The sequence below is a fragment of the Triturus cristatus genome, chromosome 8 (genome assembly GCF_964204655.1).
Source record: "Triturus cristatus chromosome 8, aTriCri1.1, whole genome shotgun sequence".
Taxonomy (NCBI): Eukaryota; Metazoa; Chordata; class Amphibia; order Caudata; family Salamandridae; genus Triturus; species Triturus cristatus.
In genome coordinates, this window is record NC_140591.1 from 1,020,770,501 (window position 1) to 1,021,058,858 (window position 288,358).

The following is a 288,358-nucleotide window of genomic DNA, read 5'->3' on the forward strand; positions in this document are numbered from 1 at the left end:
ATTATCTCAGGAGTGAATCAGTAGTCTATAGGGGGTTAGGGGCCTCCATACATTGTGCTTATTTGTCTGTAGCACTATATCTCTTAATGCCAAAGTCATTCTACAAGTGCGTAAACAGTGACTGGGTAGATAGAGTGCTGGTACTTGAGAGCAGGATGAGTATAGAAGTGCTTGTGTTTTGGCATAGAGATTAGATAAGGACATGGTTCTGTCAGTATGATTGCAAGAGTGGACAGAGAGTGACAGTGTGATTGGGGCACTGCATGAGTACTACCTAGATTATTACATGAGTGAATCAGTAGTGTTCAGGGGGTTAGGGGCCTGCATAGATTGTGCACATTTGACTGTAGCAACGCATCTCTTAATGCCTGAGTCATTCTAAAAGTGCATAGACAGTAACTGGGTAGATAGAGTACTGGTATTTGAGAGCAGGGTTCGGTTATAAGTGCTTGTGTTTCAGCACAGAGAATAGATAAGGACATGGTTCTGTCAACATGATTGCAAGAGTGGACAGAGAGTGACAGTGTGACAGGGGCACTGCACGAGTACTATCAGGATTATAACAGGACGGAATCAGTAGTCTATAGGGGGTTAGAGGACTGCATAGATTGTGCACATTTGACTGTAGCACTGTATCTCTTAGTGCCTAAGTCATTCTACAAGTGCATACACAGTGACTGGGTAGATAGAGTGCTGGTATTTGAGAGCACGGTGACATTATAAGTGCTTCTCTTTTGGCAGAGAGATTCGATAAGGACATGGTTCTGTCAGGATGATTGCAAGAGTGAACAGAGAGTGACAGTGTGATTGGGGCACTGCATGAGTACAATCAGGGTTATATCAGGACTGAATCAGTAGTCTACAGTGGGATAGAGGCCTGCATAGATTGTGTACATTTGACTGTAGCACTGCATATGTTAATGCCTGAGTCATTCTACAAGTGTATAGACAGTGACTGGGTAGATACAGTGCTGTTATTTGAGAGCAGAGTGAGTTTATAAGTGCTGGTGTTTTGGCACAGAGATAAGATAAGGACATGATTCTGTAAGGATGATTGCAACAGTGAATAGAGAGTGACAGTGTGATAGGGGTACTGCATGAGTACTACCTAGATTATCACAGGAGTGAAACAGTAGTCTATAGGGGGTTAGGGACCTGCATACATTGTGCACATTTGACTGTACCACTCTATCTCTTAATGCTTGACTCAATGCTTCTACAAGAGCATGGACAGTGACTAGCTAGATAGAGTGCTGGTACTTGAGAGCGGGATGAGTTTAGAAGTGCTTGTGTTTCGGTACAGAGATTAGATAACGACATGGTTCTTTCAGGATGATTGCAAGAGTGGACAGAAAGTGACAGTGTGATTGGGGCACTGCATGAGTACTATCAGGATTATGGCAGGACTGAATCAGTAGTCTACAGTGGGATAGGGGCCTGCATAGATTGTGCACATTTGACTGTAGCACTGCGGATGTTAATGCCTGAGTCATTGTGCATAGACAGTGACTGGGTGGATAGAGTGCTGGTAGTTGACAGTAGGGTGAGTTTATAAGTGCCTGTGCTTTGGCGCAGAGATTAGATAAGGATATACTTTTGTAAGGATGATTGCAACAGTGAACAGAGAGTGACAGTGTGATAGGGCACAGCATGAGTACTACCTAGATTATCTCAGGGGTGAATCAGTGAAAGTGACAGTGTGATTGGGGCACTGCATGAGTACTATCAGGATTATGGCAGGAGTGAATCAGTAGTCTAAAGGGGGTTAGGGGCCTGCATACATTGTGCACATTTTTCTGTAGAAAGATATCTCTTAATGCCACAGTCATTCTACAAGTGCATACACAGTGACTGGGTAGATAGAGTCCTGGTACTTAAGAGCGGGATGAGCTTAGAAGTGCTTGTGTTTCGGCACAGAGATTAGATAAGGACATGGTTCTGTCACAATGCTTCCAAGAGTGGACAGAGAGTGACAGTGTGATTGGGGAACTGCATGAGTACTACCAGGATTATTGCAGGGGTGATTCAGTAGTCTATGGGGGGTTAAGGGCCTGCATAGATTTTGCACATTTGACTGTAGCACTGCGTGTGTTAATGCGTGAGTCATTCCACAAGTGCATAGACAGTGACTGGGTAGATAGAGTGCTGGTAGTTGACAGTAGGGTTAGTTTATAACTGCTTGTGTTTCGGCAGAGAGATTAGATAAGGACATGGTTTTGTAGGGATGATTGCAAGAGTGTACAGAGAGTGACACTCTGATTGTGGCACTACATTAATACTATCAGGATTATAGCAGGACTGAATCAGTAGTCTACAGTGGGTTAGGATTCTGTATAGATTGTGCACATTTGACTGTAGCAATGTATCTCTTAATGCCTGACTCATTCTACAAGTGCATAGACAGTGACTGGGTAGATAGAGTGCTGGTATTTGAGAGCAGGATGAGTTTATAAGTGCTTGTGTTTTTGCACAGAGATTACATAAGGACATGGTTCTGTCAGGATGATTGCAAGAGTGGACAGAGAGTGACAGTGTGATTGAAGCACTGCATGACTTCTATCTGGAGTATTGCATGACTGAATCAGTAGTCTACATGGAGTTATGGGCCTGCATAGATTGGGCATATTTGTCTGTAGCACTATATCTCTTAATGCCTAAGTCATTGTACAAGTGCATACACAGTGACTGGGTAGATAGAGTGCTGGTAGTTGAAAGCAGGGTGAGTTTATAAGTGCTTGTGTTTTGGCACAGAGATTAGATAATGGCATGGTTCTGTCAGAATGATTGCAAGAGTGGACAGAGAGTGATAGTGTGATTGAAGCACTGGATGAGTACTATATGGATTATTGCAGGACTGACTGCAGAGGGTTATGGCCCTGCATAGATTGTGCATATTTGACTGTAGCACTATATCTATTAATGCCAGAGTCATTCTACAAGTGCATACACAGTGACTGGGTAGATAGAGTGCTGCTAGTTGAAAGCAGGATCAGTTTATAAGTGCTTGTGTTTTGGCAGAGAGATTAGATAAAGACATGTTTCTATCAGGATGATCTCAAGAGTGGACAGAGAGTATCACTGTGATTGTGGCACTGCATGAGTACTATCTGGAGTATTGCAGGACTGAATCAGTAGTCAGCAGGTAGTTGGGGACTGCAAAGATTGTGCACATTTGACTGTAGCACTATATCTCTTAATGCCAGACTCATTCTACAAGTACATACACAGTGACTGCGTAGTAACCCAGGGCGTAGTACTACGCTTCGTTCACGGAGCATGCGTAGTTTGCACTACTACGCAAAATGCATGTAGCACAGTACAAAAACTGTGCTACAACACGTAGCGTAGCAGCAATGTCAACAATACCCACAAATGCTTTGATAAAGCAATTTTACATGCTAAAAAGCATATAACCAATTCACAAAAGTGAACTGTGAACGAAAATATTAGGCAATGAGAGTGGGGATGATTTTGGGGTCCCCCCTAACCTAGGGGGAGGACCAAGCAGATGCCTTGAACACAACAAGCATATCATGGTGGTGAACAATTTAGTGGTGGTCCCTTCCTCCTAGGACCACCCCAAGCACAGTTATGGGCAAAAATAATCCCAACCAAAGGCCCTGCAAAGCATTATGGGACGAGATTAGCAGTGAAAAAGTGACTATTATAGTGTCCAATATCAAAATAATTCTACAAAGAGCTGCAGTTCAACTAGTCATTACTAGATGTCCCTCACGCGTCAAATGCAAAAGCATTGAAATTATTATTACATCAAGCTGCAGTTCCACTAGTCATTACTAGATGTCCATCATGAGTCAAATGTAAAAAGCATTGAAACCCTTTCACGACTAGTTCAACTGCAGCTCTTTGTAGAATTATTTTGATATTGGATACTATAATATTCACTGCCCACTGCTAATTTCATCCCATAATGCTTTGCAGGGCCTTTGGTTGGGATTGCATTTTTGCCAATAACTGTGCTTGGGGTGGTCCTAAGAGGATGGGACCACAACCGAATCATTCAAGAAGATGTGCTTTTTGCTTTCAAGGCATCTGCTTGGTTCTCTCCCTAGGTTAGGAAGGATCTCAAAATCATCACCTCTCTCACTGCTTGCTAATTTATCATTTTCACTTTTGTGAAATGACTATATGCATTTTAGCATATAAAGACACAGATGCTTATTTGATCATAACTTGCATTGTGCAAGATGCTGTTTGCAATTATTTCTCAGAGCAGACAAGCACACAGTGCTAACAGCTATGCACTATGAAGTTTGCATAGCTGAGCGTAGTTCAAAGTGTAGTTCGTGTAGCTACGTTTAGTGCTACTATGCAAACTATGCTCAGGGTTACTGCGTAGATAGAGTGCTGGTAGTTGAGAGCAGAGTGTGTTTATAAGTGCTTATATTTTGGCAGTGAGATTAAATAAGGACATGGTTCTTTCAGAATGATTTTAAGAGTGGACAGAGAGTGGCAGTGTGATTGGGGCACTGCATGAGTACTATCTGGATTATTGCATGACTGAATCAGTAGTCCATAGGGGGTTAGGGGCCTGCATAGATTGTGCACATTTGACTATAGCACTGCATCTCTTAATGCCAGAGTCATTCTACAAGTGCATACACAGTGACTGGGTACATAGAGTGCTGCTAGTTGAAAGCAGGGTGAGTTTATAAGTGCTTGTGTTTCAGCAGAGAGATTAGATAAGGACATGGTTCTGTAAGGATGATTGCAACAGTGGACAGAGGGTGACAGTGTGATTGGGACACTACATTAGCACTATCAGGATTATAGCAGGACTGAATCAGTAGTCTACAGTGGGTTAGGGGCCTGCATAGATTGTGCACATGTGACTGTAGCAATGTAACTCTTAATGCCTAACTCATTCTACAAGTGCATATAAAGTGACTGGGTAGATAGAGCGCTGGTATTTGAGAGCAGGGTGAGTTTATAAGGTTTTGTGTTTTGTCAGAGAGATTACATAAGGACATGGGTCTGTCAGGATGATTTTAACAGTGTACAGAGAGTGACAGTGTGATTGGGGCACTGCATGAGTACTATCTGGAGTACTGCAGGACTGAATCAGTAGTCAGCAGGGGGTTAGGGGACTGCATAGATTGTGCACATTTGACTTTAGCACTATATCTCTTAATGCCAGACTCATTGTACAAGTGCATACACAGGGACTGGGTAGATAGAGTGCTGGTAGTTGAGAGCAGAGTGTGTTTAAAAGTACTTATGTTTTGGCAGAGAGATTAGATAAGGACATGGTTCACTCAGAATGATTTCAAGAGTGGACAGAGAGTGACAGTGTGATTGGGGCACTGCATGAGTACTACCTAGATTATTACATGAGTGAATCAGTAGTGTTCAGGGGGTTAGGGGCCTGCATAGATTGTGCACATTTGACTGTAGCAACGCATCTCTTAATGCCTGAGTCATTCTAAAAGTGCATAGACAGTAACTGGGTAGATAGAGTGCTGGTATTTGAGAGCAGGGTTAGGTTATAAGTGCTTGTGTTTCAGCACAGAGAATAGATAAGGACATGGTTCTGTCAACATGATTGCAAGAGTGGACAGAGAGTGACAGTGTGACAGGGGCACTGCACGAGTACTATCAGGATTATAACAGGACAGAATCAGTAGTCTATAGGGGGTTAGAGGACTGCATAGATTGTGCACATTTGACTGTAGCACTGTATCTCTTAGTGCCTAAGTCATTCTACAAGTGCATACACAGTGACTGGGTAGATAGAGTGCTGGTATTTGAGAGCACGGTGACATTATAAGTGCTTCTCTTTTGGCAGAGAGATTCGATAAGGACATGGTTCTGTCAGGATGATTGCAAGAGTGAACAGAGAGTGACAGTGTGATTGGGGCACTGCATGAGTACAATCAGGGTTATATCAGGACTGAATCAGTAGTCTACAGTGGGATAGAGGCCTGCATAGATTGTGTACATTTGACTGTAGCACTGCATATGTTAATGCCTGAGTCATTCTACAAGTGTATAGACAGTGACTGGGTAGATACAGTGCTGTTATTTGAGAGCAGAGTGAGTTTATAAGTGCTGGTGTTTTGGCACAGAGATAAGATAAGGACATGATTCTGTAAGGATGATTGCAACAGTGAATAGAGAGTGACAGTGTGATAGGGGTACTGCATGAGTACTACCTAGATTATCACAGGAGTGAAACAGTAGTCTATAGGGGGTTAGGGACCTGCATACATTGTGCACATTTGACTGTACCACTCTATCTCTTAATGCTTGACTCAATGCTTCTACAAGAGCATGGACAGTGACTAGCTAGATAGAGTGCTGGTACTTGAGAGCGGGATGAGTTTAGAAGTGCTTGTGTTTCGGTACAGAGATTAGATAACGACATGGTTCTTTCAGGATGATTGCAAGAGTGGACAGAAAGTGACAGTGTGATTGGGGCACTACATGAGTACTATCAGGATTATGGCAGGACTGAATCAGTAGTCTACAGTGGGATAGGGGCCTGCATAGATTGTGCACATTTGACTGTAGCACTGCGTATGTTAATGCCTGAGTCATTGTGCATAGACAGTGACTGGGTGGATAGAGTGCTGGTAGTTGACAGTAGGGTGAGTTTATAAGTGCCTGTGCTTTGGCGCAGAGATTAGATAAGGATATACTTTTGTAAGGATGATTGCAACAGTGAACAGAGAGTGACAGTGTGATAGGGCACAGCATGAGTACTACCTAGATTATCTCAGGGGTGAATCAGTGAAAGTGACAGTGTGATTGGGGCACTGCATGAGTACTATCAGGATTATGGCAGGAGTGAATCAGTAGTCTAAAGGGGGTTAGGGGCCTGCATACATTGTGCACATTTTTCTGTAGAAAGATATCTCTTAATGCCACAGTCATTCTACAAGTGCATACACAGTGACTGGGTAGATAGAGTCCTGGTACTTAAGAGCGGGATGAGCTTAGAAGTGCTTGTGTTTCGGCACAGAGATTAGATAAGGACATGGTTCTGTCACAATGCTTGCAAGAGTGGACAGAGAGTGACAGTGTGATTGGGGAACTGCATGAGTACTACCAGGATTATTGCAGGGGTGATTCAGTAGTCTATGGGGGGTTAAGGGCCTGCATAGATTTTGCACATTTGACTGTAGCACTGCGTGTGTTAATGCGTGAGTCATTCCACAAGTGCATAGACAGTGACTGGGTAGATAGAGTGCTGGTAGTTGACAGTAGGGTTAGTTTATAACTGCTTGTGTTTCGGCAGAGAGATTAGATAAGGACATGGTTTTGTAGGGATGATTGCAAGACTGTACAGAGAGTGACACTCTGATTGTGGCACTACATTAATACTATCAGGATTATAGCAGGACTGAATCAGTAGTCTACAGTGGGTTAGGATTCTGTATAGATTGTGCACATTTGACTGTAGCAATGTATCTCTTAATGCCTGACTCATTCTACAAGTGCATAGACAGTGACTGGGTAGATAGAGTGCTGGTATTTGAGAGCAGGATGAGTTTATAAGTGCTTGTGTTTTTGCACAGAGATTACATAAGGACATGGTTCTGTCAGGATGATTGCAAGAGTGGACAGAGAGTGACAGTGTGATTGAAGCACTGCATGACTTCTATCTGGAGTATTGCATGACTGAATCAGTAGTCTACATGGAGTTATGGGCCTGCATAGATTGGGCATATTTGTCTGTAGCACTATATCTCTTAATGCCTAAGTCATTGTACAAGTGCATACACAGTGACTGGGTAGATAGAGTGCTGGTAGTTGAAAGCAGGGTGAGTTTATAAGTGCTTGTGTTTTGGCACAGAGATTAGATAATGGCATGGTTCTGTCAGAATGATTGCAAGAGTGGACAGAGAGTGATAGTGTGATTGAAGCACTGGATGAGTACTATCTGGAGTATTGCAGGACTGACTGCAGAGGGTTATGGCCCTGCATAGATTGTGCATATTTGACTGTAGCACTATATCTATTAATGCCAGAGTCATTCTACAAGTGCATACACAGTGACTGGGTAGATAGAGTGCTGCTAGTTGAAAGCAGGATCAGTTTATAAGTGCTTGTGTTTTGGCAGAGAGATTAGATAAAGACATGTTTCTGTCAGGATGATCTCAAGAGTGGACAGAGAGTATCACTGTGATTGTGGCACTGCATGAGTACTATCTGGAGTATTGCAGGACTGAATCAGTAGTCAGCAGGTAGCTAGGGGACTGCAAAGATTGTGCACATTTGACTGTAGCACTATATCTCTTAATGCCAGACTCATTCTACAAGTACATACACAGTGACTGCGTAGTAACCCAGGGCGTAGTACTACGCTTCGCTCACGGAGCATGCGTAGTTTGCACTACTACGCAAAATGCATGTAGCACAGTACAAAAACTGTGCTACAACACGTAGCGTAGCAGCAATGTCAACAATACCCACAAATGCTTTGATAAAGCAATTTTACATGCTAAAAAGCATATAACCAATTCACAAAAGTGAACTGTGAACGAAAATATTAGGCAATGAGAGTGGGGATGATTTTGGGGTCCCCCCTAACCTAGGGGGAGGACCAAGCAGATGCCTTGAACACAACAAGCATATCATGGTGGTGAACAATTTAGTGGTGGTCCCTTCCTCCTAGGACCACCCCAAGCACAGTTATGGGCAAAAATAATCCCAACCAAAGGCCCTGCAAAGCATTATGGGACGAGATTAGCAGTGAAAAAGTGACTATTATAGTGTCCAATATCAAAATAATTCTACAAAGAGCTGCAGTTCAACTAGTCGTTACTAGATGTCCCTCACGCGTCAAATGCAAAAGCATTGAAATTATTATTACATCAAGCTGCAGTTCCACTAGTCATTACTAGATGTCCATCATGAGTCAAATGTAAAAAGCATTGAAACCCTTTCACGACTAGTTCAACTGCAGCTCTTTGTAGAATTATTTTGATATTGGATACTATAATATTCACTGCCCACTGCTAATTTCATCCCATAATGCTTTGCAGGGCCTTTGGTTGGGATTGCATTTTTGCCAATAACTGTGCTTGGGGTGGTCCTAAGAGGATGGGACCACCACCGAATCGTTCAAGAAGATGTGCTTTTTGCTTTCAAGGCATCTGCTTGGTTCTCTCCCTAGGTTAGGAAGGATCTCAAAATCATCACCTCTCTCACTGCTTGCTAATTTATCATTTTCACTTTTGTGAAATGACTATATGCATTTTAGCATATAAAGACACAGATGCTTATTTGATCATAATTTGCATTGTGCAAGATGCTGTTTGCAATTATTTCTCAGAGCAGACAAGCACACAGTGCTAACAGCTATGCACTATGAAGTTTGCATAGCTGAGCGTAGCTCAAATTGTAGTTCGCGTAGCTACGTTTAGTGCTACTATGCAAACTATGCCCAGGATTACTGCGTAGATAGAGTGCTGGTAGTTGAGAGCAGAGTGTGTTTATAAGTGCTTATATTTTGGCAGTGAGATTAAATAAGGACATGGTTCTTTCAGAATGATTTTAAGAGTGGACATAGAGTGGCAGTGTGATTGGGGCACTGCATGAGTACTATCTGGATTATTGCATGACTGAATCAGTAGTCCATAGGGGGTTAGGGGCCTGCATAGATTGTGCACATTTGACTATAGCACTGCATCTCTTAATGCCAGAGTCATTCTACAAGTGCATACACAGTGACTGGGTACATAGAGTGCTGCTAGTTGAAAGCAGGGTGAGTTTATAAGTGCTTGTGTTTCAGCAGAGAGATTAGATAAGGACATGGTTCTGTAAGGATGATTGCAACAGTGGACAGAGGGTGACAGTGTGATTGGGACACTACATTAGCACTATCAGGATTATAGCAGGACTGAATCAGTAGTCTACAGTGGGTTAGGGGCCTGCATAGATTGTGCACATGTGACTGTAGCAATGTAACTCTTAATGCCTAACTCATTCTACAAGTGCATATAAAGTGACTGGTATTTGAGAGCAGGGTGAGTTTATAAGGTTTTGTGTTTTGTCAGAGAGATTACATAAGGACATGGGTCTGTCAGGATGATTTTAACAGTGGACAGAGAGTGACAGTGTGATTGGGGCACTGCATGAGTACTATCTGGAGTACTGCAGGACTGAATCAGTAGTCAGCAGGGGGTTAGGGGACTGCATAGATTGTGCACATTTGACTTTAGCACTATATCTCTTAATGCCAGACTCATTGTACAAGTGCATACACAGGGACTGGGTAGATAGAGTGCTGGTAGTTGAGAGCAGAGTGTGTTTAAAAGTACTTATGTTTTGGCAGAGAGATTAGATAAGGACATGGTTCACTCAGAATGATTTCAAGAGTGGACAGAGAGTGACAGTGTGATTGGGGCACTGCATGAGTACTATCTGGATTATTGCTGGACTGAATCAGTAGTCAGCAGGGGGTTAGGGAACTGCATAGATTGTGCACATTTGACTGTAGCACAGTGTCTCTTCATGTCTGAGTCATTCTACAAGTGCATACACAGTGAATGAGTAGATAGAGTGCTGGTAGTTGACAGCAGGGTGATTTTATAAGTGCTTGTGTTTTGACACAGAGATTAGATAAGGATACGCTTCTGTCAGGATGATAGCAGGAGTGGACAGATACTCACACTCTGATTACTGAACAAAATGGCTACATTTGGATTTTTGCAGGAGTAAATCAGTAGTCTGCAGGGAGTTATGGAACCGTATAGATTGTGCACATTTACCTACATACTAACTACGAAATTAGATATTATAAAACCACAACAAAACTTCTCATGCACTTATGAAATCACATATTCACTACCTTTGCACTCCTGTAATCTATCAGGTACCTCTCATTGATTCAGTAAATATAGCTACAACTATATAAATGTCATCTAAACAAATATATGACATACTATTCTCTTTAAGGAGACAACTGCTACATACCAGAAAGAGTAAGTTGTAGTGGTTTTCTTTTGAAATACATATTGCCAATTAAATCTAGAAATATGCAACATCAACTGTACCTCTTAACAGACTTAATTAAGAAGAAGAATCAAAAACACCTTTTTTATGAGGATTTCTAAAACCACTCAAAATGTACAAACTAATAACAGAATTGTGATCATTAATACCTTATATGATCATCTTGCAAAACAGCACAGTTCTACCTCATTTTACCAAACTATCTATACTTTTGCCATTTTATTAAACTGCAGCTTTTTTACTGAGAAGCAATATGCATACCTAATAAACTGCACCTTATATAAACTTTTTTGATAATACACATTCTTTATCCATATTAAACCAATTATTAATAAATAAGAAGCATCATTCAACTATACCTTTCAAGACACTTAATAATATATATATTAGTGCACATACTATTTGTAAACAAACTTTAAGTACAATAAAATTATCCCAATATATATCTGTACATTAAAAAAATTCTTTTAACCCCTTCGTTGCCAGGCCTTTTCCCCCTCCTGTGCCACGCCCTTTTTTGGCTATTTGGGGTAGTGCGCGCTGAGGCCCCTGTAACTTTTTGACCACATAAGGTATCCATGCCAAATTTGCGTCCTTTTCTTCCAACATCATGGGGATTCTGAAGGTACTTAGGGTTTGTGGATTCCCCAGGAGGGGTCACAGAAATGAGCCAAAATACAGCAACATTTAGTTTTTTGGGGGGAAAATTGTAAAAATGGGCTGCAAATGAAAGCATCTGGGTTTTTCCCTGCAAGTGTTATCATAAAAGGGTTTGTGGGGCTGAAATCACCATTTTCTCAGCTTTTAGGGGATACCAGACTTTTGTCAGGAACCCAACATTTTTTACACAGTTTTGGCATTTTTCTGGGACATAGCCTATTTTTGCTATTTTTTGTGCTTTCGACCTCCTTCCAGTTAATGGTAGAAATGGGTACAAAAGCAATAATGGATCCTGGAAAGCTATACATTTTAGAGAAGTAGACAAAAGTCTGAATTCAGCAAGAGGTCATTTGTGTAGATCCATCAAGGTTTCTTTATAGAAACTAACAGTTAAATATAGGATAAATTGAAAATTTGTTGAAAAAACCGCCTTTTGTGTCAACGTTTTCACCTGTAACTTCTTCCAATTATGACAGCTCTTTGAAAGCAATATACCGTTACATCCGCTGGACATTACTAGTTGTGGGGATATATAGGACTTGTAGGTTCACCAAGAACCCGATGAACCCAGAGCCAAAAACTGAGCAGCAACTTGCAATGGTTTTTTATTATGTACCGGGTATACAGTAATTATTCTGTAAAAATGTGTACATGGAAAAATCGGTATGAAAGACACCTATGTATTTCTGAAATGGGAACAAAATATAGAGTTTAGAAACAGTAGATATTTGCACATTTCCGAATCTGGGAATACTCATACTAGCATGAGAATTATCAGTCATTTTTTAGAATGACTTCTTTTTTACACAATGTCTTTCATTTGGAAGGCAGAAATGCATTGAAAGTCAATAGGTAATAACAGTTCCTTAACAAATCTGAATTACCCTAAGTCTCCCGATAAAAATGGTACCTCACTTGTAGGGGTAGGCATAGTGCCCACGACAGGAAATGGCTCAAAACCCAACGTGAACACACCACATTTTCACAATGCAAAATAAACCTTTTTTAGCAAAGAGCCTAGCTGTAGTTTTTTAACCCTAGCTCTGCCGGCACCTAGGGAAACCTAGCAAACCTATACATTTTTGAAAACTAGACACCCAGGGGAATCCAGGATGGGGTGACTTGACTACCTCCCACCAGGTTATGTTACCCAGAATCCCTTGCAAACCTAAAAAATTGCCAAAAAAAACGCATTTTCTCTACATTTTTCTGGTGGAAAGTTCTGGAATCTGCATGAATCCACAAATTTCCACCCACCCCGCGTTCCCCAAAGTCTTCCGAGAAAAATGGTACCTCACTTGTGTGGGTCGGCCTAGTGCCCGCGACAGGAAACCGTGCAAAACACAACGTGGACACACATCAATTTCGCTGTGAAAAATGACCCTTTTTTGGCAAAGTGCCTAGCTGTAGTTTTTGAACCATAGCTCTGCCGGAACCTAGGGAAACCTAGCAAGCCTATACATTATTAAAAACTAGACACCAAGGGGAATCCAGGATGGGGTGACTTGACTGCGTCCCACCAGGTTCTGTTACCCAGAATCCCTTGCAAACCTCAAAAATTGCACAAAAAACCACATTTTCCCCATATTTCTGTGGTGGAAAGTTCTGGAATCTACTTGGATCCCCAAATTTCCACCCGCCCAGTGTTCCCCAAAGTCTTCCGAGAAAAATGGTACCTCACTTGTGTGGGTCGGCCTAGTGCCCGTGACAGGTAACGGTGCAAAACGCATCGTGGACACACCTCAATTTCGCAGTGAAAAATGAACTTTTTTTGGCAAAGTGCATAGCTGTAGTTTTTGAACCCTAGCTCTGCCGGCACCTAGGGAAACCTACTAAACCCACACATTTATGAAAACTAGACACCCGGGGAATTCCAGGGAGGTATGGCTTGCGTGGATCCCCCAACGTTTCCTTACCCAGAATGCCCTGCAAACCTCAAATTTAGCTGAAAAAATTACCTTTTTTACACATTTTCGTGTGGGAAAGTTGTGGCATCACCGGGCTGACACAAATTTCCTACCACCCAGCGTTCCCCCGGGTCTCCCGATAAAAACAGTGCCTCACTCGTGTGGGAGGCCAAAGTACCCGTGACAGGCAAGGGCCCACAACGTAGTGAGGCGACATGAAAATTGCCTATCTCAAAACGACCTGGTTTTGCAAGGGGGGTCACTTGGGTTTTTGGCCCGGTGCTCGGCGGCCACCTAGGGAAACCTACCAAACCCACACATTTCTGAAAACTAGACACCCGGGGGATTCCAGGGAGGTATGGCTTGTGTGGATCCCCCAACGTTTCCTTACCCAGAATGCCCTGCAAACCTCAAATTTAGCTGAAAAAATCACCTTTTTCAGACATTTTTGAGTAGGAAAGTTGTGGCATCACCGGGCTGACACAAATTTCCTACCACCCAGCCTTCCCCCGAGTCTTCCGATAAAAACGGTGCCTCACTCGTGTGGGAGGACCAAGTACCCGCGACAGGCAAGGGCCCACAACGTAGTGATGCAACATGAAAATTGCCTATCTCAAAACGACCTGGTTTTGCAAGGGGGGGTTACTTGGGTTTTTGGCCCGGTGCTCGGCGGCCACCTAGGGAAACCTACCAAACCCACACATTTCTGAAAACTAGACACCCGAGGAATTCCAGGGAGGTATGGCCTGCGTGGATCCCCCAACGTTTCCTTACCCAGAATGCCCTGCAAACCTCAAATTTAGTTGAAAAAATCACCTTTTTCACACATTTTCGTGTGGGAAAGTTGTGGCATCACCGGGCTGACACAAATTTCCAACCACCCAGCGTTCCCCCGGGTCTCCCGATAAAAACAGTGCCTCACTCGTGTGGGAGGCCAAAGTACCCGTGACAGGCAAGGGCCCACAACGTAGTGAGGCGACATGAAAATTGCCTATCTCAAAATGACCTGGTTTTGCAAGGGGGGTCACTTGGGTTTTTGGCCAGGTGCTCGGCGGCCACCTAGGGAACCCTACCAAACCCACACATTTCTGAAAACTAGACACCCGGGGGATTCCAGGGAGGTATGGCTTGCGTGGATCCCCCAACGTTTCCTTACCCAGAATGCCCTGCAAACCTCAAATTTAGCTGAAAAAATCACCTTTTCACACATTTTTGAGTAGGAAAGTTGTGGCATCACCGGGCTGACACAAATTTCCTACCACCCAGCCTTCCCCCGGGTCTCCCAATAAAAACAGTGCCTCACTCGTGTGGGAGGCCCAAGTACCCGCGACAGGCAAGGGCCCACAACGTAGTGAGGCGACATGAAAATTGCCTATCTCAAAACGACCTGGTTTTGCAAGGGGGTCACTTGGGTTTTTGGCCCGGTGCTCGGCGGCCACCTAGGGAAACCTACAAAACCCACACATTTCTGAAAACTAGACACCCGGGGGATTCCAGGGAGGTAAGGCTTGCGTGGATCCCCCAACGTTTCCTTACCCAGAATGCCCTGCAAACCTCAAATTTAGCTGAAAAAATCACCTTTTTCACACATTTTGTGTGGGAAAGTTGTGGCATCACCGGGCTGACACAAATTCCCCACCACCCAGAGTTCCCCCGGGTCTTCTGATAAAAACAGTGCCTCACTCGTGTGGGAGGACCAAGTACCCGCGACAGGCAAGGGCCCACAACGTAGTGATGCGACTTGAAAATTGCCTATCTCAAAACGACCTGGTTTTGCAAGGGGGGTCACTTGGGTTTTTGGCCCGGTGCTTGGCGGCCACCTAGGGAAACCTACCAAACCCACACATTTCTGAAAACTAGAAACCCGGGGGACTCCAGGGAGGTATGGCTTGCGTGGATCCCCCAACGTTTCCTTACCCAGAATGCCCTGCAAACCTCAAATTTAGCTGAAAAATCACCCTTTTCACACATTTTTGAGTAGGAAAGTTGTGGCATCACCGGGCTGACACAAATTTCCTACCACCCAGCCTTCCCCCGGGTCTCCCAATAAAAACAGTGCCTCACTCGTGTGGGAGGCCCAAGTACCCGCGACAGGCAAGGGCCCACAACTTAGTGAGGCGACATGAAAATAGCCTATCTCAAAACGACCTGGTTTTGCAAGGGGGTCACTTGGGTTTTTGGCCCGGTGCTGGGCGGCCACCTAGGGAAACCTACCAAACTCACACATTTCTGAAAACTAGACACCCGGGGGATTCCAGGGAGGTATGGCTTGCGTGGATCCCCCAATGTTTCCTTACCCAGAATGCCCTGCAAACCTCAAATTTAGCTGAAAAAATCACCTTTTTCACACATTTTTGTGTGGGAAATTTGTGGCATAACCGGGCTGACACAAATTTCCTACCACCCAGCGTTCCCCCGGGTCTCCAGATAAAAATGGTGCCTCACTCGTGTGGGAGGCCCAAGTGCTCGGGACAGGCAGCCCACACCCTAAAAACAATTGCGCAAAATAAATCTCTGGTGGATAGTGGGCTTTCTGCCCCTCTGGGGGGGGGCAGATTGGGGGCCACTGCCCCATCTGCCCCCTAGGGGGGGCAGACAGACTGTAATGGTGGCGGGGGTGGGGGCATTGGCGTGCCCGTTTTGGGCAGCCTCCACCCTAAATAAAATCCATCACCCTAAAGAAAATTGCGCGTAAAAAATCCCTGGCGTCAAGTTGGTTTTCCACCCCCCCCGAAGGGGCAGATTAGGGGCCAATGCCCCATCTGCCCCCCAGGGGGGATAGAAAGGCTGTTATGATGGCGGGTGGGTGGGGGCATTGGCGTGCCCTTTTCGGGCAGCCCCCACCCTAAAAAAAATCTAAAAATAAATCCCTGGTGTTTAGTGGGCTTTATGCCCCACCGAAGGGGCAGATTAGGGGCCTATGCCCCATCTGCCCCACGGGGTGCATAAAGACTGTAGTAATTGGGAGGTGGGGTGGGGGCATAGCCCCCACCTCTTTTTTTTAAATTCCCTGGTGTCTAGTGGGCTTTTTGCCCCCCCCCGGGGGGCAGATTGGGGGCCGATGCCCCGTATGCCCCCCAGGGGGGGCAGAAAGGCTGTAATGGTGGCGGGTGGGTGGGGGCATTGCCCCGAAGGGGCAGATTAGGGGCCAATGCCCCATCTGCCCCCCGGGGGGCAGAAATACTGTGATAATTGGGGGGTGGGGTGGGGGCATGGGCCTGCCCGTTTTGGGCAGCCCCACCCCTATTTTATTTTTTTTAACTCCCTGGTGTCTAGTGGGCTTTTTGCCCCACCGGGGGGGCAGATGGGGGCTACTGCCCCCATCTGCCCCTCAGGGGGGGCAAAAAGACTAAATTTGGCCAAAATTATTTGGGGGGAGCAAAGGCCCTTGCTCAAGGGGCCGCTCTCCCGTCCCTGGTGTCTAGTGGGTGGATCCCTGCTTGGGGATCACCCTTCTGTGGTGATCCCCAAGCAGGGATCCACTGGGGAGGGGTACCATTGGAAAGGGGAGATTCTCCCCTTTCCAAGGATACCTCTCCCGTCTTTCTACGTGCTCAGGGGCTGAGATAGCCCCCTGAGCACATAGAAAGTGAAACTGAAATGAGCCTCTTGGCTCATTTCAGTTTCACTTTCAGTGTAATGACGTCGGCGCGACGTGCGCGCCGATCGTCATTACACTGAAAGGGGGGGGGGCCTCGGGAGCTGGGGAAGCTCTTCCCCAGCTCCCGAGGCTATTTTTAATCAAAGGGAATCCCTCTGGTGCCCGCACCAGAGGGATTCCCCAGGGAATGCCTCATGACGTGCTGGACTCGTCATGGGCACAGCGCAACTGTGCTCCATGACGAGTCCAGTACGTCATGGGCACAGAAGGGGTTAACCAGCAGAGTTTCATAAAAATGTCAAATTTATATTACATGAATCTCTTTGAAATATAACTCACCTTTTAAATAAATCTGTTGAATGAAAAAACTCACACACTCAGTCAGGATTTTCTTGTAGTCACAGAGAATGTAGATCAGCACACTCTCCAATGTAAAACCAGTAATGGCAAACTTTCCCTCTAATTTTATATACATATACACATAAACCACAAATGACATTGCTTCCCAGTGTTTTTCAAATTGAAAAACGATTTTCCATTGGTCACAGAGAATAATACTTGTCAACTGACATCTTCACCCCTTGTCCTTAATATCAGTTTCCATAGCAACAGGTCATGCAACATTCAACTTAGCTGCCAGGTCACAAGTTCACCACACAATGTTGCAAATGACAACAAGGTGTGGGTGGCTTTGCAAAGCATGCTCTTATCCTTTCTGCTGTACCTTTCAAACATTTCAAAATAACCAATAAGAAACATGCTTTCTAAACAAAGTAAATTGCACCCTATATTTGAATGTAGTGTTTTCATAAACAGCCAATCAAATCTCTACTTTCTTAAAAACAGCATCTTGTCCACCATTTTAGATAGATTTCATTCTACCACCTGCCTACCTCAGGTACAGACATCTTCTGATTACCTATTGACATCCCTTCAAGATGCTTTCAGTGTGGATTGTTGGGCACAGCAATGTTTTCTGGTGCAAAAGGTATGCTGAAAGCAGAGGTATTGACAAAGACCTGGCTCTACAAAATGTAGATATTAAATGGATTGAACACCAATTCATGCCATTGGTTAAATCCTTTATGCACTTCCAACCCCCTGACCTCATGATTGTGCACTGTGGTGGCAATGACCTAGGCATATTGACTGGGGTATCTCTGGAAATGCTAATGAAGGACACCTTTGCAGAATTGATGTCGCATTTCCCCCAAACTGTCTTTGTCTACTCTAACATATGCCAAAGACAGATATGGAAGTTGTCCAATCAATTTTGTCCTTAGATTGAGTAAGCTAGAAAAAATGTCAATAAAGCTGTTTCTGCTTATCTCAGAGACCATAGTATGGGGTCCATATACAACAACAATCTGCGTTTTAATATGGATGGCATATACAGGAGAGATGGTGTACATTTCACAGATGAGGGAAACAGAGTCTTTCTCAACAACTTCAGACTCTGCATCGGCACTTACGTGTAGCTACAAAAATGTCCCAATAAACACAAGGGCTCTTTTAGAGCCACCCAAGATGCTAACAAAAAAATATCTTTTTAATGAAAAAAATCTTATTTTTTTGTAGTAGGAGTCGCGTACCCCTCGCATTCACACCAGGGGGTCACACTGGGAGTCACGCACCCCTCGTGTTCACTCTAGGCGGCTGCGCTGGGAGTCGCGCACCCCTCGTGTTCACACCAGGGGGCCACGCTGGGAGTCATGCACCCCTCGCGTTCACATCAGGGGGTCGCGCTGGGAGTCGAGCACCCCTCGTGTTCACACTAGGGGGCTGCACTGGGAGTCACACACCCCTCGCATTCACACTAGGGGGCCAAGCTGGGAGTCATGCCCCCCTCGTGTTCACACTATGAGGCCACGCTGGGAGTCACGCACCCCTCGCGTGCACACCAGGAGGCTGCGCTGAGCACCGCGCTAGAGTCACAACACCAAATTTTTTGATTAAAAAAAATGGCTTCTACCAGTAATTTATATTCGCCCCGGGGACCCCATCCCCGGGGCCTATGCACTTCATAGGGGACCTTTGGGGAAGCCCCAATGCCACCCACGGTCCTGCCGGCTCCCTGTGTCCTGCGAGAGCCGGCATTGCTTTTCCACATGGGGAGCTGCTAACATGCCACTCCCCGTGTGGAAAAGCAATGCTGCTTTGGATTTTGGAAGAGAGAGCAGGTATCCCTGCTCTCTCTTCCAAAATCCAAACCAGAGTTTGCTACAATGCTCCCACCCTACCGTAGCAAAGAACAGTATTCCAGGGTGGGCAACCCGGAACACTGTAGGAGCCGGCCCTGGGGGGTGGGTGTACCCAGGGTCATCACAAGCTCCAGGAGGGGGGCCGCGCAGCCCCCCTCCCAACAATTCCAAAGCCCGGGGAGGTGGTGGTCCCTGGGGCATGTGGGGGGCTGCAGCCCCCTTGCACATTTTTTATTTAAAAAATATAGCCCGGGGAGGTGGCGGTCCCCAGGGCTGCATGGACCTCTGCAGGCCCCCGCTTTTCATTCAAAAAATCCCCCCGGGACCTAGCCCACCCAGGGGTTTAAAAGTAACAAAGCGAGGATGCCCTTGCTTTGGATTTTTTTTTTCCGTCTGGATCCGAGCACCCAGTGCGCATTCCGCTGTTTTAAAAAAAAAATGCTTTTTTGGGCAATGGGGGTCCTTGCGGGACCCCCTGAGCAGGCCTAGGGGGTCAGGGTGCTTCTACCCTGCCCCCTTTTCTTCTTTGTCACCTTTGTTTCCCTGTTTTCTTCTGACTCAGTTCTACCGAGTCACAAAATGGCTGTCAACACTTCCTGGCTTGGAATATTGACAACCAATTAGAATAAAGCTCGTGGTCGGGAGGGTGCGGAAATCCACCTGCTGGATCAGCAGACCCTCCGCACCTCTAAATATCGAATCTTTTATTTTTGATTTTCTCAACAACTACTGAACGGATTTACACCATGTTTAAAAAGGTCGCTTTCTGAGCCGAGCAGTATCTTTTTGCCAAATTTGGGGTAAATCCGTTCAGCAGTTCGGGCTGTAGTCGTGTCTAAAGTTTCCTAGGGGAAATAACATGGAGAAAATGCGTTTTGGGACCCCCCTTTTTTCTCGGCCCCCACTTGGCGAATCACCCCAAAACTTTTAGGATAGGAGCTGACTAGAACGAGACCAAAGTTTTGAAAATTTCATGAAGATTCGTCAACCGGCGCCAAAGTTATTGGGAAAAGAAAAAACGCTTTTTGAATAGCAACTAGGTCCTAACTATAACTAACTACTGGCAACCGCCAGTAGGTAATATTCACTTTAAAAAAAACATAGGTTTCAGGGACGTTATAGTTAGTTGGACATTTTACTCGTACAAAACCAGTGAAATGTCCCCGTTATAGTTAGTTCAGCTAACTATAGCTTGCGTGCACGCAATGCACTACTGATGTCGTCGCATATTACATCACTCATGACATGGTCAGTGACATCACTTATGACATCTCTGATATGGAACTTACTGGAGGTACCTGGTGGGCTATTTGGCCCCAGGGGCCCTCAGTATTGAAGGGGAATTAATTCTCCAACTTAAAACACGCAACAGGGCATGTTTGCACACATGTCACCTCAGGCCCCGCCCCATCCCTTCACCATGGTGCAAATGCATCCCATGGCGCGTTTTAAGTTGGGGGATTAAGACCCCTTGAATCCTGAGGGTCCCTGGTGTCCAACTAGCCCACCAGGTACCTCCAGTTAACGCCACAGAGCTGCATTGCAGAGAGGTGTAAAAAGGAGTGTGGCCTGGACCACCTCTCTGCAACGCAGGCCTGTGGCGCTTTCTGGAGGTACCTGGTGGGCTAGGTTGCACCCAGGAGCCCTCAGGATTGAAGGGGAATTAATTCCCCAACTTAAAACACGCCACAGGGCGTGCTTGCACACATGTCACCTCAGGCCCCGCTCCCTCCCTTCACCACTGTGCAAACGCGCCCTGTGGCTTGTTTTAAATTGGGGGATTAAGTCCCCTTGAATCCTGAGGGTCCCTGGGGTTCAACTAGCCCACCAGGTACCTCCAGTAAGCGCCACAGAGCTGCTTTGCAGAGAGGTGTAAAAAGGGGCGTGACCTGGACCACCTCTCTACAACGCAGGCCTCTGGTGCCTCTTGGAGGTACCTGATGGGCTAGTTGGCCCCAGGGGCCCTCAGGATTGAAGGGGAATTAATTCCCTAACTTAAAACGCGCCACAGGGCGTGTTTACACACATGTTACCTCAGACCCTGCCCACTCCCTTCACCACTGTGCAAACGCGCCCCATGGTGCATTTAAGCTGGGGGATTAAGTCTCCTTGAATCCTGAGGGTCCCTGGGGTTCAACTAGCCCACCAGGTACCTCCAGTAACCACCACAGAGCTGCGTTGCAGAGAGGTGTAAAAAGGGGCGTGACCTGGACCACCTCTCTGCAACGCAGCCCTGTGGTGCTTACTGGACGTACCTGGTGGGCTAGTTGGCCCCCAGGGACCCCCAGTATTGAAGGGGAATTAATTCCCCATTGTAAAACACGCCACAGGGCACGTTTGCAGAGTGTTGCTGAGAGGGGCAGGGGCCTCTGGCACATTCGCAGGGTTTTGTGTTATTTATATTTTTTAGAAGGGGGCTGTGTGGCCCCTCTTCTTTTTACCTTTTTTGGGCCCTGGGGAGCCCATCCTCCAGGACCTTACCCACATTTAACAAAAAAAACATTGAACGGGAAGGAGGCTGCGTCGGCCCCCCTTCCGTGGCCAATTCCAGCCCCGGGGACCCCATTCCCTGGGGCATGACCACATAAATATTTTTTTTTATGGACGGGGCTGCGTGGCCCCCCTCCTGAGGCCTCTATTGGCCCCAGGGACCCCAGGGCCGGACATTATTATTTTTTTTAAATTGTGGGGGAGGGCGACTGCGTGGACCCCCTCCTGAGCCACTTCTAGCCCCGGGGACCCCATCCCCCGGGGCTGTCCCTCTCCGTTGGGGACCGTGGGGGGAGTCCCAATGCCCCCACGGTCCCACCAGCTCCCCATGTCCTGCAGGAGCCGGCAGTGCTTTCCCACATGGGGAGCTGCTGACATGCAGCTTCCTGTTTTGAAAAGCAATCTGCTTTGCTTCATTGAAGCAAGAGCTGGTTTTCCTGCTCTCGCTTCAATGAAGCAAAGCAGAGTTTGCAATGACAGGGCGGGAGCCTCACGACTCCCGCCCTGTCATTGCAAACAGCAGTGTCCCGGGGGTGGGCACCCCGGGACACTGCAGGAGCTGGCCCTGGTGGGTGGCGGTCCCCAGGGCCATAAGGGCTCCAGGAGGGGGGCTGCCCTCCGAAGATCTGCACAGCCCCGGGAAGATGGTGGCCCCAGGGCGCGGGGGTCTGTTACGGACCCCCAAATTTGAATATTAGTGCCCCTGGGAGGTGGCAGTCCCTGGGACGTGTGGGGGGCTCGAGCCCCCCTACACAGGTATATGATTTGTTTTTTCAAAAAGCCCAGGGAGGTGACAGTCCCTGGGGCAGCAGGGGGGCCGTGTGTCACCGCAAAATAATTACTAAACAGGTTGTGGTCCCCGGGGCTAGGGGGCCTGCCTGGGCCCCCACAATTTCAAGTTTACATGCCCCCGGGACCTGGCCCACTCGGGGGCTAAATAATAACGAAGCACGGAAGCCCGCACTTCATTTTTTTAATTTATTGCCGAAATTTATGCTGGGTGCGCGAATCTCGCCGATTTAAAAAAAAATTACAAAATGCTTTTTTGAGCCCTGGTGGTCCTTGTGGGACCCCCTGACCAGGTCTAGGGGGTCAGGGTGTTTCTACCCTGCCCCCTTTTCTTGTTTTTCACATTTGTTTTTCTGTTTTCTTGTGTCTCGGTTACCGAGGCACAAGATGGCTGCCAACACTTCCTGATTTGGAGTGTTGACAGCCAATTACAACAAAGCTCGTGGTCGGGAGGGTGCGCGGATCCTCCGTGCCTCTATATATTGAAACTTTTATTTTTTGATTCTCTTAGCAACTACTGAATGGATTTATACACTTTAAGAAAAAGAGTTCTTTCTGAAACAAGGGCTACCTTTATGCCAAATTTGGTGTAATTCTGTCCAGCAGCTCAAGCTTTAGCCGTGTCTAAAGTTTCCTATGGAAAATGCATTTTTTAAAACTCTTTTTTTTTATTTCTCAGAAACTACTGAACGGATTTACACCATTTAAGAAAAAGAGTTCTTTCTGAAACAAGGGCTACCTTTTAGCCAAATTTGGTGCAATTCCATTTAGCAATTCGGGCTGTAGCCGTGTCTAAAGTTTCCTATAGAAATTAAAGTGGAGAAAACACGTTTTGGGACACCCCTTTTTTCTAGGCCCCCCCTTGCCAAATCACCCCAAAACAAAAAACACTTCTCCTATGGAAACTAGGTCCTAATTATAACTACCTACTGTCGACCGCCAGTAGGTAATCACTGAAAAAAACACCGGGACGCTATATTTAGAAAGTAGCATTTAGGAAACCTTTGAAATTCACTGAAGAAACCACAGGTTTCAGGGACGTTATAGTTAGTTGGATATTTCACCCATACAAAACCAGAGAAATTCGGCCGTTATAGTTAGCTAGCTATAACTCGCGCCCTCGCAATGCACTGCTGATGACATCACATATTACATCATTAATGACATTGGCGGTGACATCACTGATGACATCACTGATGACATCTCAAATGACATCACTCATGGCATCACTGATGACATCATCCTGTGACTGTGTGTTTCTGTAAAGTTTAAATATGTTTTATATATACGCCAAGGTGTATTCAAGAATGAGTGGGTGTATAAGTGTCTGGATGGAGGATTTAGTAGGTGCGTGAATGACTGTATAAGTGAGTGATTAAATGTGTTTTACCTAATGCATGGGTTAGTGACTAAACTGTGTGAATGTCTATTGTTATGTAAGTTGCTGCATGGGTTGGTCAGTAGCTACAAGAGTGTCTATATGGGTTATTGATTAGTTGCCTGAGTATTTGTATGGGAGACTGAGTGTGTGTGTGGGAGGATGGAAGGTGTGTGACTGCACATAGATGTGTGAGTGGTTGATTCACTGGGTGTATGGGTTCAAGAGTGCATGTGGAAACAGCTGTATGGGTGGGTGAGTGTGTATATGGTTATGTTGGTGAGTGAATGGCTGTCTCAGTGGTACATGTCCAAGTAAATACATATGTAAAAGGCAGTGTATGTGAGAGTTGGAGTATATAAATGACTATACGTGAGAGTCAGTGATTGTGAGAGTGGCTGCATGGATGAGTGTGTACTTGTATCAGTGATTGTATAAGAGAGTAAGTATGTATTAGTATCGGTATGAATAAGTGAGGTGGTGTGTGTATTACTGTATTGGTGAGTAAATGGGAGTGCAATTGATTCTTTGCATGACTGACTAGGTGTGTGAGTATCTCCATGGATGAGTGGCGGTATGTGAGTGTCTGTATAGGTGTATGATTGCATATGATAGAGTTGTATTTATGAGTGATTGTATGGGTGAATGAGTGGATGTGTGTGTAGACCTAGGAATCAGTGAGTGGATATGTAGTAACTGGTATTGGTGTGTCGATGGTTTCAAAAATGGTAGTCCGTATTTTACAGTGGTTGTATCAAAGGTTATATTAGGGTATGAGGAGGTGCATCAGATTTTCACATGGATGATGTAATCAGTGATTTCATCAGTGATTTCATTTGAGATGTCATCAGTGATGTCATCAGTGATGTCAATGACCATGTCATGAATGATGTAATATGTGACATCATCAGCAGCGCGTTGCGGGGGCACGTGTTATAGTTAGCTAAACTAACTATAACGGCTGAATTTCTCTGGTTTTGTACGGGTGAAATATCCAACTAACTATAATGGGCCCGATTCACAGAACTAACTTAAGACAAAATCCTAAACTTACTACCATTTTGGTATTCACAGAAGGCACTTACTCATTTTGGTATTCACAGAAGGCACTTACTCATTTCGGTATTCACAGAAGTTAGGAGTTCTAACTTTAGGACTCCTAAATGCCTTCTGTGAATACCGAAAGTCTTAAAATTAGGATTTTTCTCAGTTTAGTAGTAGTATAGTTAGGACTCCTAACTTTAGGACTCCTAAATGCCTTCTGTGAATACCGAAAGTCTTAAAATTAGGATTTTTCTCGATTTAGTAGTCCTAAGTTTAGGACTCCTAACTTTAGGACTCCTAAATGCCTTCTGTGACTACCGAAAGCCTTAAAATTAGGATTTTTCTCAGTTTAGTAGTAGTATAGTTAGGACTCCTAACTTTAGGACTCCTAAATGCCTTCTGTGAATACCGAAAGTCTTAAAATTAGGATCCTAATTTTAAGACTTTCGGTATTCACAGAAGGCATTTAGGAGTCCTAAAGTTAGGACTCTTAACTTCTGTGAATACCAAAATGAGTAAGTGCCTTCTGTGAATACCAAAATGAGTAAGTGCCTTCTGTGAATACCAAAATGGTAGTAAGTTTAGGATTTTGTCTTAAGTTAGTTCTGTGAATCGGGCCCTTCGTCCCTTAAACCTGTTTTTTTCAGTGAATATCAAAGGTTTTTAAAATGCTAATTTCTAACTATAATGTCCCTAAAACCTGTGGTTTTTTCAGTAAATTTCAAAGGTTTTTTTAATGCTTATTTCTAACTACACCTACAAAGGTAGGACATGTGCAGAAAGAGGAAGAAAGGCACAGAAAGAAGCAAGAGAAATGCAGAAAGAGGCAACAGAAGTCCAGAAAGACGTAGAAAGGTGCAGAAAAGAGCAAGAGATGTGCACAAAGAACCAACAGAGGAGCAGAAAGAGGCCTTGTTGCTAAGTCATCCTGTGCCCCCAACTTTTTGCTGATGAGAACTGGCGGTAACTGACTATGTGCTATGCTGAAAGACACTTAGAATACAGTGAAAACACCTACATACACTAGGGTACACTATGGGTTGATGTACCCCTGTGATTGGCATGACCTCCTCTATATGGCCCTAGTACATAATAGGGCAGGGGAATTAAAACTACCTCTAACTAAGAGATGCAGAAGAAGGCAAGAGAAGTGCAGAAAGAAGCAACACAGGTGCTGAAAGAGGCAAGGGAGGTGCAGAAAAAAGCAAGTGAAGGGCAGAAAGATACAAGTGAGGTGCAGAAAGAACAAACAAAGGTGTAAAAAGGGGCGAAAGTGGTGCAGAAAGGGGTAGGAGAGGTGCACAAAGAGGCAAGAGAGGTACACAAAGAGGCAGGAGGGGTGCAGAAAGAAATAAGAGAAGTGCAGAAAGAGGCAAGAGAATTGCTGAAAGAAGCAACAGAGGTGTAAAAAGAAGCACGAGAAGTGCAGAAAGAGGCAAGTAATGTGCAGATAGAAGCAAGAGCAGTGCAGAAAGAACCAACTGAGGTGTAGAAAGAGGGAAGATGGGTGCAGAAAGAAGGAAGAGAAGTGCAGAAAAAGCCAAGAAAAGTGCAGAAAGAGGCAAAAAAGGTACATTAAGAGACAACAGGGGTGCAGAAAGAAGCAAGACAGGTGCAGAAAGAAGCATGGAAAGTCTAGAATGAAGCAACAGGGGTGCAAAAAGAGGCAAGGGAAGTGCACAAAGAGCCAAGAGAATTGCTGAATGAAGCAACAGGGGTGCAGAAAGTGGCAAGATAAGTGCAGAAACAGGCAAGGGAAGTGCACAAAGAGGCGAGAGAATTGCTGAAAGAAACAACAGAGGTGTAGACAGAAGCAAGAAAAGTGCAGAAAGAGGCAAGTGAGGAGCAAAAACCGGCAGGAAAGGTACAGAAAGAGGGAAGACGAGTGCACAAAGAGACAATAGGGGTGCAGAAAGAAGCAAATGAGGTGCAGAAAGAGGCAACAGAGATGCAGAAATAGGAAAGAGAGGTGCAGAAAAAGCCAAGAAAAGTGTAGAAAGAGGCAAAAGAGGTACATAAAGAGACAACAGGGATGCAGAAAGAAACAAGACAGGTGCAGAAAGAAGCATGGAAAGTGCAGAATGAAGCAACAGGGGTGCAGAGAGAGGCAAGAGAAGTGCAGAAACAGGTAAGAGAAGTGCACAAAGAGGCAATAGAATTGCTGAAAGAAGCAACGGAGGTGTAGAAAGAAGCCAGAAAAGTGCAGGAAGGCACAAGTGAGATTAAAAAACAGGCAGGAAAGGTACAGAAAGAGGGAAGGCGAGTGCAGAAAGAGACAACAGGGGTGCAGAAAGAAGCAAATGAGGTGCAGAAAGAGGCAACAAACGTGCAGAAAGAGGGAAGAAAGGTGCAGAAAGTACACGAGATTTGCAGAATGAGGTCAAGAGAAATGCAGAAAAAGAAAGAAACATGCAGATAGAAGCAATAGAAATGCAGAAAGAGGCAAGAGAGGTGCAGAGGGAAGCAAGAGTGGCTGTGGTGAGTTGGCCTTTTAGGGGCACCTGGCTGTGCAGCTACCCAATGCCCTAAACAGCTAAAGGCAGTGCACGGTAGGGGCTAGCTAGCTGTGGGGGGGCTTGGTGAAGGGCTAGGCCGCAGTTATGGCCGATGGCTGTGTACGGCAGAGGTTGACTGGATGTGGGTGCAGGGCCTGGCCCAGGTTAGGCCCCACAGCCAATCCCACGTGGTGCATGACCCAGGGCCATGCACAGCCGGGGGTTGGCTGCCTGCAGGGGGCTGGATGCAGGGTCTGGCCATTCCCATGCCACACATGGCCTTTGGCTGGTGTTATGTATTGTTTGTCATGCTCATTGCCTGTCTGTGCTTTGTCAGTCTAAGGCTGGAATCCCATTGACCGGTAGTGCCTTTTTGGTCCAAGGCTGTCATCTCATTGATTGGCAGTACTTTCACAGCCTAAGGCTGTTATCCCAATGACAGGCAGTGCTTTCTCAGTCAGTGTTGCCATCTGATTGACTAGCAATGTTGTCTCAGTCGAAACCTTTCATCTCATTCACTGGCAGCAATTTTTCATTCTGAGGCTGTCATCTCAACGTCAGCTGATGCTTTGTCAGTCTACGAATGTCATCTCACTGATTGGCAGTGCTTTTTCAGTCCAAGGCTCTCATCTCATTGTTATGCAGTGCTTCCTCGATTCAAGACTGTCATCTCATTGACTGGCAATACTTTTGCAGTTCATGGCATTCATCCCATTGACTGTCAGTGCTTTCTTGGTCTAAGTCTGTGATTTCATTAACTGGTAGTCTGTCCTCATTCCCAGGCTGTCATCTCATTGACTGGCAGTACTTCATAGTCCAAGGCTGTCATCTCATTGACTGGCAGCGCTTTACCCGTCCAAGGCTGTCATCCCATTGACAGGCAGTACTTTCTCGGTCCAAGGCTGTCATCTCATTCACTGGCAGTACTTTCTCAGTCCAAGGCTGTCATCCCATCGACAGGCAGATTTTTCTCAGTGCAGGTCTGCCATCTCATTGACTGCCACTGCTTTCTCAGTCTAGGACTGTCATCTCATTGACTGGCAGTGTTATCTCAGTCTCATTGCCTGTGTGTGCTTTTCCAATATAAGACTGTCATGTCATCCACTGTCATTGCTTTTTTTTGTCCAAAGCTGTTGACCCGTTCACACGCAGTGCTTTGTAAGGCCATGGCAGTCTTCCCATTGACTGTCAGTGCTTTCTCAGTCCAAGGCTGCCATCCCATTGACTGGCAGTACTTTTTCTGTCCAAGGTTGTCATCTCATTGCCTGGCAGTACTTCTCAGTCCAAGGCTGTCATCTCATTGACTAGCAGCACTTCTTAGTCCAAGGCTATCATCTCATTAGCTGTCAGTGGTTTCTCGGTCCAAGGCTGTTATCTCATTGACTGGCAGTGCTTTCTCTGTCCAAGGCTGTCCTCTCATTGACTGGCAGTACTTCTCAGTCCAAGGCTATCATTTCATTCACTGGCAGTGCTTTCTCGGTTCAAGGATGTCATCTCATTGACTGTCAGTGCTTTCTCGGTCAAAGGCTGTCATCTCATTGACTGTCAGTGCTTTCTCGGTACAAGGCAGTTATCTGATTGACTGGCAGCGCTTTCTCGATCCAAGGCTCTCATCTCACTGACTGGCAGTGCTTTCTCGGTTCAAGGCTGTCATCTCACTGACTGGCAGTGCTTTCTCAGTCCAAGGCTGTTCTCTCATTGACTGGCAGTGCTTTCTTGGTCCAAGGCTATCATCTCATTGACATGCAGTACTTTCCTGGTCCAAGGCTGTCATCTCATTGACTGGCAGTACTTTCCTGGTACAAGGCTGTCATCTCACTGACTGGCACTCTCAGTACTTTCCGGGTACAAGGCTGTCATCTCACTGACTGGCAATACTTTCCCTGTGCAAGGCTGTCATCTCACTGACTGGCAGTACTTTCCCGGTACAAGGGTGTCATCTCACTGACTGGCAGTTCTTTCCAAGTGAAAGGCTGCCATCTCACAAACTAACTGAACTTTCTTGGTCCAAGGCTGTCATCTCATTGACTGGCTGTGCTTTCTCGGTCCAAGGCTGTCATCTCATTGGCTGCCAGTGCTTTCTCTGTCGAAGGGTGTCATCTCACTGACTGGCAGTGCTTTCTCGGTCAAAGGCTGTCATCTCACTGACTGGCAGTGCTTTCTCGGTCAAAGGCTGTCATCTCATTGACTGGCAGTGCTTTCCTGGTCCAAGGCTGTCATCTCACTGACTGGCAGTGCTTTCCCAGTACAAGGCAGTCATCTCATTGACTGTCAGTGGCTTCTCCGTCCAAGGCTGTTATCTCATTGACTGGCAGTGCTTTCCCGGTCCAAGGCTGTCATCTCATTGACTGGCTGTGCTTTCTCGGAGCTGTCATTTCATTGACTGTCAGTGCTTTCTCAGTCCAAAGCTGTCATCTCATTGACTGGCAGTACTTTCACGGTCCAAGGATGCCATCTCATTGACTGGCAGTACTTTCCCGGTACAAGGCTGTCATCTCACTGACTGGCAGTACTTTCCCAGTCCAATCCTGTCATCCCATCGACAGGCAGATTTTTCTCAGTGCAGGTCTGCCATCTCATTGACTGCCAGTGCTTTCTCAGTCTAGGACTGTCATCTCATTGACTGGCAGTGTTTTCTCAGTCTCATCTCATTGCCTATGTGTGCTTTTCCAGTAGAAGACTGTCATGTCATCCACTGTCATTGCTTTTTTTTGTCCAAAGCGGTTGTCCCGTTCACAGGCAGTGCTGTCATCTCATTGACTGGCAGTACTTCATAGTCCAAGGCTGTCATCTCATTGACTGGCAGCGCTTTACCGGTCCAAGGCTGTCATCCCATTGACTGGCAGTACTTTCTCGGTCCAAGGCTGTCATCTCATTCACTGGCAGTACTTTCTCAGTCCAAGGCTGTCATCCCATCGACAGGCAGATTTTTCTCAGTGCAGGTCTGCCATCTCATTGACTGCCAGTGCTTTCTCAGTCTAGGACTGTCATCTCATTGACTGGCAGTGTTTTCTCAGTCTCATCTCATTGCCTGTGTGTGCTTTTCCAGTATAAGACTGTCATGCCATCCACTGTCATTGCTTTTTTTTGTCCAAAGCTGTTGTCCCGTTCACAGGCAGTGCTTTGTAAGGCCATGGCAGTCTTCCCATTGACTGTCAGTGCTTTCTCAGTCCAAGGCTGTCATCTCATTAACTGGCAGTCCTTCCTCATTCCGAGGCGGTTATCTCAGTCCAAGGCTGCCAACCCATTGACTGGCAGTACTTTTTCTGTCCAAGGTTGTCATCTCATTGCCTGGCAGTACTTCTCAGTCCAAGGCTGTCATCTCATTGACTAGCAGCACTTCTTAGTCCAAGGCTATCATCTCATTCACTGGCAGTGCTTTCTCGGTTCAAGGCTGTCATCTCATTAGCTGTCAGTGGTTTCTCGGTCCAAGGCTGTTATCTCATTGACTGGCAGTGCTTTCTTGGTCCAAGGCTGTCATCTGATTAACTGGCAGAGCTTTCTCGGTCCAAAGCTCTCATCTCACGGACTGGCAGTGCTTTCTCGGTCCAAGGCTGTCATCTCATTGACTGGCAGTACTTCTCAGTCCAAGGCTATCATTTCATTCACTGGCAGTGCTTTCTCGGTTCAAGGATGTCATCTCATTGACTGTCAGTGCTTTCTCGGTCAAAGGCTGTCATCTCATTGACTGTCAGTGCTTTCTCGGTACAAGGCAGTCATCTGATTGACTGGCAGCGCTTTCTCGATCCAAGGCTCTCATCTCACTGACTGGCAGTGCTTTCTCGGTTCAAGTCTGTCATCTCACTGACTGGCAGTGCTTTCTCAGTCCAAGGCTGTTATCTCATTGACTGGCAGTGCTTTCTCGGTCCAAGGCTATCATCTCATTGACATGCAGTACTTTCCTGGTCCAAGGCTGTCATCTCATTGACTGGCAGTACTTTCCTGGTACAAGGCTGTCATCTCACTGACTGGCACTGGCAGTACTTTCCGGGTACAAGGCTGTCATCTCACTGACTGGCAATACTTTCCCTGTGCAAGACTGTCATCTCACTGACTGGCAGTGCTTTCTCAGTGCAAGGCTGTCATCTCACTGACTGGCAGTACTTTCCCGGTACAAGGCTGTCATCTCACTGACTGGCAGTGCTTTATAAGTGCAAGGCTGCCATCTCACAAACTAACTGAGCTTTCTCGGTCCAAGGCTGTCATCTCATTGACTGGCTGTGCTTTCTCGGTCCAAGGCTGTCATCTCATTGGCTGCCAGTGCTTTCTCTGTCGAAGGGTGTCATCTCACTGACTGGCAGTGCTTTCTCGGTCAAAGGCTGTCATCTCACTGACTGGCAGTGCTTTCTCGGTCAAAGGCTGTCATCTCATTGACTGGCAGTGCTTTCCTGGTCCAAGGCTGTCATCTCACTGACTGGCAGTGCTTTCCCAGTACAAGGCAGTCATCTCATTGACTGTCAGTGGCTTCTCCGTCCAAGGCTGTTATCTCATTGACTGGCAGTGCTTTCCCGGTCCAAGGCTGTCATCTCATTGACTGGCTGTGCTTTCTCGGAGCTGTCATTTCATTGACTGTCAGTGCTTTCTCAGTCCAAAGCTGTCATCTCATTGACTGGCAGTACTTTCACGGTCCAAGGATGTCATCTCATTGACTGGCAGTACTTTCCCGGTACAAGGCTGTCATCTCACTGACTGGCAGTACTTTCCCAGTCCAAGGCTGTCATCTCACTGACTGGCTGTGCTTTCTCAGTCCAAGGCTGTCATCTCATTAACTGGCCTTTCTTCCTCATTCCGAGGCGGTTATCTCAGTCCAAGGCTGCCATCCCATTGACAGGCAGTACTTTCTCTGTCAAAGATTGTCATCTCATTGCCTGGAAGTACTTCTCAGTCCAAGGCTATCATCTCATTCACTGGCAATGCTTTCCGGATTCAAGGCTGTCATCTCATTGGTAGTCAGTGGTTTCTCGGTCCAAGGCTATGATCCCATTGACAGGCAGTGCTTTCTTGGTCCAAGGCTGTCATCTGATTGACTGGCAGTGCTTTCTCGTTCCAAGGCTCTCATCTCACGGACTGCCAGTGCTTTCTAGGTCCAAGGCTGTTATCTGATTGACTGGCAGTGCTTTAACGATCCAAGGCTCTCATCTCACTGACTGGAAGTGCTTTCTCGGTTCAAGGCTGTTATCTCACTGACTGGCAGTGCTTTCTCCGTCCAAGGCTCTTATCTCATTGACTGGCAGTGCTTTCTCGGTCCAAGGCTGTTATCTCATTGACTGGCAGTGCTTTCTTGGACGAAGGCTGTCATCTCATTGACTGTCAGTGCTTTCTCAGTCCAAGGCTGTTATCTGATCGACTGGCAGTGCTTTCTCAGTCCAAGGCTGTTATCTCATTGACTGGCAGTGCTTTCTCGGTCCATTCTGTTATTTCATTGACTGGCAGTGCTTTCTCGGTCGAAGGCTGTCATCTCATTGACTGTCAGTGCTTTCTCGGTACAAGGCTGTCATCTGATTGACTGGCAGTGCTTTCTCTGTACAAACCTGTCATCTGATTGACTGGCAGTGCTTTCTCTGTCCAAGCCTGTCATCTCATTGACTGGCTGTGCTTTCTCGGTTCAAAGCTGTCATCTCATTGACAGTCAGTGAGATGAGAGCCTTGGACTGAGAAAGCACTGCCAGGCAGTGGTTTCTCGGTCGAAGGCTGTCATCTCACTGACTGGCAGTTCTTTCTCAGTCCAAGTCTGTCATCTCACTGATTGGCAGTGCTTTCTCAGTCCAAGGCTGTCATCTCATTGACTGGCTGTGCTTTCTCGGTCTAAAGCTGTCATCTCACTGACTGGCCGTACTGTCCCGGTCCAAGGCTGTCATCTCATTGACTGGCATTACTTTCCCGGTCCAAGGCTGTCATCTCATTGACTGGCAGTACTTTCCCGGTACAAGGCTGTCATCTCACTCACTGGCAGAACTTTCCCGGTCCAAGGCTGTCATCTCACTGACTGGCAGTGCTTTCTCAGTGCAAGGCTGTCATCTCACTGACTGGCAGTACTTTCCCGGTACAAGGCTTTCATCTCACTGACTGGCAGTGCTTTTGCTGGAGCGGGTAGTACAACATTTTGTATACCCCCATTCTGCATGTTTATATTAATCCAAATAATCAATTAATTGTAATATTATTAATCTGTTTGAAGTGATAACTCACCAATTATATGAACAAAAGAATTACACGTGGGAATTGCACCTTGCATGGCTATATTAATTGTAAACTAACTTGAGTACGCATATTAATAGTAGAAAACTAGAATATTGCATTTTATATGTCGCTTTGGTGATGTATTTGTGATTTGTGCTTTATTCAGTGAGTATAAACCGCTCTGAGTGTTGCTTCTGCTAGATAAATACACACACATATGGGTATTAGCAAGGGGATAACATTGTATTAGCCATTTCTATGTTTTAATTACGTTTTTGTGTTTCTTTTGCTTAAGTTGACCATTTCGGCCTAAACAAGATGGCTGAACGAGACGCTAAACGTGACTGTCCTAACAACACGAGGTTCTGGGTGAAGTGCGCAGGCGTCACCGCCAGCAGCAGTTGCCTGGACCTGACCCCGGGAGAACATGTACCTTTCAAGGACGCTCCGGGAACCTATCCAAGACCAAAGACAATGCTCAATTTAAAAACCAGAACAAGCAAGTTTGATGACTTCATTGTTTAACACCCTGAGAACTGTACCCCGCGACCCCAAGTGGACCAAACAGGACTTACTATACCCCGATCTTGAAACTTATTGACATAATTTTCATTATAAAAGTAGGCAGGGAATTGAAGTGTCATCGCTTGCTCTTGTTTGACGAACTTTATTTCCTGACCTTATGCTGACGGAGAGGACGGTGACACTGCTGGACAGCTGTTATCCTGAATCTTTGAGAGACTGAATTGCGGCCTAACTTTGCTGAATAAAATTCTTCCTTGACTGATTGACTTAGAGGATGACTTTAGCCAGAATAGGTAAATATGATGCCCTAAAATGCTAATGACGATTTCTAACGTTTCTTGCAATATTTCTTAGATAAAGAATATTTGATTAATTGACAAATGTGTTGTGTTGATTATTTTAAGAAGAGAATTTGATGGGATTTAAAGACTAGATATATGACTGTGAATCTAAACCTTCAAACAACTAAATGATCCATCTCCTTATGAGAGGGATATCTTAGGTCTGAGGTCAATGTGTTTAGAGTAAGGTAAAGGTATTCCTCTCATGTCAGCGTTTGGAAGCGTATTTCCCTCAGGAAAAACAGATCAACGGAGTGTAAGTATATTGGTGTTATGGGCCACACCAATGAACGTATTTGAGTGAATTTGATGCCGAGGTAGTTGGTCTGTGGCGAAGGGGGGAATTTGACGCTCCGCGCTGCAACAGTTTTCTGTTTGCAAGACGATGGTTTTTATTGTTTTGGTTTGGTGATTATTGCTTGTAAATAGCTTATTGATTATTGGTTATTGATATTGGTTCATGTACTAACACTCTATGTTGAGTCGCGTTGAGTTTTATGTTGTTTGCACGACTTCTGAGATGTAGGAAGTCGGAAGTTTGTAACGGTTCTGTGGTAGAACAGAGGTAAGCGCTGTTCTCGGGAAAGACGGAATTGTTGTTATCCTGTAGGTACACAGGAGAAAACGTGTGACGATTGAAGTTGCATGACGCATTGTCTGGGTTCGATTCGCTGACATCGCCGTGTGTTGCCATTGGAGATATTTTCTGTATGAGAGAAGTGTGTATGATAGCGAAGGTTACCTATGAAATTTTGGTCTTAGGTACCAGGGATCCAACTGGCATTCCGATAACGCTTATCACTGGAAAGGTAATAGGTACTCTCTGAGCTTGTTAGAAGGACAAAGGAGAGGTAAGCGCTGCTTTGTTAATATATGCTATAATTCTGTACTAGGATAGACTGTTCTCTGTTCTCGGGAAAGACAGGATTCTGTGTGAATGTACTACATTTTTCTTGTGTGAAAGAGTGTGAACGAAATAGCATTCGGGTTAATTTTGAAACTCTGGTTTTATTTCTCAGGAGCATTGGGTCTTCAATTATGTGTCTTAAATACTGGAGAAACGGTTAGCTAATGCTTGTTAGAAGGGTGAAGTAGAGGGATGTGCTACTTTATCAACAGAAGTAACGATTCCGTAGTAGGGCAGGGGTAAGTGCTGCTCTCGGGAAAGACGGAATTCTCGTGAGAAAGGTCTATTGCTATTCTTTGGTTAGCGAAGCGGACAATGGAGACGTTTTTATGTTGTTACTAACAGAGTTGTAGAAATTGAAACAAAAACGTACTGAGCAGATTTGTAAAGGAGGGGTAGACAGGAGCAGGAGCTGCCGCAGCGGCTACTGACGTCAGAACGACCGCGCTGGGATTGGACAGTCGGTCGGACCTGTAAAACGCTCTGGATTGGTGCGTCAGTGTACGCCGCTCTAGGAGTGGGGAAATACAGGGTGATATAAACGCTCCCTATTGGTGTGTTAGTGTGTGTCGCGCTGGGATTAGAGAATTGTGACAGTGACGTAGACGCTCCGGATAGGTGCGTTAGTGTGAGTCACGCTGCAATTGGACAGAGTAGCGGTACAGTCGTAAGGAGAAACTAGTGAGACATGAAAGAAAGGAAAATGTGTTACGATCCACCAGAAAAAGAGAAAAAGTCTTGGTTTGGTAAAGTTAAGAAGTGGTTTAAGAAGGACAAACCGATCATAACTAGGGAAGGACAGTTACTTCCTCCACCGAAAACCCCTGCATCCTTTATGGTTGCGAAATATGGATATCACACCTGTATTTGGTTAGACAACTGGGTTAAGTATACGGAGAAAGACGGAGTGTTGGCTTTCCCAGAGCATGGTTCATTTAATTTGGCTGTTTTGAGAAATTTGAGAGAGAAAATAATGAATTTAGAACCGAGACCTAGACCGACTCAATTTGAGGCTTTGACGAAGTGAGAAGACGAAATGCATGACCGAGAAAGACAGAGAAATGGTAGAGGATATAGGTATCTGTTTGGCAGATCATACGGTCATGAGACGCATGATGATCGAATGAGAAGGTGGCGAAATGCGAGTATGACTGAGGGTTTGTTTCCCATATGGACTGCAGGAGAAAATGAAGGACGAAAGTGTGTAGAAAAGAGTCATAATGTGGAATCGAGAGGATATGGAGTGAATGAATCAGAGGATGATGTACTTGATGATATGTTCTATAAGAATCCACCACCATACCGACCATAACCAGAAATATTAACTCCAAGTGCCCCAATGAAAGAAACAGTATGAATCATAAAATCGGAACCAGAGTTCCAAGATCTGGGAAAAAACAATCCTATTAGAGAGGTAGAAAAGAAGTCTGGAGGAACATTGGATGGAGAAAATTCTGCAGAATTAGCAAAAACAACCCTAGAATTAACTAAGAAAATAAGAGAATTGACTAAGAATTTGGAAGCGGTAACTGTACCAGTAACGATAGGTCCAGTAATGCCTGTTTTTGACAAGCGGAAAGACAGTGAACATTGTTTGACAGTCCCTTATAAAAGTAATACACCGGTTGAACAACCAAGATTGAGTCAGAGTGAGAATCCATGGAGACAGACTATGAGTATGATTGAACCGAATTTTTCAAATAACCTGTTTGTAGGTTAGAACTGTGCAGAGAAACGTATGAGAATGATAGAGACGATGTCAGAAACACAAAATGATTTTGGACAAGGAAATGTAGAGAAGCCAGTAGGACCGTCTACAGAGGAGTTGAGTGAATGGTTGAGAAGCTTGGAAAAGAAAGACAAGGAATCTCAGTCAATAGATGTAGCTAAATTACAAATGGTACTGGAAGAATTAATAGTAGGAACAATTCTGACAGAGAAATTAAAAACTTACTAAGATGAGGAGTTGTTATTTCTGTGCAAAAGCGTAACATGGAGAGCGAAAAGTCTTCATGAAAGATTAGAAGAAGTGGCAAATGAGATGGGTATTGATATTGAAAAGGTAAAAGCCCTACAGAAACCCTATAGAGTAGATTTCACCGAAAAAGATATTGAAAACATGAATACCACAGGACGAATAGGTCAGATTAAGGATATAATTATTTTGTTGAGAAAATGGGAAGATGTGGACAAATGGAAGAGTAGATGGTATCACAAGCGAGACGAAGTTTCAGACAAAACCTTTTCAGCCTATCCTATGAGAGAAAAAGAGAAGGTTGTGACAGAATACACTATGAGAGAGATTCCGGGAGGAGGATATGTGCATGTCCCATGGACTAGACAGGATATTTTGTCATTTACGAATGACTTCCCTCGATTGTTTGAAAAACCCGTCGAGTTGTATAGACAGGTGGACCGATTTGTGAAGCTATCCAAAGTATTGTGGATTGATTTGAATAGCTTGTTTGACATAATAGTACCAGCAGATCTATGGACAGAATGCAAAATAGTAATAGATTGGCCGACACAGGAATACCCAAGGGATCCAAAGACAGGAGCTCCAGACCCCAAGGTAATGAAGAAATATGAACAAGTTATGGCATTTTTGAAAAACAAAGTACCCCATAAAGAGATAGATTGGGTGAAAATTGACAGAACACATCAGGAAAGCAAAGAATCCGTACATGCCTATTATGAGAGGTTAATCTTAGCCTTTAAACAATTCAGTGGAGATGAAAATTTGAGTGACAAGGATATGAGTCATTTCGTATACAGGTTTGTATATGGTCTTCGTCCAGAAATTAGTGAAATGATAAAACAGCATACGGTAGATTGGCAAAATAAGAAAATAGTCGAAGTATTGAGACATGCTAAATATTTCAGTGATGAAATCGAAGCAAAACAACGAAAACTAAAAGAGAAGGCAATGTGGGCACAGGTAAAAGTAGCAGAGAGACAGGAAGCACAATTAGTGGAACAAGCTGGGTCAAAACAAAGATTTAAACCTGGGAAAAATAAAGGGAATATTGAGGAAGCTAAAAAGAAATTTCCGTGTCATAATAGCGGTAGGATAGGGCATTGGAAATCCGAGTGTAAGAATCCACCATGTACTAATGATGAAAATTCATCCTTGAACCCACAGGTGCAGAATGAGGTGAGTGGTCAACAGCAACGACAATAGCAGGGTGTGACACAACAGAATCAGGTGCCAAAACCACCTTTTCTACAGAACAAAAATTGCTAGAAGTATAGTAAGGAGAATGGATTCTACAATGAAGAACAGGTAAATAAGCCGCAAAGCGCTAGCGCTGCTTTGCAGTATTGGCTGCAAAGCGATGAAAGCGATTCAGAAGAGGGTTGTTGACGGTGCCAAAGGGAGGAAGAGGAGTGCGTACTTGGTGCAACTCTAGAAGTAGACCAGACAGGCCCATTTGTAGATGGAAAAGTTAATAATGAAAATATTACTTTCCTAGTTGATACTGGTGCTACTCGATCAACTGTTAGATCAGCTGATGTCAAGAATCTTCCTCTCTCGGATGAAACGATCCAAGTAGTTGGTGTGTCCAACAGACAGAAACTTACCTTACAGAACCAGTGAAAGTTAGTATAGGGAAATGTTCTGAAATGCACAGATTTGTAGTGTGCGATACCAGTCCTGTGAACTTGTTAGGTAGAGATTTATTGTGCAAGATGAATTGCACTATATTTTGTACTCCAGATTGAATAGCCTTTGAAACACCAGATGATGATGTGCTGTATAAAATGACATTGGCAAATAGAGAGAAAGAGGTTACAGGAACCTATGCTGTATTCAACCCTGACGCACCAGCAAAAGAATTGAAACAATCAGTAAAAGCAGAAGTTTGGGACTTCACAGGAGAAGATGTAGGATTGATGAGGAATGTAGATCCAGTAAAAATAACTGTAAAAGAAGGAGTATGTTATCCAAATGTCCCACAATATAAATTGACCCCTGAAATAATCGAAGGAGTTACTTCTGTGATTGAGAAAATGATAAAACAAGGAATTTTGAGAGAAATAATGAGTAGCCCATGTAATTCACCAATAATGGGACTGAAAAAGCCTAGTGGGAAGTTCAGGATAGTGTAAGATCTGAGAAAGATAAACAAAATTGTTGTACCATGTTGTCCCATTGTACCGAATCCATCTGTGATTTTATATCAGATCCCTCATGACGCAGAAAGGTACACAGTGATTGATTTGTGCCATGCTTTCTTTTCCATCCCATTGCACCATGACATTCAGCAAATTTTTGCATTTCGTTTTGGTGAGCAAATTTTGGCGTGGTGCCGAATTCCACAGGGGTATACAGAAAGCCCCTCAATATTTAATCAGCTATTAAAAAAGTCCTTGGAGAGTCTAGAAATGGCTGAAAATTCAGTACTGGTATGCCTATTCTCTAGGTGGGTAGAGGCGTTCCCAACAAGAAGAAATGATGGAATGACAGTGGCAAAATTATTGTTGAGGGAATTTATACCTAGGTTTGGGTTCCCAATAACAATTGAATCAGACAGAGGAGGACATTTTCATAATGAGATCATAAAACTGATTTGTGAAGGAGGCGTGGCTTGACGAGCTGGCAAGATGGCCGCAAGCCTGTGAAGCTCCGGGCGGCCGGTGCCATTATCCTGCCATCTTCTCCTGCTAGGGCACCAGCTAGGCGTTGGGTGTCGGTGGGGACGAAGCCTGACAACCCACAGACGGAGCAGTGTGAAAATCAGAGCGCGTGGCTGCTAAACGCGCCGGCGCCACTGGCAGACGACTGCGACCGACATACATGGTGTGGAGAGGGTGTGCGGCGGCCGGCCACAAAAACAACTACACGCCGCGGCTTCACACGAGGATCCTGGGCCGCGGTGGCCGCGGCGTTGGGAACGGAAGGGCCAGGACGCGGCTGTTGCGCCTCCGGGTGACGCGCTGGACAGAGGAGGATGGCGGAAGAGTCGCTGGAGGGGTGCTACTAAATCAGGATGATCTGAGCACCGTGAGTACGCCTCAGTGTGGCCCGTTTGTGGTGGAGAGGCGGGGCGGGTGGCGGCCTACAGATCGCGCGCTAGAAGCAGACGGCCTTGGAGGGCGGACTCACCGGTTGGATCTGTGAAGTGTGGGACAATCTAACTCCACTGAGAGGGGTAACCTGGTGATGACTATGTGGCGGCCAGGACTCGGATCCTTGGAGACGGTGGGATGAGTGGTAAACACACTGACGCTGTGCCAGGTCGGGCGCAACTGTGGAGGCGACGGCGAATGGTAGGCGCAAACACGAAGAAGCACCTGGACCTCATGTACTCAGAACATCGGCTGACATGTGGGGACGACACGGAGGTGGACTGCATGTGGTGCGCTATGCAGGACCCGGGGACGGCTGCCATTTTTATCGACTGTCCTTGCGCAGCCGGCTTTGAGGAGTCATCTGGAGGGGGTCACTGCTGGGAGTATGTCGGGGGCGTTGTGACGCTGCCTGGAAGCGGACGAGGACGCAGCTACAGCTGTGGATTGAAGTATCGCAGGACACAAGCTGAGCTCAATTCCAGGGCGGTGCCCATGCCTATGCGGTGGAGTGGAGCCGTGGAGAGGCCTAGAGGAGCTGCGGGGGTGACATCTGGCAGCTGCTGTGGCCCACTGAGCCAGTGAGTAATGAGCAGTGTACACCCCCAGGTGGAGGTCAGCCTGTTGCCCGGAGTGACTTTAGACGTTGCTTCTGACGCCCCGGATCTGATAGTGAGGCAGGAGGCCTGCAACGCTGACGCTCAGAGGTGGTGGTGGCCCGCGACTACTGGACCCGGATCGGCTGCCTGTCGACCTGACCTCTGGTAGATGCCTACAGCACAGCAACTGGTCATGGACCGGCTGCGAAACGCGACGAGGAATGGCCAGACGCTGGCCACCGGCTCGGGCCAGGTGTCGGAGAATAGTGAAAGTGGCGCCGCAAACTGAGTTGCTAGCGGCCAAATTGGATACGGTGCTGGCTGCAGTGCAGCGGATCGGCTCCACGCTGGAGCAGACGAGGTCATCGCTGGAGTCCCGCATGGATAAGGTCACAGTGGACTTCACCCTCCTTCATGCGGATCACCGCAAATTGGCGGATAAGGTGGTCCTACAGGGGCAGACCCTTCAGGAAGTCCAGCCAGTAGTGAATGCCCACACTGCCGCCTTACAAGACCTGATAGATCGCGTCCATGTCCTAGAAGATCGTTTTGAGGATGCTGAAGGATGTTCTCGGCGCAGCAACGTGCGGGTGGTGGGCCTGCCAGAAGGCGAAGAAGGGCGTCAGCCGGAACAGTATGTAGAGGGGTGGCTACGAGCCCTACTTGGATCTGAGAAACTCTCTCCGCATTTTGTAGTGGAACGGGCCCACAGAGTCCCAACGCAGCGGCCTAGCCCAGGAGCCCGGCCCGACCCTTCCTGTTTAAACTTCTAAATTATCGGGACAGAGATGTGGTGCTCCGCGAGACCAGGAAGATGGGGGAGATCAAAGTGGGCAGTGGGCAGGTGCAGTTCTGCCCGGACTACACAGCAATGGTACAAAAACGCCGGAGCAACTACCTGGCGGTAAAGCGCCGACTGCGCGACCAGGAGATCCCCTACTCTTTGTTGTTTCCATCAAGCCTCCGAGAGGTCACTAGAGAGGGCACTCGCTTCTTTGATGCCCCATCGGAGGTCTGGGAATGGCTGTAAGAGACCGGACGCAGCGATGGGCAGAGGCCGCCGGACCCGGAACCTGCCACACAGCGAGGTAGGAGATCTCGGTGGAGGAGGGGAAGAGGACCCCGTCGAGATGAGAGAACAAATCTGGGAGTGGCCCCCAGTCCGGAGAGGATGTGACTGGAACATCAGGAAGCACTGGCAGCAGTGGCCATACTTGGGTCTCCTGATGGTCGAGGTGGAGCGATCGCCCATGGTCAGAGTGACCCGGGGGCCAGTGGCTCGTCTTCCCCGTCCACCGTGATTTCCGATGACCAGCTGATGCCGCTGGTGACCCCCCAGATTCCGGACCATGCCATGTGAAGTGAAGATATGGGAGTGCCTGTATCCACGGAGGCGCATAACCCCCGGAGACAGGTGATGAGAACTGGTGGTTGACACCTGTTGACTCTGAAGTGCGAAGAAAGCGGGGTGGTGAGACGGAGGGGGGTGGTGTCTGGCTGGCGGACTTCTAAAAGACTGGAGGAGAGAAGGAGGTGGGGGAGGGCTTGGTAGCAGCTATCCAAGGAGGAACGGATAGCCTGTTAGGCGTGGACTCCTACCCGAAGGCACGAGTAACATAGCCTTAATGTCCCCCCCCCGCACTGCCCCGAGCCCAGGTTAAGGGAGTCCCTTACGCTACGCATGCGCAGGCACCACGGTCACGGAGCACTCTACAGTAGCTGACACCACATAATAGCCCCTACTAGCCACCATTGGGCGTAGTTGTACTTTCTGAGCGTTAGCTCATGGTTTGGACGAATGCCCGTAAAGGGGTTTGCCCTGGTGGTTATATTGGCCTTGTTGCCTCGTTCACGCACATGATTTTATATATGTGCTTTGTTGTTTTGTTGGTTTTTAATGCAGTGCTCTGGATTGTCTCGCGAAGACCCTACCACCCACTCCGAATGGGTACCCCCAGGCCCCGCCACATGCATAGATCATAATAGTTCCAAATGGCCACCACAAATGTAATCACATGGAATGTCTGGGGTATGCATACGCCACTGCGCAGATACTCCATATTTGCATACCTGCAGAGACACAAGGCGGCCATAGCTCTCCTTCAAGGGACGCACATGACACAGAGGGAGTTAGACCGACTGCGCACACGCTGGAGGGGACAGGTGTTTGGCACCACTTGTTCGGCGCATGCCAGGGGCACACTGGTGTGGGTGAGGGCAGGCACCCCATTTGTTTGCCTAGAGGCACTGGTAGACCCAGACGGGAGATATGCCCTAGTGCACGGGCGACTTGATGGACAGCAGGTGTTGCTGGGCTCACTGTATGCACCAAATGTCGAGCAGTCTTCATTCCTGGCTAACTTGTCTACGGTACTGGCGCCGTATGCGGGCCTTCCCTGGCTGCTGGGGGGGGACTTTAATTCGGTGCTTGACGTGCACCTGGATCGATCTTTCCCGCCGCTCCGGGGTACACAGGTGGGCTTGAATGCACAAGCCTTAACTACTTGGCTGTCACACTGGGCTTTACTTGATATGTGGCGCAGTCTACACCCTGATGACTGCGTCTATTCATACTACTCGGCTGTACACGACCTCCATGTTCGCTTAGACAGGGTGGTGGGCACCCACTCATGCTTCCATTGGTGGTTCAGGCTGAGTACCTGGGCCGGACGCATTCGGATCACAACCCCCTTAAAGTGGCTCTCAGGTGGAGACCTGACAGTCCCCCGATCCGTATGTGGTACCTCCAATCGGCGGCCCTGGAGGACGCGGAGTTTCGCGCCGCCTTGGGCACGGCAATAGAACAATACTTTGACCTCAATGAGGGCTCTGCAAGCAGTGAGTTGTTAGAGTGGGATGCCCACAAGGTATGTGTTAGGGGGCATTGCTTGGCCGCTACGTGGAACATCCGCAAACAGCTAGCGAGTGCACTCGCTGCTTTGGAGTCTCACCTGCTATCATGCGAAATACATGGGGAGGGCGGCGGTGTGGACTCGGACCAATTGCTGGAACTCCGGGCGCGCCATGCCGAATTGCTGGAGCGGCTGAAATGCCACAACTATGTGGCTCACTCGGCTCGAGTGCATGCCACATCGGATAGGGCTGGGAGATTGCTGGCCTGGTTGATACGACAGGAGTCTGCCCATGCCCCGATAAGCGCTATACGTGGGCCCGACGGATCGCTAGTATATACGCAGTGGGAGATTCACCAGGCGTTGACGACACACTACACATCATTGTATCGGTCAACGGGAGGTAGACAGGCGTGTGACCTGGATCGGTTTTTGGAAGCTGCGGGACTGCCCGGGGTCCCGGAAGAGCATCATGAGTCTCTGGAGTGCCCCCTCACTACAGATGAGATTGGGGATGCGGTTTCCTCTCTTGCCACGGGAAAGGCGCCGGGCCCGGATGGGCTCCCGGCAGAGTATTATAAATCCTATAGGGAATCGTTGATACCTAAGCTTCACACTCTTTATCTGGCCGCCCTAGAGGAGGGTGCTCTACCTGGGTTGATGCGAGAGGCCTATCTGATCTCCCTACTCAAGCCGGGACGGGACCCCACTCAGTTGGGGTCCTATCGCCCACTTGCCCTACTCAACACGGATTATGAAATTTTGGCGAAGGTACTGGCATAACGCCTGGCGCCAGTGGTAACGGCACTGGTAAATGGAGACCAAAATGGTTTTGTGCCTAAGCGCAGCACCTCTCTTAATCTGCGGAGGTTTTTTCGTGTAGCGACTGACGGTATCCAGCGATGGCCCAGAGCCGGCTGTTTGGTCCTGGACCTGGAAAAGTCATTCGACTGTCTAGAGTGGGGATATCTGGTGGCGACGCTGTCACACTTCGGATTGGGGCTTGGCTTTCTTCAACTTGCAGCTCTTCTATATAAGGGCCCTACGGTGCGTGTGAGAACTGGCCTGTACATATCTGACCCTATCCCGGTCGGTCGTGGCACTAGACAGGGGTGTCCGCTGTCGCCCCTCCTGTTTGCGCTTGCGATGGAGCTTCTAGCGGCGGAGATTCGCAAGGAGCTGACGGATGGCATCCCAGTGGGAGATGCGACTCACCAGGTGTCCCTCTATGCAGACGACCTACTGGTGTTTGTCAGAGACGTGTCCTGTGTTCCTGCTGGGCTGGAACGCATCCTGTGCAAATTTGAGGCGCTCTCGGGCTCCGGGTAAATGCAGCCAAGTCCTGCCTGTATGCATTTAGAGCAGACACTCGGGATCCGGGTTACCGCCTTGGAGGAGTGCAGGTACAGTGGCAGCCGGACACCTTTCGCTATCTGGGAATTCAGATATATCGTCAGCCGACGGATCTGGTTGAGGGCAATCTGGGTAGAGCCGTATCTGCGATCAGGACTCAGATGAAGTTCTGGAGCACACTTTCCCTCTCGGTCACCGGCCGAATAGCGCTGTTTAAGATGGTAATCTTGCCCCATCTACTGAACTATTTCGCCAATTTGCCTCTATACGTCCAGGCGTCCTTTTTCACGGGCTTGACGCGCTCCCTCCGAGTCTTTATATGGGGAACTGCGCGGCACAGAGTCGCACTACCCAAATTGTATCTCCCCGTAGGTCAGGGAGGGCTTGCGATGCCATGTTTTGAGCATTACTATCTGGCAGCGCAGCTGCAGTGGATAGCTCGCTGGCTAGCGGACAGGGGCCGCGCCGACACGGCGATGGCAATGGACCCCCCGCTGTCGTTCGCTGAGCTACTTAGGATCTTTCATCCGGCGGCAGATGTGATGAAACCGGCGCCGCTGCTATTGATAGTGGCCTACAAATGTTATCGTAGATGTCTCCGTCTTACTAGATCAAGGATTCCCTATGCACCGGCCATACCTTTGGAGGGCTCCCCTAGTGGGCAGGGAGTGCTTGGGGCTGTGGAACTGAGGGACTGGAATGCAGTTGATATCTGTACCTTAGAGGACCTTTACCGAGATGGGGCTCTTCTTCCATTCGCAACCATTGAGGAAGAGACAGGGCTAGCTCGAGGCCAGTTTCTCCGACATCGGGCCATGGTGGAGACACTGGCAGGCCACTGGGGAGACATATGGGAGGAACCAGAATAACACTTAGTGGTGCAGTATCATCATGTCATGGGACGGGGGAGACACCTGGTTAAATGATTTGCAGCGGTGCTACGGACGCATGCGGCATTGAGTCTAGGGTCGTTCCGCGGAAAATGGGAGGCAGATCTTGCTCACCCCATGTCTGATAAGGAATGGGAAAAGGTGCTACAGGGTCCAAAAAGAGTGCCTAGGAACATGAGATTCCGCCAAATACAATTCTTCATCTTACACAGGGCATACATCACACCGGCAGCCATTAACAGATACTTCAATCGTACAGATGCATGCAGCCACCGTTGTGCGGGACCGGACGTTGGCCTAATCCACATGCTATGGGACTGCCCAGTATTGAGCGCCTACTGGCAGGCAATACGGGAGGCGCTCCACAAGTGCACAGGATGGGATATTCCCTCTGAGTGGTCTGTCTATTTGCTGCACCTTTTCCATGGACCGCCTTCTGCAAAAGTTGCCTCTAGATTTATAGATCTGGGGATTGTAGTGGCGAAGAGGCTCCTCACTAAGCGATGGAAGGCAGACACCCCCCGCCTATGAAGGCATGGCGAGGCTCATTCCTAGTCTGGGCAAAGGCGGAGGAGGTGGCCCTCCGGAGGGAGGAAACATTGGGGCTCCGGATGACACCTATCGCATCCCAGTGGGGGGAGATGTTGCAATCCCTGTTGCAATTGGGCGTAGCTGACACGGAAGATGATAGAGGTGGGCTAAGGGAACTGCGTTAGTTGACAAGGGGCTGGCTCGCCTGGTGGAGTATCGCGGCACTAGGTGCTGCAGCTTTGATGCAGAAGGTGAGACACAGGAACACGCAGGACATTGTCTGCATGACACTCTAAATAGGGGATGCGGGGGCTGGGAGGAGGAGACCCGGTAGGGGGTGGGGGGGGCACCCAGACACATGTTGAGAGCTGCTGTTGTTCTTTTAGTTGTTACTCTGTAGGGGAGACAGCTCCCCGGCTGCAGAGATTGGTTATTGATAAAATAATTGGTTATCTGTTTGTTGGAATAACTGGAGGGAACGAGCATAACACTAAGGCTGCTACTTTATAGTCCCCACATAGGGTACGACCTCAAAGCATGCGGTGCTGTAGTAGTTTCACTCACAGCCAAGGGGGCCTTTCATATAAGACAGAACTGAACACCGCCCCCACCGTTAGAGGTCATCGCAATTGATTGTATAATAACATGAATATATGCCGTGCGTTAATTGTAATTGTGCACCAAACTACTACACGATGTGATGTATGCCACCACTCTTTAAAAGAAGACAGCTCATGATCTGAGCCCAGGGGACTGGGTAAGGATAAAAGTACACAGAAGAAGAAACTGTTTGGTTCCCAGGTGGGGAAAACCAAGGCAAGTCATCTTGACTACAACAACAGCTGTGAAGTGTGCTCGATTGAAGAACTGGATCCATGCAAGTCATACTTTGAGAATTCCAAATCCAGTTGATTGTAAAGAAAAGGAGTATTTTGATGAATCAGAATCCAGTACTGAGTCAGATGACGGAGAGCCAAAAGATAAAGAAGGAGAAAACTCTGAAAGGGGGGGAGACAGAGCCAAGGTTAACTTTGGTCCCCAGAAGTAACTCCCTGAGGAAAAGGTTACAGATTTCTGAATCCAGTTCAGACTCAGAGACAGAACAAAGAGCACATTCGTCTAAGAAAGAACAAAGGAAGTACAAAGAAAAGGACAGTGGAGAGACAATAAAAGAAATCCGTGAGAAGGAAGTGCCAGATGAAAGATTGAGAGAAATTCCACCTGAAACAACACTTTTAGATGGACAGGTGCCAGATACAGAGAGAGAGGGAAAGATTATTGCGGAAGATCCCCGAGGAGGTGTAGGGATCTCCAACATCCAGTTAGAAGCAGGGACAAGTAGTCAGCAGGAAGACTGCGTGATGGAGATTCGAGGAGGGACAGAAGTAGGGAAAACAAAAGAGGTGGAAAAAGAACTCGTTGAAGGTAAAAAGCAAGTTGAAACAGAGTCTGAGGAAAGCGAAGATGAAATACCAGAAGGCCGAGTTCTGAGAAAGAGAGCTTGAAGAACTGAAAAGAATGATAAAGGGAGTAAATTGAAAAGAGCGGCAAAAGACGAGGTGTGGCCAAACAAAATAAAGAGACTGAGATATCGACTGACACGTGTAAATTCGCCAAGAGCTGAGCAGGTGAATGAAGTAACGAGTCAGGAAAAATCGAAAGAAGAACAGACAGTAGTCAAAGAAAACAAACGAACAAGAAAACCTAACCAGAAGTATAAATCACCGTAATGGACATATGTGGCCCTGCCTGAAGTGAAGGAAGAGGTGGATAGCCAAGGAAATCCAGAGGGGATTGTATGGAAAGTGGTTGAGGAAGACGAAGAATCGGAAATCCTGAGAGTTATCTTGTCCGATATTGGAGAAGAAGCGGATGTTCAGGACAACCTGTATGCTGAAAACGAAAGGAAAGTGAAAGATGATGAGATGCCAAACTGAATGAGAGAAGGAAGTTACTGATGGAAAAACAATAAAATACTGAAAAATACAAAAACTGGTAGAACCACGTAGGTGCTTAGAAGTCTTGGGTTAGAAACTAGTTGTGAAGTAGAAGAGGCTAAGTCAAAAGACACGGCTCATTTTAGAAAAGATGGCAAACATAGAAAGTAGCAAAAGTAGATGTACCTTCCTTAGAAGATGGTGCAAAATGTGTTGTTGTTGTACAGGATTATTAATGCTTCTTTGGAGTATTCTTGCTCTACTAATTTCATTTCAAGCCACTGTAGATACAGTAGAAGGACATAGTGATAACATAACTAATATAGGGAAAGTACAAAAGGTAGTCCCAACTAGAATAGATAAAAACTATTTACATAAAGATAGGTCAATAACAGATTTTTCTAACAATGTGTTTTCAAAGTTGTTGTATGAATATGTAAAAACAATGGATGTAAGGGATTGCTAAGTATGTATGCAATTACCTGCATCTGTATCTGAAGGAGTGACTTATCATCACCTTCCTGTAACATATGGAATAACTTGTAGTGTAATAGCTAGTTTATTTTATCAAACAGGTAAATTAGAGTATCATTTTTCAGATGTAGATTCTATATTTTCACAAGTACCAGCAATTAACAAACTAAACAAGGTAAAACCTGCAAAGGTATTAGGTGAATTTTTCTTAGAGACAAATGAACTAACCTTAGAATATATATTTAGAAATAACTTGACTTGCAGTTTAAAGAAAGAGGAGAAGACATTTTTGGATATGGTTGAAGAAAGGAGATTGAAAATGCAAAGGAAGGTTTCAGAAGGGAAAGTGGAGAAAACGGTTTGGGATGTAGAAACGGAGAAACATTTAAGAGCAGAAACGAGTCCAACTATGGCTTTAGATTGGCCTCAGAAAGGGAAATTGTAAATAAGAAGGAATCAGACGGCGCATGACAATTATTTTCTAGGGAAAAGTGAGTGCCATTATACATACCGAATCATGGGAGGATGGGGATTTAAAGGTGGAAGAGATCCAGTCTTACCAGGACTGTATTTCATTTGCGGGAATAGGGCATATTATCGTTTGCCAGACCACTGGTATGGCACATGTTATGTTGGCCTGGTTTTTCCAAAGATTTTTCAAATGGATAGAGGAGAAGATGGTGTACATAGTTTAGGTAGTTATTTAGCACATAGTAAGAGAGAATATTGGACTGAAATTGTGGGTGACATTTTTGGAGCCCTGATACCCGCAGTGGAAATATCTCTGAATGCAAACAAAATTAGAAAACTCTCAACAGTAGTGGATCGCTTGTCAACAAGCACCGCTGGAGGATTCTTATTGGTGAATACTGAAATGGTTGCCATGCGTGCTATGGTAATGCAAAATCCACTTGCCCTTGATATTTTATTGGCAAAAGAGGGTGGAGTCTGTGGAATGCTGAAAGTTCAACATTGTTGTACTTACATTCCTGATGAAAGTAGAGATTTGAAAATTTATATTAAGAATATTACAGAATTGCATGATGAAATTGTACCACTGGAGGTTGAAGGTGTTTGGGAGAAGATTGGTAAGAAAATATCAGCTATTAAAGACTTTGTAGTAAAACTAGGTAGTACATTTATAGGTAAGATAGTATTTCCATTAACATGTGTGATTACTTTAGTATTAATAATTAGACTAGGTTGTATTTGTTGTAGAAAGAATAAAAATCAGAAAAGAATAAAAAGAGAAAACTTAAGGAGAAGGGATAAGAAACAAGAAAGAGAATTTGAAGAAATAGAACTAGAAGAGTTAAAGGATAGCATGTATAAAACAGCAAAAAGAGAAGAAACAGGGGAAACTGAAATATGAACGAAGCAAGAAATTAATTCAAATTTCCGTAAACAGGGAAACAAAATTTTAATTAGCGTGGTGATATAATCACCAAAGGGGGGATTGCTGGAGCGGGTAGTACAACATTTTGTATACCCCCCCATTCTGCATGTTTATATTAATCCGAATAATCAATTAATTGTAATATTATTAATCCGTTTGAAGTGATAACTCACCAATTATATTAACAAAAGAATTACACGTGGGAATTGCACCTTGCATGGCTATATTAATTGTAAACTAACTTGAGTACGCATATTAATAGTAGGCCTGGGCTAAAATTCCGTTCCGGTCGCGGAAATTGCGATAATTTGACATTTTCGCGTTCCGCGGAGAGCGCGAAAATGTCAAAATTTCCGCAATCCGCATTTTACAGGAAATTTTTTGCTTGCTCGCGCTGTAAAATAATAAATTTTCGCGTGCACGCGATCGCCTTACCTGAATCCCCGCGTTCGCCGACAAGTTTTCCCGATCCGGTCGCGTTCTCCATGAGATGTTGCATTGTTGGTAGCCATTTGCTCTGTCTCGCGACAGTTCGCGCCCGCAGTGATGTCATTCGCTGCGTGATCACGTCTTTCTTCTCGCGATCATGCACCGCGAGACAAGTGAAAACAAGATGGCCGCGCCCGCGAGCAACCACATGGGTAAGTTGGCGAGCCGTGACCGTGCAGAAAATACCACGAACGGGCGGGAGAAAAACTTCCGCATCTTCGCGATATTTCCGCGTGTTTGCGGAGATTTTTAACATTTTCGCGATAATTTGAGAAAGTGAATATCGCAAATTCCGCCCACCCCTAATTAATAGTAGAAAACTAGAATTTTGCATGTTATATGTCGCTTTGGTGATGTATTTGTGATTTGTGCTTTATTCAGTGGGTATAAACCGCTCTGAGTGTTGCTTCTGCTAGATAAATACACACACATATGGGTATTAGCAAGGGGATAACATTTTATTAGCCATTTCTATGTTTTAATTATGTTTTTGTGTTTCTTTTGCTTAAGTTGACCATTTCGGCCTAAACAAGATGGCTGAACGAGACGTTAAACGTGACTGTCCTGACAACACGAGGTTCTGGGTGAAGTGCAGGCGTCACTGCCAGCAGCAGTGGCCTGGACCTGACCCCGGGAGAACATGTACCTTTCAAGGACGCTCCGGGAACCTATCCAAGACCAAAGACACAGCTCAATTTAAAAGCCGGAACAAGCAAGTTTGATGACTTCATTGTTTAACACCCTGAGAACTGTACCCCGCGACCCCAAGTGGACCATTCAGGACTTTCTCAACCCTGATCTTGATACTTTTTGACATTATTTTCATTATAAAAGTAGGTTAGGAATTGAACTGTCATCGCTTGCTCTTCTTTGACAAACTTGATTTCCTGACGTTATGCTGACGGAGAGGACGGTGACACTGCTGGACAGCTGTTAACCTGAATCTTTGAGAGACTGAATTGCGGCCTAACTTTGCTGAATAAAATTCTTCCTTGACTGATTGACTTAGAAAACGACTTTAGCCAGAATAGGTAAATATGATGCCCTAAAATGCTGATGACGATTTCTAACGTTTCCTGCAATATTTCTTAGATAAAGAATATTTGATTAATTGATAAATGTGTTGTGTCGATTATTTTAAGAAGAGAATTTGATGGGATTTAAAGACTAGATAAATGACTGTGAATCTAAACCTTCAAACAACTAAATGATCCATCTCCTTATGAGAGGAATATCTTAGGTCTGAGGTCAATGTGTTTAGAGTAAGGTAAAGGTATTCCTCTCATGTCAGCGTTTGGAAGCGTATTTCCCTCAGGAAAAACAGATCAACGGAGTGCAAGTATATTGGTGTTATGGGCCCCACCAATAAATGTATTTGAGTGAAATTGATGCCGAGGTAGTTGGTCTGTGCCGAAGGGGGGAATTTGACGCTCCGCGCTGCAACACTTTCTCAGTGCAAGGCTGTCATCTTACGGACTGACTGTACTTTCTCGGTCCAAGGCTGTCATCTCATTGACTGGCTGTGCTTTCTCGGTCCAAGGCTGTCATCTCATTGACTGGCAGTGCTTTCTCTGTCGAAGGCTGTCATCTCACTGACTGGCAGTGCTTTCTCGGAAAAAGGATGTCATCTCACTGACTGGCAGTGCTTTCTCGGTCAAAGGCTCTCATCTCATTGACTGGCAGTGCTTTCTCAGTCCAAGGCTCTTATCTATTTGACAGGCAGTGCTTTCTCGGTCCAAGGCTGTTATCTCATTGACTGGCAGTGCTTTCTTGGACGAAGGCTGTCATCTCATTGACTGCAGTGCTTTCTCAGTGGAAGGCTGTCATCTCACTGACTGGCAGTGCTTTCTCAGTCCAAGGCTGTTATCTCATTGACTGGCAGTGCTTTCTCGGTCCATTCTGTTATTTCATTGACTGGCAGTGCTTTCTCGGACGAAGGCTGTCATCTCATTGACTGTCAGTGCTTTCTCGGTACAAGGCTGTCATCTGATTGACTGGCAGTGCTTCTCAGTCCAAGCCTGTCATCTCATTGACTGGCTGTGCTTTCTCGGTCCAAGGTTGTCATCATATTGACTGTCAGTGCTTTCTCTGTACAAGCCTGTCATCTGATTGACTGGCAGTGCTTTCTCGGTCCAAGCCTGTCATCTCATTGACTGGCTGTGCTTTCTCGGTCCAAAGCTGTCATCTCATTGACAGTCAGTGAGATGAGAGCCTTGGACTGAGAAAGCACTGCCAGGCAGTGGTTTCTCGGTCCAAGGCTCTCATCTCACTGACTGGCAGTTCTTTCTCAGTCCAAGTCTGTCATCTCACTGATTGGCAGTGCTTTCTCAGTCCAAGGCTGTCATCTCATTGACTGGCTGTGCTTTTTCGGTCCAAAGCTGTAATCTCACTGACTGGCAGTACTGTCCCGGTCAAAGGCTGTCATCTCATTGACTGGCAGTACTTTCCCGGTCAAAGGCTGTCATCTCATTGACTGGCAGTACTTTCCCAGTACAAGGCTGTCATCTCACTGACTGGCACTGGCAGTACTTTCCCAGTACAAGGCTGTCATCTCACTGACTGGCAGAATTTTCCCGGTCCAAGGCTGTCATCTCACTGACTGGCAGTGCTTTCTCAGTGCAAGGCTGTCATCTCACTGACTGGCAGTATTTTCCCGGTACAAGGCTGTCATCTCACTGACTGGCAGTCATTTCTCAGTGCAAGGCTGTCATCTTACGGACTGACTGTACTTTCTCGGTCCAAGGCTGTCATCTCATTGACTGGCTGTGCTTTCTTGGTCCAAGGCTGTCATCTCATTGACTGGCAGTGCTTTCTCTGTCGAAGGCTGTCATCTCACTGACTGGCAGTGCTTTCTCGGAAAAAGGCTGTCATCTCACTGACTGGCAGTGCTTTCTCGGTCAAAGGCTCTCATTTCATTGACTGGCAGTGCTTTCCTGGTCCAAGGCTGTCATCTCACTGACTGACAGTGCTTTCCTGGTACAAGGCTGTCATCTCATTGACTGTCAGTGGCTTCTTGGTCAAAGGCTGTTATCTCACTGACTGGCAGTGCTTTCCCGGTCCAAGGCTGTCATCTCATTGACTGGCTGTGCTTTCTCGGTCCAAAGCTGTCATCTCATTGACTGTCAGTGCTTTCTCAGTCCAAGGCTGTCATCTCATTGACTGGAAGTGCTTTCTCGGGCCAAGGCTGTCATCTCATTGCCTTTCAGTGCTTTCCTGGTCCAAGGCTGTCATCTCACTGACTGGCTGTGCTTTCTCAGTCCAAGGCTGTCATCTCATTGACTGGCAGTGCTTTCTCGGTCCAAGGCTGTCATCTCACTGACTGGCAGTGGTTTCCTGGTCCAAGACTGTCATCTCACTGACTGGCTGTGCTCTCTTGTTCCAAGGCTGTCATCTCATTGACTGGCAGTGCTTTCTCGGTCGAAGGCTGTCATCTCACTGACTGGCAGTGCTTTCTCGGTCCAAGGCTGTCATCTCACTGACTGACAGAGCTTTCCTGGTTCAAGGCTGTAATCTCACTGACTGACAGTTTGTTCTTAGTCTGAGGCTGTCATGTCAGTGGGGGGAAAGGGGGAGGTGCTTTCTCAGTGGAAGGGTTATGGGTATATTTTCTTTGGTATATGCCATCATATGTAAAAGTTGTATTTCATACGCAGTACTGGTCCTGGCCACATTGGGAAGTATTTGAAGTCACACACGCTCATCGCAACTAACTTTTACATTTGTAGACTGCATTTGAGAAGTGATAGGTTTTTCGTACTCTAATAGTGCTGTGTGCCATTAATGCAGCGTTAAGGCACTAGTGCCAAAGGTAACAGATATCAGTCAGATAGCTGAAATGAGAAAAACCACAGGAGGGAGCTTAGGATAGTGACACCACGTAGAACATGCCACTGAGAAGCCAAAAACTGTAAGAGGGAGAATATGGGTGGTTTGGGGGGAGCAGGTTGGGAGAAGAGGAAATAAAACTTATCAAAACTTATAAAATGGCACAGCAAATCTGAATAGGTAACTTTCAAATGTTTCTTTGAAGTCATCATTTTGGACAGTACCTTTAGGTGTGCTGGCAGCGTGGGTCAACCTCCGAGGTACCATTGTTCCTATAAGGTGCCGTGAAAATGCATGCAGTCACATGGGTCACCCTGTGAGAAACCACCAAGCAGCTTATTGGGGCAATCGCAAAGTCCGCCCTTCTTCATCAGACTTTCCTGTAAGCCTTCAAACAATGCAGGCCACAGAAACAACATAGAAGCTGGGGAAGGGGGGGCAGTTAATTTACTTTATGTATCTATTTTTGTTGACTTGTTTGACGCCACATGTCCCCATATGACAGCTCCATGGCGGAGAGCTGACTCACCCAGCTGATGGCAATCCAGGCCAAGCAGGTGAAAAAAGAGCATGACATTGGTTAAGTTTAGAAATTGTGGTGCAGGATTCACTGCACCACCAGAAAAGAAGCACATATTCAAAGAGCTGAAAATGCATAACGTGCCACTGGGCGACTCTCGCAGCCGAGGTTTTCTATCAGTGCTCTGACTGAGAGAGAGAGGGAGGCTTGCTAAGCAGTCATTGTGAAAGTAGCCCATTGTGCACATATTTTACATTATTATTGGGCATGTATGAAAATAATACCATGTGGATGTGGTTATTAAATATATAGGGAGTGCTCTTTTTTGGTTTACTTTGTCTTGTGTTACATGGTGCATTTACACTGCAATAGGACAGCTCCAGCACACAATTGCATATTGTGGAGCTTGAAATATGCCCCATGTCGCACTCTCGATGCAACCTGAAGATGAGAAAAACACTCATACCACAATTCAAAATTGTGCATCTTTTTGTGATATAATTAGGGCCTAATTTGAGCGTGGTTAATGTAATAGACAGAATGCAGCCGGCACTGTAACAATAAAGATTTACTACTAGGGAACAGTGTGGGAGGCACAATTTGGCTTACCTACCAGTAGCTCAAAGTGTTTGTAATAAAAATAGATGCCTTTCAGTTCTGTATTTATCTTGTCCCACTTGCTGGCTTCAAAGGCAGAGGTCAAGTGTCAGGTTGTGGCTTCTGACAAATTGCCTCTTTTTTAACATGGGGATTGGTGTTTACAAACTTGTCTCACTTTGCAGTCAGAGAAAGCGAAGTGAATCGTAACAGGCTTGCTCTGGTACAGAGACTGTGGAAGGAAAGGCTAGGATGTCCTTTTTTGTAACTCACAACACAGTGTAAAATAAATACCTGTTAATAAACTGTAAAATTGGCCCTTAGTTCTAAAAGCTTAGTGATGCACTACTCTAGAGATAGATGTCTCCCTGATTTCTCTCTTAGATTTCACTGTTTTTTTATCCCTCTCTTCCGCGCTGTCATTTCTCTTTTCACTCTCACTTCCTTCTCTTTTTCTGTAGGCATACATGTCTCTCTCTTTGATTTCACTCTTAGATTTTACTCTGTCTTTTGATCCCTCTCTTTCGCATTCATGTTTATCTCTTTCTCTAGACATACATGTCTCTTTCTCTAGACATACATGTCTGTCTCTACATGGAATGAGTTATCGATAAAGGAATGGCGCCCAGACCAGTGGGACACCGTCACGCACTATGAACTCTGATGTTTTGAGTAAGTTATCAATACAGGAATGATGCACATACCATTGGGACACGCTCTATAAACTCCGATGTTTGGAGTGAGTTATCGATGAAGGAATGGTATTCAGACCACTGGGACACGAACCATGAACATCCTCGTCATTTATTCAAATGTCTGTCGTCAGCAGCGTTGAGCCTCTTGTCCAGGGTCACACATCGGATGGGGCCTCCCCGGTCTATATTTGTAATTCTCACTGATAAAAGTTGCTGAGGTATTTTAGTATGTGCCTCACAAGTTGAACTTTTACAAAAGCCCATCCCTAGTAATATATGCATCTCGCGCCAACTCCCCTCTGTTTATGAACATATTTGGGATTCTTTCTGGCCCTGGCCAGTGCCCTGTACTCACTTTTTAGTTCTCGCCTACGCAGCACGCATGCGCTGCTTAGGAAAAAGACCTTTAGCAATCACTTCACATTTGCAGGCAAAAACGTGCATGCGTGCATTGCTTTCAATGGCAGCACGTGCACGTTTGGCGATTCCCTTGCGGGAGCGAGCTTTGACAGATGGTTCCTGCTTGCCCCTGCATGGGAATCTGGTGCAGGCCCCCTTCTCTCTCCCCTCCCCTAGCTGCCTCCTCCACTCCTCGTCAGCGCGAGGTGCGCACGCTTATTTTTGTCATGTTGTGGGTATTTAAAATGCAGCATCGAAGGGTGTTTTAATGCTCGCAGACTTGGTTATGGGCACACAGAGGAATTTGCTTCAACCGGTCCATGTACAACGGGGTCAGGTGAGGACCATGTCTTCATGCAATTAAATCTCTGGCAGAAAATAAAAAGTGTTCCATTTTTGCGGCAAAGAACTTAAAGGGTTTGGTCTAACGACGCTCCAGAAAGTAACTTACCGGGGAAAGCAATGCTGCAAACTGAATTAGAAGCAGTTCTGTTCGCTCCCGAATATGGGACAGAATAAACCCATGTTGCTGTTCTTTTCAAAAGTTAAAGACGGGTCGAAGGTGAAAGAAAAACAAATACCCTCCTTTTCTGCCTCATTTTCTACATCGTTCTGTTTTACGAGCTGAAGCGATGCTTGCTTCCCTCGTGCTCACTGCATGTGCTGCTGCACAATCCCTTTGACCCATCTTGTGTTTCTGGTGGTCTGGTTCCCTGCTTTGGTGAGGGGCACAGGGTGGTTGTTCAATCAATGTATCAGAGGCGCCCAACGAACAAGTGAAACGGTTTGCGAAAATGTTTGCTGCCTGTATGATAGAAAGGAGCAAGCAGGCTTTCTTTTCTTCAGCACAGAAATATGTGTCTATTGGAGAAAAAAAGAACAAAATGACTGTGAACCATTGTTATAAAATTTTTAGGAAATGCGTTATTTGAAAAACTTAATAGATATAATTAACAAACCCTGGGTAATTACCTAAGAAAAGAACACACCGTCCCTGCTGCCCAACTTGATTTACGTATTCGATGCACAACGGGACAGCCTCCGTTTGCCTCAAACTTCGTTCCATCATTTGTCTTTAAAAATAAGCTTCCCTCTGCTGAATAAAACAACAGCTCACGGAAAATGTTGTTTGCTCCGTTCTGTTTGTCACAGTGAATAAAAAATAGCGCAATATATATATAAGTGCCAAGTGTTTGTGATGCAGCTTCTGGTATAGGCACTAGGTGTAGAATTTTTTTTTGGGGGGGGCGGGTGGTGGGAGAGTTTTATATAGCCCGCAGCGAACTCTACCCGAAGGTATTGAAGTGCTTTACATGAGCACCAGCTGCGGTACAGATTGACACGTTCATTTTGTTAAGCACGGGGAGAATAGGGGGCATATTATCAAGAAACAGAGTTAAAATTATCGCCGCTTTAGCGGCAGAAAACTGACGCTAAAGTGGTGTAACATTCTCTTAAGTCTTTCTTCTCCTTTCTTTGACTGTCCCTTCCCTCTGAATTCTAGAATGTATTATGTGTTCGTTTTCTACCCGACTTGTTATCGAGCGGAAGCTGCTCTCCTGCGGGTCCGTCTTTTAAGGAGTTAATTACACAATAAAAGGATAACAGCAACGTGTGTCAGAAGCTGATTTACCTACCGCCACATATTTTGGTACCAGGAGTGGGGTAGAGACACCTCTCGCCTTTCAACTTCACTCGGAAGCTTCGTTGCTGCACTGAGATCCTCATCGTAAGAAAACTTCACCAGTGTTTCCTCATTTCGTTTAAGGACCCGCAGGACACGCCCTTTCAGGTCAGATTGTTAAATTTTGTTTCTGCGCTGGCTTTGACTTTATTGACACTGTTGCGAGGCATAACGGTTACTGTAGCGCGAGACAAGGCTTCGCAAGCTGATCTTCATGCGCTGCATGCAAATGCGCTCCTTAGCAACCAACGCGAGCTGCTTTGTTCTGTACGCGCTTTGTATACGCGCCTCCTAGCAACAAGCTGCTTACTGCATTCTGGCAAAGAGAACGATGTTTAGTTCACGCGCCTTGGAATTCATTGATTGTTGTGCACGCTGACCATCAAAACATTCCAATTACCTGCATTCTTTGGAAAACAAACATTTCTTGGCAACAGAAGTGTTCCACGAGTTGCCTCTTCTTTTGGAACTTTAAATGTGAACATTCCTCTAAGTGTTTGTTTCCAGCATTCTAACCAGCATACTTTGATAAACAAAGGGCACTAAGCAACAGAAGTGTACCACAATTGCCTTTTCTTTTGGAATTTTGTGTTGAACATTCTTTTAGGTGTTTGTTTCTACATTCTAATAGCAATCTGAAAGGATTAATACATTATTATTCATTGTCAATTTCAAGAGAGTAAAAAAAAATTAAAAAAATAAAAATAAAAATAAGTAAATTAATAAATAAGTAAATACTCCATTTCAATCCTTCTAATTCAATAAAAGGATGCATTACAAAGCAGCAGAATAATAAAAGAGAACAATTATTTATTTTATTTTTTTATTTTATATTCCTTTAATACTGCCTCACCTTTACTGGGAGTCGTCATGTCTGCTTCAGATAGTGCTTTACATCCTCCTCCATTTCTACAAAGACCTGGAAAACCGGAAATTGAATGGAAACAATGGATCCATATTTTTGAAAATTATCTGGTTGCCATTGATGGAAAGGAATTTTCTCCAGAAAGGAAACAAGCTCTTCTTTACAATCATTTGGGGATTGTGGCACAGAAAATTTTTGACAACTTACCTCCTTTTCCTAGACCCTCTGGTGATGGCACCTGGAACATGTATATTGAAGCAACAAGCAAGCTTAAAAAACAATTTTCAGATGAACCTAACGTTCTTTTGGAGAGACACAGCTTCTTTAAAAGGAAACAAGCCAGCGATGAATCAGTCGAAACATATATAGCTACTCTTCGAGTTCTTGTTTCTACTTGTGAATTTGACAATTATACCGACATCTCCATTAGAGATCAATTTGTTTTTAACTGTTTTTAAAAAAAAATGCAGGAACCTCTCTTAACTTGTCGTAATCCTTCCTTATCAGAAGTTATTGATATAGGGCAAAGTATTGAGCGTTCTATTGTCTCTTCACAAGCATTGTCAGGCCAAGAGGGTCATTCTCCCATTTCCTATGTTTCTGACAATTCAGAATGTTCTACTGTGTCTGCCATCAAAATTAACAAAGAATATAAAAAAACCTTTTGCTTTCGCTGTGGTAACAAAAATCACATTGCAAATTTTCCCTTCTGTCCGGCCTTGGGTAGAAAATGTGGCAAATGCAAGAAAACTGGTCATTTTCAAGAGTTTTGTAAATCTCGCCGTTCATTTCCAGTGGTTAAAATTCATAATGTTGAAGTACAAAACTCTTCTAACTCACCTTCTGTATCTTCTGTCTCTGACTGTTCCAATATGTTTTCTAATCTTCTTTTATCCATTGATGAACCTCTTGATTCTATTGATTTTGAACGTCCCCTTTGCCAAGCTTTAATTAATGACAAACCTTTACAAGTTATGGCTGATTCCGGAGCCCCTATCACTGTGTTAGCTGATACCACTTTCTATAACACCTGGGGTTATTCCATCACACTTCAAGCTCCTGACATTTCTCCAAAGGCTTTTGGTTAAAAGGATATTGATTTACTTGCCTACTTTATTGGTTCTTTACAAATTCTTGGGAGATCTATTGACACCAAAGTATATGTTGCCGTCAGAGGCAGAAACCTGGTAGGTTGGAAGGATTTAGCCAAATTGGGCATAATTCTTAAACCTGGACAGAAAAATCCTATCGTTTTAGGAGATCTTCAAATACGGGCCATCGAAGGTTGTGTTGAAAATGTACCATTGATACTCTTAAAAAAGAATTTCCTTCTGTTTTTACTGATAAAATTGGTAACATTAAAGGTTTTGAGCATGTTATTAGACTAAAAAACAGTGCTACACCTGTTACCCACAAAGTTAGACCTGTTTCTATCAGTGTCAGAAATGATCTTAAAAAACAATTGGAGAAACTTTCTGCAGAGGGCATTATTGCTACAACCGATTCCTCTGAGTGGGTTTCTCCCATTGTTCTCGCAAAGAAAAAGAATGGCAGTCTTCGTCTTTGTGTGGACCTCAGATCATTAAACCGCAACATTATAGTTGACTGTCATCCTCTTCCTCACATTCAACAAATGCTTTAGAATATTGGTCATGCAAAGTACTTTTCAACAATTGACTTACATTCTGCATATCACCAAATACCATTACATACTGATTCTCAAGAACTTACGACCTTTGTCACTCCTTTCGGTGCGTATAAATACTTGAGACTACCTTTCGGCCTAGCCTCGGCTGCCTCAGTATTTCAAAAAGTTATGGACGTCCTATTTAAAGATGTTGAAAATGTACAGGCTTTTCAGGACGATATCCTTGTTTTCACTGAAACTAGACACTTAAATACTTTACATAAAGTATTTTCCATTTTGTCTGCAAGAGGTATTACTGTTCAACCTGATAAATGCAAAATTTTAGCTGAGCAACTTGATTATTTAGGTCATAACATCACACCCGAAGGCATCAAACCTAAATTTAGCAATGTGGAGGCGATCATTAAGGCTCCGCCTCCACCCGACAAAGATGCGCTGAGATCTTTCCTAGGTCTCTGCGAATACTACGCTCATTTTGTACCAGATTATGCCCATTGTATTCAACCATTGAGATCTCTTCTTAAAAAAGGAACTGCCTTTGTCTGGTCTGAGGATGTTAATACAGCCTTTATCAACATCAAAAAATTGGTCGTCAATGCCCCTGCTCTTAGTCCTTATGTTCATGGTCTTCATTGTACTGTCACCATTGATGCAAGTCTTAATGGTCTTGGTGCTGTGTTTGGTCAACAAGGTTCTGGTAAAGACCATACAGTTGCCTTTGCATCTAGATCTTTGTCTACTGCTGAATCGAGATACAGTACAATAGAGAGGGAGGCGTTAGCCTGTGTTTGGGCTGTTTCCAAATTTAAAACCTATCTCTGGGGCTGTCCATTTTCTATTTTTACCAACCACAAACCCCTTGTCTACCTTTTACAAGGGGATGGACTTGGCAAAGCCTCTGCTCGTCTTGTACGTATTCTTTCTAAGTAGCAAGAATATAATTTCACTATTAAATATATACAGGGCGGGAAAATTTTCAGAGCAGATTGCCTTTCTCGTCTTCCTTTACCATTAGTTGATGATAGCGTTGATGATTTTAACTGTGTAGTGGCATCCATTGATGCTTCTTCCATATCGAATGGTACAATTTCAGAAAAAGATTGGATTGAAGCCTCTTCCACCGATCAAACCCTCAAAAAAATTGCTAATTTCATCATTAAAGGGTGGTCTCCCATTCACAATGTTCCCCATGATTTAAAATCTTATGCTCAGGTTGCTTCAGAATTATCTTTGGAAAATGACATCTGCACCAGAAATGGTTGTTTTATTCCTCCGTCGTCTCTTAGGAATAGGATTATTTCTATTGCACACGCAGGTCACCTTGGGGTTACTGCCACTTGTAAGAAACTCAGAGAAAATTATTGGTGGCCTTCATTAAATACTCAAGTATCCTCTTTTATAGATGTTTGTCCTCAATGTGTAATTTCGGACAAACATTGGAAGACTACTCAAAATCTTCTTCGTCCAGTTCCTCTCCCAGACAATCCCTGGTCAAAAATTGCTTTAGATTTTGCTGGTCCCTTAAACCTTTTACCAAGTTCTTCACAGTTTTGTTGGTATTGATTGATTATTTTTCAAAATGGATCTATTTTTCTTTTGTGGAGTCAGCGTCAACTCACTTTGTCTTGCAATTTCTCAAGTCTGTCTTTTCACTTGAAGGTCCACCCAAAGAATTAGTCACAGACAATGGAACACATTTTGTTTCAAATGCCATGAAAGAATTTTTAAAGTCTATGGATGTCAAACACATTCAAGTAGCTTTATATAGTCCTGCTGAGAATGGTCTTGTTGAAAGGGCTAATCGCTTTCTTAAGGAAGGAATTCAAACTGCCCTTTCTTCTGGTTTAGATGTTAATCTTTTTCTTAAAGAAGAGATAGACAACTGGTTTCACACCCTTTGAGTTATTGAGAGGCAGAAAATGTCGCACTTTACTCTTGCCTTCCTGGCTGGAAAGATATTCTTCGTTTTCTGACGGACTCAATGATTCAAAGAAAAATGATATAATACGTCAAACTGTTACGGTAGCACAAAGCAAGCAGAAGTCTCATTTTGATATTCGAAAACACTCTCAAACTAAAGAATTTATTCTGGATTCATGGGTATTAATTAAGAAACCTTATAGTATTAAAAAAGGAGAATCTTCCTTTACATCTCCTTATAGAATTCGGAAAGTTGGTCTTAGTTCTTGTCTTCTTCAGGATGGAAGATGGTGGAACAAGAGCAGACTTGTTCCCATTTCAGAAGAACAAGCCATGATTCATGATAAAACGGCTGTTACTTCTGATTCTGATGATTATATTTTGTTTGAGACTCCAGTTGTTACTTCTAACGCATCCATTTCTCTTTCTCGGGATGAAACAAACAACACGTCCACTTCCCTTTCTCAGAATGGTACCAGCAACATCTGTTCTTCATCTAGTTCTCTTTGGTGTAATTCCTCCATAGCTTCTATGAGAATTTGTAAACTACCTGCTCATTTTAAGGATTTTGTTATGTCATGATTTTATAGAGGTAAAAAAAAAATGATACTGTGTTTCACATGTTTAATCTTATATGTTATAGAAAGAATTTTTTTTTGTTTGATTTTTGTCCTTTGTATCCTTGTTTGATTTTTGTAAACTCTGCAAGTTTTGTTTCTCAAAAAAAGGGGAAGATGTGTAACATTCTCTTAAGTCTTTCTTCTCCTTTCTTTGACTGTCCATTCCCTCTGAACTCTAGAATGTATTATGTGTTCGTTTTCTACCCGACTTGTTATCGAGCAGAAGCTGCTCTCCTGCGGGTCCGTCTTTAAAGGAGTTAATTACACAATAAAAGGATAACAGTAACGTGTGTCAGAAGCTGATTTATCTACCGCCACAAGCGGCGATAATGGGCTTGATAATATGCCCTTGAGAATTCCCATAGAAGCCCATGTTTTGGTGACAATATGGGCTCCTATTGGAATTCTCAAGTGCATATTATCAAGCCCATTATCGCCGTTTTAGCGGCAGTTTTCTGCCGCCAAAGCGGCGATAATTTTAACTCCATGCTTGATAATATGCCCCTAGTTGATTTACCCAGAATCACAGGATGCCGAGCGTCCCTGCCGTGTAAGATTACAGTTTCATGACGTTTCCCACCGAGACAGTTAATATCAAATTCTTATGACATTAAACACGGTACTTTTATTGTATTTATTGAAAAACACCTTTTTTCAAATGTACCAACCAAATGTACGCCCCCTTCGGTTTAACAGGTTCTCACTGTGAGCCATACATTAATTCAACGGCGCGTTAATATGTGGAAAATATACCTGAGATGTGTTATTGGTGGACCAACTTTTCGTGTTCGCTTCACGTTTGCATTTATGACAATATCTAGCTGATTGTTGTTTTTGTCTAGCGCTCAGAAAGCCTGGAGACCACTTTTGAGCACTAATAAAACAAACACAAACTTCTGAGACATTATATCCACATCAGAAATAAGTGCATATGCTTCGATAGTGATAGTTGGTGTTAATTCCACGAGTCTCACCTATAAGTAATAACGTGATCATGGCCCCTAGTGCTCCAGTGAAGATGCCGCTTATAGCAAAAAAAGACGGTGCTCCCCAGCTCCTTACAAAATGCAGTAACCTCAAGGCGCTTTACATGTTTGCGTTAAGGCACTTTACTACTCTACATTCCCAGGATAAACCGATTTTTGTCAGACTCGCCTTTGGGGTCTGATCTCACAATGGGCACCTCGGCAAATCCAAACAGCCCCAGACACATGATGCAGCCACAGATGTGCTTTTGATGTCCCAGGCTGCTCACACCAGCGGAGGAGACTTCTGCAAACACACTTAGCACATGAAAGGGTGTTTGGTGCAGTCACACTGCCCAGTGCCAGGGCGGGCAGGGCCGCTAGAAGCACTTTTTTTCCCCTGGTAATCAGATTGTAAGTCTGTTGTTGTGACAACTGCTTTACATTCTCGGCTCTAATCTTTGCTGAGTGGCTCAGACAGGGGGCAGGTGATGTCTCAATGACCACAACTACTGACTGCAGGGCGATGTAAGCATGGCTGGGGGAAGTCAGTAGGATTTCTTATAGTGCTTCCTCTCCCACTTCTGCACGTTGTGTGGAACAGGTGTCACTATATCCCAATTTAATGGTACTCCGTTTGTCGAAGGATGAATGGCTGAGGTGGCCTTTCATGGATACTTGGACTCGTGGACTGCTCTTCACCTCCTGCGTCAGCATCGAGCGTGCTTCTGGGAATCAAATAATGTTCTGCTCAGAGGTCACTGCACCCGGTCCAGGCCCTGCTGAGGGTTGCACGGCTCCCGACTTCCTCCCTGCATTAGTAGTGCCTTTATTACTGGCTTGTTAGTGGTACGTGCCACAGCAGGTGATGAGTTAATGGCCTGGGCTCACAGCTCATGCAGTTAGCCTCACTCAGGGATGTGCTGGGGTGACTGACCCATTACTGCCATTACACTGGATGCTGTACATTTCATGAAAATACAGGTAATATGGTAAAAGTGCTGTCCCAATTTGTGATGTTTGAGGCCAACAAAGACCCTCTTAGAAAAGGGGGTTAGGTGTGATGAAACATTTAGAGGCCCATTGGCTAAAAAGCAATTATTACAATCAGGAGAGTTGGGTTAGAGTCATGGCTTCCCCCACTTGAGGACCAAAGAGTGTGCTCCTGGGGCAATCACTCTTTATCTCCCTGTGCCACCACGGAAATCCTGCCTGGCCAAACTGCACAGCGCCTAGAGGTGATTCAGTTTGCACTGTGCAGGAAAATTATGTTTATTTTTATAACAAAATGTATGCAGAGCTGAGATTTATCAGGGTTGACCCGAGGTGTTTCTGGTAGAGTTGATGATAATTTAATAAATGGAGCCACCTTTGGGCTGGATCGTGGTGACTGTGAGGTAAAATGTGACCTGTTCTGCCATGTAGCTAAAATGTGGTGTACGGGAGAGAAGTCAGTCTCAGCAGCAAGAGCGTATTCACAGCTTCCTCTCTCTGGCGCAACACATGCTATTTCTGTAACTGCACAATGTGCAAAATGAGCAGAGCAATCCAATATGCAACACATGCAGTAAATATAATTTTGCTTGCTGTGTTAATTGTTTACCAAAATTGCCAATAATGGAGATATGTATTCCAGCAATGCCCATGGCAACATATACATTTTGAAGCACAATACATCTAGGACTTCAGAAACACTGATAGAACAGTGGTGATAACAGTGGGACTGTACCGTGTGACGAAACTCATCCACTCACTAAAGATTTCATGCATTCTGCCTTATAGCACCCCCTCACAAAAAGCTGTAGTAGTCTATTGATACCAATGTAAAAAGAAAGTAAATTGATTCTCAGACTGTAAGCTTTTCACAATGGACTCAATATTGACAAGAAAAAACATACTTTCTCAAATAATTCAATTAATGACATCACCGTGAACTGTAGGTGACATTACACCTGCAAACAAGCATTGGCATAGCCAATAGGTCTCGCTTTTGGGACCTTATAAGTATTTAGTTAGGCAGCACAATATCCTTGGTGCAACAACATCAACTGGTGCATGGCAAAACACTAATATAAAGTCCCAGAAACGAGACCAATTGGCTATGTCAATGCTTGTTATTAATATTCCTCGTCCTATTGCTTTCAGTGCTGGAATCCACTCGAGTGGCTGCCAGAGAGCCCTGGCTTCCCAACAAAAGCTGTGTCATCGCCGCCCTAAAATATAATGGAGCTCCGGGCTCCAGGCCTCCGCACCTCACACGAGGGCCCAATAAAACAGAGTTTAAATCAGATTGATCTCCTCGGAGTGACGGGTGCATCGACAAACAGCCCTGCCAAATGCCTAGATTACACTGGGAGCCTAAAAATGAAGGTTGCAAAAGTTTAATGTAGTGTCCTGATGTCAGTCCTCTATAGAAAACTCATTCCAAAGCAGGTAGGGCTCTGTGCTTGATAACAGGCTCCGTGGAAATGCAGGAATAAAGCCTAGTGCAGTTCCGACGGTCTCCCGTTATTACACGTACGCACAGTTACCAGTATCCATGTAGCACATGACAGAGGCAGACACATATCCTGGCTGAAGAGGGGTGAAACTCCGAAACCGGTCCTAGGATGCTTGGTTCCAGTCCAGGGAAGACCTGGCTTGGCAGTTCGGGCTGGACTGTTCCCATGAGGCACAGGGTCAAGACTGATTTGCATTTGGCTGGATTCAAACTGGAATGGCATGGTGAGCAAAAAAATGATGGATTTAGGCCCAGATCTCTGTACTAGGGTGAATGTATGACATTGTTCTGCATTATGTCCATCAACTGTTGTTTTTGCATTTGTCACCCCGAGTGGGACGGGTATGCTCAGACGTGAGTCCCGTGCTCTCCATACAACTGGAATCAAGCTATCCTGGCTGAAGAGGGGTGAAACGACGAAACCGGTCCTAGGATGCTTGGTTCCAGTCCAGGGAAGACCTGGCTTGGCAGTTCGGGCTGGACTGTTCCCATGAGGCACAGGGTCAAGACTGATTTGCATATGGCTGGGTTCAAATTGGAATGGCATGGTGAGAACAAACATGATGGATTTAGGCCCAGATCTCTGTACTGGGGTGAGTGTATGACGTTGTTCTGCATTCTGTCCATCAACTGTTGTTTTTGCATTTGTCACCCCGAGTGGGGCGGGTATGCTCAGACGTGAGTCCCGTGCTCTCCATGCCACTGGAATCAAGCTATCCTGGCTGAAGAGGGGTGAAACGCCGAAACCGGTCCTAGGATGCTTGGTTCCAGTCCAGGGAAGACCTGGCTTGGCAGTTCGGGCTGGACTGTTCCCATGAGGCACAGGGTCAAGACTGATTTGCATATGGCTGGGTTCAAACTGGAATGGCATGGTGAACAAAAAAATGATGGATTTAGGCCCACATCTCTGTACTGGGGTGAATGTATGACATTGTTCTGCATTCTGTCAATCAGATGTTGTTTTTGCATTTGTCACCCAGGGAAGAGAGGTGGGCAGGTTTGTCGAACAGGAGTTGAAGCACTAAGCAGTAAGTGAGTGGCTGAAGGAAAGATGGTGGTGGCGAGAAGGAAATATAGCCACAAGCAACCGAAAGATCCAAGACAAACAGGAGGCATCAGGATGAGGAGGCAGGCATCTGTAAGATTGTAAGTTCACTTTTTTTGGCAAGTGGTTAGGGGGCGGTTTGTTCTGGTCAGAAAGAACAGCTCAGAACAATCTGCATTAGCCTCCAATATTCTGGTTTATAGAAGCATCTTTCACCCCTGACGGCAGTAGATCAACACCCTGGGAGGCCGAGGAAAGCAGAATAAACAGGGAACACAACAAACGGGGGACTCAGAAACAACAAACCCAATAACCTGCACAAATGTAAGGCAAACCATCATGAAATCAAGACACAAGCAATAGTCACGGGGTAACAGACACCCTCTAGACTGGATTATTATGTTCAAAAGTACAGAAAAATCAACCTGAAATTGAAAATGTGAAATCTCCCCCTGCATATTTTGGTGCCGATTCTGATCCTGGAGAATCCGGGTACGAACCGTCGGTCGGAGCGTTTTCTCCGTCCGACTCGTACCCGGGAAAAAAACATTACAAACATGGAAGTACGATTCGCACGGAAACACCATTTCCGTACGAGTCGTACAAAACACCGACCGACAAAAATATACATACAAATGTGATCTGGGGAAAGCGCCGACGTGACGTCGGGATGCTTTCAGGCAGCGTTTCACGAACCAGGAAGTACGAACCGCACCGACGTCACCCCGCACGGATAAAATTCTCCGCCTGCCAAAAACTGCCGGGAAATCAGGACGACGCGCGCAAGGAGCACCTGTACGCGACGGACAGCCATGGACCCGAACCTACGTGTCATCCCAGCCCTCATAGCAGTCCACCTACTCTACAGGAACCGACGCAGAAGCCGCAGAAGGTCAGAACAACACCCAGGGGCAAAGCGGGGGGGGGCAGGACACAAAAACCCCACCCAAGTCACAATTCATACATGCCCTGGACATACGTGACCATCAGGGCCTGGTCACTTCGAGGGGGTGGGGGCGTGTCCAGCAACGGAAGTGGATGTACATGCGAACCGGCAACACAACAAGTCCGGTACGTACCGTACCCACGCCTTAAGAGCGTGGGTACAAGTCGTACCACGCCCACCCCTACGTCACCCCAATAATGGCGGTACGGCCCGTACCCATGTTCCAAAGGCATGGGTACGGGCCGCACCCCCACACGGCGCATACCAACACCCCAACAGTGCATGTACGGACCGTACCCCCACCCGTGTATGTAGGGACCGTACCCACACCCGCGTACGTATGGAGCGTACCCCCACCCCAACAGTGAATGTACGGACCGTACCCCCACCCGTGTATGCATGGAGCGTACCCACACCCGCGTACGTATGGAGCGTACCCCCACCCCAACAGTGTATGTATGGACCGTACCCCCACCCGTGTATGCATGGAGCGTACCCACACCCGCGTATGTATGGAGCGTACCCCCACCCCAACAGTGTATGTACGGACCGTACCCCCACCCGTGTATGCATGGAGCGTACCCACACCCGCGTACGTATGGAGCATACCCCCACCCCACCCGAGTATGTACGGACCGTACCCCCACCCGTGTATGCATGGAGCATACCCACACCCGCGTACGTATGGAGCGTACCCCCACCCCAACAGTGTATGTACGGACCGTACCCCCACCCGTGTATGCATGGAGCGTACCCACACCCACGTACGTATGGAGCGTACCCCCACCCCACCCGAGTATGTACGGACCGTACCCCCACCCATGTATGCATGGAGCGTACCCACACCCGCGTACGTATGGAGCGTACCCCCACCCGAGTATGTACGGACCGTACCCCACCCGTGTATGCATGGAGCGTACCCACACCCGCGTACGTATGGAGCGTACCCCCACCCCAACAGTGTATGTATGGACCGTACCCCCACCCGTGTATGCATGGAGCGCACCCCCACCCGTGCATGTATGGCGCGTACCAACACCCCAACAGTGCATGTACGGACCGTACCCCCACCCGTGCATGTACGGTGCGTACCAACACCCCAACAGTGTATGTACGGACCGTACCCCCACCCGTGTATGTATGGAGCGTACCCACACCCGTGTACGTATGGAGCGTACCCCCACCCCACCCGAGTATGTACGGACCGTACCCCCACCCGTGTATGCATGGCGCGTACCCACACCCGCGTACGTATGGAGCGTACCCCCACCCGAGTATGTACGGACCATACCCCCACCCGTGTATGCATGGAGCGTACCCACACCCGCGTACGTATGGAGCGTACCCCCACCCCAACAGTGTATGTACGGACTGTACCCCCACCCGTGTATGCATGGAGCGCACCCCCACCCGTGCATGTACGGCGCGTACCAACACCCCAACAGTGCATGTACGGACCGTACCCCCACCCGTGTATGTATGGAGCGTACATGGCCAGACACAGGAGGGGTGGATGCAGAGTCCTCCCAGCAGTGAACAGACACAGGAGGGGTGGGTGCAGAGTCCTCCCAGCAGTGCCCAGACACTGGAGGGGTGGGTGCCTATCACTTCCAGCAGTGCCCAGATGCAGGAGGAGTGTGTGCAGAGTCCTCCCAGCACTGCCCAGACCCAGGAGGGGTGGGTGCCTATCACTTCCAGCAGTGCCCAGACACAGGAGGGGTGGGTGTAGAGTCCCCCCAGCAGTGCCCAGACGCAGGAGGGGTGTGTGCAGAGTCCTCCCAGCAGTGCCCAGACACAGGAGGGGTGGGTGTAGAGTCCCCCCAGCAGTGCCCAGACGCAGGAGGGGTGGGTGTAGAGTCCCCCCAGCAGAGCCCAGACACAGGAGGGGTGGGTGCCTATCACTCCCAGCAGTGCACAGACACAGGAGGGGTGGGGGCAGAGTCCTCCCAGCAGTGCCCAGACACAGGAGGGGTGGGTGCCTATCACTTCCAGCAGTGCCCAGACGCAGGAGGAGTGTGTGCAGAGTCCTCCCAGCACTGCCCAGACACAGGAGGGGTGGGTGCCTATCACTTCCAGCAGTGCCCAGACACAGGAGGGGTTGGTGTAGAGTCCCCCCAGCAGTGCCCAGACGCAGGAGGGGTGTGTGCAGAGTCCTCCCAGCAGTGCCCAGACACAGGAGGGGTGGGTGTAGAGTCCCCCCAGCAGTGCCCAGACGCAGGAGGGGTGGGTGTAGAGTCCCCCCAGCAATGCCCAGACACAGGAGGTGTAGGTGCCTATCACTCCCAGCAGTGCACAGACACAGGAGTGGTGGGTGCAGAGTCCTCCCAGCAGTGCCCAGACACAGGAGGGGTGGGTGCCTATCACTTCCAGCAGTGCCCAGACGCAGGAGGAGTGTGTGCAGAGTCCTCCCAGCACTGCCCAGACACAGGAGGGGTGGGTGCCTATCACTTCCAGCAGTGCCCAGACACAGGAGGGGTGGGTGTAGAGTCCCCCCAGCAGTGCCCAGACGCAGGAGTGGTGTGTGCAGAGTCCTCCCAGTAGTGCCCAGACACAGGAGGGGTGGGTGCAGAGTCCTCCCAGCAGTGCCCAGACGCAGGAGGGGTGTGTGCAGAGTCCTCCCAGCAGTGCCCAGACGCAGGAGGGGTGGGTGCAGAGTCCTCCCAGCAGTGCCCAGACACAGGAGGGGTGGGTGTAGAGTCCCCCCAGCAGTGCCCAGATGCAGGAGGGGTGGGTGTAGAGTCCCCCCAGCAGTGCCCAGGCACAGGAGGGGTGGGTGCCTATCACTCCCAGCAGTGCACAGACACAGGAGGGGTGGGTGCAGAGTCTCCCAGCACTGCCCAGACACAGGAGGGGTGGGTGCCTATCACTTCCAGAAGTGCCCAGACACAGGAGGAGTGTGTGCAGAGTCCTCCCAGCACTGCCAGACACAGGAGGGGTGGGTGCCTATCACTTCCAGCAGTGCCCAGACACAGGAGGGGTGGGTGTAGAGTCCCCCCACCAGTGCCCAGACGCAGGAGGGGTGTGTGCAGAGTCCTCCCAGCAGTGCCCAGACACAGGAGGGGTGGGTGCAGAGTCCTCCCAGCAGTGCCCAGACGCAGGAGGGGTGGGTGCAGAGTCCTCCCAGCAGTGCCCAGATGCAGGAGGGGTGTGTGCAGAGTCCTCCCAGCAGTGCCCAGACGCAGGAGGGGTGGGTGCAGAGTCCTCCCAGCAGTGCCCAGACATAGGAGGGGTGGGCGCAGAGTCCTCCCAGCAGTGCCCAGACGCAGGAGGGGTGGGTGCAGAGTCCTCCCAGCAGTGCCCAGACACAGGAGGGGTGGGTGTAGAGTCCCCCCAGCAGTGCCCAGACGCAGGAGGGGTGGGTGTAGAGTCCCCCCAGCAGTGCCCAGACGCAGGAGGGGTGGGTGCAGAGTCCTCCCAGCAGTGCCCAGACACAGGAGGGGTGGGTGCCTATCACTCCCAGCAGTGCCCAGACACAGGAGGGGTGGGTGCCTATCACTCCCAGCAGTGCCCAGACACAGGAGGGGTGGGTGTAGAGTCCCCCCAGCAGTGCCCAGACACAGGAGGGGTGTGTGCAGACTCCTCCCAGCACTGCCCAGACACAGGAGGGGTGGGTGCAGAGGCCCCCAGCAGTGCCCATGGAAAAAAAAAGGGTGGAGTACCCACAGATCCAATTGCCACAATTGTCAGTCAGGTGCACAAAGACCCTGCAGTACATGTAACACAAGTGTGCGAGGCTGGTAGTACACACATGCATACAGCCTAAAAGGGAACATGTCCACTTGAAGTCATGTCAACAGACTACATACACAAGTACAGTGATCACCAAGGATGCCACGAATGATGCAGGTGGAGACATCGCTCTGCATGCATGGCCAAAGTTGAAGGGGTCCGTCACACACCCAGCTAATGTAGACACAGCTCAGCGCAACATATTGGGAACACCCTGCAGGGAAGATGTCAGGGTACACAGAGGAAGAAACACACCTTGGGACTATTTCACCATGCAGTAACTGCTTACATGAACAGAGAAGCTTAGCTAACACGTTGTGATGGCACACAGATACCAGGGTACCCCCTATGACCAGCACACTACTACATTTCCCACACACCCAACACATGATCACCACCCAAAATCATGTAGCAGCCCCACCAACAGCAATACCACAAAAGCAGTAGTGTCCTAAGGAAAAAAAAAAAAGGCTTTATTCAGCATTTTCAAATAAAGTGTGTGTGGATAATGTTCAATATTTACAAAGCCCATAGGGCAGTCCATGAGTCACAGCTGGATGGGGGACACAGTGGGACGCGTGGCCCCTAGCTTGCCTGCACGGTTCAGACCACCCTGTCTTCCACAGGGGGGGGGCATCATGTGGGGGGGAAGGACCAGGCATCGCAGGGACAGGAGGGGCAAGGGCAGGCGTTGTGGGTGCAGGGATGGAGGACTCCACCACAGGGGGTGGGGCAGCACCAAAGGAGGTGGTGAGGATGGCGCCGCACACGTCAGCAAGGTCCCCCAGCGTATCCCCTGCACCCGAAGGAACCACAGGCCCCAAGGAGGGGGGGGCGGAGGAATGGGTCGCAGCGCCACTGGGGGAGGGTGTGGACGGGGGGAGGAATCAACTACCCTGACCGGGGACTCCTTTGCCCGCTTGCTGGGTGGTGTCACTGTTGGGCTCAGGCACAGAGCGGCCATGAAGGAATCCTTGCTGGATTCGTGGCCAGGAGAGCTGAGGGGAGTGGATTTGGAGGGAGTGGATTTTGCGGAATGCGGACTCCCACTCTGGCTGCATGACTTACGTTTGCCCCCCCCCCAGTGGGTGTGCCTACCTCACCCTGTGTATGCGTGCCAGGAGGTGTGCACTTGCCCTGCCCTGCTGGTGTGGTGCCTGTGTCTGGTGGTGTGCGTGCATGCTGACGTCTGGGTGTACGTGGGACAGGCATGGGAGTGGGAAGTGTGGATGGGGCAGGGGTAGGGGGTGGGATGTAGCGCTGCAGGAGACCCACTGCTGCAGTCAGTTTCGAGTCGATGGACCTCAGCAAGTTGCGTTGGTCAGACTGCGCGGCTGAAATGCCCTCCAAGTATGCCTCCATCTGGTTCAGCACTTGGCTGTGGCCATGGAGGACATTAAGCGTCGCAGTCTGACCAACCCGCAACTGCCGCAGGATGTCCACAGACTCGGCATTGGTGGCAGCAGTGGAGACAGGGGCAGGGGGTGCGGTGCCTGGCAAGAAGGAGACACGTGGTGACCTAGCACGGCGGGAAGGGACACGAGCAAGTGGGAGGCTGGTGATCGGAATGGAGGGGGTGGGTAGTGATGGAGTGCTGGTGTCAGCTGCGGGACCAGCCTCCGCCCCCTCGGAGTGCTCAGCCTCGGACCCGTCTGCGTCATAGTCGGTGGTGGATTGACTGGACAGGTCCTCCGCTGCACTCCCGTCGGCCTCCGTGCCACTCGATGTGACAGACAACTCTGCACTGATGGCACTGGTGCTCGATCCCTCCTCACGGTCCGTGCCAGTGTCTCCCTCGGTGTCCCCCGACGATGTTGTGAGCAAGGTGAAGAGACAGGAAATAATCAGACACCTGTATACATATGTCACATGAGTCAAATCCACATAGGTCACAGTGCATAGCCTGAAAAGCAACATGAGTAACATCTACAATACAAGGCACATATGTAGGCCCTGCAACACACAGTTGGTTGACCCACCATGCCACTGAACAACTATGGAGAGCATGACACAATAGCAAATAACATGATATGGATTTGGACTGAGGAGCCAGGCACTGGGGACAATCCAGCACAGCATCGGCAGCACACAGCGCTGGCGTAAAAAGGGATGAGCAGGAACCATGTCTATTAACTGTAGGCACATGCTGCAAAGGCAATACTTAAAAACATGCCCAACATTAAAGGGTCACTGCACCTTGAGTGTATGTCCACACAAACATCACACACTGGCCAGACCTAGCAAGGAGACTTCAGGTCTAGACATGTAGGCCTTGCCCGCACCAACCACCCCCTACATGAGACAATTTATTGAGACACAGGAAGCACTTACATCTCTTAGTCTGGAATAAAAACACATGGCCTGCAAGAAATCCTGATTGGACACAAAATACCCCTGGTGCGCCCGTACAAATACATCATCTACAAATGGCCATCATCAGATCATTTTACCATTACACACAGGCACTGGCCCCCGTGAGTATGAACAAGGGACATTTGGTCAGCCTGTACAGTGGACACATGTAGCAGAGTTTACGTAGACACAAATGGTGCCAGGGTACAATGGCACAGAGCACAACCATGCTGGAGACACAGGGATCGTCGAGATTTTTGGATTACACACATGATACCTAGGAAAAGATGCCCCAGGGGACAGTAGTGGCCACACTACTCCACGTTCCTGAATGGTACTGACTGCAACACAAGCCACCATCCCTGCACTCTGCATATCTCACACTCATGCACATCATGTCACAGGCCACAAAATAGGACATGCATGCTGTAAAGCAATACACTTTAGAGCCACACTCCTATGTCTGGACTCAGCATCAGTGACAACTGACATGGACCCCACAAGTACTGAACTGGACAGGGCACAGGCAAGGTCCCAAAACCTGTTACACACCACCTCCACACATGAAGCTGCAAGCATTGGGCACATCGATAAACTGGCAGCCTAGATAACCTTGTGCAAGTGTGACTACACACAGACCAGGGTACACATGCCAAGGAGGGGAAGGGAGGAAGGACAGCACCGCTACACTTTGGGGACCAGGAACTGCACTGCACATGTAAATCCTGGCAGTGTATCCATGCAACTGTGCACTTACAAATGCTGGTGACACACAACAAACACACATGTACCTACCCCCTTCCTGCTGCTGCTTTTCCCGTAAGCGCCTGTCCATGTCAGGGAAGACGACCGCCAGCACACGCTTGTGGATGTAGGTCAGACGGCGGCGCCTATGGTTCTTTTGGCTCACAGGTGAGTCCCCCAGCAGGACCCGTGCGATCCTCCGCATCCAGCACCGGATATCCTGCCAGCGTTTCCTCACCTGGGCTAGGCGCCGCTTCCGACCATCCGTCTGTCTCACGGCACTGACGGCGTCCTTCCAGATCTGCTCCTTGGCACAGGCGCCTACCTGTGAGGGTGAAAAAGTGAGACAACATCAATACACCTGCGACATGTCACAGAGACACACATTAGAACATTTTGGCTGGTTTTAACAGGGCATAGAATGCATCAAACTCATTACACCTGTGTCATAGGGACTCTTTCCTCTGTGGAAGGCAAAAAGCACTAGGAGGCATTGTAGAGTACACAAGTGGCATGAGGGGTACGACACAATCAATCATCCAGGCTCACACTGTGCATCACAAGCGACACCAGGATTATGTGCAGCACCTCAAAGCAGTCACATGCCACAGGCCACTGAGGCGCCCTCAGCCGAGTACACAGACACACACAGCCACAGGACAATCACCTGCCATTGCCAACTGCAGCTACACACCTCACTCTGCACATGTGCCACTAGACTGGGGGGTGTCACAGGTGTGGGGCTGGCCCATCACTGCAGATACACAGCACTGCTCCCTGCTCACATCAGATGGGCAGGGTATATCCATCCCTCATGCAGCTGGGGTGCTACACTCCACATATGCACTCACCCACATGACAGGGGACTTACACACACATACCAATGTCCAGGGGACAAACACATCTTTTGGACACTCTCAGCACATGTACACTAAACAAACACACATCTGTGGGTACTGCCACCTGTCACACTGGGGGGACCACAGATTCACATGAGGACTGTAGTAACAACATTCCCAGGAGGATTAGACAGGCAGAATGTGTAATACCACATGCAGTGATTGTCACAGTACACACAATGCAAGTGAGGAGAGCAGACATGCACCACAACATGCTCTGGCTGGGAGACATTAGGCATTCCCCCACCCGGGACCCACCCTACACTACATTGCATGTGTGTTACACCCAGACACAATGGCAGAAGTCACAGTCACAAAAAAGGGGCACAGTCTTTGCTAGTGGACTCAGCACTCACCTGAACCCCTGGTCGACCGTACAGCATGGGGTACTGTGGGAGGATCACATCCAGCAGGGCTTGGTTCTCCTCCTGGGTGAAAGGCTGGGCCCTCTCCACAGACCTGGACATGGTGCCAGAGGATTCACGAGCAGCAGCAGTGTAGTTGAATCAAAGGATGTGCAGGCAAGTGCTCTCTCATGGGATCTGGCTGCCTTATATCTACCTTGCTGCCCTGTTCCATTCACAGGAGTACAGAGTGATTGGTCACTCACATTTGCATCCTATGTTTCCTCCAATCCCTTTAAACCTACCACAGTCAGTGGCTTTTCTCTTTTTTTTATTGAGCATGATGTCAACTCAACAGCCACTTTGCAACAATGTAGATTCTTTCAAACCGACTTTAGCTGGGCACCTGATGGAAAAAATTCAAACTTTAAACTCGGTCTCCATGACAACCAGCATGCATGTAGGGCTTTATACTTGTCCCTCATGTGTCCCCTATGTAATTTGGACATTCACACACAGGTACGGTGAGTTCCAGGGCCCTAGGGCACCCCACATGCATAGAAACCGGCCGTACACGCGCGTGTACGGGCCGTTTCACTATGGCTTTGCTCGCGTATGCGTACCCATAGTGATACACCCTGTACATGCACGTGTATGGGCCGTTTCACTATGGCTTTGCTCGCGTATGCGTACCCATAGTGATACGCCCCATACATGCACGTGTACGGCCCGTTTCACTATGGCTTTGCTTGCGTATGCGTACCCATAGTGATACGCCCCGTACATGCGCGTGTACGGCCCGTTTCACTATGGCTTTGCTCGCGTATGCGTACCCATAGTGATACGCCCCGTACATGCGCGTGTACGGCCCGTTTCACTATGGCTTTGCTCGCATATGCGTACCCATAGTGATACGCCCCGTACACACACGTGTACGGGCCGTTTCACTATGGGTAGGCCTACGGCAGCACTCCCATACTGATGGAGAACGTACACACGCCCTCAGAGCGCATGTACGGTGCATTTCACACCTGACAGTGGAGACAGGCAGCACACAGAAAGGAATAGAGCTGACATACATGTCCAAGGCTGGACATCAAGGCATTGTCTGTGCAGTACTACATGTGTCGGGCACAGGAGTGTCAGGCTGTAATGTGGCACATTACTCCTGAGTTGTGAAGGCAATAGATGTATGATGAGATGTGTACAGGTGTCATGTGTGATGGTGGAGTATGTGCCAGACATCCCCTTCACTCCTTTGACATGTGTGCATGTAGTACAGAACACTTGTGAAAAGCGTCACCACCATGGCACAGTCAACAACACACGCAACTGTCCCCTGATGCCAGCTACAGGGGTTTTCACACCCGACATGTGACTACCCGCGTTGCACGATGTGACTATGTCATGTATGTGTCGTGTGTTCCCATGGGCTTGCTGTAGGTGTTTGGTCAAATGCATCTGCAGTTGCTGCAACCAACATGTGTCTGTGTGTAGATGGCCATGGCACAGTGTTACGCATACCACGCTATATGTGGAATCCGACGTAAGGTGTGTGTGTATGCATCGACACAGAGTTTCACAACAAGGACATATCTGCATACTCTCAATGTATGTGGGATCATTCTTGAAATGTAATCCTTAATGGCAAGGTGTGTGGTGTGTCATTTTTCTAGTACATGTGACCTGTGCCTCTAGTGTTCCGCAACCTGTCTGTACAATGAACATCCTTCCTCTGCACATATTTGGTTGTCTGTAACTCCTGTAATGCGTCTGCCTGCTCACTTACACTGGCCCACAGCTAGTTTTATGGCATGGCATTATGAGGTTGAGAATAACCGTTTGGAGCTGTCTCTTGGTAGGAGTGTCACATGGCTGGCATACGTGTCCAGAGCATATTGCACAGACCTGACTCTGTATGTAGCATATGTGTATTGCCTGTTGACCATGTGCTGAGTACATTGACATTGGTGGTGTACTGTACTCACTCTTCGTTGTCCCTTCTAATTCACTGCAGGGCTCCGCCTCTCCCTCGAGCAATTCCGGACTTGGCTGACATGCGTGAAAATGACTGTATACGCCTCTACCGCTTCCCCCAACGTTTGATTGAGGACTTGACGACACGGCTGGCAGCACACCTCCAACCGCTACACAGGTATCCTGGTGCACTGACACCCAAGGTGAAGGTGATGGCAGCCCTACATTTCTTGGCCTTGGATACCTTTCAACATACCATTGCCCATGTGGGTGGGATGTCCCCAACCATGTTGAGCCGTGCTCTGCATGATTTTTTAGAGGCCATGTTGGAGCACCTTGATGAGTTCATTAAATTCCCAACTCCTGAGCAGTTGACAGCTGTCAAGCGTGAGTTCTATGCCCTGGGAGGGATGCCCCATGTCATTGGGTCCATAGATGGAACACATGTGGCTTTGGTACCACCACAGGCACAGGCGGTAGCCTTCCGTAACCGCAAGCATTACCACTCCATTAATGCCCTTGCGGTGTGTCTTGCCAACATGGTGATTTCACATGTCTGTGCTCGTTTTCCAGGATCAGCACACGATGCGTACATCATGAGGCGTAGCAGGGTGCCTGAAATGATGCTGCAGCTGCGCAATGGACGAGCATGCATTGTTGGTGGGTATACTCTGCCAGTCCTGTATTTAACGTCATCTTCCTGTCTTACTGCTTCTCTGACCCACTCTTGTCCATGATGTTTCCATGTAGGGGATGCTGGCTATCACAACATGCCATGGCTGATCACGCCTCTCCGCAACCCCAGAACGGCTGCCGATCACTGCTACAACAACGCCCATGGGCGGACCAGGCGAGTGATAGAGAGGACGTTTGGCCTCCTGAAGAGCCGATTCGGTTGCCTCCACAAGACCGGTGGCGCACTCCCATATGCACCGGTGAAGGTCTGCAAGATATTCCTCGTGTGCTGCATGCTGCACAACATGGCAGTGGAGAAAGCTGTGCCACTCATCCTGGATCCAGATGAGCAGGACCATCCACCCGTGGAGGATGAAGGGCTTGGGCATGAGGCAAGTGATGTGGAGGAGGAGGAGGTGGCGGAGGACATGCGGAGTCGGCTCATACGCGACTTCTTTGCTTAGTGGTGAGTTCCAGTGTCTGAGTGTGCACGCATTGGGCTGTGTGTGGCATGTGTTGCAATGTGTGTGTCCATCTGCATGTCTTCCAAGTGAGTCTGAGGTGTGTTTGGATGTGTCACTCGAGTGATGGTGCAATAGAAGAATGTCTTTCCTGAGTCATCATTGTCACCTAGCATGTTGACAACCTAATACGTGTCGAGTACATGCACATGCATGCGGATGTACTTCTTTTGGCTGACTTCTGGTGTGTCTCCCATCCACAGGTACTTGCGCATGCTGTCTGCTGGTGGCATTGTTGTGCTCCTGCTATTCCTCATGATCACAGCAACATGTGCTGAATCAGCGTTACATGCACGGACAAGTTCGAAAATCTCCTTCGGGTAAAGGATGCAGCATGGCTTTTTGGGAGTGGTATTTGTTTTGAATGTGTGTGCGCTGCTCCTGTTCATGTTTGGTTACTTGGCATACATGTAGAATCACCATGGGGCACATGACCTGGAGCAGAATTCACCTGAATTGATGGTCAGACTTGGTGACAGTCATCTGTAATGGGATTGTGATGGAGCCATCAATGTGTGTGACACTGGCCTCGGAAACATACGGGTTGCACCGGGTTGACATGGTGTGTGAATTCCCCATTAGGGGCTCAATGGTGTATAGCAGGCTCTCTGTGAGCAGCAGGGGGTGTTTAGCTGTCACCCGTCACTTGTGTGCCAGTGCCATGGATTTCCAGCATCTGTGGTGCTAAGGGGGGTGCCAGTGTTGGTCCCACGTGTTCATCCACATGACCTGTGTATGTGTAGACAGAGTTGCATTGGCATTCCGACACACATGACTAATAAAGGTGTCCCTCTGCCTCCAAGGTGCCTCATCTCTGTCAATGGTGGTCTGTTGCCAATGTGCATGCGGCATGTCTGGCATTGTTCTCAGAGATGGTGCATATGAGTCTATGTGTAGAGTAGCAAGATGCAAGCTGTTTGTCAGGGATTAGATTCTGTATTGTGCATGATGTCCATGGCTGTGTAGGTTTTGTGGCCTGTCAGTCTTCACGACGGCCACTGTGCCTCATGTGAATCCATTGTGTGTGTGTGTGCCATGTTGAACCAGACATTCCTTCCTTGACATGCACCTTTTGCATGGTTCCTTCCTGAGATCCTTGTCTTTGTGTGCTACTTGTGGCATTGTTTCCTTGACATGGCGCATGCTGCTGCAGGCCCTGCTGCAAGGGCACCCAGTGTCCACGCAACCGAGCTGGTGTCCATCATGGATTGCTTGCTGACATGTGCTATGCTGATCTGCAGCATCTGTGCCTCATGCGGCAGCACACTCTGCATCATGCACTAGATCCCCAGTTCCATCCACCTCAAGGCAAGAGGGAGACCATCCCCCAGGTCAACTATGACATCCGTGTCTACTCCTACCCTTCACTCTACGGACATGTGCGTTAGAAATCCCATGATACTTGTCCACATCCAGGGTGCATCTGTACAGCTGTGCTACTACATCCGGCCACCAGGCCACATCAACGTCAAACAGAGATGGGGGAGTGGATAACTGCCAGCTGCAGGATGACCTTCTCAATCCACACACACCCTCAGGATGCAGCCCACACCCACAACACAACCTTGTGGCACTGTGATCCAACACCCTATTGTGCCATCTCCATGCATCCAACCTTGGCTGGCCCACCATTCGCCACATCCACCTGACTCAAGCATGCAGGACATGGTTCTGCCACGTGTCTACACATACCTGGGACTCCCAGCACAGGACACTCCACATGATCCCTGACCTCTGCGCATGACTGTTGCTCTTCTAAATAGGTCTGTGGGCACAGTTGTGCGGGCACCCCCTCAGCTGGTTGGGCCCATCACGGGTGAGTATGGTGCTCCATGTCTGTCTTGGATGGTACGTTGTGACCCATGTGTGTCCTGTGCCAGACTCAGACCCCAGGGTATGGTGGTTCGGAGTTAATTCAGGAATCAGGCATGGTTTGACTTTACAACACACACATGTAGTGGAATAATGCAAAATGAAGGCATCATCTTGTGATTGTGATGAATTTTATTAGTGCTGGGGTACGTGTTTGGGGGGGTGACAAGAGGTGCTTGGCGGGAGTGTTGAATCCAAAGTTCACAGGGGGAGTTGGTGTCCTTGCCATTGACAGTCATCAGAGTCTGTGCCACAGTCTTTGTCAACATTGGTCAGACAGTGACCAGCAAGGCCATGTGGCAGAGAATGTCCTTTGCTGCTGTGCTGCTGTTGGGCCACAGGGCCAGGTGCCAGGCCAGGTGACCTGGGAGATGGTGATGTTCCGCTGACTCTCACGTTTTCTTGCGTGGACGACCCACCTTCCTGCGGTGACCCTCAGACGCCTGGCTTGACGGTGCAAGGGACGCTCCGTCAGATGATTCCTCCTCCTCTCCCTCCCTGGGGCTGGTGCTGCTCTACGCCTGCTGGCACAGGGAGGGTTTGCCAGGCTTTGGGCGATCTGACGGAGGGATTGGCTCAGGTCCCTCTGCACCGCCAAGTGCTCTGCATGTCTTGCCTCCATCCTGGCATGATGCTCAACCTGCAGGGCCTTCATCTCATTGAGGGTCTCCACTACCTGGGCGATGCCTCTGGAGTCACACCGGTATGCATCCAGGATGGTTCTGACGTGTGCCATAGCCGGGTCCTGAGCCAACTGGGCAGGTTCGGGCCTCCGCCGTCCTCCACTCCCACCACCCCTGCCCACTTGCGCCTGGCCTGCCGTTGTGGGCACATCGAGTCTCCGTGACCCCTGAGGGATGGCATTTGAGGTGTCGCCTGCCTCCTCCTGGGTGCCCGAAGAACCTTGTCCCTCCTGGACAGACTGGCTGCATTATTGTGTGCGGGCAGGGCTCCTGGGTGTCTCCTGGGATGTGGCAGGAATGGGGGTGGTGGTTGGCACAGTTGTACCTGACGCAGGTGCTGCAGGTGGTTGGACACCAGAGGGGCCAGGTTGGTCTGGGTCATCCACGGAGTGGTGAGAGTCGTCGCTGGCGTTGGGGTCCTCTTCACGCAGAGCCTGGTCCTGTGAGTCTTCCCCCCCAGTGTTGGGGGAGATCGACGACGTTGACCTGTGTGTGAGAGAGACAGTGTTAATTGCGTTACATGCGACATCCATGTTTCATTCTTTTTTGATTTGGCACAGTTCCTCTGGGTGGTTGGATTTGGCTAGCATTCCTCACACAGTGCACTTGTGCATGGGTATGTCCCTTGGCCACAGCTTTTCCACACTTTACCTATGTGTGACACAATCTTAGTTGATGCATATTTTGGGAACGCAGTCAGCAGTGTAGTGAGCGGGCGTAGCAACCCATGCAGAGCCGCCTTACGTGTTGCACTGTACGTGGCCAAATGGTGTTTTTTCCATGCTATTTGAGAATGCAGGTAGGTAACTTAACAATTTGTGACAGGGTTCTGATGAACACAGTGGGTAGGTATACTGGGTGTACGGTTCTGTTTGTGCCTGCAGCACGGATGTACTCGTGCACAGATTGACACATGGCCTAGTGTTTATCAAAGGTTGAAGGGGGGGTTAAGGCACTGTCAAACCTTGTCTACATGCACACAGTCCACCTGCTGACGAGCGGACATGGCCACACCACCCAAGGGTGATTTGGTCTCCCTCTGTCTCCCTTACTCCCTCCCTCTGTCAGCCTCCTCCCACTGTCCATCTCCCTCTATCTCCCTTTCTCCCTCCCTCTATCAGCCTCCTCCCTCTGTCCGTCTCCCTTTCTCCCTCCCTCTATCAGCCTCCTCCCTTTGTCCGTCTCCCTTTCTCCCTCCCTCTATCAGCCTCCTCCCTTTGTCCGTCTCCCTTTCTCCCCCCTCTGTCAGCCTCCTCCCTCTGTCCCTCTCCCTTTCTCCCTCCCTCTGTCAGCCTCCTCCCTCTGTCCCTCTCCCTTTCTCCCTCCCTCTGTCAGCCTCCTCCCTCTGTCCGTCTCCCTTTCTCCCTCCCTCTATCAGCCTCCTCCCTTTGTCCGTCTCCCTTTCTCCCTCCCTCTGTCAGCCTCCTCCCTCTGTCCCTCTCCCTTTCTCCCTCCTTCTGTCAGCCTCCTCCCTCTGTCCCTCTCCCTTTCTCCCTCCCTCTGTCAGCCTCCTTCCTCTGTCCGTCTCCCTTTCTCCCTCCCTCTATCAGCCTCCTCCCTTTGTCCGTCTCCCTTTACTCCCTGCCTCTGTCAGCCTCCTCCCTCTGTCCCTCTCCCTTTCTCCCTCCCTCTGTCAGCCTCCTCCCTCTGTATGTCTCCCTTTCTCCCTCCCTCTATCAGCCTCCTCCCTTTGTCCGTCTCCCTTTACTCCCTCCCTCTGTCAGCCTCCTCCCTCTGTCTCTTTCCCTTTCTCCCTCCCTCTGTCAGCCTCCTCCCTTTGTCCGTCTCCCTTTACTCCCTCCCTCTGTCAGCCTCCTCCCTCCCTCTGTCTGTCTCCCTGTGTCCACCTCTGTCTCTGTCCCTCTCTCTGCCCCTCTCCCTCCCTCTGTGTGTCAATCTCTGTCACCTCAGCCCAGCTTCCTGGGCACACAGAGTTTGCAGGTCTTGCAAAGGCCATTGGCTTGTTCATGTGGCTTTGTTTCTTCTCTGCGGGCACCCATTGGGCGGAGTGTGTGAGTCTGCACTGCTGCTGTGGCGGTGTGTGCTGACACTCTTTCAGTGTGCTGCGTCTTCATTGACTGCTGTTATGTGCAAATTGTGCCTTCATACCCATGTCGTCCTGCAACGCGGCCACCATTAGCAGGCAAACCAGTACTGTGTGGGGACACACTGTTGGTATGGCTGTGCCCTAAGCCATATGGGCTGAGGGCATTGTTGTGTGCTTCAGAGTTGCTCTATGTTAGTTTTGAGGCCCACCCTCCCGGCATTGGGGACATCCTGTCTTGTGTGTGTGTTTTGTGTGGCCTGTGACTTGGCCTGGCCTTGCTTGGGGCATGGTGCATGGAGGCGCTAGTGGCATGTTTGTGTTTTTGGAGTGTGGTTGTGTCCGGTGCTGGCTTTGTGGGGGTTGCGTGCATGATTGGTATTTGGGTTGTATATGGATTTCCCCCCATGTGAGGTGAGTTGTTTGTGTACTCACCAGGCTCTCGGAGTCCCTCCAGTCCGTCACATGCCAACGGCTCCAGCGTGGTCATCACCTTCTCCTCCCAGGGATGGTAGTGTACCGGTCTGCGGGATGGCCCTCCTCCAGTGATGTTGGCCTGGTTGTGCTCGTCCATCATTTTGCGGCGGATCGTCCTCCGCAGATCGTACCACCTGGCTTGGCACTCATGCCTGGTCCTTCTGGTAGACCCAACAGCATTCACAGAATTGACTATCCTCTCCCACATGGCAGTTTTTTCTGATATGCTGGTCCGTCTGATCAATGTTCCGAAGAGCTGTGGCTCAACTCTGATGATTTCGTCGACAAGGGACTCCAGCTCATCCTTTGTGAACTTTGGATTCTTGTTGGTGGGCATGGTGTGGGGTGTGGGTGTGGATGGTTGTGGGGGTGTGGGTGTGGATGGTTGTGGGGGTGGGGGTGTGGATGGGTGTGGGTGGTTGTGGGTGTGCAGGTGTGTGTGTGTGAATGTGATGAGGGTGTGTTTGTGATGGTGGTTGTGTGAAGGAGTGCAAGTGTAAGGTGTATTGATGGTTGAAGTATGGTGCAGTGCGTTGTCTCTGGGGTCTGGCAGCAGTGGATCTGTTGCAAAGGATCATGGTTTGTGTGTGTTGGGCCTTTTTATTGGTCCATTTGTGGGTGTGGCTGTGTTTGAACTTTGGGTGGGTGTGTTATAAGGAGTGGTAGTGGTTTGGGCCTCTGTTTCTCTGTTTGTCAGTTGCAGGTCAGTGTATAGGATGTATTTGGCCTTGTTGGATATGTTTTGTGGTGTTGTGTGCCTCGGATTGACTGTCCTTGTGTTTTTTTGGTTAGTTATGGTTCAGTAGGAGTGTTTTTGGCGTCTGTACGGTGCGTACATGGGCCATGTTGTTGTACAGTGCTGTCCTTTGCTATGGCTTAGTACGACTCATACATGCCCGATGTTGGGTGAGGGTGCTGGTGTGTGGGCCTGGGGTAGGGTGCGTACATACACTGGTGGGGTGGGGGTACAGTCCGTACATACACTGGTGGGGTGGGGGTACGATCCGTACATACACTGGTGGGGTGGGGGTATGGTCTGTACTTGCACGGGGGGGTACGGTCTGTACATACACGGGTGGGGGTACGGTCCGTACATACACTGGTGGGGGTACGCTCCATGCATACACTGGTGGGGTGTTGGTACGCTCCATTCATACACGGGTGGGGGTACGGTCCGTACATACACTGGTGGGGTGGGGGTACGGTCCGTACATACACTGGTGGGGTGGGGGTACGGTCCGTACATGCACGGGGGGGTACGGTCCGTACATACACGGGTGGGGGTACGGTCCGTACATACACTGGTGGGGGTACGCTCCGTACATACACGAATGGAGTGTTGGTACACTCCATTCATACACGGGTGGGGGTACGGTCCGTACATACACTGGTGGGGTGGGGGTACGGTCCGTACATACACTGGTGGGGTGGGGGTACGGTCCATACATGCACGGGGGGGTACGGTCCGTACATACACGGGTGGGGGTACGGTCCGTACATACACTGGTGGGGGTACGCTCCGTACATACACTGGTGGGGTGTTGGTACGCTCCATTCATACACGGGTGGGGGTACGGTCCGTACATACACTGGTGGGGTGTTGGTGCGCTCCATTCATACACAGGTGGGGGTACGGTCCGTACATACATGGGTGGGGGTACGGTCCATACATACACGGGTGGGGTGGGGGTACGGTCCATACTTACACGGGTGGGGTGGGGGTATGGTCCGTACATACACGGGTGGGGAGTTGGTACGCTGCATGCATACACGGGTGAGGGTATGGTCCGTACATACACTGGTGGGGGTACGGTCCGTACATACACTGGTGGGGGTACGCTCCGTACATACACGGGTGGGGTGGGGGTATGGTCCGTACATACACGGGTGGGGTGGGGGTACGGTCTGTACATACACTGGTGGGGTGGGGGTACGGTCCGTACATGCACGGGGGGGTACGGTCTGTACATACATGGGTGGGGGTATGGTCCGTACATACACGGGTGGGGGTACGGTCCGTACATACACTGGTGGGGGTATGCTCCGTACATACACTGGTGGGGTGTTGGTACGCTCCATTCATACACGGGTGGGGGTACGATCCGTACATACACTGGTGGGGTGGGGGTACGGTCCATACATACACTGGTGGGGTGGGGGTACGGTCTGTACATGCACGGGGGGTACGGTCCGTACATACACGGGTGAGGGTACGGTCCGTACATACACTGGTGGGGGTACGCTCCGTACATACACTGGTGGGGTGTTGGTACGCTCCATTCATACATGGGTGGGGGTACGGTCCGTACATACACTGGTGGGGTGTTGGTGCGCTCCATTCATACACGGGTGGGGGTACGGTCCGAACATACACGGGTGGGGGTACGGTCCGTACATACACTGGTGGGGGTACGGTCCGTACATACACTGGTGGGGGTACGCTCCGTACATACACGGGTGGGGTGGGGGTACGGTCCGTACATACACGGGTGGGGTGGGGGTACGGTCCGTACATACACTGGTGGGGTGTTGGTGCGCTCCATTCATACACGGGTGGGGGTACGGTCCGTACATACACGGGTGGGGGTACGGTCCGTACATACACGGGTGGGGTGGGGGTACGGTCCGTACATACACTGGTGGGGTGGGGGTTCGGTCCGTACATGCACGGGTGCGGTGGGGGTTCGACGTGTACATCCGCGGCCGGGGGGCATTTTGCACGTACATGCGGGGTCTGTGGTGGGGTGTTCGGCGCGTATGCGGACACGTGTCTCCATGCTTGCTGTGGGAGTTCAGTCCGTACGGTGTTTTTTGCATACAGTTGTAAAATCTAGAGGACGGGAGTGATCGTACTAGCGCGGTCGGACTTCATTTTTCCTACTCGTACGGTAAATCGTCTGGGGATGTGTCGGACACATTTTCTGACCCGAGGACGTGTGGGGGAGTTTTCCGGATATGATTCGTATGGAGTTTTTCCCATGCGAATCGTACTTGGCAGTTTGTACGGTACTTGTGCGACTCGTACGTAAAAAAATACGGATGCGAGTCGTACGGTATTTTTTTTTACCGGATCGGAATCGGCACCTTTGTGTACATTCACTGTAAATTGCAGATACTAATACACGACTATAATATAATTGCACACTTTTGCCACTTTTTGCAGCTTTAATTATAGTTGATTAATCAGCATGCTCTATTTTGAAGTCAATTCATGTGTCGAGTATGCTGTTCAGGTACAAGTTAGCAAGGATTACATGGTAATCTGAACACCTAGAGCTGCAGAGGGTCATAGTCTAAGGGTATAGGCTCATTTTGTTTTTATATTAAGAGCTGTGCAGACAGGGACCAGGCAATCAAAGGTTAAGTTAGTGCATTGATCGCTCCAGACACATGTATGATGTTTGCACATTTAAATCTCTGTATACCTACTCATAAGCTGTGAAGTAGCCACTGTGTCATGGGCTCTAGTGCAAGGAAGGAAATGTGGCCCCAAGCTACTGTTTGGAGTGTCTGTGCTGCTGTCACTCTGCCTCATGATTGAAACTCAGATGCAAACACACCATGAACGACCACAAAGGCTGCATCAGCAATCCAATGAGGTTGTTGTATGCCTGAAACAAAGGGGGGTTTGAATCCACTCAGCCAATGGAAAGGATGCCTACCTTTAGAAAAACGCTAAGGACCCTCTGTTTAGAAGTAGTCGAAGCGGCAGGGAAACACAGACTCAAAAAATGCACACACAAAAAACGTCCAACCTTACTTTCTCAATGTACAACCATCACCAATTTATGATGAATGTGATAAAGGCTAAGTGAAATATTATATCTGTTAATAGCGACAATATTTATTTCTTCACTTATCGTGATCATTTTCTTTTCATCATATATATTTTTTCTATTTTTCTATAAAATTCTGGCTAATGCAAAAACTGTTTAAGAAGACATTTTAAAACACACTCTTACACTCATTCACATCCACATACATGTCTCAAGCAATTGCATTCCTCACACAAAAAGGTTTCATAAATCACAAGTCATTGGTTAAATCATCATTTCATATGAGTGTTGCTCAAAGTAAACATTTCTGAATCCAACTCAGAAAAGTTTTTCACTGTGGAACGTTGCTTCTATGTTCTTAAAGTAGAACAAATCATAAATCAACAACACCCTCAGGTCAAGACAATTATATACTCTATTTCTATACAGCATTCTTAGTTCTTCTTATGTTAATGTTATTATACACTTATGTGGCGTAACCAATCTTCCTCTAAGTGCGCACAAACGCCTTCCTCTGGGGTGCCACACCTGTACGACCCCAAAGGCCCCCTGAAGCCTGTTTTGAAAAAATAACACTAAGCTACACATTCAAATATGAGCACTAAATATAAAGTGCTACTTAGTTCCATTAGATTTACAATCCTCAGACAGAGTCATCAGAAGTGCGACAAAATATCCATCACCAAAGCAGAGAGCTTGAGAAGAGACACCTGTACTCAAATTCAGACTCTCCCAATGCCAGTGTATAGGGTTATACCAGAAAATGGAAACGTGCTTGACTGGTAACATGCATAGTGTGACTAGTCTAATGGAACATAGAGTACACCTAAATGGGTGTGTTCAGTCAAACAAGACTTACTTCTATTAGAAGAAAGAAATGGGCGTGATTATTATCTGGCAATCTGGAGGCTCTAAATGTAATATTTCTTACGGGCCTCTCAGAGCATGATTACTTAAAGAAGCCAAAAGAATGGCATTACAAGAATAGTCTGCATGTACCGAGAACTGCACATAATGGGAATAAATAATCGGCACGCTACCTTGAGGTGCACACGTGCTCTCAAAACAGCCTTGATTTGTTTCTGAGGGTCACTACAACTGAAGAGAGATTATATGCCTTCATAGGACATCTACATTCTTCAAATTTAATTAGCATACATACATAATGCAGGGACATTTAGAAAGACCTCTCCCATCCTACCAAAAGTTAAAGCTGCTGCATTCTGGAGAAAGCTGGCATGCTATCATCTGTTATGGAGCGCGAAAATCCAATACCACCACATCGAACTGCCTGCGAGGGGCTCCAAACTGCTTACTCATCATAAGGAAGGAAACTCCTCCTCCCGGTCCCCTCATAAATATTTATTCATACATATGTGCAACACGCCGGCTCCAATGGAAGCCTGAATTTTAGCACTATAGATAGGGCAATAAGGGTAAACGTACTCACTACGTGCCCCCCAGAAATCGGAGTTATAAATATGCTTGCTCCTCGATGGCAGAGTGATGACTGCTAAACTCCCAAAGTTCACTGGACTATTGCTCATCGCTGGAATGGTGCCAACCTTTTGACATTGAAAGTTTTCTTTTCTTTAATTTCTCAGCAGCTACTGAACGGATTTACACCATTTAACAAAAAGGGCTCTTTCTGAACCAAGGGCTACCTTTTTTGCCAAATTTGGTGTAATTCCGTTCAGCAGTTCGAGCTGTAGCCATGTCTAAAGTTTCCTATGGGAAATAACATGGAGAAAACATGTTTAGGGACCCCCCTTTTTTTTGGGCCCGTGCTTGGTGCATCACCCTGAAACTTTCAAGATAGGAGCTGACCGGAGCCCGCCATAAGTTTTGAAAATTTTGCGAAAATTCGTCAACCGGCGCCAAAGTTATTGGGAAAACAAAAAACTTTTTTCCTATGTAAACTAGGTCCTAACTATAACTATCTACTGGCGACTGCCAGTAGATAATATAGATATATATATAGATATATATATATATTTCTTTAAGCTTGCCCTCCGGGTGAGGAGCACTCGAACACGAGTTCCAAGCTCCAGGCTTTATTTTAGGTATGCGCACATTCAAAATGTCAATTACAATTACAGCTCCGCCGCGATGAGTGCCTGATGCATTTCAGAGTGAGTTCCACCCCTTCCTCAGAGGCTCCGGCAGTTCCCTGGATGTAGTGTGACACTCCCCTATAATTAAATGCCAAATTGCACGTCCTGATTGGACTTCTCAGTTACATCCTGACACTCAGAATTATGGGCAATATAGTGTCACCATTTCTCCACAGTTTATCAAAACGGGATATGTTGCTGGCAAAATTCCAAGCCCACAGTGGGCCTTGACATGAGGATGTGCACTCATCCTCCACTCGTGTTCCACAAACAAGGCCCGATGAATATCAGATCTACGTGGCCCCCTGCTTCAAGGGGTGGTGCTCCTCGGTGGCTGGGCGGCCGCCTAAACATAGTTCTTTACGCTTGACCTCCGGGTAAGGAGCACTCGAACACGAATTCCAAGCTCCAGGCTCCAAGCGTAAAGAGATATATATATATATATATTACCTACTGGCGGTCGCCAGTAGGTAGTTATAGTTAGGACCCTCTTACCATAGGAAATCCGCAACATTCTATTTTGAATAACTTTGGCGCCGGTCGACGAATCCTCGCCAAATTTTCAAAATAGGTGGGGCGTTGCGCTCCGCTCCTACCCTGAAAGTCTCGGGGGTATTCGTCAAGGGGGGGCTGAGATAAAAGGGGGGTCCCAAAACGCGTTTTTCCCATGCATTTTTCCATAGGACCTTTAGACACAGCTACAGCCCGAACGGCTGAACAGAGTTAAATGAAATTTGGCAGAGAGGTAGTCCTCAGGTCAAGGAAGTGCCTTTTGTAGGTTTGGTGTAAATCTGTTCAGTAGATTCTGAGAAAATAGCCTTTAAATCAATATATATATCTGAGCCAGCTTACGGTGCGCTTACGGTGCGCTTACCGTACGCGTACGGTGACGTGCGCGAGCGCGATTCTGATTGGCTGATAGATCTTAGTAAACATTCGAATCGGTCGAAACCAGGAAGCGGCGGCCGACATTTCGTGTGTTTCAGTCAGAAAAAAAAAGGGAGATAACTTGAAAAGGGGGCAAGGAAGAGAGTTACAGACCCCCTAACATTTGAAAGGGGGTCAAAGAAGGACAGAAAAGTACAAAAAAAACATTTATTAATTTTTTAAAAAATCGCGGGGTACGCGTACGGTAAGCTAACCGTACGCGTATGGTAGAAAAAAAAATAAAAAATGAAATGAAATGCAGATTTAAGTGTTTAGATATTAGGGGGCTCTAAAAAGAGCCGTTGTGTTTATGAAGTGATTTTTTAGTGGTACCTACAAGTAAGTACCGATGCAGAGTCTAAGGTTCAAGAGGAAGACTCTGTTCCCTTCATCATTGAAGTGCACACCATCTCCTCTATAAATGTCTTGCATGTCGTAACGCAAGTTGTTGTGGTAAATGGACCCCATACCATAGTCTCGGAGGAAAGCAGAAACAGATTTGTTGACGTGCTTTCTTGCTTTGTCAATCTGTGGACAGAAATGATTGGACCAGTTCCATTTTTGCCTTTGGCATATGTTAGAAAACACAAAGGCAGTTTTAGGGAAAAGTGAAAACAGTTGTGCAAAGGTCTCCTTCATAAGCATTTCCAGACCTACCCCAGTCAAAGTGCCTAGGTCATTGCCACCACAGTGCACTATTATGAGGTCAGGGTGTTGGATTTGCATGAAGGATTTCACCAATGGCATCAATTGGTGCCACTTTAACCCTCTCTGACCAATCCATTTAATGTCTACATTTGGCAAAGCAAGGTCTCTCACCATACCTGTTTTCTCTGCATACTTTTCACTCCAGAAGACATAGCTGTGCCCTACAATCCACACTGTGAACATCTTCAAAGGAGAACTGGATGCACTCAGGAGGTGTAATTCAGTAGAATGGTAAAAAGAAATGAAAGACAGTTTGGAAATGGAGGCATACATATTTTTTTTTTTTTTAAACTGATTGGCTGTTTCATACCATTCTACAATAAAAACTAGGCTGTATGTGTAAATTTATAGAAGCATGTTTTGTATTGGTACAGAAAAATGTGTTATCAAAGAACAGTACTATGGATTTGCTGTTAGGTTTGAAAAGTCAAGCACTCCTGCTCTTTGGAAATGAAACATTGTTTGGTGAACTTCTGACCTAACTCTGCACAGCAGTGTTTCAAGAGCTGTTGCTATGGTAGCAGGCAGAAGTCAAGTTGGGGGAAGGGTACTAGGCAGAAGTCAAGTTGGGGGAAGGGTACTTTTGGAAAAGGGTTGGTTTTCAACCAATAGAAATGTGTGATTACATTTGAAAAAAAGGGGGAAGCACTGAGATTTGAAACTTACATGTATATGTGTGGAAAAAGAGAGGGAAACTTTGCCATTATCTGGTTCTGCTGAGAGGAGAGAGGTGTACAGAACAGAGATCCTGGCTCTGATAATCTGCTGTTTGAGTGCCACATTTCTTTCACAACTAAATAATTTTAAAGGTGAGTTTAGAGTTTGAGAGGGGATGTATATGGTAAATTAAGAAATGAATAATAGAATTGGAATTCCTTTTGTTGAAGTTGTGTTTATCATTTTCTGTTTTGGGAGAAATTTAAATGTGAGGAACATGTAAAATAATATGGACTATGTTTTCACGATAAATTAAGGTGTACTGGTATAAATAAGGAATACTTTAAGGGTTTGAGGTTGCACTCAGTAATGCAAATACATTCAGCATCAGTAAGGCTGGTTGCCCTTGCTGGAGTGTAGTCAGTCACCCAGGCTACACATGTTGTTGGTCTCAGAAAGCTGTTTGGTATTGCTCTGGTGATTTTACATTTGCATTAGATGGAAAGGGGGAGGTATTTTTTTCTGCAGAAGCAGACTCTTAGCACACAGCCAGCTGCATATCCTGTGGAATCATGCATAGTATTCACAACCGAGTGGGGTTTGAGGTTTCAGTCAGTAATGCAAATACATTCAGCATCACTAAGGCTGGTTGCCCTTGCTGGAGTGTAGTCAGTCACCCAGGTTACACATGTTGCTGGTCTGAAAATGTTGTTTGGACATGTGCTTTTATAAGAATCTGAAAAGTGGATTCATAATGTGTCAGACTGTAAAAGTACTTATCACTTGCCAAAAAAAAGAGTAGTAAGTGTGCTTTGAAATTGGCAAAGAAATTTTGTTTTTTGACTAATATGAAAACATGACTCTGTGTGCAAAGAGGAATTACAGGCAGAGATTTATTGCATATTGCTCTGGTAATTTTACAGTTGCATTAGTAGGAAAGGGGGAGCTATTTTTTTGTGCAGAAGCAGACACTTAGCACACAGCCAGCTGCTTATCCTGTGGAATCATGCACAGTATTCACAACCGAGTGGGGTTTGAGATTGCAGCAAGTAATGCAAATACATTCAGTATCACTAAGGCTGGTTGCCCTTGCTGGAGTGTAGTCAGTCATCCAGGTTACACATGTTGCTGGTCTGAAAAAGCAGTTTGGACATGTGCTTTTTTAAGAATCTGAAAAGTGGATTTAAAATGTGTCAGACTGTAAAAGTATTTATCACTTGCCAAAAAAAAGAGTAGTAAGTGTGGTTTCAAATTGGCAAAGAAATTACGTTTTCAGACTAATATGAAAACATGACTCTGTGTGCAAAGAGGAATTACAGGCAGAGATTTATTGCGTTATGCTCTGGTAATTTTACAGTTGCATTAGTAGGAAAGGGGAAGCTATTTTTTATGCAGAAGCAGACTTTTAGCACACACCCAGCTGCTTATCCTTTGGAATTATGCACAGTATTCACAACTGAGTGGGGTTTGAGGTTGCACTTAATAATGCAAATAAAAACATGTAAAATAATATGGACTATGCTTTCACCAAAAATTAAGGTGTAGTGGTATAAATGAGGAATACTTTTAGGGTTTGAGGTTGCAGTCAGTAATGCAAATACATTGAGCATCAGTAAGGCTGGTTGCCCTTGCTGGAGTGTAGTCAGTCACCCAGGTTACACATGTTGCTGGTCTCAGAAATCTGTTTGGTATTGCTCTGGTGATTTTACATTTGCATTAGATGGAAAGGGGGAGCTATTTTTTTATGCAGAAGCAGACTCTTAGCACACACCCAGCTGCTTATCCTGTGGAATCATGCACAGTATTCACAACCGAGTTGGGTTTGAGGTTGCAGTCAGTAATGCAAATACATTCAGCATCACTAAGGCTGGTTGCCCTTGCTGGAGTGTAGTCAGTCACCCAGGTTACACATGGTGCTGGTCTCAAAAAGCAGTTTGGACATGTGCTTTTATCAGAATCTGAAAAGTGGATTCAAAATGTGTCAGACTGTAAAAGTACTTATTACTTGCCAAAAAAGTAGTAGAATGTGTGCTTTCCAATTGGCAAAGAAATTTCGTTTTCTGCCTAATTTCAAAGCATGACTCTGTGTGCACACAGGAATTGTTTTTAGATATTTAATTTGTGAATGTGTTATTGTGATTTTCACTTCTAGGAAAGGGGTACTTAGTATTTTAAGATTTGAAAAGATCATAAAAAATGTAGTAATATATTTAAATAAAATAAAGGAATTTTTTTCAGTTTTTTTCAGGTATTGCTGAAGAGCAGTGAACAAAATTTAAGATGCCTACAAAATCCAGAGTAAAGAAAAACCACAAAAAAAAACTATATTTGAAGACAACTGGAGGACCTAAGTTAGTTGGAGATGCTCATGTTGGGAAAAAGAGAAAGTCTTCTGGTAAGCAGACAAAAGATTTTTTAAAGAACATCTTCAAAAAAAGGAAAAATGTACAAAATGTCTGTACTGGAAAGAATGTTTTCAATAGAAAAGAAGAGGAAAAAATTGAGAATTTAGTTAATGCAAATATACCTTCTGCAATAACAAAGATTAACTTAAACAGAAAAATAGCGTTTAAAGAGATACGTAGAAAAATGTTTCAGAGAAGAGTTATGTCCAATTTGATAAAGGATGTGAAGAAATATAAGGCAAACTATTACAAGAGAAAAAAAGAAATTGAAGCCATTGCAGCAAAGGCATTAGAATTAAAAAGGAAACTATTCATTTTAATTTTGAATAGGATGCGTACATTAGATAAAATGGTTAATGTACTGAAATCACAAAGCAAAAGGAAAAGAGTAGTGAAAAGAACAAACTTTTGTAAAGTGTTTTTAGGAGAATGGATGCATAGTTCAAGTAGTGAACCTTTTTTTAATGAAGAGAGTTATTTTCAAAGTAATACTTTGCTGCATGCAGTTGACACCAGAGGTCGTGCTTATGAAGTGAAAAATGGTTGCATAATGGAGAAGGAGATAATGGTTCCAAGAGATGAGGTACAAGTGATGGCGGATGAGGCTATGGGGAGACGTCCTAAAGCCCCAGTGTACACTTGGAATTGTAGTAGTATTTGCACTGTGCGTCAGGAATCTATTGATAAATTTCGTGAGTTTCTAAGAGAATATAGTAAAAAAAGTGTAAAACAGAAGATTAAGGTGCTTCAAAGTCTAGATCCATGCAGAGTGAGAGAGAATACTGGTTTGCAGGGTCATTCTCTGGCTTGTCTATCTAGAAAAGTGTGTAATAGTGTTTTCCATCTTTTTAGGATGCTGGCTGTTCATCATACTGAAATGAGAAAGTTTGTGAGACGGTTGTATTTTGCTAAAAGTCCAGCAATAAAGTTAGATGAATTGAATAGGGCTCTGTTCCGTGGATCGGTATCAGATGTAGAGAAGGTTGTTGATGAAATTCAGTTTTGTTACTTTGGTCCTGAACAAGACAGTGCAGAAAAGGACACAGTAAATGAGGAAGAAGTGGAAGAGAATGTAGAACCCTCTGTAAGTAAAACATTTAATGATCACATAACAAAATTTGCAATAATCTCTAATGAAAGACCAAATATAACTTGTATTTGTTGCCGCAGAACTCATTATAGAAAACAAACTAGGAATGTTGATCTCTACAGAAAGAGTGAAAATGAAGATAATTATAAGTGGAAGGATTTTGCCACATATATATTTCTTGAAAATTGTTTTGAATTGGGTGAAGATCAGCGTATTTGTAAATACTGTTACAACAAGTTAGAGGAAAATAGAATGCCGACCAGAGCTGTACATAATAATTTAGAATTGGATGTTATTCCTGCCGAACTTTCTGAATTAAATACATATGAGTCTATACTTATTCAATGTGTTCATCCGTTCCAGACCATAGTACGTTTGGAGCCCAAAACTGGTAAATTACCTCCTTCAGATTTACTGAGAGGTTTAAAAGGTAGAGTGGTGTATTTGCCCTTGGATTTGAAAAAAAATATGGAAACTATTGATGCAGATACTTTGGAAACTGAACCATTAGTTATTCTGGTTAATGGTGTACCTACAAAGAATAAGAAGATTTGGCAGGAGCTGGTAGATGTACGGAAAGTACAAAGAGCAAATTTGTATTTGAAAAGGAATAACAAATGGTATGAATCAATTTATATAGAAGAAGAAGAAGAAGATTTACAAGAAGACACAGAAACACCAACTGGACAAATTGAAAAAGTGGACAAGTCAAAGGAAGAAGAAATTTATGAACATTTTAGCATACATCCTCTACATTCAAAAGAAGTTATGGGAGACAATATTGATCTGTTTCAGATGAAGAAAGCAAAAGGAACTCCCGTGAGTGTATGGGAGGAGAGCTTGGAAGCTCGATGTTTTCCCCAGCTGTTTCCTAAAGGAAAAGGAGGACGATACGATGAACGTCCAGAACAGATTCCAGCTTCTGAGTATCTGACTACAAGACTATATGCAGAAGATCCCAGATTTCGACAAAGTATTCCTTATTTGTTCCATCTTTTATTTGAAAGCGACTTGTCTGCACTATCTTATGCAGTAAATCACATTTTAAAAAGTGGAGTACATTTACAAAATGTTTCTGCTAAGGATTTTATGGAGAAAGTGCAGCACCGAGATGATCATTTGGAAACACAACTGATCAATCTGATGGCTTGTCAGCGTGGGACAAATGAATATTGGTACCGACGCCATGGTGAATTAAAATGCATGTTACGGAATTTAGGAACACCAACATGGTTCCTTACCCTAAGCTGTGCTGAATACGCTTGGGATGATTTACTGGATTTTCTACGAGAGGCAAATTCAAACATTAAAAACATTGAATACAAGACAGCAGGAGAACTGTGCTCATTGGATCCGGTTAATGTTTGCAGATATTTCAATCATAGATTTGAGGCTATGATGTCCTTCATCTGCAAAAAAAAAAATCCACCCCTTGGAGAAGTAGTGGATTTCTTTTGGAGAAAAGAGTACCAGGCAAGAGGTGCTCCTCATATTCATATGCTGTTGTGGATCAAGGATGCCCCAAAGTTTGGAACAGATACTGATGAAGCAGTGTTATCTTACATTGAAGAATATGCAACATGTGCTATACCAAAAAGCACAGAAGAGAAAAAGTTAAAGGAGCAAGTTTTACGTTTCCAAAGTCATCGGTGTGGAAAATACTGTCGACGGAAATACAAGAGCAAAGATATATACTACACTAAATGTCGATTTGGATTTCCTAGACCTGTTCTTTCAAATGGAAGAGTAAACAGTTTTATGTCATCTGTGAGACATACTATCACAAGAAAATCACCTAAGAATACCTACAACCTAAAAAGAAAAGAAGAATCAAAAAATATAAATGACTACAACCCAGTCATTTTATCCATGTGGAATGCTAACATGGATATACAGTATGTAGCTGACAATTCCATTGCTGTTGCTCGATATGTAACGTCTTACATTACTAAATCTGAAAAAACTGAATTGAAAGAAATGTGGGAAGAGATTTCTCACGAGAAGACTGTCAGTAAGAAGCTGTACAGTTTCAGTTTAAAGATGTTATCGCATCGAGAAATTGGATCCTACGAATGTTCAGATAGGTTATCTTCTGCAAGTCTCTACTCGAAATCAAGAAGAATAATTTGGGCAAGTTTAGGCCTTGCAGCAATGAGAAATCGGGTACTGAAATCTGTTGGAGAAATTGAATATTTAGCCGAGAATGACCCAGAAAGTAAAGATATTTTGAAATCAAACATGTTGGACACATATTATCCAAAAAGAAGTCATCATCTGGAGAACATGTGTCTCTATGAAGTGCTGCAGAACTACATTTATTCACGGAAAGCCGCAGAAGACATCAACAATGGAAAATATAAAGTCATTGGTGAGGAAGGATGTTTGGTGAAGCAAACAAAAGGAAGTTTGATAAATCACAGGAAGCTGAGTTGCGACACTACTGACAAAAAGGAATTTTACTACTTGGCTCTTTTACAGCTGTTTAAACCATGGCGTACAGAGGATGAACTACTGGGAGAATTTCAAAGCTATGAAGATTCTTTTAATGCTTGCAAAGACAGCATACAATGCAGTACATTCTCAACTTATCTGCAAATGTTAAATGAAGAAATTGAACAGGAAACTACAATTGCAGCTGAAGTAGCTAGAGACAGTTCTCAAGACAGCCAAAGTTCAGGAACACTCAGTCAAGATCCCCTAGGACAACCAATCGTTGAAAATGAAGCATCAATAGCCATGAATGAAGTGGAAACGGCTATGAATCAAGCTCAAGAAGAATTTATAGACTTACAAAATTTGGAAAGACAACTGAATGAAGAGCAGCAACAAATTTATGAAGAGATCAGAAGCAAAATTGATCACGGATTTCTACATGAAAAAAAAGAGTGCTCATGCACATCATTTCATCCAATCAGGATGTATGTAAGCGGACAAGCTGGAACTGGAAAAAGTTTCTTAATAAAAGTCATCAGAAGCTACCTACAGCAAAAAACGGATTCTACTTTGTCTTGTGTGGTTACTGCTCCAACTGGGTTAGCAGCATATAACATAAAAGGAATCACCTTACATCATTTGCTAATGTTACCAGTGGAGCATGAGAACAAAATACAATACAACAAGCTAACTGGAGAAGCATGCTTGGAAGTTTCAAGAGTATTGAAGAAGATGCAAGTTCTCATTATTGATGAGGTGAGCATGGTATCAAACTTAATGCTTGCCTTTGTGCATTTAAGAATGCAGCAAATTCTAAGGACAGACTATGACGTGTTATTTGGTGGAAAACATGTCATAGTTTTTGGGGATCTTCTACAACTTACTCCAGTTAAAGGACAACCAGTGTTTAATGCTGTGACACATGAAGACACAAAGAAGTCATTGGGAAGCATCGGTAATGCAAATATTTGGTCCTTCTTTGAGTACAAGGAACTTACTACTAATATGAGGCAAGCAAACGATGAAGAATATGGAAGTATTCTGAAAGATATCAGAATTGGACTACTCACAGAAGTTGGCAAAAAAGCATTACAGAGTTGGATGCTACATAATTTATTTCCAAAGGAAGAAATAGTTGCAGAGAAGATATACAAGAACATTGCAGAAAAGAAAAGTGTCATCTGCTTAATGCCAACTCTACGTGAATGCTCAATATTCAATGAGGAGCTTTTAAAATTGGAAAAGGAAGATATCAGGAAATTGGAAGCAGTGGACAAAATTGAGGATGGAAGAATTACTATCACATTAACAGGCACACTCAAAAATAAATTGGATTCACTAGAGAAGAACATTTCCAAAACAGCTGGATTAGAAAAAAATCTATATGTTTGCATGAACTGTAGAGTATTTTTAAGGAGAAATTTGGATGTTGAAAAAGGTTTAGTTAATGGAGCTATGGGAAGAGTTGTGGGTTTTATTAATTATCAGAAAAAAGATGGAATTGAATGTTTAAAAATAAAATTTGATCAGATAGAAGAAGTTAAAGACATTTGTCGTTGTTCAGTTCGTTTCATGCTTGTGAAAGACTTATATGTACGTAGGAAGCAGTTTCCGTTTTCTCTAGCATATGCTGTAACTATTCACAAGTCTCAAGGATTGACTGTAGATTGTGCTTTTGTGAACATTGGTTCAACTGTGTTCAAAGAAGGTATGGCTTATGTAGCTTTGTCACGAGTGAAAACATTATCTGGTTTATTCATGATAGACTTTGATGACTCAAAAGTTAGTGCTGATACAAATTGTGTAAAGGAGTATAATAGATTAAGAAGAACCTATGCTCCTCATTAAGGTCAGTATCCTGTGTTGGAGAAACGTGTAGTTTCTCGTAAAAGGAGAAATGAGAATATCTGTAATGAAGATGTAGAGAGGAGGAAAAAAAGAGGAGTGATGTAATTGCAAGCAAAAAGAAAAAGGAAAATGAAGAAGAGGTGGTAGGTTGTCATTTTGAAAATAGCTCTGGTGTCAACTGCTACGCTAATGTAGTGCTGAATGTTGCATTTCATCTGGAAAGTGTGCAAGAGCAGATAATAGTAAATCAGAGAAAAAGATTCTGTTCTGAGTTGAGTCTCCTTTTTCAAAAGCTGAGTAATGATAAAACTCAAATAGAAAGTGCTACTGAAATTAGAAAACTTTTAGATGTATGTTCAGGACGAACACAGTTTTCTCAAAATGTACAGCAAGACGCACAGGAATTCTTGATGTTTTTTCTTCAGGTACTGGAAGAAGAAGGGGTTCCCATTGAAAATATGTTTGGTGTCTCTTATAAATGGGAACATAGTTGTGAAAACTGTTACAATACATGTGGCTCTAATGTTGATTCTGAAAGGTTTATTTATTTAACATTGCCAGAAAGTAAAACAGTCACTTTTGCTAAATTAGTTAAAGATGCTAATCATAGCATGGAATGCGGTGAGTGTCAATCTGAAATGTTTTCAACGTTAATTTTAAAGGAATACAGACAATATGTAATTTTAATGATGCAACGATGTAAAGCTGATGGTTCAAAATTGGATACTTTAATAAATAAGTTTACAGGACAGCAATTATCAATTTCAGGAAAAACTTTTGTAACAGTTGCAATAATTTTCCATGAAGGACCTACTGTTACTTCTGGACATTACACAGTTTATCTTAAATGTGAAAAAGGCTGGACACTGTGTAATGATTCCCAATTGATTTTCAAGCAACGTTTGCCTTTTGATTTAGCAAATTCCTATCTAATCTTCCTGAAACCTAAATTTTAGAGAGACTTGGCAAGATCTGTACAAAACAATTTTACCATTTTATTGGATTACCATTGGAATTTTCAAAAAAAATGATTTTACAAATTATCATTTGGCCTAATGGAAAGGTAACCAATTGTAATGTGGACTTTTTAAATTTTTAATGAAACTTTGGAAAACCAAAAATTTAGACAAAATCGGTAACATCTGCACAATTTAAATTTTGGAATGTTATTGGATTGCCATTGGAAATTTATTCAAAAAAGATTTTTAAAATTACTATTTGGCCATGAGGAAAGGTAAACAATTGTATTGTGGACTTATTTAATTATTAATTAATCTTTCGGGAACCAAAATGTTACAGAGAATCGGTGAGATCTGTACAATTTAAACTTTAGAATTTTATTGGATTAACATTGGAAATTTAATCAAAAAAGAATTTTAAAATTACTATTTGGCCTAAAGGAAATGGAACCAGATGTATTGTGGAGTTATTTGAGATATATTTTTGTGATTATACTTCTGAAACAAAAATGTCAGACGGTATTTTAAAGAAATAAGTATTGATATTAGATGATATTTTTTTAGAATATTATGCATTTCTATAATGTTATGTTTAAGTAAAAAGAGATTCTGGGCTTTTTTAAAACAATCTTTGAGATTGTTATTTTTTTTTTGCCCGCTGTTAAATGATGAATGCAATTGGTTTCACAATTTATAGTGAAATGCAATATATTCTGAAAACAGCAAAAAAAAGGCAAATTTTTTTTGGGGAAAATATGTAAATATGTGTACTGTATTATAAAATGTTTTATTAAATATTAATACTTTTTTCTTTTTTTTCAGATTGAGATAGAAAATTTTCGAAAACTTGAACCATTTTTAAAGCAATTAAAATTAAATTTTAATTAATAAATAATTTTTTGAGTGGGTATGGTAAGTCAAAAATTTCATGGTCCCTTTTTTCCACTTCTCCACAATCACATTTTCAGTTTTTCATTGTAGTCTCTCAAAGACCTTGTAATGTGATAATTGATTTTTAGTGTTTTTTAAAAAAAAAAAAAAAAAATTACGCGTACCGTACGCGTACGGTAAAAAAAAAATCAAAAAAAAGTTAAAAAAAAATATTTAAAAAAAAGTTGAAAGGTAAGGTTGGCTCTTAAAAGAGCCGTTGTGTTCATGCAGGGACAGAGGAAAGAAAGAATGGGAATATTAGTCGGTACGACAAATGTGCTGATCTATTAAATTGTTCACTAGGGCAACACTGGTCTCCCTATGACAAATTAGATCATGACAAGTGGCGCACCGAATTAAAACCCTCGCAAACCGATGGTTGGTTTCCAGAGGACCAGAAAAAGGAGATGCTCCCCCCACAGATGAAGGGCTCAGCTGACCTGCCGAAGATGGACTCGGCCCTGCAGATGATGGACCAGGCTGAGCTGCTGTGGATGTGCTTGGTTGACTTACTGAAGGGTTACCTTCAGTATGTCGAGCATATGTCCTACCGTGTACATCATGAAGGTGTCTCAACATGGTGTGATTCCCGAAGGAATACTTCTTGTTGGGATTCCCTCTTGAAAGTACACGGTCACAAAGCTTACAAGTCACTAAGGGTGCATTTACCTTTTTCTTGCCCTCTGGAAAAGAAAAATACTCCCATATGAAAGAGCTCTTTTGTTTCCTCCTTCTCTGCCTCAAGGTAGTGCTGCTAGCCTCACTCTCAGAAGAGGTCTGCTGTTCTGCCATCGTATCACAAAGACAACTCAGCTCCTTCTCCTAAGGGATCACAAGCAGAAATGAGGGGAATGGGTGTGGTGTAGGAGAGTTCTAGAACTGAAAGTACTTTAAACCAATCAAAAGTTTTGTTTCTTGATCACATGACCTACCGTGCGCGTACGTTACGCTTACGGTGCGCTTACGGAGCGCTTACGGCAAAAGTACGCATGCGCGTAAAAAAGACACGGGCACGCGCGCATGCGCAAAACAGGCACGCCCCTTCACTTCCGCGTAACATGCGCGTGCAGCGTACGCGTTACGCGCTGCGCACGCGTGACGTACGTCTACGCAAATTGCGTAAATGAACGCAAACAGCGTAGAAATCTTACGTTATAAAAGCAAGACGTGCGCTTACCGTACGCGCACGTTAAAAAAATACTAAAAAAAAAAAAAAAAGGAAAAAAAACCACTATGTTATACTAATAAATCTTACCTGTTTAGTTTAAAAAAAATGGTAAAAATAATAAAAAATTGTAGAATTTTTAAAATTTAACCATAGTCTTTAAAAAAGGATAGAAAATTAAAATAAAAATATGTAAAAAAAATGTAAAAAAAAAAAAAAAAGGTAAATATGAGAATTAGCATTTAAAAAACCTTGCAAATTCACTGAAAAAACCATGGGTTTCACACACGTTATAGTTAGGAATTAGCATTTAAAAAACCTTAGAAATTCAATGAAAAAACCAAAGGTTTCACACACGTTATAGTTAGGAATTAGCATTTAAAAAACCTTAGAAATTAAATGAAAAAACCAAAGGTTTCACACATGTTATAGTTAGCTGGACATTTCACTCGTGAAAAACCAATGAAATTCCCCCGTTATAGTTAGTTCAGCTAACTATAACTCGCGCGCCCGCAATGCACTACTGATGACGTCACATATTACATCACTCATGACATGGTCACTGACATCAGTCATGACATCACTGATGACATCTCAAATGACATCACTGATGACATCACTGATGACATCATCCATGTGATAAATTACCACATCTTCTCACACCCTAATATAACCTTTGATACACCGACTCAAAATTTAAGAGTTCCATTCTCAAAACCATACATACTGCAATACCAATAACTACATACCCACTTATTAACTCTTTGGTCTACATACACCTCCACTCATTCACCAACAGTCCTATACAGTCACTCATACATGTACTCACTCATCATATGTACTCATACACCTATACATCCTGTTACACAATGCCACTCATCCATAGAGTTACTCACACATACTCACTCATGCTAATAAAGAAACAAACATACATTTATTTGCATATACAGTTATACACTCACCACCACACTTACTTCTACGAAAACTTACACATACTTAGTCTTATAAACAGTCACTTATAGAAACACATACTTATTCATACAGGAACTCTTTCAATCTCTCACTCTCACATATACTCACTTATATACACCAATAGTCACATATACTAGTTTAATAGATATGTAGTTACTCATAAAGACACTATTGAGACACTCATTCACTCACTAACACACCCATACACACACTCATCCACCCATACAGTCCTGCACACATGCTGTCTTCAACACATACAAAGAGTGAATCACTCATTCATGCACCTATGCACTACGTAATACCCCCCACCGAACCATGCAGACCCTCAGACTGATACTCAAAAAAACAACTAATAACCTATATAGACACCCATGAAGCTAATCACCAACCCATGCAGCCACTTATACACAAAGTGAGAGACTGATACAGATATTTTCATATTTAAACATTACTCAGTAAGCCATGTATTCACTATGATACACTTAATCAGTCAGTTACACAATACATTTTTCAAAAACAAAGCATCCATTTAGACACTTATGTACCCATTTATTCTTCCATTGACCTTGAGATATACATATATAAAACATATTTAATTTTCAGAAAAACACACATTCACTGGATGATGTCATCAGTGATGTCATCAGTGATGTCATTTGAGATGTCATCAGTGATGTCATGAGTGATGTCAGTGACCATGTCATGAGTGATGTAATATGTGACGTCATCAGTAGTGCATTGCGGGCGCGCGAGTTATAGTTAGCTGAACTAACTATAACGGGGGAATTTCATTGGTTTTTCACGAGTGAAATGTCCAGCTAACTATAACGTGTGAAACCTTTGTTTTTTTCATTTAATTTCTAAGGTTTTTTAAATTCTAATTCCTAACTATAACGTGTGTGAAACCTTTGGTTTTTTCATTGAATATATATATATATATATATAAAACACTTTCACTGTTTTTAACTTATTGACAATACGAGTAGTACACGTATTCATTCTTATATGGACAAGACATATTTCAACAGTTTTAGAGTGACCCTGATTTCTGAAAGTATGTTTGGATTTACGCAGGCTTAAATTAGCAGAAAATTGGTAATAAAATTAAAAGTTGTTCCAAGCAGGGGCCGCCAAAATATAGCTTGCCTGGGGCCCCAAATATCCTGAAGACAACACAGGAATTAACCTCTAAATAAAACCTTCAATGCGATTGGACTGATGATCTTTTATTGATTTGCCATGTATGTTTTGTAAATCTCTATCTGATACGTGGCAGCGCTCTGTTCTTTGAAAGAATTTCAGAGATTGTTGTGCTGTGTAGTTGCTATAAATCTATATAGGATCTGCACATTTAGACAACATAAACTTAGGAATTGGTGTCCAGACTGATTCCATACACCCCCAAAGGATATGTTCGCCTTTAGACCAGCAAACTCACAGTGCCATGATAAGACCCCTAACTTTACCAAAGAGAGAACAGTCTCTAGAAACTATCGAACATGACAAACCTTGATCCTTCAGGGATCGTGGAAACAGTGTACTACTTTTCCCTCAGTCACTCGTGCTCACTTGGTTTCGGAGAATTACACAAAATAAACAATGGGGATGTTTTCAATAAGCAGTTACTGAGCCAGCGTCATTCTACTATAAAATACGTGTGCTGTGACAACCATTAGACTGAAACGATATATATGATAGCATGCACCGACTGAGTAAAAAAAAGGTAGAATTCTACCATGGGGCTAAAACAGGGTATATATGCAGGCATATAGATACATAGCAATAATCAAGCGTACTCCTAAGATGCAAACCCGAGCTAAGTGTACCTAGGTGTACCTAGCATGTATGTAGGTGTGAAACCAAGAATTCCCCTAGGAAAGAGCCAACCCCAATACTGGATGAGAAAGAATGAAGGTCCCTGTCTTGGTCTCAAGTTGGACACCTCGCAAAGATTGTCATACCGCTGCGTGCTGGAGTTTCTGCGTAAAGGGACTCCAGCATCTTGTTTCAGCCTGGAAGCTTCTCCTCTGGGTTGACCAGTGAATATATGGTGCTTATATACCCAAAAGGTACCCTCATGGGTTCTACCTAGATGTGTAATGATACTGTTGACCTTTCATTCAAGGATGACAATAGCGGAGACTTTTCAACAGAGTTATTATACTGAAGAAGGTAATCCTGCTGTGTGATACTAAGAATCCTTATGCATAATGAATGAGGCTAGTTTTGGAAGAAAATCACACAACCTTTATTCGGCACAAAACTAGGCAATAGGTCAGTGCCAGAGCCGGTATGTAGAGCAAGGTAAGTCAAATGTAGGGAAAATGACGTGCAGCTACCTAGGCCTATATTGGGATACATTGCAGCTCATAACAGTTAATGTATTGTAACAACAGAGCTGAACCAAAATACAACACATGTAAGCTGAGGCCTCAGTTAAGCAACTAGGGGCTGCAGCAAGAGGGCAGAAATAGGTAAGCAGAAAAAACAGCTGACTGAGGGAGAGTGCAGGGAGTATTGAGTTAATGTTATTGAGCGACGAGGCTCACAGTAGATAAACAGAAGTAGGCCTGACTGCTAAGGAGTGTGTAAAGAGAAAGAAAGTAAGCCTGGGCAAAGCACTACGCTACGCTCGCGTAGTTTGCGAAGTTTCCGCTACTTCACACTACGCGAATTGCACGTAGCACAGTGCGAACACGCGTAGCGTAGTGTTGCGTAGTACAGCGGTCATTTTTTGCTTGCTCGCGGTCCTCAATGTCAATTTGGCGACCGCGAGCAAGCAAAATGACATCCCGGCGAGACTTTTTCCTCGTTCGCGATCAGCAACATCAAGTTGGCGATCGCGAGCCTGGAAAATAAACCTCCCGGTGAGATTCTCAACGTGAGGAGGTCAGGTTTCTCATTGCGAGAGGTCGCGTACGCTCGCGACCGCTCGCGATGAGAAACTACCAGTCCGCGTTGAGAAAGCTGCCGCTCGAGTAAAAATCTACTCGAGCGGCAGAAAACTACAGCTCGCACTGTGCAAGATGCCGTTTTCAATGATTGCACAGTGCCGGTTGCTTGTCCGCACTGTGCAATCATTGAAAACAACATCTGGCACAGTGCGATCAAGGTACTACACAGTTTGCGAAGTGCTACGTGTAGCTCGCGTAGTGCGAAGTGCACTTTGCGTAGCTTCGCGTAGTGCTACTTTGCGTAATACGCCCAGGGTTAAAAGAAAGGAGCTGAATACTACAAGTAGTGACACCAGACCATTGAGAGGAGAGTTGGAGGAAAGTGAATGAAGGTGAAGAATGACTAAAGAAATATTAGAGATACTAGTTAAAACAGAGAACAAAAAGATCATATTTGTTTTTTCATCACAGAACCAGGTCTTCAATGTGTCTCATCTCTTCCGGCACAGAGTTTCAAAGGTTACAAGCAAAGATGCAGGCTTCTACTAAGCAATTACTAAGATACACCCAAATAGCTTCCATGAATTTGCACAGGAAAATAAATGATTTGTTTTAGAATGATGGAACTCCAAGGCATTGTGTGGGTACAGAAATGAGGCAAAGACCTTTGAACTCACTCACTCCTACAGTTTGCTGCACTAAAATACTGTATTATTCAGTAGGTACAAGCATATCCTGATGAAGACCTTGAGAACAAGAAATTATAAAACAGGCAATACTGCCAAAATAAGATAAATAAAAAACATGAATGAAAATCCTTCAAACGATGAAGAATCCAATTCTCTCAAAAGAAGGCCCTAGTTTTTTTTTGTTTTACTACTGATTATTCCATTACGAGGCATAAACATACACCCAAAATGAGGTGTCATTACTACTGAATATTGACTTATTAAGGGTGTGTGTACATTCCACTAGGGGCAACATATTATAATGATGTGGTAACTGATCCATGCTGGCTAAAGAAATTAAATGTAAAAGCTTTATGAAAGTCTCTTCAACAAAGCCCAAATCCTGTGTCAAAGTAAAGGGGTAGAGACAATGAGGGCTGGCTAGGGAGCATCTGGGCTTTTAAGGCACTGTGCATGCCTATCCCACTACATTTTTCAGGATGCACCCAGGTCTGGCAACCCCCCCCCCTACACACACACTTTCTCAGTAGAAAAATCCCCTTTCATATCATAGGAAGCTCTGAGGGGGCAGGGGGGCAGCCCACCCCTGATAATGTGGAGCTGTGAGTTGCATTTGCCCTATAAAGAGGAAGAAAGACACAGATCTTGCTCAGTGCCACCTAAATCCCTTCCTAAGCATCAGGCATGGTGCATGTGGCATTCTCAATAGAAAATGGATGAGGAGGCAATAGGCACACAACTTACCAGGGACCTTCTTTGCTCAGCTAGGCCTTTCATTGTCACAGTGTTGGTAACTTACCCTGTTTCCCATCAGAAGGTATGAATCGAAGTAATGAAGGATACAGTTAAATAATGCAAGAGGTGTATCGGGACTTTGTTTATTCATTGCTTTGTTGCAGTAAATGTTCCACACGTTACACACTAATATTTATGCAAATCAGCAATACCTACCAATAATTTCTGAGTGTTCCTGAGCCTGTAATGCCTTTTATGTTTGCACTTTGAATATTGGTGTCCCAAACACACTCCCTCAGTAATGGGCTGCCATAAAGGACTCCATTACGCAGTACAGTAACAAAGATGCCAGGGGCCCTGATGCAAGCAAGAAAAATGGCCCCTCTGACTGCGGTTGGGGTAGTAAAATACAGCATTTATCTGGGTTTAATGTGCCCCTCATGGCTCCGGGCCCTGGTACTACTGCACCTGCTGCACCAATGGTAGCAACGCCTCTGCCATTACGAGTGCTCTTTATCAGTTTGCACAATGAGATATCACACGGGTCCATTCAAGCTTTCCCCCTATCTCTTGGCCCTGAATTACAGGGTCCACAAACTCTGGGGATATGTACAAGTAAGTGGAGGAGTGTGGCGTTAGCCTCCTTGGCTTAACGCCGTGCTCCGCCACTTCTGAAACGCAAGTCTGCACCATATTTACAAGAATGTTGTGCAGCCTTTCACTTCCCCCTGCTATGGCACTAAGTTTAGCAACTTATCGCTAACACAGGCACCCTTGCACCCTTGCACCAGAGTGCAAGGGTGTCTGCATGCAGGGTAGGATTGTTTATGTGTAGGAAGGTGTCCCTTCCTGCACATAAACAATCCTAAAACGCCATTCTGTCACTTTCATGTGTGCTGCTTCACACATGAAAGTGACAAAATTGCATTTTTTGAAAGGTTTGTTTATGTACAGGTAGGGACACCTTTCAGTACATAAACAAACCATGGCATTTTGCTTTTTCCATGTGTGCTGCATAAGACAGCTCACATGGAAAAAGCAAAAACGAGGAGAAATAATGCATTTCTCCCTGTTTTGCCAAGTTAAGACCAGGATTTACCTGGTCTTAATTTTGGCACTGCCTCCTATGTATGCCACCCTTGTACATAGGGGGCAGCGTCAAAATGAATGTGTGCTGCAGTGGAACGCCCACCGCAACACCCACTGTCCACCCCTTTCACACTAACCATAGTGTGAATGGGGACCTTATGTACAAGGCAGCATTAAGTCACGTTAAGTGGCTTAACGCTGCCTTGTAATTAAGGTGAAGCCCCTATCACCCCACAACGTTGGTAAAAGTGACGTTGTGGTGGCAATATTGGCTTCTACATATGCCCCTCTGAATCTGATAATTACGGGCCTGTAGACACTGGACTTGGACCTAAGAGCAGAGTGATGAGGGAGTGGGGACTGAGCCCTGGAAGTACGGGGAAACAGCAAATGCTCCCTCCTCACCTACTCTGCCCAACCCACCCCGTGACACCCAAAACACAGAACTATTAAAGTCTTCCACATCAATGTACCACTTTTCAAGCAGTTGACAAATAAATTAAATGAATATGCAGGACAGTTTTTTCCCCTGAATTTGGAAATAAATGACGTTTTGTACTTTGCATTCCCCATTCCAAGGGGAAACAAGCATTGGCATAGCCAATAGGTCTCGCCTTTGGGACCTTATAAGTGTTTAGCCATGCAACAGTTGCATAACTAAATAAGCGAGACCGATTGGCTATGCCAAGCGGCCATGCGGCCGTGAAAGTGAAAGTGATCGCGATAGCGATCAAACATCAAAGCGGCCATGCGGCAGCGAAAGTGAAAGTAATCGCAGTCAAGCGCGGCACGCGCGCCCGCACACATGCACTGTAGCTCTAGGCTGGCCTGGAAGCACATTTTGGAGCCCTCTCAATAAGTCTCGCCAGACCAGTGCATGCGCTGGGTCAGGCGAGACCTAAAAAACTTGTAATACTTGAATGTAGGTGCGTTAATACTGTCCACAATCACTTATTCTTGCCCTATGGTGACCCCGCACATACATTTGAAGAACTCGTAATAAGTCCGAGCCCTGCACTACCAGTCTCCAGAATGGCCATTATTGCTGTAGACCCCACGACCCTAAAATTCTGTTGGTTGTGACTACCCACTCAAGTATGTCTCCTTTCCAGCGCTGAAGTAAACAGCCCCTCCCTCCCTAATGCATCAGTGTAGTCCCCGGATCATTCCCCACACCAACTATATGAAAACTGCAATTATTTCTTTTTTTTTAATCTATGTTTGTAAAGAATTATATTTGATAGGTTTATTGTTACTTTACATGTGTTTTTATTTTATTAAAAAATATATATATATAAAATAGATACGAGTGTTTTTTGACACGTCTAAAAGTAGGAAATCAAATAAACCAACTCTAGTCTTCTTTCTGTGGTTTAAAAAGGAAATAAAGAACTGTCAATTTAATACAACATTGACATCTTGTGGCCAACTAAAGTATGGCATATTATTTCAGCGTGTTCGGAATGAACCTCATAGCTCTGAGCCAAGGCACTAGGCCCTTGTTATGAAAGGTCCGTCATTCCCGGAAGGGACGAAAACCGTTTTACCAGACCTGTCTGGAATTATCAAGTCTCAGGAGTGACCATCGACCTGTCCTTTTTACCCGATAGGTTTTGGGTGATGAAAGTAGGAATTACTATAAATCGGATTCAGAATGATAGAATCACCTAGTAATCCTCAAGGAGATTTTTACGGTTCAGCGATACTATTGTTATTAGTGAACTCTGGGGGAGCAGAATAAACGCCCCCAGGCTGTACGGGGTGGGCCGTAATGAGGCCTTAAGTAGTCTAGAGGGTGCAGGCGGGTCTAAAGGGGACATATTCCCTCAATTTGGAATTTTATTTTTTTCCTGTTAAACTTTTCAATTTACCAATATCCAGATGGTGGAAGGTGATGGGGTGTGGTGCCCTTATTATAAACTCATTCCTTCTTATAAGGTTGAACGCGTAAGGATGACCCACCTTGACTGAGGCCCATTGGAGCATATGTACAAGGGAATGGCAGAGCGTGGAGTTAAGCACACAGGGGCAGATTTATGAGCCCCTTGCGCCACTTTTGCGTCACTTTTCCCATGTTAAAAGTGACGCAAAAGTGGCGCAAGGGGCTCATAAATCTGCCCCACAATGTTAACCTCACTCTCAGTCATTATGAAAACGCAGGGATGAGCCGTATTTACTTAGATACGGCACATCCCTGCATTTTCCTTAGTGCTGGCACTAAATTAAACCACCAAGCACCAATGCAGGCACTCTTGCACCAAAGTGCAAGGGTGACTGTGTTGAGTGAATGATTGTTCATGTTCAGGAAGGTGTTACTTTCTGCATATAAACAATCACAAATGGCAATTTGAAACTTCTATGTGTGCTGCATTGTGCAGCACACATAGAAGCTGCAAATCACCATTTTTTTAATGATTGTTTATGTGCAGGAAGGGAAATGGACCTCTAGTAAAACTCACTAGAAGATGAATACTGGCAGAGCACAAAAGGAGATGTCACAAAATGGTGCACCAGGAAAGATCCCACCCTGGATCAATAAACAAGCATTAAAAATGCAATAGGTCTCGCCTTTCATTAAGTTAAGCCATTTGCTTTGCTATACAATACCATTAGCAAACAAATGGCTTTAACGTAATCAAAGGCGAGACATATTGCATTTTCAATGCTTGTTTATTTACTGTAGCCGCCACTGAGTATTAAATGACCGAGTGGGATAAGGTCATAGCATATCATCAAAAAGTATCATGTAATGCAAAGCTTACATATATTCAGTTTAACATATTGCCTATAGCCTACCTCCCACCAGGTAAAATTAACAAAATATTCCCTTATTCACACACCAGCTGTCCTTTGCCTTAAATGGGATTAAAACACATGCTGTAGATGGGCCGCCGGAACATATTATTGGACAGACGTTCTTGATGAGCTGACAGAAGTGATACGTCTGATCGAATGTTGTATGCTCAGTCTATACAGATGAGAAATGGACAGTAACATTGGAACCGGCTTCCTCCTTGAGGTAGAAAGGCAGGGCACCTCCAACCTTCACTAACTGGCTGAAAGGGACACTGCTGGGAAGACGCTGAGAATGCAAAAGATCTGAGTAGCACCGTATGGCCAGGGCCACTGGAATTGTGCGATTCTGTGGCTGCAGCGTTTTTCATATAATTATGACTTTTTTGCCGCATTTGCCGCAAAGTCCACCATCTGCTGCACAATCTGCATATTTTAACAAAAAACGTTCCTAGCTCGAATGGATAAAAAAGTTACTAAAAAGATGGCACAAATGTTTGTGCGCAGTGGAAGGCCCTCCACAAAGGTTAACTGATCATCTTTAAGTTGCTTATTTCCATATTTATTTGTCAAACTGGTAGGATGAAGTAAAATCTTTGCTCTGGCGGTATTCCATGTATAAAAAATTCAAGATAATGAAGTAATACTGTAAAAAAACTGTGCTGCATTATACTGCATCATTTGACTTTTCTTACAGCATAATTAACTCGAACTTGCCGCATAATTTGGTGCAACCCAACTGCATAATTCCTGTGGCCCTGTCTATAGCATAATAATGGGACGAAATGGTACACACAATTAGCAACGATGTAAAACCTCGTGGACTATCCGATGACTGAACCTAGGTTTCTACATCTGAGTTGAAGAAATCATTCCTCGTGTTAGTAATTCAGCCTCCTTCGTTAATAAACCACACACAGGACAGGACAGACACATTTAGGGGCTCATTTATGAGTCCTTGCGTCACTTTTGCGCTGCTAGTGCGTCACTTTTTGTGACGCATCAGCGGCGTAAAAACTGGACCTTGTTGCACCATATTTACAAAGTGACGCATCTAGGTAGATGCGTCACTTTGTAAACCGCTGCGCTACATTATACCTGCGCCAGGTATAATGTATGCAGGGTGGGCGTTCCCACGTAAGTAAGCATCGTAGAAGTAACGCAGTGAAATCTACGAGATTTCACTGCTCCACTTCTAGGGTGCAAATGCGTCAATATCTTGCGCCTGCCTCACAGCAGGCGTAAGACTGACGCAGGCCCATTCACATGGGGCTTGCCCCATGTGAAAGGACACATTGCTGGAGTTGCGTCACTTTTGTGACACACTCGAGCAATGCGTCACTTTTGCGCCTACAGATACGTCAGAAATACTGACGTATCTGTGACTCCTTGCGACATGATGCGTCATACCGTAAATATGACGCATCATTGGAGTCGCAGGAAGGGCGCAGTGAAAAGTGACGCATCACTGTTTTCACGCAGTAATGCGTCACTTTTTATAAATGAGGCCCTTAGTCTACAAATACGTTTGCCGTGACGAGCAGTTGGCCGACTTTATGAATGTCACGGACCAGAGCACGGTTACTGGTTTCCCTGATATCCACATGCAATCATTTGTTTTGTTGCGGTAAGTTACTCATAAGTCATCCTGAAACGCATATGCTAACCTTTTCTACTTTGGAATATCAAAAAATGACGATTATCAATTGTAAGTAGTCATATTTGGCTTATTGACATATCAATATAGATAATTTATATATATATTTTTTTAAATCACTTAGCCGAAAATGTGTGTACGAGATGTTCACTGTCGACCACAGACGTTTTAGCGTCAAGGGTTCCAAGCAAAATGAATGAGTGATACCATGGTTCAAAAGAAGCAACCCCTCAGAGGAGACAAACAAACCTCAAAGATAATCAACAATCACAGTTGATGTTTGCCCTTTTCGTGGCTCATCATTCCCTTGTTGCTGACATACTTTAAGAGCTTTTAAGCTTGAGGAATGTACAGTATCAAATAGCCTAAATGGTTTGGCATATAAAATGCCTTTGAGCTGCATTTGTTGATATATTTCTGGAGAAAGTCGTGTGTTTCTGGTAACTGATGTGGCGTCATCATTGAGTGAGACACAGCTTTGCATTTTCCTTGTCTCCAGTTTCCACGTTTGTTGCGACCCGGCTGGTGGCAGGAGACAGACTTCAGGGAACATTTAATTTTGCTGCTGAAAGACGTCTCCTGGGGTTGCTTTGTCAAACAATGACACTTGTTCTGAAGTCAGCCCCATGACAGGAGGGGCGGCGACCTCCCCGCGGGATTAAAATTCCTCACGTTTCGCTTTGTTTGCGCAGGTTTTGGCAGTTTTGGGGACCGTGACCTGGAGCGAGCCTCCAAGAGGTCCGCTAACTGATTTTGTCTGAGCCTTTTGCAAACATGTTCACAGGTGAAAGGCTGACAGTAAAGCCACAGACATGTGGTGAGCGTTTCTTCCAGCCCGCCAGTCTGAGTGGTTTTCATTTGAGTATGGACTGGCCGTGACCACTGCAATAGAGATACAAACAAGACCAGTCACTGACACAGCCCCTGCCCGGCTTGCATGTTGGTACTTTGAACACCCATGGTTTCTTCCCCCAATTCCAGAGCCTCCCAGCCTTCCTGACTGGTTGACACATGGACCCAGGGCCAGTTACCTCCTATAACGGGCGACTTGTAAAGTTCAAAGCTGTGGGCACCATACACGGATATTACAGGGGGAAAAAGAACATTTATTTACTCTGCCTCACAGATACTCGGAGGAGTATTTCACCTGCGTGTAGTCTTAAACGCGCCTGTTCTTTTTTAAAAGAAAAATATCGCTATTGTGCTAAAAAAATATTTAGTGATCCAAGTAGCATCCACCATTTTAGAGCGTTAAATAAACAAGTGCTCGGCATTGCCTTGTCCTCCCATGAAGGATCGCTGCCTTTGAAAGTTTGAAAGCCTCGCCTGCTAAAAGATTTCTTATCTTTATGGGGCCATGTGTTTGGCCCCATAAAGATAAGAAACCTTTTACGCCAGCAGGAAGTCAGACGAGCCAGTCCAACTGGGACAGCTCTAAAAGAGAAAACTGTACGTCACTGGATGCTCTTTTCCAATGGCTGGCCACCATTTAGCATAAACGGTGACGCCAGCCAATAGAAAAGAGGGGCGGGGCTTAAACCCCACTAGTGAAAGCTACTCAAAACATAAAATCTCGCCAGCGAGACTGTGCATGTCTGCGCAGCCTACGCTAGCCGAGACCTAAAAAACCTAGAGGGAGTCACCGAGGGGCTAGGGTGAAAGATTGTAGTGGAGATCCAGCAGTTTAATCTAGACCAGAAACAAAGGCAAGGGAACTGGTATCATAGGAACAAAAGAAATTCCCATGGTTGGGTTCATGGATCTCGATCAACGTTGGCAGGCCGAAACATCATGGAAATTACCCTTCTGCTTCATGGTAGCATACAACTGAACAGTGCACACTTATTTGTATCTACCTAAGAATCTAAGTTTAGAGGCGCTGGCCAGTTGCACAAATCCAAATTCTGAAATACCCATAATGCTGAGTAATTCTAAGGATGCTTTTGCATTAAGCGTTTTTGTGTACATTGACTTACAATAGGATGCCAACAATATGCAGACATTGAATAGGTAATAGCAAGTGTCCTAACATTCTATTTCCCTATGCTTCACCTAATTAAAACACAACCCCAAACATGGCTGTAGAAAGTGCAAAAAAGCTTGTAATTAGAATGATTTTTGGGATGCTGATAGCTGTGCTATGAGGCCCATGATTGTCTGGCTGCCAGGGAAACCTTCAAATCCAAACACATTTTTGAAAAACTATACACCATAGGTGGTGTCGTTTGAATGAACACCACTAATTGTTCTTATCGATAAGGCTCCCCAAACAACAAATTTAGGTTTATAAAATTGAATACCCTCAAGGTTCTGTGACAAAACATTCAAGAATATGAGGGCAACAGAAAAGGTCTACCACCCAGAGTTTCCACACTTCTACAGATAAAAAGAGTACCTCACACATGTCCGTGTGTCCCTTTCGTAAAGAACAGGAGAAGGACAAAATGGTGTCTGTGTGAAGTCAATGTAGTGTTAGTGTGGTCTTTACATAGTCAAAGGTTTGACCTATTCCTGTCAGATGCAGTAGGACTATACATGCATTTGAAGGTACTATTTGGGTTAGGAGAAATGTGGACATGTTGGATTGTGGGACTTTTTGCCATTTTCTAGAAGTTCTAGAGTTTCTTGTTTACAATGTTCAGAAATGTTTTTGAGGTTTCCTTGCATAACGGCAGCCCCCGGTCCCAAAAATTCACCTGTACCCCTCAGAAGCCCACCCACCCATCAAAACACTCATCGGTGTATGTTGGGTGGATTGCCACTCAAACTTGTTGAAAATACACATGTATGCTACCACCACACTTAGAAGACCCAGAAGAAGACAGATGTGTGTCAAACCTTGGCAGAATATGTTCTTACATGAAGAAGATCGCCGGGAATTACTATGATGTGGGGAAAACTGATGAAAATCAGACAACTATCACGCTCAACCCATTGTCCTGCCTGCCAATCGAGGAAACTGTGGCCAGGAGATAGAGCCTTTTTGCAGAACGACAGGTATTTAGGTCATTTGTAAGAGAAGCTATGCAGACAGGACAGGCGTTTGATTAGAATAAGCCAGTTTGTGTGTGGGAAGGTAAATTGCACCACCACAGAAAGGCCAGCTATTTAGATAAATCTTTCATTTATGATAAATTGAGATATTTATCACTCAGCCTTAACAGAGTTGAGTTCTTTGATAGGACTTCAAGAGTTTGTGAACAACTGTGTCATTTATTATGACTATTGCTATTCCTGAGCCTTGGTGTACATTATATAACTAATAAGCACGACTGGAGTTCCTGTTATATTTCCATAGTGTAGCAGCTTGTAAGAAAGTTCCATGTGAAAACAAACATAGCAAATCTATCCTCTGCAAAAACATTGACAAAATGTCATTCATATGTACATGCCTCTACAGTTTTTGTTTTTACAAATCTTTTTATTGTGATAGTCAAACATAACATTACAATGACAGCAAATATCACAGTACATTGTACTGCGACACAGTACAACAGTGGGAGAACACCACTGATTTCTTAAACATTCCATGTACCACGACCTCCCCAACATTCCAACATTTTTCAGCCCCTTCATGCAAAATTCATTAAGACAGCTCCAAAGGATCAACTCGAGTGACAGGTCTGCATAATATCCCTCTATTTTTATTCCACTTTTGCCAAATTTTTGGCCAAAAACTTGTTTGGGCAACCTCTGCCCTCATAAACCACCCTCTCAGCCTACATACACCAGTCCGTGTCTGCCTTCCACTCCCTCAGAGGCCTCTACAGATCGTTGACACATATGTAGTTCTTGAATCCAACCAAACTCACTTCCACATAACTTTTACTGAGTTACTTTACTATATGAACTCCATTCTTAGGGCCTTATTATGAGTATGGTGGTCTACAAGACTGCCGTACTCGTGGCGGTTGCCTGATCACCGCCACCATTGCAGAACTGCCTGCAGTATTTATAGTGTGGTGGTCGGACCTCCACACAGGCCGTGCACATTATGAGTTGCCTGTTCACCACCCCTTTAATGTTGGCAAACCTGCCATGAAAAGGGTGGCATAGAGGCAACTAAGGGAGCCCTAACAGGGCCTTCTTCTGCTCCTGGGCCTGTGGGTACATGCAGCGGGAGCACAGGTTGTGCCCCCTGGAATTTCACCCCAGTTTCTGCATGGGTTGGCATGCATGCCACACCATGCAGGAACATGGGTGCTGTCACTGTGACGTCTGCAGTTAAGGCTCATCTATGAGCCTTATACAGCTACCTCAATTGGACCGCTGCAGCACCGCCCACCCACCTGCCATAGATTACAGTTATGATACAGCAGGTGGGCGCTCAACGGGCTTAGCTATCCTCCTGTCCGGGCGGTGGCAGAGGGACAGCAGGAGTGCCACCAAACTCGTAATAAGGCACTTAGCATTAGGGGAAGTATTGAACTTGAGCAAAGCTTGACATTTTTGTAGGAACATATTTATGTTAAAGACTTTGGCAGGCTGCGATGTGTCACATACTGACTGAGAGATTACTTTTCATGACCTAAATTACATGAATAGTTGAACCAGCCTACACTCAGGTCTGGGTTCATAAATAGGTTTATTTGAGACAGTGTCACTTAAACCATAAGATCAAGTCCATAAACATGATATTACAACACTATTTAGGATAAGAAATATAAATACATTATAAAATCTCAAAACAGCTGGAATGACATCTTTTAAAACCATTAAAGATCCAGCCAATTTGCATGCTACATCCACATATTGCATATAAAGCAGAAATACTTTTGCGTCCAATCTCATTCTTATATTGTATTTTCAAAACACAAGTTTAAAAATTTACCAGCGAGAATTAAAAAAAAATGCTATCCCAACCAAGTGAGATTGCAGTGGGTGCAGACCAAATCTAAATTTTAGGCTTACATTGCACATTCCCAGATTGGCAGGGTATGCCCAGACATGGGTCCCTTGCTTACTTTGCCACTGGATTCAAGCTAGCCTGGCTGATGAAGAGTGTTACCCAGAAACCAGTCCCAGGATGCTTGTTTCCGGTTCAGGGAAGACCTAGCTTGGCAGTTCGGGCTGGACTGTTCCCATGAGGCACAGGGTCAAGACTGATTTGCATATAGCTGTGTCTGAACTGAGGTGGCAAAGTGAGCTAAAGAATAATGATGGATTCAACCCAGATCTGTGACTGGGGGTGAGTCTCTGAAAAGTTTCAGCGCTTCGTCCATCATCTCCTTGTGTTGGCATAATTGCTTCTCTACCAGCCATTTTTTAATGCAGTTTGGATGTCAATGAGAAGTGATCACTCATTTGGTATGGCAAAACCTGAAAGTCTTCAACCGGGGTGAAATACAGCTTTTGAATGCATGAAAATATAATCTATCGGCCCCTCTATGTTGCCATGCCTAAATGTCCACTGGACCAGTATATCTGAAGCACAGTAGCCGCTAAGGCAGACAAAACTAGGGCTTTGTAGAAAACCCTGTAATTTGGTCGGTGACTTTGAATTTTGGCACTGTGAAAAAGAAGCCAATTGTATCTTAAGTTCTTCCAATAAATTTCCAGTACTAGTCTATCCCTGATCTGGTTGCAGCTCATATTAAAATCCCCCAAAACAAATATCAGACTTAGTGGATATAACACTACGATTTGATCTTCATCTTCCTCCAATAAGCTATATTATTGGATTGAATTATACTTATGTTCCCTCTGGTTGATTTAAACTTTTATTATAACCATGCTATCTGTTGTTTCACCAGAACCAAACAGCTATATCCTAGCCGAATGGAGCCACTCACTTTTAGTTGCCACCTTACTTACCCCCTTAGTAATCTGTGTAGAGATCAGAGTGAGTAATCCGGCTAAGTTTTGCCAACGTCCACTTAGTGATGCTTCGGAGTAGATCTGAATACAAACCTGGAAGACCATGTTTTCTCCCAACAGCCAGGTCTCCTGGAAACATTGAATCTTGTGTTCTGCCAGAATTGCTTCCGTTTGGTCGAATTCCACAAAATGTCCGAGCTCATACACATTCCATACTAATAGCAAAAGGCTATGGGGAGAAGTCCTACCCTAATCAATATCACTTAACCTAGAAACTTCCTGGCATTTACATCATCTACATTGATTGGGTCAAATCTAATATAACTATTCACTGCTACAGTCATCCGGAGATTATCTCTTTTCTTCCCACAGTTCACCTTGAGCTAGTGCTCTTACAGTCTTCTAACACCAGATTAAATTGTGTGACTTTAAGACCTGCATGGTAATTTAGGAATGACCCCACTTGCCTAATATCTTCTTTTGGGGGTGGTACAAGTTTGATACCTTTTAAGACTAGTTCAGCCCTTGCCTCATCTACGATTTTCTTTATTAGATTAGAAAATAATGTAAGTACTGTTATTTTCTTTTCAGATTCCCCATATATAAATCTCCTTTACTTGATGTCACATGGTTTTATCTCTTAGGGCTCTACATGTATGGAAGACCTCGAGAAACTTTGACCAATTTAGCGGTCTCATCTTTCTGGCTCTCTTCCCTTGTTTGGCTATATCCAAGTGTAGTACTAACAGCTCAGCAAATGGTTGCAGTCCCTCTGCATATGTAAGTTTATAGTTTTGTCAGTGTTGGTTCTAGTAATACACCGGAGGTTATTAGTTTTCACAGTTTAGGCATTGATAATCTCATCTGATTTCCTCTGACCATCATAGGATAGTTCTATGGTCCTACTTGCATGGGCCGATGATGTTATCTAATTTTGTTTACTGGCACATTTATTGATGAATCTACCATTGCTCAGTTGACCAACATCCCCAGCAAACCATGGACTTCATATGGGAGTAGTCAGGGGTCAGAGCTGTGGCCTCTTGCTTGCTCCCTGCTACACCTGGCACTTCCTTTGCGACACCTGGCCTCAGAAGGGGCAAAACGTTTGCCTCTACTGAGGCCAAATGTCGCAAAAGGAGGAAGCTAGAGGGCCCAGCTGCGACCCCTGATTTTTCCCAAATGAAGTACATGAGGAAAACCCTTAGCACTGGGCCTTAAATTTCCCACTCATTTCTTCTCTTGAAATGGCTTTTCGGATTCCCTTTTTATGTGGTTTTGTTACTGACTGGAATACTTCGCAAAGTCTTTGATCTTTTTACTAGCAACTGAATTTTTTCAATTTGTATGCAGTTTACTAACTTTAGACGTTATCACCTTTTTACTATTCATTTGTATCTTCCTCCGCACCTTAAGTTTTTCCATAGGGTTTTCCACCCTTTTGCCAAATTTCTGTTTCCTCCTTCACTCTAGAACCCTTCTCCTATAGCAAACATAGTCTCCTCATTTCTTTACTAGCATTGGAACGCTAGACACAACAATATCTGTAGTATCCCTTGTGCCTACTTCATTATTGAAATATTCTATTGGTATATTTGAATCATTCACTGATATAAGGAGGGCATACATTCATTAATAGCTTTCAATACAATTGCCTGATAGTTGAGAAACCCAGTTTGTTTTTTTAAGTCATCATTATTAGCCACTGCTGCTTCCAGAATCCCTTGCAAAGTTTTCTGAATCAGTGATAATACAGCAACAAACGACCCCCCCCCCCCCCCATGTGCTGCAGAAATGTCTACATTTGGTGGAGATAGCTGATTTGATTGGTCCAATAGGGAGGGATTTACGGAGCAATTAAAGTCTTTCCTTCTTTTGTCCCTTCCATCATTTAAGAGAGACAGTTTTTCTTAATGCTTCTGTCCTCTTCCCCCCGAGGGACTGCCCATCTGATCATCATCTAGTTGGGGATCAAACATTTTTGTCTGCCAAATTACTGGTGAAGAAGATAATCATGGCTCTGGTGAATATAGTGAGCCTGCACCCTGTTGAGAGACAAAAAGACTCCCCTCTAAACTACTTGTTTCCTTATACCCATTTCCATTGGATGCCTTAGATGCAGGAATTGTCCCCATCATTACTTTTTTACAAAAATGATTTCTCACAAATCCCTCCATTGATGTAAACAACAGGGTTATATTCGGAGCTTAGACAGGTAAAATTCCAACTAAAGGGGTAGTTGCTAATCATCCCTTTTCAGTCAATACCTCCACAGATATTCCTTTTACTGGTAGGGTTAGGCTTTTTTTGTAAAGCTTCCGCCTTGCTTCTGGCATTGTTTCACAAACATCAATCAATCAATCAATCATTTTTAGAGCTCACTACTTCCCCGTGAGGGTCTCAAGGTGCTGGGGGGGGCGGGGGTGCTGCTACTGCTCGAACAGGCAGGTCTTGAGGAGTCCCCTGAAGGCCAGCAGGTCTTGGGTCTGTCGTAGGCGGAAGTGTGTTCCAGGTTTTTGCAGCGAGGTGGGAGAACGATCTGCCGCTGGCGGTTGCTCAATGGATGCAGGGGACGGTGGCGAGGGCGAGGTCAGTGGAGCGAAGCTGGTGGTTCGGGGTGCAGAAGGTGAGTCGTTCATTGAGTTACGCTGCTCCGGTATTGTGGAGTGCTTTGTTATCGTGAGTGAGGAGCTTGAAGGTGATCCTCTTGTTGATGGGGTGGGCTGTGATGTGGCTGTGGCAGGGGATGTCGAGGATGAGGCATGCAGAGGCGTTCTGTATGTGTTGTAGTCGTTTCTGGAGTTTGGCTGAGGTGCCTGCATAGAGGACGTTGCCATACTCCAGTCTGCTGCTGACCAGGACCTGGGTGACCGTCCTTCTGGTTCCGGTGGGGATCCATCTGTAGATCTTGCGGAGCATGTGGAGGGTGTTGAAGCAGGAGGAGGTGACGGCGGTTACTTGGTGGGTCATTGATAACGCCGTGTCCAGGATGACTCCCAGGTTGTGTGCATGGTCAGTGGGCATCGGTGCAGCTCCCAGTGCGGCCAGCCACCATGAGTCATCCCAGGTGGAGGGGGTGGATCCGATGATGAGGACCTCCGTCTTGTCCGAGTTCGGTTTCAGGCAGCTGTTCATCATCCATTCGGTGATGGCCTTCATTCCTTCGTGGAGGTTGGATTTGGCAGTGGTGGGGGCCTTGGTGAGGAAGAGGATCAGCTGGGTGTCGTTGGAGTATGAGATGATGTTGAGGTCATGTGATCGAACGATGTTGGCGAGCGGTGCCATGTAGACATTGAAGAGTGTCGGGCTGAGGGACGATCCTTGGGGTACGCCGCAGATGATCTTGGTGTCTTTAGAGCGGAATGGGGGGAGGTGGACACTCTGGGTTCTGCCGGTGAGGAAAGAGGTGGTCCAGTCCAGTGCTTTGTCGTGAATCCCTGCATTGTGGAGGCAGGTGCGGAGGGTGTGGTTTCAGATGATGTCGAAAGCGGCTGAAAGGTCCAGGAGGGTGAGGGCCGCGGTTTCTCAATTGTCCAGCATGGCCCTGATGTCGTTGGTGGCGGCGATGAGGCTGCTTCGGTGCTGTGGCTGCTGCAAAATCCAAATTGGGATGGGTCCAGGATGTTGTTCTTTTCGAGGAAGGAGGTTAGTTGCCTGTTGACAATCTTCTTGATGACTTTCGCCGGGAACGGGAGGAGGGAGATGGGCTGGAAGTTCTTGAGGTCCTTGGGGTCTGCCTTGGGTTTCTTGAGTAGGGCGGTGATCTCGGCGTGCTTCCAGCTCTCCGGGAAGGTGGCGGTCTTGAAGGAGCTGTTGATGATCTTGCGGAGATGGGGTGCGATGGTGGAGCTTGCTTTGTTGAAGATGTGGTGCGGGCAGGGGTCAGATGGTGAGCCGGAGTGGATGGTGTTCAGGATTTTGATGGTGTCTTCGTCATTGACGTGGGTCCAGGAGATCAGGGGGTCGATGTGGCTGGGGGGCGGTGAGTCTGAGGTGTCTGTGTCTGTAGGGGGCCTGGTTGCTGAAGCTGTCGTGGATGTCTGCGATCTTGCGGTGAAAGAAGGTGGCTAGGGAGTCGCAGAGGTCTTGTGATGGCTGGATGCCGTTGGAGTTGGAGCTGGGGTTGAAGAGTTCCTTCATAATGTTGAAAAGCTCTTTGCTGTTGTGTGCGTTGCTGCCAATGCACTCTTTGAAGGAGGTCCTTTTGGTGGTTCGGATGAGTTGGTGGTGTCTGCAGATGGCGCACTTGTAGGCTGTGTTGCTGTCCGGTGTCTGTTCGTGGTGCCACTTCTTCTCGAGCCTACGGCAGGTCTGCTTGGATGCCTGGAGGTCGGCGGCGAAACAGATGGCTTTTCTGTTGGTGCATCTGTTCGAGGGTTTTTTGATCGGGGCGAGAGTGTTGGCGCAGTCGTTGATCCATTGCCTGAGGTTGAGGGCGGCGGAGTCGGTGTCAGTAGTGTCCGTTGGTGGGTTTCGGGTGAGGGTGGTGGCTAGCTGGTCTTCAGTGACTTTGCTCCAGCTGCGGTGGGGGGCCCATTGTGTGTGGTTGTGTGTGGTGGGCTTCTCGAAGGTGAAGTGGACACAGCAGTGGTCGGTCCAGTGGAGTTCGGTGGTGTGGCTGAAGATGACGTGGTTACTGGCGGAGAAGATGGGGTCGAGCGTGTGTCCGGCGTAGTGGGTGGGAGTCATGACGAGCTGTTGGAGTCTGAGGTTGTTGAGCAAGGTGGTGGAGTTGCTGTCATTGGTGTTCTCAAGGTGGAAGTTCAGGTCTCCGAGGAGGATGTAGTCCGTGGATGCAAGGGCGTGCGTGCTGAGGAAGTCGGAGATGGAGTCGCTGAACTGAGGCCGGGGTAGATGAGGGTTCCTCTGAGGGTGGTGTTGGGGTCGGTGAGGATCTGGAAGTGCAGTTGTTAGGCGGTGATAAGCATGTCATCAGTGCTGGTTGAGATTCTGAGGGTGTTTCTGTGGACGATGGCGATTCCTCCTCCTGTTCCATTGGTGCGGTCCCTGCGGGTGATCTTGTTGCCGTCAGGGATGACTATGGCGATATCGGGTGCCCAGCAGGGGTTCATCTAGGTCTCCGTCAGGAAGGCGTTGTCTGGGGAGGATGCATCGGAGGCTGTTGCGTCCTACACCAGTGGACGTGGTGGTGGTTTGGAGGCTGGTGTAGCTGCAGTTCCGGCAGTAGAAGGGTTCATGGGTGCGCTTCGGGGTGGCCTGGAAGCAGGTGTGTGATCAGTCGGTGTTAAGTGCATGGAGGGTGCTGGCATCGTAGCGGCGTCGGGTGTCGTGGTGTTCGCGAGGGCAAGGTGGTCTGGCGCTGGGCGCGGTCCAGGCGCGGACGGGTGCAGATGGGCTTGCCTTAGGCACACCTTCGGCGCGCCAGCTGCGCGGCCGCGCAGAGGCCACCATAAGAAGGGGAGGTGGGAGGGAAGAGCAGCTGGGAGGTGGGAGCGGGACTAATGGGTGCGTGGAGGGGTGGGGCTGCAGGGGACGCAACAACGGGAAAGGGAGAGCAGAAATGGACGGGGAAATGTGAGGCACAATAAAATGCTACAACAGAAGAATTACACCAGAAAACCGAAATACAGAAAGTAAAAACAGAGGCAGACAGGCAATAAACAGAGGCAGACAGGCAGAAGGGGGCACAGGGGGCACAGAAAAGGATTACACTAAATAATGAAAATATGGCAAATAAAACAGAAGGCAGACAAGTAATAACAGAGGCAGACAGGGAAAAGGGGGCACAGGGGGCACACAGATACTTACGGCTCTCCACTGGGCCACCAGGGATGAGGCGCAGGTGGAAGCCTGCGGGTGGAGGAGGGCCTCAAATTCACGGCAGCAACAGCGAGCGGGACGCAGGCACACAGAGGGTGCTGTGCAGCGTGGGGAGCGACCTGCCTGAGAACAGGTTCAAGGGTCGCTTCATGTGGTCTTAATATAAAAAACTCATTACAAGACCCTACACTCTTACTTTTCCTCCCTGAGTCCAGCTTTGTAAGTACACCAGTATGCTTATTGTTTAAAACCTTGTGTTTTAGATGTGTCCATAAGTTGCGCCCTCGGTGTTGCGCACAAACACCCAAAACCTTCTTTGTTTTGCCCTCACTACCAGGAAGGTTGAAGTGTTCCTAACAGTATGAATAGAATAGTCTTGGCCAAAGATGGTCTCCGATCTCTCAGTTCCCATCGATCAAGCCCACAACTTCACTGGTTTCACTGGGCCTTTTGCCGCCCATTTCCAGCCTGACTACACCAATCCTGGTTACACCAAGCCGGCCACTCCATGCCACAGCCTCACGCCACCTCAAAGAACTCCCAAGCACCTAGGCTCTCCTCCACTGAGCCACGTACACTGATATTTACCGTCGCTCACTCTGCTACCCCCTTTAGGGCTTACCAGTACTTTTGCACTGAATGGATCCTTTATGGTTCAAATCTTTTTCTTCAGCATTTTAAAGAACCAAGGCAAACAAGTTACAGTATGAGCACTTCTCGCCCTCCTTTAATGTCACATGTAGCACAAAAAAACAAACCAGCAACTTCCCAACACCACCCCCTCCCTCCCCATCACTGTATCACACAGAGCAGTATCAATCCATTTAATATGGTTTACCATGGAGTCAGAGTCGTCGGTCTAGATAGTGTCATCGGGTTGTGTGGTGGGAGCAATGTGCTGTATGAGTTCCAGAGTTCACTACATGAGTCCCCCTGTGCTGTGAGGGTAAGGATACATTTCACCATTGCCAATACGTACTACAGGTGATGCAGCCACCCCTGGTGTGTTGGAATGCATCCTGTTCTCCAGTGTGGGAGAATATTTTTAAGAGCTGGCTGTAAAACTAATCCAATCTGTGGGATTTCAATGGGAAGGTGAGCGCATTAGGAAGCCCTAGAACTGTATTGGCTGGAAATCAGGGCAGTTGGATGTTTAGATGTACATTGATGTCGTCAAGGTTCATTTTCCAGTACTTGGTAAGTTTGGATCAATCCCACAGCAAGTGACGTAAGGTCCCTGGGGAGCCATAGCCTCACCAACAGTCAGCCCTGCGAATAGGGTACCCCCCTGTGTAAGAATACCGGTGTGAGGTACCAATATGTAGCAATGTTAGTGGCAGTTTTGACACTGGCTGTGTTATGGGCTGTATGCCATGCTCTGTAATACATCCCATCCAACTCCTTCTGTATTGATTGTCGCCCAAGCTCCAGTTCCCATCTCTTTTGGCTTGCTGTTTTAACAGGTGGGATGGCCTGTCATAGAATGCTGTTAAATTCAGTCGCTAAGTGCCTATTTGTGGTTTTTGTTATCAACCATCATTCAAGGGACGTATGGGGACGCTGCGCTCCGAGGCAAACCGTCGGGTGTGTAAGCCAATGTCGAATTTGGAGATAGCACAGCCGGAAGGGGACCCTTTGCATCAAGCATATGGCTTATGAAATAAAATCCAGCTCGCTGCCACAGCCGGAACACTGACTGACAAGGTCTGGTGTGAAGTTGGGGTTACCAGTAATCTGTGTTAATGGGGAGGGAAAAGTGGATATCCCCTACATTATCCTAAATCTCCATCAATACTTTAGTGACAGGAGAGGAGTAAAGACTCCTTCGCATGGCCATCTTGTTCAGCAAAGGGACTCTCCGTAAAGGCTGTCCGGCAAGCGCCGGATCCATAAACAGCCAATGTTTCTCATATTCGTCACTGGTACATTATATCATATATCGGAGCTGCCTCACCTGGAAATATTGGAGGAGATTTGGGACATCTAGGCCCCCTCTCCTGGGGATCAGTAACACTGTTCTCTCCACATTCAGAAACATCCCACTGCCCAGAAAAACAATCCATTTCTTGTTGGAGAGCCTGGATTGAGCCCACGGGGGAGGGGGGGAGCCACTAGTAGGGCCTGAAATAAGAACAGGATTTTAGGGAGCATAGTCATTTTCAGGGCAGTGCTGCAACCAAGCAAGGAGAGGCAGTAGTGCTTCTGCCTGGTCAGGTCACCTTTAATTTGCTTCGGTTGCTTCAGCCGATGATGCTACCTGAATTCCCAGATTAGGGATAGACGTGGTTGCCCATTGAATAGGGTACTGAAAGGCAAGCTGCACCAACATTGCTGTAAAGAACGAGGGGTTAAGAATCTGTGGTTTATGGAGATGACACAAAACCTCGCTGCCTGAACAAAGGTCTCAAACTGAGCCAAGATGGCTAGGAGGGACATAGCTGGTCTCTCCCGGGCCACGATCACACCATTCGCATAAAGGCTGATTGTATGTTCGTCCCCATTAAAGGAGACCCCTTTAATATTAGAGTTGTCATGAACGTGCTGAGCCATAGACTTCATGCTTAACGCAAATAACAGGGTGAGAGCGAGCACCCTTGGCATGTGAATGGAAATGAGGTCTGTACATTTACACGTACCGTCGCTCTTTGCTGGCCATAATTGCTAAAGATTCATGTGCGGATCTGCTCGTTAAAGCCAAAGGGGCAGATTTACAAGCACCTTGCACCTCTTTTACGCCGCCGTTGCGTCACTTTTGTGACGCAGCGGCGGCGCAAGACCAGTGCCATGCTGCGGGGTATTTACAACGTGACGCATCTGGGAGATGCGTCACATTGTATAGCCCTGCGCCAGAAGTAGGTGTTGCTGCGCAGGGGAGGGGCGTTCCGTCGCAGGAACGCCTCCCAAAAGTGGCTGAGTGAAATCTACAAGATTCAGGCCATGCTGCGTCAAAACCCTGCGCCTGCTTGAAGCAGGCGTAAGGATTGACGCAGCATTGTTAAGATAGGGCACCCCAGAACCTTGCTGGAGCTGCGTCGCGCTTGCGACGCAACTCCAGCATTGCGCTGCCTTTACTGCACAGATGCGTCACGCATCTGTCCGGTTTTGCCCCATGGTGCGCCGCATTGTAAATGCGGCGCATCCATGGTGGCGGAGCCGTGACGCACAATAACTGGCGCATCCCTGCTGATATGCAGGGACGCGCCAGTTATTGTAAATCTGCCCCTAAGTGTTTCAGTGTAGCCTCAACATACGGCCAATGGACCTGATGGGAAACAGCCATTACAATGTGGCTGTTTCCCAGCAAGTCATTACATCGCATGCGTTACAACGCATGTGATATAACAACGCCTAGCCATTACTATGCATGCCATTACTTTGCATGCGCTTTGACAACGCATGCCATATAATGGTGATCCACCGCATTGTGAGGAAACTGAGGCTCTTCCGTTTCCTCACAACGACATGCACCGTGTACCGCCTCTCAGACGATGCTGGAACCAGGAAGGAACGAGGAACCACATAGAGAGGGAGAGGTAAGGGGGATTGGGCATGGGGTGGGGGTTACTTTTTTTTAGAGTTTAGGGTAGTGTTTGGGGAGGTCGTACAGGATGGTGTTTCAGTGTAGGGCCTGGACTGGGGGTAGGGTCAAGGTCGTGCTGGGGTAGTGGTTTAGGGTAGTGTTGTGGTTTTTGTGTAGTGTTGTGTTTTAGGGTTTAGGGTAGTGTCAGGGGGCTTGTGCAGGGTAGTGTTTCAGTGTAGGGATTGGACTGGGGGTAGGGGCAGGGTCGTGCTGGGGTAGTGGTTTAGGGTAGTGTTGTGGAGTTTGTGTAGTGTAGTGTTTTAGGGTTTAGGGTAGTGTCGGGGTGGTGCAGGGTAGTGTTTCAGTGTAGGGACAGGACTGGGGGTAGGGGCAGGGTCGTGCTGGGGTAGTGTTTTAGGGTTTAGGGTAGTGTTGTGGTGTTTGTGTAGTGTAGTGTTTTAGTGTTTCGGATAGTGTCGGGGGGGTCGTGCAGGGTAGTGTTTGAGTGTAGGAACCGGACTAGGGGTAGGGGTGGTTGTGCAGGGGGTAGTGTTTTAGGGTTTAGGGTAGTGTTGTGGTGTTTGTGTAGTATAGTGTTTTAGAGTTTAGGGTAGTGTCGGGGGTCATACAGGGTAGTGTTTCAGTGTAGGGACCGGACTGGGGATAGGGGCAGGGTCGTGCTGGAGGTAGTGGTTTAGTGTAGTGTTGTGGTGTTTGTGTAGTGTAGTGTTTTAGGGATTAGGGTAGTGTTGAGGCTCATGCAGGGTAGTGTTTTAGTGTAGGGATCGGACTGGGGGTAGGTGCAGGGTCGTGCTGGGGTTGTGGTTTAGGGTAGTGTTGTGGAGTTTGTGTAGTGTAGTGTTTTAGGGTTTAGGGTAGTGTCGGGTGGTGCAGGGTAGTGTTTCAGTGTAGGGACAGGACTGGGGGTAGGGGCAGGGTCGTGCTGGGGTAGTGTTTTAGGGTTTAGGGTAGTGTTGTGGTGTTTGTGTAGTGTAGTGTTTAAGGGTTTAGGATAGTGTCGGGGGGTGGTGCAGGGTAGTGTTTGAGTGTAGGAACCGGACTAGGGGTAGGGGTGGTTGTGCAGGGGGTAGTGTTTTAGGGTTTAGGGTAGTGTTGTGGTGTTTGTGTAGTATAGTGTTTTAGAGTTTAGGGTAGTGTCGGGGGTCATGCAGGGTAGTGTTTCAGTGTAGGGACCGGACTGGGGATAGGGGCAGGGTCCTGCTGGAGGTAGTGGTTTAGTGTAGTGTTGTGGTGTTTGTGTAGTGTAGTGTTTTAGGGTTTAGGGTAGTGTTGGGGCTCATGCAGGGTAGTGGTTCAGTGTAGGGACTGGACTGGGGATAGGGGTAGGGTTGTGCTGGGCGTAGTGGTTTAGGGTAGTGTTGTGGTGTTTGTGTAGTGTAGTGTTTTAGGGTTTAGGGTAGTGTTGGGGTGTCGTGCAGGGTAGTGTTTCAGTGTAGGGACCGGACTGGAGGTAGGGTCATGCTGGGGGTAATGTTTTAGGGTTTAGGGTAGTGTTGTGGGGCTTGTGTAGTGTAGTGTAGTGTAGTGTTTTAGATTTTAGGGCAGTGTTGGGGGGTCCTGTAGGGTAGTGTTTGAGTGTAGGGACCAGACTGGGGATAGGGGCAGGGTCGTGCTGGGGGCAGTGTTTTAGGGTTTAGGGTAGTGTCGAGGGTCATTCAGGGTAGTGTTTGAGTGTAGAGACTTGGGGTGGGGGGGTCGTGCAGGGGATAGTGCTTAAGGGTTTAGTGTTATTCTAGGGAGAGGACTGGGGGTCAGGGGAAGATCGTGCAGGGGTACTACATTAGCGTTTAGGATAGGGTAGGGTAGAGTCACTTACCTTGCAAACATTTACCATAAGTATTCCTTTACCACGCATGCCTTTGCGTTGTAATGGCATGCGTGGTAAAGGCATAGTCCTGATAAAATGTCGCGATGTAATGGCATGTCATTGACATTGCATAGTAATACCCGCGTTGTAATTGCACGCATGGTATTGGAATGCGATGTAATGAGACATATTCATACCTGATCAATGCATTCTCAGTGTTTAAAGCCATGAGCATTCCCTCTCGGTTGGAACGTTGACCTTTTTTTATCAGATGCATGATGCGTTTACTCTTGTCACTAGCCTACCTACGGGGTATGAACCCTGCCTGATCCGGACTGTTCAGGCCTCGTAAAAAAAAACTAAATCGGGCGACCAGGATACCCGAAACAGTTTGATATCGGGCGGTATAAGCCGCAGAGTGGTTTGTCTTTTTTCGGCTTGAGATGACCACAACAGAGGCCTCGAACATGGTGGGAGGATCTGTATCAGGGCCTGTGATCAAATTTAAAAGTCGGGTCAATATAGGGAAAGGTCTTATAGAATAGTGCCGGCAAGCCATTCAGCCTTGGTGACTTGAGAAGATTCTGTCAGGCAATAGTTGAGATAACCTCCTCAATTTGAATTGGGTGATCTAAGGCTGCCCCTTGATCTGGTGTCAGCCGCAATGTGTGCAAAGTGGATATAGAGGGCTGGGCCCTCCCCATTCAGGGTCTGCCCTGCATAGAGTTCCTTATAGATGTCTCTGAAGGCAGAAGCAATGCGGCCATCTCCCATGATGTCAGAGGCCTCACAGGCCCGGAAAGAGTGTATGCCCATGGCCTGCTATTGTGCCCTTAATCTTATGGCTAAGAGACGACAGCATCTGTTGCACCCCACATAAAAGGAGCGTCAGGGTCGCAGCACGGCATATTGTGCCTTGTCTGAATCAAATTGTGTCAGTTGTGTGAGGGCTGCTTCCAACTGCCGCCAAACCTGTGAAGTGCAAGTGCATTTCATTTGTGGATGTGTTCAAGTTCCTGTATCTGTTGTTGGAGGTACTCTCTCGTTTCCTGGCAGAGTGTGTTGTTCACCTCGCAGACTGCAATAAATTCCCTGCAAATTACATTCTTCACGGTTTCCCATAGGGTGGAAATGGAGGTATCAGCGGTATCATTCACTGACAGGAAAACCACTATAGCTTGGTAGACCCTTTTTTATCAATTCAGGCCTCTGCAGTGAGATTTCCTGCATCCTCCAGGTCTGTGAATAACATCTCCGAGGAGGGAGGGTCAGGGTAAGGGATACCGTGGCGTGGTCCATCAGGGATTGGCTCTCAATTTCTGAAGCTGGGACTAGTGCCTAGAATTCTGGCATGCCCAAGAAGTGGTCTGGGCGAGCATATGTTTTGTGGGCATGAGAATAAAATGTGTAATCATGAGTATGGGGGTGTAGGTCTCATCAGAGATCCCTCAAACCCATCTTGCATAGCCAGTTTGCTCCCTCCTGGGATATAGCTAATGTGTGTCCATAGCGTTGGGCCGATTGATCAAGGTACTTGTTGAATACCAAGTTGAGGCCCCCTCTCAAAAGTACTAGTCCATCTTGGGTAGACATATCCTCCACCACTGCCCAATGAATAAAGCATTCCTGCCCCTCATTCGGGGCATACAGCGTCCCAAGTGTAAATGAGTAGTCGCCTAAGCTCGTTGTATGCGCCAGTAGCCTCCCTGTGATTTCCAATAATATGGATCCCACTATGCCATGGAAGGAGTGTGACACAAGGATAGCCACTCCTTCAGATTTGGATGGGGTGGTCGAGGAAAACTGATGTGAGAAAGCACAGGAGCTCAGTCCGTTGCAGTCGCTGATGACTAAGTGGGTTTCCTGCAAAAGGCAGATGTCCTGACCCCTAAGTTCCAGATAGGACAGTATGGTGCTGCATTTAACGGGGTTGTTAAGGCCTTTCACAGTGAGAGTGCGGATCTTCAGCGTGATTTGCATGGTGTGGGTGTGAGCTATATGCAATGATGGTTCCCAGTAGTCATAGCCCTGTTCTCACACTCCCATATCTGACTCAGACTCTGAACAAGTCAAGGTACATGTGTGTCTGAAAAGTATAATAACCTTGTGTTCCGCATGTTCACCCCAACAAACTATAAGAACTAGAAACATGAATAAGAGCAACAGAGTACTCTAACAAGAGTTAAAAGTACCATAGTGAATGAAGTTATTGGGTTCATGTGGTGGCGCAAGGCATCCGCTCTCTGATCCCGTCCACACCCAGGCCCCAGTTCGAAAGCTCTCACAGGTGTCTCCACAGCCTTCATGCAGCATCTGTCCCTGCAGTATCACCGGACAGCGTCACTAGCACTGTTCGCCTCTCCATTGCAATAGTCTCCGGATCCAGCTGTAACCCCTTGGGAAAGGGTTTTTTCCAAAACCAACAGGAGCATTTGCATGCCTGCCTGTCATGGGGGCTGGGCTGCGGGTTACCAGCAGGGGCTTCCTCAATACCCAGCAGCTGGCAAGTGTTTGTGAGGGATCGGAGTTGGTGGAGCTTGCCCTCTAAGGGGAAAATGATCTGGAGTGGATGGTCCCAAGAGTATTATATGCCCTTACTCCACAAATAGGCAGTCACTGGGTGGAAGTCTCTGTGTTTTTACAATGTAACAGCTACCAGGTCCTGGTGCAGCTTTGGCGCGTGTTCTCTGAATCGCACTGAGTGGAGATCTGTGGCTGTGGAGCTTATACATTCTTTGAGCTGGAAATCATGGATGCATACTAGTATGTCAGCAGGGGGGTGTGACAGGTCTTGGGAGCCCCACTCTATGTCAAAGTCAAAGTCAAAGTAACTTATTAAGTGCACAAATCACCTGAAAGGTCTCATGGCGCTTGCGAAGGCTCCATATAGGCTAGAGATCAGATCTGAACAGCATTATTGATGGTCAAATAATCAGGTTTTTAATTCCCTGCGAAAGAGCTTGTGATCAGAGATGGAAAGAAGATGAGGCGGGAGCTTGTTCTAAAGGTCGGGGGCAAGAAAAGAGAAGGATTGACCCCCGTTTCTTGCAGTGCGAATTCGTCGCGGGTTGAGGAGATGTTAAGTTTTAGATCTTAGCGGTTTACTTGGCTGATACCAATTTAGTTTTTTAGCTAAGTAACTAGGTCCGGTTCCATGTATGCTCTTATGGACGAGACATAGAGTTTTAAAACGACCTCTCTTTTTTGCCTCTACACAGTCAAGTTGTATATCCTTGTCAGGTGGCGATTCCAGGATGTACCGAAATAGGTCTATTGTACACGGTCCCTAGTCTGTGCACTCCACATTCGTCAGCACCCCCTCAATGCGTATGTTGTTTCACCTGGACTGGTTTTCCAAGTTCTAGGCCTGGGCCTGCAAGGTGATTTGCTGGTCCCTGAGACTTGGGACTTCTGACATCAGCACATTTGTAACATCAGCTTAAAGGCTTACACTCAGGGTAAGAGAGTCATCCACTTATTCTTATCTGAAATTACTTAAATGGTCACACCACCATTTTGCATTTCAGATAAAAAGGGTATGAGATGCAAGCTTCTCTATAATGCTATGTATGTTCTATAAAAATATAGATTTTCTAGCAGCAATTAGGAAAACATCTCGAGTTAGGAACGCCCTAATGATGCTGTAATTAGAAATTGATTGAGAGAAGAAGCAGGAACTACCCACGAGAGCATAAGGCATTGGTTTCTGAAAAGAGTGCCACAGGGGTAGCAGGGAAATAGAGGGACCACGATAAGGTTGCACCATGTTTTCGCTAGTAAGTGTCCATCATTAGCTCACCAGGACTATTGCGGACCACCGTAGGTCCTTTTAACCTTCATGCAATACATCTAAAATGGTACAGGGAGGGGTAGGGCAGCAGCTTGGCAATAAACTAAGCAGCTAGCAATTGCACAACTGTGATGGCAAAGAGGGCGGTAAAACAGGATGTGATACATAGTGCTGCGTCTGTTGGTTGAACGTGTGGGCAATGCTGTTTTTGTGCAACAATACCTTCAATTGTGGGCATCTGAATGACAAATTTGCTAAGAGGTTGCTGGAACTCTGATGAAAACAAAATGAATGCATCTCATAATAGGTTGCTCAGCTAATATTTAGTTTACCCAGAGATTTACTAAGATATATAGCATATGCAGGTGTGAAGGAGGTTAAATCAGTGAACAGAGAGTGGCCAAAAGCAGGCCTCAAACATTATACATTGTGATGCACTACCAAACTGAGCCAAAGAAGCGAAGCGAAAGAGCAAAAAAATCCCCTACAGATAATACCCAATGGTATTATTCTCATTTACAGAAATGGCTTGTTCTTGAGTAGAAAAAGCATGGGAGTATTGTGTAGCAGAACAGGTAAGCAATTGGATAGTAGAAAATGGTGGACATGGGGTAATGACTGTAGGAGGCAATGATGTTTGGGAAGAGAAGGTTTCAGGTATGATTGAAGTTATCAGGGAGCAGAATTCGCAGGTTCACCTCTTGGCGTTACAGAGGCAGAAGATGAGAATGAAGAATGTGGGGGATGGAGATAGTGGTCTAGGAAGCAGATTTCAGAGGAGACAAAGATACTAATACAGTTATTGTCAGAGCAGGAGGGAGATTATAGACAATGCAGAGGAAGACTTGTCCAATAGTGTAAAGGATGGATAGAGAACAAGGGCATAAAGGAGGAGGGCTTGCAAGGACTGATGCACTTAAAGAGGCCATTGAGGTCACAGTGGTGAATATGCGAATTGGGAGTCAAGAAGTAGGGAAGGGTGAAACTGGAGAGGGGTAAGTCATAATGGTAAACAGGCATGAAGACAGATAGAAGTGAAGAAAATCGAGGGGCCAGAAAGGATTTAAAGGTCAGTGCAATTTTGGAAAGGTACTAGTTAGCAAAGGGTGTGAAGGGGGTACAGAACATAGCAGTGTGAAAGGGTAATAGTTTAAATGATGGAGAGGAAATGCTGGTTGGGGAAGTCAGGGATAGATTGGAGTAGTAGTTAAGTGGGGCAAAGAGGATGACCAGGCAGTCTTTATTGGAGGAGAGGATTAAGACTCACGAGAAGAGCGCTAGAAAAGGAAGACTACAGAGATCCCATAAAGGTGGGAGGAGCCGAAGAGGATCAGAGATGAGCATTGGCAGACATGGGAGGAGTAAAGAAGTGGAGGAATGTGGGTGTAAGAAAAATGAGAAACTGAGAAGATGTATCAGCAGCACAGATTCATGGAACGGACCAGATAGAGGTGCAGTAATGGGACAGAGAAGGAAGCACTGTTGACAAGATGAGGCAGATACTGGTGATGGAGTGAAGATTCTCGTGCCTCATTCACTTAGTGAAATTATGCAATATGGCTCTCCATTTGTCACATGGACCTTTGATTCTTGATTTGAAGTGTAAGAAGTGAGCTAATATCAGCAATACATTTCAAGCATTGTAAAACCAATGGGGAGAAGTTCCTACCTGGTCGCTGCTGGGGGCCCGTGAAGCGGACGCGTGTTGTGTTCACGCCGCTGTTGCTGCTGTTGGCCGCCATACGAAGGGGAGGGCAGGACTACGCCTCCCAGGATCCTAGTTGACGCCGCCCCCTCCCGTCAGCACTTCCGCGCCCGGAGGCGCCAAAATCAAACGGCTCCTTCGGTGGAGCGGGAGAAGTTCCTACCTGGTCGCTGCTGGGGGCCCGTGAAGCGGACGCGTGTTGTTTTCACGCCGCTGTTGCTGGCCGCCATACGAAGGGGAGGGCAGGACTACACCTCCCAGGATCCTAGTTGACGCCGCCCCCTCCCGTCAGCACTTCCGCGCCCGGAGGCGCCAAAATCAAACGGCTCCCTCGGTGGAGCGGGAGAAGTTCCTACCTGGTCGCTGCTGGGGGCCCGTGAAGCGGACGCGTGTTGTTTTCATGCCGCTGTTGCTGCTGTTGGCCGCCATACGAAGGGGAGGGCAGGACTACGCCTCCCAGGATCCTAGTTGACGCCGCCCCCTCCCGTCAGCACTTCCGCGCCCGGAGGCGCCAAAATCAAACGGCTCCCTCGGTGGAGCGGGAGAAGTTCCTACCTGGTCGCTGCTGGGGGCCCGTGAAGCGGACGCGTGTTGTTTTCACGCCGCTGTTGCTGCTGTTGGCCGCCATACGAAGGGGAGGGCAGGACTACGCCTCCCAGGATCCTAGTTGACGCCGCCCCCTCCCGTCAGCACTTCCGCGCCCGGAGGCGCCAAAATCAAACGGCTCCCTCGGTGGAGCAGGAGAAGTTCCTACCTGGTCGCTGCTGGGGGCCCGTGAAGCGGACGCGTGTTGTTTTCACGCCGCTGTTGCTGCTGTTGGCCGCCATACGAAGGGGAGGGCAGGACTACGCCTCCCAGGATCCTAGTTGACGCCGCCCCCTCCCGTCAGCACTTCCGCGCCCGGAGGCGCCAAAATCAAATGGCTCCCTCTGTGGAGCGGGAGAAGTTCCTACCTGGTCGCTGCTGGGGGCCCGTGAAGCGGACGCGTGTTGTTTTCACGCCGCTGTTGCTGCTGTTGGCCGCCATACGAAGGGGAGGGCAGGACTACGCCTCCCAGGATCCTAGTTGACGCCGCCCCCTCCCGTCAGCACTTCCGCGCCCGGAGGCGCCAAAATCAAACGGCTCCCTCCGCGTCGCGGGACGCGCGCGGGCGGACGCCGGGCTAAGCCCGGGCAAAGGGCGGGCCCTCTTAGGCCCTCAGAGGCCTGAGGAGACTGGACTGGGCCAGGGACGCTGGTTCTGCTAAAGTTAGTCGTCCAAGTTGTGGGGGTGATATTGAGATACCTGTTAGCCGCAGCCAATGTTTTGTTTTAAGAAATTTTAAAATATATGTGAAATATTAGTGGATTGCACGATATATCAATTCAGCTAGTTTCAGACGGGAGTGTTACGATTCATATTTTTAAAATATGTCTAAATCGAAACCCTCTATGGGGCCACGTACAATGGATAATTACCTGGTCCAGAAGGTCAGTAAAATAAACTCAGAAAGACGACAGTCGCTGGGGAAAAGTAGTACTCCGCATCTGGAGAGCCCTGTAAGAGGTCTATTAACACCTAGTACGGAGGATGCGATTAATTACTCCGACACTAGTATCTCGGAAGTGGCAGAGTCAACAGAGAAGGGACACCTTGAGAACATACAAACTACCCCCAATGAGTCAATAATAGATGACTGCCCTGATACGGTGGAGCAATGCTTATCTCCCCCAAAAGGACGGGCAGTCAGAAAATGTAGGAAACTCCCGATTAAAAAGGGGCCAGTGCGTAAGGGGCAGAAACCAGCTGACTCACCAGATAAAGATACGGAAAGTACGGACCTAAGGAAAATTAATGAGGGGAGGATTAAGGATAGTACTATTACTAATATTGAGGAGATTATTGGTATCAAGATTAGGGATATTATAAACCCATTGGTCTTAAAAATAGAGGAGTTAACAAAAGAAGTTGTGAGATTGGGTGGTTTGCTAAGTAGGGCCTTAGACAAACAAGGAGAGGTGTCTGTTGCTACTACTGCTACAACTGTTGTAACTGACACCGCTAATAATCAAGATAAGAACCAAGCCCAGGGAGACACTGCTAAGAAAGCCACAGGGAATAAAGGGAATGACGGTGCTATCTTGGTAACGCCCCAAATGAGCACGCGTTCAATTAGCAATACTCTGCCTGTTATGGATAACATAAATGAGTGGAAGGAAAAGAACGTTAAGGGCGCTGTTAATCTCCCACCTGAGTGTGCCCCTTATGTAGTGGTACTTACTAATGTGCCACCGCTAGATAACAGGGGTTTTCAAGAAAGCCATGATTCCCTAAAAAACAAATGCCTGTCGTGGCTAAATAGACAATGTGGTTTTCCATTGAATTTTTCAGATAATATTCTGACAACAAGGAGAGCCAACTGGATTGGGAGCGATAGGAAAAGACTAAAGGGGGACTGTGTAATTATTAACTTTAAATATCCACAGCATGTTACTACAGTCCTACTAAGAGCGGCATCTCTCCCATTCTCTGATGGCAATGTATGTGCCCGAGCATTAGGATACTTTTATAATCACCTTAATGATAATAGGAGGGACAATACTAGAAGTAATACTAGAAGTACTACTTACCCACTCACTTGTAAACCCCATATTGATATTCCTACACAGAACAGATTTCTTGCACTTAGTACTTTGGACTCTAATGACTGACGCATAAAAGAGACGGGGGTATGTGCAGGATGGAAAGAAGGACCCAATTTGGAGGACTGTAGAGAGGAATGTCGATCTATAATTTCTGTAGTAACAACCTTGGTCCCTGGATTTGTGTCTAACCAGAATGAGGCTGAGATTACACAAGAGGGTAGTATGAATACAGGTGAACCGGGTCAAACTTATGAGGCGGCCATAACGGAGGGAAACGCCCGTGGTCCTACTAGTGGGATTATTACCAGAACAGGTATATGTTCCAGGTTGGTGTGCTGGAATGTAGCTGGTCTGAAATCCAAAAGCAGAGACCCGGGTTGGAACTCCTTTATTAATAGGTTTGATATCCTATGTTTTCAGGAAACCTGGTGCAAAGATAACATTGATTTTGAGGGGTTTGTTTCATATAACCTACCAGCATATGGAGAGGGACCGGGAAGAGCCAAGGGGGGTTTACTCACCCTTGTATCGGTCCATCGCCAGATGATGATTATAAAGTATGTGCCGGTAGGTGATCTAATACAGATGATTTGGATTCGAGAAGGCAATAGCCGTAATATCCTTCTGATCAATTATTATAACAACATTTTTGACAGCACCAGGGGAAGACTCGTTACCGAACTGGCCAATGCAATTGAGAACCTAAGTTTGAACTCCAACGAAGTATTTGATATTATCTGGTGTGGGGATTTCAATGTTTCATTATGTGAACTATTATCCTCAAAGGCGTGTGGGGTCACAAATAATGCTGGATGGGAGGTCCCACATTTTAAGCATGATATGTATGGGGAAAAGTTGAATGCATTAATGGGGTGCCTTGACCTGGAAATTTTGGATTGCTGCAGGGATAGTAATGGTTCACCTATCCCTACATTCAGGAATTGGCGTGCCAATTCTGTAATCGATCATGTGTTGGTATCCTCCAGTATTGTTGACTGTTTTGCCCCACTGGAAATGGAAGTAATGGGCACCAGTGACCATAATTGTATTATTGTGCCCATGACCTTGTGGGAAGGGAATGATATAGAGGCAGGGATTATGGTTGGAAATATTGAAGCACATTGGGTTAATGGGGTAAGGTTGAGGTGGATAGGTGCAAAAGCATCAGAGCTAAGGGAATCTATCATTATGAAGAACTTAGCAGACATTGTTTTTATTTTAGAAAATAGATTAGATCATGAGCGGGTCTTATCTAGTTTTAAAGAAATCAACAAAGCCATTAACGCTAAGTTTACAAGTGGCAGTAGGGGTAGTAAAAAACCTGGTTTGGTTTGGTTTGATAAAACCTGTTCTACTGCCCTGACCGATCTTAAACAGGCCCTTGTAATTAGACCTAGAGATAAAAAACTAGTAACTACTCTGAGGCTAGAATATAAAAGTGCTATTAAAGCGAGGAAGAGGGTTCTACAGCTCCAGGCCTGGGATTCTCTTAACCAGGCGGCAGAACGTTCTAATTCTGTATTATTTTGGGCAACAGTCAACTCCCCATTCCTTAAGGAAACAAATATGCCTGAGTTAACATCAAATGTCTCTTGTGAAGGCTGGATTACCCACTTCTCAAGTATTTTCAACTCAGATAAAAACACTAATGTCGGGACAGTTAGCTGGCCGATTATACCACTGGAGATTACTGTGGAAGAAGTGGAAATGGGGATTAGGGCAAGCAAAGGAGGGAAGGCCCAAGGCCCAGATGGGGTCCCTAGTGATGTATATAAGGATGCCCCAGAAGTATGGGGCCCACTGTTGGCTGTTGTTTTTAATGCCGCGGTTTGTACAGACCCTCCGTTAACATGGGAGGAGTCTATAATTGTACCAATATACAAGAAAGGATCCAGGTCAGACGCAAAAAACTATAGACCAGTTTCATTATTGGATGCTTCGGTAAAAGTTATGAGTAGGATTATGCTAGTTAGACACGAAGAATGGGTAGAACAGGACTGTATTCTGTCAGATAGCCAATATGGCTTTAGGAAAGGTAGGGGTACACTCGATCAATGCATTAATCTAGAATTATTGATCGGGAAATATAGTGAAGCCAAATCTGGTCATATTTATATGTGCTTTGCAGATTTAAGTAGCGCTTTCGACATGGTTGACCACTCTATTCTGTGGTCAACCTTGTTGGAAATAGGGGCGCCAAAGGGCATAATTTATTTTCTTGCCAGGATGTATGAGAGATTAAAAACATGTGTACGTTTTGGTAAGAAGGGTGAATGTACCCGGAACTTTAGCGTTAAGCGAGGTATAAGGCAGGGTTGTGTTTTAGCCCCACTTTTATTTATTTTATTTATAAATAACATTGATGCAATTTTAAAAGAAGTATCCGCAGATGCTCCCATGATTAATGGTGTACCAGTACCAGTGTTACTATATGCCGATGATGCTGTATTATTATCGAGAACCCCGATAGGGTTACAACGACTAATGGATAGTTTTGCTTCTTTTATTAATGATAAAAAATTAGTTATCAACAAAAGCAAAACTTATACAATGATCTGTGGCCCAAAGAAACGTAAATATACAGCGAAAGGGTTTTTCATTGACAAAGCAAAAGTACAGCAGGTAGACAAATTCTGTTATTTAGGCATAACTTTTTCTGAAGATAAAAAGTGGACACATGAATTTAATAATATACGCAATAAAATGGCTAGAAATGCACATGGAATTTTTAGATTTGCCCAGAAAATTGGGGATCGAAGGACCAGAGACATGACAAAAATTTATCAGGCAAGATGTGTTTCGATTGCATTATATGGGGCAGGAATTTGGGGTTACAGTGATGTATATGAATTACAACTGGAACAGAATTCTTTCCTTAAAAAAGTTTTGTGTTTACCCACTTCGGCCTCTAATGCATTATGTCACCAAGAATTAAATATGAACTATCTATCCGATCTTTTGTCACTTAGACCTCTGATGGTTTGGCGGTCTATTTGGTTGAATGAAGAAAAATCCTTTACTAGGGTTATTATCCAGGATTGTATGCGACTAGATAAAGCCTTAGCAATACCCTGGATTAAATACATTATTATGTGTTTTTCGGATATTTTTAACCTGAATATTGTAACTGATCCGAACGCTGTTTTATTAATCCCTAAGATCGAGTTAAAAAGGGTTTTTCTAGCCTTTGTTGAGAGGAAAAGAACTGTTATTGCTGGTACTTTGTCCACTGTTATGTTTTATAACAGATATTTGACCACGGATGGATTCCCTGTCTATTTAACTCTTGTCACCAGGCCGACACATAAATTTGTGCTGACTAGATTGAGATTCGGCACAGTGCATCTTCTGGTGGCCCAACCTGTAATGAGGAAATACCCTGTAGGTCCTTGTAGTTGCGACGGGATTTCAAAGCAGAGCACAATGCACTTTATATTATTCTGCAAGCTCTACTCTAATTTTCGTATTATTTTGCTAAAACCCATGTTTGTTAAATATGGTACACGTACGGTTGAGCAAGCTATGAAACTGATTTTTAATTTACAATCGGCTGATATTTGTTTTTATACTGCTACTTTTTTAAACAAATGCATAAATGTGAGGAAAAGTATGTGTTTTTAGATGTTTATGTCATTTTAAAGGTGTAAATTATTGTTTTTTAACTATTAATACTGTTTAATGATGTGTAATTATGTCTGCTATAAGCTGTTCATATTTTGTAATTGTGATTGTGTATGCTTTGATGGACATTAATTTGTACCGAATAAAGCTGAATTGAATTGAATTGAATTGAACCAATGTGGCTCCGCAAAAATGACAGAGTGGATGATGTTGAAACCATACAAGTTGTTTTGCAGTTTAGTCAAATCACAATCCAAATCAGTTAACCAAGATTCAATAAAAATATAATGCGAGCATACATATTAAAAGGATTATGCAATCAACATTTGTATGAGCTAAGGAAAAAGATGCAAAAATTGATCACATAAGAGAGGCAAAATTCCAAATATGAATGTTCCATTCAGGAGTATCAATATTCCAAATAAGGCAACAAAAGTTGCAAAGGGATTTCTATAAGGAAGGTGTCAGCATCAGTTGAACCAAATATAAAGTTCACAACTGCAGCAAAAGTGCTCGGACATGAAGCTCAGTTCTTGGGGCAGGAGAAATCAGCAGATTTGAGAAGAGGGCTTTCTCTTAGCAAAGTCAGGGAAGAACATGTTAGGCTATACTAAGTAATTAAAGCAAAAAAGAAACTTCTGGAGGACTCTCCATATCACTTCCTACCAAATGGACCAATTCGAAGACAGTGTTCTCTGGAAGCAGGTAAACTCCCTAGTTTCCCAGCTCTAACAATGGGGTACACAGCTGCATTGCCTTAGATCTAACATCGGTCCTCTCTGCCTGGCACAAGAAGCTCTCTATCAACTTCTACATGTCTGAGGCCAATTTCTAATTAAGTTACAGCTACCTACCAGTCTAGTACAGTAAACCATAAGGCTATTTTAACTTAACAAACGCGATAAGAGACCTGCAGAGGGCCTGGTTACACGTTAGTCCACTGCTAAAGTCAAAATAGCTTCCAAATACAGTTATCAAAAACAAATACAGGGACTGCATTTAACAAATGGTATACATTGTTCCATTTAATGTGGACACATTGATTAAGGCTTCCAGTTTTCTGTTTTTACTGACTTTTTCAGATACATACAGACTGAATGCAATCTATTTCCTATTTGTATTTTTGTATGGTTTAAATTTCTTTATAGAATTTTCAACAGGGTTTAAGGAAAGGGGAAACATTTGCATCAGCGTTTCAAGGCTTGTTGAATACAGGGCACCGTGTAGTATGACCTAACAACCCAATTCCCCTCCACCCCTGGACCTGGTGACCAAAGAAAAAAAGAGAAGAGAAGGAAACAAGTGGCTGGGTTACCCTTTGATGGGATCATCTTATATAATGGCCCTTATATGGAAGCAGAGTGGGCCTCTGACAGTCGCAGCAGCCAAAGGTATTTAGGACAAGTGAGTTCCCGAAATTCCGGTGTCTAGATGGTCACAAATAGACCCCATAGTTTAGAAAATGCAGCTCCCTGAAGTGACAGGGATAGAGTGATGCTTTCCATCCCTAGTATGTACCAAATATGGTGTAGCCAGCCTAGATGTGTGGGGTTCTGCCCTGTACTCCAGTGAGAAAGAATGTTTTGTAAAGCTGCACCCAAGGCCAAGCTGATCTGTTTGCCCCATTGTGACTTAAGAGGGAAGGTGTGAGGGTTAGGAAGACCTAATCTTATATAAGAGAGAAACCTAGGAAGTTCTGTGTCTAAATGAGTATCAATATCTGTGAGCACCTGCAACCAATAGGTCCTGAGTTTCGGGCAAACCCACAAAATAAGTAACAGTGTACCCGGGAATCCACATTGACGCCAGCATTCTGGGGATTTGGACTGGTTGTATATATGATGCTGGTGCGGTGTATAGTACCAGTAGGTGGCGATTTTCATAGCTGTCTCAATACTGGCTATGTTGTGAGTGGTGTGCCGTGCCCTATGATAGATGTCTCCCCATTCTTTAGTTGTAAGTTCCCTGCCTATTTCTGATTTCCCTCTTAATTGGCTTTTAGGTTTTGGAACCTCCGCAGGTGGGCTTATCAGGCGGTACAGGTCCAAGACCATGTGCCTGTCTGTCAGATGTCCTTGACAGGAGCCAGTGTTTGAAAGGGGTGAGGTGTCGTTCTGTACCTGGGCGAATAGAGGGGTGCACCACCCAGTGGCGAATCTGGGTGTAACGCCATCGCTCCTTTTCTGAGAGGTTATACTCTGTAAAGAGAGACTCAAACAAAAAAGGGCCTTCTCGATCAAACAAATGGCCAACAGACCTGCAGCCCGGCTGTGTCTAAAATTTGAACGTGGGGTCCTGGACACCCGGATGAAAATCTGGATTCTCAACTATGGAGGTTAGAGGTGAAGGAAAGGACGTAGGTCTCTCTGTGTCGCTATTCCATCCCAGACCGGCAGTGACGCCTTAGTGATGGGGGAAAAGATACAGCGATTTGGGCCTCACTTGTTTAGGGAGGAAGGGGATGCACCAGAAAGCCTGGTCCACCAGTGCCTGGTCCATAAACAACCAGTTCTTTTCAGATTCTGCACACGACCATTCCACGAAAACCCTCAGTTGAGTGGCTTGAAATTAGCGATGGAGATTAGGGATTCCCAAGCCACCCTCATCCAGCAATCTGTAGCCAAGGTCCCTGCAGATACAGGGGCGCTTGTCTGCTCACACAAATATATTAATCTCCTGTTGAAGGGAGGGCAGAGTCCTGGGCGGAGGAGTGGCCGGGAGCACCTGGACGAGAAACAGGATCTTGGGAAGGGTAATCATTTTAATAACCAATATTCACCCTAGTCAGGATAAAGAGTAGGACCGCCACCGACGGAGGTCTGATTTGATCTGGTTGGTTATTTTTTTGTAATTGAGGGAAATGGTGTGCTCAATAGTGGACGTTATCTGGATGCCGAGGTACGGGATGGATGTCAGGGACCATTGAATGGGCAGGGTTTGTCAAATGTTGCCAAGGGTTTGTGGAAGGAGAATGAGATTAAGGGCCTGTGATTTATGGATATTTATCTTAAAGCCTGCTTCCAGGCCAAATACCCTCAGCTCACTCAGGAAGATGGACAGTGAGGTGGAAGGCTCCTCTAAGGATGCTATAACATTGTCAGAGTAAAGGCCTGTGGTATGCGGTTCCTCTCCAATTTGGACTCCCTCTTTAATACGTGAGCTGGAGCAGATTTTTAGGGCCATGGGTTCCATATAAAGGGCGAAGAGCAGAGGTGACAGCAGGCACCCCTATCTAGTTTTCCTGCTGATATGGAATGGGGCGGACGAGCATCCATTGATGAAGACTACAGCTGTGGGGTGGGTGTTGCTACTGAGGATCCACTTTTGAAGCGATCCCCTAGACCGAAGTGCATCAGATTTGCCACCAAGTAGGGCAAATGGACACTGTTGAATGCCTTTTCAGCATCAACCGGGAAGAGCATTCTTTCTTGGGCGTACCTTTGAGCTTTATCATTAATATGCAGATTTCATCTAGAGTTATCACTGCACTGCTGTTGGAGCACAAATCCATCCTGATCGGCATCAATGAGGCCTGAGAGGAGGGGACTAAGCTGGGCCGTGTGAATACCCCCAAAGAGCTTGAGGTCTGTATTCAAAAGGGAGATGGTTGGCTGTTAGAAACAATGGGTCTTATCGTTTCCTGATTTGGGAATTACTACTATTGCTGCTCGGAGTATTGAAGAGTGGAGTGGGGCTGCATCCCTGATCACATTAAAAAGCCAAGTAAGGATGGGACAAGGCTATGGCAAAAGGCTTTGTAAAATGAGGCCGGAAAGCTGTCCGGGCCCAGAGCCTTGGATAACTTTTGGAGAGTATTGCAAAGTAATCCTGTGCCCTGGGCACCCCCCAACTTTTTGCTGACTGATACTGGTGGTAACTGACTCTGATTGACCCTGGGCTCTGCCTAACCAGGCCAAGGGCCAGTGCTATGCTGAAAGAGACACATGAGAATACAGTTAAAACACTTACATACACTAGGGTACACAATGGTATGGTGGGGTACAACTGTGATTTGCATGACCTACCCTATCAGCCCCAAGTATATAATAGGGCAGGGGGATTGGAACTACCTAGAAGTCCCTAGTACCCTAGGGCATGGCAGTTTAGAGGCCAGCAGCTCTTTTTGCACTTGCATGCGTGCACTGCTGAAGCCTGAGGTCAGTTTAAACGCAGCCCTGGGTGCCAGGACGGCTTTTAAAAAGTAACTTGTGCCCAAACTCGACTTTGGGGTTTGGGGCACTTAAAAATGGAAAGCCTACAATGTTTTGGCATATTAGGGATCCCCAGTGTCTCCCCTAGGTATCCTAGGGGTGGGGGGCCAGATATTTAGAAGGTACACAATTATAAATGAGTTTTATATGCCTGGGTAAAGTGAAATTTCACATTTCACGCCCCACATTGTGGTAAAGTGCTGCTCAAATTTGACTTTGATGCTAGGAGCTCTGTGGAGGGAGGATCTGCAACATTTCAACAGATTCAGAACCCCTAAAGTCTCCCCTAGTTGCACATGGGGTGGGGGTCCTGTAGATATAGGACAAGTACTTATAAAATATGTTTTTGTTAGTCCTTGGTGCTGGAAAAATGTCCCAAGTCATTTTTTCCATTGCAAATCCCCTGTTATATAGGTTAACATAGTAGGAAGTTATTAATTAATAACTCTTGATAAGAAAAGGCTAGAAATGCCATTCAAAGACTTCCAAGAATGGTATTAATAAATCCAACAATATCATATTGTTGAATTTCTCCTAAAGTGTACATACAAGAAGTTATAAGACTTTCTTGTTTGTAAGTCCAAATTCAGCCTTCCAGTGGTCTGCCCTGATTGGTCACAGTTAGTTGGATTAGCCAGGCTGCCTTGTAGAGGTGATAAAGAGCCCCTGGGGTTGACCAGCTCTGCTGGGGGGCAGTGTGCGGTTCCATATGAATGCCAGGCCAGGGGAGGAGTTGTAAACTATGTTGTTCAAAGAGGAGAGCAGAGACCAGTGTCTTTTACAACTCCGAACTTACCACCTCAGGCAGATGGTAGGATTAAGGAAGGTATGAGCAGATGCAGTGGGGAGAGTCTAAGTAAATTAGCCATCCTAAGGGTGTGTTAAGCCATCTCTTACCTCCTTGTTGGAAAATCAGCCATTATGGATTTCAAATATTTGATGCACTCTGGGACGGAATAATGCCACACTCTACAGGATGTGGTCATATCTTTGAGGAGTTACCCTGCTCCCATTGGTCAGAAGTGACCTCCTGCCTGACCCAGAGCACTTGGAATAAGTATCTGAGAGGGGCACAGCATCTCAGATCTGCTGCTTGAAACTACTGAAGCAAGAAGTGCCCTGCTGAGAAGTTTTGCTTTGCATCCCTGTGGATTATTTTGCTGAAAAATAACTAAAGAGTGGACTCCCTGAAAGCTACAGGTTAAAAGAGCTCATCTGGAACATCACCAACTAAATCTACACCTTGGAAAACCATCAGTGGATTTGTAAGTGTTTTGTACCAGTGGATTGTGGGAACTGAAGTCCTCAACTTTCAAGGACCATCTTGGAGCTTCCAGACCCTTGAAGTGAGTTTGAGACACTTTGGGACCCCTTGAGGAACTTCAGGAAGAAGTTCAAGAACTTTGGAGAACGTTGGAGCAACTTTGAAAAAAAAGCTCCATAAAGGGACCGACTCAACCTGGCCAGCCAGGCCGCCTGCCTTGAACCGCGAGCCGGCCAAGCCAACCAGGTTCGTCCTGCTAAAAGCTCCATGGGTCAAACATCCAGAGTTTGACAGGGACAAGAAGAAAACTGAAGCCGGCGAACCCTCACCAGATCCGGCTACATGAGGAGCATCGAGAGACCCTGCGACAAAAAGCTCCGGAAAAGTTTCCAAGTACGCTCGTAGAAAAGGTGACCGGGAGCAACTGCCAGTGCCTAGCTTCCTGCCTTCCATCACGTGCCGGCCTGGATTCCTGGGTTGTCCCGCTGAAGCGATCTTAAGAACTTTTCTAAGTCCGCTCCAGGGAATTTGACTGGGACCTCGTCACAAGTCAATCCAGTGAACCATCACCGAATCCAGAATGGCTGGGAGCTTCGAAGGGCCTCGAGGAGAAAAGCTCCAGAAAAGTTTCTAAGTGTGAAGGTAGAAACTGAGACCGAGATCTGCTGCAAGCTGTAGCCACCCAGGGCTCCATCGTGGTCGACCTGAAATGTTGTCTTTGCCCCTGTCTATCGCGAGCAGGTATCACAATATGGTGCTATAATCGTCTAAGTGCTAAATTGTATTAAATCTTTGAAAATCCATGTCTCTTGTTCCTTACATTGGATTAATGTCGTTTTTATGTCGTTTTAAAAATAGAAATATTTCCTATTTTTATAAATTGGTGTTGGATTTTTATTATGTGTTGTGTCTTAATTATTTACTGAAATGGTGTTTTTAAATGCTTTACATACCTGCCTTTGAAGTTAAGCCTGTCTGCTCGCAGTCACGTTATCAAGCATTGAGCATAGGAATAATTTTCTATTACCTATGCTAGGTCCTATCGTGTGTTAGCAGCCTTATTACCAGTGGCAGACCTACGTTTGCCCCTTTCCAACAGAGGGCAATACTAGAATTAACTTCTTCAATCCGGATCAATTGATCCAGGTCAGATGCTTGCTCAGGCGACAGGGAGGCAGTAGCGACCTCTTTATGGTATTCAGGGATAGAGTCTGGTTGTAGGTCCTGAGCTGTGTAGAGAGTCTGGTAATATTCAAGGAAAGACTCCACTATGTGCGCCTTGTCTGTCCATTCCTGTCCCACCTTTCAGTCCCCTGTTTCCTGATGTTGTGCCCTAAGTCAATTTGCCAGGAGGCGGTCGGACCGGTCACCTCCACTTAAAACTGGTGATGGAGCACTAGTGTGGCATACTCAGCCATATCAACGTCCAGGCCCGCCAATTGGGCTCGGGCTGCTCCTAGCTGCCTCCTAATCCTAGGAGCCTCTGTTCTCTTGTGTATATGCCTTAGTTACGCCAATTTGGCCGGAAAGGCTCTCCCTCTTTTCCTGTTGGATTCTATTATCTGAGTCGGCTATGGCTATTAGATCCCCTAACAACTGTTTTAGGGCATCCCACAACTTGGAGATTGAAACCTCAGGGGTGTCGTCAATCTCCAAATAATTCTTGATTGTGTCAGTGATCTGGGATACAACCTCAGGGCATTGGAGTAAGCTGTCCCTAAGTCCCCAGTTTCTAGGGGATGGTCCAGGGGATGGTACAATGAGTGTCACTGTTACCGCAGCGTGATCCGATGGGAGCGTGGCTCAATCTCTATCGACTGGACCACCAGAGCCACTTCGGGAGTACCTAAGACATAATCAAGTTTGGCGTATATTTTATGGGCATGAGAGTAATAGGTAAAATCTCAAGAGTCAGGGTGTGATGTTCTCCAAAGGTCTGCTAGACCCTAGACTACCAACCAGGTCTGTCCTCTAAAGAAAGAGTCCCTGCCTGCCCATGGCATTGTGCTGATCTATCTAAGTCAGCATTGAATACCAGATTCAGATCTCCCCCCCATAAGCACCAGCCTATTCCGTGTGCACATAAGGATCCCTGTTCCTCATTGGGGGAGTATACTGTGCCCACTGTGATGGTACTGACCCAATGGTAAGGAGTATGCTAGTAGGTTGCCTTTTATCTCTGCCTGTTTGGGCTCCACCTTCCCCTGAAATGTCTGGGAGATCAGGATCACCACACCAGCAGTCTTGGATTGGAGAGAAGGAAAGAATTGATGGGGCAATGCGTTTGAGTGGAGTCTATGTTGGTCTTTGGGGAGAAGGTGCGTCTCCTGCAACAAACATATGCGTGCCACTGAATTTTCGAAGTAGCAAAGGATAGAGCTCAATTTTAGCGAGTGCTTGAGGCCTTTGACATTAACTGTGAGAATCACTAGTTGATTAGTCATGGTGGTTTCCAATAGGGAGTAGCGTTTCGTATAGTCCTCAACTGTCCTGACCTAACTCTGTCTGGTCTGTGGGTACAGACGATCAGGATGCGTGTGTAACAGCAGAAGTGTGCATGAGCGCCGGGTCACCAGGTTCAAAAAACCCATGTAACAAAAGGCCCTAGTGGCCCAGATAAAAAAATATATATTGTCCAAAGGAACAACATTGTCCAGGATAGGTGTCTCCATGGAGTGTCAAAGTTAAGGAGGAGGAATCTCCGTGGGCCACCTCCCTGCCCCCCACCGAGCCTCACTGGAAGAAGAGGGGAAAGAAAATATAGGGAGGGCAACTTTGAACAGGGAAAACAGGGGATTGTACATTACCCAGTCGTTGGCCCAGCTCAGTCTCCCGCCAGAGTGACCAGGACTGCCTGCCTCTCCCTGGCGATGGTGTCAGAATCTGGGCACAGACTGGGCCGTGGAGACCACGAGCCTCCCCGTCTGCGAGATTCCCCTCTACCGTGGCCTCACTTCCTCGGGCTGGAACACTCTGGGGAGGGGTCTTTCAGGTTGAGTAGGCGACATGCTTCCTCCAGTGAGCGGAGATGGTGCTACTTCCCCTGCAGTAAAAAAACAATGTGGAATGGGTGTCCCCATGAGTAGGGCACCCCCAGTTCTTGAAGGTGCAAGGTAACAGGTCGAAATTCTCTACGTTTCTGGAGAGTGGACGCTGCCAGATCTTGATACAGAAGAGGAGAGTAACCCTGAAATTGGATAGGATTTTATCCCTGGCGGCCTTTAGGATTTTCTCCTTAAGGGTAAAATCTTGGACGCAAGTTATTGTGTCTAGGGGAGGTCCAGCCGAGGTTCTTCTGGGGCCCACCCTGTGAGCTCGGTCGATCTTAATCTCCAGACCGGGGGGCAGCTTCAAGAATTTACCTGAACAGCTCTGATACAAAGGCAATGATATCCGTTCCCTCCACCCCAGGAGCTACACCTCGGATGCATGTGTTATTACACCAAGCCTTGTTCTCTAGGTCCTCAGCATGGGCTTGGAGGTCCAGCTGCTGGTCTCTAAGGCACAGGATCTTCTGCTGGAGCTTTTCAATTTCTTATCACATCCCTGCTCATGGTCCTCTAGAGTAGCGACCCTGTCTCTCAGTACCTCCATGTTCCAGCAAATCTCTCCCCAGCCAGCTCTTTTTAAAAAGATTTAAGGTTGTCTCACAGCAATACTAAAAATGCCTCCAGGTATGGACGAGTGACCGGTGCCTCTGCTTGTCTGAAGTCTGATGGTTCTTCCATGTTCAAGGTTGCGGCTGGGTCTCCAGAGTGGGCCCCTGTCTATTTGAGGAGCATATCTTTTACTGTCCGGTCCCTTTTGTTCTTCCCTGAGGCCATGGCAGGGGCCAGGAAGACCATCAACCCTGCGGAAGTACGTGCCCAGGTTGATCCCAAAGTCTCAGGCTTGTGGGGGTGTGCCTGTGGCACCAGATCTCAGACTCAGAGAGTCCCAGGGCTTCGGGATCAAGGCTAGTCCCAGGTAGGTTCTCTTCAGGCAGAGAGGCCCACGGTGGTGGGATGTCCCACTCCCACAGCGGCTACGAGCTAATGGGACAGGTCTCCATGTTCCCAGTCAGATGCAGGCAATGAAAACTAGAGCCCTGGCTGGGTCGCAAATCATATGAGTGCATAGGGCAGAGTGCTCCAAAGAGCTTCTTCAGTCTTCGACAGGCTAGGTGAGGGCTGTGGTCTAGTGATATCTTCAGTGCCTGTTCTGGCCCCCAGGTGACACCGACCTCCTCAAGTGCCCACGCGGTCTTTAGGGGGTGCCCACAATGGTCTCTGCAGGGCCTCACTTATGTTAGAAGATTACAAAACAGAGGGGGCTCACACAGCTGGCACCTCTAATGCCAACCCCTCACCTCCATTCCCAGCTCAGCCCTTTGGCAGCTGCACACAGGAAGGACTCATCTTTCCCCTTCATTAGTTCCAGGCCGGGTCAATGGCCCTGTGGGCCCAGCAGCTTTGGCAGGCCCTGAGGTGTCCCACCCGATCCATGGGCTGTGGGCAGTAGGACCCCCACTGCGCGGCCTCTGGAGCGTGTTTCTCCAGACTCTGAGGAGCAGCAACTGCAGCTCTATCTCTGGCACGTCTCCTGAACTTCCATGTGCATATGATGCTTCCTGGTGCAGGGCTCAATCTCGGGTCGAGGAGCTACGGGTCCCAGGGCCTCGTTCAGCCCCCTCAAGGGTCTTCCATGTGGGTCCTGCTCCAGGGTCCTAAGGGGACAAGCACACGGCCTCCAATTCTGGGCCGGTCTCTCTCTGCCGACTGCCAGCTGAGTGGCCGTCCCTCAGTCCCCCGGCCACTACGTACATGCGGGAGGGCCAGAACAGCTGTCGGGGTGTTCTCTTACCTCTGGGGTCCCTCCACTGCAAGCAATAGCTCAACGTCCCTGCTTTGAACACAGCTATTGATGGGGCCCGATGGCAGGGAGCGGAGAGAGACAAAAACGTGTCTCACCCGTCCGCCATCTTGGCCACGACCCTCCTGTATTTATTTGTTTAAATGGAAAAATACAGAAAATTGTGCTTCTTGTAAGTGCATCTCCTTGTTGTCCTTCATGAATTCCTGACCAACTACTAAGCAGATTGACACCATAGGGATTTAAAAACAGGATGAGATTCCCTTAAATACAGGCATATTTTGACATATGTTTGTATATAATGCAAATATTTACGTCCGCCATCTTGGCCACGACCCTCCTGTATTTATTTTTTTAAATGGAAAAATACAGAAAATTGTGCTTCTTGTAAGTGCATCTCCTTGTTGTCCTTCATGAATTCCTGACCAACTACTAAGCAGATTGACACCATAGGGACTTAAAAACAGGATGAGATTCCCTTAAATACAGGCATATTTTGACATATCTTTGTATATAATGCAAATATTTACCTGTGAGAATAGTGTTTTGTTATGTTTACCTGCTTAGTTTGCTAAAATGCGACAGGCATCAAAGTATAAATGCATGTTTAGTAGTTAAATAAATGTGGAAATATACCATTTTACCACTCAATGTGGACATTTGCAGCATTATTGTCTGGGAGAGATTTAGTATTGTAACAACTCCCCACATGACAACAATTTAAGCCAGTGTCCCCAGGGTTTACACAATGGCAGGATATTCTATAAGTTCTTTCAAAAAATGACTTTTCCGCCAAGTGTTTGATGTGTCAGTTGAGGACTGGTCAAACATATGTTATTTATGTAAACACAACTGTGGTCTATATATATTTGCACTAAGTGTTTTCACAAATTTTGTGTTGGCCGTCATATTGTCCTGTTCAAAATGTAACAAATGCTTAACTGAAACAAGATAAAGAAAAGTGAAATAAATCACAAGGGCCAATGAATGATGGACATTGGTTCTTTTACTCTTGAAAATATCGAGAAATGAGGCAGCTAGATACGTCGTTAGTATATACAATAAAAGTCGTCTAATCTAGCTTGCGCAAAAGACCCAAGCCTCCCTTTAGTAACAACTGTTTAAAAGTGTCATTTTCGAAATTGTAATGATAAATTTGATTTTGCCTTTAAAGAGTATTTATCATTACAACTCCGAAGGTACTAAACATAACAAATCTACCGCCTTCTAATTGAGAATTACAGTTTATTATATGTAACAACGAATCCCCAATGTTAACCTATGGGAGAGTAAGGCCTTACAGTAGTGAAAAGCTAATTGGGTGTTTTTCAATACCAGGACATGTAAAACTTAAATTTAGATGTCCTGCCTTTTAATTACACAGCACCCTGCCCTATGGGCTGCCTAGGGCCGACCTTAGGGGTGTCATATATGTAATAAAGGGGAGCTCAAGACTGTGAAAGGGGTTTTAAATGCCAAGTCATCATGGCAGTGCAAACTGCACATTCAGGCTCTGCAGTGGCCGGCCTGTGACAGGTTTTAAAGGGCAACTTAAGTAGGTGGCGCAGTCAGTGCTGCAGGCCCACTAGTAGCATTTAATTTGCAGGCCCTGAGCACACATAGTGCCCTTTACTAGGGACTTATGTGTAAATTAATAATGCCAATTGGGTATATTGCATTCAAACCATGTTGAGGGGGTAAGCACATGCACTTCAGCACTGGTTAGCATTGGTAAAGTGCACAGAGTATTAATGCCAGGAAAAAACTAAATCAGCAAAATTGGAGGCAAAGGTTTGGGGGAAGACCCCCCTAAGGCTGACACATCTACCAGTTGCCAATCCAATTTCAACTCAGGATACAGTCACTTCTTCTTATACTTATCTTTCTCCTTTTTCCATACATTCTTCTCAGTGTCCCATCATACCATTGACCTGTGGTACATTTTGGCCCTCCTCGCTTCTACATCATGGATAAACTGTTTCCCTATGAGACTCATAATACATGTCAAATTTAATCTATGGGTGTGATCAGTGTCAATTTTATGAGGGGGTTGAAAAAAATGCCAAGTTGCATCTGACTCAACTACCTGAGGATGGGGATTCATGTACCTATTATAGGGAACTTCAGAAAGTATTAAGTCATAATTAAAACAAATATATATATTTTGAAGTGTTTTTATCTATATAAAACACTAAGCAGAATACTAGAAGTAGTGCCATAAGAAAGGGGAATGTGGCGAAGGGTATCTCCCTCAGCAACTAAAGCAGGAAAGTGGAGTATATATAGCATTCTTTTGCCTCCATTGTGTGTGCGTACTCATATAGAAATTTAGAAAATACGTTTCTTGAAAATTCTTCCTCTGAAGCATCCTGGTGTAAATACTAACATCAAAACTATGTTCATCTTCTATTGAATGTGTATGTATAGTAGGCCTAGGTGTGGACCCATCAGGACTGGTGTCAGCAGGGGAACTTAACCCTGTTAGTAAAGCAGCCATGAATATGATAACAACAAACATTACTCCCTTTGTCACTAACCTACACTGATCTTTTACAAGGATGCCAATAATTTCTATAGAGTCAGACTTTAGAATTAAAGCAGCAGCAAGCAGACTTATACATTCTGCAAAGTTTCTACTTGTGCAACTGGCATAACTGATGTTGCCATTATACAATGAATTAGATTATGTACATCAGTCTTTGTGAGACATCCCTTGCCCTACTCCACCTTATTTTAGAATAATAACCCTAGTCTTCTACTGGAGCTTTGGGCCCTAGGGAATCTTCAAAGGTCAAACAAGACAATGTTAAATAAAGTTCAGTTCATAGACACAGTTTGTAATGGTTTTAGGAAATCAACCTCTTCTTGTTGTGGTAGCAAAATCATGGAGGTTCTGTCGGCTCTGCTTTCTGATCACCAAAGTTGTTGGTGATTTGAAGTCCACTGTTGGGGTATTCTATCCACTCAGGGTCTGAGTGCCTTTGAGAGTGTACCCTCATTCTTTCTGATCTCCTGAGTGCTGGCTGTTCTTCTTCACTGTGCCTCATCCAACTCAACTCTCTCTCTGCTGTGACACTTTGAGGAATGTGTTCAATGGATAGGTTATGGCTCAGTATCTCTCTCCTCCTTGGCCACTCTTCTTTCCCACAAACGCTGCCAGTCATATTACTCAGCCCTTCTCCAGGATCAGCATTGCCAACCACCTGTACATGAGTCTGGATCACTGTGGTTACTCCTGACTCATTCCCCACAGGCTTGGATTTGCTGTGATTCGACTTTCCATTACTTTTGAAACTAGAATCATAGACTGGCTTTGAGACTATGGGGGCCTTGGCTCTCCCTCCTCTGCTCTTTCAGTGTGAACATAGAACCATGGTAGTGAATCAGTGGCAGGTATCACGGCTTCTTCTTTGGACCTCTCAGTTGCTGAGTATTGGAGGCATGCATCCAATTGAACAGCTCATTACATTTCACTGCAGTGTTAATTGCCAGAATAACATGAAAGGGACCTTTCTATTGGGGTTCCAAACACAACTTCTGAATGTGTTTTTTCACTTGTACCCAGTTCCCTGGCCTGAGGTCAATGCACTGCTTCTGGTGTGGGTGAACAGTGGCAGTTCCAACCTTATGAGAGATGGAATGCACCACATCAGCAAGTACTTTGCAACAGCTAAGCATTATATCATCTCACAGCTCCTCTCATGATGATTTCTTGGGGAGAAAGTCCTGCTCATTGATCAAGAGTACTTTTGAGACTCATCAACACCAATGATAAAGCATCCGGTCACTTCAAGGAGACAGACACACACTTTGTGTGCCATTGATTTGTTCCACAATGCCAGAAGGCTTGGGTCGATAACTACAATGCAGTTGTTCCACCTGCAGAGCTACACACAGCATCCTCAGGACTTCATTATTGAGAAGATTCTCTCTGTCTAACTCCAGAGAAATCAGGAAGCCAATCCTGAATATCAGTTCTTGCAACAACAGTTTGGCTACTGTGAGCCTGTCATTCCTCTGAGTCAGTTACGCTTCAATCCAGTGGGAGAAAATACACACTATAACCAGGATATATCCCAGCACATTACACACAGGCATTTCAATAAAAATCCAACTGCATTTGGTTGAAGAAACCTTCTGACCTTCCTCTGTGACTCATAGTTACTGGGGTCTTCCTTCACACATTTATTTGTTGGCAGACAGCATATCTGTGACACATATTCCCAACCATGATTCTAAATCCGGGTTAAACTAGTTCTGCCTAAACAGTCTCATCATCGCATCCCTTCCTATGTGTGTGGAACCATGTAAGTGTCTGAGGATTGGGGATGACAAATTATCTGACAATACAGGTCTTCCATCTTTTGAAACCCAAAATCTCATCACACAACTTGCTCTGACTCAGCATATTTTTTAATTTCTGATACTTCTTCCAGCAGCCTCTTGACTTCTTCCCATGTAACAGCATATTGAGGTTCATTTCATTTTCAGGTTCATTTGAGTATTCCCTGTTAAATGCACAGGACTCATGTGCACAGTGCCGGGCAACTTTGTCAGCATACTGGTAACCAGCTGGTATGTAATCACTACTGCTCCTGTGTGCTGGGCCTTACAGCAATCTCTTGGGGCCTCTGTAGTGCTTCAAGTAGATCCTAACATAGGGGTATATTAGGATGGCTGTCGGAAAAACCATCCAGACCGCCATGGTAACAGAAATCAACCGTTCGCTGGTACGGCGGCAAAACCGTCAGTCTGATAAGGATCAACCACCACAAAATTCCGACTACGGAACGATGCCACGAAAGACCACCAGTAGTGGGTGGAGCAGTTGAAAATCTGACCGGGGCGGTCTGATTCACAACAGAAACTCACAAAACTGCTGCAAGGCCAGCAGAGTAACCACACGTAAAATTAGGATCCCATTGAGGTGAAAGCTGTTTCCGACCGCTGCAATCGCAAACAGTGATAAATGGGAGAGCCAGCGGAAGGGTTGTTGCATAGCCACCGCTGCGGAAGCTCTGTGACAAATATGGCAGTCGACAAAAAAACACACACAACAAGGCCACCAAGTGCACACCTCAAACTAGCTCTGACCCCAAAAACACATAACACACACCAATGACACACCCCCATGGCAACATCAAAAATACAAATCCCAGGACAACCCACACATCACACCTGACAGCAATACTCCATTTGACACACCCACATAGCTGAGTATAAAACTAGCCCCTTCCCTGACCAGAATCCTTTGCACTACTCCAGCCCTAAAGGAAATAAACCCTGCAGCACATAGGATAGGACAAAACACCACACATCTCACCAGCACCACAACACACACACCACATACACCACCCCCACCACCCTCACAACTGCACCTCAAACCATTTGCACATCACACACCATGGCACAAAAGAAAATGACCAAATTCACAGAGAGTGAGTTGTCAGTCATGGTAGATGAGATAATCAGAGTAGAACCACAATTGTTTGGTAGCCTGGTTCAACAGACACCATCAGCCACCGGAGAACAAATGTGGATAAGGATACAAGGATAGTCAACAAGGTCAATGCAGTAGGGACTGTCCTGCGCAACAATAAGGAGATTATGAAGCGGTGGCATGACCTAAAGAGCAAGGTGAAAGAGAAGAATAACAAGAACCGTCAGCTGGCTCAGATGACTGGCGGTGGCCCTCTAATTCCACCAAGAACATTCACTACATGGGAGGAGAAGGTGCATGCCATACTGCATCCAGAGAGTCACACAGGAATACCTGGGGGAGTGCAGGCTGATAAGTACAAACAAATGTATACCATTACACTGCTATGTACTGTCTTGCACAACTACAAAGCTACACCTCCTAGGCCCAATCCCATCCATCTGCACCACAATACCCAACACAGGTCTCACAGATGTAATATTCAACCCATCTGATTTACCCCAAAGGTAGCCAGCTGCATTCCCAGATTTGAATGTGTACAGGCAGCTAGTACTACAACTCCCACCAGGATCCCTTGTTCCACAGCTCAGCAAGCTGGAGCACACCCCCACCATGAAGCATGTGGCAGCTATTGTATGGTTCACCTTCACCGAACAGATAGGTAGCCATCTTCCCAGAGAAGGCTGCTGGGGTTGGGAGGCCTGCACTACAACTCCCACCAGCCCCCCTGTCCCACCCCTGAGCAGGATGGAGCACCCAAACACACTCTCAGAAGCATGGAGCAGCCATTGTATGGTTCACCTTCACCTAACGGGTAGGTAGCCATCTTCACAGGGGAGGCTGCTGGGGGTGGGAGGCCTGCACTACAACTCCCACCAGCCCCCCTGGCCCACCCCTGTGCAGGATGGAGCACCCAAACGCACACCCAGAAGCATGTGGTAGCCATTGAATGGTTCACCTTCACCTAACAGGTAGGTAACCATATTCACAGGGTGGGCTGTTTGGGGGTGGGAGGCCTGCACTACAACTCCCACCAACCCCCCTGTCCCACCTCTGAGCAGGATGGAGCACCCAAACAAACACCCAGAAGCATGTGGCAGACATTGTATTGTTCACCTGCATCTAACAGGGAGGTAGCCATCTTCACAGGGAGGGCTGTTTGGGGGTGGAATGCCTGCACTACAACTCCCACCAGGCCCCCTGTCCCATCCCTGAGCAGGATGGAGCACACAAACACACACCCATAAGCATGTTACAGCCATTGTATGATTCACCTTCACCTAACAGGTAGGTAGCCATCTTCACAGATAGGGCTGCTAGGGGGTGGGAGGCCTGCAATAAAACTCCCACCAGTCCCCCTGTCCCACCCCTGAGCAGGATGGAGCACCCAAACACACACACAGAAGCATGTGGCAGCCATTGTATGGTTCACCTTCACCTAACAGGTAGGTAGCTATCCTCACAGGGAGGCATGTTAGGGGTGGGAGGCCTGCACTACAATTCCCACCAGGCCCCTGTCCCACCCCTGAGCAGGATAGAGCACCCCCCCACCCAGAAGCATATGGCAGCCATTGTATCACAACAAACAAACTTACAGGTAGGTAGCCATCTTCCCAGGGAGGGCTGCTGGGGGGTGGGAGGCCTGCACTACAACTCCCACCAGGCCCCCTGTCCCACCCCAGAACAGGATGGAGAACATAAACACACACCCAGAAGCATGTGGCAGCCATTGTATGGTTCACCTTCACCTAACACGTAGGCAGCCATCTTCACAGGGAGGGCTGTTTGGGGGTGGGAGACCTGCACTGCAACTCCCACCAGGCCCACTGTCCCACCCCTGAGCAGGATGGAGCACTCCCCCACCCAGAAGCATGTGGCAGCCATTGTATCACAACAAACAAACTTACAGGTAGGTAGCCATCTTCCTAGGGAGGGCTGCTGGGGGGTGGGAGGCCTCCAAAACAACTCCCACCAGGCCCCCTGCCCCACTCCTGAGCAGGATGGAGCACACAAACACACACACAGAAGCATGTGGCAGCCATTGTATGGATCACCTTCACCTAACAGGTAGGTAGCCATCTTCACAGGGAGGACTGTTTGGGGGTGGGATACCAGCACTACAACTCCCACCAGGCCCACTGTCCCACCCCTGAGCAGGATGGAGCACCCCCCACCCAGAAGCATGTGGCAGCCATTGTACACAACAAACAAACTTACAGGTAAATAGCCATCTTCCCAAGGAGGGCTGCTGGGGGGTGGGAGGCCTTCACTACAACTCCCACCAGGCCCCCTGTCCCACCCCTGAGCAGGATGGAGCTCAAACACACACCCAGAGAGATGAATCAGAAATCCCACCGCAATGCGACAACAGAACAGGTAAGTAGACAGTGCATGCACCCCACCATTCCTCTCGAAAAGCATGGAGCCATATGACAACACCCACCCTCATATCCCACCAAAATTGACACAGATCCAATATCCAATTACAGTGTGCAGACAGCTAAGCTTATGTAACTGTCACAGAAACCAAAGTGTGACTCACCAAATCACATGTTGAAGAAATTCAGGGCACTATCATGCACAGCACTGAATGCTGTCCGTATGTTCCATGGGGGCAGAGCTTGAAGGACAATATGAAAACAAAGCAAGCATGGTCTGTAGAACAAATAAAGCAATGCACAGGACATGACATGACAAAGGTATGCATGAGATAACAATGGCTAGTTCATGCGCGTATGTAACACCTGCCAGGCAGATTAATCAGCAAAGATGGTTCACATCAAGTCGTACTGCCGCTAGTCGTTAGATGACAACATGTCCTTATAACCACAAAATCTGCACGTGGGACATGGTATCCATTGACATGTCATACCATGGACAAGTAATTTATGTACCTCACATCATGTCATGATACACATCATTGTGCAGACATACAATGTGAGAACTAGTAAACTGTGTGTTGCATAACCTGTAAATAAGATACATCGAACACCAAGCTTGAGGGGTGCATGTCAATGACCATTGTCCCACAGGTGACCAAGAACTGACTGCAGATGATGACAACACCAACCTGCCAAATGCCAGTCAAGGAGCCAGCCATGATGGCACACCTTTCACCATTGCATTGACTTTGTTGACTATCCTTCCCCACACTGCCATGTTAATGGCATCCGTCTGTTGGACTGGGTCACCACATCAATGTGGTGACTACTCGATTGTCTCATCTTCCATCACTGACAACTCATTGATTCACTAATTGCTTTTTTGTAAATATTGACTTACCTGTCACATGTACCCATTGTAAATAAACACTCCTTACACACCTATGTAGTTGTGTCTGCTCCATGTTTATCACTGGATGTACAATGTTCACCATTATTACAATGTACCAGGAGCAGGGATTGTTTGTAGGCAAGGAGAGGCTGAAGGGACCTAGGGAAACACAACAGAACAATATTCACTAGTCAGGCGGTGGCACCACAACCATCACACAACACTCGTCCTCAAGGTACTCCAATCTGCACACATTACAATGAGCAACACTACAGACATAGAAATCCTGTATCTGTGCTAAACTACCCTGTCCCAGAAACAGTAGCAGCCATCACAGAGTCAACAACAGGCTGCAGTCACAAAGCTCACCTAGACCTTTTTACCAACAACGACATCAGCAGACAATGGCCTCGTTGTACGATGTCACTCACATTCAAGGGAAGTAGCGGTTGATGAGCTGTTGACGCAGGTCGACACCTTCCTCCTCTTCACTATCCTCGTCACTGCACATGGGTTGGTTAGCAGGTGGGGGCCTCGGGTGCTCATCAGCGTCCAGAAGCAGGGGGATCTCCTTGAACAAGGCCAGGTTGTGGAGCATGCAGCATGCAACTACAATCTGACACACCTTTTTGGGCGAGTACATCAGTGCACATCCGGTCTCGTCCAGGCAGCGAAATCGTGACTTCAGGAGACCAAAAGTACACTCCACCACATGACTTGTCCTCCCATGGGCATCATTGTAGCAGACTTCACTTGGGGTCCTGGGATTATGCAGTGGGCTCAGCAACCAAGGACGGTTGGGATATGCAGAGTCACCTATGTGTGAGATACACAGACTAACTTTGTGATATAACTGTGGCAGAGGACAGGATGTCACACACACAGCACGCTACTTGCGTACTCACCCACAATCTATGCAAGCTCCGGAAGCAGATCAACCATCATCTGTGGCACAATGCTGTTACGCAGGATGTACGAGTCATGGGTCGAGACAGGAAATTTGGCACAGACATGTGAGATGATCATATCCGCCTGGCACACCACTTGCACATTGATGGAATGGAAATGTTTCCTGTTCCTGTAGATTTGCTCATGTGCCTGTGGTGGAACCAGGCCAACATGTGTGCAGTCAATGGCACCAACAACAATAGGTATGTGGCCAAGGTCATAAAAATCACCCTTCACAGCCACCAATCCATGCCTTCTGGGGAAATGGATGTATCTGTCCTTGTAGGTCATCATAGCGGACATGACATCATGTAGCACCATGCTGAACTTAGGATGCGACATCCCACCTGCGCTGGACACTGTGTACTGGAATGAACCAGTAGCAAAGAAATGCAGGGTTGCCATCTCCTTACACATTGGTGTCAAAGCAGTCGAATACGTTCTGCGAGGCCGCAGGTGGGGTTCCAACAGAATACATAGGTCCTGTAGGGTGGGTCGATCCAGACAGAATTTCCATATGACGTCCTCATCCTCCATGTCCACCAGCACTGTGAAGGGACAATGCACATTTGGTCGCCTCCTAGGTGAGATGAAGGGGACACATGTCATTGCAATCCACCATGTGATGTGCCAACATCTTAAGTTTTGACTGACACAACGCCAACAATGACTGGCATCAAACCTCAGCTTACAGCACAACTTACATGTCAGGACACCTTCAGCTACACTAGTCATACACTTGTCCACTGTTCACACAGTGAGTACCTCCCAAATAATATCTGACTATCCGAATGCACAAAGATATCTGGCCACATCTTGCATAAGCAGCACTGACAGTAGTTCATACAGCATATGTGTGAAACAGCAACACTAGTCTCCTACCTAGCTGCTGTACCTGCCACCCCTTCTTGCGGAAGTCAAACAGGGCACACATCAACAACACAATGAGCACAGTCTGTGCGTTAACAACAAGTATGTGCATGAGCCAAGCAAAGTAGACAGTAAAATATGCGCATTGTGTAGTCAGACATACATCACTGTGAGTTGCTCAGCCCTATCACACATCGACATGTGTCCCCTTTGGTGAGTCTATCACAACACTGTTCTGTGTACATGCCCAGCAATATCACAAGTGACATGTGAGGCAGTACATGCCAATGTTTTCAATCATATACACCAACATGGCATGTGTAATCAGCAGTGGGCTAAATGTTACATTGGCATTGTGTGCACTATCTTGTGCTATGAATCAGGAGTCTATTGTGCGCTGTTGAGAACTGGTCATTGGCCATTGGCCATTGACACAGCATGATGTGTCCACAGGTGCTGTCAACGTGCTCTGCCACACAAATCACGGTCATTGGCACAAATGGGTAGCAGCTACATCGCGGTAGCGACCGCTTGGCCCAAGCAGTGTGTCACCGCCAATGCCAAAGCCACACTCGTGATAGTGATATACATATAGTGAAATGGCAGTTGGCATGCTCTGCCACGCAAATCAAGGTCATTGGCACCAATGTGTAGCAGCAACATCACGGTAGCGACCGCCCAGCCCCAGCGGTGTGTCACCGCCAATGCCACAGCCACACTTGCAGTAGTGATATACATATAGTGAAATGGTGGTTGGTGTGCTCCGCCACACAAATCACGGTCATTGGCACCAATGGGTAGCAGCCACATTGTGTTCGCTACCGCCTGGCCCCAGCGTTGTGTCACCGCCAATGCCAAAGTCCCACTCGCGGTAGTGATATACATATAGTGAAATGGCGGTTGGCATGCTCCGCCACACAAATCACAGTCATTGGCACCAATGGGTAGCAGTCACATCGCGGTTGTGACTGCCTGGCTCCTGCGGTGTGTCACCGCCAATGCCTATTCCCATACAGCCAATGGGAACCACAATCGCGGTAGCCCAATGCATTTTTTAATATAGCTGTAGGCGTGCTTCTCTACCGCGGGGCCGGTCATTGGATGCAATTGAAAGATGCACGATAGCGGTAGTGACCGCCCGGCGCCTGCGGTGTGTCACCGCCAATGTCCATGCCCTTACAGCCAATGGGAACTGCAATCGCGGTAGCCTAATGCATTTTTGAAAATAGCAGTAGGCGTGCTACGCCCCCGCGGGCCAGTCATTTGATGCATTTGAAAAAAGCAGCCCTGGAACACCAATTGCAGCAGCTTAGAACCACTGAAACTACCTCAGGGGGCTATATATGTGTGGGAGAGATCCTCACTTTCCCACTGCTTCTACACACTGCTGCCTGACACTCCTCACCACCAACGGCTGCTGCTCCTGTCTCCTGTCTCCAGACACTGCTGCCTGACACCCCTCACCACCAACTGCTGCTGCTCCTGTCTGCTGTGTCCAGACACTGCTGCTTGAAACTCCTCACCACCAACTGCAGCTGCTCCTGTCTCCTGGACTAAGTGATGGCGAGGAATGAGAACATCAGGGCCCGTCCCTTCACCACAGAGGAGCTGGAGGTCCTGGTGGACGAGGTGCTCACACAGTATGGGAGGCTATATGGTGCAAAAAATGTGGCCAGGTATATGTAACCAGGACTCAAGCATGCACAGCTGTTTTATTATACTTCAATGATTAATATATGAATCTATTTTTACAATTTATAAGCCTATGACATTTATTGCCAATTTAATATACGATACAATGTTATCGTCAACATTATATATCAAATTTATGTTGTAGGTAACAGTTATAAAACAATCACTGTTATTATAACATCCATTAAAGAGAATTATGATGTCCTTCGCCCAATGCATTTCGGGACAAAAAGTCCCTTCATCAGGGGCAACAAACCTGTTGATAAAACATAATATAAGTATCCATGTTCACATACATAAATATGCACAGCTACATAAACCATATGAGATATACGTTTTAATTTTTTTAAATGAATTAACAGTAAAGGAAATAGATGAATAATACAGATCCAGATGCATATGATACATCAGATATAGTGGACGCCAGAGGCACAAGTGTGTGCTTTGAAACCAATAGCTTATGTGTCAAAGTCGAGTCAATCAGTAGTGTAAATCCCACAATTAAAACTCTCCTGAACTTCCACCACACCCAGCGTGTAATGTATCTATCCAATCCAATGTAAAATCACACTTACCATATGCCTGAAATACAATCTCGTCATATAAGTACCACCGAGTCCAGGTAACCTGCAAAATTAAATCTCATGTGTGTTTGGTGCCTTAACTGAGAAACAATCAAGCCAGCACATTTCACCAACCGAAAACATACCTTACTTCTGAATGACCAGCGTGCAATCGACAGATGTTATCTGAAATAATGGGAATCACCGTTAGTTACGCCGTCTTCCATGATATAATCTAATAAACCAACTATCAAACCATTAACCATGCTGTTCTTACCAAGCGGGATTCGATGGTATCGGCACAGAGGTGTACGAGTGAGCGAAAAGTTTAACGCCGCGTTCTCAGCGTTCGTTTAAAGAAATCAGGTGACTGTGTCCCGTGTGACTACGTTTTATTCATGAACACGGTCACCATCTTAAAATGGGTAAAACCTCTATGCATTCTATACTATAAACCAATGATGTATCAACTTTATCACGGCGAAACAGAACCAACTCGCAATTCCATCAATATAACATGCTAAAATCCCACGCAACAGTGATACACACCAACACGCTTTATCATGCCCTATCTACGCGGATCATTCCAAAACATTTATCAGAAGTCATAAGATTCTGTCAGTATCTCAGTCATATCAATTAGTCCAACTGCGAGGCGTCCGCGCATGCGCATTTGTCAGGAAAATTGAAAACCAGGAAGAGGGAGCCCCGGGAGACGCCGCGCGTCAGGTAAGTGCCTTTAATTTGCTTTATTACAAATTTATTTTAGTTTTTAAAAGTAGGGCGGGTGGGAGGCGGGTGGTGGGCGGCAGGCAGCTACGCTTCGCCCTCGCATGTGCGTAGGCGCTGCCTGCTTCGCCTACTTCAAAAACTGCGAAGCAGGCAGCGCTACGTACACTACGTGGGTGAAGCGCAGTGTCGCGCCCAGGGTTACACCTAATGCAGCTTTTGTGGAGAGTGTGCCTGTTGAGCCCGCCCGACTTACCACTCCGCCCAAGACAATAATTCCCTATCGAGTCCCCAAGAAGTGGAAAGGCACCCATCCACATTCTCTCTCCCACACTGTGTCTCACAGCAGCATGACTCCACCTCCACGTGCCACCACACCACCCGGTCCAAGCAGCCCTCCAGCTTCCAAAGCCACTGATGCCTCTACCTCAGCTGGTCCTCTCTCTCCCAGGTCCAGTCCTCAAACTGGCCCCAACACTCAGCCACCTTCCAGTCTGACTGACAGCCAAGTCTGAGTCAAATTCCCCCTCACACACCTGTCTGTCCCACAGCGGTACCTGTACTGCCCATTGTTATCCTCCTAACTGTGTTGCTGACCATGGCAGTGTACAGTCTCACCCATTCCCTATGCAGCCTCTCATGCACACATTTGCCTCCTTGCAACTGTGGACTGGCTACTGGCCTTGCTGTTCATTCCTGTGTTTGCCCATTCCCTGTGCAGGATCTCATGTACCTAATCTGCACTTTGGAGTTGCCACTGGCCTTGCTGTTCATTACTGTGTTTGCCCATTCCCTGTGCAGGATCTCATGTACCTACTCTGCACTTTGGACTGGCCACTGGCTTTGCTGTTCATTACTGTGTTTGCCCATTCCCTGTGCAGCATCTCATGTAACTACTCTGCACTTTGGACTGGCTATGCTGTTCATTACGGTGTTAGCCCATTCCCTGTGCAGGATCTCATGTACCTACCCTGCACTTTGGACTGGCCACTGGCCTTGCTGTTCATTACTGTGTTTGCCCATTCCCTGTGCAGCCTCTCATGCATACACGTGCCTACTTGGAACTGTGGACTGGCCACTGGCCTTGCTGTTCATTCCTGTGTTTGCCCATTCCCTCTGCAGGATCTCATGTACCTACTCTGCACTTTGGAGTTGTCACTGGCCTTGCTGTTCATTACTGTGTTTGCCCATTCCCTGTGCAGGATCTCATGTACATACTCTGCATTTTGGACTGGCCATGCTGTTCATTACTGTGTTAGCCCATTCCCTGTGCAGGATCTCATGTACCTACCCTGCACTTTGGACTGGCCACTGGCCTTGCTGTTCATTACCGTGTTTGCCCATTCCCTGTGCAGCCTCTCATGCATACATGGGCCTACTTGGAACTGTGGACTGGCCACTGGCCTTGCTGTTCATTCCTGTGTTTGCCCATTCCCGGTGCAGGATCTCATGTACGTACTCTGCAGTTTGGAATGGCCACTGGCCTTGCTGTTCATTACTGCGTTTGCCCATTCCCTGTGCAGGATCTCATGTACCTACTCTGCACTTTGGAGTTGCCACTGGCCTTGCTGGTCATTACTGTGTTTTCCCATTTCCAGTGCAGGATCTAATGTACCTACTCTGCACTTTGAACTGGCCACTGGCCTTGCTGTTCAGTACTGTGTTTGCCCATTCCCTGTGCATCCTCTCATGCACACATGTGCCTACTTGGAACTGTGGACTGGCCACTGGCCTTGCTGTTCATTCCTGTGTTTGCCCCTTCCCTGTGCAGGATCTCATGTACCTACTCTGCACTTTGAACTGGCCACTGGCCTTGCTGTTCATTACTGTGTTTGCCCATTCCCTGTGCAGGATCTCATGTGCCTACTTTCACTTTGGACCGGCCACTGATATTGCGCTTGTCTACTTTTGATGCCTATCTGTGTAATCTGTAATAAAGACAGTTACTCCTGTTGTCTGCTTTGTCACTGTCCTTGCTAAATAAAGGGCTTTCTGTGTGGGTATGGTTTAATGTGGCACATGCTCTGCATGCCACTTTATCATTGCCAATGGTTTGCTACACTTTTTCTCGGTTTTGCAGAGGTGACAAGGCATTCAGTTCTTCTTGACTCTGAGGCTTGGGGGTGCAATGATGGTTGTTTGTGAAGAACTACTGTTATCCTGATTATTCTATGGTCAGGTTACCTAAATTGTACACATGTCATGTTTGGATGCACTGTCAGCACTGAGTGGCATTCTATCCACAGGACTGCAGGCAGGCTGGCCAGGGACCATCATGTCTGTGTGATCTTTCTTGATGTGTGAACAGCAGTGTTGGTGTATGGTCATCTTGTGATGGCCAGTCATCCTAGTCACATGGGTAAATTTCAGTGTGCACTTGGGTGGTCATGAAGTGTGCAGTGTAAAGGGGGGGGGCTTTGTCAGTAGTGTTGATGTGTGCATGTGCCCCTGCAATGGCAACTGCACACATGTGTCACCCAGGAGTTGAGTACCTGTTAGTTTGATTAGTCAGCCCTGTGCTTGTGATTGTGTGCACATGTGGGAGTTGTAGGTTGTTCAGTGTGTTGGTGTGTCCTTGGACTTCTAGGGGACACCTATGTGTTGTTGGTGCCAATTATGAGTATGCAGAGTGTGTGAATGGGAAGTCAGTGTTGTGTTTTGTTGATCAGCCATGTGTCTTGATACTGTTTGTGCTCACTGTGCAGACCTGCTCAGCCACACTGACATTGTGGGTGTGTTTTCTCATGCATTGCTGTCACTTGAGGCATTTTGGCTCTAGTATGGCATGTGGAATGTAAGGTTATAACATCCCCTATCGATGCTTCTGATGCTTACCCATTGAGAGTGGGCACTCCATCTATTTGTGTATGGTGCTCTCCTGACATGTCCACCACTTCACTCTCATGTCACCTATACCCTTGTGTTGCCAGTGTGTGTGCCTCCCCACCACTTCATTTGTTACACTAACCTTTGTGGTGCTGATCTGTGCACAGGAGCAATGTGCAACTGAGGACAGTTTCCCAATTGGTTATGTGTTTTTTTCATGTACTGGTTTGCAGTCAGGGTTGCTCATATGCAGTGCAACTGTTTGTGCTGCACAGGACTCTGGTCATGTTGTTTGCACCTGGGTGTCCCAGACTTGTGCATCTCTGAGTGATGAGTGAGCTGTATGTGTGTTTGCTGAGGTACTGCTACCCTTCCTGAGTGTGATGTTGTCTGTGTGCTGTGCTGATTTGTGTTCTGGGGGTTTATGCTGTGGCACTCAGATATGTGTGCAACTGGTTTGGTTGGTGTGTACGCACTGCTTGTTGTGCATGATATGCTGTGAGTGTATGTTGCCTTGTAATTGCCTGGTGTGCATCCCCTGATGTACAGCTGTGTTTACAATATGATGGACTGGCATGTGCATCTGCTGTGTGTTTGATGTGGATGTGTGCAGTGTTTGGCCTGTGTTGTCTCTTACAGCTGACAGATGCTCTCTGTGTGGAGTTCTATTTGCATGTCATTGTGTGTGAGTTGTCTGTGCAATGTGATACATTCAGATGTGTGTTGCAAGTGTAGTGTGCATTACTTGTGTGTCTGTCACATGCACATATGAGTATTCTTGTTCCTGAGCTTGGTTTAAGTGCACCTTGGTGGTTTCTCCTCTTATATTTCACCTGCCACTTGTCATGATTGTGCATTTGCATGCATGTAGTACACTACTGCACCATGTTGACTTGATGGGTAGTGTGGTATGTCTGTCTGTGTTTTCGTACTGGCCCATTGCTCTCAGTTTGTGTCCATGATTGTTTTGAGATGATGCACTTCTTGTCTGTGTTGGGGTATGGTATCTGTGCATTGGTCCTGAGTGATGATATTGTGTTCTCCTGTTCTGTCTGGGCTCCCATTGCTTTCCTATGTTTGTCTGCACATGTCTGGACTTGTTGGACTTCTGTGTATGTTGTTAGTGAGTTTTGTGTGGCTATTGTTTTTGTGCCAGCATTGGTTCAGGCATCCCTGAGTGTGTGTGTGTGTGTGATGTTTGTAGATGCCCCCCAGGGAGTGTGATTGTTTGTCAGTGTACTCCCAGGACATTATTTGCACCATTCTGTGTGTTTAACACTGGTGTTGAGGTGGGTGGAATAGGGGTATGTGTGAAGGATCCAACTTGTGTTTGACAGTCATGGAGTGTGTCAATGGGCCCTGTGTGTTGTGATGATGACATACACATGTCAAGTAAGGAGATACAGATGTGTGGCTGATCACTGTTTAACTTCAGACACTTCCTATCATCCCTGTGCCTATGCATGGCTTGCCTTGCTGTCTCCCTGAGTTGTTGCACAGAGGTCACTGTTGCTTAATTTGACTCACTGTGCCAGCCATGTGTGATTTGTTGGCCTAAGGGTGTTGTGATATGTTCCTTCTCTTGCATGTGATGTACACATGCTTTGTGGCTAGCTCCTTGTCTTCTCATCACTGTCCACCTTACTTTTGTCTTGCTCATTTCTTGTCCTCCATTGCTGCTGATATGTGTATGTAGCTGTGTGTCAGTGTGGGGTGGGTCTGGGTGACTTGACAGGCAGTGTATACAGTTAGGTGATTGTTCATATTCAGTGTGAGTGTTCATTTTGTGATTGGACTCAGTTTGCTTGACATGAGTGGAGTGTGGGTATGGGGATGAGGGTTGCCCTTGCCCTGAGCTTCTGTGCTGTGTGTTCCTCTGCAGCCCTACCTGCTAAGACTGGCTCCCTGGTTGTTTGGTGTATCTCGTGCAGGGTCTGGGTTCACCTGGCTGGTTAATTGTGCTGAGGGGAGCACAGGAGGGGCACACAGCATGTCACCTAATGGGTGTGGGGAGCCTAGTGTGTGAAGGGTGGAGGTGTGGCCCTATGATCTTTGTGGACTGCCCATGCCTGGTGCTGGCCCTGCCTACTACATTGTGCGCATGTTTTTCTGAGTCTTTACCGCTGCGGTGACGTGACTGGGAGATTACATTGATTTCACGGTTGATGGGAGACCTGGATGCGAAGGGGTGATTTTGTGACAGGTAGGACATGTGTGGGTACACTAGTGGATGTCTTCCTGTCCCCACCAGAGTGTCTGGTGTGGACAGGAACTGTCTATCCGCCCTGGAGTTGTGTGTTGTGGTTGTGTGCGGGGTTGTATCATTGCGTACCTGCGGTGTTGTCCACGACGGTGCATTATTTGTCGGTAGTGTATCAGGTACAGCACCAGGAAGACGTGTAGAGCTGGATCCATTGCATTCGGGACCGGGTGGAGGGGACCGGGAGTCTGGTTTCGCGCTCCGCAGTCGTGCTCTGCCGTCTCTGGTTGTATGGTTTCCCCGCAGCAGTGTGACGGGCTGTTTGGGGCATCCTGATTTGTACGGCGGTCGGGACGTCATTCCGCATGCTGGTGGATCTCTATTGGCTCCCACCACCGCGGTGATGGGCGCATTTTTATGGCGATTCACATCGCACCACGGCGGGCGGGAAATGGGCTGTGTTTGCCCATTGTAATATTGCGGACGTGAGGACCGCTGCTGGCATGTGGAAAATGCCATTTTCCGTCACCGCGGTGGGCCTCCACCCGCCATCCTAATGGGGCCCATATTTCCCATTTCTTATAGGAGATCCAGATGACGTCTTGAATCCTCTTTGTGACCACAATTGTCCGAAGTCATAGACAACACCAAAGCCATACTATCAGTAAAAATCGTAACTCACAATTGGTCAGAGACACATCAAGCTCTGGTGGGCGTGACCAATTGAGTCACTTGGGCAGAAGTTACACCATAGAGCCAGGAGGCTTACACTACACCTTGAATGGCGCAGACTGCATAGGCTGCATCTCTCAAGCAAGAGTTGCATTCAAACAGTACATAATGAGGCTCATGAAAGGGTTAATCTTTAATATTGTGTCTTGGCTTGTTGCACAATTCTGTGGCACCAAGACAGTCAGGCTCAAACGAGCCCTAGCCCCCAGCTTCAGATTCAGGCAATGGTAACAATGCAGCAGAATTAAGACTACAGCATCTCTTCAAAGCAACATTTTCACCAGCAAGTATAAACTGTTCTTACCGTGTGAAACAGCTATTGTACAAATGTTGGGTCTTGGTTCAGTTATGCAATATTTCCACAGAGTGAGAAAGTATCACTGTAAGAGGACAGTGCCTGACTATGTTCTCACTCTGCTGTGCTTGATGCTGACATTGACCACTGCAATCACTTTGAAGCAGCCTGGCAATCCTACGACTAAGGGTCAAGTATAGCAGAGAAGTAAGTGACTAGTCTTCAGAAATCACCATGCATTTGATTAATCACTGAGCCAGAACAGCCCTCCCTCTGAATGCAAATTAACATGAACTCTTTTCTGTTATCTGTCATTCCCAGAGCCAGGGCGCTACAGAGATTTTCTCTCTACACTAGGAAGGCATTTATGCTGTTGTCCCATGCTATTGTATCAGACACATCCTTGTGTGTCAACCTCTGTAGAGATTTAGCCACTAGGGAAAAGTTTGGCATTCACTGATGACGGAAGCCCTCAATTCTCAGAAACATCACAAATTGTCTCTGTCTGGTAGTAGGCTTCTATTTCAAAATGGCAGATATTCTCTCATGGAACACCTTCCTTATTCCTTTCTCAATATGATGTGATAAATACAGGACCTCTTTCCGACAGTGTTGTAGTTTTTACTTGGGGACACATTGTGTTAGTTCTCGGCCAAGTGGTTCAACAATGCAGGCTTCTTGCGACATTGACACTATCAACAGACAGTCAATGTGCTGCACAAGGATTGAGTTGCATGGTAGTTTCAGAGTTTCAAGATTATTTTTCAAAATTTGATTAAAGATTGAGGGACTAGCATATACCCACTGTGTCACAATTCTATTTTGGAACAGAAACATGAATAAAAATTACTTTCTTCATGCAATGGAATGGAAAAGAATGCTTAACAAAGATCAATTACTATGACTATCTCAGCTTCAAAGAGTATCTGAAATAATATCATGGCAGGATTCGGTACCACAGGACAAAAGTGAATAATGATATTATTAATCTTTCGCAGGTCCTGCACAATTTGATACTTACCGTTAGGCTTCTGCAGGCCCATAATTGGGGAATTACATGGGTTCCCCATAATCTCCTTTAAGATACTTTGCTGTATCATGGACTTAATCACGGGGGGAATTTGAGCCAACATTTCAGGTGTGAGATTGTACTGTGGCATTCAGGGACATTTAGCATTAGGCTTGACAGTAAATCAGACAGGCTTGGCACCTTCAATGAGTCCAATATATTTACTTGAGATGTCTCACACTTCATGCTTCGCAGTGTCCTTCAGATCAGGGGGCAGTTTGCCTACCATTATTAAGGGAAGCAGCTTGATGTCCATAACTTACCCCGCCATTTTAAAGTCAACATCCTTTTCATTTGCTTGTTCTCAATGCAAGGGGTGAGTGCAACATGTGGAGTTCGACTGTGGAATTCTGCGGAGTTACATAAAAACTCTGTGAGATTCCGTAGAGCTTTGCCAAAGGACAGAAAATATGCATGTCATGCTGTTCAAGCTAAAATTTGGCACCAGTAGACAGATTAACAGTGAAAACTCAGGGCAAATAGCACCATGAAGTGTGCAAAAGCGTGCAGTCATTAGAGTTGATTTTGGTGCCAGTCGAGTAGAAAATCTACTTGAGCAGCTGCAAATCTATTCAAGAAGCAGCGTTCTGACTGATTGTAACCACCTGCGTAAGAAAATGGCACAACGAGATGCCACATCTCGCTCATGTTCGTATTTCTGGAGCCTTGTGGAGAAAAAACTCCACCAAGTTGTGAATGGCAGAATTTGGTTGGAACTCTGTGTTACTCTTGTCATCAAATTCTGCCAATTCTGCAGGTGGAATGAAACATTTCACCCTTCCCTATGCAAACACCATCCACTGCAGAGTAAATGATGCAATTCACCTTGCACAAAAGGTTGCATCCTGACAAGTAGACTGGACTAGAATCCCATATCATAAATTGGAGATTTTCTTCAAAAGACCATATCTTGACTTGGACCTTCTCTGACACAGGATGTATAATCTGTTTGTTAGCAACGCCTACAATTTGAAACTGCTTTTCTGAGAGGGGTAGGCTTCCACTGTTTTAACAATGAAACGTGTAGCTCCAATATCCATTAAAAAGAACATTTGGTGCCCCTTCATCTCACCTTCTACAAATGGATAACTCTGGTCTACCACCAAGACTGCGACAAGTAAGCAATCTTCCTCCCCACTCTGATTGATCAGAACCAGAACCTTCAGAGGTATCAAAAACAGGAAACTGTTGTAAAGGTGCTTGATTCTCAAAAGAAATCTGATGAGTTCTCGGAACCTGGTTCGCATTAAACCTCGGGTTGCCAATATTCTTTTCGGGCATCAGGTCTTGGGGAACCTGCATCTCTGGGGTCTGTGGCATGTTAGGATTCTGCTGACTCTGCATAGGAATAACGATCTGCACCTGGTCCTCGCCAGACATTCGGTGAGGGTTCACTCAACATTTCCACTTCCAGTGGCCCAGCTAATTGCAATAATTACATGGATTTGACATTTCAAAGATGGGATATCTATCCCAGTACTCAGGTCAACTGGAAAACCAAATCTACCTTATGGAGCACCATTCCCACACTGTATCATCTGTCCTCTGCCATGCTATTGAACACATTGCATTCCACCACCATTTTCAACACATGGTCCATTCTGAAATGCTTTTTGTGCAAGTTTTGTTTGGGGCAAAATGAACTTTTCATTAAGTTTTTGCTGTTTCATTTCCTGTTCATCACTGCAATACTTCACATACCGAAGTATCTCACCCAATAGCTTATTCTGCCAACAAGTCACATTCTGCCGAATGTGCAAGCTAAGCCGCGGATGCAACTCAAGAGCACACTGCAACTCAAAATTGCTGAGGTCTCACCTTTCTTGAATGTCAACACTTCTATGTTGTTTGAGCACCTGCCATAAACACTTATAATAAGCATGCAATTATTGTCTTGCTTCCTAAGTAGTCTTTAACTAATTAATCTCCTTCATCAGGAACTTTCCCTTCAAGAAAGTAATAACCTGATCATACTTCTCCATCACTGTAGGAGATAGGGTGTGCTTTGGGCATCTCTTAGTGGCTCAGCATAGGGCCACTGTATCTCCCCTTTACATTCAGACCACAAATCACTAGGAACCATAATATCAAAAAAGGTATTCAAATCCTACCACAAAACTTTTGAAATCTTTACAAATCGATCAACTTGAGTGTATCACTAATCGGGATTCTCCTTCAATTTCAGGAAAACGATTTGTAAATGTAGCAAGATCACATCAACTCCAGGGTACATGTGTGTACCCCCTCCATCCTCCTGAAGGGAAAAGTTTGGGTCATGACACCACCTAGGGGCACTGTAGATGGTCGTCCTTTCGTTCTCCCAAAGTCCTCCTTTTTACTTCTTCTTTTCCTCTTTTCTAGCCCATCTCCCCCAACCCATCTAGATCACTCCAATTCTGTATGCAACTGATCTATTCTTTAACATGCAACTTCATCCCAGAAATCCTTATATTCACAATTGCTTCATTATCTAACTGAGCTCAAATACTCCCCTGTAAAGTCTTACTTCATGAAAGGTGTATGTTATACTCATTTGCCAAATCTGTTAATTTGTCACGTGCTTGCACTACACAGTGAGTAACATCTTTTCTCAAATATAGCTTATTCTCCTGATACTGGTGATACCAAGATTTTCCTCTAATGGTTTCCTCTAACTCTACCCTCAATCTGATAATGTCTAGAGGTCAAACCTGACTGAACCACCGGTTCATTTTCAGCCTCTTCTGTCTCTCCACTTTCTGTGGACTCCCCAAATTATTGTGATATTGATGGAGCAGGGTTTTTACTTTAAACCTGAATACCTGTTTCATTTTCGCATGTTATAATTAAAAGTACTACTGATTAATTATTAATCATTAAAAGTTTGTCGAGTCTTGTCTAACCAACCTTATTAACAAAGAATTACACGTGGGAATGCTATTGCATGGCTAAAATAATAAGTGAACTAAGTTGGTGAGCAAACTGACAGAAATAGATGTTGCTTATGTTGTTATTGTGTTTTGCACTTATAATTAATATGCATTAATGGCTTTTTGATGTTGCAAATGGCTAGATAAATACATACACATAAGGGTATTAGCAGGGGAATAACACTGTATAATCATTTCCGTGCAGTAATTTTGTTTTGTGTTTCATTTTTATTAAGTTGACCAATGTGGCCTACCAAAAGATGGCTACCACCCGTAGCCTGCATTCGAGTTGATGGAAATTTTACAGAGAGGCTTTGCGCTGCCTATGACCTTGCCCTCTTCACGAACTGAAAAGCCATGATCATGACGACAAGCCCAGGAAGTCTGCCAAGTGCCCCTGACCCTGGAATTTGTTGCAAAACCAAAATATTGAATTTATGAACTTGTAATGATCTCAAGACTGAGATACATTTTATCCAAAAGAGACATCCGTAGAAGTAACGAATTAGTGATGGACCCTTTATTTTCTATTCATTATTTTAGACGATCAATGTGTGAGAAAATCTTGCACAGTATCTCAATGTACCAAGACAACATTATTTCCGCCATCCATCCGTTCTGTACAATATAATTGTTACATTTTGGAATGTAATTTTAGTATAAATATTAGTAGACTAGAGAGGTCTAGCGCCACTTCTTCCCGAACTGATGATCCGAGGTCCCGATGCTGACGGAGAGGACGGTGACTCTACATGACGGCTAGAAACTCTGATTCTTTTACTGAGGACCGGTTCTGACTTAGAAAACGACTTTTAGCCAAAATAGGTAAATATGAAAGAAATGGTTTTGCATTCAATTGGCTTTTCTTACAATTTTAGATAAACAAATATTCTGTTTGAATTACTGTGTTGGGTGGTTATTTTTGTCATGTTTATTGAATTTATTTGCATATTGTAAAATGTTTCACCAGATCTATAGCAACTAGTTGATGCCATTGACCTCAGGATATATGCAGATTGGTTAGTTGTTGAAAGTGTTTCCCCTTGTACATGGCACGGATAGGGTGGTAGGATGAATGTTGGTGTAATGGGCCCCACCAGCGTGTGATGTGTGTGTGCGTGTGTGACTGTGAGATCACACCGTCCGTGGAAGTAGAGGGGATTCGGAAGCTCCGATCTGCACCAGTTTCTTGGTAGCAGAATGATGGTTAACTATTGTCTTGATCTGGTGAATTTGCGTGTATATAAGCTTGTTGATTATTGATTGATATTTGTACTAACACTATATGTCGAAGTTGTATTGAGTTTTATGTATTGTGAACGGCTTCTGGGACGTAGGGAGTCGGTGACAGTTCCGTGGTAGGGCAGAGGGAAGCGCTGCTCTCGGAAAAAGGCTGGATTGTTGGCCCTGTATGCAGACAGGGGAAAGCGTGTGACAATTGAAGTTGCGCCTCGCATTGTCTGGGTTCGATGAGGTAGCATCGCCGTGTGTTGCCATTAGAAACGTATTTTCTGAGTGAGAGAAGTGTATATGATAGCGAAGGTTATCTGTGAAGTTCTGGTCTTAGGTATCAGAGATCCTTATGGCATTCCGTTATCACTTATCACTAGAAAGGTAATAGGTATTCTCTGAGCTTGTTAGAAGGACAGAGCAGAGGTAAGCGCTGCTTTGTTAACTGGTGATATAATTCTGTAGTAGGACAGACTGTTCGCTGTTCTCGGGAAAGACAGAATTCTGTGTGGATGTACTACATTTTCTGGTGTGAAAGTGCGTGAATGAGAAGGCATTCTGGTTAATTGTGAAACTCTTAGGAGCATTCCGGAGAAGACAGTTAATTGGTGCTTGTTAGAAGGGTAGAGTAGAGGGATGTGCTACTTTATCAACGGAAGTAACGATTCTGTAGTAGGGCAGAGGTAAGCGCTGCTCTCGGGAAAGGCAGAATTCTCGTGGGAAAGGTCTTTTGCTGTTCTGAGGCTAGAGAAGCAGACAATGGAGATGTTTGTATGTTGTAACTAATAGACTCGTAGAAGTTGAAACAAAGTCTACCGAGTAGTCTTGTAAAGGAGGGGTAGATGAGAGAGACAGGAGACAGCAGCAGAAGCAGCTGCAGCGACTGCTGACGTCAGGAAGACCGCGCTGTGATTGGGCAGTGGGTTGGAACGGTGGAAGCACGGTGATTGGTGCGCTAGTGTCGCCGCGCAAGGATTGGAGACATACAGGGTGACGTAGACGCTCCAGGATTGGTGCGTTGGTGTGAGTCGCGCTGAGATTCGTGGACTGAGTTAGTGACGTAGACGCTCCAGGATTGGTGCGTTAGTGTGAGTCGCGCTGCAATTGGACAAGAGATCGTACAGTTGTAGAAAGAACGAAAAGGTTGCAGAAAATAAGAAAATGTATTACCACGCTGAAGACAAGAAAAAGAAATCCTTGTTTAGTAAGGTTAGGAACTGGTTTGACAAGGATAAGGATATTGTAACTAGGGAAGGACAGTTACTTCCTCGGATAAGAACCCCCGCATCCTTCATGGTTGCGAAGTATGGGTATCATACCTGTATTTGGTTAGACAACTGGGTAAAGTATACCAAAGAGGATGGAGTTTTAGCTTTCCCGGAACATGGCTCATTTAATCTGGCCATACTAAGGAACTTACGGGAGTGAATGATGGGTCTAGAGCCTCGGCCTAGGCCGACACAATTCGAGGCATTAACTGAATGGGAAGATGAAATGCATGAGCAAGAAAAGCAGAGGGGTGGAGGAAGTTATCGCTATATGTTTGTGCGAAAGTATGATCGCGAAACCCATCATGACCGAATGAGACGATGGTGTGATGCCAGCATGACTGAGGGATTATATCCTGTAAGAACAGCGGAAGAGACAGAAGGGAGGAAGTGTACAGAGAAAGAACATAATGTAGAAACAAGGAGGTATGGGGCGAATGAGTCTGATGATGATGTCCTAGAGGACATGCTCTATAAAAGACCACCCCCGTATAGACGAGAACCAGAGGTAGGAACAGCAGTTACCCCAATGAGAGACACCCTGCGGATCATAAAGACAGAGGGTATTACCCCTGGGTTGAAAAGCAGTTGTTCTCTGGTGGAAAGAGAAAGAGAGAGGGAAAGAGAGAGAGAAAGAGAGAGAGAAAGAGAGAGAGAAAGAGAGAGAGAAAGAGAGAGAGAACGAGAAAGCGAGAGAGAAAGAGAGAGAGAAAGGGAATATGAAATTGAGGACGAAAAGACCAGAGAACTAGCAAGAACTACTTTTGAATTGACAGAGAAAATCAGAGAACTGACTAAAAATCTTGAAGCAGTTACAGTGCCTGTGACAATAGGTCCGGTTATGCCGATTTTCGACAAGCAGAGGACTGGTGAAAGTGGTTTGACAGTGCCATATGTGGGCAATAGATTGGTTGTTCCTCCAGAGCAGGCAGAAATGAGAGCGGGAGAAAATCAGTGGAAAACAGGAGAAAATCAGTGGAGACATACCATATGTGGAGGAGAGTTGAGTGTGCAGACTAACTCAAGTTTGAACTCTGGATGTGTGGAAAGGAACAGAGGATCAATCCTAGAACCACAAAGAGTGACAGAACCAGGGGGTGCAGAGAAATCCATGGGAATAACTGCTGAAGATGTGAATGATTGGCTAAAGGCTTTGCAGAGGAAAGAAAAAGAATCCCAGGGAATTGATGTAGCTAGACTGCGTATGGAAATGGAGGAGCTGATTGTAGGAACGATCCCTACAGAAACGCTGAAAAATTATCAGGAAGGGGAGATTCTATTTCTCTGCAAAAGTATCACATGGAGAGCAAAGAACATACATGACAGGTTGAAAGGAATAGCCAGTGAAATGGGGATTGACATGGACAAGGTAAAAGCTTTACAAAAGCCTTACCGAGTGGATTTTACAGATAAGGACATGGAGAATTTGAATAATGCAGGCCGAACAGGGCAGATTAAGGAGATGATTGCTTTGCTGAGAAAATGGGGAGATGTGGAGAGATGGAAAGACAGATGGTATAGGAAGCGAGACGATGCAGCAGACAGAACTTACTCAGCATTCCCTATGAAAGAAAAGGAGAAAACAATGATAGCTTACCCTATGAGAGAGATTCCAGGAGGTGGGTACGTACATGTCCCATGGACCAGACAGGATATTTTGTCCTTTACAAATGATTTCCCTCGACTAAGGGAGAAGCCCGTCGAGTGGTATAGACAGGTTGACAGATTTGTAAAGTTGTCAAAGGTGCTGTGGATTGACCTGAATAGTCTGTTTGATATAATTGTACCAGCAGACCTGTGGGCAGAATGTAAAATAGTCATAGACTGGCCCACTAAGGAATACCCAAGAGATCCAAAGACAGGAGCTCCAGATCCGGAGGTCATGAAAAAGTACGAACAGGTTATGCCTTCTTGAAAAATAAGGTACCCCCCAAGGAAACAGACTGGGTTAAAATAGATCGAACACATCAAGAATTGAAAGAATCAGTCCATGCATATTATGAAAGACTAATACTGGCTTTCAAACAATTCAGTGGAGATGAACATTTGGGTGACAAGGATCTGAGCCATTTTGTATATAGATTTGTGTATGGTTTACGACCTGAAATCAGTGAAATGATCAGGCAGCATACCGTAGACTGGCAGAGCAAAAAGATTGATGAGATGCTGAGACATGCAAAATACTTCAGTGATGAGATTGTGGCGAAGCAAAGGAAACTGAAAGAAAAGGCAATGTGGGCACAGGTGAAAGTTGCAGAAAGACAGGAAGCTCAGCTGGTTGAACAAGCGAATAACCCAGGAAATAAACCCAGGTTTGGTTCAGGAAAAGGGAAAGGAAACATTGAGGAAGCCAAGAAGAAATTCCCATGTCACAACTGTGGAAAATTAGGGCACTGGAAATCCGAGTGTAAGAATCCACCGTCTACTAATGATGACAATCCATCATTGAATTCACAGGTGCAGAGTGAGGGGTGTGGTCACATCAGCAACAGCAGAAGGCTGTTAAGCAGCAGAATCAGGTGCCAAAACCACCCTTGCCACAGAGGAGAGGATCCCAGAAGTACAGCCAAGAGTCGGGGTTCTACGATGAAGAGCAGGTAAACAGGCCAAAACGCGCAAGCGCTGTAGCTCAATATTGGCTGGAAAATGAGGGAAGTGATTCTGAGGGAGACTTCTGACGGTGCCGAAGAGAGGAGGAAGAGTGCGTACTTGGCGCAACTCTAGAAATAGATCAGGCAGGACCTTTTGTAGATGGAAAAATCAATGGTGAAAGTGTTACTTTTCTAGTTGACACAGGAGCTACAAGATCAACTGTCAGGTCAGCTGATATAAAGAATCTTCCTCTCTCGGATGAAGCAATCCAAGTAGTTGGTCTGTCTAACACACAGATTAAAACTCATCTTACTGAACCAGTAAGGGTTAGAATAGGGAAATTCTCAGATATACACCGATTTGTGGTGTGTGACACTAGTCCTGTGAACTTGCTAGGCGGGGATCTGCTGTGCAAGATGAATTGCACTATTTTCTGTACTCCAGATGGAATAACTTTTGAAACACCAGATGAGGATGTTCTATACAGAATGACCATGGATAACAGGGAATGTGAGGCTTTGGGGACATATGCTGTATTTAATCCAGATGCATTACCTCCAGAATTGAAACAGACAGTGAAAGCAGCAGTTTGGGATTTTACTGGAGAAGATGTGGGCCTGATGAGAAATGTAGATCCAGTAAAAATTACTGTAAAAGAAGGAGTGGCTTACCCAAACATTCCACAATACAGACTGACACCTGAAATAATTGAAGGAATAACACCCATAATTGAGAAAATGATTCATCAGGGGGTGTTAAGAGAAATATTGAGCAGCCCATGTAATTCACCAATAATGGGACTGAAGAAACCTAATGGAAAGTTCAGAATAGTACAGGATTTGAGAAAAATTAACAAGATTGTTGTGTCATGCTGTTCCATTGTGCCGAATCCATCAGTGATTTTGTATCAGATTCCCCATGATGCAGAATGGTATACTGTAATTGATTTATGTCATACTTTCTTTTCAATCCCGTTGCATCATGACAGCCAGCCAATATTTTCTTTTAGATTTGGAGAGCGAATTTTGGCATGGTGCCGAATTCCACAAGGGTATACAGAGAGCCCTTCAATATTTAATCAATTGCTGAAGAAATCTCTGGAAAGTCTAACAATGCCTGAAAATTCAGTTTTGGTCCAATACATTGATGACCTGCTTGTGGCATCAAAAACACGTCAAGCCTGTGAAGTAGACACCATAGCGTTACTGAATCACTTGGCAGATGGAGGATTAAAGGTATCTCCAGCCAAATTGCAATTCTGCAAGAAAGAAGTCCAGTATCTGGGACATAACATTGAGAAAGGCCTGAGAAAAGTGACCATTGACAGAATTAAAATCATCAGGGGAATGAGGGTCCCAATGACACAAAGAGAAGTAAGAATGTTTCTGGGAATGGTTGGCTACTGTCGTCAATGGATAAGTAACTTTTCCTTGATTGCCAAGCCATTGATTAAATTGACCAAAAGTGAGGTGAAAGACCCATTGGAACTAAACCCAGAAGAAATGGCAGCATTTAAAGAGTTAAAGGACAGGCTGTGTGAAGCTCCTGCCCTGGGAATGCCAGATTATGAAAAATAATTTGAGCTGTACTGTAGTGAGAGAAATGAATGTGCACTTTCAGTGTTAATCCAGAAACATGGACGTCTGAGAAGGCCAATTGCATACTTCTCATCAACACTTGACCCAGTAGCTGTGGGTTCACCAGGTTGCCTAAAAGCAGTAGCTGCTACCTGTAGAAGTCTGGAGCAAAGTGAGGGAATCATAATGGGATATCCTGTACGGGTATTCGTACCTCATGATGTGGCAATCCTTTTAACAAGGAGCCGGACACAGTTCATGTCTCATAGTCGGCTGACTAAATATGAGAAAGTCATTCTTGGTGCAACCAATGTGAGCCTGGAGAGATGTGTGAATGTGAATCCAGCGACACTGTTGCCTGATGCTGAATGTGTGGGAGTGAGGAATGAAGTTGATCATGACTGTCCGGATGTGCTTGATTACTGTACAAAACCAAGACCTGATATAAGAGATCTGCCACTGCCTGAGAGTGATCATGTGTTGTTTGTGGATGGATCATGCTTGAGAACCGAAGAAGGAACATTGAGTGCTGCATATGCTGTGTGTATGGTTTCAGGAGTTGTGGAAGCATCACCTTTGAAAGGAGTTAAATCTGCTCAGACGGCAGAATTGGTGGCACTGACGAAAGCCTGCAAAATTGGAAGAAATGTGAGAGTGACTGTAATGACGGACAGCCAGTATGGCTTCGGAGTTGTCCATGATTTTGGCCAGCTATGGCTACAAAGAGGTTTCCTGACCTCAAGTAGAACTCCCATAAAGAATGCTGAAGTGGTTGGAAAATTGCTAGAGGCGATACACCTGCCTAAAGAACTAGCAGTTGTAAAATGTGCTGCTCATGGTCAAGGTGATGATTTTGTCACTGTGGGAAACAAATTTGCAAATGACATAGCACAATACTGTGCAAGAAACAATCATTCCATCAATCGGAGTAAAGAAAGAGACATATCTTCTTGTTCCTTAATGTTTACTAATGAAGTGGGAACATGGGAGGAGGTGAAACAGCTGCAGGATGAGGCAGGAGATGAGGAAATGAAAGATTGGGTGAAAGCAGGTTGTGCACCAAGGGAAAAGGACCATGTGTGGGTCTATAGAGATGGAAGACCAGTCATGCCAAATAGCATGCTGTCAACAATGGCGAGAATGTATCATGGCCAAGGACACCTGGGGAGGGATGCTATGATAAGAGCCTTTAAGCAGACCTGGTTTAGTCCGAAATTCAAGCTGATAGCAGAGAGTCTCTGTCAGAGATGTCTGATATGTCAGCAATTCAATCCTGGAAAGAAAACAGTGGTGAGCCTAGGAACAATAGGCAGGGAGGGAGGACCCTTCACAAGAATGCAGATAGACTTCATTGAAATGCCCCAAGCTATACTGCACTCTGTCAGCAAATTTCGACATCCCTAGACGAATTGGTTCCTCTGCGGAGGGTGAGGGAGAGACCCAGAGTGACTAATGCCTGGTTTAATGACGATCTGAGACAGCATAAAATCCGCTGCAAACAGGCTGAGCGTACTTGGAGGAGAGGATACAAGGAGTTGGATAGGGTAGCGTACAGAGTGGCCTTACAGGCATATAAGACTCAGCTGAGAAGCGCTAAGGCTAAGTTCTTAGAAGACACCTTGGATAAGGCCACAAATAAATCGCAAACCCTATTCAAGCTGGTCAATAACTTATCTAATCCATCCTGTACAGCTTCAGCTATCCCGGCCTCTCAGGATCTGTGTGATTCTCTGGCCGCTGCATTTGAGGAGAAAATAAGGACCATCTTGAATGGACTCTCAGTGCCTGGACAGCTGGTGTCACCGTTACCTCCCCCACTGGAGTCTCTCCGTTACTCGGTGTCGCTTCGGGATAATAACAGGGTAGATACTTTTTGCTTACCTTGCTTTCCCATTCCTACATCAGAGGAATTTGATGCACTGGCCAACGGAGTGTCTTCAGGCTCACCATTGGATCCAATGCCTCATAAGATCTGGAAGGCATTTCAGGATGAGCTGTTCCCTCCACTCTATTCCATCTGCTGTCAGTCACTGATGACGGCGACAGTTCCAGCTAGTTGGAAAGTGGCAATAGTAACTCCACTATTAAAGAAGGCTTCTTTAGATCCATCATGTCCAGCCAATTATAGGCCCATCTCGCTCTTACCTTTTGTAATAAAGGTCCTCGAGAGATGGGTCACAAAAGCCTTGTCCAACTATCTGGAATTAAACTCTTGCCTGGATACAGCTCAGTATGGCTTTAGGCCGGCACATGGTACTGAGACCGCATTGGTTACCGTGTTGGATGATCTACGAACGCGTGTCGACAAGGGCAGGTCAGTTTTTCTGGTGCTGCTGGACATGTCGGCCGCGTTCGACACGGTTGACCATGCGGTTCTCCTGAAGCGTCTCCATAGCGCGGGAGTAACCAATCTAGCTTTAGGTTGGTTAACGTCTTATCTCAGTGACAGACAGCAAGCGGTGGCTTTACCACCTTTTCGATCAGCCACTCGACAGGTGAATCAGGGAGTTCCTCAAGGGTCGGCGATTAGCCCGATCCTGTTTAATTTATATCTTCGACCCCTCATAGTACTGATTAAGTCATTCGGCATATCAGTCATCAATTATGCCGATGACACTCAACTGATTTTTTCATTTGAGGGTAGTGAGTCGGTTTCGAAAGACACCTTTCATCGTTGTATGTCGGCTACAGCCGAATGGCTGCGAACTAACTCACTTCAGTTCAACGGGTCTAAAACAGAGGTTCTCCATTGCTCTCCTGATCGCCTCCCTCGTGCGCTGCCTGATGATTTCTGGCCATCTTCTATTCCTGGCTCTGTGGCAGGAGCTAAATCGGCTCGTAATTTAGGAGTGGTATTCGAACCGGATCTACAGCTGGATGGTTCAGTAAATAAGACCGCAGCGACTTGCATGGGCCTGCTTCGTACCTTACGCAAAATCCTGCCAATACTCCCCCAAGGTTTTAGAGCAGAGGTGGTGCGTAGTATTATACTCAGTAGATTAGACTACTGCAACGCACTGCTTCTAGGAGCTCCTAAAAAACTGACCCTTAAGTTGCAGAGGATCCAGAACATGGCGGCGAAACTGGCTTTATCGCGTCCACGCTCTGCTTCCTCCTCCGCAGCCCTAGCTGATCTCCACTGGTTGCCGATACAACAGAGGATCGTGTTCAAGGCAGCATGTCTTGTATTTAAGGCGCTGCATGGACTTGGACCAATTCCACTCCAGGGCCTGTTTTCATGGTACCAAGCTGCCCGGCCTCTGAGATCCTCATCGGCATTTCTGGTGCGGATTCCAAGGATCACTAGAGTAAGGATAGGTGGCCGCGCTTTTAGCTATGCAGCCGCCTCACTATGGAACTCCCTCCCTCTAGCGCTGAGGGGTCATCAAGATCTGCTCCCCTTTAAAAGGGACCTTAAGACCTATCTGTTCCCAAGGGCAATGTAAACATTCTTCCGATGGTTTAATGAGGTCTCAGCGCCAGGATACCCTTGGGGTGACAGATGCGCTTTACAAGAAATAAATACAATACAATACAATAGATTACGATATGTCCTGGTGGTGGTCTGTTTGTTCTCCAGGTGGGTGGAGGCCTATCCAACAAGAAGAAATGATGGGATAACAGTGGCCAAGCTACTGTTCAGAGAGTTCATCCCAAGGTACGGGTTCCCAGTGACCATTGAATCAGACAGAGGAGGACATTTTTATAATGAAATCATGGGTCTGATCTGTGAAGCATTGAGTGTACAGCAGAAGCTACATTGTGCTTACCGACCAGAGGCTTCTGGTGTGGTTGAACAAATGAATGGTACTATCAAAAACAGAATTGGAAAAATGTGCTTGGCCACAGGAATGAAATGGCCTGATGTCTTGCCTCTAGTCCTGATGACAATTAGGTCTACTCCAGACAGAACAACAGGTTTGAGTGGGGAACAACCTTTACAACGCAACTTTTACAACGCACTACCATTACAACGAAACTATTACAACGCAAAATCTGTTACAACGCATGCCATTACAACGCAAGTCTTTACATCGACTTGCACTAGATGGCGTGCTAACATTAAAAATAGTGTAGTTTACTATCCAAACACCTTCCCTACTCTAACGTGGACTGGAGTTAGAATAGTAAATTACCCTTTTTTAATGTTAGCACGCCATCTACTGCAAGTCGATGTAAAGACTTGCGTTGTAAAGACTTGCGTTGTAACAGATTTTGCGTTGTAAAAAATGCGTTGTAACGGCATGCGTTGTAAAAGCATGCGTTGTAACGTCATACATCCATAACTGATGACATGATTTTGGATTACTGTAAAGGCCTGGCTGACGCAGTTCATTCTGTGTTTCAACAGGTTGGAGAAGACGCCACCACACTTGAAAAGAAACCAGCCCATGATCTGAGCCCAGGGGACTGGGTAAGGATAAAAGTCCATAGAAGAAGGAATTGCCTGGTTCCAAGGTGGGGAAGGCCAAGACAAGTCATTTTGACCACAACGACTGCTGTGAAGTGTGCTGGAGTGAAAAATTGGATACATGCAAGTCACACTCTGAGAGTTCCAAATCCAAGAGACGGCACTGGAAAGAAATACTTTGAAGAATCAGATTCCAGTGATGATGCAGACAGTGAAGCAGTAAGAAGGAAAATGAATCCTGAAAGTGGGGAAAGTGAGACAAGAGAAATTGTCATCCCACCAGAAGAGGTTCTGAAAAGAACAGAGCAAACCGCAGAGGCGAGTTCAGATTCTGAAGAAGTACCTGAGGTTTCAACTAACAGTGACCAATACAAAAAGAAAGAAAGAAGAGAAAAGAACATTCCAACAAAAGTGACACCAGAATCAAATGAGGAAATTGGACAAGTTCCACCTGAGATACATATTGAAGAAGAAGGGACAGACAAAGACAGAGAGGGACAGATTGCGGAAAAACCCCGAGGAGGTGTAGGGAACATCAACAACAAGCTAGGTGAAGGGACAAGTAGACAGCAAGAAGATTGCGTGTCGGAGACCCGAGGAGGGACAGAAGTAGGGAAATCTCAATTGGTGGAAAAAGAGACTGTTGGAGAAAAGGAAGTTGTTGGAGAAAAGAAAGCTGTTGATGAACAAGAGGCAACTGAGACAGAATCTGATGAGAGTGACAATGAGATACATGGAGGACGAGTTCTGAGAAAGAGAACTTGGCTTGGAGAAAGAAACAATAAAGAAGGAAGACAAAAGAGAAATGCTAAAGGAGATCTTTGGCCTAACAAGATAAAGAGACTGAGATACCGACTGACACAAGTTAATTCTTCGAGAGCTGAACAAGTGAACGAAGTGTCAAGTCAGAATCCAACGAAAGAAGAAGAAACAAAGATATCTGAGAGAACTAAAAGAATCAGAAAACCAAACCAGAGGTATAAGTCACCAGAATGGACGTATGTGGCACGGCCTGAACAAGGAGAAGAGGCAGACAGTCAAGGAAGTCCAGAGGAGGCTTTGCTGAAAGTGGTTGATGAAGAAGAAGCTGTGGGAATCCTGAGAGTTATCTTGTCCGACATTGGAGAAGAAACGGATGTTCAGGACTTAATACAGTTCGATGATGATGAAGAAACAGTGAAAAGTGATGAAAATCCAAATTGAATAGATCCAAAAGAAGTTTGGAGAAGAAAGAAAATAGTAAAATTAAACTTGTAGATTGTAATATTCTGTTGGGTACTTGCTACCCTAAAGTTCGGTAGTGGAGTAGAAGAGGCTAAGTCAAAAGACACGGTCAAATTAACAAAATGGCTAACACTGAGAATAATAAAAGTAGATGCACCTTCCTGAAAAGATGGTCAAGATGTGCTGCTGCTGTACAGGATTATTAATGCTGCTTTGGAGCGTGCTTGCTCTACTGATTTCTTTTAGAGTAACTATAGACACTTTAGAAGGACATACTGAGAACAGAACTAATATAGGGAAGAGTTCGCAGAAGATAGTCCCAACTGGAACTAGCAATGTACATATACATAAGGATAAGTCAATTAATGATTTTTCTAGCAAAGTGTTTTCAAAATTGTTGTATGAATACGTAAAGACAATGGATGTAAGGGATTGCTATGTTTGCATGCAATTACCTGCTTCTGTTTCGGTAGGAGTGACTTATCATCATCTTCCGGCTACGTATGGAATTTCATGTAGTGTGTTGATTAGTATATTTTATCAGTTAGGGAAATTAGATTATAATATGTCAAATGAAGATAATATTCTTGGGCAATTGCCCAAGAGTTCTTTATTAGAACTGAATCCTGCAAAAGAAGCTTACACTTTAGGTGAGATTTTTTTAGAAACTAGAGAATTAACCTTAGAATATGTTTTTAGAAATAATTTAACTTGCAGTTTGAAAGGAGAAGAGAAGAATTCTTTAGACATGGTTGAGAGAAGAAGGTTGAACATGCACAAGAAAGCAGAAGGGCATAAAATGAGTGAAACAATGTGGGATATTGAGAAAGAAAAAGAATTGAAAAATGGAGCCAGTCAACTATGGCTATAGATGCACCACAGAAAGGCAAACTATGCATTACCAGGAAGAGATCCCAGTATGATTATTATTTCATAGTGACTAGTGAGTGCCATGATACATACTTTATTGCAACCGGATGGGGATTTAGAGGAGGAGAAGATCCAGTTTTTCAGGGAGTGTATTATATTTGTGGGAATAAGGCTTATTACAGGTTGCCTGACCATTGGTTTGGCACATGTTATGTTGGCCTGGTCTTTCCAAAGATTTTTCACATGGATAGAGTAGACGATGCTGAACATACTAATCCATTAACACACTATAGAAGAGAGACATGGACAGAAATTGTAGGAGATATTTTTGGAGCTTTAATTCCAGCAGTGGGAATTTCCTTGAATGCCTTTGGCATTCGGAAGCTGTCAACAGTGGTGGATCGCTTGTCAACAAGCACCGCTGGAGGCTTTCTTTTGGTAAATACTGAAATGGTTGCTTTGCGCGCTATGGCAATGCATAATCGACTTGCCCTTGACATTCTTTTGGCAAAAGAGGGTGGAGTCTGTGGAATGCTGAAGGTTCAACATTGTTGCACTTACATTCCTGACGAAAGCAAAGATCTAAAGGTCTATATCAAAAATATTACTGATTTACATGAAGAATTAGTACCACTGGAAGCTGAAAGTATCTGGACTAAAATGGCTAATGAGATGATTGCTATTAAGAATTTTGTAGCTAAATTAGGTAGTACCATTTTTGGTAAGATATTATTTCCACTCACATGTGTGATTGTTGCTTTATTGATTCTTAGATTAGGGTGTATGTGTTGTAGATACAGAAGAAATAAAAAGAAAATAACACAAGAAAATGTTAAAAAGAGACAAAAGAAACCAGAAAGAGATCTACAAGAAATAGAATTAGAAGAGCTAAGAGAAAGCATGTATATAGAAACTAAGAAAGAAGTTGAGATGGAAACAAGGGTTTGAAAAATGAACAAGAAGATATTTTGAATTTCTTCAAAAGGGGAATTAAATTGATTTTTTTGGGGTTTTTGATTTTTGTGGTGATTAGATATCACCAAAGGGGGGATTGATGGAGCAGGGTTTTTACTTTAAACCCGAATACCTGTTTCATTTTCGCATGTAATAATTAAAAGTACTACTGATTAATAATTAATCATTAAAAGTTTGTCGAGTCTTGTCTAACCAACCTTATTAACAAAGAATTACACGTGGGAATGCTATTGCATGGCTAAAATAATAAGTGAACTAAGTTGGTGAGCAAACTGACAGAAATAGATGTTGCTTATGTTGTTATTGTGTTTTACGCTTATAATTAATATGCAATAATGGCTTTTTGATGTCGCAAATGGCTAGATAAATACATACACATAAGGGTATTAGCAGGGGAATAACACTGTATAATCATTTCCGTGCAGTAATTTTGTTTTGTGTTTCATTTTTATTAAGTTGACCAATGTGGCCTACCAAAAGATGGCTACCACCCGTAGCCTGCATTCGAGTTGATGGAAATTTTACAGAGAGGCTTCGCGCTGCCTATGACCTTGCCCTCTTCACGAACTGAAAAGCCATGATCATGACGACAAGCCCAGGAAGTCTGCCAAGTGCCCCTGAACCTGGAATTTGTTGCAAAACCAAAATATTGAATTTATGAACTTGTAAGGATCCCAAGACTGAGATACATTTTATCCAAAAGAGACATCCGTAGAAGTAACGAATTAGTGATGGACCCTTTATTTTCTATTCATTATTTTAGACGATCAATGTGTGAGAAAATCTTGCACAGTATCTCAATGTACCAAGACGACATTATTTCCGCCATTCATCCGTTCTGTACAATATAATTGTAACATTTTGGAATGTAATTTTAGTATAGATATTAGTAGACTAGAGAGGTCTAACGCCACTTCTTCCCGAACTGATGATCCGAGGTCCCGATGCTGACGGAGAGGACGGTGACTCTACATGACGGCTAGAAACTCTGATTCTTTTACTGAGGACCGGTTCTGACTTAGAAAACGACTTTTAGCCAGAATAGGTACACATGAAAGAAATGGTTTTGCATTCAATTGGCTTTTCTTACAATTTTAGATAAACGAATATTCTGTTTGAATTACTGTGTCGGGTGGTTATTTTTGTCATGTTTATTGAATTTATTTGCATATTGTAAAATGTTTCACCAGATCTATAGCAACTAGTTGATGCCATTGACCTCAGGATATATGCAGATTGGTTAGGTATTGAAAGTGTTTCCCCTTGTACATGGCACGGATAGGGTGGTAGGATGAATGTTGGTGTAATGGGCCCCACCAGCGTGTGATGTGTGTGTGTGCGTGTGTGACTGTGAGATCACTCCGTCCGTGGAAGTAGAGGGGATTCGGAAGCTCCGATCTGCACCAATATTACTCCAAAGTCCAAGAATCCCATGGCATTTTGAGAAACTGGCATAGTAAACACTAGGGTTGTGCCTAATCCTAAGGTCCTTGTAAATTGGTTGGGAATCCAAATTGCCACTTGTGAGTTCTGAACCATAGGAGCCATGGCTATCATGGGAATTACAACAGGAACAGTCACGGTCTGGGCCATTATGACAGGGGCCGTCGCTCCAAGAGTGGGCACAACAGGAGTGACAGTCGGAGCTGGGGGCAATCACAACTAGGGTCAATGGAAAAGGTCCTCCTATCTGAGTCATAGCAGGATTAGTGGGAGCAGTAGTGCATTACCACTATCTGTGGCATTACCAAGATCATCATCAAACTGACCTACAGTTCAGGTCAGAAAGACAGCAAGTGTCTCATACTGTGCAGATCTGAGTTGGGGTTTTGACTCACATAACACTCATCTAAAGATTAGATCATGATTAAGCTAAATGTACTATATCTGGGAAACTGCCAAGCCCCTTCTTTCTCATTGTTTAAGCCAAATACTTGGATTGAGACTGACATGTATTGCCATGTAATGACCTGGTTTACCTTCATGTGGAGTTTCCTTGCATTCTCAGATAGGAACTCTCACTTCACCTTTCACCTAGTCTCTCAATGCCCTAAAACATTTAACTTTTGTAATGATCTTTGACAATTTAGGAATAAAAAAGTCTGAATTCAAGCAAGCCAGGATTTCAATGTAATCACAATGCAATTTGTGGTGGTACTGGTACACAATCTCAGTGTAAAATGCTCTACGTAGACCTAGCACAATGCAGTACCTGATATCGCAACAACCAATACCAGTGTTTTACCTACACCAACTGACCAATTCCAACAAGGATCCCAATGACGTCAGCTACTGCACCTCACAGCAGTTCTCCCTCCTTTACAATTTCCTGACACAAGCAAACTTTTGCAAAAACACCAAAGCAAGCACAATTAACAAATGACTCTTGTCTGCTCTACTAAAGAAGTTTAATGCAACCACTCATTCAATGGGATGATGGGGAATAGTTCTTTCGAACGTTCGCAGACACAAGTGAAATCTTGATCAGTAGGAAATCACCCTCATTAAAGCGATTTCTGATCTGCACAACAGGATTCAACTACACCAATAACTATTAGTACACTCACAAAAATTAGTTACAAGCCCTTATCTTAATAGTGTGGCTGATGGTACCTCACAAACTGGCTCTCAAACCTTAGCAGACAACAACAATATACGTCTTATCTATCCCAGGAGCTTGGACTGTGATGAGCCCAATAACAACTTCAGCATTAAGCTCATATGCATTTACATTCTTAAGCAAAATACATCGCTATAACACAAAATACACAATACTAACACAACACCGCAAGCTTGACATAAACAATGCTATTTATACTCACTCCTCAACCGCCGCAACTACCTACAGTACTTCTGAAACACTACCAATTTTTCATGTTGGGCCACGGCCTTTACAGACTCTGGTGCCGATCACGATCCTGCAAAAACCCGGTACGAACCGTCGGACGGAGCACAATCTCCGCCCGACGCGTACCCGGTCGTCAATTTTCACAAACAAGGAATTACGATTCGCACGGGTACACCATTACCGTACGAATCGTAAAAAAGCCCGACCGAACAAAAAAACACCTACCAATGCGATCCGGGAAAGCGCCGACCTGACGTCGGGACGTTCGCAGCCAGCCATTCACGACCCAGGAATCACGATTCGCACCGACGTCACCCCGCACGGTGAATATTTTGCGGCAGCCAAAAACTGCCGGGAAATCAGGACGACGCGAACAAGGACCACCAGTACGCGACGGACAGACGACGACGCGAACAAGGAGGACCAGTACGTGACGGACACACAGGACGACGCCACCAAGGAGGACCCGTACGCGACAGGACGACGCGATCAAGGAGGACCCGTACGCGACAGGACGACGCGAGCAAGGAGTACCAGTACGCGACGGACAGACATGGACCCGAACCTACGAGTTATCCCTGCCCTCATAGCAGTACACCTCCTCTACAGGTTACGACGCAGACGCCGCAGAAGGTCAGAATAACTAAGGGAGGGGGGAAAGTGGGGTGGGGTGGGGGTGGCACGACCAGGGCAGGCCACAAAACAACCACATAAGTCACACACCACACATGGCCTGGACATACCTGACTCCCATGCCCTGGTCACCACGAGGGGGTGGGGGCGTGTCCTGATAAGCCAGCGACCGCCACAACGGAAGTCCGTCACCACGCGAACCGGCAACACAACCAGACAGGTACGTCCCGTACCCACGCCTGAAGAGCGTGCGTACGAGTCGGACCACGCCCACACACGTCACCCCAACAATGGCGGGACGGATCGCACCCACGTGGCAAAGGCCTGGGTACGGGCCGCACAAACATCACATAGCGTGGGGACGGATATGTACGGACCCTACCCCCACCCCGTATGCAAGGAGCGTACCCCCCAGCCCAACAGTGCAAGTACGACCCGTACCCCCACCCGCGTATGCATGGAGCGTACCCCCCATGCCAACAGTGCAAGTACGACGCGAACCCTCACCCGCGTATGCAAGGAGCGTACCCCCCAGCCCAACAGTGTAAGTACGACCCGTACCCCCACCCGCGTATGCAAGGAGCGTACCCCCCATGCCAACAGTGTTAGTACGACCCGTACCCCCACCCGCGGACGTACGGAGCGTACCCCCACCCCAACAGTGTAAGTTCGACCCGTACCCTCACCCGCGTATGCATGGAGCGTACCCCCCATGCCAACAGTGTAAGTACGACTCGAACCCCCACCCGCGGACTCACGGACCGTACCCCCACCCCAACAATGTAAGTTCGACCCGTACCCTCACCCGCGTATGCAAGGAGCGTACCCCCCAGCCCAACAGCGTAAGTACGACCCGTACCCCCACCCGCGAATGCAAGGAGCGTACCCCCCAGCCCAACAGCGTAAGTACGACCCGTACCCCCACCCGCGAATGCAAGGAGCGTACCCCCCAGCCCAACAGTGTAAGTACGACCCGTACCCCCACCCGCGAATGCAAGGAGCGTACCCCCCAGCCCAACAGTGTAAGTACGACCCGTACCCCCACCCGCGTATGCAAGGAGCGTACCCCCCATGCCAACAGTGTAAGTACGACCCGTACCCCCACCTGCGGACGTACGGAGCGTACCCCCACCCCAACAGTGTAAGTTCGACCCGTACCCTCACCCGCGTATGCATGGAGCGTACCCCCACCACACCAGTGTAAGTAGACTCGTACCCTCACCTCGAATGCATTGAGCGTACCCCCACCGTGTATGTGCCAAGCGTACATATCATGAAATCGGAGGTGTGTGTGCAGAGTCCACCCAGCAGTGCCCTGAGACAGGAGGGGTGGTTGCCTATCACTCCCAGCAGTGCCCTGAGACAGGAGGGGTGGGTGCCTATCACTCCCAGCAGTGCCCTGAGACAGGAGGGGTGGGTGTGGAGTCCTCCCAGCTGTGCCCAGAGACAGGAGGGGTGGGTGTGGAGTCCTCCCAGCAGTGCCCTGAGACAGGAGGGGTGTGTGCAGAGTCCACCCAGCAGTGCCCTGAGACAGGAGGGGTGGTTGCCTATCACTCCCAGCAGTGCCCTGAGACAGGAGGGGTGGGTGCTTATCACTCCCAGCAGTGCCCTGAGACAGGAGGGGTGGGTGTGGAGTCCTCCCAGCTGTGCCCAGAGACAGGAGGGGTGGGTGTGGAGTCCTCCCAGCAGTGCCCTGAGACAGGAGGGGTGTGTGCAGAGTCCTCCCAGCAGTGCCCTGAGACAGGAGGGGTGGGTGCCTATCACTCCCAGCAGTGCCCTGAGACAGGAGGGGTGTGTGCAGAGTCCTCCCAGCAGTGCCCTGAGACAGGAGGGGTGGTTGCCTATCACTCCCAGCAGTGCCCTGAGACAGGAGGGGTGGGTGCCTATCACTCCCAGCAGTGCCCTGAGACAGGAGGGGTGGGTGTGGAGTCCTCCCAGCTGTGCCCAGAGACAGGAGGGGTGGGTGTGGAGTCCTCCCAGCAGTGCCCTGAGACAGGAGGGGTGTGTGCAGAGTCCACCCAGCAGTGCCCTGAGACAGGAGGGGTGGTTGCCTATCACTCCAGCAGTGCCCTGAGACAGGAGGGGTGGGTGCCTATCACTCCCAGCAGTGCCCTGAGACAGGAGGGGTGGGTGTGGAGTCCTCCCAGCTGTACCCAGAGACAGGAGGGGTGGGTGTGGAGTCCTCCCAGCAGTGCCCTGAGACAGGAGGGGTGTGTGCAGAGTCCTCCCAGCAGTGCCCTGAGACAGGAGGGGTGGGTGCCTATCACTCCCAGCAGTGCCCTGAGACAGGAGGGGTGGGTGTGGAGTCCTCCCACCAGTGCCCTGAGACAGGAGGGGTGTAACACATGTGTGTGAGGCCAGAATTATCCACATGCATACTGGCTACAAGGGAACATGTCCCCATGAACTCATGTCAACAGACTCCACACACAAGTACAGTGATCATCAAGGATGCCACGATTGTTGCAGGTGGAGACATGGCCCTGCATGCATGGCCAAAGTAGAAGGGCTCTGTCACACACACAGCTCATGTAGACACAGCTCTGCGCTAAACATTGGGAACACCCTGCAGGGAAGAAAGCTGGGTACACAGAGGAAGGAATACACCCTGGGACAAGTGCACCATGCAGTAACTGCTTACATGAACAAAGAAAGTTAGCCAACACCTTGTGATGGCACACAGATCCCAGGGTCCCACCAATGAGCAGTACACTACTACATATCCCACACACCCAAACCCTTACACACCACCAAAAACCATGTAGCAGCCCCACCAACACCAATACCAGCATAGCAGTAGTGTGATAATGAAAACAAAATTAAGCTTTATTCAGCATGAGCACAATGTCCGTGGATCGCAGGCAGTTCAATCTACACAAAGCCCATAGGGCAGTCAATGATTCTCAGCTGGATGGGGGACACAGTGGGATGCGTGTCCCCTACCTTGCCTGCACAGTCAAATGGCATCGTCTTCCACACTGGTGAGGGCATCAGGGGGGGGGGAAGCAACAGGCACCGCAGGGACATCAGGGCAAAGGGGCGGCGTTGTGGGTGCAGGGATGGAGGACTCCACCACAGGGGGTGGGTCAGTGCCAAAGGCGGAGGCCAGGATGGCACTACACACCTTTGCAAGGTCCTCCAGGGAGTCCCCTGCACCCGAAGGGACCTCAGGCCCCAAGGAGGTGGGGGGGTCAGAGGGATGGGTCGCAGCGCCACCGGGGGAGGGTGGAGACAGGGGGGGAGACTCAACCACCCTGACAGGGGACCTCCTTGACCGCTTGCGTGGTGGTGTAACTGTGGGGCTCAGGGACAGAGCGGCCATGAAGGAGTCCTTGGGGGAGATGTGGCCAGGAGAGCTGAGGGGAGGGGATTTGGAGGGAGTGGACTGGGTGGAATGCGGACTCCCACTATGGCTGCGTGTCACACGTTTGCCCCCCGACCCAGTGGGTGTGCCTACCTCACCCTGTGTGTGCGTGTCAGGAGGAGTGCGGTGGACCTTCCCTGCTGGTGTGGTGCCCGTGTCCGTTGATGTGGGTGCATGCCGACGTCTGGGTGTACGTGGGACAGGCATGGGAGTGGGAAGTGTGGATGGGGCAGGGGTAGGTGGGGGGAGGTCGCGCTGCAGGAGACCCACTGCTGCAGTCAGTGTGGAGTCGATGGACCTCAGCAAGTTGCGTTGGTCAGCCTGCGATGAATGAATGCCCTCCAAGAAAGCCTCGATGTTGGTGAGGGTTTTGCCGTGGGCATGGAGGACATTAAGGATCGCAGCCTGACCAACCTGCAGTTGCCGCTGGATGTCCACAGACTCTGCATTGGCGGCAGCAGTGGAGACAGGGGCAGGGGGTGCGGTGCCTGGCAGGAAGGAGACATGCTGTGACCGGGCACGCTGGGAAGGGACACGAGCAAGTGGGAGGCGGCTGGTGGGAACTGAGGGGGCGGTGCGAGGTGTTGTTCCGCTGTCAGCTGCTGGTGCAGCCACCGCCCACTCGGAGACATCCTCCTCGGACCTGTCAGCTTCGTATTCTGACGTGCCAGTCGACAGGTCCTCGGCCGCACTATCCTCCACCTCTGTCCCACTCGATGTGCCAGCCCCGATGTCACGACTGGCACTGGTGCTCGGTCCCTCCGCCTTGCCTGTGTCCATGTCTCCCTCTGTGTCCCCTGACGATGCTGTGGGCAGGGTGGAGAGACAGAAATTAATCAGACAGCTGTACACATCAGTCACATGAGTACAATCGACATAGGTAACACTGCATAGCCTGAAAAGGAAGATCCCTAACATCTACTAAACAAGGTACCGATGTAGGGCATGAAACACACAGTTGGTTGAGCCACCATGCCACTGAAATACCATGGAGAGCATGAGACAATAGCTAAACACAGGAAGCGGAGTCTGACATAGCACCCAGGCCCTGGGGACAATCCTGCACTGCATCTGCACCACACAGCGTTGGCGAAAATACCGATGACCAGGGACCATATCCATGAACTTGAGACACATGCTGCATAGGTAATGCTGAAAACATGCCCAACATGACTCGGTCACTGCACATTGCGTGTGTGTCCAGACACATCACACACTGCCCAGACCCAGCAAGTAGAAATCAGGATTTGACACATAGGCATTGCCCGCACCAACAAGACCCTACACGAGGCAAATTGTTGAGACACAGGTGGCACCAACATCTCATAGTCTGGCTGATACACACAGGGGCAGGCAAAAAGCAAGAGTGTACACCAAACAGCCAAGGTGCGCCTGTACAAATAATGAGGTACCAGTGCCCATCCTCAGATGAGTATAACAAGACACACAGGCACTGGCAACTGTGAGTATGTAGAAGGACAATCAGGTCAGGCTGCACAGTGGACACCTGTACAAAATAGCACGTCTATATACATGGTGACAGGGGACAATGGCACAGAGCACAACCTACGCTGTAGACACTGAGATTGTCCACGTTTATGATGACACATACACCACTGAGGAAAAGGTGCCCCAGGGGACAGTAGTGGGCACGCAAATACATGCTACTGAATAGTAATGACTGCAACACACGTCACCATCCCTGCACTATGTGTATCGCACACTCATGCACATCATGTCACAGGCCACTACATAGGACATGCGCGCTGTAAGGCATGACACATGAGAGACCAACTCCCATGTCTGGAGTCAGCATCAGTGCCAACTGACATGGAACCCACATGCAGTGAACTTGACAGTGCACAGGCAAGGTCCCACAACCTGTTACACACCACCCCCACACATGATGCTACAGTCATTGTTCTCGTGGACAAAGCGCCAGCCTACATCACCTTGTGAAGGAGTGACTACACACAGACCAGGGAACACATTGCAAGGAGGGGAAGGGTGGCAGGGGCACAGCGCTATACTGGGGCAAACAGGATCTGCACAGCACCTTTAAACCCTGCCAGTTAATTCATGCTACTGTGCCCTTACAAATGCCGGTGACACACAACGAACACACATGTACCTACCCCCTTCCGGCTGCTGCATCGCCTGTAAGCACCTCTCCAGGTCTGGAAAGACCACCGGCAGCACACGCCTGTGGAGGTGGCTCAGACGGCGGCGGCCGCGGTTCTTGTGGCTCTCAGGTGAGTCCCCCAGCAGGAGCCGTGCAATCCTCCGCGTCCAGCACCGGATATCCTGCCAGCGTTTTCTCACCTGGGGCAGGCTCCGCCTCCGACCATCCACACCCCTCACGGCACTGACGGCGGTCAGCCAGATCTGCTCCTTGGCAGTGGCGCCTACCTGTGAGGAGGAACAAGTGACACCACATCAATACACCAGCCACATGTAACAGAGAGACATATGGGTACAAATTAGCTGGTTACAACAAGGCATGTCATGCAGCCAACGCATTGCACCTTTGTCATAGGGACATCATCCCCTGGTGAGGGAAAAAGCAGTACGTGCCACAGTGGGTACACAGGTGGAATGATGGCAATGTCACAATCAATGATCAAGGCTCACACTGTGCATCACACCCACCCCTCCTGTCTCAGGGCACTGCTGTGAGTGATAGGCCCCCACCCCTCCTGTCTCAGGGCACTGCTGTGAGTGATAGGCCCCCACCCCTCCTGTCTCAGGGCACTGATGTGAGTGATAGGCCCCCACCCCTCCTGTCTCAGGGCACTGCTGGGAGTGATAGGCCCCCACCCCTCCTGTCTCAGGGCACTGCTGTGAGTGATAGGCCCCCACCCCTCCTGTCTCAGGGCACTGCTGTGAGTGATAGGCCCCCACCCCTCCTGTCTCAGGGCACTGCTGTGAGTGATAGGCCCCCACCCCTCCTGTCTCAGGGCACAGCTGTGAGTGATAGGCCCCCACCCCTCCTGTCTCAGGGCACTGCTGTGAGTGATAGGCCCCCACCCCTCCTGTCTCAGGGCACTGCTGGGAGTGATAGGCCCCCACCCCTCCTGTCTCAGGGCACTGCTGTGAGTGATAGGCCCCCACCCCTCCTGTCTCAGGGCACTGCTGGGAGACATCAGGCACCCCCCCCTGGGACCCCCCCGACAGTACATGGCATGTGTGTTACACCTGGACGCAATGGCAGAAGTCACAGTCACAACATAGGGACAGTCTGTGGCAGTGGCCTATGCACTCACCTGATACCCTGGTCGCCCATACAGCATGGAGTACTGTGGGAGGATCACATCCAGCAGAGCCATGTTCTCCTCCAGGGTGAATGGCTGTGTCCTCTCCACAGCCCTTGACATGGTTCCAGGGAATCAGTAGCAGCAGCTGGGTCGACGAATGCAAAGATGTGCAGGCAAGTGCTCCCTCATGGGACCTGGCTGCCTTATATGTGCCCTTCTGCCCAGTCTCATGCACAGGAGTACAGAGTGATTGGTCACTCACATTTGCATCCTATGTTTCCACCAATCCCTTCAAACCTAGCAGTCTGTGGGTTCTCTATCGGTTTCATTCTCCTGCATGATGTCAGCCCCACAAACACATTGCAACAAAGTAGAAGAATTCCAACTGACTTCTGCTGTGCACCTTCCAGAACAATTTCGAATTTTGAACTTGGTCTCCATGACAACCAGCATGCATGTAGGCCTTAATACTTGTCCCCTATGTAATTTGGAGCATCACACACAGGTACGGTGCGTTTCGGGGCCCTAGGGCACCCCAAATGCATGGCAACGGCCCGTACATGCATGCCTACGCTCTCCATCACTATGGGTCTGCACGCGTATGCGTACCCGTAGTGTTACGGACCGTACACACGCATGTACGCTCTCTATCACTATGGGTCTGCACGCGTATGCGTACCCGTAGTGTTACGGACCGTACACACGCATGTACGCTCTATATCACTATGGGTCTGCACGCGTATGCGTACCCGTAGTGGTACGGACCGTACACACGCATGTACGCTCACTATCACTATGGGTCTGCACGCGTATGCGTACCCGTAGTGTTACGGACCGTACACACGCATGTACGCTCTCTATCACTATGGGTCTGCACGCGTATGCGTACCCGTAGTGTTACGGACCGTACACACGCATGTACGCTCTATATCACTATGGGTCTGCACACGTATGCGTACCCGTAGTGGTACGGACCGTACACACGCATGTACGCTCACTATCACTATGGGTCTGCACGCGTATGCGTACCCGTAGTGTTACGGACCGTTCACACGCATGTACGCTCTATATCACTATGGGTCTGCACGCGTATGCGTACTCCTAGTGATAGTGAGCGTACATGCGAGTGTACGGTCCGTACCACTACGGGTACGCATACGCGTGCAGACCCATAGTGATAGTGAGCGTACATGCGTGTGTACGGTCCGTACCACTACGGGTACGCATACGCGTGCAGACCCATAGTGAAAGTGAGCGTACATGCGTGTGTACGGTCCGTACCACTACGGGTACGCATACGCGTGCAGACCCATAGTGATAGTGAGCGTACATGCGTGTGTACGGTCCGTACCACTACGGGTACGCATACGCGTGCAGACCCATAGTGATAGGGCCGTACACACGCATCTACGCTCACTATCACTATGGGTCTGCACGCGTATGCGTACCCGTAGTGGTACGGAACGTACACACGCATCTACGCTCACTATCACTATGGGTCTGCACGCGTATGCGTACCCGTAGTGCTACGGTCCGTACAAATGCCTGTACACTCGCCATCACGATGGGTACACATACGGCAGCACTCCCACAGTGATTTGGGAACATGCACAGGCCCTCTCAGCAGCAGTACGGCGGTTTTTACACATCACTGTGGTGATAGGCGACACACATGTAGGAATAGGGCGGACATACTTGTCCATGGATGGACATACTTGTCCAGGAATGGACATCAAGGCATCGTCTGTGCATTACTACATGTGTGGGGCACAGGTGTCACAGGCTGTGATGTGGAACATGCCTCCTGAGTGTAGAAGGCACCAGATGTATGATGAGATGTGTACATGTGTACTGTGTGAGGGTGCAATGTGTGCCAGGCATGCCCTTGACTCCTTTGACATGTGTGCATGTGGGACTGTGCACTTGGGGTGAGCATCACTGGCATGGCACGGACACCAACACACGGAAGTGTCCCATGATGCCCGGTACAGGGGTCATGACACATGACTTGTCACTACCCACAGTGCACAATGTGACTATGTCATATATGTGTCCGGGATTTACATCAGGTTGATGTTGTAGCAACCTCAAAAGTTGCAGCAGTTGCAGCAACCAACATGTGGCTGTGTGTAGATTGTCATTGCACACTGTTCCCAACACCATGCCACATGTGTTATCGGATGTGAGGTGCACATGTATGCATGGGACACGGAGTAGCGTGACAAGGCCATGTCAGCAAACTCACAAGGAATGTGTGGTGAGTCATGACATGTGCACCTTCATGGCAAGGTGTGTGGGCTGGACTAGTGTAATGTCATGTGACCTGTGGCTCCAGTGTTCCGCTACCAGTCTCTGCAATCGGCATCACACTTCTGCTGATGTGTGGGTGTATGTCACTCCTGTCTTGCGTCGGGCAGTGCACTTGCACTGGGACACAGCTATTTCCATGGCGTGGCATGGGGAGGTTCTCAATCACCGTGTGTAGCTGGGTCTTGGAAGGAGTGTCACCTTGCATCCATACGTGTCCTGGGCATGTAGCACATGCCTGACTCCCTATGTGGCATGTGTGTATTGCCAGATTTACATGTGCTCAGTAGACATGAGTTGTTCTCGTAGTGCACTCACTCTTCCTTGTCACTTCCAAATTACTGCAGAGCGCCTCCTGTTGCCCGAAGAATTCCAGACTTGGCTACCATGCAGGAGAATGACAGGATCCGGCTCTACCGCTTCACCCAACCGTTGATTCTGGAGCTGACGGCGAGACTGGCACCACACCTGCAACCGCAGCACAGGTATCCTACGGCACTGACACCCCAGCTGAAGGTAATGGCTGCCCTACATTTTCTGGCCACGGGTACCTTCCAAAATACCATAGCTCATGTTGGTGGCATGTCCCAGAGCATGTTCAGCGGTGTGCTGCATGATTTCTTGGAGGCCATGTTGATTCACCTGGATGACTTCATCAAGTTCCCAACCCCTGAACAGATGACTGAGGTCAAGCGTGGATTCTATGCCCTGGGAGGGATGCCCCATGTCATTGGGTCCATAGATGGGACACATGTAGGTTTGGTACCACCACACGCACGGGAGGTGGCGTACCGCAATCGGAAGCACTACCACTCCATCAATGCCCTTGTGGTGTGTCTGTCCAATATGGTGATTTCACATGTCTGTGCTCGTTTCCCAGGATCAGCACACGATGCCTACATCATGAGGCGTAGCGGGATGCCTGATATGATGATGCAGCTGCGTAACGAACGGGCATGTGTTGTTGGTGGGTACAGTCTGTCTGTCCTGTATTCTGTATAGCCGACCAGCACGACCGCTACACCAGTTCTAACGATGTCCATGTGCTTCCCATGTAGGGGACGCTGGCTATCCCAACATGCCTTGGCTGCTGACACCTCTCCGCAACCCCATCACGCCGGCCCAGCTCCGCTATAACACCGCCCATGGCCGGACAAGGCGAGTGATAGAGAGGACGTTTGGCATGCTGAAGAGCCGATTCCGGTGCCTCCACAAGACCGGCGGTGCACTCCCTTATGCCCCGGCGAAGGTCTGCAAGATCTTCATGGTCTGCTGCATGCTGCACAACATGGCAGTTGAAAGAGCTGTGCCACTCATCCCGAATCAACATGACGAGGACCATCCACCCGTGGAGGACGAAGGGCTTGGCAATGGGGCTAGTGATGTGGAGGATGTGGAGCCGCAATAGGACATCCGGACTCGGCTCATACGCGACTTCTTTGCTTAGTGGTGAGTACCAGGGTCTGAGTGTGCACGCATTGGTCCCCGTGTGGCATGCGTTGTGATGTGTGTCTCCACCTGCATGTATGGCACGTGGGTCAGAGGTGTGTGTGGGTGTGTCACTGGAGTGATGGTGGCAGTGATGCTAGTATTTCCCCAGTCATAATTGTGACCTAGCATGTTGTCATCCATACATGTGTCGAGTAACTGCACATGCAAGTGGCTGTGCTTTTTGTGGCTGACTTCTTGTGTGTCTCTCTTCCCCAGGTACCTGCGCATGCCGTTTGCTGGTTGCATTGTTGTGGCACTGCTATTCCTCATGGACATGACATCGTGGGCTGACTCAGCGTTACAGGCACGGACACGTTTGGAAGTCTCCATGGGGTAAGGGATGCATCTGGGGTGTATTGGGTGTGGCAGTTGTTCACGATGTGTGCACACTGCCCCAGTCGGGGTTTGGTTCCTCTGCAGACATGTGGCATCCCCATGGGACACGACATGCAGCTGGGTACACCTGAATAGATGGGCTGCCTGGTTGTCAGTCATCAGTGATGGGATAGTGGATTGTGATGATGGCATCAATGTGTGTGACACTGCCCTCGGACACATACGGTTAACATTGTCTTGACATGGCGTGGGACTTCCACATCAGCGGATGTATGGTGTATGGCAGGCTCTCCGTGAGCAGCTGTGGGTGTTTAGCTGTTAGCCGACGCTTGTGTGCCAGTTCCATGGCTATCACGCATTTGTGCTGCAGAAGGGGGGTGCCAGTGTTGGAGCCACATGTTACTCCACATGATGTGTTCATGTGTACTTCAAGTTGCCTCTGCAATCCCAAAAACATGACTAATAAAGGTGTCCCTATGCCTCCAAGGTGCCTCTTCTCAGTCAATGCTGGTGTGTTGGCACGGTGCATCCTGCATGTCTGGCATGGTATTCCCTGATTGTGGCTATGTGTCAATGTGTCGAGTGGCAAGATGCAAGCTGTGTGTGTGTGCTGAGACTGTGTATTGGGCATGATGTCCATGACTGTGTGGGTATTGTGACATGTGCCATCCCCATGCATCCAACGTTGTCCATGACCCCATTCTCTGCATCCACCGGACTCAAGCTTGCAGGACATGGTTCTGCCACCTGTCTACACATACCTGGGTGCCCCCCAGGACACGGGCCAGGATCCCTGACCTCTGCGCATGACTGTTGCTGTACACAATGTGTCTGTCAGCACGGTTGTTCGGCCACCCCCTCAGCTGGTTCTGACCATCACGGGTGTGTATGGTGCTCCATGTCTGTCTTGCCTAATAAACTGTGACCCATGTGTCCTGTGCCAGACTCAGGCCCCAGGGTGTGGATGGTTGAAGTGAACAGATGACTCAGGCATGTTTAGACTGTACAAGACACATGTTAGGTAATAATGCTACCAGCAGGCATCTACTCTTAATAGTGTGATTTATTATTGGGGGGGGGGGACAAAGTGAGGGGCTTTCCGGGATTAGGGAATCCAAAGTTCAGTAGGGGAGTTGGTGTCCTTGCCATTGGAAATCCTCAGAGTCCATGCCACAGTCTTTGTCAACATTGGTCAGCCAGTGACCAGCAGGGCCATGTGGCAGAGAATGTCTCTTGATGCTGTGATGCTGTTGCTCCAGTGGGCCAGGTGCCAGGCCAGGTGTCCTGGGAGATGGTGATGTAGCAGCCACCCTCACGGTCCTTTCCGTGGACGACCCGGCTTCCTGCGGGGAACCTCAGCAGCAGGCCGTGACGACGTCTGGGATGCTCCGTCGGATGTTTCCTCCTCCTCCTCATGATCCCTCCCTGTGGGTGGTGATGTTCTCCGCCTTCTGGCACAGGGAGGGTCGGCCATGGTGTCGGCCATCCGACGGAGTTCAGCGTGAATCCCCTGGGACGCCGTCACTTGCTCAGCCTGTCTGTCCTCCATCCTCCGTTGGTGTACCTGTAGACAGGCTATTAGCTCCGCATGTTGCTGGGCCTGCTGGACCTTGATCCCCTCGAGGACGGACACAACCTGGGCCATGCCCGTGGTGTCCTGCCGGTATGAGTCCAGGATGTTACGGACATGGGAAAATACCGGATCCCCAGCCAGCTGGTCAGGCTCGCGCCTCCGCCGTCCTCCACTCCCACCACCCCTGCCCACTTGCGTCTGGCCTGCACTTGTGGGCACATCGGGTCTCCGGGACCCCTGAGGGGTGGCATTGGCGTTGTCGCCTGCCTCCTCCTGGGTGCCCGGGACACCGTGTCCCTCCTGGCGAGCCTGGCTGCATTGTGGTGTTGGGGCAGGGATCCTGGGTGTCTCCTGGGATGTGGCAGGAGTGGGGGTGGTGGTTGGCACGGTTGTACCTGACGCAGGTGCTGCAGGTGGTTGGACACCAGAGGGGCCAGGTCGGTCGGGGTCGTCCGCAGAGTGGTGAGAGTGGTCGCTGCCGGTGGGATCGGTCTCCTGCAGATCCGGGTCCTGTGAGTGTTCCCCCCCAGTGTTGGGGGGTGCAGCACGACATTGACCTGTGTGTGAGAGAGAAAATGTTAATTTTGATCCATGCAACATCCATGTTTCATCCGTTACAAAGTTGGCACATTTCCTCTTGGAATTAGGATCTGTCTTGCATTCCACTCACAGTGCACTTGTGCATGGGTGTGTCCCTTGGGCACCAATTTGGCCCCTTTAACTATGTGTGGCACAGTCTTACTTGCTGCGTCAAGTGTGACTGCAGTCAGCAGTGGAGTGTGCATGTGTGGCGAGCCATGCATTTGCGCCTTCCTTGTAGCACTGTACATGTGCACATGGAGTGGATCCACACACTTATATGATGCAGGTGGCTGTCCTTGTGCTCGTGTACAGGTTGTGACATGGCCCTGCGTTTTGCCATGATGAAGAGGGGGGGTTCTGGCACTGGCCACCCTTGTCTACATGCACGCAGTCCACCTGCTGACGAGCAGACATTCCCACACACCAAAGGACTGATTTGCTCTCCCTGTGTCTCCCTCCTTCTCTGTCCCCCTCTCCCTCCCTCTCTGTCCCCCTCTCCCTCCCTCTGTGTGTCAGCCTCCTCCCTCTGTCCATCTTCCTGTGTCTCCCTCCCTCTCTGTCCCCCTCTCCCTCCCTCTCTGTCCCCCTCTCCCTCCCTCTGTGTGTCAGCCTCCTCCCTCTGTCCGTCTCCCTCCCTCTCAGTCCCCCTCTCCCTCCCTCTGTGTCCCCCTCTCCCTCCCTCCGTGTGTCACCCTCTGTCACCTTGGCCCAGCTTCCTGGGCACACACTGTTAGCAGATCTTTGAGTGGCCCTTGGCCTGTTGATGTGAGTTTGTTTCTGATCTCCAGGCACCCATTTTGTCTGCTGTGTGTCTGTGCGCTGCTGCTGTGGTGGTGTGTGCTGCCACTCTTTCACAATGTTGGCTGTTCATTAGCTGCTGTCATGTGCAAAACAGTGCCTTCACTCCCATGTGTTGATGCAAGGCGTCCGCCATTTGCTGGCAAGTCATTCCTGTGTTGGCACACAGTGTTTGTCTGGCTGTGACCTAGGCCATATGGGCAGAGGGCATTGTTGTCTGCTTTGGAGTCGCACTATGTGATTCTTGGTGCCCAGCCTCCCGCCATCCGGGTTACCGTGTCATGTGTTGTTGTCTTCTGTGGCCTGTGACTTGACATTGTCCAGCTGGGTGCATGGGGCATGGTGGCAGTAGTGGCATGTGCCTGCTCATGGAGTGTGGTTGAGTCATGCGATGGCTTGTGGTGGTTGCGTGCCTGTTATTAATTTTGGTTGTGGTTGCAGTTCCCCCCATGTGAGGTGCGTTGTTTGTGTACTCACCCGGGTCTCGGAGTCCTTCTACTCCTTCAACTGCCTCCACCGGCAGTATGGCCATCACCCTCTCCTCCCAGGGATGGTACTGTACGGCTCTGCGGGAGGGCCCTCCTCCGGTGGCGTTGGCCTGGTCGTGTTCCTCCTGCCTCTTGGCTCTGACCCTCCTCCGCAGATCGTACCACCTGTTCTGGCAATCCTGCTTGGTCCTCCTGGTGTCCGCAACAGCATTCACAGCATCGACGATGGTCTGCCACATGGCTGTTTTGGCTGCCTGGCTGGTGCTTCTGACCAATGTTCCAAAGATCTGTGGCTCGACTCTGAGGATTTGATCAACAAGGACCTCCAACTCTCGGTGACTGAACTTTGGATTCTTGGTAGTGGGCATGGTGAGGGGTGTGGGTGGGGATGGTGTGGGTGTGGGGGGTGTGTGGATGTTGGGGGGGGTGTGGATGGTTGTGTGTGTGTGTGAATGTGATGAGAGGGTGTTTGTGAGGGTGGTCGTGTGAAGGTGTGCAAGTGTAAGATGTGGTGTAGCTTGTAGTCTGGTTCTGTGGTGTCTGGCAGCAGTGAGTCTGTTGCAAAGGCTCATGGTTTGTGTGTGTGGGCCCTTTTCATTGGTCCATGGGTGGGTGTGGCAGTGTTTGAATTTTGGGTGGGTGTGTTATAAGGAGTGGTGGTGTATTGGTCCTCTGTTTGTTTTTGACAGTTGCAGGTCAGTGATTGTGTTATTTTAGTGGTTGTTGGCCATGTTTAGTGGCTGTGTGCCTTTCGAATGGTGTATTCTTGTGTTGTTTTGTTTTGTCCTTGTTGTGTACGTGCGTTTTGAGCGTGTGTACGGTGTGTACATGGGCCATTTGGTTGTACGATTATGTCCTTGTGTGTGGCTTTGTACGACTCGTACATGCGGTTGTGATGTTGGGGCATGGGGTGCGCTCCGTACTTAGGAGGTTGTGTTGGGGGTGCGCCAGGAACGTACTGGGGTGTAGGTACACGGGGGGTATGACACGTACTGGGTGGGGGTGGGGCTCGAACGTACTGGGGTGTACATAGACGGTGGTACGACACGTACAGGGGTGGGGGGGTGTACATTGACGGTGGTACGACACGTACAGGGGTGGGGGGGTGTACATTGACGGTGGTACGACACATACTGGGGTGGGGGTACGACTGGAACGTACTGGGGTGTAGGTACACGGGGGGTATGACACGTACTGGGGTGGGGGTGTGGCTCGAACGTACTGGGGTGTAGGTACACGGGGGTACGACACGTACTGGGGTGGGGGTACGACTGGAACGTACTGGGGTGTAGGTACACGGGGGGTATGACACGTACTGGGGTGGGGGTGGGGCTCGAACGTACTGGGGTGTAGGTTCACGGTGGTACGACACGTACTGGGGTGGTGGTACGACTGGAACGTACTGGGGTGTAGGTACACGGGGGTACGACACGTACTGGGGTGGGGGTAGGACTGGAACGTACTGGGGTGTAGGTACACGGGGGGGTATGACACGTACTGGGGTGGGGGTACGACTCGAACGTACTGGGGTGTAGGTTCACGGTGGTACGACACGTCCAGGGGTGGGGGTACGACTGGAACGTACTGGGGTGTAGGTACACGGGGGGTATGACACGTACTGGGGTGGGGGTGGGGCTCGAACGTACTGGGGTGTAGGTTCACGGTGGTACGACACGTACTGGGGTGGGGGTACGACTGGAACGTACTGGGGTGTACATAGACGGTGGTACGACACGTACAGGGGTGGGGGGGTGTACATTGACGGTGGTACGACACGTACTGGGGTGGGGGTACGACTGGAACGTACTGGGGTGTGGGTAGACGGGGCTATGACACGTACTGGGGTGGGGGTGGGGCTCGAACGTACTGGGGTGTAGGTTCACGGTGGTACGACACGTACTGGGGTGGGGGTACGACTGGAACGTACTGGGGTGTACATGGACGGTGGTACGACACGTACTGGGGTGGGGGGGTGTACATTGACGGTGGTACGACACGTACTGGGGTGGGGGTACTACTGGAACGTACTGGGGTGTACATGGACGGTGGTACGACACGTACAGGGGTGGGGGGGTGTACATTGACGGTGGTACGACACGTACTGGGGTGGGGGGGTGTACATTGACGGTGGTACGACACGTACTGGGGTGGGGGTACGACTGGAACGTACTGGGGTGTACATGGACGGTGGTACGACACGTACAGGGGTGGGGGGTGTACATTGACGGTGGTACGACACGTACTGGGATGGGGGGGTGTACATTGACGGTGGTACGACGCGTACTGGGGTGGGGGTACGACTCGAACGTACTGGGGTGTAGGTTCACGGTGGTACGACACGTCCAGGGGTGGGGGTACGACTGGTACGTACTGGGGTGTAGGTACACGGGGGGTATGACACGTACTGGGGTGGGGGTGGGGCTCGAACGTACTGGGGTGTAGGTTCACGGTGGTACGACACGTACTGGGGTGGTGGTACGACTGGAACGTACTGGGGTGTACATAGACGGTGGTACGACACGTACAGGGGTGGGGGGGTGTACATTGACGGTGGTACGACACGTACTGGGGTGGGGGTACGACTGGAACGTACTGGGGTGTGGGTAGACGGGGCTATGACACGTACTGGGGTGGGGGTGTGGCTCGAACGTACTGGGGTGTAGGTACACGGGGGGTACGACACGTACTGGGGTGGGGGTACGACTGGAACGTACTGGGGTGTGGGTAGACGGGGCTATGACACGTACTGGGGTGGGGGTGTGGCTCGAACGTACTGGGGTGTAGGTACACGGGGGTACGACACGTACTGGGGTGGGGGTACGACTGGAACGTACTGGGGTGTAGGTAGACGGGGCTATGACACGTACTGGGGTGGGGGTTCGACTGGAACGTACTGGGGTGTACCTAGACGGGTGGGGGTATACATATACGGGGGGTACGTGTCGGACGTACGGGGGCTGGGGGGAGTGTTGGGCGCGTATGCGGGCACATGTCTCCATGGTTGCTGTAGGAGTTCGGTGCGGACAGTGTTTTTTCCATACGGTTGTAACCTCGGACGCACGGGATGGATCGTGATTCCTCGGTCGGACTTGGATTTTCACGTTTGTAAGGTAAATCGTCCGAGGACGTGTCGGACACATTTTCCGACCCGAGGACGTGTGGGGAATGATTCCCAGTGCGGTTCGTATGGACTTTTTACCATGCGAATCGTGATTGCCAGTTCGTACGGCACTTGTACGATTCGTACGGTAAAAAGACCCGATACGAGTCGCACGGGGGAATTTTTTACCGGATCGTGATCGGCACCTCGGTCTAGACTGGGGCAAATTGTGGATCTTATCTGGATTGTTTTAGCTACATACACATCAGTGATGAACCACCCTCTAAAGCTACCGCTTGATGGAGTGGAGATCCTTGTATCTCAGTTGCTTAGGAAAATCATCTAATAGGATCTTCCAATTGTTGTATGGACCTTTGATTGTCAACTTGAAGTGCAAGAAAGGGGCTAGCATCAGCAATGCATTTAAAGTACAGTGAAACCAATGTGGCTCCACAGAAATGACCAAGAGTATGATGTCTAAGCCACAAAGGCTTCATTAGCAGTTTAGTAAAATCACAATCCAAATCAGTTAGCCGAGATTCAGTATAAAAGGTCATACACCCCCAAAAATTGTTATTGTAATGGTATCTTGGCCGGCTAAGGATTGCTACTTCTAATAAATATAACTATCTGGGAGTTCAATTCCCAGACACTGGCAGATCAACATTACAGGCCAAAGCACTCAAGGTTAAAGTGGCTAAGTTCACACATGGTCAATGCAAACTAAATCATAAGCTCCAAAGTCATTCTGCAGAGGGCATCCGACGGGTAGTGCAAGCAAAGACAATTCCAACACTGTGTTATGGCCATCTCGTCTTTCTCGGTCTGCCTACCGAAAAATTGGAGTGCTTCCATGTCATAGCTTTCAGAAAGGTTTTCAATTTTCTATATTCAACACGGGGAACACTGATCTGGCTGGAGTTCAATATCTTAGCTATGGACATTCAATGCAAAAAAGATATAGTCACATTTTACTACCTCGTGGTTAAGGCAGGTCCTGACACAATCAAGGAAGCATTACAAACAGTTTTTCAGGATAACCCTAGCCGCTGTGCAAGGTATCTTATGATGGCCAACAAGTCACTGCGCCTGCCACCAGATCTTTTAACCGCCACATCCTTAACAATGGCTGGCCTTTAAAGTTTGTTAAAGAAACAGGGCAAGCCCATCTAAAGGCAATAGGATCTTGAACAGATTAGACACATTCCTGGCGCAGAGGGTCTTGTCTACTCACACAAAGACACATCATGTCAACCATACTTAAAGGCAGGATTGGGAAGGCAAGCCCTACAGAACTTTCTGAGAACCAGACTCCTAACATTGCCAATATCGTACTATAGGGTTCACTGGAAAAACACACTGCAAGGAAACAATGGATGCTGCTTTTGCCAATATCACAAAGAATCGGGTGAGCACATCATTTGTTGCTGCCCAGCCTAGCTGGGCCAGAGGCAGCTATATTTAAGAACAATGGGGCACATGCATCAAACCATTTTGCGATTCCAAACAGTACAAATCGCAAAAATCGGCTGTTTGCAATCACAACATGGCCTTTTCAGATACATGTACCTTTTTTGCAATTTGCAATTAAGGAAATTGCAATTTTTTGCGATTCCCTTAATTACAAATGCATTTAGGAAATCGCAAATTGCGACTCCTTAAATGTGATGCATCATGCATTCGCAAATTGCGTTTTTATAAATCACAAGTTACCATCCACTTCAAGTAGATGGCAATTTGCAATTCCTTTGAAAAATGCATTGTAGTACATACACATGCCCTTAGGGCATTTGTGTGCACCATATGTGCATACTTACCAGTTTTTGAGGGTGCATCAGGGTGGCCTTTTAGCCCCCTTTCACCCTTGAAATTGCATGAGCAATTTGCTAGTACCTATTTGGTACTAGCAAATTGCGATTGCAATCCCATTCATTCCTATGGACCTCTAGGCCTATAGTAATGAATGGTAAGTCATTCCTTAATAGCGAATCACAAATTGCGATTCGCTATTAAGGAATATGTAGGAATCTCAATATTTATTGCAAAACCTACATGCAGAGGTAATTGCGACTCCTTACGATTCCTTAATAATCGTTATTAAGGACTCGCAATTCCTAGCTTTGATGCATGTGCCCCAATGTTCCGGCAAAATGGCATAATATCATATAAGGAGGCCCTAATGCTCATTTATACTACCACGGTGCCATTGGCCCTTGCACAAATTGGCAACTTCAATGTGGTAGCTGGAAAGATTCTGTGAACAATGCAAGAACCACAGACGAAAGTCCATAAAATATAAGCTGTTGTTTGTTTATTGTTGCAATAACACTTTTGTGGAATCATCTTAAATGCACCGGCACCAAACAATTCTACACAAGCACCTTACACTTTAGGATCACTCATGAAGGTCGAATTATCTGATGGCCATGGGTGTGGGTTTGTCCCAACACCCAGGGTATTCTTCATTTCTGGAGAAATTTCCAGGTGGATACTACTGCACCAATAACCTGTCACATAGATGTATGTGTTCACCAGCACCACTGTCTTTTCTTTCACATTTTATTTTTCTTTGACTTGGGATGAGTACTGTTTTTAACTAGTATCATGTCTTTTACAATATTTCAGTTGGTTAGATCTCAGCAGCGTATATCCTATGCATACTCTCTCCGGCATTTGGTTGCACCAGGCTTACCCATTTGTCTCTTGGGCATGAGTCCCACTGTGATACATGCACAAATGATCTGGATACAAAATACAGAGGGCCACAAACTAACCCTCGATTAATCCTTGCAATCTGTTGATGCATGTTCACCTATATATAATAACTATACGCATGTTTGCATGACACAGCATGGCATGGTCACGCACCTATGCCTTTTAGCTTTGCCTGGCGATGCCTTCTTGCATTTGCTACACAAAGTAGCCTTGAGCTATTCGCTGCACCCATATCATCGTGCTGCAGCACTTTTTGACGATTTCAATTTTATACAGGCCACAAATATTTTAACAATTTTATATATCTTTTTATTATGAGATGTTTGTTTTATGACCTTATCTACATTGTTCTTGTAAATTATTTTAGGTAATCATACAATAAAGTTTTCCTACCAATAAAAATAGCATTTGAAAATGCATATCAAAATGATCTAGCAATTGAAATGTTTATATTATAACCAAAAAGAAACAACATATAATAACATAAGAGAGGCAAAATACCAGATATAAAAATGCTCAATTAAGGAACTTCCTTATTCTAAATAAAGCATCAAAACTGGCAAGGGGATTTCAATAAGGCAGGTGTCAGCATAAGATGAACCAAATGTAAGGTTAAGGGAAGAATCAAAAGTGCTTGAGCACCAAGCTCAACACTCAGGGTTGGAGAAATCAGCAGATTTGAGAAGATAATCTTCTCTCAGTTAAGTCAGGCCAGACACCGTCAGCCTATACTAAGGAACACATATTTAAAGCAAGAAAGAAACCTCTAGAGGACTCTCCATATCACTTCTCACAAAATGAACCAATCCAGAGACAGTGTTTTCTGTGAGCAGGTAGGCTCCCTAGTTTTGCAGCTCCTAACAATGGGGTACAGAGCTGCACAACATTGGATGTAACATCGGTCCTGTCTGCTTAGTACGAGAAGCTCCTTCCTACCATCTCAAACTCCATGTCCGAGGCATGCTCAAAATTAAGTCCCAGGTACCTATCAGTCTACTGCAGTAAACCATAAAGTTATTCCAACTTAATGAACATATTGATAGGAAAGTAGCAGAGGAGAGAAAAACAAGAACCTGGCAAAGCATTTTAATAAAATGAAATTCATGTTATTCAGGCCTGGTTACAGCTTAGACCAATGCTAAATTTAAAATGACATCTAAGCAAATACAGTTAGCATAAAAAAGTAAAGTGATTGCACTTAAGTAAGGTATATGTTGTTCCATTTAATGTAGATACATTGATTATGGTTCAACCAGGTATATGGAGGGCTTCTTATTAAGATAAATATAGCCTTCTACTACCTTTGGTTAATATAAGGTACATGGATTAATACTGTTAAACACTTGCATGTAAAGGGGTTGAGCTCTAAATTACACTACCCCGCTGGAGGGTTTGATAAAGACACTAAAGTAAAGAGATCGAGAGATAACAAAGGCAGAAAAAGAGGTATTGTAGGTTTGATTCCAGGCATGTGGGTAAGGGTGCAGGGTGGAATTTTAGTCTATGAGACAAACACAGTTGAAAGTCAGTCAGTCATTACACTTTATGAGTCACAATTGCAATAAAAGTAATGCATCGCATAATACAATCATACATCAAATAGTACAATACAATAAAGTTTGCTTACTATAATTAGAAATTCCCATTGCAGCATTTAAAACCTATCAACATGCTCTCAGTAAAGGAATAGTCAGCAGATGATTCACCATAAAATTCCAGAAATACATTCTCTTCAATCAAAATATTTCTACAGTAAGACATAAAACATGTTCTAAAACAATGAATATAATGAAACAACCACTTGTTAGGTAGAGACATCATACCTTTTCCTCACTTTTAAAGAACATCTAATAAAACTTATCAAGCCATTGCAGACTACTGTAGACCTTAGCTGTTGCAGAAAAGGTATGCCCATTTTATGAGTTCTGATATTCAAAGAATAGGAGCTAAAAGAATTTAAAGACCATGGGCCAGATGTACGACCTTGGAATTAGCGCCTCGCAAAATGCGAGTTTTTTGCGACTCGCAATTTGCGAGGCGCTATTTCCAATGTACAACAGTGTATTTCACACTGTTAGCGATTTCCAATTGGGTTGCAAATTGAAAGGTCCATGAATATCCATGAGCCTCTCGCAATTTGCGACCCCATTGGGAATGGCAGGCCCTCCCAGGTATGGCGGCCTGATGGACTCAGCAGACCACCATGTCTGGGAATGCTTTTAAATAAAGCAGTATTTTTTAATGCAGCACATTTTCCTTAAAGGAAAACGGAATGCATAAAAAAAAATGTGAACATTTTTTGTTTCATGCTTTTTAAGGTCAGGCAGTGGTCCCTGGGACCACTGCCTGCCCTTAAGCAATATTTTCCCGTGCATTTGCAAAGGGGAAGAGGTCCTCTGGGGACCCCTTTCTTTTTGCGAGTGCATTTCCACCCTCTTGGAGAGGGTGGTAATTTGCAAGTGTTTTTTTGCAATTGTGGACGCAAACATTCTTATAAAGGGTTGCACTTGCTATTAGGAAGGGAAAGCCCCTTCCTAATAGCGAGTTGCAAAACCCTATTTTGCGAGTCGCAAAAAATTGTGACTCACAAAATAGGATTTGTACATTCCCATACTGTTTTTACATGCGCAAACACCCCAAAAATTTTAAAATGAACTTTTGGAATTAAATCCACCAAAGTAATCCACAGTCATTGGGAATATAAAAAACATAATGTAAAGTTAAAACCTCTCTAGGAAGTCTGAAAAATCTACGGAAATTAAAAACTAAAATTGATTTAAATTAAACTGAATACATTTCCTTTCTGATGAAAAAAGCATTAAAAATATCTTTAAACTTTCCACTCCGACTTCTTACCTGTAAAAACATAACAAACCCACCCTCACAAAACATGCATCCCTTGAACTGTCTAACATCATTAATTGCTACACTTTCCCAAAATAGTCTTGTTATACTGCCTTGCCATTCAAACAGATGCTCTCTGGTGAAGTCCAATATTCATCAAATTTCAATCTATGAAGCAGGGCCTTAATAGCACAGAGCCACGGTATTTTCAGTGCATACTGTGGGGCCAAAAGATCTTTAATACCATCCCAAAAAGATTCAAGGGTAGATGTTGTCAATAACCTATACATATAGATCAACATTATGCATTCAATCTTGTGAGCAATTTTCTTTTGGGCCATGGCTAAATATAGGGGGGTAAACTGTGTACTTGCAGGAAGATTTAGGGGCATATCAACAAGGGCTTTATCTCTGCTTTTTTGGCTTTAAAAGCCAAAAAAGGAGAGATAAAACTAGCGCCCTATCAACAACAGGGTGCTAACTTGCAAATTTGCATCTTAGCACCCTTTTACTCTACGCTTCCCCTTGCATCTCTAATGAGATGCAAAGGGGGCATTCCAGAGTAAAATAATAGGAGAAATGTCGCTAAGCGACATTTCTCCTATTATCAAGAATGTCGCTAACCCTGTTAGAGACAAAAAAAGCAGCGCTAACCGCGGTTAACGCTGCTTTTTTACATCTGGTATTTTTCTGACTTAGCCATGATATCCTATGGAAGGAGGATATCATGGCTAAGTTTGCCTGTCCCTATCAACAAGGTAACGTGAGATTATCGCTGGGTTTCCAGCGATAATCTCACGTTAGCCTGTTAGCGTGAGGATTTTTATCGCTTTTGAGATAAGCGTTGCTAATAGCACGCTATCTCAGCGATAAAAATTCACGCTAGCCGGCGATAATTATCCTAGCGCTAAGTGCGCTTAGAGATAATTATCGCGGGTTGTTGTTGATATGCCCCCAAGTAGGGCTCTTAAAATTCTTTGCTCCACCATGGAAAGGCACTCTGTATGTGAATAGACCCACAGCTCAGCGCCATTTAAAACCACCCCTAGGGCCTTCACAATATATATTTCCAATGATGGATCCACCCTTCTTGATGATCGTTTTCTTTGGTTTTTCCTATATATGCAGTGTGCTGGATTAAAGATAAATAAGCTTTTTCAACCTGTGATGTCTAGCATAAATTCTTGGTCAAATTAATACCTAAATATTAAAAACTTGACACTACATCTAGAATTGTGTCACCCACTAGCATTCTCCACTTACCGAGAGATGACGTCTGCCTGGTGAATATCATATATTTGGTCTTGGAGCTGTTAAGCTCCAGGCCCTGCTCCACACAAAACAATTGAAAGGAGTTCAGGAGTTGTTGCGGACCCTGTGGCAATTTGGAAATTACCAAAGTGTTGTTCGCAAAAAGAAGAGCAGGAACTCCCCCGCCTTTCTATTTTGGGTGCATCACACCGATCTCTGTCCAAGAAGCCAATTACACCGTTTATTTATAATGTATAGAAAGTGGGTGCCAAAACACACCCCTGCCTGACCCACAATCAATATGGATCGGGTGGGTCAAGGTCCCATCCCGCCCCCACCTCAGCTGAGCAAGTGTATCTGCATGAAGTCTCACAAGGATATCCAGCAGAGGAGTTGGTAACCCCATCTCCCCAAGAAACCTCCATAGCTTGACACAGGGAACTAAATCAAATGCTGCAAATAGGATGATCGACAAAGGCAACATAAAATGTGGCCTTGCCTTTAATCACCTCTCTCCAGTACATTCATGCAAAACAAAAAATCTGATCCAGAGTGCTCACATTTTGCCTAAAACACACCTACCAATCCGAGAGTATACTCTCATCCCTAGTCCACTCCTGTATACGAGCCAAAACCAGTTTGCAAAATATATTTGGTTAGGAGTCGATCTGGCCTATAGGTCTATAATTGGCTGGATTTGGCAGATTAATGTAAGGCCCCCAAATTTCTGGAAGTACTCTATATAGATCATTAGGCAGTCTATCTGGCACCGTAGCATGACCGGGAATGCAGGAATTAATAAATGTTGATGTTTCACTAAGCGAAAAAGTCAGATTGGTAGACTTAGGGCAGAACTGATTCGATTAGTCTCTGCATCGCTCTTAGTAGTGACGCATCTATGAGAGTAAAGCTGTTCAAAATGAGTCATCCAGTCTAGCGGCAGGATGCAGAAATCAAGGGTTTATTTATGACCGTTAAGACAACCAGCAGCTGTCTTCCAAAGTGAGTTATTGTCTTTGTTGGAAAGTGCTACATGCAAATTAGTCCATAGGGAACTCTCCCATTCTCTTTTAGCTTTATTTATCACTTGCTGATACATCTTCCTTTTCTTAGCTATATCTGGAAACTTAACTGGTAAAGCCAGCCACCTTTGTAGGGCCACCGGGCTATTTTCCCATTTCCTGTTTCTTATCAATGCTTTTCTTTTGGTAAGTGGGTTTGTTCACCATTGACAAGTTGGTTTTCGAGAGAACTGCCTGTGTGAAAGAAAGGTAAGCCATGCAACAGTGACAAATGAATTTAAGAGTTCTTCACTACCACAACATGTAAAAGTCAAAAGTACATATTCAACTTTTTAAATACACTGCACCATGGACTATTGGCTGTTTAGAACTTACCCTAGGTTCTACCTTCTATGTATTAAAAAGGAAGGTTTAGGCCTGGCAAAAGGTTTATTTCGCCAGGTCAAAATCGCAGTTTAAAACTTCACATACAGACTGCAATGGCAGGCCTTAGTCATGTCTTAAAAGGCTACAATAAATGTTTCAGGACAACTAGTAGCATTTTATTTCACGGGCCCTAGGTCTATGGTATGTCACTGTACAAGGGACTTATAAGTAAATTAAACATGCTAATTGGGTAGAAGCCAATGCAACCATGTTTTAGGAAGAGAGCACAAGCACGCTGGCACTGATTAGCCGTGGTAATTTTGCAGAGTTCTAACGTCAGCAAAAATGAAGTCAGCAAAAACAGGAGGACAGAAAGCAAACAGCTGGGGGAAAACACACCAAGGATGTCAGGTCTTTTAAACCTGTCAGACTTAGGGTGGTCTTCCCCCAATCGTTATGCCTGTTTTCTTCCTGTTTTAGCTGATTCTTTTTGTTAGCCATAGGATTCTGAGCACTTTACCACTGCAGACCAGTGCTAAATTGGCATGTGCTTCTCCCCTAAACATGGTGAAATTGGTATATACATGATTGGCATATTTAATTTACTTGTAAGTCCCTTGTAAAGTGGTGTACCATACACCCAGGGCCTGTAAATTAAAAGCTCCTAGTGGGCCTGCAGCACTGATTGTACCACCCACACAAGAAGCATTTCACACTTGTCTCAATGGCAGGCCTGTGTGTGCATTTTACTGCCACTTTGATTTCGCAGTTAAATCTCTTTGCCTACCCTTAAACTCCCATTTTATTACACATAAGTCACCACTAAGTTAGGCCCTAGGTAGCCCGTAGGGCAGAGTGCTGTGTAAGTAAAACGCAGGGCATGTACTTTTGGACTTTGCATGTTGTGGTAGTGAAAAACCCCTACATTCATTTTTCACTACTGTGAGGCCTTCTTCTCTCATTGGCTAGCATTGGGAATGCCTTAATGCACCTTTAAGCTCTAATTCTCTATTAGAAAGGAGTAGCTGTCTCATGTTTCATATCTTTGGAATGGTTATGATAAATCCTCTTTACTGGTAAAAATGGATTTAACGTTACTATTTTAGAAATTCCACTTTTAGAAAGTGTGCATTTCTCTGCTTTTACTGCTCTGTGTGACTGAAGCCTGTCTCCAATACATGACTCGGGTGGGTGACAGGCAATGATTCACTTTGTGCATTCCCTCTAGATAGCTAAACACAATGGAAGGTTAGGTATGTTTGAGCCCTCATCTGCATTCTTATGACTCTTCATGGGCAAGAAGGGAGAGAGAAGCTGACACTTTCAACTGAATAGGTGGGGTTGTGTCCCTACAGAAAGAGTTGATTACCCCCTACAGACTGTCTAGAGCCAGGGCTGATCAGAAAGGGCCTCTATGTACTCCAAAGATCCTTCTTTGATGTCACCCCCCACTTCAAAGGCACAACAGGGTATAAGTACAAGGGCTCTGACCCCACCAACACAGTACAGTACTGGACCAGTGAAGAACTCTTCCAGGAGTAAAGGTCGTTGTGCTATAAGCATTTATAGTCTGCTTGTTTGCACTCTGGAAGGCCAGCTTTTCTACATTGCTGTGCTGTCTTGCTGCCTGCTGATCTCGCCTTGAAGAGGACAAGGATTGGCTCCATCTCACTTGGACCCAGAGTGACTCCAAGGGATTGCTGGCTTGGCCCCTGTTCTGAAGTCTCAGGGCCTTTAAAGACTACCTTCAACCCTGAAACGGCGCCTAGACTCTATCATCTGTAGGTTCTCCCAAAGTGGTGCCAATCAAGTCCTGGGTCCTTGAAAGGTGATTTCTGGTGTGCTGATCCATAAAAACTGAGGCATCAATGACTTTGCGTCGATCGGAACTGATGCATTGTCCTTCGACGCCAACATGGCTGCCGCTCGACGACATTGATTCAATGGACTATGCACCTCAATGACATCAGACAGCACAGCTTGATAATGACACATCGTCTGGATTGTAAAGGGACTAGGCGACAAACCCTTTGTCGACTGCATGGATCGGAACCGACACATCACATGCTCTGCTCCTCGCATCAAGTCTTTGATGTTGGCGCTTTCTCTAACACAGGTCCTTTTTCAGCAGGACCTGCATGAGTTCTGAAGCCGGCCTGCCCTCCATTAAGGACAGCCTGAACTTTGGATGTTCCCCGGTCTAGCATGACCAGATGTCCCTGGTTGGTGATTTATGACTCTAAGCACTATATGGTTTGATTTATTATTTTAAAATTCATAACCCCAGTTCTCCTTATTGAATTTTGTTGTTTTGGTCTGTTTTTATTCATACAATTATTCTCTATTTTTCTAACCCTCTGTGGAGTATTTCTGAGTTGTTTTCATTGTGTTTCTCTGTGTGTGTGTATTGCTCAAATACTTTGCACATAGATAAGCTGACTGCTCTGTGTCATGCTACAAGAGGATAAGCAAAGGTTATCTTTTAGTGTGTAGCTAGTTTACCCTGACTAGAGTTGTGGTTTCTGCTTGAGGTTTTAGGAGACAAGGGTACCCCGATATGTGAACCTGGGGTGATAATGAAGAGTTAAGAACAATGGTTCAATGGTGGCCCAAAAGGGTCCAATAGAAAAGGTGACCCATGCAGGGTCACTTGTTTTTTAAGATAAGTGAAATCAATTCCGTAGGGAGCAGGAGACAAAGTACGTAAAGGGTCATGTAGGTCTGCTTGGACAAGGTGCATACCTCTGCCAACCAGAAACCCAATTTCTAATAAGGTCCAAGAGGCACCCACCAAAAAACTGCAAGCCTGCAGCTGAAGTTGGTAGGATTAGTTGCAGGTCTTTCAGGCCTCAAGGGACTCGCTGTTATGGGCGCTGTGGCACCAAGACACTTTTGGCTATCTTTATAAGAGTTGGATTGGGCTCTTGAGTTAAGGCCTACTATTGAGTATTCCCTAGATGCGGCCACCAATGAATGGGGAATAACCCATACTACATAACAAAGAGCAGATGGGGCAAGGACTTGCCAGCAAAACATTAGTGCCCAGACCTCAATGGGAATGTGTTATTGTTTATATATGCCGTAACATTTCTTTGAATGTGTAGAGTTAGATATAAAAAGATTCTTTTTGTTATAAAAATAAGTATTTAACAGGAAAGTGATGTATTTACACTGCAGTGCACTTTTTTGGGAGTTATGATTTGTGTTTACTAACCTGTGTTCACACTTTCTTCCCAAAGGAGCCTTTGACTGCTTGCCCACAGCTACCACTAAGAGTCAGGTGCAGAAGCAATACTTGGCCCAGTTGCTTAGGATCCTTAGCCGGTTGGGAGTTAAAGCCCTCTACCACACGGCTGGGCTCAGTAATCGCTGCGTGCCCTGTGGCTCTCTTAAGAGGGTTCTGACAATTTTAACACCCCTCGCAGATCAGAACACCCTTAATCAACTCCTAACCTGCAGTGGTTGGGTGGTCAAATTAGTGAATCCGACAAGAATGCCAGCTCTGTGCTTTACTACAAAGTCTAACCCTTGCAAAGAAATAGGCCATCTCAACAACTTGGAATTCTCTCCCTTCATAGCCATCAACCATTTCAGTGGCCTATGATCTGTTTGCACCATAAAGTAGGGACTCCCTTGCCAGTTTCGGGGTCTGATCACTATTTTATACCGTTCACCTTAGACAACTTCCATTCTCTACACACAAGCAGTAAATCCTTTAAGTCTGGTATAAAATGGCCAAGATTCATACCAGATGGCATGGTTAGCGCCCTGGAAGCCCAGGCCCGAGCCTGACAGAAAATCCGGAGGAGGCAGATAAGATATGGGCCGATTGGGTCAACCGAGTAGCAGAACAGTGTACTCAGAAAGTCAGGCCACGAATTCACCCAGCCTGGAAAAAGGATACTTTGTTCAATCCAAACCTAATCTCACTGAAAAAAACATGTACAAAAATCAAACAAAAATTGAGGAAAAATTATGACCCCACCACCAAAAGTCAATATAAATTGGCCATTAGACACTACCACAATGAGATCATGCAAGCTCAAGCCAAGTACTTCGAGGATAAAATCAATTCAGCCCACAACTGCTCCAGGGAACTATTTAAGGCTGTGTGTTCCTTAACCCCCACTGAGCAGGAGACGTCTCATCAACCTTCCTCTAAAGAGAGACGTGAAAAGCTCACAAGCTTCTTTAAAATAAAAGTGGAAAAGATATATAATTCTTTGCAAGGGAACACTGATTCAGGCACACAGTTGATCAATCAGGAACCTTGGCTCTCTGGGGAATGGCAGCAGTGCCAAGTTTAGATAATTTCCCGGTGCTAAGTGAGGAAGCCATGAACTCGTCCTTTCAAAATATTAAAACCGGATCCTCTCAAGACCCGGCTCCGCCACATATCCTACTGCAGGGAGGCAAAGCTACAATGACCACTACAGCAGAACTTTTCTCGCTTTCTCTCACACAAGGGATGATTCCCAAAAACTGGAAACACACCATAGTTCGACCACTGCTGAAGAAACCTCACCTAAATCCCACAGACCTGGGTAATTATCGACCAATCTCACTTTTACCCCTGTTAGGTAAAATAACAGAAAGGCATGTCAATCAGACCTTGTCCCAGTTTTTGGAAGAAAATGAGGTGTTACAGCACACCCAAATGGGTTTCAGACCACAACATAGCACAGAGTCTGCCCTGCTGGTGGTCACAGAGGAACTCAAGGGAATCCTAGATCAGGGGTGGTAGCTGCAATCCTGCATCTTGATCTTAGTGCAGCGTTTGACATGGTTGATCACAACACTATGATCCTCAGGTTAAAGGAGGCTGGCATAACAGACATTGCACTAAAATGGCTGTCCTCATTTCTAGAAGATAGATCTTTCTACATAATGGAAGGCGAGCACTTCTCAGATATCCTACAAGTATTGTGCAGAGTCCCAAAGGGATCCGCCCTGAGTCCCACATTATTCAATCTTTACATGCAACCTTTGGCAAAGATAGTGCAGAAATGTGGGTTATCTATTGTATCATACGCAGATGATACCCAGTTGGTACTATCAGTGACGGAGGGCCCACAACCCAAGCACACCCAACTGGCCCCCTGCATGGAAAAAGTAGCAGAGTGGATGAACAGGTTTTGCCTAAAACTGAATGGAGAAAAAACAGAACTAATGTTCCTCGGAAATAAGTCTGTGCCCAGAAACATCATCTACTGGCCTCCAGAACTAGGCAACCCCCCATCCCCAAAAATTCAATTTAAAATCTGGGAATGTGGTTAGACCACAGTCTTTTTATGGAGACACAAGCCACAAAACTGGTAGTCAATTGTTTTGGAAGATTGCGCATGATCCAGGAGATTTTACCTCTTTTCCCTGAACAGGCCAGGAGAACCGTGGTTCAGGCCTTGGTGACATCACAGCTGGACTACAGCAACTCCCTCCATCTGGGCTCCCCCAAATATGTAGTGAACAGACTACAGGTGGTTCAGAATGAGGCAGCCAGGATACCCCTAGACATCCCCTGACAAGACTCAGTGAAAGCCACTCTGAAAATACTTCACTGGCTCCTGATTGAACCCAGGATAACATTTAAATTGCTATGTATTGCCCACAAAGCCATGAACGACAAGGGCCCTGCCCTACTAAGAAAGCTTGTAGCTTCTTATGTGCTGGGTAGATCTCTGAGATTCTCATCAGATCTACTCATGAAGATGACAAGAATAAAGCGATCAAAATGGGGATGGAGATCTTTCTCACACCTGGCTCTTAGTCTGTGGAATTACCTACCGAAAGAAATGTGATGACTAAGAGATGAACTGGTATTTTGGAAGATCTAAAAACATGGCTCCTGCCCCGACAACTTCTTTTCCCTGACATCACCTTCTCCTCAGCGCTGGAAAGCCTTCGGGCAGCCATGCACTCTAGAAATCCATAAACATAAACTTAGTTGCAAACAACTATGGGCACAACTTCATCAAGGCCCAACCTACAGAAAAGCACTCCTTCTCAATAGCTACCCAGTTCTGCTCTCTCTGTAGTAATCTCTTACTAATAAAGACTACCGCATGTTATCTACCTTTATCATCCAATTGAGCCAACACTGCTCGTACTCCCTTGTCAGAGGCATCTATCTGTACAATGAAAAACTGACTGTACGCAAGTGCTGTGCTGAGTGCCTTCTTCAGTTCCTCACATGCTTTCTGACACTCTTCAGTCCATATACCTTTCTTTGCCTGGTTCTCAGAGGTCGAAGCAGTCAATAAATGTAAGGAAATGCCTCTTTTTATATGTTCATCCCCACATTTTGGACTAATGCAGCTGTTTTTTCGACCCTGAGAGTGCACTGAGGCCTGCTAACCAAACCTCAGTGCCAGTGTTCTAACCCTATACCAAAGAACTGTTGAATTGAATACACCCACTTGACAAGTACTGACTTAGTTATATGTTTCTAGTATATGGTACCCAGGATACCCAGGGCAGGTAAGGCAGACTGTTCACACAGGACTGCAGTACTGTTTGTGCCACCCTGCCTGAAACAAGGACAAAATGGACCCCAGCCTGCCTCTGCAGACTGAAAGGGCAGTGTTTGCACTGCTAGTGCGACTTTGCCATTACAACTAATGGCAAAGCCCCCACTTCCCTTAATATTATATAGAAGTCTATCCTAAGGAGGGCCTATAGAGCCCTATGCAGGGAGCTATATATTATTAAGTAGGACATATATTTTTCATATATCTGAACAGAAACACTTCCAAATTGTTGTTTTGATATGGATAGGTTTGTAGGCTCAATGTCTAACACAGGGTTACTGGCTGGAATCTCAGCCTGGCTAATCTCTCAATGATTTACCTAAGTGGGCAAGAAAGGTACCAAATTAATTGTGGCATTAAACCTGACCTGGTGCCCAGGTTGAATTTAATGGCACTGTTGACGTAAGCAACTTTTGGAAGTTGCCACTCTGCACTCCAGCTAGTACAGCAACCTCAAAAAGGCCCTGGAACACAGGCAGTTTCTGCTCACATGGGGAGACGTGTGAAAGTTTCCCCGCCCAGGAACAAAGGCAGTTACCACAGAGAAAGGTGTTACCACCTCTCCCAGGATGGCCACTCAGAGTGTTAGCCCAAAAGGCGATCTTCAAAGAGCAAGCCGCCTTTGAAGGGCTGAATGCAACAACACCCATAAGCAGGATGCCTTTTGTCCCTGCAGACAATTAGGGGACAGAGCCAGGGACAGAAAACCCACCCCCAAACTGCTTTCCATAAGGGGGTGTGGCCCACTGATAGCCACACCTCTAGCATGGACTACCATGTTTCTGATGACCAAGGAAGGTTTGTGCCATTTTAAAAGGGGCATGAATGAGGCACTCTGGGATAGCAAGATGTCACATATTGCAGGAAATGCGTCACTTTGTAGTAGGGGACCGAGCAGGCCATTGGCCAGTGACCACGTGGTTCCTTTGGGGCTCTTTCCTCCAATAAATGTGGCACCTTGCCCATCAGATCATGCTGGAATCACAGAAAGGACAGAAGAAGGACTGCTCTGATGCCCTTTATCTGCACAAAGAAAGGCTGCACCGTCGAGAGGACTGCACCTGCTGAACTTTTGGGCTAGTGAGATTTTGACTGTGCCTCCTGGCTCGGGAAAAAGTAGGTTCTCAGCCTTCACATACAGTAGTCACTCCAAGGATCAGTTGGCTGATCCTCTGAAACTAACTCCAGGAACACGAGAGCATAAAGAGCTCAAACATTCAAGTTGGTAGCCACTGTTTTGCCGATACCAGTTGCCGGGCACACAAAACGACAATTCTGAGAAGTTACACCTGTGTCTGCCAGTCTTGGGAGTGCTTTCGAACACTGGATTCGGTGTCCTCAAGGGACACTAGGCTCCACCTAAGCAATTTCCGCTGCAGTGTAAGGAGACCAGTAACGCAGTATCGGCTAGCCTGCTACTGCAGCGTGGATGACTTCTAAGAACCCCGATCTCCATTCTTTACCTTTATCCCCAGCATCAGGACCACTCCATTGATGTCTATGGCAGCCATCCTGTTAAGCTTGGTACTTGCTTTAAAAATGCTCTAGTTGCTAGATAACTGTCCAAAGTATCCTCTCTGGCCCCCTTGACCTTTTCCGTGCTGGATTTGGTCACCCAACCGGGGTGGGAATACCCACACTAGCTCTTTCAAACTTTTGAAAAGTTTACAGACTTTTTTATGACCATTCCCTGTTTGCAGCTGCATTAAAGTTATACAAACTTCTAAAATGGTGAACTCAGAAATCGTCTGATGGATTTTGATGAACAAGGTCTCTCTATGTATATAAATTGTTGTTGCAAATCTTGGTGTGTTACTGTCTTGTTCTGTTATTTGATGCTGTTAAATGCTTTGCATTAGGTTTCTTTTAAGGGTGGGTGGAGCCCGCAGAGTTGCACTACATGGAATTCCGTGGAGTTGCATAAAAACTAGGCGAATTCTGCGATTTTTGAGCTGTCGGAGTTGTTCCACTGGCCCATGCTACACTATACTCTCTCCTGAAACTCCCTTTACCACAGTCACTTCCTCCCTCTAGCTGGAGAACACCAAATCTCCCCTTACCTGGGGTCCCTGGACGGCTCAGCGACTGAGTCAGCACACAGTTCAAATTAATCATCCAAAATGCTAAGTAGCGGCCAGGTTGAAAGCTGGTGAAGGAAATCAGTCACCTCCTTACTGCATCCCAATCCCAAAATCGTTCTTCTCTTAGCAAACGCTCCCTATCTGGGGCGTATCATGTTCAGAATTGGGTGCACTGGCTCACCACAGAGCTGCGCAGTATTGTGCGCAGAGTATTATAACAGGTTCCCACAAAACTACACTTGTGCATCTTTCAAACCCTCAGGTTCAACACTATTGCTCATGCGTATTTGCAAAAGAAGTTCCCGATGCGCATGCTCAGTGCTTATGGAGGTACAGCTCTACAAAGCATGCTCACATGAAGCTTGAATCCATGATTAACAGTAGTAGTGGGTCATGTGGGTGCCGGCAAACTCAGCTATTCTGCATAGGCAGAGTTTTTGCCAAACTCCGCTCTCCATGCAGAGAGACAAAAACTCAGTGGACTCTGCCAGTGAAGCGGAGTTTACCGACCACCATTAGTTTCTTTGCCAAGTCTACTGCTCGGAGCCACAGCTACCAAGGTTTGCACTAAGGTTAAGTAAATAAGACTGACTGGAACCAGGATGGTATTTGTGAGTGTACTCCACGATAAGGCTTTGAAGCCATATTATAAAGTACACCCAATTCCACACAATGGGGCAACTATACTTCTGTGGTTTGCAACACAATTCCTGTAACACCCGTGAGTCTTAAAAAGGCCTTCACTTTAGTCTGGTATGTCTCAGCTGTTCAATCACTAACTTAGGGGCTAACTGAACCCCTTCCACAGTGCCATTCTTCAAGTACCTATTCAGGATGTAATGTAGAGGCTCACTGTCTTCCTCAACTTCCACTGCCATAGCCACTACATTTACTGTTTAGTTTCTCCGGAGGTTAGACTTCAGTCTGTTCACATGGAACACCTTCTTGGGTTCCCTTGTTGCACCTTTGTCCATCAAGTAGTTTACCTCAGAGGCTTTTTGCGCTACACCATTTGTCCTCCAGAGCCCTTGAACAAATAGGCTTTAGCACCAACACCTCCTTACCTTCTTGATACCCAGTCAGTGTAGCTTTCTGGTCATACCATTCCTCCATCAGCACTTGGATAGCCTGAAGGTTTTCCTTTACCTTACTCATGCATTGCACCATCAATTTCCTAAAGCCAATCACATAATCCACTGTATCTTTCTGTGAAGACTATGGGGTTCCTTCTCACCCTTCTCTTACTAAGGCAAATGTACCCCTTATCGGGTGTCCAAATGGAATTTCAAAGGGACTAAACCCTAGTCCTTTCTGTGGAGTCTCTCAGTAGGCAAACAAGAAGTATGGCAGGAGAAGATCCCACTTCCTCCTGAGGTTCTCTGGAAGAGTTTCTATCATGTTCTTCAGTGTTTAGTTAAACTGCTCCACTAAACCATTGGTTTGTGGGTGGTATGCTATGGATAAGTGGTATTTCACAGCAGCTTACTCTCTCATTTAAGAAGAGATGAAAAGGTTTCCTGGTCAGAAATTACCATCCTCGGAAATTCAATCCTAGAAAAGATCCCTAGGAGAGCTTCTGCTACCACCTTTGCAGTTATGCTCCTCACAGGTGCAACTTCAGGTGACCTGGTAGAATGATCCACCCCAACCAAGATGTACTTATTGTCTGACTGTGAGGAGGGATCAAATGGACCAACTATATTCCAACCTACTTAAATGGAACACCTATAACAGGCAGAGGAACTAACAGTGCCTTGGTCCTTCCTCCTGTCTTACCATTCATCTGGCAGGCTGGACAGGTTCTACAGACACTCGCTGGTTCTCTTTACATCCCTGGTCTTTAGAACAGATGGTACAAGCTATCCCGGGTTTTTCAACTCCCTATAAAAACTACCCTGGCCCTTACCCTTCAGTTTGGATCCAGTCTGTGGAGAGTTCTTCTCACCTTTTGGATTACAACTGCGCTGTTCTAGCCCTTTGTGAACCTTGTTAGGCAACCACTTATCAGTACACACTTAAAATTTTGTTGGATACCTCTCTGTCAGATCCGACAGGCATTCCCTAAATGAGGTAGAACACTGCTCCTTGAGTCACTTTGTCACAATCGACTTGGTAAGGGACTGAAAATCCTTGACCTCCATCTCTCTTACTCAGTCATTCCAGTCACACAATACACCATGAATCACAAACTGAACAGCATCTACTCTTTGGCAGTCATAAAATCTTTGCAGATATTAAGCTGGTTTCAGCGAAAATGGTTGATCAGAACTTTCTTTATTTGCTCATGAACCATCTGGTCTGCCACAGGCATTCTCCCAATATTGACTGCCTATTCTGGCGGAATCTGACTCATTAAGGCAGCTGCCTCAGACACCTCATTTAAGGGTTTCACCTTACAAGTGACTTCAAGGCTCACAGCCTATTCAAATATATCCTAATTTTCCACATATGCATGCACAGTATTTTTGGGAACTTTGGCCATCACCTGTCCTGAAATGGATGTAGAGCCGTTTTTCCCAGATGAAGTTGTCATTGCTGCCATCTTAAGTTTCTCTCTCTCTCAGAGGCTATCTTACCTTCCCACTCTCTCTCTTGGTTTTGCCTCACTTTCTCTCGGTTTCTCCTCTCTCTCGCAATTTCTCTTCCTGGGCTTATTCCTCCTGTCTCTCCATCTTCCGCTCCTCTTGTATAATGTGAGATAGTTTTAGCTTCTCTTTCTCTAACTCTCTGGCTTTCTCATCTTCCTCAGCCCTAGCTTTCTGAAGTGTCAACTGCAAGCTCAGGGTATCTGCTAAACCTAACCTCTCAAGAGACTTACTCGTGGAATTGAGGACAGTGATACCCTACAAATTTGAAATGATGCACTCAACTGATATATTCTAGAAACTGAAAGTGGTGATTGTATTATTGAAATTTTGCAAAATGCGTTAGGGGACACAGTCAGAGTGTGTCTGGGCTAGATCTGTGCTAAGGGGAACCTAAAGCCTGAATCCACAATGCTCTCACCCTGGGTTCCTACCATTGTTCGTTCCCCAAGTCAACTGCAGCCTTATCCTTTTCAATCAATATTTCAAACTGGTCCCTAATAAAATTAGCAAAGACCTTTCCCCTACTCCTGGCAAGTTTCCACTCTCTGTTCCTGCATACATCCTTCGTCTGATATATGAACGTGGTGTTGAGGTCAATTTCCAGTCCTGTGTTTCTTATTGTCCATGTGTGTTGCCTTTGTTCATAGATGATAACAATTGGACTTATTGTACTTCTGGTACAAATTGAAAATGGCCAATGCCATCTCTGAAGTCAAACTCCTAAAAGTTAGCCACCCCACCGATTGCTACCAATTGTCAGAACCCCTTTCAGGGGGCCACAGAGCATGCTGAGCTTACTGGGGTCAAATGTAGTGGTTGAGGCCTTTTACTCCTGAGGTCTCAGGCCCGACCTACTATAGATCCTGAGCAACTGGGCCAAGCAATCCTTCTGCACTTGACTCTCAGTAGTAGATGCGGACTAGCAGTCAAAGGCTCCCTGGGGGGAAGTGTGAATACAGGTTAGTGAACAGGACTCGTAACTCAGTGTCAATAAATCAATGTCCAGTCAAATACAGATTTTTGTAATGAAAAGACACATTTTATTTCTAACTCTACACATTCAAAGTAATGTTACAAGATCTATAAACAATAGCACATTCCTCTTGAGGTTGGGGTTCTAGTGTTTTGTTAGCAAATTCCTGTCCCACCCACTCTTTGTAATGTGCTAGTGGTTCTTCCCCTTTCAGTGGTGGCTGCATCCAAGGAATGCTCACTAGTAGATTTTAACTCAAGAGTCCACTTTAGTTCTTAAAAAGATAGTCAAAAGTGTCTTGGTGCTGCAGTGACCTGAGCAACAGGTCCCCTGGGCCCGATTGGCCCATAAGCATTCTTACTCACTCCTGCAGTGAGAAAGCTTGCAGTGTCTTAGTAGGTGCCCCATTCGCAAACACTCGCAGTGCTCCATCCTGCTCCTAAGAGCCACCTGCATGCAGGAGGCGCAGCAGCACCCTGCAACCAGCCTCCCCTCTGAACATACTCAGCTGGCTCCAACTGCATGGTAAGTTCTATGCTCCCCAACAGGGGGTGCGGAGTGGGAATTGGATTCTGATGTTTTCGATCCGAATTCCAGTGATGTGGTGATGCACCCGCAGCATCCTTCTCAGTTCATAGTGACAATTCGGGTAACATTTTTGATGATTCCTTGTGACCTGCATGTCACATGACTTTACAGTTCTCTGGTGATGGCCCAATCCTCCCAGCAATCTTGACACCGGTTTTCCCTCCTGGCATACAGGGTTGCTGCAACATGACAGACCAAGGTGCCTAGCCCTCCCCGCACAGTAGTCCATACCAAGGCGACACCTCCTGGCATACAGGGTTGCAGCTAGGTTCCGCACAGGCTTCAGGCCACAATATCTGGCAATGTCTTTCATGGTGACCTCTCCTGACATACAGGGCAGTGCAATCGGCCACAGAGTCTTCGATTGCCCAGCATGGTACTCTGCTCATGGCTAGATTCATGACGGCTCTACCCGGGCATACAAGGGTCTCTAACTAGAATCTGCTTACTGGCAATGGACCAAATGGTGCAGCAGCTGCATACCCACATCTCGTACTGGGAGTCCACTTGGATGGGGTCCCATCAGGACCTTGGTCTTCCCAAAGCCCTCCTCTTCCTCACAGACACAATGCTCTTGGCAAGCAGGTAGGTCCAGAGCAGGTTGTCTTGGTTTCCCTGGGTGATGTCCCCTAACTCAGCACGGAGAATAGCAGGCCTTGACCCCCAGTCCTTGTCACAGACAGAAGTCTTGCAGAGCTTCTCCTCACACAGCCTGTCTGGCTGCTTGGCAGATTACAATTTTTGGGGTCTCAACCTCCCTTTCTTATAGTCCTTTTCCAGGCAACAAATGTGATTTAGAGCCTGAGTCTTTGAAGTTTCATTTTGTATACTTCTTTTAAAGTACACTCTTCTCCATTCCATTTTGCTCTTGAAAGGCTGTCTTTCACAGCAGGAGAGACTCCAAAGCTAACAGGTCCACAACACAGGCCATGGAAGTGACACCTCGATGTCTTCTACAGTGAAATGTGCATCAAAAGATTAATTCTGGGCTCCCAGCCCTCTCTTTTGGGTTCCCTTATCAGCCTCATCTCCTTCCTGAGATGTGTACAGGTCCCTTCCTTGTGATCTCTCACTGATTCAAAGAGTACCTATTGAAGTGTACAGGGGGAGTCTCTCAACCTACTTCAGTGTGCCTCACTCTTGTGTATTTGTATTCTAATGTTTAGTTCACGATGCGATCATGATGGTCCATTCTAGAACATCTGGTCAACGCCGTGACTCAATACAGCAGTTGCTGAGAAGCTACCGGATTAGCAAGACATATATCCGGTGTTCCTTTCTTTCTGAAAAATGAAGTAACATTTGTTCAGCTATTTGGTGTCCATGTATACTTAACACTCACCCAGCTAACAGGAATACAGAAATACACAAATCTGTCTGGGGTGATTCCTCTACCTCCTTGAGTATTCACCAGGCAGGAAGATGGAACCCAAGGTTCTCCACGTAATATACTATTACAGACACACTTTCACTCAGTGTATGCACACAGTGCACACACGGTCCAGCAGTGTTACCTCCTTGTATTGTGCTACCCCAGGCACACATATTCAGCACACACATTAACTCTGCATGCATTCACACTACTGTCGCCTTTCTATATTGCACCATGGTATGCCAATTGCAAGCAGAAACACTGCCAGCACCCATATTCATACTCTTCATGTATTGTGCTTCTCGCAGATACACATACACTCAGTACATGCATTTACTGTGCACGCACTGCAGAGCACTACATCTCTCATGTAATGTACAACTCATGGGTATTCACATACCCAGTACATGCACTCACCATGTGCTTACTTCACAGCACTGCTTAATCCTTGTATTGTATCCATCCCAGGCACACAAACAACCAGTGCAGAGTCACTACTCCTGCGCTGTGCATCACCTTACACCTCACTGATGTGCCTTGCAGACAAGTCAGACATTGTTATTAAGGAGGCGGACAAGGGTGGAAATATAGTGATTATGCAAGATAATGAGTACATACAAGAAATACAAAGACAACTCAGGAATCAAAAGGAATCATTTTGGGTTCACCAACAGAGCACTTATCTGAGTTTGTGGATGTATTCCTACAACCTTTAGTTCACAATCTTCCATCTTACCTCAGAGATTCTGATGACCTTCTTAATAAATTGGAAGACATTGAATGGACAAGGGACTTCTCACTAGTTACATTTGACGTGTGTTCCTTGTATACTAGCATACCACTAGAGCAAGGACTTTAGGCGTTGAAAGACACCCTGTCCCAAAGTGACGCTACCATGTACGAACATACTGAAATGCTAATAGACTTGACACGTCTTGTCTTATAGAATAATGACTTTCTCCATCAAGGAGGCTAGTTCAGACAAGCAATGGGTGTTGCAATGGGGTCAAAATGTTCACCATCCTATTCCAACCTTTACAGTTAGTACGGTTGACTGAACATCTCAACAATGACACGTACAATTTAAAATTTACTCATAAGTTTGACAGATTAGAGATAGATTTTTTGGACGTGGTAGTATACATTAAAGACAATAAAATCATGTCTCGATTCTACAGAAAACCCACAGCATGTAACTCAATCTTGCATGCTAGTAGTGCTCATCAGATAACCCAGATAAATGCCATCCCATTTAGAGAAATGACAATGATTAGGAGGAACTGCAGTGAGGACGCCATTTTCCACAGGGAACTTGACAAATTGAAAGAAACGTTTATGAGCAGGGGCTACTCACGACCAGTGCTTGACCAATCCAGACAAAGAATACTTAAGACCTTTAGGGCTACACTACTTAAAAACAAAAACAGGGGCTGCAAGAAAAAGAAAGACAACAAACAAACTTTTATCACGGGATACAACACCCAGAGTCATGTCATTTACAAGATCTTACTGAGACACTGGCACCTGCTGACATTGGACAAATCGCTTGAGAAACACATTCCCAACAAACCTAGAGTTGTACATAGCAGGGGGAAAACCTTGCAGGATATTCTCTGTTCTAAAAATTTTCCACCCAAGACTACGAGCACCACATGGCTCCCTGGTAAACCAAAGGGCTTCTATAAATGTGCACAATGCAATGTCTGCAATTCAGAAACACATGATGGCAATACATAAGATCAGCGGAGAGTATCCTCTTGCGGTCCACTTTAACACAGTACACCCTTCAATGACAATGACCAATATCCGATTTCATGGGATAATGCAAATACCTTGGCCACCCAAGGGGTGGGGACCGGACACTAGCGCTTAGACAAGCAGAAACACAGTGGATTTTGAAGTTACGGGCTGTGGATATGGGCCTGAACATTGACAGGCAACTACATGTGTTTTTAACAGGATGACATTTCTACATCAATGCATGGGTTGCCCTGATGACATAATGTTACTTCTTAATGTGTATTACAATGTATATTTATAACATTGCACTGTTTCTGTATGGGCGGATAGGTTGGGAATGTGGGGACTTGATGTACACTGACTATCACTTTACTATTACTGTTTTCTGTTCTAAGAATGGATAGCTCTGTTACCTGTGTTAGACATTCAATATGGACAGGTTACCCCAACCAATGTGTCAACCTACTACTGTATACCTCTTACAAATGGGCTTAGGGATACACTTGGTGTCGTCTGTCACATTTATCCAATTCAACATTTATATTTAGAGATGTATAGCTCACACTAAACAATGGACTGGGAGACTACTTGTCTATGACTAATGCTATTGGAACTATTAATACACTTGGTGCCTTATAGTTTTTGATCCTTATATAATTATGGACTTTTGACCTTTGAACTTGGATCTTAGCACTCTGGCAGTGTTCTAATATTGCATTTGCCTTCACTTATAAAGTCCTTGCTATACTTACTGTGATCAGGTACCCACTCTGAATGGCCGCCATGCACTCGATACAAGGGCAGGAGTCCCTCTTTTACTACTTTTCACGCTTCCTGTTTTCACCTTTATTTTCTTGAGTCTCATACATCTAAATAACTGAAAGAATAATGGATATAGATCTCTCGGGCAGCTTTATACTTATATCCCGCCTAACTGGTATGCTTACGTTCCTCATAGTAACCACTGGGCATGGGGACCCACTCCAAAATGGCCACCATGCATCCAACATGGACTTACTAGTCTCTTTTCTATTTTTGAAATTGATGCCTGTTTGCCACTCTAAAATGCCGCCATGCACCCAACATGGACTTACTAGTCTCTTTTCTATTTCTAAAATTGATGCCTATTTGCCATTTTTTACTTCACAATAACTGGGAGAATATTGGATATAGTTCTCTCTGGCAGTTTTACATTAACATCCATCCTTAGTGTTATGTTTAAGTTCCTCATAGTAGCTATAGGCATGGGGACCCACTTCAAAATGGTCACCATGCACCCAACATGGACTCACTAATCTCTTCTCTATTTTTAAGATAAATGCCTGTCTGCCATTTTTAACATCCTGGGTCAGTTGACCATCCACACTTCCCGCGTACCTTTATATATGAAGGCTTCACTTGCTCCCAGTTCCTTACTTGGACCAGTGTGCCATGAGACAGCTGACTCATCTGAATAGTTACAGGTAAGTGCTTGTGCTGCCATTAGGTGAAACTCTTTCCCCTGAAATGTTTTATGTAACTTTAGCTCAAACAGTCCAACTTTAGGGATGATTTTGTAACTATATTCAGATATTTCATCTTTATTTACAGGGGCATACTTCAGCCTAGAGTTGACAAAAAATAGACTTAGAAGTAATTTTTATTTATTTTTAGTGCGTGAGTGACTTTTTACAGTTATTTAAATCGGACCATACTAAATAGAAGAATGCCTGCAGCTTCGTTTATCTCACCGTTTTATTTTACTTATGTGTTTGCAATCTCATTTGAGAAGTCTAGATCACATGAACTGCTGAAATATTTTCTCCCTGTGGCTCTTCCACGGCGTTTGAAAGACATCAACAGATTTCAAACAGCACATTTAAAGTGCTTATTTATACATTATCTTCTCTTAACTAGCCATTAGGGATATACCAGCTACATATTTACCTTTATGTCTTAGGATTTATTTCTTGGCTACTCTTTTTTGTTATACAGATGAAACGACATTGGGGGATTCTCCATGAACATTTGAGGATCGCCCCCCTTAAGTAGCTAAGGTTAGAACCCTCCTTACCATATAATATTGGGCTTGGGTTTCAGCACGCTCTATTAAAGAAATTGCGTTTTACCATGAATAGTACTCACTTTCTGGTGTTGCTTGCTCCTCATGTTGCCTTCTGAGTATATCTACCTTTCCTTAACAGATTATACTACACTTAAGTCCTATTTTCCCACATGTCCTACTATCCCTATTGAGAATGATATAATGACCCATCCATTGATATGCACACGTCTCACTAATGATACAGTTTTTTTGTACTCTCTCACATCACTCTGAGATTTTCTTCACTTGGGCCTTTGCCTTTACTTTCTGTGTATAAAACGGTACTGGGTTGATTCATATGTATTTACTAATTGTCCCTTAAATCAGTTATTCATAAATTCTGTTACTATCATTGCAGCCTTGAAGAAGTTACGAATGTAACGAAACACGTGTCGGCTGTCATGTCTCTATTTCACCATGCTATTCCGTTCTTCCAGCAACAAGAAGTGGACCTTGAAAAAATAACTGTATAAACATGACATGTTTTTGAAAAAAAAAATCTTGTATGAATATATGTACAGTATGTATTGACTAAATGTCACACTGATTATTACATTTGAGAGAACCCTAGTAGAAATCCAAATATTGCCATATGCTGTGATTTGAGCGATCAATAGAATACATAGATCTTGTGTTTCAATTTTAAAATAGTCTATGTTGTAGTAATATTGTTGAGTGCCATCTGTCTGTCTAAAGTTTAGCATGGCAATCTTTTTGGAGAACCTTGCATCAACATCCAAGGTAGTGGGGTGTTTCTGTTACCCTGATTGGCACCTAAACTAATTATTTTTCATACTTGGAATTTGCAAACATGCTGTCCACCTTTACACTTCTTTGTTCTTCTGATGTGCGACTGTCTGTGCCACCATTACCTCCTGTCTATTTTATACCTAACTGATGTAGGTCAATGGTGAGGTAAGCACTCCGCAGCGGACCTTTAAAAAGGTGAGTGAGCCTGTAGGCCTTACTGTAATCACACAGGTTAAAAAGGATCTGTTTGCCCCTACTGATCATTACACGGTATGCTGCTATCACGGCACTCATGCTGCTTAACATCTGGTGAGGGCAGTAGCCTCCCACCACTATGAGGATAGTGCTTTGGGCACCGCACCTGATCCAACGAGACTGTAATCCATTAGACTGATCTATGTCATGGGGCACACACATGACTCGTGATTGCCTATGGCAACAAATATCAGTATTTGACAATGATTCAGGTGGGCACTCAAGGAATGGGTACACATCCATTACTATGGAGGGGACTTTCCCATCCCAACAGAAAAAACGCAGTTATTTCAGAAGTCATATGCTTGAATAACAGTTTTTTTTATGTCTAGCTTGACAGTGTAGCTGTCTACCGGATGTAATGTTTCTAATTTCTTAAAATGTACATAGAATATTGTGTGTCTCCACCAGCAAGATTATAACCTTCTTAATTCATACTATTGACTGGTGTATCATTGCTCTTTACAGGAAGTGCTCACATTGGAATAAATGAGGAACTATTTTACGTCTGAAAATCACATCATCGTGACGCTATTTGTCTCATTCAGTTCTGCATCTTCTATATGCATTCTATGTAAAAAGCAATCCTTCTTTGCTACTATTTTCACTGCATTGGCGAAGCCAATAAGGCAGCTTTTAATGTGAGAAACCACATTAGTCTATGACCATTTGCCTGATTATAGTGCCACCAAAGTACTTAATAAAGCACTATCTCACCTGCAAAAAATTTTTCTTTCTACACTTTCACATCCTCGAATTGTATGGTATCCTTAAAAGTATCCTCCCACTATGTTCTTTCAGCTCCTTGTTAAAAACTGACCTTGAGATCAAACTTTCAGTTGTTCCCACTTCTCTCATTCTTCCAAATAACCCTCTCTGTACTTCCATCTTCGGTGTGCACAGGCGCGGCCAGCACAGGTAACAGGGGTGAGGCAGGGTGGGTGGGGGTAAAGTGGGCAGACAGGATGGGGAAAGTAAAATAAATCAATAAAACCATTTACTTTGCACTAGCGGCATTGCCTAGTCTGCGACGCCGCGAGCGCAAGGTAAGTGGTTTAATTCATTTATTTATTTTACTTTCCCTATCCCATCGAATTTCCACTCACCCCTCACCCACCCCGCCCCACCACTGTTACCTGTGCCAGCCACTCCTGGGTGTGCACCCCTTCTTTGAAACCATATCCGTGCAACGTAACAGTACCTGATCTCATCTAAACCTGTCCATTTACCCAACCCACCATTTGCGAGAACGCACATAGACCCCACTAATAAGCACACCTAACACCTTGTAATTTAATTTACAGGAAAGAAACTGGAGTAATGGCATGGAATGGTTTCCTTGAAAGCACAAGGCTAAGCACAATAGGAAACAAAGCGAAATACCACTGAGTTAACCACTAGCCTTGGGTTCTGTAGTAATGTGCTACTCACTGCAAAGTGACTCATCACCTCGTCTGAGGTAGTGAGCACTGTATAAATGCAATTACAACACCAACACTGGTAAACAGCATTTCTTAATGCCTGCGTTTACATGCTTTGGCAAAATAAGGCCACACCTCTGGGCTTTGCCAATGCTCATTGCCGTATCCTGCCACAGAATTGAAAACGTGTAGTGCTGAGCATAGTAGGCTGTGACAGACTAGTATGAGCTCATTTTCTCTACTGTGTGATATTGCTTGGAACTATTTTCTTTAAATGTTATCATTGTAAAATGTCACGTCTGTGTAACATAGTTTGTGACATGTCATCACTTGTACACTGGGTAATGAGTAGTCACATTTTTTGGTGAACAGTACAAAGCACTGTCTAACAGGACAGACGAATATATGACCTAATTTCTGCTAGATGAATCATACAGGAGTCTGTCTTAATCCCGCACTAGAATGAGCCCTTTGTCCTAATTCGCTGGTCGGTTTGAATTAGTTTTTTTTACAAGTGTCTGGGAAGAGAATGGTGTGTTTTGTGGTCTTTTCTCACTTCATATCTGTCAATTTGAGTTGTTGAAACTGAAAATCACTTTAGAGATGATGCTGTTCTTTAGAGTAAAACGTGTTTCTTCAAAAAGTGACTTTTATGCCCATTATAACTACTTTGTTGGTTAGCCAAATCTTTTTTTTTATGCGGCTTTGGGTTGTGCAGATGAGATATGAATTTGATTACCAGATTTTTAAATTTCGTGTTAAGTAATTTAAATACGTTTTTGTACAGCGCACAATTAGTAATTAATTACTTGCTGGCACATTTATGAGAGGCCTGGGTCACGTTTGCACTGTGAAAAAAGGTACATGCGTGACAAGCCTCTGAGTCAGATTTATGACGCAACACAAAGCCACTTTGCGTAGCTTTGAAGGACTTCAAAAATCTGGATTAAGACACTGCTTAAAAATCTGGATTAAGACACTGCAGCACAAATCGCTGTGTTGCCTTACTCTGTGCAAAGGAGGCATTCAATGAGCGTTGCGGTGGCTGTTCCTAAGCAACTCCCTTGGTTATTGATGCATTCACAGATTTACAAGAAATTGAAAACCTGGGAATGCGCCAAAATCCTACACCTCCCCAGGTGAGGCGTAACAAAGAGAAATATTTTTATTTTTATTTGTGTTTTCCTCTTTCAATGTTAGGTGCATTCCGCAGCACACTTAGAAAGAGGAAAAAGCCTCTCAGGGTTGTTTTTGTGCAGAATCAATTGTGCATGCAATGGTGCAAGGATGCCTATGTTGGCGGTAGCCAGCCAAAACGCCACCATCACAAGGGGAAACGCCAGGAGCCTGGCACCAATGCAGGCACCCTTGCATAATGGCACAAGGGTGCCTCCGGTGCATGCAGGGTTGTTTTTAGAAATAGGAAAATCAAGGGGAAATAAAGATTTTGGCGCATTCCCAGGTTTACAAGTCCTTGCAAATCTGGGAATGCGTCGAAAGCCACTGAGTTGAGTAGGAACAGCCACTGCAAGGCCCATGCAAAGCCTCCCTTGCGCAGAGTAGGGTAACGCAGCGATTGAGATGCGTTGCCATACTCCAGATTTTTGAAGCCATTCAAAACCACGCAAAGAAGCTTTGCATGGCTTCATAAATCTGACTCAAAGGCGTGCATGTAGCACTTTGTGCCCCTTAGTACTATGGGCCAGAGCTCACCTAATTTTAGGTTTATCTTTCCTCTGGTATGAACTTATGTGAATTTGGTATATTTTGGGATTGTCTCTGCGGAGTGCATTGAGGTGGGGCTACAAGTCTTCTTACCTTCTGTTCAACCCGAGTCGCTTTGGTTCCAGGACCCAACGCTTGTAGCCTGACTTTTACAGGTACAGGTTACTGCCTTACCTGTGTTTTAGGGGGAGACTGTGCTGGTGAGAGAGGTGCAAAGTAAGTTGCTAATGACCTCGTGTAGTTGCCACTGTGTGTATTTGAAGTGACCTGGTTCCATAAGTTGATGGGACACAGCAGATGTAGCCAGGATAGATCTTAAGCGTATTTATTAAGTTAGTAAAGTCCATAGAATAGCCCCACCAGGAGCAGCCTGCTAGCTGCTCAGCCCATCCTCTCCTAACTGTCTCACACCACACCAACCTTCAACATTCCAGTCACGTCAACATTCCACATGGAACTCTCACACTTACAAGATACAGGAGAACAGTAATAACCTTACATGAAGATACTACAGTATTCATATTGATGTAAAATATATTTTATGCAAAAATAATGCAATAGCCAGATACTAAGCAGCCAATGTTTTCCTAATGGGTGCGAGAAGTCCAAATTGGAAACAGTGTTGCATCTGTCAAGAAGTGAGAAATGCTGCCAGAAGCAGATTCCTTGCTAGACTTAATAGTTTTGTTCCCACTTCCAAAAATGCCATGCTGCCTCATGCAATCCAGCGGTGTTGTAAATCTGGGAACCACAGGTTTGCTGGCTTCAGCACAGCGCGTGACGTCCTTAAATGTTCCCATGGAGCCCAATTGTGCAGCTCTGCGACACCTTCCCCGGCCTGTAGCAGGGGTTAAATTACCAGTGTAAGGGAGTGCAACCTTTAACTGTATTTGTTCATTCTTGTGCCCCCCTCAAGGAATAACAATCCCTCTTAACTCGATCAAAAACACTAGGACGATCACATTGTTTAGAAAATTGTTCTAAACAATAGGACACATTTCTGGTCACGTGGTGATCTGAACGATTGCACTCACTTGACTGTTGATGGTTCTCTTGTTAATGCATAAAGGGCTGTAAAACTGGATACAAACTTGAGGTACCCCAGGGGATGAATTATGGAAGTGCACTTGGAGAGGTATGGGGGTGGGTGCATCTGCTTGTTTTCAGAGCAAGCGTTAGCCATTTTCAAAGTGGAAGTTTTTTTTATGGACAAGCTTCTCTATCGGATTGCCGGCTGTAGGCTTTGGGGGAGTAGAGAGTGGTTCAGGGCACTTCAGCATTCCCCCTCTGATGTGTCATCGCAACTTACCATTTCTTGTTTCTTAAAGCAGCCCCTGAATGCTGCTCCTGTCTCTTTTAACATCAAGGGCTGGCCTCAGAAAAAAAGATATTTTATGATCGTGACTACAGTGATGGTGGCCAGCTGTCCCTCACAAATAGCATGATGTGTTCAAAGGCATTCAATGTACATTCAGAAATTACTGACGTACATGCCTCAGTAATGTTAAATAGGTAGGATACTGCATATCCCACTGAATGGTCATTTATACTGCAAAAAAATTGAACATCCGTTTCAGGGCAAAATGTAGGTCTGACATGTGTGGCGTAGATTTTAGCAAATGTGTTATGATGCCACATAGAACACAGGCCCTTTTGCATGTTACCATGACCGTTGCTCATGCCTAGAATGCGTTGAATTTCATCCTAGTAGTCCAGAACCTCAATATACATGTGTTCAATAATAATACAGGCCTTTCAGCTTTTAAATAATGTGTGTGGCAGTGCTTTGTTACATAGCAAAGGAATGAACAAATAAAACAGCTGCACCTTCCATGTGCTTCCTGAAATCTGACTGAAAGCATTTGTTAGAAATGGGGGTCTCTAGTTGGCAACGGTTTGCTTCTTTGTCCAAATACGGACCCTTCCTTCTAGTCAGGATAAGGGAGATACACTACTGAAATAACCCCTGCTCACGCACTTGGTAGCTTGGCACGAACAGTCAGCCTTATCCAAGAGGCAGTGTGTAAAGCATTTGCACATAACCAACAGTAATATAGTGAAAACACTCCAAAAGGACACCACACCTGTTTTTGAAAAATAACCAATATTTATCTGTGTAAACAAGACCAAAATGATATAAAGCCAACTTACAGTAATCCAGAAATATGCACTTTGCAAGAATTACTTTAAAATGCAGTCTCTTGAAGTTGGTAGCCCTGTCTGGGGCTACTGCGGTACTGAAAACAACTGAATCCTACAGTTCCGGCAGACCGAATCGGTGTGTACCGGCATAAGTGTCAGCAGATTTGTAAACAGTACCTTAGGTTGTGGCCGATCGCAGTTGTGATGTGAACTGTAGTGGTGCAGTGCCCTCAGGTCGTAGTGCACGCAGCGGCTCAGTGACGGTCATCCAGTGGAGTCGGTGAGACCAGGGCTGCTGTGTGAGGTAAGGCAGTGCTCGTGGCGGAGCTGACAGGTCACGGTGCAAGGGGCAGTGCTGGTTGATGGGAGCTGGCGTTAGTCGTCCTGACTGGGGTGTGGGACAGGGCAGTGCATTGTGCAGGGTGAACAACCGTCCATAAATTTCACAGACCGTCCGTAATGTGGATCTCATGTCCGTTGTCCGTGATGATCCCTTTTACGGACAACTTTTGTCCATATTGTAGGCATTGTAGGGAGCAGCGCTGTTCCCCTGCTGGAAGCCTCAGACCCCTGATGGGCCGCCTCACACTCATCCTCTGTGCTCAAGAGCAGACCCACCCCACCCATTGCCATTCTGTATGCAGTTGATTGTCACATACAGAATGACAATGGGCAAGTCTGGACTGTTACAGCATGTGGTGATCTCCTCCTGCCTCCGTCTAGGGCAGGGCATTCTGTTCTAACAGAACATAAATAAAAATGTAGCACTTCAACAGATGGAAGAAAAGAAGATAATCTAGTTCATGAAAAGAGGCCAGCGAAAGAAGTTAAAAAGAAGGGGTTACTGTTCTTTCACAGTCTCATCATTTTGGAACTGAAGCATTTTCAATATTTTATTCAATGAAGCCATAGTGGCTGCTTCTTTATTTTATGCAACTAACAACCTAACTAACATGTTGCAGGTGTAATGTAGAAGAATACTAGTCAGGTAGCACACTATGCTAAGCAGAGACTTTTGGCTTATGTTTGTTTAGCCACGCCCTTAATTACATTGGACACACCCTTTGGAGAGACCCCCAAGTTTTTTCAACCCCCTTAAAGCCTTGGAAACAACATCATGTCACAGTGACCAAATACCCTGGGACTGTACTCATGACTTCCAAGTTTTCAGATTGTCTATGTGCAGGGGCATAGTGAACCCTCCGCCACCCCACCCCTTGCTTTAGGAACTACAACAGGAGTGACATTCTTGATGGGCCTCTTCTGTCTGCAACTCTGCAGACAAAGGCTCGGCTCATAATTAATGTGAAAACGTGGGTGAGAAAGTAAAAGAATGAATGGGTGAATGGCTGGATGTATTAGTGAAAGGATGAATGGATGAGTAAAAGGGTGAATGGATGGATAATGAGAGAAAGGATGGATGGATGAGTGGGTGGGTGGAAGGATGAATGAGAGAAAGTGTAAATAAAAGGATGTATCGGTGGAATTGTGGATGTATGTGTGGAATGGTGAATGTATGGGCAAAAGGGTGGATGGTTGGGTAAAAGGATGGATGGATGAGTGAAAGGGTGGATGATGTGCGAGTGAATGGGTGAATGGATGAGTGAAATGATGGATGGATTGATGAATTGATAAGTGAAAGGGTGACTGGATGGACGGATGAGTGAAAGGGTAGATTTATGGATGGATGAGTGTGTGAAAGGGAAGGCAGATGGGCAAAAGGATGGATGGATGAATGAAAGGATAGATGGATGAGAGAAAGGATGGATGAGTTAAAGGATGGATGAGTGATATGGTCAATACATGGATTCATGAGTGGATGACTGGATGGATGGGTGGGTGAGTGTAGGGTGGCTAAGTGAAAGGGGATGTCAATGTCAAAAATGTTTGTAAAGCGCACAAATCACCAAAGGTCTCAGGGCGCTAGCAACCAAGACAAAGAAACCGGGGAGTGACTGAAAGTGCTCATGTATCAACATTTATTGAGAAAAAAGCCAGGTCTTCAACTTTCTACGAAAGAGTAGATGGTCCGTTATAGAGAGCAGATCCAATGGAAGTTTATTCCATAGCAAAGGAGCTAAGTATGAAAAGGATCGACCTCCATTACGGGCTGTCCGAATGCGAGGTTGGACAAGAAAAAGTCTAGAGCTGGACCGCAAAATGCATCCTGGAACATACCATTGAAGTTTTTTAGCAAGATATAATGGACCAGTGCCATGCATTATCTTATGTGTGAGACTTAAGATTTTAAAACGCCCTCTTTGGCGAATCGAAAGCCAGTGCAAGGTTTTTAGGGTGGGGGCAGAGGGGGTGCGGGAGGGGAGATTCAGAACAAGTCTGGCGGCCGTATTCTGGAGGATTTGAAGTTTGGAGAGTAAATCCTGGTTGAGTGCAGTGAACAGGGCATTACCATAGTCCAGGCGACTAATAATAAGACCCTGGACCAAAGGTTTCCTTGCTTCTATGGGTAGCCATTTAAAGATCTTACGTAGCATACGCATAATCCCAAAACAAGTCCCAAGCACTTGGTTTATATGGGTCTTCAAGGACAGAGAGTTATCAATTGTGGTGCCCAGATTGCGGACTGCTAGCTTGGGCGAGGGACAGGTGCCCAGCTCTGATGGCCACCAGGCACAGGTCCAGAGCTGTTCGGCTTTCCCAAATAGAATAACCTCCGTCTTCCCACCATTCAATTGGAGCCTATTTAGATTCATCCAGTCATTGATCCGGATCAGGCAGCTCTTAAAACGAGTTTGAACGTCAGACTGGTCAGGGTCACAGGTCACTAGCAGCTGGGTATCATCGGCATACGATAGTGTGTCAAAAGCATAAGACCTGATGATATCGGCTAGAGGTGTTAATTAAACGTTAAACAGCATGGGGCTGAGAATAGAGCCCTGCGGGACCCCCACTGTTACTGGGTATGATCAGGAGACGATCCCGTCCACGGAAACCGTAGTGAAACGGTCTGCCAAATAACTCTCGAACCAGTCCAAGGCCCTCCCTCTGACACCAATCTCCCACAGACGATGTTTGAGAATACTGTGGGAGATGGTGTCGAATTCTGCAGACAGGTCCAAAAGGACCAGGATTGCAGATTCTCGACGGTCCAAGGCTAGCCTGATGTTGTCCACTACTTCAATGACTGCGGTCTCCGTGCTATGAGCCGCACGGTAGCCGGATTGGGAGGGATCGAGGAGCTTATGGGTTTCAAGATGGGCTGTGAGACGTTTGTTGACTAAAAACTCCAATACCTTCCCAAAATAGGGAAGCAAAGAGATAGGGCGGTAATTTGCAGGCACGCTAGGGTCGGCTAGGGTTTTTTTAAGGATAGGCTTAACCTGTGCTAATTTCCACCTTCGCTGGAACGTGGCTTGGTTAAATGACAGATTAAAAACAGTGGTTAGGATATCCACAAATAGTGGTAAAATTTTGGCACAGGAACGGGGGGGAAAGGGATCGGCTGGAGAGCCAGACTTGATCCTTCCTAAACTTTCGCTGACTTTAGTTTTTGTTATAGGGTCAAACACTGTTAATAAGGGGGCATTATTTACTTCTAACGGAGGACTGAATTCACTCACGTTAGTATTATGACAGCCATGATCATCTGCCTGAGAGGGGAATGAGGCAAGTATTGTTTTGATTTTATTATCAAAGAACAGAGCGATGGAGTCAACCCATTCTTGAGTGGGCACAAAAAAAGATTGCTCGACCTGGGGAGCAGTGAATTCCTTCAGTATTTTATACAGCTCTTTAGTCGAATGAGCTGCATTATTAATGCGCTGGGTAAGGTAGACCCTTTTTGCAGATTTGATATTGTTCATATAGATTGAGTGGAGGTTTGTATAATTCCTGCGGTGTTCGTCGGTTTTGGATTTCCTCCACTGGCGTTCAGCGGCTCGACATTGTTGTTTATCGGTTTTTAATGCAGCAGTAAACCATGGTGAAGCATTGCTTTTTACTTGGACCTTTGTAAGAGGAAGGACTTTATCGAGGGTCTTCAAAATGGAGGATTCTAGATTACTGGCAACGGAATCTACCGCATCGGCCTTCTCACCTTGCAGTAAAGGCTCAAAATGCGATAAAAAAGTATCCGTTGAGAGTTTGCGCCATGACCGTATCTAAGTGCTTTTCTTTAAGCTGTCATTGCTGTGCATGGTTATGGGCATACTAAATTTAAGAATGGAATGGTCAGTCCATAATGCCGAGCAAGGGGATTTAATATTTAGTTTGGAAGAGTTTGTAAATATTAAATCTAAGGTATGACCCGCAGAGTGGGTTGGTCCAATCACCTTCTGTGTCAATCCTAATGTGAGCATTGCCCCGATAAGGTGAACTGAGTCGGGGTCTAGCGGCAGTTCGGCATGGTAATTAAAATCTCCAAGTAGGATTAAATGATCTGCTGCTAGTACATGAGGTGCAATAAATTCTAGCAACTGATTAACAAAATGCGTCTTAGGGCCCGGAGGTCTATATATCAATGCCCCATTCCATGATTCTGCGCCAGGGATATCTATTGTGAAAATTAGAATCTCTAATTGAATAGAGGAAAGCGATTCTAGTGCTCGGATCGCAGCAGGGGCCGCCGTTGCTACTGCAATACCACCGCCTCTTCCCGACTCTCTGTCAAGCCGTGTCAGATGATATTGCGGAGGAAACGCTGTGGCTACACTCGCTGCGAGAAACCGTGGAGCCAGGTCTCAGTAATAAAACAAATCCCGGGTTTCTCTTCATCTAAAAGACTCCAGAGCTCAAGCGCGTGCTTGGGTATGGACCTGGCGTTTAGGTATAAGGCCGACAGAGGGTTCAGGGCAGTTTTAGTGGCATTCAAGCGAGGAATACCCAGTCCCTGAGGGCAGATACTGGCCGCCTCTCTACTATTTATTGCGGGATGGGGCTTCTCATGAACCACAGAAGGGAGTTGATGCGCACTGGGCGTAGAGAATCTAAAAGGGTTTAAAAGATGAAGCTCCACACTAGAGTGGCGCAGCATATTGACAGTCTGGTACTTACAACTTTCTCCAGAGAGACTGGGCGTCTGGCGGCGGTCAGGCGCGGACGGGCGCAGACGGGCGCAGACGGGCATGCCTTTGGCACACCTCCGGCGCGCCACTGCGCGCGTCCACACCCTGAACCGCGTTAAGTAGGCGGAGTGGGCGGGGCGTGCCACTAGAGTGCTGACCTGGAGTGCTGACCAGGTGGAACCGGAAATCGCTCGTCACCACTGAGCGCCCCGGGAATGGCATCACGTCCCTCCGCACCAACCGGCACAAGCCGTGGCGGAACGGGGACCAGCCAATTGGAGTGAGGGCAGATTGTGCCAAACAGAGCAAAGCAGCAGGTAAAGTGTTTTCAATACAGATATTTTAAAAGTAATACGATGCAGTTTTCAATACAGATATTTTAAAAATAATACGACGTAGTCTTAAAATTACAAGGTCCCTGGCATCAAATTCGCACACAGCGCATTTTGGCAGAAGTTAAGAATAGCGGGAAATACTGTTCAAACAGAGACAAGCAGTCACAGACCGGGAGCAGTGTCTATGGCTGAGAGATAAAGGGAGGATGGATGGATGAGTGAAAGTATAGATAGATGATTGACAGGCTTTATGGGCGAATGGGTGTATGGATGAGTGAAAAGAAGGTTTAAGGATGGATGAGTGAAAGAATGCATTGATGAGTGAAAGGGAGGGTGAAGAGCTGGAAGAAAGGATGAATGGATGAGTGAAATGGTGACTGGGTGGAAAAATGGAAGGATGAGTGACTGAGTGAATGGATGGATGGATCAGTAAGTGAAAGGATGGCTGGGTGGGTGAAAGGGTAAATGGTTTGATGAGTGAATGGATGGATGGGTGGGAGTGTGGATGAATGAGTGGAAGGAAGGATGGATGATGGATAGATGGATGAGTGAAAGGGTTGAGGGCGGGATGGATGAGTGAAATGATGGATGGAAGGATAGATGTTAGATAGGTTTGGAAATGGTTGAATAGGTTTGGATAAGGATGGGCAGACAGTTGCAAGGACAGAATGAATGGTGAAATACTGAATGATGGATGAAAGAATGAATGGATGCCACATCCCCAGATGACTCAACTCGCCATCCCAAACCGACACATGACGTCAGGCAACAAGCGCGGAACTTGGGAATGAAACGCTCCTTCTGCCTGCCAAAAAGCAGAAACGAATTCCTTGTATGGCACTGTGGTATCACAAGAGACGTTCTACTATTGTGCCGCTGGGCAGCGCTGCACCCATGCCACCGGGAAGCAGCACAAGCAGCTCTCCACCGGCCCCGAGGTCATGAGAAATGCATGAACGGACAGCTCTGTGCAGCTCTTCTGTGGGGAAAAGCAGGCAAGACGACATAACCTGCACTGTAACAGCCCCAACGTGACTTGAGTCCCTTCCACCACAATTATTTTTATTTTAAAATTTTGCACCCTAAGAATATTGCACCCGGGTCAACTGCCCCTGGGGCCCTGCTCACGCTACCCTATTGCCTACCAGTATGGATGACATCTAACTCTTACACCATGTAGCCCTCATTGTCTTAAGTAATATTTCCTATACATTAACTTTCACATTGATGAGTCGTTGTCTCTATATAATACATGTGTGATGTAACGCACTCCGACACCCTGCCGTACATTCTTCATATGAGTAGCACTATAAAATAAACTAAATACACATGAGAGAAGATCTATCTGAAGATGAGGGGCACCATAGGAGGGTGGTAGCAAGGCGGTTCTGCTGTCCCCGGCATCAGGTGTTTCCCTAGGGGGGGTGTGGCTTGACGCCGAAGGATATGGCGGTGTCCGAGTGAGGCTCCGGGCTCACCTCGGCGAAGCCGCGCTTTTGGAAAATTCACCGCAAAGCCTTTCTTCTCCAGAACATGTCGGAAGGTATGGAGTCAGCGTTGCGCACCCGAACGCTGATGTGCGCATGCTGAAAAAGTAGCATTTTCCCTTTATTTTAACTCTTGGGATGCATCTCGCTACAGCGGCTGCCATTTTCTTTTTTTTTTTTTTCTCAATGCGAACGAAGCTCTGAGGGAAATGAAGCCGACTTCTCATATGCGCTGCACTTTCGTTTCAACTGCAGTTATTGGGGATATTATTGCTTCCTGGTAGCCTCCTTTCTATATTTAAGCCCTCAACCTTTATTTTTATAATGCTCTGTCTGTCACTTATCAAGTACTGATTTTGGCAGCCATTTTACAGACTCTTCATTCGTGAGGTATTACCATATTGTCTGCCAGTCGACTCATTGGCCCAATTGCCATTATACCTCTGGCTGGAGGCACTATTTAACTTCTAGTTAATCGCTCAGAGGAAGATATACCACACTTGGATTAAATTTACCTCAAATACAGTCAATTGGGTTAACCAGATATTATTCTAATCTTCTGCCCCAACTTTCATTTCATATTACACCTTTTTTGGAATGTACTCTCATCAGTTATAGACTTTGGTAGTCCTTTCAAAGATGTTTTTCCATTCCTGGTATATTTAATGTGCAGAACCAAGACACTCCTCTCCACACTCCCAAGAGCTAAGCAATCTTTTATCAAAAATTCGAAAATCTTCCCGGCATTTTCTAAATTTGAGGATTCTCTTTTGTCTTCATCGCAACTTCCGGAGTCTACAATGGATCCTCTCCCGACAGCCTCAGGAAAATCATTTACAAAACACTTAAAAAAGGATCCTCCTTCTCCCCCCAAGTCAACCTCACCGGTCTCTATGGAGCTCTTGCTAGAAGAAATTAGAGCTCTCTGACCCTTTATGGAGGAGACGAATGTTAAATTGCAAACCCTTACGGATAATTGGTCACAACTAGAAGCGAGAGTTTCAACAGTTGAGCACAGTGTCTCATCACTCAAAGAGTCGTGTGCCAATGTATCACAACTTCATTCCCAAGTCTCCGTCCTTCAACGACAAGTCGAGGACCTTGAAAATCGGAATCGGCGGAATAACCTTCGAATTTATGGCCTGGCAGAAGGACTTGAAGGGTCAGATGCTCTTGCCTTTTTTAAATCCTTCCTCCCTAAGCATCTTCATATGCCAGATGGTACTGCACTCAATATCCAACGAGCACACAGGCTGGGTCGTGCTCCTTCTAATGCGTCTTCTACACAGCGACCAAGAGGTGTGATATTATACTTCTTAGAGTATACGGACTTGCTAAAAGTTTTATCGGCGGCCAAATCCATTAAAAAAATCACATGGTCCGGCTCTACTTTATTTTTTGCACAGGATTATGCCAAAGCCACAGCTAACAGACGCAAAGCTTTTCTCAATATGAGATCTGATCTTCGCTCACTGGGAGCCCGATATGGACTTTTCCATCCATGTCTCTTTAAGGTTACCTATAATAACAGAACAACTACATACGAGGATCCGATGAGACTTCAAAGTTTCATTAATTCCTGCAAACCAGTTAACATGGATTCTTCTACTTCTTCTTCGTCATCCAATACCTAATGTTATATTGTGGCATAATGTCATGCCTCCATTTTCAAAGTTCTGCATAAGCTTTGTGTTATTTCGGTGACATTTTTTCCAATAGTACGGATAGTTGTTTGTTTAACTTCAAAAATGTTTTTTTATATTGGATTTAGATGCGATTAGCTTGATATGTGTATTTTTGTTATTTTGTTTCCTATTATGTGGTATGTCTTATCATATATCTTGCTAATTGTTATTTTTCACTTTCGCAGATTTCTCCTTCTTATGGCGAGGTCTTCCCCTGGTTCCTGTTTGTCCGCGCTTGGATGTTCCGTATATCCATGTGGCCTCACCTCCCCCCTCTCTACAACTCCCTTTTGTAGGTATGTTTCTTGTTTTGTTTTTCTCTCTTTGTGTTGCATTCCCCTTATTTACTCAATGTGTCTCACAATTTTCGTTTACCTGCTGTTTTGATCCTCTCAGTATATATCTCCTTTTCTCTCTTTTTTATCTTGTCTCGGCTCCAAACATTGCATGTCCTTTTTTTGTCATTTTACCATGTTCCTCTCTCTTATTTCTAAAACGTATTTTTCATTCTGTTGTGATATCTTCTTCACCTTTTGATCTTAATTCTTACTCTCAATACTCCTTATGTGATTCTTTTCCTCCTTCTTTTATTTTAACTAAGTTCCTCCTTAATCTACTCGTTTTTCGTACTTTTTTTTGTTTCTTGATTGGATTGGGCTTTCACTTAATAATTGTAGGTCAATTTGTTTTCATTTACCTATGTCATTGAAATTGATCACTTGGAACGTGAGGGGCTTAAACTCCCCCATTAAAAGGCAGCGGGTATTAACTCACTTAGCCAAATTGAATGTTGATATTGCTTTTTTGCAAGAGACTCACCTTTCAGAAGTTGAATGCTCCAAGTTGAGAAGGGGCTGGGTAGGGGAGGTCTTCTTCTCTCCAGGAGACGGCAAACGAAACGGGGTAATGATACTATGCTGCAAATCTCTTTTATTTTTACTTTTATCTCAAGAATCAGACAGCGACTGCAGATGGTTGAAAGTTAAATTGTCTTTAAAGGGTGTTCCAGTCTCTCTTCTAAATGTCTACGCCCCCACTAGTGGAGTACCCTCCTTTTGGCCCACACTTGCCAAGCAAATTTCTCATTGTGTAGAGGATAATTTCATTCTGGCTGGTGATTGTAATCAGGTTATTGATCCCTTTATTGACAGGAATTCCACTATTTCCTTTACACCCAAGAAGCCCCATAAATCTTTTGTCCACACCATCAATCAGCACAAACTCCTCGACGCCTGGCGGCTTTGCAATCCAAGTACTAGAGAATTTACTTTTTACTCCCCATCTCACCATTCCCAGTCCAGAATCGATTATATTTTTGTTTCTCATAATATTTCGCAAACTCTCACCCATGCGGAAATTGGCCCTATTTTGTTATCAGATCATGCTCCAGTTTCAATTGGTCTCGATGTCCTACCTAAAACCACAGGTCCCAGAAGGTGGCGTTTTATTAACGCCCTCCTTTTAGACAAAAAATTCACTGCTTCCTTTACCACTTTTTTTCATGAGTTTTTCATGTTCAACCAGACTGATTCTATGCCCTTCTCCACAGTTTGGGGTGCTTTCAAAGCTTCAGCAATATTTTTCATATTGTCCTTTGTTGCAAAGAAGCGAAAAAATGCTCATAAACAGACTATGGCTCTTCTTCAAGACATTAAGAGACTGGAGCACTCTTACTCCTCCTCACGCTCCAAAGATTGTCTTAATGCCCTCATTAATGCTAAACTGCAATTTAATAAAAAAATCCACGGAGGATGCCTCATTGTACCTGTTAAAATCTAGTGCCAAATTTTATGGTGGCAACATTTTAGCCAATTATTTGAAAGTTAAGCACAATAAATTAAATATTGAATCTATTTATGATGCAAACTCAGACCTCAAGTTTAAGGATGATGATATTTTAAATGAATTTTCCCTTTTTTACAAAACATTATATACTTCTGATACACAACCTACTGACCACTCCTTATTGCATTTTTTCTCTAACATTAAACAAACGCAAACTAAGCACCCCGATTTATCCCCAATGGAATTGGAGGTAACGCAACAAGAGTTGCTGGAAGCACTTTAATCTCTGAAGCATGACAAAGCACCAGGACCTGATGGGTTCACTGTTGAATTTTATTCGCACTTTTCCAAATTAATATTGCCTGAACTTCATTCTTTAATAAACTCCTTTAGCAGGTTAGGCCACTCCTCTGGTTCATTCTCAGATGCTCATATTTGCATAATCCCCAAGGAAGGTAACGGCTCCAAATATTGTAAGAACTATAGGCCTATATCTTTGGTAAACATTGATTATAAAATCTTTTCCAAAGCATTAGCGATACGATTGGACACTTTCTTACCAGACCTATTAGGGATTGAACAATCAGGATTTGTTAAAGGTCGTTACATAACCGATAATACGCGACTCCTGTTTAACGTTCTGTCAAAATCCTCACATCTTAAAGAACCCCTAGCAGCAATAGCGCTGGATGCTGAGAAGGCGTTTGACAGGGTTGAGTGGACATACTTGTTTTACACCCTTAAATGGTTCGGATTTGGCCCCAAATTTATTACTTTGATTTCTCTTCTTTACTCTAGTCCCAGAGCGGCTGTTTGTGCTAACAGATTGATATCTCCATTTTTTGATTTAGGAAGAGGTGTGCGTCAGGGATGTCCTCTCTCCCCTTTTCTTTTTAATTTGGCTTTGGAACCATTTCTTTCCAAATTACGCCAGAATCCAAATTTGCACTGCTTCCAAACATTAAATTCCCATATTAAACTTGCTGCTTATGCGGACGATATTTTGCTTTCTATTTCTAATCCGAATGATTCAATCCCTGCCTTCTTAACTGAAGTACAAGCCTACTACCACATCTCTGGTTACAAATTAAACAATGATAAATGTGAGATTCTACCTCTAACAAAATATACCTTTAAACCTGACTTTAATGCTTCCAATTTCACTTGGAGCTCTAATTACATTAAATACTTAGATCTACATATTACTTCTTCAATTCCGGACATAGTAACATTATGCATGACTAAATGCATACAAAAGATCTCGGATTTGGCTGCCAAATGGCACCTTCTCTATCTCTCATGGTGGGGTCGTTTGGACACTATAAAGATGATGTTGTCACCCATAATCATATATACCATCTCCAATACTCCAGTCCCTATTCCAAACAAATTCTTTAGAAAGCTTAATTCCATTCTCTCTTCCTTCCTTTGGAATAATAAGAAACCTCGAATGTCTATATGTAGACTTATTCGCCCCAAAAATGAAGGTGGAGTCAATTTTCCTGATTTTCCATCATACCAAAAAGCATTCCTTCTTCAACAAGCTTCTTTATTGTTACGCGACCCTAGCGAAGATTGTCCTTTATGGGTCACAATTGAACGTCTTTTTTTATACCCCTACACCTTTGACGAATACCTTTCTTTTACGCGTAAACCACAAGCCTTATCTACTCCCATTATTAAATTAACCTCTAAACTTTTATCGCCTTTACTTTTTTCCTCTTCTTTCACTATAGATTCCTTTCTCAACTCCACAATATGGCCCAATAAAAACGTACTCATTCAAAATAAGCCATTTTATTGGAAAACTTGGTATCAAAGAGGTCTAATCTGGATCCACCAGTTATTTTCACATTCAGAATTTCTAACCTTTCCTTCACTCAGTCGCTCATTCAATTTACCAGCTTCATTCATTCACAAATACCTTTTACTCAAAAATGCTGTGATGAATACACATACCACTTTAACAGCAACACTCAATGCTCCCATCCTTCCAGACTCATCAACACAACTCCAAGCCCTATTAAACACAAAACCCAAAGCTTCTGCAATATATGACCTTTTACGCAGCACTGAAAAGGTCCGACAGAAGTCTAAAACTGAAGAGGCTTGGGAAAGTGATTTTGACACTTCTTGGTCAGTATTTATATGGAACAAAATATGGGCCAAGATTCGTAAGTCCTCTAGAGCTGCAAGCACAACGCGAATGTTGTTTTTTGTTTACAACAGACTTAGATACCTCCTTTGTACATCTTATTCATATGAAAGTGAAAAGGTTGGATTTGTGGTCTCCTGTCACAATTTACTTAGATGTTTGTGCTGCTCGTTCTTTTTCATTGCATCCAATTCAACAAGAAGTTTCTAAGCCCCCATGAAATGCCCCAACTGTTTCTATAACATTTTTCTCTCTTTAGAACTATATATGACTTTGTGTGCATTTTATAATTGTTAATTTATCTTTCAGCCCGATCTGTTAATTATAATGTAATTTTCTTCTCTGTATGACATGCATTCACTATGTTGAATTATATTGTGACACCTTGTATTTCATCTTTTAATAAAATCTTTTGAACTTAAAAAAGGTGTTTCCCTAGGAGGCTGGATTTTGTTACTGGGGACTGCCACTGCAAAGTTCCTTGTGTATCCAGCAGTTTTTAGGCAACAATAAAATGGTCACAATAACATTGGTGACTATTGTACCTGCTGGAGAGAGATGGGAATTGTGTTTAGTGGCAGTACTGAATCATCTAAGATAGCACAGCGGGTTAATATGCCTGCTGCAAAGAATGTGTACAATGCATATCAAAGAACAGTATTTTATGTGCAGAGCTCTGTGGGTTATTGTTTTTGTTACTGAGATTATTTTGTTACTGTGCAGTTCATAAATTACATATATAATCTATCACAGTGAGCTATGAAATGCCATCAAAGAGCTGCAAGCAAGCTGCATGGTAAAGGTTACAAAGTTATATTTTCTTCCCAGTTTTTCATTATCCTGATGTTGCTAAAAAGAGTTTGTTTGGATAGAAATAGATTCTTATCATTAAAGTCAATGCTAACTGTTGTGTTATGTTCGGGATCCTGAGTTTGTGCTTCTTCAGACCAAGCACTCATAAAATGTCTACCGGTATGGGTGACGTGCATCCTACAACTTGTAGTCCCCGTTGCCTTATGTAACATTTTCTATACACTGATTTACACACGTATAATTCATTGCCTCTGTATGTGTGTGTAATGTAAAGTGCTCAGGCAGCCTGTACTGGTATGAGAGGCGCTATAAAAAAAATATGAGAGAGAGGCACTGTTGGTGATAGTGAAGGAATCATTGAAAAGCCCTATCAAAGATTGTCGTATCCTGGTGAACAGTAAGGTAATATACTATGCTTTTGAAGTTAATACAATTGCATATAGAATGGTAAATGTATTGTAGAATGCACCATATTTTCTCAAATTTTCTTGGGGGTGTGAAAACAAAGGCTGTAAGCTGTCAGTTTGTTTGCAACACACAACTTCTAAATGTCTGCAAATGAACACTGCAAAGTGGTTTAAAACATATTAGCAGTTAGGAAACCACAAATGTACCACTCGTTTGTAATTCAGAAGTGTGTTGGAAACAGAGTTTTAATAGGATCAAAATAATTAAGACCATTTACCTGGTGATGTTCAAATTATACATATTTGCCGAAACCACATTTCCAGGCATTAGTATTTGTGCGCTCTATAGTTTTATCAGTAAAACTGCATGTTGGCATTTTGCTTCCATTCAATTGAAAAGGTTCTCCACGTAAAAGACAATGCCTCCTTCTGCCCCACAATTATGACTTAACGGTGTATACAGTTTCTAGTCCGTAACACACTTCTGTGCATCAGTGAGAATCTGCAGCTTACAGCGCACAGAAAGGAAACAGCCCAAGCAGTATACTATTTCCAATATGCAGGCAAAATAAGGAGGGCTGATATATGGGTAGCCAGGGCATTATATAGTAAGGTCAACTCATCTACAATAATACCATAACGCTCAGCAGTGTTCAGCCAACTATAGCTCATGCAGGCTACGTAATAACTCCCTTTTCCTGCTTAAAGTGCTTACCATCATACAAGACCTGTCCGCTATGGATCTTATCCATAACTCAGTACTGTACCAGCCCCTATGCAATTCATCACCAACTGAACAGAAATGGAATGCCTGAAGCCATCTGACACATAAAGCTGGCCACTTGTATTACTGTGATCTAGTCCAGCACTGTAGGTCCCAATTAGCTACATCCTATGCTTGCAGCTTTACATCTCACAATGGCACTGTTGAGTCTGTAAAACTTAGCTTTTGTCCCGAAGATTTGTCCTCAATTTTGACCCTCTGTCCTAAACTTTTGTCCTGAATTTTGACCTTTTTTCCTGAATTTTTACACTCATCATCCTGAATTTTTACTGATGCCAGTTGGTCACTCTAGCGTCGTTTGACTTATGATCGGTGCCCCCAAACCATGGTGCAGTCACAGGTGTCGAGGTCAGCGTGCAGTAACATCGTCGGTGGGACCAGGGTGGTGAAGTCAAGTGAGGCAGGCAGAGTGTGATGCCCACAGGTTGTGGTGCAAGCAGCAGCTTGGTGGCAGCAGCGGTCGTCGTCAGTGGTGAGACGAGGGTTGTGGTGTGAAGAGCAGCAGTGCCTTCTGCGTTGCCTTCAGGACACGGAGTAAGCAGCGGTGTCGGTGGCGGCGGCTTTCCCCCTCTGTGAAACTGAAACCCACAGGTCTAGAGGTGGTAACGAGAGGTAATTCAAGTCTTTGTGGTCCATGAGACTTTGTGAACAGAAGGCACGCTCTATTTCAAGCCCTGGAAGATACTCAGCAACAAGTGAAGAAAGTTCAGTCCAATCCTTTCACTGCCCAAGGCAGAGGTGGCGACTGAAGGCCAACCCAGTGAATCAACAACACATCAAAGGGGCAATCCTCCTCCTGGCAGTTTTACCAGCTCTTCTCCTAAGTAGATTCCTTGATCCAAGCGAGTTCTAAAGTTCTGAGGTCTGGGCCCCAATATTATTAATCAGTTTCACTTTATTCTCTTAGGCAGAGAGTGTCTGTGAACAGTCTAAACCAATTTTGTCCTCTCTGGCTCAGCTTCCTGGCAGGAGGTGGAGACAGCATTGTCCAAGCCAGATCAGACCCATTCAGGTGCAAGGAAACCTCCTCTCACTACTCTAAATGCGGACCAGATATATTCAGCTCAGCTTTGACTCACCCAAGAAAGGCAAGACATATCTCACCCCTGTGGCTGTCTGAAGAGAATACACATCCCCAGCCTCTGCCACTCCAAAGCCAGACAGTCAATCCACAACCCAGCAGAGGCACACCAGATTGCTGAGCAAGAAAAATACCTACTTTCTAAAAGTGGTATTTTCATACACAGAACTCACCTTTACTAAAAGCTGCATTTCTAAATTCCGAGATCAGGCAGACTAAACTCCATTTCTCTCTCTTGTCCCAATGGGCAGATATACTCAGAAGATGTTATAAGTAAACTCCCATTCTATCCTATGGGACAGATAGCCTTTCAATAGTGAAAAAATAAGCTACATTGTAGTTCACTATCAGGACATGTTACACACACCAGTAAATGTCCTACTTTTCACATACACTGCACACTGCCCATAGGGGTACCTTGGGCCAACCTCACGGGTGACTTACAGATACTGAAAGGGAAGGTTAGGGCTTGGCAAGTTGGTGCACTTGCCAAGTTGACATGGCAGTAAACACTGTGAGAAGACACTGCCGTGGCAGGTCTGAGAGCCCTTTGAAAGGCTACTCATGTGGGTGGCACAATCAGTGCTGTCGGCCCACTAGCAGCATTTGATTTACAGGCCTTGGCACTCTCAGTGCACTTTACTAGGAGCTTACCAGTTAATCAAATATGCCAATCATGGAAACACCAATCCATAATACAATTTACAAAAGGAACCCTTGCACTTTAACACTGGACAGCAGTGAGAAAGTGAGCAGAGACACTAAACTAGCAAAAACGAGTCAAAACCAGGAGGTCAGAAAACAAAAAGACAGGGGAAACACGTCAAAAGTTGCCAGGTCTAACAGCATTGTTTAAAATTCGCTGTTCCTGTAACAATAGGTGAGTATGCGCAGACCCCTCCTTGTTCAGGCAACTGTATAAGAAAAAGATATAAAAGATATTGGTAATTGAGGTGGGCAAGATAGATGGACGGGTTGCTAGATGGATACAGAGAGATGAATCTACTACTTAGGCCTTTATGAGATAACGATGTCGGGGTTTGCATAATTCACATAGATATTCTGGAATAAACTATGCTGTGAATCACATACCCTGGGGCCCTGCCCAACATATCATATTCTTGTGTGGCCAGTGTTTCTCCATCGACCATAGGAACCAATCAAATAATACCTTCATTTGGGAAGCAATATATTATGTGTTTATCTCATGCAGGCCTAAGTCTCCTATCCCTGTTGTGCTCAGTAGTAAGGTTTTTGAATGTCTCAGCTTACGGTTGTTGCAAACAAAATTATAGCAGGTGGTTTGCAGGCTTTTCTTATTTTGTGGTAGTGTCTTCACACAGAGTGCCTGCACAGTACAAAAGCCTAGGGTGGTGTCCATTTTAATGCAGCAATTCACCCCATCTATGAAATAAAGTAGGAGATCCACTTTTGCAGATCATTTTTGATTTGTTTCATAAGGTTGTGGAAATTCGCTCTGTAGAGGATTTGTAAGGTCATGTTATAGATATCTCCTGATACCTAATATTCTTCTTCTAGGGACTCTCTAGTGTGGCCATTAACATTGTATTACCATTTCTTCAGATTTATGAAGTTCATTTTAAAAATTGTATTTTATCAAATAGGAGAGGAATTGGCCTCACGGCTAGGGCGGTCGACCTCGAATCTGGGGAACCAGGTTCGAGTCTCGGCAATGACGCTGAACATCCTGTGATTCTGGGCAAATCACTTAGGGGCAGATTTATAACGGACTGGCGCCACTTTTACGCCGCCGTTGCGTCACTTTTGTGACGCAGCGGCAGCGTAAACCCTGTGCCATATTGCGCCCCATTTACAACGTGACGCATCTAGGGAGATGCGTCATATTGTAAAGCTTGCGCTACATGTGGGCGTACCTGCACAGGGGGGGGGGGCGTTCCGGTGCAGGAACACCTCCGAAAAGTGGCTGAGTGAAATCTACAAGATTTCACTCAGTCACTTTTCCGGCCATGCTGCGTCAAAACCCTGCGCCTGCTTGAAGCAGACGTAAGGATTGACGCAGCATTGTAACGATAGGGCACCCCCGAGCCTTGCTGGAGCTGCGACGCAACTCCAGCAATGCGCCAACCTTCCGCCATCATATGCGTCGCGCATCTGTTTATCCTTGCGCCACGATGCGCTGCATTGTAAATGCGGCGCATCTATTGTGGCGCAAGGGTAAACTTTCGTGACGCATCTTCCCTGGCGCATCCATGCTGATTTGCAGGGATGCGCCAGGGAACATAAATCTGCCCCCATATCTCCCCCTGCCTAAAAAAAATAAATGCGTCCTCGTGTAATGCAACTGGTGCTATGTAAAGAGCTCTCATACCCGATACCGTTGGGTGAAGTTTGTGCTATATAAAATGCAGTAAAAAAAATAATATATTTTTAAAATACTCAGATGCTACTAGGGCTGAAGTTTTCCAGGTTGGTGAGAGTTAGCAAGATGTCATTTGTGAATAAAAGTATCTTATGTGATGTTCACCTAAATTTAATTCCTGGTGTCTCTGAAAGATGTCTAATCAGTTGGGTGAGAGGCCTTACTGAGATGGCAAAAAGGAGTGGCTATAAGCCCTATTTAGAAGTAGTCTAGCCATCAGTGATGCATAGCTCACCCAGATATATCTCTGGATCATTGGGCCAAATCCCATTTTTGTGAGAACTTCTCACAGGAAGGACCACTCTACCTGATCGAATACCTTTTCCGCATCTATGGTAATTCTTACCATTTGAATATTTCTTCTGTTGGCTGTTTTAATCAGCTGAAGGGCCCTTTTAATATTGTCACATGTCTGCTGTTTTTTAATGCAAAAAGATTGATCTGGGCTGATTAGCCAGGGCATGTAAATTCCATGCCATTCGGTTTAGAATTTTTTAGTTCATTTTGAAATCCATAGCTAGTGATATTATTGGCTTGTACGAGGCACATTAGACTTTTGACTTTAAGACTTACGGTTGACAGTTATGCCTGACTCCCCATCAAATCAGTCACTTTACTTGTCTCCAGTGCGAGGAGGTATGTGTCCTCGCTAGTTGGGGGAGCCAAAAAGGATCTGAATTTCTTAAACAATTTATTCAGTAAGCCATTTATGTCTCTAAATCTTCCCTGGCCTTTAGTGGTAAAGTTGGTATGTTGACATTCTGTAAGATGTCAAACATGGCAGTAGGATCAAGATTCTCACTCATATAACTTATTGTAAAATGAGGTGAATGCCTCAATGTTTCATCCTTGTTGCTCATATATTTCCAACGCATTTCGTAATTATGTGTTTTGTGCTAAATATCAGTAGGTCAATCGTGCCAATATTTAGTAGGGATAACATCTGATATTTTTCCCAGATATTTACAAGAACATGGGTATTTTAGTGCAGCAACAACCAAAATCTGCTTCGACTGAGACATATTTGATCAAGTTTGATAAATATCACAAAGTTTTCCAGGCGGCTTAAAATAAGTGCCTGTTGTTTCCAGCAATCTCTGCCTTTCCTTTAGTGCTTCAGTGGAATCTTCACAAGAAAACTTCAAACTTGTAACCTCATCTTTAATATCTTAATTACATGCTATCCATTTGGTTACTTGCAACTACTAATCGCAATAGTCTGTAGGAATGAAAACATCTGCATAAAATTGTACATACAGATAAGTTATTCGTTAGCGTTTGATTAAAGAAAAACATCTGATTCAAGACTTGATACACACCACATACTTTTGACCACTAAATAGAACCATAAACTCAAAGCTAAGTAGAGGCTCACATCTCAAATTAATGTAAATTTTGAGGGAGCTATTGTAAAAAGTGAGGACAATTTGCAATAGTGGTGATCTTTTTTCAGAAAACAAAAGTGGTCCACTTGAAGGATCTGGGCTCTAATTGTACATAATATGTCAGCGTGCTAGTAAAAAAGAAATACTCTTTATAGCATAAGTACCTTTCATTATGTCTTGTGCTTAGTACTCAGCCACTTGTTGAGAGACCTAAAAGCGAGGAAAATAAACTTTCCTTTACATACCTGCAGCTGTTTATGTCAACAGAAAAGCATAATGGCTATGTCTGAACTGGGGTGGTGGAGTGAGCTAAAGAATGATGATGGATTAAACCCAGATCAGTTGACTGGGGGTGAGTGTTTGATTAGCTCAAACGCTCTGTCCATCAATCCCTTTGGTATCGCTTTGTTCGCCCTAAGTTGGCAGGGTATGCCCAGACGTGGGTCTCTTGCTCACTTTGCCACTGGAATCAAGATAGCCTGGCTGACGAGGGTTATGAACCCGAAACCGGTCCCAGGATGCTTGTTTCCGGTCCAGGGAAGACATGGCTTGGCAGTTCGGGCTGGACTGTTCCCATGAGGCACAGGGTCAGACTGATTTGCATATGGCTATGTCTGAACTGGGGTGGTGGAGTGAGCTAAAGAATGATGATAGATTAAACCCAGATCAGTTGACTGGGGGTGAGTGTTTGATTAGCTCAAACACTCCGTCCATCATCCCCTTTGGTATCGCTTTGTTCGCCCTAAGTTGGCAGGGTATGCCCAGACGTGGGTCCCTTGCTCACTTTGCCACTGGAATCAAGATAGCCTGGCTGACGAGGGTTATAAACCCGAAACCGGTCCCAGAATGCTTGTTTCTGGTCCAGGGAAGACATGGCTTGGCAGTTTGGGATGGACTGTTCCCCTGAGGCACAGGGTCGGACTGCTTTGCATATGGCTATGTCTGAACTGGGGTGGTGGAGTGAGCTAAAGAATGATGATGGATTAAACCCAGATCAGTTGACTGGGGGTGAGTGTTTGATTAGCTCAAACGCTCCGTCCATCATCCCCTTTGGTATCGCTTTGTTCGCCCTAAGTTGGCAGGGTATGCCCAGAAGTGGGTCCCTTGCTCACTTTGCCACTGGAATCAAGATAGCCTGGCTGACGAGGGTTATGAACCCGAAACCGGTCCCAGGATGCTTGTTTCCGGTCCAGGGAAGACAAGGCTTGGCAGTTCGGGCTGGACTGTTCCCATGAGGCACAGGGTCAGACTGATTTGCATATGGCTATGTCTGAACTGGGGTGGTGGAGTGAGCTAAAGAATGATGATGGATTAAACCCAGATCAGTTGACTGGGGGTGAGTGTTTTATTAGCTCAAACACTCCGTCCATCATCCCCTTTGGTATCGCTTTGTTCGCCCTAAGTTGGCAGGGTATGCCCAGAAGTGGGTCCCTTGCTCACTTTGCCACTGGAATCAAGATAGCCTGGCTGACGAGGGTTATGAACCCGAAACCGGTCCCAGGATGCTTGTTTCCGGTCCAGGGAAGACATGGCCAGGCAGTTCGGGCTGGACTGTTCCCATGAGGCACAGGGTCAGACTGATTTGCATATGGCTATGTCTGAACTGGGGTGGTGGAGTGAGCTAAAGAATGATGATGGATTAAACCCAGATCAGTTGACTGGGGGTGAGTGTTTGATTAGCTCAAACGCTCCGTCCATCATCCCCTTTGGTATCGCTTTCTTCGCCCTAAGTTGGCAGGGTATGCCCAGACATGGGTCCCTTGCTCACTTTGCCACTGGAAACAAGATAGCCTGGCTGACGAGGGTTATAAACCCGAAACCGGTCCCAGGATGCTTGTTTCCAGTACAGGGAAGACATGGCTTGGCAGTTCGGGCTGGACTGTTCCCATGAGACACAGGGTCAGACTGATTTGCATATGGCTATGTCTGAACTGGGGTGGTGGAGTGAGCTAAAGAATGATGATGAACTAAACCCAGATCAGTTGACTGGGGGTGAGTTTTTGATTAGCTCAAACGCTCCATCCATCATCCCCTTTGGTATCGCTTTGTTCACCCTAAGTTGGCAGGGTATGCCCAGACGTGGGTCCCTTCCTCACTTTGCCACTGGAATCAAGATAGCCTGGCTGACGAGGGTTATGAACCCGAAACCGGTCCCAGGATGCTTGTTTCCGGTCCAGGGAAGACATGGCTTGGCAGTTTGGGCTGGACTGTTCCCCTGAGGTACAGGGTCAGACTGCTTTGTATATGGGTATGTCTGAACTGGGGTGGTGGAGTGAGCTAAAGAATGATGATGGATTTAACCCAGATCAGTTGACTGGGGGTGAGTGTTTGATTAGCTCAAACCTCCGTCCATCATCCCCTTTGGTATCGCTTTGTTCGCCCTAAGTTGGCAGGGTATGCCCAGACGTGGGTCCCTTGCTCACTTTGCCACTGGAATCAAGATAGCCTGGCTGACGAGGGTTATGAACCCGAAACCGGTCCCAGGATGCTTGTTTCAGGTCCAGGGAAGATATGGCTTGGCAGTTCGTGCTGGACTGTTCCCATGAGGCACAGGGTCAGACTGATTTGCATATGGCTATGTCTGAACTGAGGTGGTGGAGTGAGCTAAAGAATGATGATATATTAAACCCAGATCAGTTGACTGGGGGTGAGTGTTTGATTAGCTCAAACACTCTGTCCATCATCCCCTTTGGTATCGCTTTTTTTGCCCTAAGTTGGCAGGGTATGCCCAGACGTGGGTCCCTTGCTCACTTTGCCACTGGAATCAAGATAACCTGGCTGACGAGGGTTATGAACCCGAAACCGGTCCCAGGATTCTTGTTTCCGGTCCAGGGAAGACATGGCTTGGCAGTTTGGGCTGGACTGTTCCCCTGAGGTACAGGGTCAGACTGCTTTGTATATGGGTATGTCTGAACTGGGGTGGTGGAGTGAGCTAAAGAATGATGATGGATTTAACCCAGATCAGTTGACTGGGGGTGAGTGTTTGATTAGCTCAAACCTCCGTCCATCATCCCCTTTGGTATCGCTTTGTTCGCCCTAAGTTGGCAGGGTATGCCCAGACGTGGGTCCCTTGCTCACTTTGCCACTGGAATCAAGATAGCCTGGCTGACGAGGGTTATGAACCCGAAACCGGTCCCAGGATGCTTGTTTCAGGTCCAGGGAAGATATGGCTTGGCAGTTCGGGCTGGACTGTTCCCATGAGGCACAGGGTCAGACTGATTTGCATATGGCTATGTCTGAACTGAGGTGGTGGAGTGAGCTAAAGAATGATGATATATTAAACCCAGATCAGTTGACTGGGGGTGAGTGTTTGATTAGCTCAAACACTCTGTCCATCATCCCCTTTGGTATCGCTTTTTTTGCCCTAAGTTGGCAGGGTATGCCCAGACGTGGGTCCCTTGCTCACTTTGCCACTGGAATCAAGATAGCCTGGCTGATGAGGGTTATGAACCCGAAACCGGTCCCAGGATGCTTGTTTCTGGTCCAGGGAAGACATGGCTTGGCAGTTTGGGCTGAATTGTTTCTCTGAGGCACAGGGTCAGACTGCTTTGCATATGGCTATGTCTGAACTGGGGTGGTGGAGTGAGCTAAAGAATGATGATGGATTAAACCCAGATCAATTGACTGGGGGTGAGTGTTTGATTAGCTCAAACGCTCCGTCCATCATCCTCTTTGGTATCGCTTTGTTCGCCCTAAGTTGGCAGGGTATGCCCAGAAGTGGGTCCCTTGCTCACTTTGCCACTGGAATCAAGATAGCCTGGCTGACGAGGGTTATGAACCCGAAACCGGTCCCAGGATGCTTGTTTCCGGTCCAGGGAAGACATGGCTTGGCAGTTCGGGCTGGACTGTTCCTTGAGGCACAGGGTCAGACTGATTTGCATATGGCTATGTCTGAACTGGGGTGGTGGAGTGAGCTAAAGAATGATGATGGATTAAACCCAGATCAGTTGACTGGGGGTGAGTGTTTGATTAGCTCAAACGCTCCGTCCATCATCCCCTTTGGTATCGCTTTGTTCGCCCTAAGTTGGCAGGGTATGCCCAGACATGGGTCCCTTGCTCACTTTGCCACTGGAATCAAGATAGCCTGGCTGACAAGGGTTATGAACCCGAAACCGGTACCAGGATGCTTGTTTCCGGTCCAGGGAAGACATGGCTTGGCAGTTCGGGCTGGACTGTTCCCATGAGACACAGGGTCAGACTGATTTGCATATGGCTATGTCTGAACTGGGGTGGTGGAGTGAGCTAAAGAATGATGATGGACTAAACCCAGATCAGTTGACTGGGGGTGAGTGTTTGATTAGCTCAAACGCTCCGTCCATCATCCCCTTTGGTATCGCTTTGTTCACCCTAAGTTGGCAGGGTATACCCAGACATGGGTCCCTTGCTCACTTTGCCACTGGAATCAAGATAGCCTGGCTGACGAGGGTTATGAACCCGAAACCGGTCCTAGGATGCTTGTTTCCGGTCCAGGGAAGACATGGCTTGGCAGTTTGGGCTGGACTGTTCCCCTGAGGCACAGGGTCAGACTGCTTTGTATATGGGTATGTCTGAACTGGGGTGATGGAGAAAGCTAAAGAATGATGATGGATTTAACCCAGATCAGTTGACTGGGGGTGAGTGTTTGATTAGCTCAAACCTCCGTCCATCATCCCCTTTGGTATCGCTTTGTTCGCCCTAAGTTGGCAGGGTATGCCCAGACGTGGGTCCCTTGCTCACTTTGCCATTGAAATCAAGATAGCCTGGCTGACGAGGGTTATGAACCCGAAACCGGTCCCAGGATGCTTGTTTCCGGTCCAGGGAAGACATGTCTTGGCAGTTCGGGGTGGACTGTTCCCATGAGGTACAGGGTCAGACTGATTTGCATATGGCTATGTCTGAACTGGGGTGGTGGAGTGAGCTAAAGAATGATGATGGATTAAACCCCGATCAGTTGACTGGGGGTGAGTGTTTGATTAGCTCAAACGCTCCGTCCATCATCTCCTTCGGTATCGCTATGTCAACAGAAAAGGCAAGAATCAAGAAGAGACCCCTAATTATATTCTCTTTATTTTTATGAGGAGATTCGTAGTTCTTTTTGTCTTTGAAAAGGATTGAAAGTGTAAAATCTTAGCTGTCTTTAGAGGCTTATTTATAGGTTTTCATATTAATATACTGGATCCTTTAACTAAAACGGTCATTATTCTTGGGTTATTATTACAGATTTTTTTTTGCTTTTCGGATCATATTTTGTTCTTTAACTGTCATATTGCTTTAATATTTGTGGCTTTGTTAACATTGTCTGATATGTAATCTAAGATAAAATCCCTACACAAGGTCAAGGACAATTTTGTTCTCAAGAACCTATCCTTACTAAGATACATAGACAGCAAATAAATCAGTATGGTCAATTAGATAAGACTCAGGAAAGCCTAAGGCAAGTAAAGGTTAGAAACCATGAAGGTTTATTAAATAATTTAAGTGTGATACAAGAGTTAAAATTAATGATTAGTTGTTGTTCTTTTTTCATGTTTATCAACTCCTTATTGTTTTTCAGGGGGGAAAACGTCCCTACTGTCTTTCATGTATTTATTTTAATTGCTTTGCTCTGAAAGATTATAGTGAAATTATGGTTAGCTTTGTATAACCTTATTGTAGGTTTAAAAAACTAATACAAATCAGTTAAGAAATCCCAGTTAAATGCAGTTATGGTCACAAATTAAAACAGAAACAAATCCTGAAATTTGCAGTTATGTTAATGACCACAACCCATAACTCATACAACAGCTACCAAACCATAACTCGCTCACTAAATGCTTTGCTCATGACCTCTCTCTTGATTTGACTGATGCAATTATATATTTTGTAAATAATCTTACAGATGAGATAACATATCACATTAGCCTTAACACTACAAAAGAGATGAAAGTAGTTTTGTTTTTTTGTTTGTGTATGCTATTATTCAATTATATTGCACTTTTAGGTGTTGCTTGAGGTGCTCAGCATTACATTTTGTGTTCTAGTTATGATGTGCATACCTCTTGTGCAAGTATTGTGCATTTAGTTCATTGAATTCCTTTAATCATTTACTACATGCAACATTTCCCTACGCCCCATCCCCACAGGTGGCCAACACCTGTTGCACAAAGCCTTCAGCCATGTGCTACAGGGGTTAACCACACGGTTGGCTTTCAGCCAGGCCCTGCACTCAGCAAGTTCTGACATCCAAACCCAACTTTCCACATCCTTCAGCCATATGCAGCAGGAGCTGGCCCCAGGATGTCACCTAAATCCTCGCCTGGGGTCCAGTGTGCTGTGGGTGTCCAAACGCCACTGCACATGGTCTTTGGTCATGTTCAGAAGAGGTTGGCCATAGGGCTAGGCCTGTGGCAAGACCCTGCATCCTGTACGGTCTCTTCTGTAGGAAACTGCAATGGGTTACGGTGTTGTGACACAGACATATGTGACGTGGTAAGTCCAGTATCATGCAGGAACTTAAAATGGGAATTTAAAACTATTTTAATAGCTCCGAAAAGATACAAAGTCTTAGGCTACAAAAACCTAGTTATTGTGATCAAAATGATCTCCCACTGTGAGGTTCCAAGGAGAGAAATTCACTAGTCGGGATGTTGCATCATTCCTTTTCTCAAGCTTGCAAAGGCACAGAATTCAAAAGTGCAACTGGGGAGTCGCCTCAGTTTTGTGTGTGCTCTGTCCCACTGCAGTAACCTAGAGGAAGACAACATTGCTTACCAATAAGCAAAGCTGGAGACTGGACGCTTGATGGGCTATCTTTAGAAATTTATTTTTTTCAGGCTTGAGGCTTCACAAGATAATAAAATCATATATTAATAGAACCAAATCAACTTCTCAATTCATTTATAGGTCTTTTTGGCTCAAGGTTTTCTCACTGGGGACATCTCTTTTTCTAACAAGCATCATACTGGCTCAGGTTCCATTTGGCATTGTTGATAATGTTTCATGGTTTCTTGTTGTTTACTTGCACTGAGACTACTCAAAGGATCATCTACTTTCCGTATTTTGTGCCTGGTGTTTCTTTTGCTTTTGTGTGTATCTCTTCTGTATCATTAGCCCAAATCTTCAATGAGAGAATCTTCCCTTATACTTTAGAAACTGTTAGTGCCATTTTTTTTTTAATCAACCAATGCTCATAGAAATTACGATTTTGTGTGTTGCCTCTTCCTTCTGCTAGTTCATTCTGTAGAGGAAACTAATCCAAAGTCTATGACATCTCTATTACACTTCAGTACTTCTTATTTTCTGTGGTATTTTAATTATAAATGACAAGAAAGGAATAACCAGAGCCATGCTCGTGACCAGTGATTCATACAGAAGTGTTGTTTCTGTTGGTCATTCCTTCAAAAAATTAGCCAGTTGGTTTTTCATATCTGGACTATTGCCAGCAAGGGTTCTATCCTTGTTAGTTTTCTTGTTCCTTCTTTAGAATAGCAAGTTAAAGTTGCTCAGTTTAGATCTCAAAGATTATCTGAGCTGCCGCATGAGCTGAAAGGTTATTTTTATTTCTTTAGCCGTTGGTGACTTACAATAGGAATGGTACATGAAACATGTCCCAGTATTATTGTGATGAGTTGAGCACACAGTCATACAAGAAACTGCTTCTTAATACACGACTCCAGTCACTCATGAGCCTAATCCCCCATGTGATGGTGGGAAGAGGTTCATGATGGGGGGGGGTGAGGTTCATAAAGGGGATGGAGGAGGAGGTACATGTCCCCTCAGGTGAAAACAGTTACCTTTTGAAAACAAGGTTGAGGGTATTTTACCACAATTCAAACATCAGGGAACAGAAGAAAATCAACCAAGAGTACATCTGGACATCCACCCCACTGAAAGAGTCATTTGTTCATTTGAATAACAATTGGTGTTCTTGCTGCAAGGAATACATGAAACTCAAGTCCACCCACTTGAGGCATGTATACTTCGTATTCTATTACTACGAGTCCTGGGGGACCATAAACAACCCCTGCAATAGTCAAGGCCGCAACTACTTTGGATTCCGATACTCAGGCAATTTCTGCTGCTGCTGACCACATGAGGGTGGCAATTGCCTTTGGACTCTGTTGATGATTCATACACAGGTAACAACTACAGCATACCCTTCAATGTCTTACATGAGCATCAGGACCAGTGAAAACTCTTCAATCACCTTGCTTCTGCAAATCCATGCATAGACCTAATCACATAATCTCTAGTTTTAGTCTATTGTCAGTATAGGGTGTAATGGGGCTCTAGGATACACGGAGAGGAAAAAGTGTTGCTCACACCAACAAGAGATGTAATAGATGCTGGCAGAGGAAGGAGACAGCCTTTAAAACGTGTTCTGACCCATCAGCTGAGATTTTTACTCCAAAGACTCAGAGGCCCATTGAACAGATTCATGAACAGACTGGTCTGACTTGTTCCCTCACTAACCTGATTTAGGTATGAGTCTATTGATTAATAGACTGAAACATTCATACATCTGTTAACTACGGCTTAGGTCTCAATTGCTAATAGTGCATAACATCACACATTTCCTGCAGGGCATCAAACTTTCATGTTGCACTACCAATGCGTTATCCATCCCCTATGTATTATTTTTCACTTCCTGTGTAGTGTACTGTACTGCTTCATGTGTGGTGCTGATTTACCAATCTAAGGTGTGCTGCCCCCCAAGCAAATTTGGCCTCCTGCTGCATTCAGTTCCCTGCCTATTAAGGCTGACCATCTTATGGGTGTTATTGGCAAGAAATGGCAATTAGCACTTCTGTGCAGCCTGCCCACCTTTCCCTGGCCCCTCTACACACTGTTACTCTCATTATCTTTATCCTTGTCATGTGTTGAGAAAGCCTACCTTTTTGCAACTTGTCTTCTAGTTTCAGGACCCTCTACATGTGAATCAGTTTCCCCCATGGCACAACCATGTCCAGCCTGTCTCTGTTACTCTGTGACCAAGGAATAACCATTCCTTCATAGTGGTCATACCAGTGCCCATCTCAAGTACATATTCCTGAAACCCACACTTGTAGCCAATACCCAAACTTCTTCATGCAGAATCTCAGCATTTTCATTATCCAGCTTCAGCTTTGTCTGTGCCCTAATGTACTACGCCAACATTGTGCCGATGGACAGTTGATCTGAGAGAGATTGCTAAACTTGGCTGATGGCCATTTGTATGTGGTAAACCTGTAGTGAGAGAAAGATTAAAATTTCTGAGATGGTATGTGGATTTGTCAAATGGAAGGGTTCCCTTGACCAGTGATATGAGGAGAAATGGGCTATGTTTCCTGGGACAAAACCTGGACTGTGTACATAATATTGGTTACACATAGAAAATCATGTAGTAATGTTGGCTTTTCTGTTGGCCCAGGGCATGTGTTTATTCTGCATAGAGAGAAAGAGGGCAGTGACTAAGATGCCATGGGGTTATGATAGAGAGAGTGAGTGTGCATTGCAAATGACCTGAGGTTGTTGAATAACAAGTTCCAAAGTAAATTCCTATTTCCTGCTCAAACCTAGTCCAAGGTACATATTGCAAAAAACACAAAACCCATACACAAATGCAAATCCAGACCAGTGAAGTAAACTAAATGTCTTGGCAGGGTGTCTGTGCTATCATGGGTAGAGTGGCTGCAGACACTCTTTTTTCTGAGTTATGCTTTCTGTAGCTCATGTAGTTATAGTAATAAAATATGTGCTGGAGATAGCACACATTGTATTGGAAACATGACCATAGGACCTGATGTACTAAGTGATTTTACTATTGTAATGCCAAATTTGAGCCTTTGCAACCACAAAGTGGTATTTTTAAATATACAAAACTCCAAGGGACCCCTTGCTCTATGTGACTGTCAACAAAAACATGGGACCACTGACTGCTGCTAAAACATATCTGCAAAATTGTTAATTTTCTTTTTAAGCACATTTCGCTTTCCTTTCAGGACAATGGGCTGCATTGTAAAAAAGAACATTTCTTTATTTAAAAGAAATCCCAGACATGAGTTTCTGCCTGTGACTCGAACCAATTGTGCTGTGTCTCACGTTGTGACCTACCTCTTTCATATTAATGAGGTTGGTTGAATTGCGACCCACTACAAATTGGTGTTTTGTGAACCAAACTTTTAATACATTGGTTGGTTCAGAAAATAGCAATGAACTTTTTAGACCTCAGTGTGCAACTTGTACCCCCTTCAAACAAATACATTTTAGTAGATTTATAATAAGAAATCGAAAATTGCAAATTGTTATTTGGTGCAATTTACGATTTCCTATTAGGAATTTTTGTACATCAGGCCAATTATCCACTTCTTGGCCTGTGTCCTGGTGCAGAATTGGATAAGTATACGGTCACTGATACCCATGAATCATTCAGTGCAGTCCAAGAATGAGCCACACAAGGATGATAATGCATTGTCACTGAAGAAAGACTCAGAACTGCTGTGCAACTTTCCTCTGTGGATACAGAGTGACTGAGTGTCTGCCGCTTTTCTGGTAAGTGATGTTCTCCTCCCTCTAACAGCTCTCCCTGTAGTTATTGATATTCACTACCTCTTAGGGACATTTAAACTCATCACTGCCTTGTGGTGCATTACTGCCCAAGGACGGTAAGGCCTGTGGCCCATTAAATCTCATTTCTACCTGGAGCCTCTGTGCATGGGTATCTGTAGGTGTGCTGACCTGTGGGTGGGTTGGTCTGGTGTCTGGAGGTTTGCTCGCCTGTATGTGGGTTGGTCTGGTGTCTGGAGGTTTGCTCGCCTGTGTGTGGGTTGGTCTGGTGTCTGGAGGTTTGCTCGCCTGTGTGTGGGTTGGTCTGGTGTCTTGAGGTTTGCTCGCCTGTGTGTGGGTTGGTCTGGTGTCTGGAGGTTTGCTCTCCTGTGTGTGGGTTGGTCTGGTGTCTGGAGGTTTGCTGACCTGTGTATGCATGGACATGGCAAGGTTTATTGCTCTGTCTTGGCATGTACCTGAAGATGTGATGTTTGCTAATATTCTCTATGCATGCATGTATGCATCCGCTACACAAAAGTCAAACCTATTATCTTAGTCACTGATTTTCTTTTTTAATTGTAATTATATTCATTATATTAATGCACCAATTATTGCTTGCTTTTTATTGCAATGGCTGTGCAGAACAACAATGAACTGAGTTGAACTGCACAAAAGTCAAAATTATTGGCTATATCAGCGCTCGTTTATTAACTATAGTCTTTGCATGTTCTTCGCAGTAAATGTCCTGCCTTAACCCCTGGCTTTAACTTCATCGAGACTTCATATACAGTTAGAGGAAGCTTTACAAGATGTGTTTTAAGCATTTGTTAAAACTGGGTGTGGTAGCCAGCTGTAACTGGCCCCATTTCAATTTTCCCATCCTGCTTTGCATCAAACATTATGCCTCAGAGAGTGAAAACCCTTGAAGGAAAGCTCTAACATTTCTCCTATGCTGATCAGCATTATTGCAAACCCGGTCATACAACATATCATATCTTTATATGGTTTGACAATATAAACGCTGTATCTCTCAGTGGAGCTTGCCAAGCTGTTCAAAGCTTTTCATCATTATGGTCATGGGCAATATGGGTGTTTGGAAAATGAGCAATAGGTAATAAAACAACTGATGAAGCTCATAGTGGCTCAGTTCTTGAAACTGGTGCCTGTCTTCCAATTATTGTTCGCAGCTGATCACGAAGCTACTTAAATCATTGGCCGAGTTCAAAGATCGGAATAACTTGCATGGCAGCATTTGTAAGGGCAGAGTAAACGCCTGATTAGCAACATAACGATGTGCACGTGCTACTAAAGACAGGTGTCAAGTAGCTGTTGCTGTTTTCTGAGGAAGTGAGGCAAATTACTCTGCGCCAACCCTTACAGCAAGACACATTTACACGGCATGCACTAGGCTATGTCAGAATAGACCTGTACTAAGTTTCTGGTATATTACTACAGTTCAGTATTTCAGTTTGGTTAGAGTTGGGTAGCAGCTGAAAGGCTGCTATTAGTCACCAACCTTTACAGCAATGAGACAGAGGTTCAGTGAAAACAGCCAGTGCTTGTTTGCAAAATGTGCTAACGTTGTGTCTTGGAATGTATGCAATTTTCACAAAATTACACAATATAACTGTTGTATACATATGAATAATACTTTAAGGATTGCGTGACCTCCACGAGCGGTTCTTCTATGCTCGTGGAGATCACGCGGTTTGTGTTGATTCAAGTGTTATGGCGTGGAGTGTGATCGTTGAAGTCGTTGGTGGGCATTAATGTATTGGCTTAGGAAGTGATGACATGGAATAAACATCGCTCCTACTACATACAAGCTGTCGTGTTTTATTCGTGCATTTGAGTGGATGACAGGATACTTTTGTTACACTGGCGACGAGCGGGGTTGAACCTGGTCAAATTCAGAGGAATTTGTAGAATTAAAGTGATTTACAGAAAAAAAAAAAAGAAGAACCTGTTTTTTTCCACTCATCGTAATACGATAGGATCGGGACTACCAAGGTGAAATGGAACAGATAAAGACGCCTATTGTCACTTGGTAAACCTCGACGGATTTAAAAAAAAAAAAAAGGAATCGCACGGAGACGACGGAAGAACACAGCGCGGTTTGCGCAACATTTACCGTAACATTGACGAACACTGCTGCTGCCTGCATTAAGTGAATCCTGATGTTTTTTATTTTTTTTGATGGAGAATCTACGAGGCATGGCCACATAACGACGTGTTGAGAGTGCGTGAGGTAACGCGGAAAAGGTCATTCTGTGTTGCCGTATCACCACGTAACAAAGAATACTGCTGATTGGAGCATTGCAATGCTGAGTGAGCTTCTGTTCAGTAGGTCAATTTCTGATCACGTGACATAACGCGTAGCGTCATATCGCGTTACCATCACGACGGGATACAAAAATTCATGCCGATCCTCTACACACGGAATAAAATAAATTCGGAAGGAGGAAAAAGGAACTAATGATTCGTATGAAGACAGGCAAGCACATGGAACCAACTGTTCACATTGCATGGGACCAAAGGAGGTAAAAATGATGTCTTTTGTGTCATAAGGGGCAGCTAAAAGAAGCATTTTAAACTAGTTGCCTGTAGTGGAATTTAACTGTTATTATCTTCTCTCTAAGATTTAAAAAAAAAAAAAAACATGTCAGGCATTGTACCGCCCCCTTCTTTTTTGTCATCATCTGGTGATCCTCCAATGCCATGGGAGGTCTGGGAACCTGTATTCCTGGCTTATGTGGAGGTCCTGGAAGGGGATGATGATGACAGGATACTTTTGTTACAATAACGTCAAATGATTTTCACCAGTGTCGCAAGTAACTTCTTCCAGCCGTAAAAAGAGTCACGCAAGAAACTGACCGGGACCAAATATTAGGGAGAAATATCACTTTTGGGGAGGAAGTGTCTATCACCAAAACATTTTCTTCTTGAACTATTTCCGCAAGGGAATAAAATATGTAAAATTTCATGTTATGTGACTTGCCTAAAATTGTGCACATTTCACGTAATTCAAAATGTGAGCATTATGTGAGAATAATCACCTTTAACAAAAAACATTTGCACATGTCTGCCCCCAGAAACGTGAACGTGAAACGTGTTCAATGAGGGCGTCGCCTCACAAATCATGAAGATCTCTCTCTCCAGGGAAGTACACACCCACATCTCATGAAGTCAGAAAGACTTCTCATTTTATAATCAGTGACCGTTCTAAATCATTTCAGTTACCTCCTCTCACCCATTTCTCATGGACATCTTTGGCACTGGTTTTAAATAGCCCCACTGCCAGATGGGAAGTAAACCAAGAAGCAATATTGTAGAGTAAACTGGAGAGAACACAGTCATGCTAAGCACTATCATAATTAGTGATAAAAAAGCATGATCGCATCATGGAAAAAAGCAAACTGAAAACGCTTAAACAACAAATATGTGTGGTTCATTTTTTTATTTCAATTTTTATTTCAATAGGTAAAAAGCAGGGCTTACGATTTATATAGCAAAGCGACATCTATCAAATTAAAGAAAGGAATAATAGTCTGACATATCTTAGAACAAAAACATCAACAATAGCATAAAAAATATAACTCTCTGCAAACAATACAGTACTATTGATTCAAAGAAAGTGCATAATAACCATTACCAAATATAAACTACAATTTTTCAACCTAACATCATATCCTAAAATTTTCTTTTATAGCATTTATTTCTTGATGACAAAATGCTAAAATTAATAAATAAAAGCTTCTCAAATCTAATTTCGAATAGCAGCTGAAAAAGTACCTGCAAAAATGCAATAATAAAAGATCGCAGAAAGTGCTTTGTCCTAAAAGTGCATTTACAAAGTGCAATTTTCCAACCATACACCCTGGTGCACTATTTTTTCATTTATTATTTTTTGATAGTAAGTTAAAATACCAGACTTACTAGATTCCAAGCACCTCCTAACTCATCTCCAGTAACAGCTGCATAATAAAAAAAAGTAAAATACTCTACTGCTAATCCCAAGAGGAGTACCTAATAGAAAGTGCAAAGTGTTAAGTGCAGTTTTAACTAGTAAGCATATCTTATTATTTCCCACTTTCATTCTAAAACAAAATAGAGATTGCAAGCATCCTTGCATACCTTCTAAGAGCATTAATTTAAAAAATATATATTCCTTTACCACTAGCCATTAAGAACAGAGTACTGAGGGGTATATTATCAAGAACGTGTGATAACCAGCGCAAGAGTAGCGTAATGCAATTTTCAACATCTCAGCCTTTCGCGGGAAAATCACGCCGCATCAACCAAGTATTCACAACGCGGCGGTACCATGCGATAGTAATCAGATAACGCGTTAAATGGCTGCACAAAAATCAACGCCACGCTGCAAATATGCGAAACCCAAATGCCAAAAAAGCTGCGATGAGGCCAAACGCGATACAAAAAGCTGCAAAAACCAGCGGAAGGCCAGCAAATCCCACGCGTCTGGCGAGTAAATGCACCATAAAAGCAACAAAAACAACACACCAGAAAGAATCCAAAGTGCGTAGCAACATGGATGCACCCTGACCCAGCGTAGAGTCCAACACAAACCCCACAAGTCCCACAGACCACTAGCAAGGAACAACAGGCTCGGGGAAGGCCAAGGAGATGAGGGAGAGGAAGATGGGGTGCAGACCGCAGGAAAACAAGAACAGCATCACAGAGGTTTCAGTACACTACCAGCAACTGACCCACAATCAGACTATTCAGAATGCAGATGGAGTGTCGACGAGGTCAATGGAGGAGGCCAAGAGGTGCTGGCATGACTTTAAAGCCTAAGCCAGGCACAAAGCCACTGCCAACAGGAAGGCAGCAATGGCAACAGGAGGTGGGAGTCCTGCGCCACAGGAGGAGCTGGAGGAAATGGAGGCCAGTCATCAGTGTGGAGACTGAACCAGGAGATGGGAGCTCGATATTACCTGACACAACAACAACAGGGTGAGGATCTAAAAGGGACTGGGGGAAGGGGGGAGACGGGCACAATGGCACAAATGCGCAACAATGTGTAGCACACTGCACAACCACAATTACCCAGGGACATGTCCCCCATCCCCGTGGCACACTGCAGCACACGCACATAGCAATCACAGCACATCCCATGACAATGTGGCACAAAGTGCAACACCGACACTGCAGAACAGGGGACACAACTGGGTCCGCCCATGCGCACAAACAGGCCAATCACATTGGACAGAGCAGGGAACTGTGAGATGCATATGTACGGCTACAACCTCACATCAGTCACGTAGTCCAAATGTCCACTGTCCCAACTCAAATTGCCTGCGCCGCCCAAACAGTCATGATGTACATTGTCACACAGTCTGCATGTCTACAAGAACAATGCGCCAACATAAATGTCAACACAATGTCAACATACATCTCCCCTCCACATTGCAGAGGGACAAACAAAACCTCCAGCGGGTCACATCAAACAACCCATCAGTGATGCCGGAGACGACCACCACACCTTCGACACCAACGCCCTACAACAGCTCATGGACATCCCACGCAACCCATCACCAGGACCAGGGCAGGCAAGCTACTTAGAGGAGAACCCAGCCCCTGCAACAGACCACACAGCATGAAGCACCCACAGGCACGGCTGGCACACAACACTTCACCAAACCACACATGGCACACCAATGCCAGGTGTCCGAACGCCATAAGGAGGTGGCCCAACAGGTACAGGTGTGGTTCAAATCCATGGAAGGCCAACTAGAACACATAAGTGGGTGTCCATTACCCTTCAGGGACCACCTACACCCCACAAAGGAGACCGACACTGCCATAGAGACACATGCAGATGCACATACCCAGTACAGAACCATGCCCAGGGGCACGCACATATCAGTCACACACCCACGTTGGCTCTGCATATGACGACAAAGTCCACTTCCCTTACAAATTGAGTGGGTGATGACAAAGCTACATGTCCAAGCTCTATCCCGCTACCAGCGGTGACTTGTCTGCGTACGCTGTACACATCACAATGTAATGTCGTAGGGCCCAGGGCCCTCATGCATGCAAGAAGACCACAGGGCCACACACAGATATTATGTCAAACTGGCTATGGGCACATGCACCCGGCCCCTTTATTGGCAGGGCCACATGTACAGTGACACCTGTGCTGGATGTGTGTGGGGTGAGTGCAAGCCAGCCCTCATGGAGTTGTTGGTGCTGGCAACAAACACAACAGTGAACACAATGAATACGGAAACAGACAACACCAGCATTACAGGGACAACTGCGGAGCATCATGGAGGTAGCCTGAGCAAGTCCAGAGGGCACAAAATGAGCAAACAGAAGTGTCCATGAGTTGCAGTGCACTGAGTCAGTGGTACCTGAAGTGCTGAGCAGGTTATCAGGCCGATTATGGCATCCACAACAGGTGTGAGCAACTCCGTAAGTCTGTCAGGACCACCGTTTCGACGCTGGCAGATGGCGGTTGGAGGTGGTCCTTGCGGTGTTGGCGTGTGCCTCCTGCGGTGATGGGACGTCCGGGCCGATCTGGACTTGATTCTTTGTGTGGGCCCTGGTGGGCTGTAGTTGAGGCCGGAGGCTGTGGAAAGCGCAGGACCACAGACACATGGCGTTGATGACCCCAAGACCATCGCCTCAGAGGCCATCCAATATCTCAGAAAAAGGGGTCCCAGACCTGACCAGCACAAAGTAAGTGGCATCGAATGCACTGCAGCCGGCACAGGCACCCAGCCATGGGACGGTGACTTGCGGTGCAGTCAGATGGGCCATGCGACCTGAGTGGGTCCCCATCAATGTCCGAGGTGTATGTCGCGGAGGGTTGCGGGGGACAGTGGAAGGTGTCCTCCAGGGCATGGTGCAGAGGGTGGAAGCTGTCTGGAAGCAGCAAATGGAGGAGTGGAATGCCACAGCATCCTTTTTGCCACAAAGTCAGTATCACCGACATGATGAAGATGACAACCCCAAGTCCATGGACTCATTTGCCACCAAAGTCCAACCAGAAAGTGTCCATGGGTCTCAGGGAACAGACTTAGTGGCACCGGGGCTGAAAGGGAATGCAGTTTGCTTGAGGCTTGTACAATGACATCAAGTCAGCCATTAATAAATCAAGGCTGAATTAAAAATGATGTGTGACCTATTTGACTGCAGTGTAGGCCGGGGGCAGCGGTCAGCAAGAGCCCACAGCCACGTGTCGTTGTCTTGCAATGCACAGAGTTAGTGACACCAGGGCAGTTGTCGGTAGTGTCCGATCACCTCCGTAATGATGATACTTTTTTTCCTCCTGCCTGAATCGCGTCTTCCTCTTATGCCTCTCCTTGCGTGCAATGATTCTTACTCTGCCCTTGAATGATCGATGTTCAGTTCCAATTCTGTGGCCTACTCGAGCACAGAGTAGGTCGGGAACAGTAGTCCGCGTGGGCCCACAGCCATGTGTCGTTGGGATGCTATGCACATGGTTGATGCCACCTGAGCGAAGGGAGTACAGTGAAGTAGAATCTTCCTTATTGTGCGTACACGGACAATGTATGATCAAGACTCAGTTCCAAATATGTGTCCTTCCTGTCTGTAGTGTAGGCCGAAGGCATTGGTCAGCAGGGGACAACATACATGTGTCGTAAGAATGCCATGCACAGAGTTGGTGGCACCACCTCGAAGGGAGTACACTGATATATGATCTGCAATGATCATATGTACTCTGCCATCGTGTAATCAAGACTCAGTTCCAAATGTGTGTCCTACTTGACCCTGGTGTAGGCCGGAGGCAGCAGTAGAGTACGTCAATGAGAAAGGAGTAAAGCGGGCCTGTGTCGTGGAGGCCGTGATGGTCTGAGGAGGCTGCCAAGGTCGCGGTCCTCGGGCTTGGAGCTTGCCCCGGCATATGGTGGGCCCTCCTTGACCCACGCAGGTGTCGGCAGGTGATCAGTGTGGCCTGGCTGCGCAGGGGCGGTCCGTACGCTTTCGGGGTCCAGCGGGCCGGGGTACGGCAGGCGCACAGGATCGCAGGCGACTCCGCTCATGAGGACGGTGTCGGCCTCGTGGCGGGGAGAGAAGCGCCACCCTGGCAGGGACGTTGGGCTTTCCGGAAGAGGACCACGCCCAGGGCTACGTGCTTTTTATTCACACCCCTATGCTGGGCTGGCATACTCCGGGCCATCCCACTCTGCTCACGCTTACGGGGCGGAGGTCACAGGCAACATTTCCGTGAACTGCCCCACTTGCTGGGGTGACATGGTTGCATCCCCCGTCCACTACACTCCATACACCAGAGGTGTATTTTGCCATGGATATGTGTGTGTTCTGCATACTACGGTCTGTCCGGCACATCTCTGCCACTCTTGGTATTGTGTACTTTCCCAATCATGGTTCTCCTGCAGCCTTCACACATGCCTGGTTGCCATCTCTCCCCACATTCGGCTATTGTATGGCTGAGGTACCATGCCATTGATGGCTCATGTTCATGGCTTGCCCAGGTTACCGTTGTAAGTTGTTCTGTCGTGTCTGGTGGGTGGGCATGTTGTTTTGCATGTTGTTTGTGATTTTGTGATGTGTGTATTGCCAGAGTTGTGAGTTGCATGGTTGTGGAGTTGAGGTGAGTGGGGTGTTCATTTGGAACTTGCCAAGGGGTTGTGCATTTCCCTTGGTGCCATCCTGGGAACACTGGTTGATGATGAACTGTCGGAGGACGAAGGACTCATGCACACTGGTTGGGTATTTAGAGGCGACATTGGTGGAGGTTCCACGGTGTTCGGATGTTGCCTGCACATTGATGTGAGACGTGTGCTTTCTGTTGCGGTGATTGTGTGCTGTGTCACCAGGAGTCACAGGTAGGACATGTGTGCTGTGGGTTTCCCCCAACACGTGTTTGCATCCAGCTATGGCATATGGTCCTTGCTTGGTCTCCATCGGATCCTGCGCATTGTGTTGGACGTATAGTGACTGGGGTACCAGGGTGATGGTGATGTCCAGGAAACGTGTGGGGGACTTGGATGTGGCTGGCTGTGAGATCCTCCGACTCTGGCAGGTGTTGATTGGTGGTACCAGGGGCCAACAGGTGCAGCACAGCCAGCAGCTTGGTGTGGGGTGGGATGTTGCTTGTCTGCTGTGTTGGTGCCGTCGGCCTGTTAGACGATGATGGTCAGGATGCGTTGGATGGTTGTCCTTTGAAGCCTGTAGTGGACAGTGACATTGTCAGGTGTTGGGTCTGTGAGGCTGGTGCATTTCCTGGGGGTCCGCTGTCTTTGTCTGCGCTGCCTCTGTGGTGGTCTGGGGGGTTCTGGGTAGGGGTTGGGGTCCTGGGGTGGTGGCGGTGGGTGTTGTGGCCCTTTTGGGTGTCTGGGCCGCATGATCAGTGGCTCCATGGCATCTGTTGCTCTTCAGATGTAGCTCTGGGCTGGGCTCCCTTTTGTGGTGCAGGCTGATGTCCGACTTTGCACCAGGTCAGAGCAGGTGTTAGTTTCCAGCTGCTAACGCGCCTTATCGCCTGTTTTGTGTTCTTATCACCGATCTGGCTGGTCGTTGAGAATGTTGAGGTGCGGTGCTGTCACAGCTTTTGGCACGGGAATGCCTACTCTGCATCTCATTAGCGATAGTTACGGGGGTCATCTGTGGCAATGTTTTTTGCGGCTGCTATTGCGGGTAAACTAGTGCTGTGGGCTGTTAACCCCAGCTTGTGAATGGGGCGATACATTTATTGCAACATTGGCTGTGATAAAGTGCCGTTAACTAGGCAATGGCTCTTTGTGAATATGGCCCTGAGTGTCTAGCGTTTAAAATTACGCCTAATATTTATTTAGCAAACAGGAAGCAAAGAGGGTGGAATTCATAATCATCATCTATTTGCTGCAATTAATAAATAAAAACCTAACCCTACACCCTTAAATCTGCATATAGCACTGATGTGTTTAGCTCATGCCTCTTTGAACCCATTAGTGACAGCCTTCTTACCATACCATTGCTGTACTGATGGTATCCGATCTGATTTCCAAATCTGAAGAATCAGGGATCTAGCTACCACTATAGCAATTGATGATATTTCTTCAGATGATAAACCTCATTTGAGGAACCCAGCAACATCAATTTAAGTGACTCACGGTGCAATTTCCACAGACAGCGATTGCTTGCTAACCTTAAACACATCTTCCCACAATTGTTGTAAATGGCAGCTCTTGAAAAAATATATGATTCCTCTAACTTGACACCTAAAACATTGATCTAAAAGCAGTGGAAACATCTTATGTAACCTTTTAGGTATATAATAAGTCAACCATCTTGATAGAAAGCGATCCGTTTGTAATTGGATGCACTTAGAGCTCTGTATCTCACATAAGTTAATAACTGCCATTCATTGATATTAAGTCTACAACCTGTTTCTTCTTCTAGTTTTAACAAAAATCGATCTATCACTTTCTGTTCACTAGTCTAGCACAAAAGATGATACCAGCTACCATCATAATAAGCTTTATTTCACCAGTTGCAATAAAAGCAAACACAATAACTTAAAAATGGAAAATCATACTTAAAACACTTAAAAACATAACATATAAGATATAAAATAGTTTGAATAGTTATAATACTCACAGTTAAAGCATGCAGCACAAAGGGGCAGTATAGTATACACAATATAAAATAATTAAAATATGTGTAATATCCATAATTAAGATTAGCAGCATATAGGGGGAACATCACAGCAGTTTTAAGATGCCAGAGTAAATTCGTCTAATAACTCCTATACTGGTTGTCTACTGTTAAATAGTCTAAAATAGGAAATCTCAAATGACAGTGGAGTGCAACTCAGACACACAAGATTCTTAGATACTGGGTGGCAATGTGGCAAACTTTTACTGTCTGTGTCTCCACATATATATAAGAAACCGGGAGACAACAAAGACAACTAATTGTGCTGTGTCTGCCCTGAATACGCTAGATGCAATTTTGTATTCCCTAATGCCCAAGTTACAGCATAACAGAAGAATCCATTTCCTCCTATCTGCATGATACTGCGGGCAAAAGTACGGGATGCGGTCCACAGTTTCCTTGACCTCTGGGCAAAATGAGCAGCTTAGGTCAGGTTCAGAATCAACGAGCTACTCCAAGCAATTTATTTTTGTGTATTTGCTAGAGTATCCTCATCAACAAAGCACTTAACAGCACTTAATTATCTCTTAAAACACTAGCTAGTTTGGGGAGTGGCATATAGGCCTTCCCATCGAGTGTGGGTAAAGAGGTCGACAAATGTATGATAGCTGAGAAGGAGGTATTCAAATCGAGAGGGTGTCAAAAGAAGTGCGACAGAAAATGGGGCAACTGGAATGTATATAGAGCCAACATATGTGTTCCACCATCGGTGGAAATGGAATTGCAACGCATTGGGCGGCGGCCTTTGGGGATACCGGGACTGCACCTGGTTTATCCTTCTTAATGGTTCAATGTAGTGTATAACCTGCCGAAATGATGCTCAAGTACTGTATGTGACTTTTAGCACTGTGAAATTAATGAAAATATGTTAAAAAAAACTAGCTGTTTGGTTAAAACTAAGACAGATGGCTGCTGTTCAAACATGTCCCAAGTAATCAGATGTGTTATGTTGTAGAAATCGTCCAATCGTTCAAACCTTAAATCACTCCATGCACGTAAAATCCCTTGAGAAAACTGTAAACCTCAATTCTCACAGTCTGAAATTCTAATGAATGCGTGAAATACAGGAATGTTACATGTTTTAAGGAATAGTTGGATATAAAATAGTAAAACGGCTTTTGTCTTGTACCTTTGTTTTTTTCGGGCAGTTTGGGAGATCGAAGGAAAACAGGCAGTTTAAATGCACATTTCCCCCACATTGTATTGAGTGTAAAATTATCAAATTTGAAGGTGGCACAGCTAGCTGAACTAACAGATTAGCCAGCTATGCCTGATTGTGTATCACAAAATGAGTGAGAGCTTGCCCCCCCTGTAATGTATCTAATTGAAGTATCAATAGTTTAACTGTTGGCTGCTTATTAGCACAAATACATTTTCGAATGATTATATTAAGCTTCTTAAAATAAGATTTAGGTATTTTGAGAGGGATATTACAAAAACAGAAATAACAATAATTGTAGAAGGGACATTTTAATCACTGATACTTGTCCAATTAATGACAGAGGAAGTGAGGTTCAATTGTCTAAAAGCTTTATCACTTTTTTTAGAGTATTGCCATAATTGAGCGAGAACAATTGGTCGTAATGATTTATCAGATATATATTCCCAAATATCTAATAGTTTGAGATGATATCCATTGCATAGACAATGGGAGACATCTTACAGTTGAATTATAAAGCAGCATTTTGGTCTTGGCTTAGTTTAATCCATAACCCCCTATCTGCATAAAAGCTTGCATTTCTTCGACTATGTTCTGAATATTTGTAAGATCAGCTTTCAGGTATAAAGTGATGTAATCCGCACATAAAGTTATCTTTGCCATCCCATCTGGGGGGATAAAACCTGCGGATTATTATTAATTTTAATTGCCAAAGGTACAATAAACAAAGAGGACAGGAGAGGGGACAGGGGGCAGGCATCCCTGCTGAGTCCCTTGTCTGATCCGTATCACCCGCCTCTTTTCGAATTGTGATAATGTTAGCCTCTGCCCCTACATCGAACTCCCATAACATTTTAACAAATTGGGAGGGAAACCCAAATTTGCGTAATGTAAGGAACAAAGCCTGCCCGTCAACAAGGTCAAAGGCCTTATCCCAATAAAGCATAAAAATAGCTGACGACCTTGCTGACTGACAGGCAATCAATGGCCTGTGTTAAAAAGTATGTTTTAGCAGCCACTAATCTTTGTGGTAAAAAACACGTTTGATCTCTATGGACCACCTGTTGCGCACACTGGGCCGACATTTAATAAACTGATGGGGTGGCATGCATTTGGATCCCTTGGGTCCTTTTCTTTCTTTAAAGAACTTACCACTACAGCTTCTTTAAAAAAAAATTATATAACAGTCCCCCTCTTTATCTGATTAGAAAGTTTTGTCAAAAAGGGTAGAAGCCGGGCGTGGCTTCGGAGCCGATGGTAATGGCGGTGCTCTAGAAGAGCTCCAGCTCCTGTGTTCTTAAACCCTGGAAAAATATGTACTTACAGC